Here is a 273,784-nt window from a genome sequence, read left to right as displayed (position 1 = left end):
ATACCATCACCTTTCTGAGACATGTGAGTCACACACCTCAATGTGTGTGTGTGTGTTGATGGCTGTTTGTGGTAGGGGTAGTGGGGGTGTTTCAGGCCACCCCCTGTAGTGCGCTATGGAACCTCAATCTAATCAGGCCGACCACTCAAAGGTCACTGCTGTCACCAGTCCCACACAGGTGATTTGAAGCACCAGCCCAGCCTTAAAGGTTCCATCTGCGTTAGCTGAACTGACAGCAGCACTATATCTAAACCAAAGGTGACGTTCCTTCAGTGTTAGCTGAGCTGACAGTAGGTCAGGGGTGATGGAACCAAGTCAGGCCAGGTGTAATTAACAGCGCAGCTGATGACAGCTACACAGGTGGAGAGGGGCTCTAACAGCAGACAGCCCACAGAACCGTGGTGGCTGGAGCCCGAGGGACAGAGAGGGATGAGTGCCATGTGTTGAGGAGAGAGCTAGTGGACAGGAGGGGCTGGCTAGTTCAGGAGGCGGATATGACATGGAGAGGTGGCAGCGGCTGGTCTATATTTAGACTCGCCATGTGTGAGCAAGCCTGTGTGTGAGAAAAGCTTCTTGTGTGAGAGAAGCTCTTATGCAAAGCATGCTAATTAGGAGGCTTCCACAATGTGCTCATCCTCAACACTTGAGGCAAGTCCAAAAGAAACCATCTCCACAGAGCACGATTGTGCCCTTTCAAATCAACAATGCAGATTGCCATGCCTGTGCAGTCAATCGTAGCCTGGACCACCGCTTCTCTGTAGGTGTCCAAGCCTAGGAAGCACGCATCTCCTGTCCTCATCATCATCATCATTGCTGTGTGCACTGAAGCATCTCAGTTACAGAATGATATCAGCCACAGGCTGAACCAGGAAGCTCTCAGACCCCATTTGCCAGCTAGCATTTGCTGACAAGACAAATTACAGTGGACTCGTCCAACATTCCTGCATCATGAAGTTCTGAAGGTGCATGCTCGGGAGGGGGGGATGGGGGGGTGTTGTAGTAGGGGTCAATTTGATGTGCTCTCATCAGACGTTGATGCCTAGGCGCAGGTAATTTAATCAGCAACCACTTAAGATTGAGTAATCGTTTTAGCTAGTAAGAAAGTTCATCCATGCGGGTAAATATTCATGATCACGTTAGCTGAGCGTGAGAAAATTACGATTTTTTGGCCAATTGGTGACAACAAAGTCTGTTATATACTGTTTTCTTGCTCACTATAAAATAACAAGTTACTCCATTAAATGTGATCATTTGTATCACATAGGTGCCACAAAATGAATAGGTCATCTATGATTTGTGATTGTGTTTTCAATGTATGTAAGTAACATACTTGCACAAAATAAAATACATACAACAAACATTCTGTGGTGAAGGCAATCTCTATGCACTAGGAGTAGAAACTGACAGCTTTTATGTAATTGAAACCATAAACGGGTGACAGCAAAATACATGTAACTAAAAGCAGTTTATTTTGTTTTGGCAGACTGATGTTCTTCTCAACAGATGTTAATGTCCCTACTCCATTTCTTTAAAGGTAGCAGAGTAGCACAATGTGCATTCCCTGGTAAAGATGCTTTGTGTTAATTATGCAACACTGGACCTGAACACAAAACATTAAAGTATGAAGTATTCAACTGTTTCATAAGATAACTGTAAAGACAACCTTTCCGGTTCAGGTTCTTTCAAATTTCTATTTTTTAGGTGATTATGGTACAGATCCTCATCTTAGGGATGTTTGGGTACAGCATGTATGCTCCCAAGAAGGAAAACAGGACATTTTCTGTCTGTTGCTGGTGCCCGATGACTACTGGTAATTAGTGCTGATTGTGCTTTCATTAAATAAACTCCAGGTGGTGAATGAGTAGTCTATTGGCAAGCTAATTTAATCTCTTTCACCACACATCTACACAAGAATGTATTTTAAACGAGAAGAACTGCTAATTGCTGTAAAGTGAAACAGTTTTCTTTTGACGTAGATTGATTTCCTTGATTCAGACTTGCTCCCAACTGACACATACCACAGAGAGACATTTAGTCAGTCTACACATGTTATAAGGCCTTGAAAGCATTTAGTTGCTTAATGTCATTTTTACTCATCAAAACCTGTATTGTGAATTATGAAAAATGCAGTATTTTACAAACAGACAGCAGGTATGTATTTTCATGCTGTTCTTTTCCACAGACCGAAAGCATATTCACATTACCGATTGCCATATGTTCTTCCTGCTCAGGGACTATTTTGAGAAAAATGAAAGAGTGATATCAGAAAGGCTGGTGACTGATCCATTGATTTGGTAAAGGATTAATTATTGACGTCACATAGCTATCAAGGTCACATAGCTCTATCTGCTCTCTAGCCTCCACTGAGCTGGCTCAGCGAGAAGGGGGTGGAGCCTCGATTCATGCCCATATACGTCAGCTGTGACTCACTTCCTTTTTTGAGCCTACACTGCTCTGTACTTCACCGCTTCACCATGGGAACAGAAATAGACGGCTGACTTTTTCCTACTCTCCAGATAGGAGACCATAAAACATGTAAATCCTCGGTGATAACAGCTAAAAATGATGGCCCCTGAATCCCAGCCAATCCCTGAAAACCTCTCATCAAATCCCTAACAGCCTTAAACCTCCCTGTGTGAAATGCCTTCGGTGAGGACTCTGGCATTCATGGTAGGGGGAAGTGCAAGGCCACAGCATCTTATGAAGGAGTGGCTCAGTGTCGTCTTCATGACTGCTATCCTGAAGGTTTTCTATCAAACTCGAAATGACAGCAAATCAAATGGACGAAAACATTTGAGAGCAGATCATTAAAGCAGTCGCTAAAAGGAGATCATTCATCATTCAGACCATCACTCTGCCCCTCTGCAAAGTAATCTACAGTATTTTGAACTGAAAATACAGCATTAGACAAACAACCACTTGTCCATTATCGTAAATACAACACAAAATAATGTCAAAAAGCTTTCTAAAAAGAATGCCTTGATAAATTAAGCTCTGGATAAGAGCGTCTGCTAAATGACTAAACACTGAATTAGGAAGAATACAACAGTTTTGAACCAAAGAGTAAGAAAAAGTATAAACCTAGATTTACAACACTGTGTCTTTCCTTTATGTTCAGTTCTGCATTGCTGAAGGTGGGATTTGAAAAGAGGGAAGGCACATATTCTGCATACAGAATTTGACCCCACACCACCAGCTTGGCTGCCAGCATTTGAAAACTAGGTTAAGAATCTTCAAAGAGATGCAGTGGGAGAATACACAAGGCCATGGGGGACTGCAGGGATCTGGTTCACCTTAACATGAGAACCATAGAAGAAAATAGCTGCTCAAGGCTTAATAGGAATCAATTACATTCGATCCTCACTTTTTACTCATTCCATGTGGACCCATTAATCTCTAAAGGACATTCCTCTATGTGTACCTGTTCCAATTTTGTCAACATTAGAAAATGTTATTGTTGACTAAGATTATACCTTTCAAAGATAATCGTTTCCAAGGGCATGTCGATTGAATCAAAATAGAGAGAAGAAGGAAACGTTTTTTTGTTGCATTAACTGAGCGGAGAATGTAAATGTATCTGAGCTTGGCTCAAAATGGTCCCGTGATCAGACTTTTAATTAAGCTCCAGGAAGAAGAATATATTAGCACTGCTCTCAGAAGTCCCTGAGAGTGCTGTAAAACGGAGGCAGCAAGGATCAAGAGTTCTGTATGACACTAGTACCCTGGTGTCCACCATTATCCTTGTGCAATCTCAACATGTCAGCCAGCGGAGGACTGAATCTCAGCAGGATCCCCCAAGGGAAGACGGCGATGAGTGTCTTTGATATAGGACTGTTGGGGGCTCAATATCATCTAAGGTTGTGATCGCTAAGCCTGTATAGGGTAAAAGATTACTTATGTTTCGTAGCTAAACCTTTTGGGAGTTTGTTTTTAGCCCTATTTTACATATTTTAAAAGAGACACAAATGTAACACATTGAGTTCTGGGTGTCAGTGAAACTCACCTGGCAGGCTTGGTAGAGCAGCTGATGCTCAAACTTCTTGATGCCCAGAATGTTCTGGAACATCTCGTACAGCTGGTCCTTGCTGAGGATGAGCTCGGACGCGGCGCTGGCCGTCATGCGCTGCTGCGCCTTGCGCGGGTCCTCGTCTCCACGGTAGATGGTGTCAAACTTGGCCATCCAGGAGCTCAGCACCGTCTCCTTGCTCAGGCCGTCGATCTCGGGCAGGCTGCGGACGCGCTTCTCGATGTGCCGCTTGAAGACCTCCCTGCAGTCATTGGCTGAGAAGCCTCCACTCTGGACCATCTTTGCCACACGGTCACTCTTGAGGAACACCTGTTAGAACACAGACCCCGGTAACAAGTATTAGCTAGTTCAGGCTATGGATAGGCAGGGAGGTGTATCAGGCAAAATGGAGTTGACACATCCAAACCAAAAAGGCAAAAGATATGGAAGTGAATCTCTTAATATCATGTGTAAGTTATCAAATAGGCTCAAGATACAGTAAATTTAAAAAGATGGCTTACAAACATACTACTAACAAGCTATAATTACCAACATGAATGATAAAATATAGCCTTTGGGCTATATGGGCTGTTTTGCTTTCATATAAGCACAGCTAGTTCAGGCAGGGCAATCAGGCAGCGCGCGTCATCCATTTGTCGGGGACGTAAGGCGTCTTACTCCACCTTCCTTTCCTCCGCCCACTACTACACCCATGTTAGCAGCGTATATTCATTGGGCCACGTCCGATAAGGCGTCTTTAAAAGACGCGTGGATATGCACACACTCACCCCGGTTGTTGTATGATCAGTGCTGCTGCCACCCTCCACTATCCCCTTCTCCCCCATGATGTCTGTATGTTCTATCCATCAGGGGGATTATATCTCTATTGCTCCCTGCCTCATATGACATGTATGTATGTGTTGCATCAAGGAGGCAGGGAGTGCTTCCATTTGATCATCCACTCCGCCAAAGTTAAATCTACATGTCCATGTCATGTAACAATAAATGCTCAAATCTAATACGTGATTGTCTTGACTGAACTAACATCGTAAGCCTAATGCTCACTTGGTATGATTTTACTCAACCGTAATTATCCAGCAGGAAGTGGCATGCACAGTACAAGAGATTAAAAGGAAGTGCTCTCAATCTAGTGGTTGTCTTGGAGATCTGTTCACCTCAACATTTACTAAGTCTTCACACATCTATCAGTGTGAAATCAACCCATCTCCATGTCAGAGCAGGATTTGTGAGAAGACTGTGAACATTGCAACCACTCTCCGTCGGCAGATATAATATGAGCCAATGGTAGCCAGTAGGCACACAGGAGAAAAACAGGAGATGTGTGTCAGCTCGGCACCGCAACAATGGTGGATTAATGTTTCTGTAGTGCTTTGCTCTGCAGTGATATCCTGAAGTATTCCACAAAACAAATAATAACAACAGAGTAGCATAGAACATTTCAAATGCTGGGGGATAATCTGACGGGTATGGATGAAAATTCACTCCCACACTCTCGGTTTGATTCTAATTCATTTTGTGCATTATTTAGGGTGGTGAAAGGGCTTTCTGTTCCACCCTCACTCAGTAAAAGGGTAAAGAACAAGTCTGTCTCAAGACCCTGTGGGGGGAAGCCTTCTCTTCTGTTTGAAACTTTTACAGTTTTTATGGTAGCTAGTGAAGTAAAATATATGTTTTTTTCCCTGTATAGCTAGATGATTAGTAGAAGAGTCTGGCAAAAAAAAAAAAATCTCACTCCAGTGAAAGCAGAGACTGATGAGGAACTTTTCAGAAACTAGCTTTTTAATGGGTATTTTCTTTGCATCTTCTTGTTCTTTTTAGAAGAGTGTATGTGTGTGTGTGTGCGCATCTATTTTCAGGGTATACTTTCAGGGTCACCCCCCTTGTCTCTCAAGACAGAGCTGGAGATGGCCATTTTCAGTGATGGAAAAAGACACAGTATCAGACACAGTTACCGTCAGGTCCAGCTTCCCTGTCTCTGACAGTCACATTGTGGCTTCCTTATCTCCTATGACTAAACACCAGTGACACTACAATGGAAGGACAGTAGTGTTTTAAGCCTGCCATGTTGTGTGTCTCATCCACTGGAAGATGAGAGTAGACTGTGGTTAGAGAGGTGGAACCATGACAAGCTTGTAACTCAATTAACATTGTCCTTTTGAAATTGGAGCATTCAAGGTTGTATGACACAGAGAGCAAACATCTGTTTGTGAGTTTTTTGTCTAAAGCCTACAGACAAAGTAACCTGTCATCATCCATTATGTGCATAATAACACCTCCCCACACTATTTCAATGGAGGTGCCATTTTGTATAACTAAATGCAATGACCTCATTTTCGAATTGATTGGTTTGGCTTTTCAGGCCCTCTCAAGATGCAGTAGTGGCTATTCTTTTGATTTTACACATCATACATCACACGGAGATGCATATACTTCCTCTATTGGGTATGAGGGATTACTTCTGATTGTGGTTTTAACCGTTATATTTGAACAATATCTGTGCCTTGCTTTCAACACTGAGTCATATTCCATCTGGTGAATACATGAGCACATAACACTGCATTTCATCCACCAGCAGCTTCCTCTCATAACCTGTGAGACCGGTTAGCTCGCTCTGTGAGTGGGTTGGATCCATCGCCTATTTGTATCTCAACTGCCGCTCTTTTAGATTTATAGAGATGTTCTATGTCTCATGAGGCCGCGCTGGAGGGCCTTTTTATTACTCTCATCTCTATGCTAATTAAGTTACATCTTGAAACGATAACTAATCAGGCTTGGTATCAGATTTTCTGCTAAGGCTATCTAGTGCATTTCACATGAGAAACATAACACCACTACATGGCCATCTATTGTAGACATGTGAAGATGAGTCTTGTAGAAGAGGACACAGGTCCAACAGTCCGATTACGCATTTGTAAAGAACCTAGGCTGACATTGCTGTGCAGGGTTAAGTCAACACATTATTGCATGTCATTTTGCTGGGCAGAGTCATAATGAAAAAGTGACATTAGAAGCGGAAGGTTACCTCGTAGTAGCTCTGAACAGCATTGATGAAAGCCTCATCAGCCACAATCTGAGTGTCCCCGTTGAGAAAGGCCTGGAAGCGGCCCTTGGTCTGCTCCAGTTGCTGCTTGGTTATCTGTGGAGGCAAGGACACACAGAGGACACTTCAAAGGCACAGCCATGGAGAGAAGCAGAGACTCATAACCATGGTTCCAATCAATAAAAATAGCTATGTACTGTGTGCTGTTATAATAGCGTCCAAATATTAGACTCCGTAGTGGTCACTCTCTGGCTAAATGATTGTATTTCTGTCTATGCTTTGGGCTAAAAACACAACAAGATATTTGTGGGTTATCAGGTAAAGGACCATTAATATTCATTGTGAAGACTAATGGACTGACTGGAAAGGGTAGAACGAATATCATGTAAACGTATGTTTGATAATCTAATCATACTTTTCCTATACTCATCCCATACACATACATTTGAATATGTATTTGACATTCTTTCATTAATGAGTAATGAACAGCATATATTTTATTAAAACATTAAATCAAAGTCTGCATTTAAAATTCGTAATATGTTCTCTAGAGGCATCCCAGTAATCATACTTTCCAAGAAATAATTCACTTTTTCACCTCAGTTATTATTTTTTATATGTTATATAGTGTAAGTTGCATGTTTACAGGTCAAGATGAAAGACGCAGAGGACAAACATTCCCTGACACCACCAGGGTAACAGCATGATTACTGAACAGACCATCGTAGCCCTTATAACTCAGAGCCAGTGTGCTAACATGTAGAGATTATTAAAAAATGTATGTCCATGATTACAGTACTGTGTATGCTGTTATGACCCAGTATGTGTTCAGCAGGGCTGCATTTTAACTGAGTGCCAGACTTTGGTGTGGGAGGGAGTAGGGACAAAACTGCCTCGTATTTTGTGCCTGTGAAGCTTTCAACACCATCTGTGTGTCCATGGCACTATTTCCCCACCTCTCAGTGCAGACCCGGAACCCACAATTTACAAGAGAAGCAAAGAGGAGACTGCCAGTGAGTTTTGTTCTCTACAAAGATGAAAGCTCACACATCTACCAGCATACATGCACATGCACAAAAACACACAGAGCTACAAGAAATTTGCTACAGATTAGGTGACACCTGGCTAAATAAAGGTGAAATAAAAAAAACTTAACATAAACTGACATCCTCACTCTTTTTCTGCTGTCCTTGAAGAGATACACACACCAAAATCACAAACCGTCATCAACCCCCAGCACACGACACAATCCCTCCTTGCTCGGTAGATCTGTCTGCCCAGACAACCTCTTCATCTTTAGGGAGTATTCTGCCTCAAACCCAAATCTCTGCTCTGACAACTTCTAACAGAGGGAAGTGAACCAGAAGAAGAGACATCAGACCACGATCAATACTTTAGATTTGACCTTGGCTTTTATTTTTTGGCTTCTTTCTTGCTGCTTCAACAGCAGAACATTGAGACCATTCTGACTGGTGCCTGCTGTATTTCTAATTGACTGCAGTGTTCAAGGACCGACCTAAGGCATCACTATGTTAATATTCAAACCGCTATGCAAATTAGTCAGTTCTACTGAAACACGGGGAGAGTGCAGCTATCACAGTCGTCCTTCGCTGTCCTCTCTGGCATTAAGGGTGCGTCCTCTCAGAGGATGAATGCAGAACACACCTCTTATTGGCAGCTATGCTTGACAATCTGCTTTTATTGTCCCTTATCATAATTAATGCTTACATATTCAACACTTAAACAACATTTACACAATGCATCCAGACTTCACTGATTCAACATAGTAGATTTCAGACCAGCTTTAAAATAGGGGGTGTGGTGGGGGATCTGGGGTTTCATGGAGGGAGACTAAAAGACTTAAAGGAAGCTGACAGAAATATCCAGAGGCAAAACTGGCATATCTGCCACTAGTCTGAAACTGAGGTCCCAGATAGCATCCTTGATAAATGCAGACAGTTTATTATTAAGTATTAGCTGCTTCCATTATAGAGCTGAGCCTCAGAGTCAATCAATGTTCAATGTTATTGTCTTGCATTGGGGTCCATGTGGAACTTAATTCCATGAAGGAAATACAAATTGAATTTAGAGCAATTGTTTCTTTGAACAAAATCAATACACCGGTCAAAAGTCCACCTGATGTTGGTCAGTCAATGACCAGGCAATATTGCAACTTTACATGATAGTACATATACCTTGTGGAAATATCAATGGGTAGCCTTAGTAAAGTAATTACAGGTTTTATTACACTAAAAGCACGTACTGTAGATGACACCTTAGATATCTTAGGTGTCTAATACTTTTGGGATAACATCTGATCTAAAGGAATACAGCGACCGCCAGGCAGACTCTGGCAAACAAGTTCTGTTGTTATCCCAGGTCCCTTAAAGGTCAAAGCTAATAATACCTTTTGTTTATGCTGACAGTTTTGTACTGTGCTTTTGTGTGACTTGATGTGATGCTACTGCATACTGTGTGAGTGTTAAGGGGCTAGTGTGTGTGTGTGTGTGCGCGTGTGTGTGTGCGCGTGTGTGTGTGCGCGTGTGTGTGCATGTGTGTGCATGTGTGAAGGGGCTAGTGTGTCTGTGCTGTGATGCTGTGATGCTGTGATGCTGACAGCACAGCAGGACAACAGACATGTACAGGGGACATGTGCAGAGAGAAGAACAAACCCAACAGTGCTCCAAAACAGTTCACTGTGGATCAGCTGCTATGCAGTAAAAAAAAAACTATTTCCTATCATTAATTGTGGAACCCTTGAATAAGTAAATCTAGTGATAGATTAAAAAAGGGCTCCATTTTCATCAGTGTTCCCAGACTCCCATGTCGTGTTATCCAGCCTAGCTCCTATCGATTCTTTCTCACCCAGCTCTTATCAAGATTGCACTGTAACACGGTGATTCATTGACACGCAATAAAGTGGGCGGTGACATTAATCACCCTCAACATGTCAACACAAGAGGGGACACAGACACACATTACACAAACACACAGTATACAGTACACACACATTACACAAACACACAGTATACAGTAGAAATACAGAGAAAAAAGCTACATTTACATAATGTTTAAAGCTATTTTGTGATACTGTATCTTTAAACTATTTAGTATATCTCCTATTTTTTTCATATTATTTTAGCAAGATCAAGGTAAATTTGTGCTTTTCAGTGTAGATGCTGGGCAGGATTAACCACTATTGTGGTAACCTATTTTTAAGCAGCTGAACAGTAGGGTGTAGGGCTGTATTTGGCAGCCCCTTTGTCACTGGTCACCCAGACACTCGTCTGGGACAGTTGTTGATTTGCATGAATGCTAAAATCACACCTTAATGACCCACCTCTGGAGAGGTGGTCTCAACAGTTGAAGAGGAAGGTGGACAGAGGAAGGACTAAAAGTTGTGTTCTTGTAAATATTATTCAAAACAGCTTTTAATGTCATGTTTGATATGATTTCATTTCTTATTTTATGTATTACATTCCAGTAATAATTTTTATGCTGTAACATGTACATTTACAGAGTTTACAGAGTTTTGTGCTTGCAGCAGAACAACATGTGTTTAACATATTCCCTTGTCTTGCAAGGGCACCACTTGGTCTACTGCAGCCTTGATTAATGATCCAATTTGAATTTGTATGTGTCAGAAATGTGTCATATGGTGTCCCCATTTTAGTCAGGTTTGGGTGTATATAGGAAGAAGTTTTACCAACCACTTTGGGTTCTGTTCATGATACAGCTCCGGTGCGTTTAGGTGCCTATTCTTCATTGTGAATACCTTTGTTAACCATTGCTCTGAAGGTATGTTTTGAATTTCATTATGTTTCATTATAATTGTATTGATTACCTCACTATTTACATAATAAACTATTAGTGTGTATTTTAAATTACTTGTTCTCCTTGAAATGTATCTATCACGCTACCACAGTGAAAACTTTTATCTAGTCTGGTTGATGAGGATAATACTGATTATAAACAGACTTTTGAAGTAAGTTTTAACTTAAGGCCTTTGAGTCACTTACAGTGGATCTCCACGCTCCGAAGGAATTTACCGGAGCCTCTGAGTGATCGGTTTACAATACTAGGTCGGTGGTTAAATCCATATTATAGTAGAGATAAATGACTGATTAGTGAACACGCTTACTTTAGGTTCGATGCTCTGATCAAGCAGACAATTTTTACCTCTGCCAGAGTTTCATGTCATTAACTGTTTAGCGCTCAAGGTTACAGGTAACGCACTTGTGCACATTTCTAAAATTGGAGTCAGATATTAACAAGTCAATTATCTCCCTGAACATCTAACCAGAATTGAATTGTGTGTCCCAAGCCGTGGACTAACACAAAGCGTCTCCGGCCTTACAATTCACCACCTACAAGGGCACCAGTGTGTGTGTGTGTGTGTGAAAGCTTGATCCTTGTCTACATACTGTAGTAGCGTGAACGGTGTCGCAATATTGCTTGATGAGGCTCTTGCAAGCCCCACACAGTAAACCCTCCTGCCAGATACTCATCATTTTTTAGAAGGGAAGCAACATGAAGATGCACAACGTTGAAAAAGAGGATGCAAGTACACTTGAGATCGTAACTTCTAAAATGGCTGTGCATTTAGTACTTCACACTGTGTCAAGCATCAGAAGCCGTATTTAACTAATTTATGCAGTGTTATTTTGAGGGTGTTGAAACACATCTTATGACTCATCTTGGCTACTTTGAAGCTCCACTTCTAACAGAAATATTACTGTCGACATTACTTTGAGTATGCAACCAACCAATATTGGAATACTGAACTTGTTTACGAAAGATAAGAACTGTTCATCAGGAATGTGTACTTGAAATACAGGCACACAAACATACTGACTGTACGCACACACGTCACACACATTACACATGTCACTGACACTTCACACACCTCATACCTATGTCTTACACACATCCATCATGCTGTCCCAAGGCAGACTTGTCTAAATGTCAGCCTGGTGTTTCACTTGCTGTCAGTATTACAGTCATCATCACTTTCCATAACAATCTTCAGTGTAGGTAACCAACACTGCAGAGAACACATTTGGTCAGATTCAGCTTGAAGATTATTTTAAAAAGGCGTAAGATAAATACCAAACACCATATTATCCAATGAGTAGTAGCTACAATACAGAAATAAAAGTCTGCTGTTTGTTGTAGGTGGCCAAAATAAGATATTGTGCTTGGGGTACATAATTTTTCAATAATCCCATCTATATTTTATGAGGACGTGATGAGAGAAAGTATCCTCCGGTCAGACAAAGCACTTTTCTGTCATGAATCCAGATGACAGCAGCAGCAGCCTCCCTTTAAGTAAACAACAAACAGGAATGGTAGCTAGCGCTCAGCGATAGTCACACACTCGCTGCGGCCAGAAGCAAACACAGAGGCACATCAGTCAGAAGCTCACAGATGTACCCAGCCTGACACACACACACACACACACAACATGCAAAGATACACACATACACATCTTAATAACTTGGATAGAGTTGGAGTGTCGTATTCCCTGTCTACAGAGACAGCAGAAAGTAATGGGAGGAAAATAGAGGCAACTGTCTCTATCCCAAACTCCAAGCTCCTGTCAAACTCTCAAGCTGTAGGACTACTCTGTAGAGGAACACAATGTTCAGCTCCACCTTCCCCCACCCTCCTCCTCCCTGTCTTCATCCCAGATTCAGAGCGCCCACAAAGCTGCTGCTAGTCTGAGCTGGTTTCATTCCTGGGTCTCTTAAAAGATTCAGCTGCACTCTCTTTATGTGCTGAGCATTGCTCAGGCCCCCATGTTAGTTTTCAATCACAGTATAATAATATATTATAATCATATCATATTTACAGTGAACCAAACCCTGTTTCACGTTACCTCTGACCTGGCAAATCTGAGAGTTGTAAATCAGAAGCATACCAACGCAGTAGCAATATGGGCATTTTAACGTAGTATGAAGATTAATGGCAAGATGTCAGCAGTCCATGGTAGCAGCAGCTTATAGGAAGTGGAGCAAAGCTTGGATGGGCCAGAATACAATCTGACTGAGCATGGCCACCACTGGCTATAACAGTCTGTGACGAGACATCAGGTTACACTCATCACGGAGACAAACCAATCCAATCCTCTCCTGGGGACACCCCTGTTCCCTTGCCCCCCACCCTCCTTCTCTCTTTTTCTTTCTTTCTTTTACTCTGAAGGAAAACAAAGAGAAAGATAAGCAATCCCATCATGCGTTTGTCAGATTTGAGGAAGATCATGTTGCACTCCAAAAGGCTTGCATCACATACAACATTCTGTCACATAGTGTACATCCAGCAAAAATCTATATGTCAAACAAATGAGTGCTCTGATACATTTACCTTTATCTGAGAATAAATGTGGCAAATCTTTTTTAATGCCAATCCTACTGAGCGAGACTGGGCCTTGATTGCCGTTTTTTCCTCAGAGGAAGACAGAAGGTCAAGATGACAAGGTCAGTGTTCGTGGTGGAGCTGTGAAAGGTGGGTAATGTGTGTGTGTGGAGGGGGTAGCAGGATAACATGGTTGTATTGAGTGTCTCACTGTAGCCCACATAGCTCCTAGAGGACCCTGAGCTGCTCTGCGGTACATTGCTGTTGTTGTCTCGTGATGCTTCAGGGACAGGAGGAGGGGCAAGAGGGTGAGGTAAGAGGTGCAGGAGGGTGAGGGGCTGTTGCAAGGGTGCAGCTGGGAATTGTGGTAATGAGTTTCATGAGGTCATGCTTTTGTCCCTACTGGGGGATGAGACTGTTCATTGTCCAATCTCATTTCATGTTGCCTGGCTCATGTTCCGTCTATCCCAGTTCTCCTTACTTATGTAACAATCTTCCATCTCACGCTTCCTCCAACACCTCCGCAACACACCTGTATTTTGTTGGAGGTCATTTACCAGCAATTTAAGAACTTTTACGACATTAAATATAGCTAACATATATAACAATTATTAAACAGCTAACATATGTAAAATGCTACTGAATCACTACTGAGGAGTGCACATTGTGTGGAACAATGGCCTCAAACGGATTAACGGATTGGTTTGGAGACATGGGGAAGTTTTAAAAAGTATAAAAATGTAAGAGAACAGACTGCACTGGAGCAGGCAAGAATGTAACATCAAATACACAAGGACAAGTTGAGCTAGGCACATACAGATTTACAGTTAATGACCTTCAAATCAGAAGGCACTACTCAAGTTCTACACACTCTCGCAGACAAAAGGGTCAGGTTGTGCTTTGTGTGTGCTCTCTCCCTCAATGATAGCTAATTCAATATGTACAGTAAGGTCTCTATTGTAGGGAAATCGTAGGCGGTTACCATTCATCTTCTCTAATTGACCTGTCGTTTTTTGGACAGCTGACGTTTACAAGGGTTTATTGGGCACAAACGGACACATAGGTTAGTGTTTAATTACCATGCTGCAGAACATCTTATTGTTATGAATAACGTCAGCCACATCCAACATTGTTATGAAACAGCGCAGCTGGAGCACCAGTGAATTATGAATATACTGTAAATACAAAGACACAGACTGAATCAGAGACAGACAAAGGTAAAAAAAAAAACAGGCTTGCTAGTGATAAAAGTGTTTGTATGCATTCTAAACACATGAATTGTCCATTTATAGCACAGTCATGAAAACCACCTTCTAGACATATCCCCTTCTTGAAATCAATCACATAATACATCAATTGAGAAATAGTCTTGGTTCATTTTCTTTGCACTACATTGTGTTCCAAAGCACTGTTTGCTATAAAGCCCAATGGAAAATTTATATTTTCAAAAGCTTCTGTGATGAGTGCTAAGCTACATGGTCTGACTGCAACATCCCTAACAGAGATATATGACTGGTATGGATGTCGAAATCATTATGTTTTAAGAGAGGTGATATGAACTATAGAATGGGGCATGTGTGCTTGGTCCTCTCCGCCTGGGGGCTTCAGTTATTAATGACTTGTCAATCCCAATGTGTCATGTAACTTCCATTGGCTGCTTGCATTGTCCACCAGTCCTTAAGCAATCGTGGTCTGGAAATGAGGCCGAATGAGCAATGCATTCAAGGCACCATGACAGTTTTAATAAAAACAAGGCATGGTTATTTCAGGTAAGCTTTCATACACTATACATCTATCTTAAAAGCACACTGGCCAAGTACATTATTTATCCAGATTTACAGTTTATACAGGATCAGCACAATGTCTACTCATCATCCAATATGTACTATGTATGTACTTATTGGCTCTGAATAACACCTCTTTTAGTTTTGTTTAAGACGTTTCCCTATTTACTGTAGACACTTTACCATATACTGTTGTCTCTTTTTCTTTCCAGGACTGTATGACTGCTGTAAACCACTTGACACTACTGTTTGTCATAATACTTGACCTAAACACAACCTTGGCGACACTAGACAGCATTATGGATCTCATAACATTTAGCTGAATGTCCTTCACTACCTTTGTCCTGCTGTTAGGAGTGTGGGCTCTTCATTATCCATAGCCTCAGAGCACATATTAACCTCCCCAATTCCAGTGTAACCTTGACAAAAAGAATTCCCATCTCAACTATCTGTTTCTTCTCACCTAATAAACTACAGAGTTATCTCTTTGATGGCCTGTACACAATCCAGGTCTGCTCTCTTCATTTCCAAAGACAATCCATATTATTATGGTATGATTATTGATGATACTGCTGTGTCACTTATTGGCAGAGTTGAAACAAACAGTTCAGTGCAGCTACCGTATTCCGTAGTGTACTGACCTATCCTAGCCTACTGTACACCTGTACATTAAATCAATGTCTGTTCTGCAAAGAAAAACTATTTTCCCTTCTGAAGTGGACTGCATGCCTCCATCTTCATCTTCATCTTCATCTCCATCTTCTGGTCCCATCCAACGTCTATAAAGCCGAACAATGGATTTTGGTGTTTCAAAACCCATTGACACTGTATGACTATGTTTAGCTTGTGTTCTGCTCCTCTCTCTTACCAACCGTCTCTGGAGGAGGGGATCCCTCTCTGAATTGCTCCTCCCAAGGTTTCTTCCATTTTTTCTCCCGGTGGGAGTTTTTCTGGGAGTTTTTCCTTGTCTTCCTTGAGGGTTTAGGTTGGTTGAGGGGCAGTTCTATGGGCGCATGTGAAGCCCTCTGTGACATGCTTGCGTGTAAAAAGGGCTATACAAATAAATTTGATTTGATTTGATTTGATAATGTTTTCATCCCACTGTCTCTCATTTTCATCCTAACTATGGGTGTGAAATGACTTTATAATGGCATTCATCATTTATCTTTTTCTCAGCTCAGTGGAGACATGTGGATAACTGCAATTCTCCTGTGCCTATTTCCTATGTCTCTAGTCCCTTTAACAAACACAATGGTTCTCGTCACCCAACAAAATGTAAAGGTACAAAGAGGTTCCACTTTTTCAACAGTTTTCCCAGACCTGTGCAGGCAACTGTGGGAGGACCAAATTGCTAGGATCTACTACATTACAGGAGCACTAACTTCATCCATGCACTGATTTGCGTCTAAATCTGGTTTCACAATGAAATCATGAAATCCTGTTCTCCAGCAGCTGTGTGGCGTCACAGGGCAGCAGAGGAGGGGAGTGCAGTGCTTGAATAGAGGTGCTGGTTTTTTCACCCCACCACCCATCCTGACAGATGGGTTGGCTTGGCCTTGGGAGATCTGAGCACTCACAGGTTTCATGTACATAATTCATTCAACCATTAACATTTTCTTTAGGCCAAGACCATGTCAAGGGGGGCGTTGGTATATACTTTTATAAACCGTGCTCAATACATAATATGCACAAAAGAAAAAATAACCGCAATCATGAACCCTATTCAACAAATGAGTCAATGACATTAGCAGATACTGTGCATTACGGCATCATCACTTTCTCCCTTAGGTGTTCAAAACGTTATGACCAAATGAACATTACGTAAAACTTGTTTTCATCTTACTAAAAATAACGGGCAGTCTTTAATTGCCCTATTGTGGTTGTCTTAATAGGGTCACAGCACTGCACTTCCATGAGCAGCAGCCCAGCTTGGACACTGGGCTGCCTATGCCTGTTTCACAGTGATAGCCCAGTCACTGCTGTTTGGGTGCCAAAGCTCCTTATAAGGGATTATCATGCTGCCGCTCCACAAGCTACACAGAGGGCTTTCAAGTCTTTTCATTACAGAAATGTTTTCATCATATTTCTGTGACTAATCTATAACAAGTCAAGAGCTATAGGCTGTAAAATATATTTTTTTCTGGTCAATAATTATGAGGAATTTTGGCAAATGAGATGGACTTCTTATGGGGTTGCAACAGCAGGGGCTTTTTACAAACAGTGTCTGCAGTCAACGTTTAGTCATAGTAGCTGAATACCCTGTAGCCTCTACATCTAACATTAGATTGGAAATGATACTGGTTTCACTAGCATGTTCTTCCAATACCTACATTCTATCTCAACTAATTGTGTGTTATTTGTAAGTCATTTTATGTATTTTATGTAAATGTGTATGCTCAAGTTTAGGATACAGTTAAATTAGTTTGACAAAGAGTTACTTCACCAACCATCTTCAGTATACATCCTGACTTATACTAAAATAAGTTCCAGGCCTGTGAATTGGAATGATGAAATGCGATCTCCGTTACGAAATTAAAAAACCGAACTGGTCTAAAAATGGATTTGACAAATTATAGCTTATTTTAAAACGAAAATACATTACGACCTTGACACTTATTTAGAATTCAGAATACGACTAGCTTTAACAGTTAGGCTGTGTGCACCACACCTGATTCGCAATGATTTGTGATAGAGCTTAATCTATTAAAGTAGGACTGATGCAAGTGAGGTTTATGATAGAAGACAGCGGGCCTGGCAGGTGTCGGCTGTTGCAGCAAGTAAGAATTGTCATCCGCAAAATACAGTTGGCTCTGTTGAAAGATTGCATCGTCTTTTACAAAAAAAAATTGTAATTATGAAAAAAGAATTAACTAAATCCATCACGCATCATCAACCTAAATGTAATGTAACGATTGTAGTAGGCCTTATAGAATATAAAATGAGTTGATTGGGCACCGCAGTTTAGATGTGTAGAGTTGTGGTGTGCAGGCTGTAGCCTATACAAACACCACATCAACTCCAGACATAGTGCTCCGACGTCTGCTTCCAGTATAAAAGTCACCTTGAGAAAACAAATCGACGGGGCAATTGATGGCGCAAATGAGCTAGAATTGCATGCATCCGCCAAGATTTGACGCACACTGATCCTACAGTCCACTGAACATGAGCAAGTCACATGACCACGGAGGGTCTCAAACGGCGATGACACTACACAGTTTTGGATGATGTCTATCGATCCTTTCACACTATGTATTTTGGCCTGGCTGTCCCATAACCCAACTGTCCAGCCAGACTAGTTCAGGTGATGGTTTATTTATGCTTATAAAATAATCTAATGTTGCCTGTTTGACAGACCTCTGCAGTTCCATAGTCCCTTCAATATGGGCTACAGACCTCAGAGCAATGATGCCTCGTGTTTGAGTGGCCAATTTCATTCCAATTTGCTTTTATATTCTGTAGCCTAATCCATTAATGACCCAACCTGCATTTTCGAAAGTTCTCTAATTACTATGACTGAGGCATTGGGTAAATGTTCATGATATGGGACAGTAAGGTATTTAGGTCCTCAGTGAATGCATCTCACTGATTTAAAAAAAATTGTTTGGCATGTGGTGATTTCTGTGTCATTCCACGGTGGCCTTACCTTCTGTTGTCGCCGTGCCATGTCAGTGGGCTGTTTTGCATTGAATGGATAGGCGACGCACCGCATTACAAAGACATAAAGCTGCAGCTTCTTTTTACGCTCCTCTTCCTCCCTTTGCAAATTCTCCACCTCCTGTTTTTCCTGCTCACTGGCAGCCGACGGACTCGGACTAGTTGGTCGGGCGCTGCTGCGACTGCTGCTCGGCGCCAGTCCGCCAGAGCTCTCGCTGGTCCTGCTTGGAGATATGCGGGATCCGGCCTGGGGTGCCATCACCTCCTTGCTTTCCTCCTCCACTATCCCATCCGATTCCTCCTCGCTGGACGATGGATCCAACATCTTGTCCCTAAAGAGGATGAAGGTAACGGACTGAAATTGGTCGATGTGTAAGGAAATCAGCCAAAATGCCCTTTCTAAAAGGTCGATTCAGAATAACTTGAAACTCGTTTCGAAACGTTATCTTAATGCTATTCGGTTTTCTACGTGATGCAGAGAATAGGCTACGTCTGATGCTCTGAGAAATCCGTGATGCTGCGTGCAAAGACACAGTCTCCGCCTGCACTCGTCAATGCTTACGTGTTTTCTGTGTTTTAACTCGCTAGTCACCGTCGTGGATGTGCAAGGAGGTAGAAGGGGTAGAGCGAGGGGGAGGGGTGCGGTTGAGTGAAAGCTGCTCCTTCAATGAAAAGCGCCAGCGATGGCCTCTTCCTGCCTTGCAGTCCGCGCGCAGGAACACAGGCGCCAGGAACTAGCCGTGGTCCTGAATCCGCTCACTGGTGTCAATGTCTTAATCGAGGGTTTTTACCAATTTACGTTTTTTGGGGACAGCACTGTATTCAACCTATCATAAGAATCATGTTTGTTCTCACATAGCCCCATCACATTCATAAATCCAAATTAAATATGTAGAGATATGTAGTTGTACACCATTAACTCGTTGCTTTTTACTTTTAAAAATAGTGTGAGTTGGTTTATCTCCCATGTAGATAGGTCACATATTCCCAAAATAGCATCAGTTTTGCCTCAACAATACAAAACAAACCAGCCACAACAGAACTACAGAACAATGAATCTGGATTAATTATGCAGAACACGTTCAATGAACAAACACATTTGTACATTTGTATTTGATTGCCAGTGGTGGACTCAGGGAGAGGGGGGGCAAGTAACCCCCTCTTGTGCCCCCACGCTAGCAAAAGAGCCCTTGTGGATGCCCCTATGGTAGATTAACCATGATAAAGGGTCCTGTACAGTAGCCCAGTTTGCAAGCAAACGTGATAAAGTCCCTTCTAGGGTGCCTTACCAGTGGAGAAAACGTGATGCAGTGCCCTCTAGGGTGTCCTACCAGTGGAGATAATATGCATCTATTTTGACTATTTTTTGGCCTTCGCATGGTCGCTCTTATTTACCGTGCCCCGGTTGGAGGACTTTCTCAAATGTCTGAACTGCTTTTGATACAAACCTTATACAAAGAGGGGGTTATGCCATGGTAAAATGTTAGCAAAGGACTTCCTGGGACAATAATGACTGGTGCTATAAGGTGTCAACTGCTAGCAGTTGATCTTTCTCAAGACTTATATCCCATCACATCAGTTTGTCCAAGGAGTACTATGGACTTTCATGTTGTACTGACATCAGACCATGGGGACACAGCTCAAATCTGAACGAACAGGGTTTATCGTTAGCAAGGAGTGACTACTATGGGTTGATATGACATCTATGTAAATGCACTTGGGGTTTGAATGCACTTGTTTTTCAAATGAACCCAAATGAGAGAGGATCAGAGAGAGACCTCCCTCCATGTACAGAATGGGTGCTGGTGGTTCTATCTCAGTGGAGCTGTGCACCCTTCAGTGAAGTCACTGCACCTTCATCTCTCTCTGAAGACACATTCACTGGGGGAGTGATATCAAGCCACAGGGGTTACAAGCACACTGAAGTCTCTGCACTTAGACTAAAAATAAGAAAACCCACTGACCCTGACTGGAGTGCCAGATGCTCCGCAATATAAGGCAGCATATCAGCATACAATATATATTTTATTGCAGTCTGGTAGAGGTGCTTGTTAAATTGACCGTTGTAACATTAATTTAATGGCTAAGGGATCATGCCAGATTGATCTCAACAATAGAGCAAGAATGAGAAAAGGAAGATGGCCCTTCAACCATACTTTTCATCCTTGATAAATATATGCTTTGTTGTCAAACCAAAGCCGTAGGTTAACTACCACCGCTACTCCGGGTCACTGCCTGCACCCCATTGGGAGGTCTAGCACTGACTTACTTAGCAGAACAACTCTCAGCATTTTAACCATTAATTATTTAATTATGTTCTCTTCTCTGGTCTTGCAGCTTCAACCTAAGTGTGTGTACTTAAATGTTGATGAACTTCAAAGTATACTGAAAGTAACATAGAATACCTTGCACATGGTGTTGTAAGTAACAACACATATTGGATACATTTGGTAAGATCTGTATCTGGTCAAATGCATTGGGAACATATTGAGTAAATGCAGTAGTATACTTGTATTCATTTATGGGTTAGCAGTTTATCATTATTTATTTTGATAAGTGTTCACAACGAATGTCATGTTGTTGTTTTAATGTACAATTGAAGTGTAATATAGTTTATTAAATGCCTACGTGGTTTATAGACTAAATACTTTATATAGACTACATTGCATTCCACAACAATTGCACCTCTGAATTTATATTATCTACCTGTTGTATCCTTGTGGGAACTGAGGTTTGGGGATGGGAAAGGTTGATGTGAAATTCATGTGGTTCCTCCTCTTCTCTGGACCCACTCCCTAGAGTGCTGTTAACGGCAGAATGTCGTCTTGACATCATGTCCTCTCTTGGAAGCAGCAGATGTACGATAAAGGCAATCCCATCTCGCCCTTCATGAAAACATGAACACACTCACCACAGAGTTTCCTCTGACACTTTCTCATAATACTGCATTTGTTATGTTGCTGTAAGGCTTACAAGAAGCCTTGTTATTAAGATGTTCGCAGTGTTTCATTTTCATTTTTTTTAATTGCCTTCCATTTCTATATGCAGTTAATTGAGTCATTTTTAAAAACCGTGCTTTACTGGTAATCAATCACTGGAACAACCCTAATTTCCATATTCATGCCCTAAGATTCAGAGCGGGAGTGGAATTTACTGTTTAATTCCCACACTGCTTCAGATGCTCATCAGAGACTGCTAGTAACAATTCTATGATATACTACAGTATATGGTCAAGTAAACATTACATGATAGATTACAGTAGAAGGCACAGTCTATGTGAAAGTAGTATGATTCCAAATGCCATGCAGAATTAAGTGTGTATTTTATTTTCATGAATATGTTTTAGTAAACATTAACATTTGTGCATTTTATATCATTACTTTTAATCTCACTAGATGTTGAAAATAAAAATCATACCAACTGACTATTTCCCCATAACTGTCTGTGTTGAGCAAGAGGTAAGAGGAAAACAATTGTTTTGTTTTCTTCCACATGTGTTGCCTCCCCAACAAAGAGCACAGCATAATGTTGAATATACATTCGATTCCCAGATTCAGCCTAATGGATGGGTCCATCAGCCTGTAAAATGACAGTTTCCTCAACGTCTTCATGCAAACAGCTGTCTGTGATTGGGTGTGAGGGTTCAGGAAGAGTGCACTAAAGTCTAGGATGGCTGGTACTATAGTGTTGAGAGTGATGCACTGAAAGTCTGCAGAGGTAGCTGAAGAGCTCTTTGAAATATTTAAATGCTGGGAGTGTTTTAATGTGAGATTGATGGAATAAGGTCAGTGTCAGCAGTACTACAGTACAGTAACTTGCTTGTGGAGTGCATCCATCTCGTGGTGAACAGACAATTCACAAAACACTGCACCAGACCAAATGAACACCGGCTTGTTAGCCAGAAACGTCCACACAAGTGCTGATTGAGCTGTAAGATGTATCTTTAAATGATACATTGACCTTTTGATCAAAGTGATAGATTTCAGGGTTGAACAGATTGGCCATCTGAACTTTAAAATTAATTTGTCAAGAGAGTTTATTTAAAGATGGTATCCACTCATTGCTTTATTATTAAATAATTTCTTGTGTCTCTTTGCTTTCTGACCCAAGGGCTCTGAGTGATTGTTTATTCAAATTCAAATCCTACTGGACTGTATTCCCTCTTTCTCTTTGTTTATCATGTATTGCCTTTGAAGTGGTCTAGAGGAGCACACATCATCCTTCAACTCATTTGCTTCCCTTTCTAAACAACAAGTTCCAGGTCCAAATACATTCGCTGCACATTTGTCCTTTGCTTTCTCTTTTTGTTTTGTGTTTATAACATTACATTTCAGGAAATTACTTCAAAGACATGTTGTGGGAATCCTTTTCCTTCTAATATGGAAGCTCAAATGCATCAAGCTGCCTCCCCTCGTCCACCAGTCCCATTCTGAGCCTGAAGGCTGGCTTTGAATAGAGTCCCATCTAGCCCAAGGCTCTGGGCTGGTGTTCTGTAAGAAGTAAGAAAGGCATTTTAAAGTTGGCACATCATTTTTGTTGTCTGTCTTTGGACTGCAGAGCCATGGCGGTTCTGTTTTGGGCTGGAGGGTTTGTGGAAACTGGCAGATTTCTGCAGGGCTCCTCCATTCCCCAGTTTCAAGGTATAGACCGGAGATGGTGTCTGAAAGATAACCATTAATAATGCAGCTAGTAGCTGCAGTCTCTCCACTTCTGCTTGGTGGGAAAAAAAAAATCTTTCCATGCTGTCAGACCCATACAGCAGCACATGCTCATCCACCAGAGTATGCTGTCATACCACTACAATCTAAAACAAAATAATGGACAGGGAGCTTTTCTTGTCCTGTAAGTTTGAGACATGAGTCGAAGGCAGTGAGTGGGACAAAAGCAGCAAGAGAGAGGGAGAAAGAACGGAAAGTCAGAAAAGATACTGAGAGGTAGAAGCAGAGAAATAGTGGGAACTGACTGGTGTGCGATACTGTTTTGTAGTGAGGGAGAAGAACATTTTACTATTGCTCCATTACTGTGCACAGTGCAGTCGCTTATTGTGGCTGAACAGCGCCCACTCCTGGTTAAACATTCAAAGGGTTGTGCTCTTCTGCAAGGGCAAGATTTGTCCATACCATCTGAAGACACCCATTTTATAATTTGAAAAATAGAAATAACTCTTGATTGGAAATGAAATGGTCTCAGGCATTATGGTATTTTAAAATAATATACTTCAATGTTGTCTGTTACTGTATTGTATTACCAGAAAGTAGAAAACGGACTGACACTGTTTGTACATCAGTTGAGTTAGGGCAGTGGCGGTGATCTTAATTTCCATTCTTTTGAGTGATTTTGCAAACAAAAATGTCAATTACCGTAGCTTATTTACCATAGCTATAGTTCTATTGGCAGTGTTTTACCCTGAGATGTTCTTTGCTGGAAATATTGAACAATTAATACTGTATGTGATTAAAAAAACATTGACGTGCTAACTGAAGAAAGGCAATCCTTTAGTTGTCAGATTTCATATGCACATCTGCTACAATAGAAAAACCGCTAATCTCTTCTCATAGCCTCCTCTGTTTTTCACACAGTCATTGCCCAAATGTCATGTTTCAGTTTTACCATGAAACTGCACCTAAATTATACATAACTATACCTAGACATAAGACAGATAAGACCAGACAGAAGGATTTCTATTATTTGGATATTCAGAGCCTCATGCCTTAGATGTTTTATGAAGACTTTTTCATGGCTTATTGCCATACACTTTTCTTTTTTCAATGAAAATGTAGATGATGTGTTGCTTTTATGAAGATTGTTTGTTGGTTTTCTACTGCCTCACTGTGGATACCCAGGACCATTACTTTTATTTTCAGAACTGTGAGTGAAATTGGCACTTCTAGTGGCAGAATGTTGAGGCACAAGACATATTCATTTGCTTTGTAGATGCTGTTATTGCATATTTACTAAGGTTGAGTGAGTGCTTTGGAAAGCGATAATAACCAGATATTGTATTCCTCCAGAGTGTTTACAGCATCTTCAGCATGTGCTTCATGTGTTATCCTGAGCAGATAAAAGCTTTATTGCATTGTAGAAAGTAGATTGTAAAAGATGTCTTTAAAATGATTGTAAAGAAATCGATGGTAAAACAGAATACTTGCTTATTTCTACATGAATCTGCACAGTAGAAATAGTATACAGTAAAGAAATAGTATACAGTAAAGTTCACCTGAGCTTCACACTTTCACCAAAAGAGGTCAGCATAATACTTCTGTTTGGTACAGATCAGTGACTTTGGAATGAAGTCTGATTTAACAACACTGTTATTACATGGGAAATACTGGTTGATTGTATGATAGTATGGTTTTTGTGTATGAATTGTGACACGTGTAGTAATGTTATATGGGGGTGGGTGGGTGGGGGGGGTCTCAATGGGTATGTGAATGTTGCTGTAAATCTTGTTTAGGTGACAGCATTTGCAGTTGCCTTTTAGTAACACCATCTTAGCCCTGGAAACTTCACCCTTCCACATACATGGAACACACAGTCACTTCTGTAGAGAGAGGTCTTATCCTGCTTAGCTCCACGTATTTCTTCTACTTAATTCACTTAATCAAAATCTTCTTTATCTTACATTTATTGTTGATAAGTGTACAAGCTGATATGAGTTAGGAATTTTTATTACAGGTTTAGTTTATGGACAAATGGCAATAAAATTGAAACTATACAGTTTCATACACAGTCAATTTCCTATGGAATCTTCTTCAGCATTCTGGAGTTACCATAGTGACTGAACTACAGATTGACAAGGAGGCAGAGGGTACATTTGATGTGATCAGATCGATGCTTGATGACAAAGACAGCCCTGACATGCTCATCTCCATGTTTCAAAACGATAGTCTTTAATATTCTGTATGTTGATGAAAACTGATGAAGTAACATTTCGTTGAAAAGTCGATAAATGTTTTGGACTACTTTCAGACATATGTTACCATGGTAACCATATTTGGCTGGAGAAATTCAATGATCTGTTCCTCTGTTGGATAGCGTGAAGAATGTATATGAATGTATGTGTGTATGTATATGTGTTTGTATATATATTTGTGTAATAATTGTATCTGGAATACTTGCAAGTCAACTTATATTAAGTCGTGGTACTGTTGGCTTACCATATTTACAACCAGATCAAAGGAATGGTATTATGCATTTATGACCTCACCATGTGTTCTTTCCCCAGTAGTGCCATCCCCCAGCTGGGTCAAACAGAGACCCTGCTCATTTGTCAACTCTAATAACAGTGCTTATCATTCTTGAATCAAATTAAATGTTTTATGTTTGAAGTATTAATGCATCTAACACCGAGCAAAATAATTTACAAATAAACCATCCAAACAGGTTGGGGAGACTTCAGATTAAAAGGTAAATCAGTCTGCCATCGTCTAGACTGCTCCTGTCTGTAATCTGTTTCTGTGTGCCTGAACCTCCTAAGGGTTGACGAGTTTCTCCTAATATTGTTTAGTGATGAACTAGCCTCTAAGTTTCAACATGTGCAGAGCTTAAATCTGTCATAATGACAAACACTAATATATTGTATGATGTGGGCTTCTGTGTGTGTGTGTGTGTGTGTGTGGTATGGTATGGTGTACTTAGTCGCTGTCTTTTCACTCTCTGGGGGAGCAGATGGCAATCTGATCAGCGAGACCTCACAGCCTCATCATCGTCTGATATAGGTTCCCAAAGAGCGGAGTGCAGTTATAAAGGGCTCTTGACTTCTCCTCCTCCCATTCATCTCTGTTCTGCACTCCCTCCCTCAAGGAATCATCTCTCTCTTTCTGTTCACCGTCTATACTAAAGAAAAGGCTACAGTATGAGAAAGAAGCTGCTTGCACTCTGTGAAGCACAACTTGAACACTGTGATTTTTAAATGTGTATGGTCATATTTGCTCCGGTAAGCTACTTTTTAATTACATAGTCATATTTCGTTCACAGTATTTGGGTACTTGAGTTTGGGTTGTTTTGTTTATTTATTTAGTTTTACATGTGTCATGAATATCAAGTTTTTGTTTGTAATCATCTTTGTTTTCAGCTGTAAAGATTTCACATCTATGAATCTATGATGTTTGTAATATAAAAAGAAAGACTTTTTCAAATCTGCTTTTATGTTCACTGTTAAGACAATGAATAACGTCTATGCAAAATTATGTTTCACATTATTATCAAGAGGTAATATGACGCTGACTGCAAATTCCCGGTAAGGAGTGTAGTATTAAAAACTTGTAGGATTACTGTAACTATGGTTGATACATAAACATTACTATGTGAGAACATGGTATTAAAGGTTAGTGGTATAGGTTATTCCAAAAGTGTCAGAAGGCACTGTATGTGGGAAGGGTGTAAAGGGGAAATGGCTGTTGTAAGAGACAGTTAAATGTTGCATCACAAAAACAAGATTAATGTTAACATCTTCTTACCCCTGGAAATCTCAGCCTCCCTCATACTGTAACAGAGTTACTGTGGTAATTTCTTATTGCTACACTCTAATAAAGTCTAACCAAAAAGTAGTTACCTGTAAGTGCCTACATAACTACAATGGTGTTACTATGGTGTTGCTTTGGAGTTACATGGAAGTTACTGTATATTTAGTCATTTAGCAGACACTCATAACAGACACTCTTATCCAGAGCGACTGTAACATGAACGCAAAATGTATTTAAAAAAGATGGATAATATAAATGTAAAGTTGAATGAAATCCCTCCCCAGTATATAGTCTGCGTGATGGGGGAGGGGGTATAGAACATTTCATCTGGTTGAGTCACTCCGTAGTGCTGTGCCCACCCTCCAACCCACAGTAGGCAGCTCTCTGTTTGCCGTCTTCCCATCTCTGAATAATTAATTTGTTTTGTTGTAAAAAAAATCTATCACAAACCTTCATCAGTCTAGTTAATAATGTGGTGCAATATTGCATTTCTCTTTCCTTTTCCCTCTCTCTATATCACTCTCCCTTTTCTTCCTTTCAACTTAATGGGTGTAGGCGTGTAGGGTCTGACTGAAATTGACCGATTCTTCAACGTTCACAAGGTGCCAAAAGCACACCAGAGGGAGACTAGTGCTAGAGTTCTGTCTGAGACAGATGACATCTCACCAGACTTCTGTTTCTAATAGTTTATCTCTGCCTTGAACAAAACACATGATAAATGAATTAGTTACTTTGCATTTCCTTTAACAACACGGATTTAAACCTTTTATGGATCTATACTGCAGTCATGAGATTCATTTGTGATCAGTAGTTATTGTGAGTGAAGTTATTGAGATGAAATGTGCTTCTAATCTATCAACATTTCTTGTTTTTGTGTTGATTGTTGCGTCTGCTCATAATCCAGATGTTTGTCTGTCCTCTCCTTTGAGGAGCAGACAGCAGAGGGGGAGGTGGAGCCGAAGCTCAATTATCCTTGTATGTGGAGGTTGGTAATAGATGTTGTCTCATTTTCTTCTCATTAGATTTTTGCCATTTGTGCCTTTGCAACATGTGGGGGATACAGTGGTCAGCTGCAGGTTAAAGTGGACTGTGTGGACAGAAGGCAGAGCAACCTCATCATCTCTATTCATTTTGCCTATCCTTTCAGGTAAAATATGCTCCCTTGGTATTTTGCATTTGAAAGATTAAAGTGTTGTAATGTCTTTGAACCCCTTTATTCCCAAACTATAGCTAAAACATGCTGAACACTGAAATAGAGGTTTTCACACTTTATATAGTTTAATACTCTAAGTGCCATCTTTCATTTAATGTGGTAGACGATGATATTACTGTGACTGTGACCGAATATAATATGCCTATTTCCCTAGATGCTTTCTACACCCTCATTCTATTTCTCCTTCTATCTGTCTCTCTGTCTCTCTCTCTGTCTGTCTGTCTCTCTATCTCTCTCTCTCTCTGTCTCTCTCTCTCTCTCTCTCTCAGAGGATTCAGTTCAATCTCATATAAGAGGAAGGAACTTTTTTCATACAAGTGGGAAGGGGGGAGGTACACAGAGAATTTCAATGATAAGGTGAATCAGAGTCTGGTTGATGGTATTGTCCAGACTGCAGTGCTCCTAGGTAGACAGCAAAAGTTATTTCTGAGATGGAATCTTCAATGCCTGGAGAGTGTTTTATTTCTTTGGTTATATGGTTATTGTTCCATTTTCTTTTTCAATTTTCTTGAGTTCAGTGAGTTCACTACATCTTCAATATACAGTTGATGTAGTTGGTTTAGGTAACTGATGGGGGATGTTCTACATCTCCATTCTGGTTAAGGTGACTCACTGATGATTGCTGTATGACATAAATTGTTCTGTTTTTCTCATATTGTGATAAGCACCAAAGGTAATGTTACTTTCTTCTGACTTTGTATGGGTGTAATGATGGCCTGATTATTGGAAGCAGAATAGAGGAACAGAGGCAAGGAAGAGTTCCTCCAGTTCCTCCATGGAAGACAATGAAAGCTTTCTTGTTTGTTGGGAGGGGATGGGGCCTGAATAGATTAGAACGAGTGCCCTTCACAACTGACAATTATTGTTGGTTTCATTGCATAAATCTTACAGATATTCTTGGACATTTTCTTTCTGTTAGCTTGACGAAACGCCTTTGTCCAATCATTACAAGGTTTAACAACTGCAGATATTCATAAGACATAAGATAATGTTCTACTAATGTACTTTACATGCTGTGTCTGCTACACCAATTCTATGTTCTAGGTTACAACAAGAGCATTTTAAGGCCCCTACGTGTGAGGGGGAGAAGCAGGAGATTCTTTTCCTGGAAGGTGACTACTCCGCATCAGCCCAGTTCTTTGTGATTATTGCTGTCTTTGCCTTTCTTTACTCTCTTCTTGCTACAATCGTATACATCTTCTACCAGAACAAATACAGGGAGAACAATAGAGGTCCATTTGTGGTAAGATTAGCAGCTTTAATAATGTATCAAATTGATTTAACAAAAACAAATGAATATATGTATTCTCGAAGACATTCTCTTTATCTCAGAATCTCGAATGACCGCATGACTTTTTTTCTCATAAGATCTTTTTTGTACTCCTTCCTCCCTCCGATAGGATTTTATAGTAACAGTGATATTCTCATTCCTGTGGCTGGTAAGCTCTTGTGCCTGGGCCAAAGCTCTGTCAGATGTAAAGGCTGCCACAGATCCCGCGCAGGCCCTTACTCTCATTTCAGCCTGCAGAATCAAGGCCAATCGGTGTGTAACTGCCCAGCAGCCTGTCTGGTCTAGTCTCAACACATCTGTGGTGAGTGACTGAAAAGACAGTGGACACCAATATTGCGTGAGTAGTATGCAGTGTGTTGTATTGACCAATGATACATTTTTCACTAACCAAATTTTTTTGCTCAATCTCCAGGTATTTGGTTTCATCAACTTTGTTCTTTGGGCTGGCAATATCTGGTTTGTCTTCAAAGAGACAGGCTGGTATAAGACAGGCCAGAGATACCCTACGAGGAGTGCTTCAGGGAAACGGGCCAGTGGTATGCGGCAGCGTCTTTACAGTGAGAGCAGTTTTGATCAATCCTATAGGCAAGCCAGCTTTGACCAACCAGAAGGAAGTTTTCATCAACCACCATTTAGACAAGGCAGTTTCACTCACTCACTCAGCTTACCCCAGACACATCTTGGCCAACCAATCACCTACAGTCCAGATGATCAGCTCCCATCCAGAGGGCCTATTATATTGATAAATAAGATTTAGATCAATCTTTCTTTCTCATGCTGGCCTCTGTGATGTTAACTTGTGACTCAAATATACACGTGTTGTGTCCAATGGTCTAATGGTGCAATGAACAAATCAAAGTCAAAATGATTTGCAAATGTCAACAAGGGCAGGTAAACGGTTGTGTACCTTCCATTAATAGAGAACAATTTGAGGGGATTGGAGCAAAATACATTAGCTTGAAGGAAAGACCTGAGAATAGTAAAAAAAAAAGTTCATAACTAAGAAATAGAAACGCAAATGGAAACCCATGGATTCCATGGGTTAAAGATAAAGGGGCTCTTAAGGATTCAATACAAGTTCATGTAATGGATGGACATGCAGACGTGTCTACAGCAAGTCTCAAAGTTCCTTAAATGCTTTCTATGTTGTCTCTCTACTGTAACTTAAGAAGTTGTTAAGGGAGTTTTGGTTGATATTGTAAGACATGAAAGTTTTCGATTCCGGTTTAATGTTGCTTTTCATTGATTCCGCTGATAAGCTGATTTATTATGTTCCTCAAATACAGACAATGTTGAAGAAAGCAAGATGACCCATGCTTGATTAGGTATTAAGTTTACATGGAACAGTAAAGAGAAAGGTACATTGGAAATAGATAAAAGTTGATAAATGTTGATTTTAACAGCGTCAGTCAGTACAGTAACTGATTTCCTTAACTGTTTGTAAATGCAGTCATGTCAACCTGTTGATTGTGTTGTGAACTATACTTTGCAGTGGCTATAAGTATTGGTGTTGTTCAGAAGTCATGAGACTGGTACTTAAAAATGAACAAATAAAGCCTGCACTGGCAATCTAAACTGTCAAGCATCTGAGGTTCCTTTTACTAAAGGATGACATTATTGCCAACATTGTGGTGTTTACTTTCATCCATAACGGTCCATGTGCTGTATAACATTATACATTCTAAAAGAAAGGCATTTAAGATGACCCAAGCAGCTTAGGTAAATGAGAAGTCCAAGTCTTCCACAAAAATCATACAAATGTTATTGACAAAAACATTATTGTTGGATTGGTTGTGCATTTAAAATAACTTGTATTTCATTAATATTTACTCTAGTTAGCTGTGTCATATTTTATTTATGTACAACCATGTCCTTGCTCTACCTGACTCAAAATCTGTTCCACAAGGAACCAGTCCAGAAGGTTTCACTGTGATGATCAAACTATTCAATTTTAAATACCTTTAGTTGAATTGCTGCAACAAACTCTGAAAGTTGCTTGGAATTCATTTTGCCTCAGAAAGGTAAAAGTGCCTTGAAATGTCATTTCACTGGGATCTTCCACCCAAGAGCTGTTACCATGGAAATGCTGCTTTGCTAGGTGAGAGCTGTCACCCCCCCTGTGTTCTTTAGAGGGAGCTCCTACCTCTAACAAAACCACGATCCAACTTTATCTTTCTGTAGATGAGTGAAGGGGACAGATGAAAATCAGGGAAGAGACAGATTATGTAATTTGAATTTGTTCAAATTACATTTCTATCTATACTTTCCTGGTTCCTGTGATTTATTTTTGAGGCTTTGTGAGAGGAGAGAGGAGCTGTCAAACACAAGCATAGACTCAAAGCCTTGTGGGAGACAGTATCTCTCATTTAAAATAGCCTCCATGTCATGTCCTTTAAAGCTGTCACTATAATAGCATTCAATCCTGACCAAGTCACAATATTTTAAATTAAAATTAGAACTGCTTGTCGTCACTTTTTGGTTGACCTTTTTCGACAGAAATTGAGAATAGACAAGAAATTTATTTGTATTTAGTCATTTAGCTGACGCTCCTATCCAGAGCGACTTAACAGTAAGTACAGGGACATTCCCCCGAGTCAAGTAGGGTGAAGTGCCTTGCCAAGGAAACAACGTCATTTGGCACAGCCAGGAATCAAACTGGCAACCTTCTGATTGGTTGCCCGATTCCCTAACCACTCAGCCATCTGACCCCAAATGTATGTGGGGAAACCGAGGGAAAGACATGCAGACATGCCTCAGCCCATACAGAGCACACTCTCCCAGGTCTACCCTGACAGTAGCTCTTACTGATACAGCAGCAATCCAGTGTTACTTGTCAACCAGTCAAGCAAGGATAATTTGCTGTCAATTCACCTCAAATTAGATTACCATTAAGAAGTAGGAAATCTTTAAGTCTCAGTGTTCAATGACTGGGGAATACAAAATAATTCCGAGATTTTTCCCGCCAAATGTGTCTAAAAGCAGTTAGAGATCCAAATGATAAAGATAATTTCTCCCTTCTTGGCGCGCTCTCACACTGATGTTAACAGAAACACTCCTGACACAGGAAGAGTAGAGTGGAGGGCGGACATTAGCCTTTGAAGCTGGTTAATCACAAGGCGTGAGGACTGTTATTATGACCTCTGTGTGTAGCTCTGGATGGAGTAATTAGAGCTAGGGTAAAGGCAGTATTTCTCTGCCTCCCCGGCTCCCAGCTGAGACGTTAAATACATGCAGGTGTCCAGGACATGAGAAATGAACATGATATAAATTGCTATGTAGGTGTTCTGTATAACAATTAAGGTCAGGTTATCAGCAGGAAATGAAGGGTTACATGAGAATGCATGCATAGCTACGTTCACAGCATGGGATAGTGGAGAAAGAGCAAGTAAAACAACATTCCTATGAGGAAACATTGCATGTTTGGCGATGCAGTCTGAATTTCAAAATGTTTAAAAGCCATCACACAACAGCATAAACAGTTGCCACAAAATATTAAAATGTTCTAAATGCATGTTTTACAAAAAGGTTTTGCTTCAATTTAGGATTTATACAATCTGTATGGGCACTCTCTTACAGTGTAAGAATTAATAATCTCAACATGAATAATGTAATATGAATATACATGTAGGAAGTTTTTTACAAACATCTGAAATGCTGGCCAGGGGAAACTCAAGTTCTCAAGGTTCTCAAGACTTGGTTCTCAAGACTTGCTGAATATACCTGCAGAGGGCACCATCAACCTGGCTGATACAAGCCAATCACAACAAATTGACATTAAATAAGTGGATGAAGGCATTCCTGTGAATAGCAACATGATCTGTAATTGACAAGATTATTTCTTCTTTTTTGATCACATTATCTGCATTCAAACAGTCAGTAAAGCCAGTCAAAATGTATTACAATGTATTTATATGCTATAGTTTATAAAGAAAGAAAGAAACATGTAGACAGAAATTGAAGGGTTACAATGAAACAGGGGAGTAAATGATAGGATAAGGAACAAGCAGCCGTGATATTACTTTTTGTAAGTACTCCCCTAATATTTCAACAAACATTATGTAGATGTTTATTATTTACTAATACTCGTAAAATGCAATGACTTGATTAAATGAATTGCCTAAAGCCATATGAGTTGAAGAACGGCATCATGCTCTATCGATCCAGTTCTTCAACCCAAATGGCTCTAGGCAATTCATTAATGGAACAATTTGAGTAAATGAAACTTGTCAGCTTTTACAGTGTGTGTATACAGCATACTGCGCATGTAAATATAACGTTGCAGGAACTTCCTGTCTCTGTGATGTGACCAAGCTTTAGAATTACAGGTACTTGAAAATGTACCTGACACACACACAGGACAACTAAGCAGCTTAAGTAAATGAAAGACCTGACAGCACACAATTAGTAAATACTAAGAACATTATAGTAAGTGGTCAATTAGATTTAAGCAAAGTGTGTACATACTGCGGATTTGTACTTCGTCAATTTCCCAAAGAAAATTGTCAGTCAAACAGACAATACTGCTTTCATTCAAAATCGTTTAGAAAGAAAAAAAAGAAAATGGACAAATGTCAGATTAGTCAGTGGAGTCTGGAAAGTAACTAATTAAATTAAATGAAATAGTAATACAAATATTATAAAGGCATTAAGAATATAAATGTAGGGTTTCACAACACTGTAATAGCAAAAACACAAAAGCCGTGACAGAGTACATTTTTTATGTATTTGTTTATTTGTCAGGGACAATTAAGCACACATTATAACATACATAAATAACAATATGTTGTAGATGTGTTGCATAAAAGGTTTCTAGCCAAAAGGCTAATTTGCAACCCCAGTCCCTGGTCAAGCCTTTCAAAACAGTTAAGAAATCAAATGTACTGCATAGTGTGTTCCACAATCAAGCAGCAGATAACATTATATAAATAATATATTATTAAATGGTAGCAAACAACAGAAAAATACAGAAAGGACAAAGTGCATCAGAAGACTGACACCACAAGGAACTTGCAAAGCAAGCAACAACAAGTTCAGTCAAGACAATCACGTATTAGATTTGAGCATTTATTGATACCATGACATGGACATAGGTTTGATTTTGGCGGAGTGGATAATCTGAGGGAAGCACTCCCTGCCTCCTCGATGCTACGCATGCATACATGTCATATGAGGCAGGGAGGCAGCAATAGAGATATAATCCCCCTGGTGGATAGAACATAAAGACAGCAAGGGGGAGAAGGGGATAGTGGACGGTGGCAGCAGCACTCCCCCACACACATCCCCCCCAATATTCAAATCTGGTCAAAACGTCCCCCCCAATATATTGATATAAAAATATAAATGTGCTACGCTACAACAGGCAGCCACGCACGCTGTCCGAAATTATCATTAAAAAACAAAAATCGTCCCCCCCAATGTTGACTCCGTGGCTACGGCCTCGTACTATACACACGGCAAAGAATTTCAAGAGATGTCATGTCTATTGGTTGCACTGAGGCTTTGAGGCTGCACACAGTCTGGGACTTCTCGAGGTCAGGTTCCCTGTATGGTTTTGACCAGTCCTAGCTTGTTCTAACATATTTATTGGCACATTAAAACAGTTTTACTTTTGTTTTAGTTTTTTCAGAGCCTTAACATCCTAATCCTCAAACAGGTGTTTTGAGTAAACGGGAGTAATGTACATGAGTGGACCATAGCCATGTACTATTCATTTAAGAGGCCTCATGCAGGATTGGAAAAACAAAGATTTGAGTGTGGTTATAATTGGTTTACTCTTGACACACTACAGATAATATCCTTGCTGCAGCTGTGGCGGTGAATGTACATGGTATACTACACTCTTTAAAGGGTCTGTTTAATTATGTTTCAAAACACAATTAAAGTGTATAATACAGTTTTTCTCTATTTCTCTACAACAGATTGGAATTTTCCATTCCTTTAATCAAATTGCAATTGTATTAGCACATCCTTCTAAATGACAAGTGCAATTGCCTACAGTTTGCACACATTTCAAATGATTTAACACATCTTTGAAATGGTTAGGTATAATTGCCTTCAATTAGGCCAACTATCAATTGAAAATATCTTGCTGGTCTAAACTGACTGTCAAAATATCATCAAAATATATAGAGCTTGTCACAGGCCAACTCGGGGGAAACATCACTGTTTGTGCTGCCATTTCAGAGAATGGTGTAGTCACCCACATTCCCAGTCTTGGCCCATACAATACCCAGACACTCCTGGTGTCCTTGGACTGCCTGCTCTCCGATCTTATCCCTCTACATGAGAGGGGTTTGGTAGGGCCTGTGTTGAATGACTCTGCTTAACCTCTTAAGTAGCTGCTCCATCATGATAGGGTGTGTAACATTTGCATAACTGAATCCAGGAAGACATTTCAGAGTTTGCAGATTGGAGTAACTATGCCGCCTAACTCAAACCTTTGAACATTACCATTGCTACTATTAGCGAGGGCTCCAACGCAGATACAGTACTGTGGATACCAAGAAGAAAAGTGCATAGAAGGATTGAGTGATTCATTGTAAAACGAGTGCATTATCACATCTACACTTTCTTTCCATTTAAAGTTAATAGTAGGAATTTGGTAAACATTGTAAACCATAATAATTTAATTCCATTAACCATTGATCAAGCAAAGAGACTGAAGTGTGATGTGTAAAACAGTTTTTGACCCTTTCCTTTACCTGAGCTGCTCATCAGATGATATCAAATACAGCATCTTTGAATAAATTAAAAGGGATACAATGGAGGCAGTATGTGAAAATGACTCCTGAAGTATTGAAGCTTGTTAAGGATTGGCGAGCCAATGGAAAAATAAGATGAACAACAAAGAAGTAATTTAATGCATGCATTTATTTTTCTAGTCCTATGTTTTTTTGTTATTTACAAAAGATATGCACTGACGACAGTATAAAAAATACAGTCTTGTGACTAATCGAGACGAAAAGACAGAGACTTATCCATCAAATGGACATTACATTTAAAAACTTGTCACTGATGTCATTGAGACCTGGTTGAAAATACATTAATCCTTTGGTGAAAGAAATATAACTTTCTTCTAAACAGTCCGTGATCAGTCTGGTCAGGTTAGGTTGAAAAACAGGGCAATGTCCAGAGAGAGAAACGTTTTTAAGCCGGAGCCACAGAGGACACTTCTGTCTTGCTTGTTGACACCTGAGATGACTCCTCATCACCAAGAGGGTTCTTGCCACAGAAGACGGTGGTCATCATGCAGTTACGGAACTGTGAGGGAGAGAAAAGACAACCAGCATTCAAAACACTGTGCAAACTGGGACATACAAACCCTTTGAAGATCAGCCCTATTATTCATTTAGGTACTTTATCCTCCTCTGACTGACCTGTTTGTTCAGCAGCACATAGATAATGGGGTTGAACAAGGCCGAGCTTTTGGAGAAGAACGCTGGTACGGCCATGAACTGGGCAGAAAAGGCAGCTCCTTTGTTGAAGAAGATCCAAGCAGCAACACTGGCATAGGGTGTCCATGCAATCAAGAAGCCCAAGACCATCAAAATGCACATGCGTGTCACTTCCCTCTCTGCTTTCTGAGTGGATGCTGAGTCCTGCTGAGAAGCTGCTGCCTGAAGGTGTAGATGGTAGAGGTGGACAGCAGAAAATAAGATGATCCGTAATGTATAACTTTACATTATTATTAATAGTATTGTTAACAATACTATCCAAAGTAAGTACTCATCTGGCATGTCCCAAGCTACAGTGCATGTCACTCCCAGGTGTTATTGTATTGCTTGTCAGAATCTCTTCCTCCTACACAGTATTATATCTGTTTTTCTTTGTTTGTTCATAAAGTTAAGATACCTTACCGCTTTGACTGTGCAGACAAGGTTTCCATAGGTGAAGAAGATTGTGGTGACTGGAACACAGAAGTGGCAGCTGAACATGTACAGGACATAGGACTCGTTGTTGTAGGCTGGGCTCAGGGTGTAGTAGTCAGGACCACAGGAGCACTGCATGCCCTCAGGAATGTACCTGGGTTGAAATTTAACATTTGACAAAAACAGTCTGAGAAAGAGTACCGGTCTATTAACCGTTTAGGAACATTCTGCTGCCTTGTGTCAACAAGTAATCTGACTGTAGCGAAGCGAAGATACATAACTCACAATAATTCACAAGATAGTGCTGAATTCATTCTCAAATAGTAGAATATAATGTAACATTATCAGTGAGCAAGTTTGCATCTCTATACTAAATGCATGAGCACCTGAATCCATAAAACATACCTGGACCAGCCAACAAGTGGGGGAACTGCACAAGAAGCAGCCATTACCCAGGTAAATGCAACTCCTGCAAATGCATGGTTGCCTCCAAACTTGAAGCTGCCCATGGGTTTGCACACCACAATATATCGCTCGATGGCCAGCACTACCAAAGACCACAATGCAACTTGACCTAGAATTGGAGGGGGAGTTTAACAAAAATGTGTAACATCTGTATAGACCGCTTGATTTTCATATGCATGCCACTTCACAGAAACCGGCTAATCGTTACTGCATTAAATACAAAAAATGTTGCTTCAGAAAAAATAAAGCAATTCTCACCTCCAAGAGTCGCCATGAAGCCTTCAATGGCACAGCCCAGTGGCCCAAAGACAAAGTAACCATTAAGAGCAGATGTGATGGTAATGGTAAAACCAAAGCAGACCATGATCATTCCAGCCACAGCCAAGTTAACCAGGATAAAGTTAAGAGGTTGCCGCAGTTTCTTGTGCTGAGCTGTAACCACCAATGTGAGACCATTGATGGGAAGGCCTAAACAGATCAGGATAAACATGTAGAAAGCAAGAAGTTTGAATTGCCATGGCTCCGCCAAGTAATACTGCGTATATTCAAAAGGACTCCTGACCAGCCCGGTCCTGTTGGACATGGGGACGTAGAAGTTGTTTCCCTCCGTGCCGTTCATTTTAAGGTTGTGCAATCCTCTCTGACTATTAGCTCTTTGTTTGAGATTGCAGACAGAGTAAATCCCTGTACAGTCGACCACGTCTCGGGAGGGATTTTTATACCTGTAGGAGGCCAGTTCAAATGGTCTAAATTAGATTAGAAAGGGATTTTGTGCAACTCAGAAGTTTAAATCGGGTTGGTAATTCACCTTAACACCGGATAGAATTGCAGTAATTGAAGGTTCAACAGCCCAGCAGTGAAGATTTACTAAAGGTGATGTCCTTTGTCAACAGTCCAAGAGAGCCATAATTTGATGTAAAAAAAACACTTCCCACTTACTTCAATTTAATGAGAAAAATGCCACTTTCAACTACAGAACTTCAATATGATAATTAGAAAATTGTTTTAGCCAAATAATTCCCTAAGATTCACTTAGACATGTTTAAGTATTCACACAACACATTAAAAGACATTAAGCTGTTTAAAAGTTAATCACAAAATCAAGCAGTAGAATACTGGAAAACTATATTAGTACATTCAGTATGCCAAATATTTATATGATTGTAGAAAGATAAATTATTAATACGTACAAATATCTTTCAAAACTTTACACAGTGACACTGAAGAATATGCCAATGAAGAGGTCAAATAGCCCATTACATATTTGCAATGAAATTTGTTTTCAGCAGATAAAGTTAGTTATGTTATTGGTAGAAAATGTGTTTCTTATTCAGTTGGTTGCAGACTTAAGGGATTTAGGAGAGGTGTTGCGGTACATTATAATTTTGTTAAGGATACGCATCTCATTAGAATGTACCTTATAACATCTATATAACTTCTTTGTAACATGTTAGACATTTTGTTGACATTGGTATGAATATAAATCCATAACATTTTAATTATCTCATCATAATGTATTGTGACAACATTCTAAGAAGTTAAGGTTTCTACCTACAAGGGTATGTTGTGTCATCTGACCTCAACCTTCTTCCTTGCTAAATCCATCACTCTTCCCCCCTAATGTTTCCACCACTTGGGACACTGTTAGTCATCCACAACATGTTAGTGAAGCAAATAAGCCAGTGCTTAGGCCAAAGTCGAACTGTAACAAGATTGTGAGGCAGCTTACAATAGAAGTACACCTGGACAGGACAATTGTTTATCACAGTTCCATTCCTATTTTCTTTGAGTCTTGGTGTTTTGGAGCATGTGTGCAGGTGTGTGTGTGCATATGTGCAAGTGTCTGTTAAGAAGTTGAGTTATCTTGTTTTTGTACACCAAAAAGAGGCAATGACAATCATTTCATGCATGCATTTATTATCTAGATTTACATTTTATAAAATATGTACAACAAATGATAACAAACAAGTTGCCAGAAAAAGAAATGCTAGCCTTGACTTAATACAAAGGTATTTTAAAGATTACCTACAGGTGTAGTCTTGCAACAATTTTTTTTCTAATTTGAATACTTCCTGAAGCTGATCGTTTACCAGGTGCAAAGATCAAACGTTTGTTAAATTCTGCAGATGTTCTGTTTGTTTTGTTTTTACCAAGGATCAAAACATCATGTCACTTATTCTTTGTGCAGACATCATCCAAGTTCATCGTGGTGGTTGACAAAGCTTGATATATAGTTTATTTCTCCAGTAAATTATATGCGGCTAAATGGTTATTAGGGATACTATATGATGAAGCCTGATTGATAAATATGTCCATCAAGTACCAGTTTGTGCAAAAAAGGAAATGATTTTGAATTTATGCAATTTTATGCTGGAGCCACAGAGGACACTTCTGTCTTGCTTGTTGACACCTGAGAGGACTCCTCGTCACCAAGAGGGTTCTTGCCACAGAACACGGTGGTGAGCATGCAGTTACGGAACTGCAGGGAAATCAAAGGAGAAAAATCATACATTATTTGATTCAATTTGATTGAAACTTTACACAATATTTAGGATAAGGATGATGATGATACTTTTTGCGTGTATAATTTTTATGCTTTACAACATTTTCAAACATACCTGTTTATTCATCAGGACATAGATGACAGGATTGAACAAGGCTGAACTTTTTGAAAAGAAGGCTGGAATAGCCATTGCAGTGGCTGAGAAGGCAGCACCTTTGTTGAAGAAGATCCATGCAGCAAAGCTGGCATAGGGCGTCCAGGCAACCAGGAAGCCCAAGACCATCAGGACACACATACGTGTCACTTCCCTTTCAGCCTTCTGGGTAGATGCTGAGTCCTGCTGGGAAGCTGCAGCCTGACAATAATAAGGTTGTTGATAAGTTATTGATTTGTAAAGTCCAACTTTAATGTTAAATTGACATAATAGTGTGCTTGTTTTGTGCACGTTTGAGCATTCTTAGCTATACCATGGTTAGGTGGTCCAGCCTACAAGATAATTTAATGACTGTCCTACCGCTTTGACTGTGCAGACAAGGTTTCCATAGGTGAAGAAGATTGTGGTGACTGGAACACAGAAGTGGCAGCTGAACATGTACATGACATAGGACTCGTTGTTGTAGCCTGGGCTCAGGGTATAGTAGTCAGGACCACAGGAGCACTGCATGCCCTCAGGAATGTACCTGGGGATAACATTTCAACAGGGTGAATCTTGGAATATTACTCCTACACAGTCAATGATGAAACAGTATTGTACTGTCCACAGGGGAGACCTTCACAGAACTTAATATGTTCCTGAGTGGAGGACTAGAACTCAGATGTGGATTACTTCTCAATAATTCCGTGTTGTCTGAATTCAAATCAGGCCGTCAAACACATACACTTAAAACCTTCAGATGTTCTCAAGTTGGTACACAACTACTGGTGAACAAAATCTCAACCAATTAATCATGCAGCTCATGCCTTACAATGGCTTAACTGTCCATTGAATTTCAGAAGATTTAAAGAGAAACCTACCTTGACCAGCCGACCAATGGGGGAACAGCACAAGTGCTTGCCATGAACCAGGTGAACGCACAGCCTGCGAAAGCATGGTTGGCCCCAAACTTAAAGCTGCCCATGGGCTTGCAGACCACAATGTATCTCTCAATAGCCAGGACCACAAGAGACCACAGAGAAACCTGACCTATTCAGCAAAAAGAGAGAGAAACACAAATGACAGTCCACTACAAGTATGCACACATGATACAACAATACGTTTTGTTAATAAACTACAATAATGGCACACATTTTTTTTACTCTATAACCTGATTACTAAATGTGCTGTAAACTACATTTTTACCTCCAAGGGTTGCCATGAAGCCTTCAATTGCACAGCCCAGTGGTCCCAAAACAAAGTAGCCAAACAAAGAGGTGTAGAAGGTGACGGTGAATCCAAAGACAACCATAATTGTTCCAGCCACAGACAAGTTGACCAGGATAAAGTTAAGAGGTTGCCGGAGCTTCTTGTGCTGAGCTGTAACCACCAATGTGAGACCATTGATGGGAAGGCCTAAACAGATCAGGATAAACATGTAGAAAGCAAGAAGCTTGAATTGCCATGGCTCCGCCAAGTAATACTGTGGGTATTCAAAAGGACTCCTGACCAGCCCGGTCCTGTTGGACATGGGGATGTAAAAGTTGTTTCCCTCCGTGCCGTTCATCCTTACTGAGTAAGGATTAAAGTAACAGTAGAATGAGAGAGTAGCTTTCTGTGGCTGCAACAAGTGTCCGCTAGTTCTCTTATTCCAAGTGATGCTGAGAGTAGGGTTTTATACCTTACTAAGCAGACTGATTATGGCTAAACTGCAGTTGGAGGTGAAAGGTGGCCCATTGGAAGAGGATTTTGATTACTTAAATGGTGTTGTCATGATCACTTGATCATGTAGTAGAAGATTACCAAACACGACTTTTACACAAGTTTTAGATTTGGTGTGGGTTGGGCTTTGAGAATGATGTGTTAAAGACTTGTTACTATGTCAGGCAGTGGGGCAGATATTACAAGGTTATTTATGTTGAATGATGTGTTTTGTTTCAATCTTCCTTGCACTTTTTGAAAAACTCTTTCTTGTAAGTTACTTTGGATAAAAGCGTTTGGTAAATGAATACATGTAAATGTAAATGAGATGATACATCACATGAAGGGAAGTGATGTATGAGTGGGTTAGCAGGTGTTCTGGGAAATACCGGTAGTTTTGGGGAAGTAAAGTTGGTGACACGGCCACAGCCGTGCCCCCCTGTTGTTTTTGGTTTTGCCCTGTCCTAGTGTTTCCCTGTCATTGTCTTCACTTCTTGTGTCTCGTTCTGTTGTCGTTAGTTTCATTGTGTTCACCTGTGTCTTGTTTGTTTCTGTGTATTTAGGTTCCTGTTTTGTGTCCAGTCTTTGTCTTGGCATTACCCTTTGTCCCTGCGTGTACCTTGTGTGTTTCCCATTTTGAGAATAAACCCCTTTTTGTTCGCAACTCCTGCCGACTCTCCTGCGTTTGGGTCCTACCCCTCCACACGTTGTGACAGTTGGTCCATTTGAAGAATCCATGTTATGTGCCTGTAACCTAAAGTTAAGTTAATCTAGAGATAGTTTACGCTAACCACATCTAGCGATAAAATACCTTTTCAACCTTTATTTAAATACAAATACCTTTGTTCATTTTTACCATCAAAAGTCATATCATGCATTAACAGAAATATATTTTGCTGATGTCAACTTCGGATTTGCTATTGTAGAAAGTTCTACATAATACAGACAGCATAGGATAATATTATTTATATTATATGTAAATTATTCATATATTTATATTTACATTTATTCATTTAGCAGACGCTTTTATCCAAAGCGACCTCCAAGAAAGAGCTTTACAAAGTGCGTAGGTCACTGATAATAACAACAAGATAGCCCCAAAGCATTACGGGTAGCCAAAACAAGCACACATTGTGAACAACCAAAAATAAGTGCCAAAGGGAAAAACCATAAGAGCATGTAGTTAGCAAGTTACAATTTAAACAACATGAATCTGTAAGTGCAAGTGTACCCGTAGAAAAAACAAGCAACAGTAAAATAAAAATATAAGATTAACTAAAAAATAGAATACAACAGCTACAATCAGCTACCACTAACCAACAAGAGCAACAAGTCTCTAAGTAAGTATAAATTACAATGACTTATAACCACAAACCTGTGATAAATAATTCTACTTAAAGTTGCAAAAATAATTCTGAATGCAATGACAAATTTTTCATGAAATCTTTTATTTACGTACTGTATATTAATATATTAAATATTTACATTTTATTAACACGCTAAACACACTAAAATGTACATAAAATAAATCCATATAAACAGAATCCATTGATACATTTGTGCAAAGCAGAAAACTTAACTGAAATATTCATTCCAAAGCTATATGTCAACAACCTTATTCAGAAGAACAAACTACATTTCCAATAACATGTTGTGGTAGCTATAGCGATGTTCTAACAGTGCTATGAACAAACATGTTTGACTCTTAATATGGCATATCATCTCAGTTGATAAGTGACATTAAGTATTTGTCACTTGTCTTGAGCTTGTGTTTGAATGGCTTAGTTTTGTTTCTGTGAGTCACAAATCTTGGATGCTTAGCTTAGATGCTTCTGGGAAATGGGAGACTTGGGTTGATGAACAGTATTTCTATTTCCGAGAATAGCTATTTTTATATGCTATTACAGTTGAATCTGTCCTTCGCATGACTCGTGTTATTATGGATATATTTAAATCAAAACATTCACCTCAAGCTGTGTCCTTGCAAATAAGCCAGGCATGATATGAAATGGTCCTTGGAATGTGGAGTTGTTTGAAATACAAGCTGAACATTCCAGGTTAAAATATTTGCAAACATATGTATATGAACAGAACTGTCCATCCAAAGACTGCTCTAAATATCAGTTGAGGAGTGGGTCAGAGCTGTCTGTGTAAGTAGATGTACTCAATGTCTCTATGCTGGAGCCACAGAGGACACTTCTGTCTTGCTTGTTGACACCTGAGATGACTCCTCGTCACCAAGAGGGTTCTTGCCACAGAATAAGGTGGTGAGCATGCAGTTACGGAACTGAAGAGGAAGAGAGGAAGAAACAAAAGTCAGGGGCAAATGTGCTAAAAGTGACTTTACTTTGTCGAGCACAGAGATAAGGTAAGGACATGGAGGGAAAGAAGAGAGATTACATTGAAATGCAGTATTTAGTTGTTTAGTGCTCTGAAGTCTACAAAATCACATATTGTTATTTCTTGCAATGTATGTAAAAAATATTTTTTTCATTTGCAAGGAGCTACATTTTTGTTTGGGTAACTGAACACATACACATTGATGATGAGACACAAACAGAAATGTGAGATGCACATCATGTCATATCAGTGCAGATTTTGCTATGCTCACCTGTTTATTCATCAGTACATAGATAACAGGGTTGAACAAAGCAGATGTCTTAGAAAAGAAAGAAGGGATTGCCATAGCCTGGGCAGAGAAGGAAGCTCCTCTATTAAAAAAGATCCATGCAGCAAAGCTGGCATACGGGACCCAGGCCAGAAGGAAACCACAGACCATCAGAATGCACATGCGTGTCACTTCCCTCTCAGCTTTCTGGGTTGATGCTGAATCTTGCTGGGAAGCAGCAGCCTGACAAGAAAAAGTAATACAGCATGTAACATTTGATGAGGCGTGCGCACAGGCAGGTGACGTGTGTGCTTCAAATACTTTGTCAGCAGAGCATACAAACCTGCGCACACCTCTCTGCCTAAACATGTGAAATCTTTTGGCAGGGGTTAGATCGCTTTTTAGAAATGAGTTTTGTACCATTAGTTTTCAGTAGTTCACAGCCTTAGACAAACAATCCATGGCTGGACTCGCATCCACACCATGCTAAAATTGAGCTTCAGTGCCCAGGGGCCCTTTGGGGTACTAATCTGGCCTTGAACCTAATCCAACCCAAACCGAAAGAGCTCACACATCTAGGCGGGTATATTTACATATTTACAATATGTGCACAGCTGTTTGTGCGCTGGGCAATGGTGTCAGTATGCTAAGCACACATAACACCTGCATGTGCGTAGGACTAGATATCTATCAAACAGTTGACACTGATTACACTCCATAGTGAAGGTGTGTGTTTGGTTTGGTCTGTATGTCTTTCCGACTGACTGTGTAAGTAATTCTGGACAAGTATTCCTTACCGCCTTGACAGTGGCCACAAGATTTCCATACGTAAAGAAGATGGTTGTGACGGGAACACAGAAGTGACAACTGAACATGTAGAGGACAAACGATTCGTTGTTGTAGACAGGGTTCAATGTATAGTAGTCTGGCCCACAAGATACCTGCAGTGCCTCTGGAATGTACCTGTGATAAAACCACACCAAACAGTTGGAGAAACTTTCACTAACGTTTATTGCTCTTCCTTTAAGTCTCCATTAGGTTTTTACACAGGCCTACCTTGACCAGCCGACCAATGGGGGTATAGCACAAGTTGATGCCATGAACCAAGTAAATCCAACTCCTGCAAAAGCATGGTTGTTCCCAAACTTAAAGCTCCCCATAGGCTTGCAGACAACAATGTATCTCTCAATAGCCAATACCACAAGAGACCACAGGGAAACTTGACCTGGAGGTAGAATGACAGACCGAAATTGAGAGTGATGGAGTAGTACATTATGAACAAATTACACTCATGCCATACAGTTCCATACAAATGGTTGACATTATAGTTAGAATATATATATACATATATGTATATATATATATATATATGTCTATATATATATATATATATAATTCTTATAAATGACTAAAGACCTCTCTCACCTCCAAGTGTAGCCATAAAGCCTTCAATTTGACAGCCCAGTTCTCCCAAAACCAAGTAACCTTGCAGTGAGCAATAGAAGCTCACTGTGAATCCAAAAATAACCATGATCAGTCCTGCAAAGGCCAGGTTTACCAGGATAAAGTTAAGAGGTTGCTGGAGTTTCTTGTTCTGAGCTGTAACCAACAGTGTCAGACCATTGATGGGGAAGCCAAAACAGATCAATAAAAACATGTAGGCAGCAAGTGCCTTGAACTTCCATGGTTCAGCCAAGTAGTATTGAGTGTAAAAGTAAGGGTTCCTCACAAGTCCAGTCCTGTTGGACATGGGGATGTAAAAATTGTCACCCTCTGTGCCGTTCATCTTTAATGGTCTTAACAGCAAAGTTTAGTCTGTGAGCCAAGTGAAAAACTCAAAGCTACCAGTCTACACTGTGATGACATACAGTTATATAGGCACATAAGAAGACACACCTCAAGTTTTGAAATCCACTCTATAATCAGATTAAGATCTGCAGCAACATGATAACCCCATAAGACACCTCTTTTGAATCTATTGCTTTCACAAGTCAGAAGGATTTAGTTTGTGATTGACAGGGACTTACGACACGAAAGGAGAGAGAAGCTTCTGTGTGACATGCTAGTTTTACCCTTGTCTTGTCTTAGGGGTCAAAAATGTCCCGCCATTATGTTTATCATAATAGGAAACCCTCTAAATATTTTGTTTTTTTCAACTTGAAAGATTATGAGAGTGACCAAAACATTAAAAAAAAACACCCCCCCTTGCCAGTATTCTTTGCTGAGTGCACATTTCAGCGCCCAACAGGGATGGGGTCTCAGCTCTCAGATCTACAGGTCATAGATCTGATTTTTTCAGACGTCCATAAAGCAGAAAGAACAAGAGAAGAATGATTTAGAAGAGGAGGTATCTGAAGAAGACGATGGGGAATAACACAACCCAGAGCAGGATGCAATAATACACCTCTACTTTAGTAAAGAAAACAGTTATGACAGGCCTGCTTTAATAAAAACGAATGATTGTCCACTGGTTAAATGCAGTTTTTCTGCACTCTGAAGAGGTAAAACCTACCTATTCACAACATTTGTGATGAATGACAGGTTGTTTCTTCATACTAAATAGATTAGGGGTTTAAAATGTAATGTTGCTGCTTTATTTTAGGAGTTGGTAATGGTGGGTCATTTTTTACCCTTAGGACAAGGGGTGTATACAGAATGTTAAGACTGCACAAGGGTTAACACAATGTCACAACATTTACACTAGCTGTATTTTCAAACAAATCCTTATACTAAAAAAACATTACTAAGATATTTTATTTACAGTTTTAAAGTAACAAAATTGCAGCATGTAATATGAACATATCTTTTTAGAAAGCTGTGTTGACCAGTCAATAAATCAAGTCTCTAATTTCCATGCTGTATACTGATACAACGTTAGCTCAAAACTAATGAAACAATGGGCTCAATGGTGTAATCCAATTATACTATGACTTCCACCAAAAACAAATGATTTGCTTAGTGCTCTATCCTGTTAGTCTGGAGTCAATTGGGTTGGTTCACTAAAATGTTAATTTAGGTCAGTTTTACTTCTATCCTGCAGCAACATCTAGAGTAGACTGTATATTATTGTTAACTCATGGCCCTAACCTGAAATCACCTAATTGGTATGCTTTGAATACAATAATACAACAACAGTCCTGTATGTAAATTACTTGTGCATAGTGTTTGCAAAATCATACCTCATGGTGACAAAAAATGTGTGGGATACTTCTTGCATGAAACAGGTTTTTTGTGCATAAGGGTTAGTATAGCGTACTATTTATTGTTATCTGTAATTTAGGAAGTTTTAGGGTTAATATAGTTGTTTATTTATTGCTATCTGTATATTTAGGAAGTTCACTTATCTAAGCTCAGCATAGATGTAAATTTGTTCCGTGTACTTATATGTTATGTTATGTCAGGTGCTTGCGTTGTCTTGTCTTAAGAATTTCAGTGCCCAGTCTAACCTTGTGTTGTTCTGTGCATCTGACAAATAAAAGACTTGAACTTGAACTTGAATGTGATTTTTATGAACAAGTGCATACTGTGCATACTGCATCTCCTGCCTCTTTCACAGATAGGGAAACCAATCCACTTGACTTTATTAAAGATGCAGTTGTTACTATGTATTTTATCCTTATAATATCTTGACCTCCAATTAAAATGTGTGCGTTTTAAATGTACACACTGATCTTAGACATGCAAACGCCCAGCAACACAGGGAGTCAGATGGCTGAGTGGTGAGGGAGTCGGGCTAGTAATCAAAAGGTTGCTGGATCGATTCCCCGCCGTGCCACATGATGTTGTGCCTTTGGGCAAGGCACTTCACCCTACTTGCCTTGGGGGGAATGTCCCTGTACTTACTGTAAGTCGCTCTGGATAAGAGCGTCTGCTAAATGACTAAATGTCAAATGTAAATGTCAACACATCTTGACTCATATTTAGAGAAAAGCTTCCTGTTACAATGTCATCTTCAAAAATCGTACCACTTTCTGTCAATGACCATGTCTTGATTTCATGATTATGATTTCAGATGTGACATATTTAAAAAATAAATACATACCTTGCTGATATTCAGCTGTAGTAAATATTGCCTATATGATCATTGGTTGGAAAAAGGCTTTGTCATGTCATTGCATATTCTTGCACAAAGCATGGCTTGCACCAAACTTAATGGCCCTTTACTCGTTCAGTCTTAAGTGAATCTCTGCTTGTATTTTCCCAATCTCTATTACTTTTTACTATCCTGATTTCTGCTGTGACACAGGAGGAACAAAAATGATCGAGCTCTTGTTATAATACTTATAATATTTATTGAATATAACTAGTTTCCGTGAATTCTACATTAATTCAATTGAATTAGTTGAATGGTTTCTCACAAAGTCTAAAGGATACAGCAATAATTACTCGAGATGTTAACAAGTTAAAGGCTTTACATTTACCACTTTAACAATTAACACCATCCTTATTACGGTTCCCGGCTGCAGGCTTACTTAAGGCAGATAGAAACATTGCTAATTGTTATTGTACTTTGACTTATTTTACTTACTATACACTTGCTACTCTACGTTGATTCATAAAAGGTTTGAAAACACCTTGAAAGGATAGTAATTACAATGCAACTACATAGAAAGGCTTACAATAACATTGTAGATACAGTACATAGACTGCTATGTATTAACATGGTATTACGGTTGATCCTTAAACTGTAAATTACTAAAATATAAAGGAACAAGGGAGAGAAAGGACGTTTTTCCAGTATTGCTATTTGAATAATATCTACTGTAGCACCCGGCGAAGACGACAGTTGACTGCTGGCCTGTACCGCACGAGAAGCTAAGCCTCTTACTGTTGAATCCCAACCTTACAGCTCTGAGAAGAGCTGTGGAGGTAAAGGGCTTTCCATTCAGATAATTTTATTGAGTTCAAGTATAGGTCAGTTCAAGATAGGGTCACAGTTGTTTCATTTAAAATATTGAATGGAAAAAAATATTTTTTTAATAACGACCTTAAAAGCAGTAACAATGACTGTGTCTTATACATTTAAAAAATCTGGTACACAACCATGGTTATACAGTGTAGGCCTGTTGGTGTCCATAGTTAGTGTTTTCTTCTAAAGAGGCTTTTGAAGAGGAAGAAGAGAACTTAGTTTTATCAAGTGATGACTGTGATGCTGAGAACACAGGCCTCTTGCAGGTCTCTGCACTTCTACGACATGTTAACCCATTGTGTTTCAATAAAATAGAGGGATTAACGTGATTATTATTATTATTAAAAAACAACATTTAAAAAAGAATTACAGTATATCTATGCACATTGCAAACCCCCCAATTGTAGGCTGCAGTGTTTGAAACACTTAGGATCAACAGTGGATTTGAACACTCTTGATTGTAAGAGTACATGCAACATCAAAGATACAGTAGTGATCAGCTACCGACGGTAGTGAAAACGTTCATCATTTAAAATAAAGAAAGTGGGGTTGTAACAAAAGTGTACAGAGCAAAGTATAATCCTCTTTGCTGTAGTACTTTTATTGTCTGTGGCTATAACTCTTACTAGGCAAGTTTAATACCTAACCCTAACTTAAGAAAAACGTAATGAGTATTATCATAGCCTCAACGATTGTAACTTTCCTTTAGCAGATAATTGGAATGTCCTTACAATGTCCTTACAATCAGGTTAATGTGGGGCTCAACCATTTACACAATTTAAATGGCTGGGCAATGTACAGTAACAAGTAAATTGCTGCTAATTAGGATATCCTTAGTTTCAGTAGAATGAGCTTAAGACATTACCTGCTTAGATCAACCAATAAAAAAGACTACTTTAAACTACTTAAACCAAGTGAAAAAACTGAATTATTTAGAGACAAGATCACAATGAATAGTCTACGATAAATGCTTGAATGTGATAAAAAAAATGTTGCACCACAATTCACAAACTTGTATTCAAAAGACATGTACTGTATATGGTACAGATATGTTTGTGAATTTTTAGTGTTATTTTGTCTAATTTAACAACAACAGAGGCCCTAACATATTTACCTGGAATACAAATTAGGTCCTGTATAAGTAAAATCTCTACTATAAATCTTACAATTTACCAAAATAATTACTTTTTTGTGTTCACAATGCACATCAGACACACATGGGGCATCACATGACTTGACCAATAAATGATTTAAAATAAGTAATTTGGGGCCACATATTTGGTAACGTTTCTGGTTCACCATGACTGTGGTATGGCTGATAATTAGGATAGTGTCATTATTGATTGTAAAAGGAGCATAAATCCATTACTTAATTAACCATCCAAGCAGGGCATTGAAACCAAGTAAACAACTTGGTGCTTGAAAATCCAGGCTAAGTGACTGTTGAAACTTTGCAAAGTGATTGCAGAAGTACCCTGCAGATGTGGGCCTACATCTTTGAAGGTTGTGTAAAATCTAGTTTTAGTAATCATGCTAATTATAATACTAGCAGTCCATTGCTGTGTCTCCTATTGTTTTCATCTCTTTTCATTATTTTCTTGGACTACCTGAGGTAATCCTTCTACGATAAAGCTCAAGCTGAATCTAATAAGGATAGTGTACTTAGAATCAGGAGAGCACAAAGTAAACTGTAAATCCATTACTTAATGAACCATCCAATGAAGTAATTTAAAATGTAATGAAGAAATTTACCAATTTCCTCTAGATTCAAACCTAAATAAATTGTAGATTTATCTAACTTTGCCTGGCATTTTACAACAGTATTTATTGATTAAAGAGTTTCTTGATTCAAGAACTTATGCAAATATTTATTTTCATTATGGTGGATTATTACCTTGATCCGTCTTGCTATATAATGAAGATTGATCACGTTATATGCGAGTGAAACTGAATATTCAGTACAATATGTGCTATTGCTGAGGTCAATCCATTAAATGTGCCTTCTGGGCATAAGAGTGACTGAGGTGAATTGTCTTAGAAATAAAATAATTTTCTTAATGTAACGCAAAAGTAACTTGTTGCCTTACTCTCTACAGCAAGTAACTAAGTAACGTGACTAGTTACTTTACAAGTAATGTAACTAGTAACTGTAATTAGTTACTTTAAAAAGTAACATTGCCCAACACTGCTTGTTTGTACTGTGTATATATTCTCAATTTCTATTTGACACCTGTGTGTGTTATTGCAATGTAGTTTCGAACGATTTACACTGTTAGATCAGATTGTCTGTTACAGTAATATTGTGACATCAGTCCAAAGACGTACACTTACCATGTGACAAAGATAAAAACCGAAATTATAGTACAAAGAAATTCTCTGGATTCCTAAACTTTATACTTTAATTTTGCCCAATTCTGTGTAAAATAACAGTAATCTTATGATCAATTAAGAGGTAGGCAGGTTTAGGTTATTTTACAGAATAAACCAAAAATTAAGTCAATACGAGCCCATTTCTAGTTTGCAAAAGGTTCAAAAATATCAAACTTGTCTGAGATATCTGTAAACATATGACTAATACAGAAATGTATGACAAATGAAACTGATGTACATAACCAAGTTCAAATGAGAGTGTGCCCCTTATGTCAGATTATCAATCCTTTGTATGTCAACATCTCAAGGAGGGATTTATGCTTAAGGAGCTTGTGTCCATCCGCTTAGAGTCCAGAATTGTCACTCCCAAGCTGTTAAACCCAGGGAGTTTTCCCCCTCATTACCGCCAATCCTCCCCAATTGGATTGACACCTTACACGTAATTGTAAGGGATTTAAAAGGTACCACATAGTTGAGATGATCTTTGACGGGACAGCTGTCTCCCTCAAGCCATCAGCGCACAAAGATTTTAACCACAAGGACACTGTCTTTGAGGCAGGGCCGTTATCATAATATATATTGGGGGGGGGGGACATCCCCCGACAGGCAACCACGCGCGCTGTCCGAAATTATCATAAAAAATGTAATAATATTCATGACTAAACTTAAAATTGGCATTTTAGAACTACTACTATTACCATAGGCAGAAATCCTGGGGTGGTAGGGAGACACTACCCCCCCCCCCCCCCCCCCATCCTGGGAAAAATATGATTGGTCCCCCCCAATAAATCACTGTGAACATAAGGACATTTTAATAATAGTAATAATATACATTTAACATCTTGCCCTTGAGAACATATAATTGTCGCCCCCAAAACGTATAGCAGATTTTCGCCGAGTATTGTTAGCAGAGTATTACTGATACCGGTGGTCTATAAGGGGGTGTTAGCCCGCACTGTTTGGTAACTGATGAGATGAGAGTGCACGAAGAGCGAGGGGGAGAGAGCGCGAAGAGAGAGGGGAGAAAGCATGAAGAGAGAGGCGGTAGAGAGCCCGAGTGTGTAGCTAAAAATTCCTCTTAAAGCGTGAGAAAGTTTAGCAATAGTGTGGACCAGAGGATGTCAGTGATAGGTTTTTACTGGGAACAACTTTCACAAACCCCTGCCCGAGTTAGCCCATAAATTGTGAGGACACCGGCTAGCATTTGCCTGGATCTATCGTACGCAGGGCTGCCAACTGTCACGCATTGGCCGTGAGACACACGAATTTCAACCAGTTCACACGCTTTCATGCCATACCCTGTATGTATTTGAGAAGTCAATGCCAACCAAGTATTCCTGCTAACGCAGAGAAGCCACCTCCCGGAAATGAGTCTCTGCAAGTTGGGATGTCTGATGATGAGGGGTAGCAAACACACATGAAATGTCGCCCCGCCAAAAATATCTCAGGTTTTTTTTAAAGATGGCAGCCCTACGTACATGACCTGTCTCTGATAATGGCCAGCTGTCCCTGTAAAATAGTTTTCCAATCATCTGAAATTGTCATTGCATACTATCAATTATATGAGAGGAAGTAAAAAATTGCTAAATAATATTGAATGTAGGCCAGTTAGGCAGACATGAAATAAACCAATCTTAAGCAGGATGGTTTTGGATATAATACATCATGATTAGGATGTAACCCAAATCCAAGGTCAGACTGACACTGCATGCATAGTAGGAATCCAGTCCCTCTTTAAAGGGCTGTTAATCCATGTATCTCTTAATCACTAGCCATTCAGAAGTACAGTTGCAAGAACTCTCATGCCCTCAAAGGAATTAACAAGGAAGTAACAGTTTTTTCATTTAAAGTTGCCATGGGTGTTCATTGTTTATGCTTTTGTAGAGTTTTACATTGTCATTGTTTGACTACTGTCCAACATTTGCCTGATGGAAGATATTTTAAAGTGGTTTCGAACATGCTTAATTGACATGTGATAATTGTGTATTTAGAAGATTTAAAATGTTAATTTAAATCAGTATGCATCAAAACGTTATTACATCATCTAATTTACAGTAATTTATTAACAAGTAGCCTAACAAATTCACAAGATATTCTCAATACAAATGTATTCTCCCCTCTGAGTGGAACACCATGGTAACAAACTCCCGCTACCTGGGTCTTGTCAAAATATACCAATTCTTCACACACAAACTCAGACATATACCACTAGACTAGAAAATAAGAGATCACTGAACTATACAAGGGATATTTAGTATTTTCATTCACAGATAGCTCTACTTAGCACTCGTTTTGTTCCAAACAACTTCCGCTACAGTTACCCATTTTTGAACCCTCATTTAAAAGCCTTCACCGCTGTTGAGTGCCAATATAACCAGTGTGAACAAAAGAGCAATCTTTTGACTTTTTCATTATTTTCCTGATGGCATGCAATAACGGTGGAATGAGGGCCCTCTAGTGGTTGATTCCTTTATTACTAGGTGGGAGATCTTTTTCTATATGCAAACCATGTGTTGAGAGTTGATTAAGTATATATTTTCTGTTACTACACACAACACATTTATATAAATTCTGTTTATTTCATTAACAGTGTTAAGGGAGAAAACATAAAAGCATAAAAAACATATCCTTTATTTGTAAACATATCAACATTTGGAATATTGTACAACTTAAGTAACTCATAGGTTGAGTAACTCATAGCATCAACATTACATTAATCATTGAAACGTTGGAATATCAAGGAAAATTAAGGTATATCAATGTATCCAGATTTACAGTTTTTTTTTACATATTTTGTCATTTAAAAAGCTATCATAAGAAATGTAACAGTTTTATTTACCTGTATGATAATTAAAGTCTCCTTGTTTTTATTGATATCTAACTCCTAACTATATAACTCCTATATCTAACTCGGGAGTCAGATGGCTGAGCGGTGAGGGAGTCGGGCTAGTAATCAGAAGGTTGCCGGATCGATTCCCTGCCCCTCCTGTATGATGTTGTGTCCTTGGGCAAGGCACTTCACCCTACTTGCCTCGGGGGGAATGTCCCTGTACTTACTGTAAGTCGCTCTGGATAAGAGCGTCTGCTAAATGACTAAATGTAAATGTAAAATGTAAACTCCAGGGGGGTATTCCAGAAAGCAGGTTATGCGACCCCCCAGGTTTTTTACCTGGAACTAGTTGTTTCTATTATTCGCAGTGTACACAATTCTGTAAATGTCTGGAATGCTGCAGGGTTTAAGGCCTTATTTGGAGATATTTTAGGCAGGTCCTCTGCAGGAGTGCATAGCTTTGCAATCCTCTATGAAGATTAAAAGAGACATGTATTATCTTTAATTCAGTAACTATAGATTTCACTGTAAACTTCATAGACCAAAAACAAATTTTCGGTACTATTCCGTTGCCACGGTAAAATAAGTTTAGAAAGAAAAAAAGAACTTTAGAAATAAATAACATGACGGAAGTTTTCTCACTTGCCTCTTTACCGGCAATGGCAATATTGCATTATACATATCTGAAATCACCTGAAATAATTAAATGATGACAGGAAGTCAATTCTAAAGTTGTCTTACCTGTCTGAGCGTGCCAGGGGTGGTAGAAATACAGTACAGCATCCAGAAAGGAACAATGAGCGTTGACGAGAGTGTAAGAAACCCACCAATGGCATAGCCCCACCAGGGGTACTCATAGTTGTTGTTAAATTGGACAGGGGTATGTTTGACCTGGGAGAAAATAAATGTGGCCTAAGGAGAGAAAACCAGCATATGTTGAGCATAAAAGCTCTTGTGATGCTGATGATGTGTTCAGATGCACACTACCTATTCAGTGTTTAAAATCATTTGTATAATCATCGTATCATAGCTTAAGTATATTATAACTCATTTGTCAGTAAGTAGACTTCCAGCTTGTACAATGACAGTTAAATAATAGCATACTTAAACTAATATACAACATTTTTAAATTCCTATGTTTATAATTGCATAGACTTTCACGTGATATAAACGGTTTGGAGGTGATGAATTTGTTCTCATAAAGTATACTTACAATACAGATAGCTGGTGTGATGTACTGCCAACAATATTTTATGAATGCCAAAGGATGGTAGCCAATCATGTCCTTTATGTTATCGTTTAGGCGGTCTGCACCTTTCAGACATAGATATTCGAAACAGGTTAACAGCTTCAAGGTAAATAACGTGTTTTCCCACTACAGGTTTACCAATTACTTATCTAGTATTATACCATGGTCTGAGTAAATACTCAAATATGATTGGTTGCAGAGGTGTCCATTATTTTATGATAATGGTCACCTACAAGTAGTTCCAGTAAAAATGTCTGTTCCCCATTCAACATTTTTTGTGAAAATCTTGATATTGAGTTGTGGACAGTGACATGGCTGGTTAGCTAGCTACTCTTCTTGTCAAACATACTGTCAAATAATTGTGACTGTTTCTGAACTGTACGCAATGTTATTGCCTTGGCAGTGACCATGGTATAAGTGGGATAATGCGTCGTCCATTATTTGATGATAACGGACACCTCATCGGGCATTAGGCCTATCCCTTACATAATGGACACCTCGTTTATAATTTGTTTTATATGAACATTTTTGTTAAATTCCTTATGAGCGTCGAGAGCTAGCTGGATGATTTTTGAAAATGAAAAACAATAACGTTTATTGTAACTAGCTAAATAATTAATTATGTTAGTATCCAAAGTATTCCATAACCATGAAATGCTTTCTTTTGAGCGTATTTTACTCACCATATATCCATCCAATACAAACAGACTGGAAAATGGCAAAGAACAGAAGAGTGCTTCCACTACAAGCGTAATAGTCAAACAGCTGAAACACGTACAGTCCACCCTTCAAAAACAGAAAATATTGCGGGCACAATTTATTAATATGAAATTCAACTGTCTTAAAACCTCATAATCAGAAAAGTTTGGATTGAAATAAACTGTTTATAATGAAGGCATGTGTGTCTACTGCTTTGTGTGTGGAAGTTATTTGATTTCTTACTTCTGTGATCATCAGTAGGCCAAGGAGGAAGCTCCCCACACACATGACAAGTAGGAGGAGTTTACGACGGTAACCAAGGCGGAAAAAGGAAGGATACATATCGGAGATAGCTGTGACCAAGGACTCATAATTCACAAACTATGGAGTTAAACATTAGCATTAGTATTATAGTTTTATAAATGAATTTGACCTCATCTCAAGAATAGTATTTCAGGGCCTAAACCTGAATTTTATCAGAAGTGACCATATTTTTGCCTATACCTCGCTGTCCAATCCAAGTAAGATTATCATAATGAAGAAAAAAGTAGCCCAAAGCTGAGGTACTGGCATCATGGCCACTGCACGAGGATAGGCAATGAATGCTAAGCCAGGACCTGTAAGTACATAAATTACCTGATTAGGTCAATATTTTGCCAGGAAATAGTGACAATGTAACAAATCATGCACAAACAGCTCAAATTGGTTGGTAAATATGGAGAGAATGCTTCAGGCAACACTTTACAACACGGTTACATTAAGTACCATGGAACTACATATCAATACCTATAGTAACAACATTGTAGTTATATATGAACTGATAGGTTTTTACACTTGATAACAGTTTAGCAGTGTTATTACACAAGTTAAACTTGCTATAGGGGAAGATGCGACCTTAGTTGGGTGTGCTCAAGCCTTCGGCGAATGTGTCAAAATGTTCGTCTTGTTAACAATTGCGTTGCTTGTATTTATATTTACGTTCCGTTGCATGGTTTAGGAGCTTCATTGTGTGGCAGACAGGACTTCAGTGCTAACGTAACGTCACAACGTCAGCACACGTTACCCGGTGTCATTGAGCCAACAAGTTAAATAGTTATTTAGCACTATTGTTGCTACCTGCATATACCTACAGCTGGCAGCTGTGCTCCGTTTTGCTCCTACATTCAGACCTAGCCCCGGTAAATGTTCTGCTGTGTGGGAATCGCAGGAGCTAATCAGTCGAGGGGTGTATAAAAATACAGGGTGTTGATATTCACAGCCTGGAAACAAAGGCTGCCCATCTGCAACCAACGCAAGCACACCTCACAATTTCCTAAGAAATTGTACCCTCTCTAGTTGTCAATATGTATTACCTGATTCAGCCACCATTGAGATGTCAGTATCTTGCTCATAAGCCATGAAACCCAGCACAGAGAAGATGGCAAAACCAGCAACAAAGCTGGTCAAACTGTTTAGGAGGCAGAGGTATATACAGTCTCTGAAATTAAAAACAAAGATAGCCAGTATGACTTACTATTTCAGGATTTAAGAAAAGTAAGAAAGGATACAACCAAAAGTTCAAAAGGACCTGTAGCAGTTGTTATTATACTTGTTGTAGCTCCCTAAAGCTGTCAAAACACCAGTGCAAAGTCCATAAGAGTAAAATATCTGGCTCCCAGCATCCATCCATACCTACAGTGATGAAAATCAATTACAGTATTCCTCCATTTTAAAACATCAGTAAGAGCAATTAGTATTCAATGTTCTTTCAAAACGGTATTACCTGGAAGGTGGAAGACTAGACACAAAGATTTAGTAACCGAGCAGGTCATTCTTACCTGAGGGTCAGCAAGACGGGCTGGGTCAGGATACAGGTAGAACTTGATACCATCTATGGCCCCTGGCAGTGTGAGTCCGCGGACTAGCAACACCCCCAGCATCACATAGGGGAAGGTGGCAGTGAAGTAAACCACCTGAGAGAGAACCAGTTTTGAGTCCAGTCTTGCACATCCAATACATCACAAGTATTCATGGTAAACACATGCCTTACCTTTCCTGTTGACTTCACTCCATTCCAGACACAGAAGTAACAGATGATCCAGCACAGTAGGAGACACAGTGCCAGTTCCCAACGAATATTTCCTATCTCCTCAATTCCTCCTGATAAACCCAATATCCTTCTCCTGTAAGTACATAAGTAAATGCCTTTAAGTAAAGCATACATATAAAGAACGTATCTATGTCTTTGAATGCAACAGAAAAAGGGCAAAGTCACTTACTCCCAGAATTCTACGTCCGATGATTTTGTCTTCCCAAGGAGATGATCTGTGTTATTTTTGTCATGTTCAAAGCAGTTGTCTTTTGGTAAATCAAAGGATTGAAATCTTAATTGTTACGTTTAAAAAATCATCACACAAAACCAGAAAGGAATCATGCACAGTTTAGCACACAATTTTAAACTTTATAAACTAGCATTTGGATGCAACCTTTAAACACAGGATGAATTAAAGCGCAAATATAATTACCTGTATTCCAACTGTTTTGACAGCTAGCCCAGGGCAGTTCAGAGCTGAAGGAAGAGAACAGGTAGAGGAATGCCCAAGCCAGAATGACGATGTAATACACCCCAGAGTATAAAACAACGACTTGACTTCCATAACCCAAGCCTATCAAAAGTGAATAAATCCGTGGGGTTAGAAAACATACAAGACTGCATTACTAAAGTATTACTGCAAAAGTAAATTTGTAGAGTGCCACTGAGATGTAACATATTCTTTAACATTAGAGTGTTCCAGGTTCTGCACCATTAGATTTCCATGAGTTCATCCCCCAACAACATCCAATTTTAAGTGTTACCTTCAGGTTTATTGTCACTGGACATATTTCTTTCCAAAATTCTTTCAAAATAATAAGACTGATTAACTTAGGAAAAGAAAATCTGTATAAATAGGTTTGTGAAAATGTGTCATATTGTGTGGTTGTTGTCACTATCACAAAGATAAATAATTTACTGTATTACCTTCAAATAGTGGGCAAATTTTCCTCCAACAAGTGATTCCACCCTGACTGGTGAATTGACCCAAAGATGTCTCCAAGAGGAAGAGAGGAATTCCGCAGGTGAACAAGAATAAGACATAAGGTACGAAGAAAGCCCCTTTTGAATAAAACATTGATGCTTTTTTCAGTCCAACTGTAACTGTTTTTAAAATATGGATGCTATGATAGTAATGTTAACACATTTAATCCCACTCTTATAACTTCAGAGTGTACTGGAGGAGCAATATATATATATATATATGATTCACTTATGAAGTCACTTTTCTGAAATGTTTGTGCAGATACTCTCTTATTTTTATCAAAACAATATTGAAAAGCACAATAGGACCCCACTTAGGGTTGAGTCCTGCAAGACTATCTGTGGTAAATCAATTGAACCCCCATACTACAGTATCACATGCACATACAATGTCAGGGCTGTTTTCCCTTACGCACAAAACCAAATGTCCCTGCTTTGGCGTTATCTGTTGCTATCCTATAGGTTACACAACCGGAACTGTGGTTGGATTAACAAATCTTTACTCTGACCCTTTTTGGTGTATTGTAAATGTGTCAATTGCTTGACACAGTAAACTGGAATTATTTTTTCCACTGATTTAGCGATAGTCAGTTTCTCAGGAGATAGTTGCACACAGATTTGTAATTCAACTTTAAACATGTCAGACAGAGTGGTAGGCTCACCTCCTCCATTTTTGTAGCATAGGTAAGGAAACCGCCAGACGTTACCCAGACCAATGATGTTTCCAGAGACTGCCAGCAAAAATTCAATTTTACTGCTCCATTGACCCCTCTCTTGTAGTTTGGGTTCAGGGGTCACTAGCCGGCCCGCAAGACTCATCAGCTTTGTCTTCACCAGTGATTCATTCATGTCAGCCTTGGGGGCGGGGAAATTCAGGACCAGGTGTATCATTAGTTTTGTTATTCTTTCTGCTATCTATTAGGCCATATATAAACCTTATTCTTGCTTTATGTAAATGTGGAAAACGTGTCACAACTACTGCATGTTTGGCTCTTGGCACTAGACCCAAGATATTTTCAATGTGTCAGAAACCATCTCTTGTTTTTAGAACATCAAGTTAAACATTAAAGCTACTGTACCCCAGATAACAAGAAACATAACTTTGACTTTTGTGATTCCCGTAAGATCTTACAGAGGTATACTGTGTCACAGCCTGTTCAGAACATTATTGGTGTATTCATAACATTCCCCTGTCTTTCAGAGGTCACTTCGACTACAGGTGCATTCATAACATACCCTATATTTTAGAGACAGTGATGACGATTTGAGTAAGTGCTCATGAAGGGGTCTTGCTTTTAGTTAACACAAAAACAATGTTTAACTGAAAAAGGTTGAATAAAATGTTTGCGCTCGCCAAAATCAGTTTTAGTCGAAAACTTTTAGAAAAAGTATCAATACTATTTTATAAGGTAGTTTAAAACCACTTTAAGATTAAGATTTCTTACAGACATTAATTTACAGTGTTTAACAAGAGCCTAGGTTTCCACTCCAATGCGTATATCGAGATCAATAGTCCTAGTTACCTGTGATTGTTTTCCTGGACTTCTTTAACACCCTTTGGCCGGCTTTATAAACACAAGTTTATTCAAACACTGAACATGGACCTGCGTGTGGAAAAAATAACCAACTAGAATGAAAAGGCAAGTACCGAAACCAAACTTGAGCTAAATGGAGGGATCGAGTTCAACTGGTTTTTGCTTAAGAAACAGTACTGGTATCGAGTTTCAAACAGAACACTTGAGTAGTATAGGACATTCAAATAGCCTACTTGGGAACAAGAGGGTGTTGTAGCCAATTCAGTGGTCTGTAGTAATGGATCGTTCGCGATTCGAGTATGAGTTTGAACATCGGGAGCTGGCTCGCATAGGCTATCTGAAGAGCAGATATTTTTTATGGATTAATATAGCCTATAGAAATAAAATGATTATGTACTAATGAAATAATGAATTATTTGAATTGTATTGAAAATAATTAAACACATTCTGTTCCTGTCAATCATACACACGGTGTCTACCAATTATAGGCTACTGCATGAGGGAGGGCCGAGCCAAATGTAATGTAAATGTACTGCATGAGGGAGGGCCGAGCCAACTCACACACACACACACAGTCAGATGAGTAGTCGAAACTCGGAGGAGAGCCATAGCAAATTAATCCATTTTTAAAGACATTGTGATTAACCCTTTGATACACAACATAAAAGCATAAAAGGACCCGGCAGATTTTAGATTTTCTATATCTTCGCAAAAAAATAATTTAATCGTTCAGTATTCCAAGTATTCCTCAATTAACTTGTTTTTGGTCATCACAAGTGTTTATTTTCATTTTTTCTTTCTTACTTTTAGAATAAAAATCTACCCCTCTAATGAACAACATAGGTCTAAAATGACCCGCATTCATTTCCTATGATATTTGATGTATGGCTGAGTGTTTCTTTGCCATATCTTTTGAAATCAACTCATTTTATAATTTAATATTCCAAGTATTCATTAAATATCTTGTTTTTGATTGTCACAAATACTTATTTTTATTTTTTATTTTCTTACTTTATAAACAACCATTGTTTTTGTATTACTACCTTCAGTTTACAGACATGGGTCAAAAATGACCCATATGTAGGCTATTCCTATGGAGTTTTATAGGAATTTTTGATATTAGTTAATTTTTGCAATTTGGAACATATTCACTGTGGATAACTATTCACCTGTCACGCATTTCACAACTCAACACAACTGCTTTTAGGCTGGGAGATGTTCACAAGTGACATAATTGATGAGGTCCTGAAATGCAACAACTTTGAGACAACTTTGAGCTGCAGCAGCAAAAGGGAAAGAGTGGAGAAGCATCAAATAGGAATTCATGGCCTCTATCAGTTTGACCCTCCTTGCAGGGGAGGACAAGAGCCCAGATGTGGCCATTTTGGAGCGTTTTTGTATCAAATTGCAAAATCCAATGTATAAAGCCACCATGGGGCTAAAGAGATATGATAAAAAAGAAAGATGTGGGGTAAAAACAAAATGCAACTACCACCCAGCCACAAGAAGAGCTCTAATCATTAAACTTGATGAAGCTGAGGATATCCTCAAATCTCTTTAGCCCCATGGTGGCTTTAAACATTGGATTTTGCAATTGGATCCAAAACTCTCAAGGCCACATCTAGGCTTGTGTCGTCCCCTGCAAGGAGGGTCAAACTGATGAGGCCATGAATTCCTGTTTGTCGATGCTTCTCCACTGATGAACATCTCCCAACCTAAAAGCAGCCATGATGAGCCGTAAAATGTGTGGCAAGTGAACAGTGAACAGTTATACACAGTAAATATGTTCCAAATTCCAAATATCCCAAGTTTCTATCAAATTCCATAGTGAATCCATATGGGTCATTTTAGACCCATGTTTGTAAATTTGATGTCATACCACAAAAACGTTTTTTTGCTCAGAAAGTAAGAAAGACAAACATTTAAATAATGATTTGTGATGCTCAAAAACAAGGTACTTAATGAATAATTAGAATATTAAATAATGAAATTAATTGATTAAAAAATATATAGCAAAGAAACACTTACATGAAATGTCATAGGAAATGAATGCGGGTCATTTTAGACCCATGTTGTGCATTAGAGGGGTTAAGCATAGCTTGTGTATCAAAGGGTTAAGGTAGAGTATTAGAATTGTTTTCACACCTATCATAGTCAAAGTCATAGTTCAAACATACATTTTTTAAAGAGCAGTTTGGGAGCCAAAAGAGTCGTCTCTTTTCAGTGAGCTAAATCAAACGACCCGGCTCAATAGCATTGGTACAGCCTTGTTAGTATCTTCTCACTTGCTTCTCACTTAATAAATGATGACATTTTGATTCCATCCCATTTATTTTAAACAAAAAACTATAATGATTTATTTAACAAAAGGTAGAAAAAAAGAAAGAAATAGAGTGATAATTTAAATAAGAGTTTTAACAAGTTTGAGGCTTGATCATGAAAACAGGTCAGGGGTGTTTACAGCAGGCAGCACAGATGTATACCTGCGTCGGTTGGATAGAGCACAACACTGATGGAACCATCTGAGGCAGCTGTCACAGCTAACCTGAGATTTTGGATAAACAAATTTGTGGAATGATACTGAATGATTAAACATTAGAAATGGCAAAAATGGTCACTGTCACCTATAATAAAATTACCTCTTATACAAATAAATACCAATGCTTCATTATAAATGTGTCTAGTAGTGAAAAAGTATTTTACAGTTTACAAGCTATTAACCAGTTAGTGTTGCCATCCAGATTGTCCACATCCCTGCATAGTTGGGGTGTGTCAGATCTTATGGTCCCAAGATATGGGAGGGGGGGGGGGGGGAATAATGGGGCATTTAGTTGTATTAAACATAGATAAACACCGCTCTATTTGAACATTTCAGGGATGTAGGAGGTGGAAGAATAGAGATTTCCTATGTGCTTATTCTGATCACAATAGCCATTTCCTTATCAACTGTTCATACAGCCAACACTGTTTTTCATACCTGCCGGATAAGATCTGACACACCCCAACAATGCAGTGAATGTAACAGGTGTGCCCCTGTGAAACTCACTCCTCAGGTATGCAATGGGCTACCCGCGTCAAAGAATAGCTAGCTTTTCTTTGGCATAGTTGGTAGTGGTCGCGCTTGGCAAGTCAGAGGTCGTGCGTTCGTGAGGCTGTACTAACTGTGTAAATATTCTCCAGACATGTTAAAATTGCGTAACTTTCTGAGAGATTATGTATTAACCACCAGTAAAGTATAACTGATTGTTTAAAAAGAGTAATCAGTCTAACACGTCCGCAAACTCAAGCTGACAGAAAAAATTGAAGAAACACTTTTATGGGAAATTATGGAAAAACCTGTGAAAGGGTTAGAAGAATTGCTACAAGGAAGCAGTTCATCTTCAGGCAATAAAGACTGGTGAGAGGACCACATTTTACAGTGTTACTTGTTCATGTTTTAGCTGCGATATTGATCTGACTTTCTTTGCTGTCTTATCTAAATATCAGTTGCTTGGTAATTAAATGAATATTTAAAGTTGTCACTATGGACAATACTTTTAGACAAAATGTACAGTTATAAAAAAAATACAAAACCATCATATTTTACAGTAATTTGATAACTTCAAAGATCGTGTACTTTTCAGCAAAGTTCTTTCTCAATACTATCCAAATTCATTTAGTAGTAGGTCAAAAAGCTAGTTTAAGCCCCTGTTCACTGTTTATTGTCCTCTGATTTCCTCCTGTAACACTTGTTCCACATTGAAGTATTTTAGCTATTTAGCATGCGTCTGCTAAAGTAGGTCTACTGTATGTGATAAGTGTTTTCTACACATTTTCTACTTCCTGTTTATTCAACTTAATAGACATTGACACAAGGTCTATATCATTAAATAACAGTAAGTATTCATGCTGGCCTCATTTACCAATCCTCTTCCTCTCATATTTGGGAGTGTTTCCTTGTTTCATAAGCTCCGCCTCAAGCCTGATATGCACACCCTTACTGAACACTCACACACGCACACACACTAATATTTATTCATCCACATGGGCTCAATCGTAGCTCGAGCTGGGAAGATAGTTTGGCATGGAGACATTGTAGGTCTAGTTTTGTTTCCGCTGAAAGGGACCAACACACATTTTTTGCAAGCGCAAAATGGAAAAATAGAACACAGCCGCAAGCTTCAGAACTGCAGCTTCCCCCTTAAGGTACTCACTGTTTATCTTATTTTCTCTCCCTTAAGCAGCTCTTTTGATACTTATTACTTTATGTTTTTCACTGTATAGGCAGTGACAACAAAATGAGCAAATCTAGTCCTGTAAATCAAATGACAAGGACCTATGCTCAGCCATTTAGGATTGAAGGGGTGCCTCAACTGCTGTAGTACTTGTTTTAGCTGCTGAATGTAGGCCAAAGGTTACAGACTGAATGCTCCGTGCCACAATGAGAGCAGGGATGTCTTCCTGTTTTGTGTTACACCACAGGCACATGTTTATATTTAAACATAAAATTAAATGTTTTTTTTTACAGACATTAACATGCTATAAAAAAGTCTAAATATTTGTGTTTGGAATACAATTTATTCATAAATGATTCATGATTGCATATAATCATTCTGTAAGATTTATCAGGCTTCAATTGTTTTCAAACATCCCACAATGAGATGTATGGACAGCAGAAATGTACTTACCAAATAAGATTTGTGGTAAGGAGATCATTTTACACCTACTTAAACACTTACACTTAGATTGAAAGTGCTCTATATGCCAAATGACACAAAGAAAAAACTGAAAGTACAATGAAATGATATTCAGAATAGAATTTATCATATTTTCCAATCTTCATCCCACTTGCACAACTTTCAAAGCAAATAACAAAAGCTTCATTGATAACACAAAAACCCTTGTCCCAAAGCAGTGCAGCTGTGCTGTGGGTCTGCAAGTCATATTTTGAACATGCGCTCACATTGTTTAGCAGTTTGAACAATACTCACCTCAAATTATATAACACTGGACATCTGTGTTCCTGGGCCTGCATAAGTGTTTAAAATATTTTGTTTCAGCGTGATTGCGAGTGTCACTGAGAATATCTATGAGCATGAGATGATGTTTAAACTGGAGCCCCAGGACTTGAGTACAGTCCACCCAGCCCCAAGCCCCCAGACACGAGGCCAGTGGTCCAGCAAGTTAGAGTTCCTCCTGGCCGTAGCAGGACAAATCATAGGCCTGGGTAATGTGTGGAGATTTCCATACCTGTGCTACAAAAACGGAGGGGGTGAGTTTAGTTTGTTGTTGATTATTTAAATGAGTTTTGTATTTAAGCTTGTGTCATTTCAAATCATTTGTGCAAAGTAACAGAATTCTTATCTGGTTCAGCATAAAGTAATGCAACAAATCCTGGTGGCGTGCTGAAGTTGTGCTATACTTTTGTTTCTGATTTGTGAATAGTAATTTGTTGTATTCCTAAGGGGTGTTCTTCATTCCTTATACACTCTTCCTCTTCACTTGTGGCATTCCACTGTTTCTCCTTGAGACATCCTTGGGCCAGTACACCACACAGGGGAGCATCACATGTTGGCGGAAAATATGCCCTCTCTTTGAAGGTAACAATGGAACACTAAGGGGCGAATAAGGGGGGAAGAGGGGGGAAGTGTGCTTGATGAATGTGTCATTTTCTGCACCAGGGGGTGAAATCTTCGCCAAAACATGACATCCTCAGTTAAATTGCCATGTAAGATTAAAACCCAACAATACATGGATGGAAAGTCTTCTTTAACAAAGATTAAAGATAAATTACTTTATATAGAAAAAAAACTGATCATTGATTTAAGTCTTAGATCAGCTTAAACTGTATTACATGGGCCCACACTGTTACATCAGTTATTCTTTTTTGAGGGAATTCCTGTAAGACATACATTTACAGCCACATCAATGATTTATCTGAATGTGTTATTTTAATAGAGACCTACATCCTTTGTAGTTACAGCTTGACTGGGTGAATGCATTTTGATTGTGTGACAAATTTCCTTTCAACCATTTAATATACCAAATTGTATTGGAAACATTTGGTGTTGTCATTTGGTCTAAGTAAGAAGGATTTTAATCAGTTTTGACTTGTTCTTTTGTCCTACATAGATTGTAGATATAATTGGGTATGTTCTTAAATGTGTACTTTTCCTTTCTAGGCCTAGGATATGGAAGCCAAGTGGTTGTTCTCTATTCCAGCATTTATTACATCATCATACTGGCCTGGGCATTCTTCTACCTGTTTTCTTGTTTTGAGCCTGAACTCCCATGGGCTAGTTGTAAAAACAGCTGGAACACAGGTACATTAATAAGGATTTGCACTTGGTTATCCTCATAGAAATATAGTTGTAAAGTGTCCTAATCATGAAACAATTGATCAATTGAACAATTGTTATGAACAGGGAATTGCGTTGAGTTTGACCGAAGTATTGGCCATCTAAATTGGACCAAAGAAGAGAATGCAACATCGCCAGTTAGGGAGTTCTGGGAGTAAGTCTACAAGATATAACGAGTTATCCATTTGCTCAATTTAAATGAATATGTATGAAGCACTAACAGAGTAGCCTACATTAAGTGATTTTGAATTGTAACTAACACTATGCTTTACAGAAGAAGAGTTTTGAATCTCACAAGCAGCATTCATGAGCTTGGCAGCATACGGTGGGAGCTGGCACTTTGTCTTCTGTTGTCCTGGATCATCTGTTACTTCTGTGTCTGGAAGGGAGTGAAGTCAACAGGAAAGGTAAGGCAGGTGTTTACCATGAATACTAGTGATGTATTGGATGTGCAAGACTGGACCCAAAACTGGTTCTCTCTCAGGTGGTTTACATCACTGCCACCTTCCCCTATGTGATGCTGGGGGTGTTGCTAGTCCGCGGACTCACACTGCCAGGGGCCATAGATGGTATCAAGTTCTACCTGTATCCTGACCCGGCCCGTCTTGCTGACCCTCAGGTAAGAATGACCTGCTCGGTTACTAAACTTGTGTGTCTAGCCTTCCACCTACACATCCACACATTCTTGGTTACATAGAGGGCTCCAGGTTGTGAAGAAAAATGACCATTGATCAGTTAACAGTTAAAGATAGTAATTACTTTATTACTTCTATACTGTTTGAAATGTTCTGAATATAATTAACAATGTTTGAGCTATACCTTGCAATATTAAGCTCATGAGCACATAACCCTTGGTTCAGTCAAGACACTCACGTGATTGATTTCACCATTTATTCGTACACATGACAAATGGTTTAACATTGGCGGAATGGATGTACATGGGGAAGCGCTCCCTGCCTTCACTGCAGCATGCATGACATGAGGCAGGGAGCAACAAGTTAAATCCCCCACGGGGAGAACAGACAGACAACATGGGGGAAAAGGGGATGGTGGTGGGTGGCAGTAGCGCAGAACACAAAAGTAAACGAGGACGCGTGTGCGTGCATGTGACGACTTTATAGCGCCGCCTATCAGGCTAAGCCTATGGGCTAAGAACAGGATGATGGGGGATATGACGCGCGCTGCCCGAGTGCCATGCCTGAACCTGCTTCGCTCATTTATGTCCAGGAGAGAAATATGCCTAGCTATTAATCATGTTTCCTGTATCATTGATAAACTGTCATTATACTGTTTTATTATGCCTGTACAGCCATAAGTTGGGTCTTTGTAAGAAGCGACTTGGAAATGCCTATGAAACTAGGGTAGATCAGATGTCACAATATTACCAAAGTGTATAATGCCATGCAACTTTGAATGAGGAAAATAGAAGGAGTAACAAGGCCATTTCTAGGAGCCCTATCTAAAGACCTAAACAAAAGCTATCTGGTATTCTGTGTCCTTTTTCAGTGTCTGCGAGGGCAATGTTAATCGTATTTTATCCTCCCATATTGTGAAAAATATACTCTCTTGATTTTCTGTATTCATTATCCAGTCTTCTGTGATACTCAACTTGAGTGTAGCAGACACCTGCACCACACATTTGTGTAATAAATACATTGATTTTGTCTTGAACTTGTCTTGAACTCATCTTAACAATTCCTTTCATTGACTTGGCACTTTCAGAGCAATTGAGTATTATCTAATACGTCTTCAGTTAATAATGTATTTAAGATGTTAAACTTTTATCATTGTCTGTCACTTGGTCTTGCAGGTGTGGATGGATGCTGGAACACAAATATTTTATTCTTATGCTATTTGCATTGGGTGCCTTACTGCTCTTGGCAGCTACAATAAGTACAACAACAACTGTTACAAGTGAGTGAAGAGGTCATAGTGAAAAGGAGCGGAAAGAGAATATACACTATATAATGTATACAATATGGTCCTAATAAATGACTGATTGTCTTTCTCAGGGATTGTGTGTACCTGTGCCTTCTTAACAGCGGAACCAGCTTTGTTGCTGGCTTTGCTATCTTCTCTGTGCTGGGATTCATGGCGTACGAGCAGGGAAGTGACATATCAACAGTGGCTGAGTCAGGTCAGAGTAAAGATATACAAGACAAATGCATCAGCTATCAATAAACCATCAGGTCTAACATGAAATGCATGCATGATTGTTACAAAATGTACTCCTAACTCAGAAAACTCATGCACACTTGTTCACATGTTTTGTTTTTTTACCTCCTGGTCCAGGTCCTGGCCTTGCATTTATTGCCTATCCTCGTGCAGTGGCCATGATGCCAGTACCTCAGCTTTGGGCCATTCTTTTTTTCCTTATGATCATCTTACTTGGGTTAGACAGTCAGGTAAGTACTGAAATCTCTTCAATTCACAAAAGTTAGTTAGTTGACAGTTAAGTGCATTCTCTGTTTCAGTTTGTAGGTCTGGAGGCTCTGATTACGGCTATCTCAGACATGCATCCTTCCTTCTTTCATGTTGGGCATCGGCGTAAACTCCTACTCCTTGGTATTAGTGCAGGGTGCTTCTTCGCTGGCCTGGTGATGGTCACAGAGGTAGGAAATCATCTTTGTTGTATTACAATAATACATTGATTTATCATCCAAAGCGACACATGGAGGGATTTGAACATGCAACCTCTTTATCTACTGTCAAGTGTTGTACCATTATATCACCCATAGCTCATTATAATTGAGTAATCATAAAGGCATATCAATTGTAACCAGCAACTTGAAAGTTACAATTGAGACAATAATGAGAAAACAACTGAGACATGTGACAAAGAAACATTTTCAAGTGTTGGTGGTCCTTTTAACATTAGTTTGATCTTCTGCTTGTACCTCCTCCACATCCTGGCCTGTGTAGGGTGGCCTTTACGTCTTCCAGGTGTTTGATTACTATGCTTGCAGTGGGATGACTCTGCTTCTTTTCGCCATACTGCAGTCTCTGTGTGTTGGTTGGATTTACGGTGAGTGTTATAAATCCACATCAAAGGTCTGTATAGTTAGTAGTTAGTCTCAATATGTTAATGGTCAATCTATTGATGTTTATAATTCCTTCTCCTCACTGTAATGTCTACTCCACAGGCTCAGAACATTTCTATGATAACATTGAGGACATGATTGGGTATCGACCTTTCCCCTTGATTAAGCACTTGCTGAAGTATGTAACTCCAATTGTATGCATGGTGAGTATAACAGTATTACTCAATTCAACTTAATTCAATCCTCGACAGATGTTGCACAACATCTGCTAGTTAAAGTTTATGTTAATTAAGACGTTTTTTTTGTTTTGTTTTACTATTTGTCAAATACATACAGTACTGTGCAGAAGTCTTAGGCACAAAATATTTTTATAATGAATATTGTCTTATATATTCATTTTTGTCTGATGTGTTCATGCAGAAGTATATCTATTCAGTCTTTGTATTGAATTTTTCCTTAAAGCATTTTTGATTCACTTAAAAACAAAAACGTGCCTAAGTCTTTTGCACATTACTGTACATATATAAATTAGTCGCTATTATACTGTATAGGTAAATTATGTTTACAACCACTCTTATTTCAGGCAACGTTTGTCTTCTCCTTGGTCAAGTACACTCCTCTCAAGTTCAACAACAAAACTGAATATCCATGGTGGGGTTATGCCCTTGGCTGGTGGTTCACTCTCTCCTCAACCCTCTTGGTTCCTCTCTGGATGATCTACGTTATAAGTGTCACTCCTGGAACACTGAGACAGGTACTGAGTGGGGGATCTATCCCTTTTGACTTGTAGCTAAATTAGATAGAAGAAAATGCATTTTCCAAACGCATTTAGTTTGCTAATTTCAGTTAATTTACCCTGTTGCTTGAACATGATAATACTAGTCGAGTTTCTCACTAAAAATCTGTTCTTTTCTGCTTCAGAGAATCTCAATCCTCTGCGCTCCATCAATGGATCTTCCCTTGACAAAGTCACAAAAGAAAGTCTTTCTAGATGAATCTGACCACCTTAAGTCTAGTCCTTTATGTGGAGACACAGGTCTATAAGCATTCATACATATAAAAGAGCTGGTACTGTAATCACTTAGCACACAAAACTAAGCAGCCAGAACATAGAGTCTGCATGCCACTATATTTGAGCTGACGTTGAAGTGAAGGACATGTCTCCTGACTGTGTTGGGGTATTGTTAGATTCATCTAAGGTAGCGTTTCCCCTGAAACAAACTTGCTCAATACTGTACTACCGACATTGGATATATACTTAATTTTATTGTGACTAGTAAGAGTAAATATTACTGTACTTATCGCTCTTCTGAGTGGAAGGTTGAAAAGGTTTTAGTGAAGTTGCAAGGTCACATATGCCAAACTCTGACAGGTTGTGCTTTAACCAGTTCCCAATATTTTTTAACACAGGGACATAGGAGAGGGTGTCAGACATTGTGTGATCATTGTGTGAACTGTTTTCACAGTTCTCTGAGTCTGTTAATTCATCAGCCAGCTTAAAATCTTCTTTAACTGTAAGATGATATTACAATACAAATTGTATTGTTTCACATGTACAGTATATTATGTTTTTATATGAAGTATGGCATTGAGAGGTTTCCTTTGTACAGAAAACAATTATGGGCAACAATTGTAAATGTAAAGTGTGGTATAATAATGTACAGTATAATTTTTTTATGTTGATGTAAGAAATAAAAATTCATTTTTCTGTAATCATATGCAATAATAATTAGAAAATGTTTCTAAATGGATTGAACCAAAACTTCTTTTTGGTCAGTGCGCTGATTTTTTCCCATTTTACAGTTTAAAGTGTTATGTATCCATATCATTAAAGCTTTTGAAACAATTACAAAAACACAAATTATCAAAAAAGGTTTTGGGGGGGGGGGTTCACTTACAAAAGAGTTTAGCTCTGTTGGGCCTCATGTTAAGCTTTTGTTGGAATCTCAAACTCAGCAACACATTTGAGCCCAACCTGAGTTGATTACAGCAGGCTTGTACTGTATGTAACTTACTCAATAATAGAGGAGGCACAGGGTAATTGTTTAAGCTTATGCAAGTGTGTAATTTTTGCAAAAAGCCCATTTCAGAGTATCTCCTTGTTTATTAAATAAAAAAGTGTTGCATGATGGGACACTATAAATCTAGGATTGGGATGTGAAGGGCTTCTTCACATTGTCATGTCTTAAGATACACTTTATTGACAGTGACGATGCATAGCATATATACAGTATACAACAATTGTTAGTATTGCATATGTATCTCTTGTCTTCATATCTTAATGTATAGTCACAAATTCATAATGGTACACAGTCATACTTCTTTATAGTGATCCCTATTTTCGTTTTCTGTACCACCTAAACTGTGTCCTGTGTGTCGGAAACTATTTATTCCTTTTTACAATATTTTCTGAGTTGTGTAGGCATCAGTAAGGATGTTGCTAGGGGTACTGTTAAGTTGTAAGTTGTCCCAGTGCTAGAATATTTTATAAGCCTGCCTTACTCAAAGATAAAGTTAACAAGCTTGTTGTTACATATCTGTTATCGTTTCAGATAATGTTGAGACAGCTAGCGATTGGACAAGAAATGTTTACAGTACCTGACATTATCCCACACAGCCGCGCTCTTCAGAGGACTGACATCAGCATATCCACCAATGAGTTCAACCACAGTTAACTATCCTGGAATAACATACATTTCATATTGGCACCTACCACTGAAATTTCTATTGAGTGGTCTCAGGTTTTGACACATTGTGATTGGCAGATCAGTTGTGTAATTGAGATTCAGAGGTTGAAGTTGTGTCTCGTAAAAGTTTTTGTTTTGGTGATCAAATGTTAGAGGATGTTAAATGTATGAAACTTGTCATTATCTGAAAAATATTTTGGTGGTTGAGTGATATATCAGCACAACATGAGGGATACATTGGTTGAAACAAAATATAAGAATTATGATTAGAATTTTAAAAAGACATACACTTACAGACAATGTTTTGTTTCATAATGTATTAAAGACACCCCCAGGCTCTGATAGCAAACCAATGTAAAACAAACACCTCAAATTTATAGCCAAGAATGTATCCAGGCGCAAGTCATGGTATTTCCTTGAAAAGACAACATTGGTGGTTTTACAATCTCAGCCAAAGTGCCGACTCCCAGTGGGAGTTGGCACTTCTAAGATATGACATGCTGATTTATGTAATTTTTTTAATATAAGTTTCAACATTCCAAATAGGCTATTACAAAATATTCAAATTCAAAAACCATTGTAAAACTGCAAAAAACACCTCACTTCACGTTTCACCTGTTGTATCTGCCCCTGGTATAAGGCTTGAGTTTCTATGCATTTGTCTAAAGCGCATGTTTACGAATAATATGGGCAACTGGGAAACAGATTTTCTGTGCTCCTGGGTCAATCAAGATTGTCTGCAACATTGCACCTATGTGTTTCACAAGGTCAAACTGTGTATTGAGGACTATGAAAATCTATGGCAATACCACTAAAATTGTTACCTTGTGCACCTTGTGCATAACAACTGTGACTAAACAGATAATGTAACAATATACTAACTGTATTGTATTAGGTCTGATTCATTCGTTATCAAAAGAATGCTAACTTTAAGTGTGCATATAGAGGTGTGGAGCTACATGTTATACATGCAGTTTTCAATCTTCATGAAAAGAAGAGTTCGTATTATAAGCACATTTTAATATAAATAGGGCAAAAGTGCATTGTATGCAAAGCACCAATTACATGTGATGTGTCATGATATCATTTTAAATAACTTGCAACTTTGTATTTGTTTGGAATATTTTAACTTTGGGCATTGGTCATCGGCACTTTGACGTTCAAGATATTACCCAAGATTGTTGATTCCATGTGACTGAATGTTTGCAGCTGTTTTCACTCATACCCAGCCTCTCATGCAGGAACAGCACGATGGGCACTGAGACAGGTCTCGGGGCTAGTCCCGCCCCAGTCCTGCCTCAAACCCCTGGTCTCTGTGGGGTAAACAATGGGAGGCCTGCCCCCCTTGTCCCTTTCTTCTGAACATCAACAGCATCACGGGCAGTCTTGACTTTTGCGTCGTCTTCTAACGCCCAGGTGACTGTTCTCGTCTGTCCTCCCACCGTCATCCCTCCTCCTCTTCATCTTCCCCACCTGCCATAAGACAAACAGATAAGGGTGTGACGATACACCAGGTAACCAAAATCCTGCCAGACAAACTTTTTGAAAGTGGCACGACATCTCTCACACCTCTACAAACCAGGGAAGGTTCTGTCCCCAAATCTCAATAAATATGGGTAACGCAGTTGAGGACCTTTACCACTAGGTGTCAGTATATTATTAACAAAGTGATTCTTCCTGACCATGACATGCAGTTTGTCATTATCCTATTCCTCCAATGTCTTTGCCGTTGTGCCAAGCAATATCAGTTACATTATAACTACAATAATCTTGTCAAAAGTCAGCGTCAATTTTTGCTAATGGACATTGTAAAAGACTATTGTACTGGGACAGAATATGACAGCTATTTAATTAAATAGATACATGGGACAAGAGCATAAGATATTGTCAAGTGAATAAATATTTATAACAAAGGTTTTTGACATTTACATACCTTAGCGTCATGTTCAGCAAATTTCTGGAACATGTTGGCGTAGATTATCTTGTCCCGTTCATGGTGTTCCCGGATCTTCCGCTGGCAAATGGAAATTTGAGCGCGGGCTGCTCGATTTGAGGAGTTGACCTGCAGCACTTGCCGGAAGTCAGTCAAGGCTAAGCCAAACTCATTACGAAGGAGCCGGGCCTCCCCACGACGGTACAATGCCTTCTCATTCTTCCCATCCACTTCTATGACCTGGGACACACACACATTTTACAACAATGGCCATCCATATATAAAAATAAAAACAGATCAACATTTTCAAAGGGCTGTTAAAAGGCCCCGTCTTGATTAAAAAAGATCAACCAAATTCCACCAGGGTGTCTATAAGCTTGTGTCTAAACATGTAGCAAGGCTAGTTTTCTATTATTCTGGAAAATGTAAATGAAACTATTTGTACTGTAGGAAATTGAATCTTGCCCTCTCCTCTCATCTCAATATTTACATTAAATCATGAAGAATAATGTTATGAACAAGTGTTTTTGTTTCTTTACACCTACTGTGAGTCTTTTAAATAAAGCATGTGGTTGCCACCCAAAACAAGTCATGACTGGAGGCTTATGCCTGAAAACGCTTGATTCACTTGATGTGCAATAGTTGCGAGCCATTTGTGAATTAATGCATGATTAGCCAAAAAAAATACAGATTTTAAGATGAAAGACTATTGGGAGAGATCATACATTGAAGATGCCACAAAGCATTTGTTTTTTTATTTTTTTAAACCCCAAAGTGATCTGTTTAGTGTGATGATAATGCAAAGCAGGTGTATGTGTGCAGTATTTACCTTGTTGCAGTTATCTACTGCTTGTGAAAAGTCCTTCAGTCGCAAGAAACACAGTGCTAGGTTGAGCTGGGACAACATGAGCAAGTCCCGGATCCTCTGTTGTTGCTCCACCCCTGTCCCACACTCCATTTCCAGCCAGGACACGATGCGCTGGTACTGAATAACTGCCTGATAATACCGCCCGGCCTAGCACAGAAAAACACTAGGGCTCAGTTAAGTGACTAATCAGAGTTCTCTCTAAGGTGTGTCATGTGAACTCCCCTATACATGAGAAAATGAGTCAAGCTCTTGGGGAGATGTTTAATAAGTTGCATGTAGGTAAGGGAGTGGAGAAAACTCCTCTAACTTTCCTCAAAGAGTGAAATAATATGTAAAGTGTGTTATTGTCCTAAAGTTTTGTTCCGTTGATGTTAGTCAGATTCCGTTTCTCATTGCATGTTAATCGCAGATTAAGGAACAGCATTAAATGATGTAACAATGTCTGTTGCAGATGTCTTTAAGATGTAAAATAAGGTATACACTGGTCATACAAAACAATCCTATCTGGATTCTGTACCTTGTAATAATGGTTTCCTTTATGTTTGACTCCAACAGCCATATCAAGTTTTTCACTCAAGTCCATTTCCCAGGATTCTTTGGACTTAAAATCACAAAGGCAATTTGATTATTTTATTGAAAGCTTTTATTTCAACATCAGCTAATCAACTGCTTTACCTTATTAGAAACTAACCTTCTGAAAATCTTTGAGTGTAACTTCATATACCACTTCTGTGTTTGGTCCAATCTTGAACTCCGGATTACCCTCTTTACCAAATGCATATCTACAGAAGCAGAGAACGTGTTATGACTGAAAATTCCCGGCACTGTGTTAACTGCATTTAATAGGTTTAACCAATAATATGTCTCCTTAGTAAGCATTGTTCACCAATTTGCCAATAGGATGTATATTGAAGTTACACCAAACTTACTTGGGTTTTAAATAAAGCAAGCAGCACTCTCCTTTCTGCATCTTCTCCATAGCCCGGTCAACTCCCAGAGGAACCCTCTTGTCATCAGCCTCACCCACAATAAAGTGTACATCTCTTGAGTCAAACAGACAACCCTCACAGCTGCCTTCGAGGTGAACTAGGGGATATGAATGCCAGACATACATAAGCATCAACTGATCATTTGAAAACCACTCAACTACACTTGTAAGGGGGCATTCAAAGAGTTGACTTCATAAGGGACAGTCAAAGACAGCCCACCCTGAGAAGAACCTGTACCTTCAACAGTGGACCCTTCGTTGGGATTATTGAAGCTCTCTCCTTTGACCTTTATCCTCCTGATGATCCCACCATCGTCAGTGAGCACCTCTCCCTCAAAGTTTAGTAGCTCCACCTGCAGAAAACACACACACATGCAACCATCCACCTGGTTCAACAGCAGAAATTGCAAGGCCCCAGTAATTGCATAAGTAGTTCCTTAAGGTTCTCTTGGGCTTGATCTGCACTTTGATTTAAAATGTAAAAAATCTGATTGTTAATATTTCTGTTATATCACAGCAGATCTCTGGTGAGTCAACTCACATCATAAATACCCTGCAAGGCATAGAGGAATGGGGTCTCAAGCTACAGCACAACACTGTAAGAAAAGCAACTGTCTGTGAGATTTGGTAAGAAACCCATGTGCTTGGCACTTCCCAAAAAGGATTGTTGAGCTCAATGCTGCAGCCTACATGAGGGAAGGGCTTCCTGACCCGCAGTGGCCACGTTACAGTTTGTACTTTAAGTGGCAGAGATGCGCACCCTGCACATCCTCTAAATAATCTGTAATACTCTGAGTAGTCTACTAAGGAGGCTCTTTAAGAGGTTTGAATCCTAAGCAATGTTGTTGTTTTAATTAGAGTAGACTAATATAGCTGCAGTACTGAAATACGTGTCTGCTTGTACTAGTAGTATCCTACAAGAATAAATATGAGAACTAAGTATTACTCGAGAAACTATATCCCTTTTTATCTTAAGCAGTACTTATCAAGTAAAGGTAGTTAAGAAAATGGCTTCGAGCAGGCATTCTCAAACTGTCCCCCCCCCCCCCCCCCCCCCCCCCAGGGTCAGCCTGAATGACATAATTTGAGTACATTTCATGTTTTTTTCTATACAGACACTCGTACACAAAACTTGAAACTAGACTCAAACTTATTTTCAACTTGAGAAGCATGAAAAAAAGCTAATAAAAAAACATACAATAGTCAAACCTTTGCTGCCACTCACCTCAAACAGTAGTGATGAGTTGGGAGGTATTTTGGGTGGGCTTCCAGCAGATCCATAGGAATACTCTTGTTTACAGAGGAGCATGCAGACTTCTCCTCTCTGCATGGTAGCCAAGGCAATGTCCCAGGCCTTAATTACCTGCCCTATGGCATGAATATAACAAAAAGTACTTCAGTGATGGAAAATAGACTCTGGATTTTACACTTGCACGTCAACCATTAAGAAATTGTGTTTTTGACGGTTAACGGTCTTAAAAATGACCAAAGAAAATCAGTCTGTGCATTGATTGCATGTACAGTCAAGAGTGGATGTTTTAAAAGCACACTGAGGTAAAAAAGTGCTCAATAAAGAGTTCCTTTACCCCTTCCCAGATTGAAGCAAAAAGGCTCTTTGCGATCTAGACTCGAATCAAACTTCTTCCCATTGAGTAGTCTGCCAGTGTAATGAACAGTCACCCTGTCTCCAATCATGGGTCTGTCCCCATCCTGTCCCTGCCGTTTTATCACCTGGAAATACAATGAACATCAAATTTGAGCTCAGAATAAGGTGCAATTCCAAGGGTGGATTATTTCATCTTTTCATAACATTGGTGTGCGCACCTGTGAGTGTACACGTGTACATGCGAAAAATGTATCTGTGCAGGAATTAAAAAGTGTGTTGGTATATCAAGATTCATGTTTGTGTGTGTACCAAACAATGTCTTAAATTCAAACTAAGAAATTGCCTAGATTGTTAAACCCTCCCAATACCTTGTAAACTCCCTGGTCTTTATTAGGAGTGATGTCAATGCCCTTTGTTGTAAAAACCACTGGAACAGACTGGCCATGCATACACAGATCCTTATCAGTTGTCATCTCTGCACCTGGGCAGGCCCTTCTATTCCTGTAGAAACAAAGAAATACACAAACAATTGGTTAACTATTGGTGGATTTTCTTTTTTTTCATAAATAGGTGGATGATAGGTCTCCCTCAGTACAAATAAATCTTGCTGCATGTGTCTTTCTACATGTGTGTGTGTTTTCCGGTGTCGCCGCTCCCTGCATGCGTGCATTTGTGTTGCTGTGAGACCAATAAACCTTTCTTCTTAAATCAACCTTATCCGTAGTGCACGGCAAGACATTTAAATAAAAAGGTGGCCATTACATTACATGACAGCTCTCTCTTTATTCATTCAAAGAACACACAGACAAATACCTGGACTGATGTTCAAGTTCAGCTTGCAAGTTAGATCACATGGATAAAGCATTTTGAAGCCTGAATATAATTGGACAGATTATCCAGAAGAACCCCCCCCATCCCCCCCCCCCCCCCATCCCCTCCCCCCCCCCCCCCCCCCCCCCCCCCCCCCCCCCCCGTAAGTGCTTTTGATAAAAAATAAACGTATAATCATTGCAGGTTTGTTGAATAAACTATGATTGATGGCAAATTATCACATCTTACTTCACCAATTTTATCTGTGGCAGCTAAGGTAGCAAAACTAAAAGCTTAGGTCATAGTTTAGCTCCTGTTCCTCGATGCAACATTCTAACAGACCTGCAGGATGCGAGTCCTTTTCCAGCCTATAGTACATAAATGGTAAAAATATTTAACTACCTCTCTATTGGTACAGTATATAAACACTTTATTAAACATGCAACCTAAAATAAACCTATACAAAGTTTGAGATAAATACAGGTTATAACCTTGAAGAGAGTTAGAAACATTATTGTTTTGTCAGATTAACATTTAGTCAACATTTAAGGTCAGTTTTATACCCTATGCTCTATTTTCCTATATTCCTTCAACATCTGTGCTTTCTGCCTTTCTGACCTGTTGTTCTTGCATTTATTTTCCTATTAGCACAATTGTTTAACAAAGACTATTTTAGTGAATGAGGTCAGGTAGGCACTAGACACAGCAGTATACAGTTTCAGTTGTTCTTTGTTCTTCAGTTTACGTACCTTTATATCGACAAAATGTGCACTGTAAAATATAGCTTCCGGAAAAAGTATTATCGAATAAAGCGGACACCAAGTTAAAAAATATAAAAGACATACATGGAACCTGTTAATAAGCATACTGGTTATTAACAGGTTTAATGTTTATACATATGAAATAATTAAAATGGCTTGTTATGTCGACATTGACCTTGTGTGAACTGCAAACTTGTTAACACATAAGTGCCGGTGTCTATTTGCGTGTGTATATTATACTGTATGTCTGTGTTCCTAACCAAGAATGAAAGGGCTTATGAGTGTGTGTGTGTGTGTGTGTGTGTGTGTGTGTGTGTGTGTGTGTGTGTGTGTGTGTGTGTGTGTGTGTGTGTGTGTGTGAGTGTGTGCACATGTGTGTGTGTGTGTGTGTGTGTGTGTGTGTGTGTGTGTGTGTGTGTGTGTGTGTGTGTGTGTGTGTGTGTGTGTGTGCGTGTGCGTGCGTGGGGAACACTATGTTCCGTCTGTTCAGAGTTCCCTGGCACAATCGGATGGTGTTCACCAATTTGAAACCCACTTAGTCACAACACAGCATCTGCTTAGAATGGCAATGGGCAAATATAAATTCATTAAATTGCCTATCCCAAAATCTGAAGGAGTGCAAAGACAGTTTATTTATAAATCTGATACATCAGGATATACAATATGTAAAATAAGTGGATTTGTGGGGAGGGGGGGTTTCCATAACAATAAAAAAACGAAATTGTGACAGTGATGGGAAGGTAGGTAACATTTTCCTCTTATCCATGTACACTTTTACAAAGGACAGGGTATGTCAAATTATAGATGTTTTTATATGGATAGTGCTATGTGTCTTATAAGCATGGAACTCAGAACCCTGCTGAGAAATGAAGGAACAGAAAACAACAAACCAGTGAACATTCAGTCCTGGTAGCTCATGGTCACTCAACAGATAGGCTGTGCTTTCAAGCTCTCAAACCTAATGCGTCAATGCTATTTTGCAAGTAAGTATGACTTCAAGCTGACAGTTACTGACAATGAATGAAGCAAAACATTGTCCACACTAAAAGTACATTATCTGTATGTATTCTCTGATCTACCACAGGAAAATAGTTAAGGCAATTATAAACCAGATGTAGAATGACAGATCTCTCAATCCCATTGCTGTAGACTTTATCCACATAATTTCTGGGAAATACATAACTGACTGTCTCTGACTCTTTCTCATAGATGAATCATTACACAGTCTCTACTTCCACCTGGCTTTATACTGTCCTTAACTACACAGTCTCTACTTCCACCTGGCTTTATGCTGTCCTTAACTAGTGTATAACTTGTATCCTTGCTGAAAAAGGACCAATACAGCCCCCCAGTTTTGGCTGTTGAGAAGGCTTTTGCAATGAACCATTATAGAGTCCAACCCCGGGAGAAAATCTGATGAAACTGACTATACTGCATACTCTATTCCAATTCACAATACATCCATATATAACTTGCCTATATCCCTCCAATGTTTAACTCATAGGCTTCAGTTTTTCTGAATTTGTGCTTACATGCCTACATGTGTATGTGTGTGTGGGGGGGGGGGGGTTCCATAACATAATAAAATGTTGTGTATGTGAGTAAATGAAAGAGAGCCGTCATTAGACTAGAAACATTAGACTGTTTAAGGAATTATGCAAATAAACTATTTTCCAGGATTATCCGTAGAAATATGTACTTTAGACAAGCATATAGCTATAGGTATATGGCCTAATATGTGCAAAGAATAGACAATGTATGTATGTCACGCGAGGAAAATAAAAGAATAAGGAAATTATAATAAAAGGTATCCTGATTATTGACACTGAAATTGAATTCAACAGAACCAATTGCAATCTACAGAATATAGACAAATTAGAATATAAGGTGAGTGTCATATCAGGAACAAAAACTTATCAATACGATCTAGCCTATATCCGCTCTACGCTCTAAGATTGAAGATAAAAATCAAATAAATGTCGATAAAGATATGACTTACTATTTGTTTTGATTATTCTCTCCCTCCGTGTATATTTTGTTGTGTACAGCCTGTAGTTTCAGCCGGTAGCCTGTATTGCCAATGATACAGCAGCGCACGCTATTCCGTTTAGTTCAAGCCCGCCTTCTCATAACCAGGGAACTAAATGTTCTGTCCATAGTTTTTTTTACACCCAATACCACAGACAGCAGTGACGATCAACATGCTAGTTTGGACCACATGGAGAACTGAATAGAAATGACACCGGGTAAGAGGCGGGGAGAACGAAGGGGAGGGTGATTTAGAGTAAAAAAATTAAGGGCAGGTCTTGGAAGGTAGCCACATAGTAACACAATGTTCCGGCTGTACTGTAGCTCCTCTGACGAGAACACTGTGTTCCAGTAGACACCCTGACCTGTAACCCGTTCTGTGCCGAACGCCGGCGCTACCGGGAACAGCCTGTACAGCACTGTTCTGTCCTCGGGGGCTCAGATGAACAGTTCATATAAACATTGCAGTCCTCGGTTCAATGCGTTATTATCGACGAGACGATAAGCACACCATCTGGAATAATTACCAATATAAAATAAGTAATTTTGTAGGCTACTGAATCTGTGTTGGGTTGCATTTCACATTTGAACATTATGCGCAAGATGCAGAACTTAACCACCATCAGATGATACACTTAGATTTCAAAAGCAGTGTAATTTCATTTTAACAAGTGCTTTAGGGAAAGCATGTAGCCTAGGCTAATGTCACCATTGCTGTCTGACTGGTGATGATGTAGGCTACAGTAAGCTAGCCCTACCCTTGGTGGTTACTAATTGTTAAATAAAGGCTATTAGCCTACACAACATCAGCCTATAGCCAACCTTTTGAATATTCGAACGTCTTGCTGCAAAATCAAATATCCTATAGGCTGTCTATAGGAATAACACAACTGCCATCTGATTCTTTCAGGATTCCACATGTCTGAACTGAAATTTAATTAGGCCTATAATTAATTAATAATATAATTAATATAAAAATAGCCAAGTTGATGCATAGAAATTCACACAATAGCCTATCAAGACAGTGCCGCTTTCTAGTTCTTGTGTGGGTTTGCAAGAGTTATTGAATTTCATCCCCAATAGTTATTGTACTGACGACTGATCAGCTGAAACACAGTAGGTTAGTTGAGGGTTAATTATAACGTTGACTAACGCGCCAATGACAGTCTCTCCTCTAGAATTACAGCTAAACGTTTTAAAAACACTCATTAAACAACTTTTGTTGTCAGCTCAATTAAACCAAAATCCTCAAGCCTCGTCTGAGAATTAGTTTATTGTCACAGTGATTTAGGCTAACAGTTAGGCTTACATCTTTAAAATTCAACTTGTGAGTGGGCCTAGCCTAATAACCACAATATTTACAAATAGGCCTACACAATTTCTGGTTTTGTTACTCCATGCACATTTCAAGTTTCTATTGCAGAGTGATCGAAAAATGATCAAGCGTCTAGGGTAGGCTATAGCCAAGGCTGTTCAAGTGATGCAATATCGTTACCAGTAAAAGTAAAACGGAATGTTCTACATCTGTATAAATCCTTCTTTATAAATAGCCTAGCAATTATTGTTAGCACTGTTGGGTCTCATTCCATGACAACAAAGTGTTGGGTAAAGAAAGCTACATTCCTTAATATCCATCGTACCTTAACAATATTGTAACCTCTAGAACCAGTCCTAATGAGTGAATTGGCTATTCTTCTTCAAGTACAAACTTCGCTGCAGAATTCAGTGAATACAAGCTAGTGTCTGATTGAGTGTCAATGTAACTAAAAGCACGGGGGCGGGTTCATTCAAGGATACACAGTCATCAGGAAGTTAATCAGAACAGAATGTGCTGTTCTAATCTGATTGAAAACTGTGCTCTGAGTGGTTGTGAGAAAGAGGAAGATGTTGGCTATTTCACGGCTAAACAAGAATGCAGAGACAGTGAGGAAAACCTAAACAGCAAAATATGTTGATCCATGTGAAGAAAAGGTGGAATAGGGGCGCCGACCCTCACACAAACATACCAAGACCAAAATAAAGCAACATAATGCTCTTTGTTTGTGTTCAAGGCATTTGTGTTGCGTAACCCCCACAAGCGTAATCTCCTGCTTGATCCTTTTTAGCAATGAACTTCTGCCCTCTAGGGGGTCACGGTGTGTGATATGAGGAGCATTGATTGTCTTGTGTACCAGAACCAGAAATGTTTTTGCTGTTATATATAACCTAAATTAGGCCCATATGTAGGCCCATTAAGAATATATTAGGTTTCAAAGCTTATTATTGAGCAATGAATAACATGAGATACAACAACAGATTTAGGTGAGAGCAAAAGGAGAGTAGGCTATAGTTAGCAGTTAGATAGTATAGAATAACGGTGGTCACAAACTAGGACAGAAACGTTTCTGTACATCTCCCCTTTTGAATGTCATTAGGCGATTATGTAGCCTAGGCCTATTTGTGGCCCATAATTGAATGACTTGAATTGAAATATTTTAGTAATATGTGGAATAACATAATCATTTGTTTATTTGAGTTATAGGCCAACAAGAGCACGTATTATATTTACTTGTATTATTAATATTATTTAATAATAGGCCTATTAATAATACATATTGCTTTAACTGTTTTAGGAATGAGGCTATATCTACAAAAATGAAGGATCAGCTTCAAAACCCATTAAACATGTTTTCAAACAAACATTTAAATGTATTTTACACAAGTAGGCCTTCGCTTATTTTGTCAAACATGATGATGACCCGCCAAGTCGATCCCAGAATGCATTGCACTTGAATTTCCCGTGCGTAAGAAGAAACGTTTTTTTCCTTTCTTACACTAGTAGCAACCTGACTGTAGCTAGCTAGACGTCGCCTTCGCTTCCACACGTTGTGAAACTCACCAACGCATACGGAAACTGGGGATTAACTGGTAATATTTCTAAGTGTGTTCAAATTGCAAATTTTAACGTTGATGTAACGGAAACTTATAACGAGTTACCAGTGTCGTCGAATGATATCTTTTAGTATAGTTTGCATGCTATTTTTAATGTTAACGTTGCTGTTTTCCCTGTCGTGGATATTTGCGTTAGCAGATTAGCAGTAAAGCTAAGCTAATGGGTCGAGCGTAGATCCTAGACACGGCCCAGTAGCAAGATTTCCAGTACTAGCTACATAGGCAAGTAGTGTCTGGAGCAGGCAGATAAACCAGAATGGGATTTAGGGATTTTATCGAGATTATAGTTTCGGCGCTTGCATATTAATATTCCCGTGTTTTAGGAGAGACTCCAATACATCAGATAGCCAGCTAATGAATGGAGTTTCAGTTCCCCGCGCACAGTGGGAGTTCCTAGGCCTCAAGGCTCCAGCTAAATAGCTAGCTAGCGATTGACAACATGGCCGACAGTCGTTGGCATGCTAGCAGTTTGAATGTAGAAGAAGGTAGCTAACTACCTACCAATAATACTGCTAACGGTCTTTTTACAATGTACATGGAGTTTGGGGAAATAATAGGACATTTACATGCACCAAGTAGCCGTAATGAGTCTTTTAATAAATATTTGCAAATAATATTGGGCCTAGCTAACTGGCAGGAATCACTTGCAAGCACACGTTCGTCGGCCATGATAGCTGTCCGTGTGTTATGTCCAAACAATGAAATTAACTTCTGGTGCTAGCGTAGCAAGCGCTCGCTTTATCTGGACATTGATCAATGGGTTCTCCCGTCAATTATAACCTCTAGTTGTGGTGGCTGCTCGTATAAGGACGTTAATCTTTATTAGGTCATTGATTATACATGATCCAAACTGCTTTGTAAAATGGCACCCAGTAAAGACGATAGCATGTACCGTCTAACAGCGCTAGATTCAGATAGTTACTAAGATATTTGTCTGTAGCATGATTTCAGTGTCTAGATGGTGTGCTAATACATATTTTTCTTTGTGACAGACTCTACTATTTGAGGCATCGAGATCGGTTGGAATGGGAGGTAATGTAGTATTTGCATCGTTGAATAATACATTGCATCAATATGAATAATTCGTTGAAACAAATATTTATATTTTTGTTTTTTCCCCCTTTAGATCCTGCCCTTAACAGAGATTGCCCTCTTGACTGTAAGGTTTATGTTGGGAATCTAGGCAATAGTGGGAACAAGACAGAGCTGGAGAGGGCCTTTGGGTATTATGGCCCTCTGCGCAGTGTCTGGGTAGCCAGGAACCCTCCAGGCTTTGCCTTTGTAGAGTTTGAGGACCCAAGAGATGCAACTGATGCTGTGAGAGAGCTGGATGGAAGGTACGCATGTGTCTATTTAAGCGTTAGTTTTTTAACATAAGTAATGGTATTCCATTCATGCGTGGCCAAGTGCTGATTTCTTGCATTATGGTCAATGTCTTCAGGACGCTGTGTGGCTGCAGAGTGCGTGTTGAGTTATCCAGTGGGGAGAAACGCTCAAGGAGCCGCGGCCCCCCCCCTTCATGGAGCCGACGCCCGCGGGATGACTACAGGCGTCGCAGCCCACCAGTGAGACGCAGGTAATGTTTCTCTAAACTTCTCTTTATTTCCTCTATTCCAATTTTGAACATGTGTACCAGAACATTTATATCCCCTTTCATCATTTACTCACAGTTTTGATTTATCCTTAGTTAATACTGCTGGATTCAGGTAACGGGTTGTGGTTTACAGTAGTGCTTATAAAATTCACTTTTCTAAAAGGGTAATCATATCTGGAACATAAACTGTAGTGTTAAAGGGGTCCATAACGCAAAGGATTACTAGGTTCTGGGAAGGGGGTCCTTTTACATGTTTAGCCCTAGTTCGGGTTGTGACAGAGAAAGTGAAGACTAATTGAGCAGTTTGTCAATTTATGAAAAGGTGGCAAGTGTTTGGTCATTTTATTTTTATGGATGTAAGCTTTATTAGAATTTTTTTTTTTACGTTTGATTTTTTTGCCATCTATATTAATAAAAATGAACCCCGTTGCAGAGTCATCACCATGCCTCTCCTCACCACCCTCTGAGTCAGTCAACTAGTCCTCTTTCAGCATCATGTGACCGCTGACCAGCGTGCCCCAATCAGCTTGGCTGATGTCGTGTTACATGACCCAGGCATGGCCAGTCGTCAGGTGGCACCAGCCTTTTGGTTCCTGAGCATGCCGTTCCCAGCACCCTCCTCCAACCTAAACCCAAACGGCAGCGGCCCATCCCACATTACCGACCAATCAGCTTCTATACCTTTTCCATTATGAACACAACTATCTACGACCAGCTGCACTCGGCTTACCTATTAAAGACAGGGAAAATCTACAGCCGCCCCCGCCAGCCAACCAACTACATATCTCCAACATTTGCAACATGTGGCAAATCCTCTCTGCAAATTCGACCTCCCTCGCCATCACTGTCTGGCCTTCTTGCGTCATTTCTATCTTGTCCAAATCCCCCCAAATAGTAAGTTGTTTTTCTCCTGCTTTTTGTAGTGTCATGCTTAATCTAGAGCTGCTTGAGCTTGAATATGAACTTCACAGTTAAGTAATTGTACTCCCAGAGTACAAATCATAAGAGTTTGGGAACTCCATCCGTAGGTCCCTAATTCAACCTATATCCCTAAATTCAAATGTTGTGGTTCCATGCACTGCTGGAAATCTTGTATTGGTGATAAAGCACAAGGCCCTATTTAATTTGTTGTGACGTCCACTTAAAAAGCACGTTGACTTATCTACTGTGCATTGCAATATGCTGGTAACATATTGGAAATCTGGTTGTACTGGAGCAAATGTATTTACCCTCAGAGGTGGCTCACCAAACAGTACTTTGGTCCAAGTAAAGGTTGCTGAGGACTCTTTCCCCCCCCACCCCCCCTTTCCCACCTGCTCAGAAAAGGGCGATGCTGTGGTTGGTGTTTTATAATGATTCCAATGGATTTGATTTAATAGGAAATGGCCTGGGGTATTCTTAAGTCATGGACCCTCACCTATCATTTTATCCCACCCATTCCTCAGATCTCCCAGGAGGAGGAGCTTCAGTCGGAGCCGCAGCAGGTGATTCTATCAGTGCCTCTTTCCCCGTTTTTCCAGTGTGTTATTTTCATTGATCTGTTGTAGGGAGAACAATTTATTATTGGGCTCAATCCCCCTGGTCTTAATGCCACCATTAACTTACTACCATTTTGTGTGTGTCTTTTTGATTCAGGTCTCTTTCCAGAGACAGAAGACGAGATAGGTCTCTGTCCAGAGACAGGAACCATAAACCCTCCAGATCCTTCTCAAGGTCAAGGAGGTAAGTGTGGACTCAGATATGCTTGGGTAAATGCATAAACTGATCAGGCTGTAATTTTCAATAAATTTACATCGTTCTTTGTCTACAGTCGCTCCAGATCTAATGATAGGAAGTGAGGATCGGAACTTGAACTCATACAAAACCAGAAGATTTCCGTGGTGTAGAATCAGGTTATGGATGGGTTAAGTTTCATTTTAAAATGACACGATATTTTAGATTGTTCTCTTTTGAAATGGGACAACTTCCTGGTTCAACTATTTTCTGTAATTGTCAACTATCATTAACTGATTAACTGTATGTGAGAAAAAGGTGCGTTTGGAATATTGTCTCCATTATAAGTTGCTTTCTACAGTACAAGTTGCTTTCTTTTCTATTTGTAGTTGTATGGGTAGTGAGTACCACCCATTGCATGTCAAATAAGTTGGATTGATTCCTGGCATGCAACTTCCCATACTTTTTTGTTTTTTGAGGTATTTTGATTAAAACTTAGATGCAATGTTTGGTGGTTTTTTACTTTCGATTTAGCTTTGTTTTATAATGACTTTTTTCTGTGGGGATGTCATAAGTACAAGACCATGACTGAAAGTTTGTTCTTTCAGACATTTACTGAAGTGCTCACTTAAGCTTTAATGGTAAATAAATTGCTATTGATGTCAATGTGTTTGAGAGTTTGACTCTGGCTATTAGTGCGTACATCATGCTTATGTCAAACTGATCCAGATAACACAAGGTACAATTTCAACTCCATTGCATATGGGTAAGAATAAGTAATTTATGGTTTAGACAAATAAAAAAAAAAATGTTTTAGCTACCTAGTATGTTCATAGACTACATTGGTATAGCAAGTGGTAAATGTTAAGTTTCCCCAGTAAACTGGTGTTTTGTTATTTATGATGCGTCAGCTCACAACTAAAAGTATAACTGACTTCAGGAAGTGTTCGGTTCAGGCAATTGGTTGTGTTAATGCACAGGAAGTAAGTTGTGGCAACATAAATATGCACGAAAGTGGAGACAAAACGACAGGCTACGGTTGGTGTCAGAAAACGTGGGTTTTAGATGGTTGCTGTTCCAGAAATTCAAAGTTAAGAAATTATACTGTGAAACTGAGCTCAACGCTATGCTGGCACTTCGCTGAATAGTGTTTGGTGTTACACAGACAGACTTTTTAAAAGGTATGTTGAATTTGTCACATTTCATAGATCAGCTATTTTTTTTACAAAGGCTTACAAAGCACATATATGCTCTTAATCAATTCACTGTACATCTTTACAGCATAAAGCAAATGTAATGTTTATTTCTCCTAGTTTGTCAGAAATTAAGTCAATCAAGAATTGAGAGATCAACGGCCACTTGAAAGATGCCTAGAAAAATTAAAATTGGTACATCACGAAGGTTGGGGAGGGATAATGGTGAAAAGAAAACCGAGACAAATGATCAGTCTCTTGTGTCGATGGAGGACGAAGGGATAAATGTTATGGCTAACGCTGCATTGAGGAAAACGGAGCCCATCTCACAGGACTTTGTTCAGTTAATAGCTTCACAATCTGAAAATCCAGAATTGGATACCACAAAAACAAAAAGGAAACTTGGATCTACCCGTAGAGTTAGAGAAAGGCAGGATGTAAATGAGTTGTGGTTAGAAGAAGCATGTGGAAATAAAATAGAAGTATTCAATGATGCTGCACCCAGTGAGGCTGTGAACAGTGAATTGCATCAAAATGCTTCTCTATCAATTGAACCATATTCTCATCGGGAACCAGCAGAAAAGCATTTCCCATCTTCTCTTAAGGAGACAAAAAGTAACCCTCCATATTTACAAATTCTGCTAGACAAAAATACTGCTCAGTCAAGTAACTCTGCGGACTTGGCACACTCTGCAAACACTCATGCAATTGTAGACAGTGATAGAACGACAGTAAAAGAGGAAGAGCAGAAAATGGAGCATCATTGGCAGAGGCTACAGGAGGATATGTTGTATGAGTCACCCATCAAACTAGAGAAGGAGGAGTCAAACATGATCAAAGCAGAGAGCCCTGTTGACAGAGGATATGAAAGCAGCTTGAAGTATGACACTCTTACCCAAGAACATTTGGACCAATCTGATTGCTCCTTACTTGGCAAGTTTACACTTTCAGATCACACAGAGAACACAGTGTCTCTTTCTCAAATCCCTTCTGAACTGTTGCATCAGTCAGAGGACGTTTTGAGATTTTGTCACCAAGTGACTGGACCATGTGATGAAAATGAAATACTGCACTTAACAGATGATTTCACTGACGAGACCCAGTCTATGGTTAATCTTGAGGATATTGACGCCGACTTCAACAAACAGGCTGATCTGACTTTTGATGAGCCGATCATATTAAACCCTGATGATATTTATCTCTCAGGACAAGTTAGCCAGGAACCAATGAACCAGAAACATACGGAGTGCACGTTTGCAGATCTGAGTGACACAAGGAACACATCTACAAACCAGACAAGAGAAAAACCAACTGAACGTAACGAATTGTATGGGAATGAGAAGGAAGAAAGACATGAGGGTTTTTTGGTGGAGGACATGTCACCACATTATATGAAGAGACCACATGGGCAAAAGGAAGACATTGACCCCTTTTCACAGATCTCACAAGCAGAGATTTCTGGGAGGATTCAGGATTCAGGCACTGGATATTTTGCAAGTAAGGTTGCCTCTTTACAAACTCTCCAAACAGATAGTTATTTGTGTCATCAAGAAACTACTACAGCAGAACCCCAACCAGTAGCAGGAAGGAGAAAGATGGGGTCCACTCGCAGGCCTTGTAGAGATTTTATTGTGGGTGAGAACACAGAAGATTGGGATAAGGAAGAACACATTGATGGTGAAAATAACAGAAATGTCATGGTGGGCGAAGGAGAAGTTTGTCAAGGGGAAGACAGAGACACGAAAGTAGAACTCAGTGATGGTGAAAATGGGGACAAAATTATAGGGGAGGATGTCTTGACTAGAAGCGTCACTGAGGGATTTGACTACTCAGGAAATGTGAGTGAAAATCAGTTCAACATCTTTCATGAACATGATTCAAAGACGAGCCTTATTAGAGACATTAGACAGCCAGAGGACGTATTGTTGGCTGGTGCTGATGATGCTGTGCTTCAATGTATTTATGAGTTCACTGACAGCAGCCAGACATCAAGTCAAGATGCGGACGTTCCTGCCCCCTCCCAGTCAGATGACAGACTGAATTTAAATGTTATTGTCTCTGATGGGCAACATAACCCAGCACCCAATGAAGACACACTCCCTCAATTAAGAGAGATTCTCAGCTACTCTCAGTTTCCACCATTACTGGGGAGAGCAGAGGAAAATGTCAACTTAGAACCCAATGGCACAAAAAGAAAAAGTAAGATGGGCTCCACTCGTGGGAATCCTAAAAGTTGGCATGATGAGGAACACACAAGAGAAGGGGATAAACAAGATACAACAGTCCCTGAGGTGAAAGACAGTGTCAACATAGATACCACTCCGAGTATAGAAAATATAGACTTGATGGAATACACAGAAACCATCAGAGAGGTGGAAAGAGGAGGTCAGTTGAGAGGTGGGACTGATACTGAGGACAAAGATTTGGAAGTCATAGATCTGCACCAATCAAATAGCAAGATAACCTCTGAAGAGGGCAATGATAATACTTTGCCCAAGCAACATGTGTCAGAATTCAATAACGAGGATCCCATAAGATCCAAAAAAAATGAAATCTTGAAAGAGAGAGAGAGACAGGATATTTTTCATGGCCATAACGAAGAAACTACAACTACTGAAGTTGAATCTCAAAGCAACGAAACACAAGCAACCACATGTGCAGACAAAGATGTGGAATATGATGATGCAGTTGAAGTGACCATGGATAATGCCCTCATGACAGAGACTTGGACAAATAAGGAAGAAATAGAGGACCCAACAAATTACCCATTCACTGTGGAAGAGAGAGTTAAGCAGTCAGTGGATCCATTGAAGTTGAAGAAAGTAGCAAAAATATTAACAGTTTCACACGAAGACACACATGAAGAAGCCATTCCTATATCTGATGCGTGTACTGAAAATATCTCGTATCAACTTGATGAAGCCAAAATATTACCAATAAATGTTCATGATGTGCATGTATCAGAACAAAGTCTGGATGTAAATGTAGCTGATAACTATTTGAGCCAGACAGAAAATGCTAAGGATTCTTCTTCCCAGAAACTTCCCGTAGATAGCTCTCTCTGTAATGAAGAAACACCTTGCATGAACTCCAAAGCTGCAAAAAAGAAAAGAAAGATGGGGTCCACTCGCAGGCCTTGTAGAGATCTAATTGTGGGTGAAAACACAGAAGACTGGGAGAAGAAAGAACACATTGATGGTGAAAATAACAAAGATGTCTTGGTGGGCGAAGGAGAAGTTTGTCATGGGGAAGACAGAGACACAAAAGTAGAACTCGGTGATGGTGAAAATGGGGACAAAAGTATAGGGGCGGATATCTTGACTAGAAGCGTCACTGAAGAAAATGTGAGTGAAAATCAGTTTAAGGTGTTTCAGAGTGAATCAAAGGCAAGCCCTATTGGTGACATAACACAGCCAGAGGATGTATTGTTGACTGGTGGTGTTAATGCTGCCCAATATATGTATGAGTTCCCTGACAGCAGACAGACACTAAGTCAGTATGCTGATCGTGCAATGTCATTCCAGTCAGATGACAAACCAAGCACTTATTCTATCGTCTCTGATGGGCAACATAACCCAACTCCCTATGAAAAAAAACACCATCAATTAACAGAGAATCTCAGCTCCTCTCAGTTTCCAGAGTTACTGGAGAGAGCTAAGGAAGAAGTTAACGTAGAACTCAACACCTCACGGAGGAGGAAAAAGGTGGGCTCCACTCGTGCAAATCCTAAAAGTAGGCATGAGGAGGAACACACAGGAGAAGGGGAGAAAGAGGGTGCAACAGTTCCAAAGACTATACCTGAGGTGGAGAACATTGTCAAAACAGGAACCACTTTGAGGACAGAAAACATTGAATTTAGAGAATCTGCAGAAACCCTTACAGAGGAAGAGAGAGAGGGTCAATTGAGATTAGTGTCTGATGCCAAGGACAAAGGTTTGAATGTCAGAGAACTACACAAAACAGATGACACAATTTATAAGGAAATAGAGGACTCACCACATGACTTATACACTGCTCAAGAAAAAATTAAACCGCTTGAAGATACAATGATGGTAGAGGACCCACACCATGTATTGGAATCAGATATAGTGAATTACCAATGTAGTCAGTCAAAGGATGTCGAAACGACTCCAAGGGAATCTTCACACAGACTCCTCTCAGACAGTTCTTTGTGTCATGTAGGAAGTCCTCCCACAATCAACACAGGGAAAAAAAGAAAGATGGGTTCAACTCGCAAGAATCTACATGGGACACATGAAGAAATACATTACAATAGGAAACTAAAGGGAGATTTGACTGAGCCTGAGGATGGTTCCATTGGAGAACAATACAAAGAAAGAGAGAATGACAAAGCTACAGAACGCAAGTTCTGTCACAGTACTTCAATTCAAGAGCAAGAGCAAACCAAAAATGACAGTTTAGAAATAGTTGGAATGGCGGATAACAGCCAATCAAAAAATGATTTTGGGAGTTTTAAAAAACCATCTGGGGTGTCAGTTCAGTTGGGGCAATTTGAAGACATGTTATCTCATAAACCTGCTGGTGATGAAGACCTTTCACCAAGTCACTCAGAATGTCGAGCAAACATAAAGGATCCAATCCAAGATTTAAACATTGACCCCAAGGCCACAGGAAAGAGAACCAAAAATGTCTCCTCTCTTAGCAATTCGAGAGAAAAACAAGATGAATATCTGAGACAAGAGAAACAGGAAGAGGACACCAAAGTGAAAGAGTTAGCAACAAATGATGATCATGTTGTTCAGAACTCTGACCCCTTAAACAAATCCCACCAATTAGAGGATTTCTCTAATGCCAACAACGATGTTGAGAATCCACAAGGAAAAAGAAAAAAGATGGGTTCTCGACGTCATGGCCATGGTGAGTTCAACAATGGAAATAACAGAAATGAACATTGGCCTGGTTCCACCGAAAGTAACAATGATGACATGTTACATCTGGATAATCAAACAGAAGATAAAGGCACAGAGAAGGTAATGTTATTCTTTATGTATCAGAGAGAGAGAGAGAGAGAGAGAGAGAGAGAGAGAGAGAGAGAGAGAGAGAGAGAGAGCGCGAGAGAGAGAAACAACCACCTCCAAAATGTATGAATGTCAACCGTGAGAAAAGGAACTTGTTATGATTAAGACACACTTTCAATAGTTTATTTCTCCAAATGTTCTGAATGTAAAAATATAATAATTGTTATCTTTGTGAGATAACATTTAAATACATTTATAATATTTTGTGGTAGGTTGTTACTTTAGATTTTGAAGGAAACAAGACACTCTTATGCCGTGATGGTCCTATAATCAGGCAGGAAGTGGGGTCTGCAGATTGTTCTGGGTAAGAGAGACTACACAAAGTAATATCATGTCCCGTTCCCATGATAAATGGATGGTCCATCAGCATATTATCAGTCATGTGTTGTGGAATTTTTAACACAATACTTGTTGTCTCATCCAGTAAAACACTGCCTGAACAACTGGAGCCAACACCATATGTAGGTGCTGGAAATACAAGGAGCTCTGCAGAGCAAGTGGAGAAGACCTGTGAAGGAGAGGAAGTTAAGAAGAGAATACAGACAAGACAACATCAGGGTAAACCGACATTTTAGAGCCATGAACATGTGAAGAAATTATTGAAAATTTAAAGAAATAAAGGAATTTCTAACAATCAACTTGAGTTGATTTCTTGTTGAAAGTTGAAAGTTCTAGAATCTGCAGTGTACGAATAGACACAAAACTATTATCGACTTTCCCTCTTCTCCACCCAGCAGACACTAGCACAAACCGTGTCCCTGGGCAAAGCCGCTACAACATAGTGATGGTTGGAAACAGCAATGTAGGCAAGACTTCTTTCTTGAAGCAGTTCCGAAGTGGGGAGTTTTGTTCAAACATATGTGCATCAATTGGTAAGTTTGATGACCTATCACCATGGTGACTGTCACAGATTCATTTAGTTAAAATACGAAGAAGTTATGTGCGTGTGGTGTCCATGCATGTATGCACATGTGTGTTCTTGGCAGGCATCGATACATGTACACAGTCTGTGATAGTGGATGGGAAAGCAGTGATGTTACAGTTATGGGATACTGCAGGTCAGGAAAGGTAAGAACATTCGGCTAATGCAATTCAATAAACACAGAATCTAGTTTTTTATGCAGTTTTTTTGACTGAAAATATTCAAGCATTTTGACTTAATTATTCATTTTGACTGGTCTATAAAGGTTTCGCAGCATCACAAGACAGGTATTTCACAAAGCTCAGGCATTCCTGTTGATGTATGACATCACTTCCTCTCAAAGCTTCAGTGATGTCCGCTACTGGGTCACGTCTATCCAGGTATAGTGCATTACAATGCGAAAAGGGGTGTAATCATATGACCATCTTGTCTGATGTTTTTGTTTTGTTGGTAAGATATGCTTACAGTACATTATAATTTCTTTAACCTTCTTGACATCAAGAATATGGAAGTATAAAGAATGTACTTTTTTGTGTCAAACTATTTTTATGCATTTGGAAGGACAATGCTATAGATGAAGTCATCATTATCCTGCTTGGAAACAAGAATGATTGTGCCAAGCGTCAGGTTGAGCCACATGAAGCGGAAAGTCTGGCCAAGGTAGGCCACAAGCAAATTGGGAGTCATCATTTCTCCATGATACCCTAACATGTCAGCCTAATTGTAAGCTGTTTTGCAGGAATACAACATTTACTTCATGGAGTGTAGTGCCGCCACAGGGGACAATGTGCAGCAATCCATGGAAATTGTGGCAAGGTCATAAATAAAGTTATATAGATCTTCTATTCATGTTATTGTTATTTTATTGGTGGAGTGGAACTGCAAAGTGTTTCTTTTGTTTGTTTGTATCCCAGGTTAATGAAGCAGAAAGTCGACGAGGCTGAAGAAGGAAGTATGGTGTTGCACAAAGAGCCTCCAGTGAAGAAATCTGGAAGCTGTTGCTAACCAGGATGTGTCCACAGTTGTGCTTTATGAACTTCTCTGTCTTATTTTAATATGTCTATATGTCATTTAGCTTCAGCAAAACTAGGCGTACTATTTGTAAATGCAAATTCAGACAGATGATGACAGCTGTTATTCAGGATGGTGTTTTAACCTTTTATATACAGTATACATGCAGCTGTACATCCTAACAATCTTAATTATCTTAATGTATCTACAATGGCAAATACAATGTATTAAATAAAAAGCTTCATTTCTCATTGATTGGGGTGAATATCAGATCATAAATATTAGAGGATATAAGACTACGTTTTTTAAAGTAGAGGGTGAACAGGTCTTGATTACCTCAAACCAGAACTCATTGATTTGGTGTCCAGATCCAGAGGACGGCTAGAACCAAAAGACTGAGGAAGACTGCAAAGGCAATGAAAAAGACCTCAGCTGCCCACTGACTGCGCTGCACCCCTGTCACCACTTGGGGGCGATCTGGAGGTATCAGATTGGTCAGGTTCAGCATATATCCAAGAGTCCAGCCAATATCTGTATCAGCAACCTGAGGGTAGTAAAGTAATCCATAGAACATCAAAAGGTTTGTCATTTACAAATCTTCTGCGATGTTATGGAATTGCAAGGTGTTTAGGTTAAACATATTGACACACCTGTTTCTGGAAGTATATATTTTCCCAGGTTGTGTTGAATTTGTAACCTTCCACTAGCACTGTTCTCATGTAATGGGCTGAGGCACAGTAATCACGAAGATAGGAGTCTTTAACGTTTGGATATTCCGTCTTGAGCTGCCAAATATACATGTATTATGAGCATGTCAAAGTACTGCTGATTGTGTGAGTGTTTAACATAATTTGCACTGTACAGGTGTTTGTCTCACCGAAGCCCATGTCCTTCTACAAAAGGTATCTATAGTGGTGAGAACCTTAGGCAGCGGAGCTTGGGGGGTCAGTCCCAAGAAGTCAAAAGTGTAGAAATATGCTGAGAAAGCCTAAGGAATAAACACCATGTTAATTATAAGACGAATATGGGATGAGTGTGTCTTTTTACAACTTGTGTGACTGCAACGCCTCAATTTCCCCATGGAGATTAATAAAGTACCTACTACTAAATACAAATATAATGGGGAACAAGTGTACTCACAAAGAAGTCGCCATTGACAGACGGCTGGTAGACTCCATTGAAGCCACAGTCAGGAGCAAAAGAGCAAGCTGTGAGATTAATGATACTTCTCATATGGCTGAGACATCGGGCTGAATCACTGGTCCCAACAAAGGTGACCACTGCAGTAGGGTCAAACCAAGTTGGTTTGGCAACACAAGGGGAGTCATAGAGATTACCCATGGTAATTGTCATATTGTAACCAAGGGGGAAACAGGAGTGGGTGACTGGTTTGGCAAGGCCACTCATCTGAAATCAACAACATAACGATCATGGTTCACTTCATGATTCACAGTTCTTGGAAATTGCGACTGGAGATGTCATGTTGCCACAACAATGATCTCTCTTATTCCCCTCTATTTAATCTCAATTTAGTCACAGTTCTCATCTCTTTTTAAACGGGTAATTTAATCAGCCACTCACCTCCAGCAAATGTGCTTGTAGCTGTCTCAAAGCCTGATCTTTACCATAACATAGATAACTATGGGTGTACACCTCATATTTATGACCATACAACTTCAGGTCTGCTGCAGTGGCAGGATCTCGCACAGCGTCTACAGGTGTGAAGGCAATCTGAGTGGAAGATCCTCCCATGTCCAGAGCCCCTAGAATCTTTCTTCCTTTAGGGCGTACCCACTCTCCGTCAAAGGAATGCTAATAGTAAAAAAAAGTATTTGGTAAAAACACGAAGCCCCTCTTTAGACTCCAATCCATTTATGTTGCCCAGTAAATTATGACTCATAATTATTATGACTGTTGCATGTAAGGTCAAGAGTCTGATGAGGCTCAAAAGGTTGTAAAGTGTGGGCAAATTAAGCATACTTTGTATGACCTACAACACTAACAGGTGTCTATTCTAGCCATGTCTGTGCGTGGACCTGTGTAGGCTACAAAGTGATCCATTTACAGGAAAAAGCACTTTGTCCCTATACTCCATCAGCAATTGGCATGGCCTGATCTACAAACCTTGATGAAACCCTCTAGTAGATAGTTGACAGTGATCCATCCATAAGCCCCTTCCTCTATACCTGAGAGAATACGGGCGCCTCGGAAGTCAAATGGAAAACTCTGGATCACCTTTGCCACCTGCTCCATGACCTGCTCAGTCTGTGTTTGATTTGTAAGCCTGGGAGTAAAGCAAACTACATTTACTCACACTACAAGACCAAAAGGGATCTCAGATACTGTATCAGTATAATTTACCCCCTGCCTATTACATTCCTTCCTCCCTATTCTACTTGATAGGGGACTAACCATTCGAGACTTACTGCAGGAGACGCATGCCAGCCGTGGCCCCCAGGTACACTGGGGTCGCTGTCTGTTGACCTTCAGGAATAGCAATCTCGGCCATTTCCAGACATTTCTTCAGACTTATCCCAGCGGCAGGAGGGTTCTGAGCGTAGCTAGATATACCAAGTCCTGCAAGAGAAAAGCCACAGTCACCTTAACAGGACATACACCAACATTTGACAGACATGGACATGCCCTGATCATCAACCTGAGCAAGCAAAACATGTACTATTTCTATGATGAAAAACGATTTGTCTTTGCGACGCTGTTAGAGTGTGAGAGAGAAGCTAGAACACGGATGGCTGAACAAAACATACATTCTATTAATTCAGATTGCGTCACATATACACTTTTCCGGTTTTTTTTATTGTTTGCCAGTAGGACAAACCCAACCCCAAACCCTATATAGGTTTACTCTCTGAACCAACAAACTAAACAAATTAAATAATCCCAAAAATAATATAGACACCCCAGTGTGTCAGCCCTTTTAGCCAAACATCTGCCCTCCTTGTTGTGAATACATATTGGGCTCTTCTGCGGCACCTTTTTCTGGCACTAGGAAATTGTAAGAAAACTAATAATCAGTACCTTCAAACATCAGTCCTTTCATGTTAATTATGACAACAAACAGAATCATGTTTGCTTCTTCGACGATTTATATACAAAGTATTTAAAATGTGCAAATGTATAGTTAGATAACCCATTCAATAAGAGGGAAAGGATAGACCTCCGGCACATTTTTGAGACGTTGTCATATTGATGCAGTCACAATACCATCGACATCACAGACCAGTGCCTGTGAAACCACCCCAGTGTTGTTTTCTTTGTTTCCAGGCCACCGGTATATGTACAGTGATGTGTGAGTTGATCCAGCATCAAATACCATCCCATACTGAAATACACAAAAGACAAGAAATAGAAAAACCTTTCATGTTTTCTGCACTAGAGAGAGACAAAGAATGTGCGTGCATTCTTATGTAAATGATTGTGTATGTGGTGATTGAGAGTCTACACTACAATTTGACCAAATATCTGGAATGTCAAAGCATACTATATGTTATATTATATGTTGTACTACTGTGTTGTAGTATATCATATATGGATATGTGTAAATAAAGTCTAACAGACATGCACTGCTTTTCCAATTTAGGATCACCTGCAAACGATGAGGCAGAACCAGCGATTGATGCTGGACTACTGTGAGGATTAGAGCAATGATGGCTATGCACCCCAGTGACACCACTAATGCCCTCACAATGGTCTGTTTCACCATCATCTTCCTCACTGAAGCGATTCCTGTGTTTACAGAACATACACACGCAGACACAAAGATAAACCATCTTACTCAAAGTGCTTCCGAAGAATTCATGTCGTATATAAATCTGTTTCAGAAGCAAATAAAAATGAATCTACACTTTAACTAAAACTGGAGGATAAAAAAGGACAAAAACATATTGCCTTGAACACTGAATGACAATGCTACATTGAAAGCCTTGCCATGCTGGAATTTTAATACTTGCAGTGTCTAGTTATCCATTAACCTAAGGATTCCCTGAACTCTTCCATAACAGCACAAGTTGACGACAGAGTCATTATTTGCCTGACGCTCTGGGTTGTAATACATAGTGTCATACTTACGTAGTTGTAGGCTAATCTTCCTATGTAGTCTTTTTTTACCTCAACCAAACTCACTAATCAGTCAAAATAATTGATCTACCAACTTAAAAAATGTACGTTGATAGCAGCTGTGTTCACTTCTCGTTCTTTCCCTGTCAATTCTTTCTCCCTCACCTTGTCTACACACTGTTCACTCTCCTCCTCCCTGGCTTGTGTTGATTCTCACTGTGATAGGTTGACAGACTGTGACTAAGCCCAAATGTGATCACCTTAATCATTTGGATGATCTCATCGAACTTCGTTCAATGCGTTGAGATCCTGTAGCAGTAATTTATTTGTGCGTTTCAATACTTCTTATTATCTTTTTAGTTAATAGTTAACTATGTATATACAGTATATTAACAATGGGAGTAGACTTGTGTTTACAGTATTTTATCATCCTCATATATTGTGTCAGATATTCCTCTACTATGAGAAACTCTTGTTTCATCAGGGTGTGTAAAATAAATTGTCTAGTAGTTACTTAATTTAATTCCATTGTGAGTTTGATGAATGAAGCCTGTGTTTCAAAGCCAAGGCCGAGGTGAGGTAGAATCATTTGAACACAGAGGGCTATTGGTAGACAGATCTGACCTTGGGGGCCACAAGTAAGAGGCACAGGAAAAGGTAAACTACTGCCCAGTGTGGAAGAAGGAAGGGAATATGACCACAGTATTATCAGTAGGCCTATGTCTCATTAAATATTTGGAGCCTAAGTTATTCATTTGCCATCACTTGCATATTTACTACAGCAATCCTACATGCTATGTTCTCATCGACCCTAATTTAACCTTCTTGTTGTACTTTAAAATGTGCTACAGAATCCCAATTTCTACATATGTATTAACAGGATGAATAAGAGAGATGAGTAACTAGGCAGCAGCTGAATTTTTCTTTACGGGTATCACCATGGGAATGACCCTCTGGCTTTCAAGCACCTGTGTGAAACGGCTCTCATATATCTTTCTCTATGGCACCCTAACTGTTCCCCCACAAAGGCTTACCTCTGTCCTGCACCTCCCACACAAAGCCCACACTAATAGTGTGCCGTCACAGTCAATTATAAATTTACAACTACAACAAATGCTGACGAATTGTTAGGGTTAGGTTCAATAAAACTTTAAAATTACAGGGCAGTGTCTGTTTACACTATGCTCTGTTTAATTGTTCTGCATCAGGAAAAACGGACATAGTGTGATATTCACATTTCATAGTTCATAGTTTCAAAGAAAACGCGCCAGACCAGGAGGTGGCAGCATTCTAAAATATAGGTGGTCTTGCCAGGCCCGTTTAATGTCACATGCGCAGTGTGAAGTATCCTGGACACGAACATCACATACTACAACGTGACTTTACAGTAAAAGATGTATGGGTTTTGCAAGCGAATAGAGCAATATTTACCTACTACATTAATTAGTTGATATAGACTATAGTATTAAATAGCCTAAGTAGTCCGTTAGTTTGTTTGTAAACGTCATGTCGACGCAATCTATTCGGGTGTTTCGTAAATTGGAAGGATTATTTTCTGTTTACAAACCGAAGGGAGTTCATTGGAAACTTGTCCGTGATACAGTTGAGACAAATATACTCAAAGGTATGCTGTTGAATTGTTGATTTTGTGCTTTAACATGAAAATCTGTCAAGGATTTATCAAGCAAGCGTTATACATCCTTGTGCAATTTGTACTCCCATCTCCACATACTAGCCTGTGTTACATAGCTAACAAAAAAAACTACTGTTAATGGTTTGTTCAGGTATAAATGCAGCCCCTCCTTCAGCTCCTCGTCTCAGAGTCAAGTTTTTGTTAGGGCCAGGTGGGAGCAAGAGTTCCAGTGACCTTACCCTCTCTGCGGCCTCACTCCCAGCACTATCTGACCACCCACTGGGTATGTGTAGCCTACAGGGTTACTTATATTACTCATATATTTCAATTGTCCACTGTCAATTGTCTATGAATCCATACAGGATAAAACATAACGATGATGCACGTTTCTTCTATTCAAGTGAGTGGGCCTGAGTTTCAGCAGGTCCGTGTAGGAGTCGGACACCGCTTGGATGCGTTCTCATCGGGTGTTCTAGGTAAAGTATTTAGGGTTACAGCTCTTTTCTGTGGAAAGGTTTTCAGATTTCACAAGGATTCAATTGTTCTTGTGTAAATGTCGTTATCTACCCAGTTCTTGGAGTTGGGCATGGTAATAAGGCTCTCAAAGACCTCTATGGATCATGTGTCACCAGGGTAAGCTTCTTCTTGTCAACCTCAAAACAGGAAGCACATTTTTTATATGATACAAAGGCACCATAGAGATTTGAAAAAAATTGCTTTTTGTTTCAGGATTACATCTTGGAGGGGGAATTTGGGATGGCAACTAACAATTTCACTCACACTGGCACCGTCATAGAGAAAACCACATATGGTAATGTTAGTTTCCTCCAGGAACACAATGACTCTTACTGAGGGACTTGTTGTTCTACTTGGTTAGTTGTAACTGATTTAACTTCTTGTACTCGCTGTGAATTATATTATTGTTGCTTGCTTTCATACGGGTACACTCTTGCACTTTTGATGTTCATGTTGTTTAATTGTAATTTGTTTAACTACATGCTCTTATATTTCTTCCCACTGGCACTTATTTGCTTTTCACAATGTATGCCTCATGTTTTGGCTACCCACAATGTTTTTGGGGTTATCTCGTTGTTTATGATCATTGACCTATGCACTTTTGTAAAGCTCTCTCTTGGAAGTCACTTTGTATAAAAGCGTCTGCTAAATTAATAAATGTGACAGTTCTTTTTGTTAAGAATGTTTACATAAAATACTAAATCTGTTATGAAGGCTACACTATTACTCATGCTTTCAAACATGTCCTTCTTCTGACAGATCACATCACGAGGGACAAGCTGGAGAAAGTCTTGGCCATGATGCAGGGAGTAAACCAGAAGGCTCTTCTTGTGTATGTCTACATTTATGTCCATATTCAAACGACTGAAGTCATCAAACAACTCCTGGAGTTTCAAATGTATGCCTTTTCTTGCAGATACTCCAATGTCGACATGAGCTCCCAGGAGGCATATGAACTGGCCGTGAAGGGGGCACTGCGTCCAGATGGGAAAACACCGCCAATAATGTTGGGATTGCGCTGCTTACACTTTCAACCACCCCACTTCACCCTGGGTGAGTGGTAACTAACTATCCCACTAATACCCACTCACACATGACTGTCAATAGAGAACTATCTACTGCTTATACTATGTTAGATATAAAATGATTAGCATCTGGTATATCAGAAAATCATGTGATTATCCGTTACAGAGGTGCAGTGCATAAATGAGACACAACGATACCTGTGCAAAGTCCTTCATGAGGTCGGTTTGGAGCTCCGCAGCTCTGCATTTTGTAAAGGAGTGCGGCGCACCAGAGATGGGCCGTTCATCTTGCGGGACACTTTGACCCGCCATCACTGGGCTGCTCCTGATGTCATGCAGGCCATCCAACATTACCGCTCTCTTACAAAGGCACCCAAACACACGAGGATGGATACCAACAGCACCATTACAGGCACCCAAGAGGACAACCATACAGACAATCAATGGCAAGAGAAGGGAGGAAAAGAAGCAATTGCACCACTCAACTGACTTCAGTATTTTTACATAAGCTGTCCTCATTTTTGTAACTTAAATTTATTCTGTGATGTCTCCTCTATGGTGAAAAATGCTGCAAATGCAACATGCAGTATGATTTATTTTGCTTCAATACACTAAACATTGTAGCCTTTTTTTGCCAAACGCGACCCTTCACATGTATATTTATATTATTACAGAATAAAGTATGTCATAAAAACATGTTTATGTGAGTAATAAGGAGTGTATTTTAGATTATAATGTCGAAAATAAACTGTTTTTATGACAACCAATCAATAGTTCCCCGAAATAGCCATATGGTGGCAGGAGAAGTTGTCTTCTCGGGATGGCATTTATTTTTCTTATAAATTATGCTTTGTACGACATTCTACTATAGCACAGACTGTACAAAGTATTCTATGTATTATGCTACTATCAATTGGGTAAAAAGTTGCTGTACTAATTGCCTACCATTTAGACATGGTTGGGAACGATTCCTTAGAGCAAGATATGTCGTGCGGATGTATTTGATCGCCGCACATTCAGCAAATCCAAAACGATACCCTTTGCTACATTTGGTGCCCACCGCTGTACGTAATACTTCGTAATACCACTCCACTAATATTCAACATTTGTCTGGGTTTGTATGTTTTTCAAAATTATGTATTAGTTACAGTTATGCCGATCACTGCTGGTTAGGTAGGCCCATGTTTGACTAAAAAGTCCTTGAGTGAATTACGAGGAGCAGACCTAGCCTTTTACTCCCCCCACCCCAATCTGAATCCTATTTAGCCTCTGATATTGGTAGATTAGTTGTCATGCAGGGACCATTGCGATGGGTGCTTTGGGATGTTAAAGACACCCTCTTGAAGGTCCGCCGGTCTGTGGGGGAGCAGTATTGCCATGAGGCAAAAAGAGCTGGCTTGAGCCTTGATTCTGTAGAGGTGGAGACTGCTTTCCGTCGGGCTTACCGCCAGTTCTCTCGCATCCATCCCAACTACGGCACTTCTCAGGGCCTAAATGGAAAAACTTGGTGGTGCGGGGTGGTGCGGGACACCTTCCTCCAGTGTCGCGTACAGGATCCTGCCTTGCTGGACAAGTTAGCAGACAACCTGTACCATAACTTCAACAACTCGGACAATTGGGAGGTAAGGGTGTTATCAAATTCAGCGTTAGAGTTATAATATGGTTTGTCAGGGTATAAAACTTGTCTTGACCAGACCATTACCAGTAGGAAATACGTTTAAAAAATATATATATATTCTGTATGGGTATACAATATGTAAATGTAAAACAAAATATTGTTATTTCTCAGGTGTTTCCAGACTCAAAAAGGGCCTTAGAGAGCTGTTCATCTCTGGGGCTGAAACTTGGTGTGGTGTCTAACTTTGACAGTCGTCTGGAAGGGATTTTACAAGCTTGTGGCCTGCTGTCTCACTTCAGTTTCCTGGTGACGTCGGAGGAAGCACGCGTCGCCAAGCCTAATCCTGCCATTTTTTACCTGGCCTTGAAGAAATGCGGTGTGCCTGCAGCTCAAGTGGCCCACATTGGGGACCACTATGACTATGATTATATCACCGCTCGCTCCTTGGGCATCCATGGGTACTTGTTAGATAGAGATAGGAAGCACTGCCACTTAGATGTACCCCAGCAGCATCTAATAAGTTCTCTAGAGGAGCTGTCAATAAGACTTCAGAAAAATATTGGTTAATGGAATATCCCTGGGTTTCAGAAAACCATTGTACAAAATAGCACCAATTAAAATAAGCTTACTATTTGTCTAGTTCACATAATTTGTAAATGTATTCTATTTGGAAATGTATATAAATGTTATTTAAACAATAAAAAAATATGTGAAATGTATTGTCTTTATTGTGGATACTTCTTAAGTGACTCGGTGTTTTGTTGTGAGCAAAGTTTTTCAGTCACCTTAAACTGAGACATAAAATGCCTGCCCTTAGGGCACAGTGGTGGCTCAATGGTCTTACTGCAGGGGTTCTGAGCTCAAATCTAGCCTGAGCCATTTCCTGCACACCCTCTTCTCTTTCTCCACCCTACATATCTTGTCACTCTCTGTCAAAATGTAGCATAAATGCCCTTACAATTCAAATAAAATGCCTTCACTCTAGCACATCAATACTGAAGGCTGTACCCAGTGTTAATTAGCCTGGCTACATGCCATTCAAACCAGTGTGTGCATTTTCTCAAAGCCTACTTTTGATGTGCTTTGTTAGTGACTAACAGGCTGAAAACCTTTTAGCGATAGTGATCTCAGAGGCAGGAATGTACTATGTGTCATGTCAATGTAGCATACAGATGTATTTCAGTATGTCAAGCAAGGCCGTAATCATAATACATATTGGGGGGGACACATCCCCCCCAGTATTCAAATCTGGTCAAAATGTTCCCCCCAATATTTTGATATAAAAACATAAAAGTGCTACACTACGACAGGCAACCACGCACGCTGTCCGAAATTATAATTAAAAAAAAATATTTGTCCCCCCCAATTGATCAACGAATGTTGATTCCAAGGCTACGGCCTTGATGTCAAGTATACATAGTATTGAAATCAGAACTAATCAGGCAATTTGAATGGAAATCATTTTACAGCTTACTATCCTGTACATTTTAGTTCTAAGCAGTACATTCATAAATCCACCACCTGGACCAATCTTTCAACACTACACACATGAGCTAACAGGAAATGTGCCTGTAGGGGGAGGGGAATCCACCGGTTGTCATCCCAATGGGTTGGCAATAATAAAACATCCTACTTTGTTATAGGGACAGTGGTCCTTTTCACTGCTCACTGCCAAATGTATCATGAATTTGCTGTGAGCTGTAAGTGGCCATTACGAGAAGACAGTGGAATTAGTTGGTGGAATCCTTGTCCCAGACTTGTGTGCGATGATGCTTCGCTCCAGCTGTGCACTCAGTCAGTTAAGCTCTTCGATCAGAACAACACATTCCCAACAAATAAATAAACATTGATGTGAACATTTTTGATAAAACCCTTTTTATTCTTATTAACAATGGTGTCAGCAGTGATGTCAGAGAAAAATGCAGAGTTGTGAAAGGGACTGGAGTGAGCAGGATTGCTTAACCCTAATACTTAAATACTCTTATTTCGAACCATCTGGTCTGAGAGATACTGTGAATGTTGGGTTAGGATAAAAAAGACCAAGAGAGGGTGTACACTGGTGAGAAGCACAGCGCAAATATTTACGTTATTGAAATTGAACAATGTCATAAATCCAAAACTGAAGTCAGGGACATGCGCATGGAATCTTGCACAAAACAGTTGATGCTGTCTTACATAACAGATCCGCACTCGATGTTGGAAAAGTCGCTGTATTGTAACCTGTCCCTCTCTATTTTCTCCCCATCAGAACCTAAGCCTTTTGTTATCTTTAGGGATGCCCCCAGAAGAGCTCCTTAATTCAAAGCTGGCTTTAGTAAGCTCAGCCAGTTGGGAAGGTCTCCCTATAAATCCAATTGCAAGCATAATAGGATTGAGAAATACAACACAGCTCATGATGGAGAGAGAACAAAAGGGAAGAGCAAATTATAGATTGAGAGAAGATGAAAGGTTAAACCAACAAAATCTGCAAAGGGAAATAAATAGATCAAGTATGTGGGTCAAACTCACATTTTCACAAGAACAGGTACGTGTTCTCAGACTAAATATAGGCCTAAACATATAGTAACCAAGGGCATAAGCAAATAAACAAATAAATAAAAGCTACAAAAAAGTTCAACCTTTCCTTCAGCTAAAAAAGCACTCAGGAGGTAGGATCTTTGTTCAGTTGAGCCTGGGGTTCAGAGTTTTATGTTTGTATTTCCCCTTTTGAAATATTCAGTGAGAGGAAAAATAGACAAACAGAAAGCTTTGTACAAGACAGATGAGTGAATAAAGACCCGTAAAAGTGAAGAGGGAAAGCACGCAATGGATTGTACCTTCTGAAATGGCGCATCTACGAAGATGGTCAAGTGAAGGATACAAGCTGGTTCAGACTGTGTAATGCTATAGGGTTACATGGAATGTGAGTGACAGACAGCACCAAGACAAAGGTTTGCAGATTAGAATGTTTTTTTTTTCTTCTTTTCATTGATATATATTTTTCCATTGAAAACAGAAAGGTCAATAACAGTACAACATTGAAGTGGTTAGTTATCTGGCAAAGTTATTCTGTTGGTGATGTTTCAACCAAAGACTTAATCACAGAAGTAACACTGCAGATTGTAAAACATACTGACATAACTTAACATATCCATGGTCCTCATTTTATACCAGAACATATTTTCAGGATAAGGGTTTATATACAAGTTTACTTATATATTTGACATTTTAATGCTAACTATTAACTATAATGCTCATTTTCTTTCTCTATTCAGATATTAACAGGGAACAAGAAAACATGCATATATCTCCTTAGGAAACAAGTGTTGTGTTTTGGTATGTAAACAACAATGAAAACATGTTCACAACGCAACAAGACTGCACTTAAACACACACTCATATTTTCATTCATATACATCCATTCACCATTTTTTTGTTGTTGAAAGTATCAATCGTATCTACTTCAAAAGCAAACACATTCAAAACTCCAGAATCAAAGAATGAAAGAAAAAAATATTGGCATGTCTCTCCTTTCTATCAATTCAATCTAATTCAATCTAAATCACTTTTTAGAATGCAGACCTTTTTTGCATGTTTACTCCACTCAGACCAACAGCCACAATTTTGTTTTGTTTTTACCCATAACCTATTTCTACACTTACTACAACACATTTGGTCCTTGAATACTTTCCAAAAAGCCAGGCTTGTTTGCCTTCGTGAAAAGTATGAGCTCTCAAAGCATAGAGTGGTGGTGTCTTCCATGACGGCATTAAATCAACACCAAGTAACTTCTGTGCATATACGCACAAGTGGTCCATAAGGTGCATTTGGCAATTCTTGCACGTGAACCCATTTCTAATATCTCTAAATAAAGTTATACCTCTAAACCATAAGTGCACAATTTTGTGATTAAGCTTAAAGAACAAGTGAGCTTTGACAAATTCCATACATTGAAGTAAGCAACTGAAGTAAGCACAGGTTTTCTGTTGCCGGATACTCACGCATTTGCAACATGTGCCTGGTAACATGCAATTGTAAGGACACACAATAAAAACTAAAAAGTCATTTACTGGTTCTAAACCTCAGAGGCATTTAGAATTGTTCAGAAAAAAAACACTAACACCAGAGGTTAGTAGCAGCACTGGAGTCATTCAACAGCTTTACAATAACTAAAGACCTCTTCTCCATGAAGTACAGCCCCTTGTTTTTCTTCACTGATTTAACAAAAGCAATATAAAAGACATTGGGGTAGTTAATTTAGTACTAAATATACTAGAGAAAGTGGTGTATAAGGGATATTACTTTGTACAACAAAAAAGACATTGGCAATATTTGCAAGGCATATTTGTCAGACCTTGTTTTCCCATATTCAAAATTGATTCAGTCAGTAGATCCTTACTCTTTTACTCTTCCTTAGTCTAAGAATACCTACAAATAAGAATTCCCCATTTTTGTAAGGTGAAGTGAGTTTATATCCCTTGCTTAAAAAATAACTAAAACTTCTTCTAAAGAACACATTTACCCTCCATTCTTTAATAAAAAAGTATCTCAGTGATCACATCATTTATACGGTGTTTGTTAAAAAGACAAAAATGGGGAGTATTTGAGGTCCTCTTACTTGAAGTATATCACACAGGATGTCCGTCTGAGATCATGCATTTTGTTGTTCCACATCGTCTTTGGATGCAAAACCTCTTCTGAAAAAAGTGTTCTCTGTCATATCCAGAATCAGCCCTCCTGGCAATGTCCTCATAATGACACAGTGCTGGGGCTAACTCCTCATATTCCTCCTTTCAATTCTCTATAGGTGAGCCGGGTCAATTCCTAAATCTGATGGATAGACCTCAGTTTGTTGTTAACAGAGGTGAGTCAATTTCTTGCTCCCTCACATCGTAAATAATCCAGCTGTCAGTCAACCATCTTGGTTCCAGTCTGTAGAGATCCCAGGATGTGGAATTTCATTGTGTAAAATCTAGAAGAATGATCCTCTTAAACCACTGGAAAAAAAATAAAAAGAAATAACATGGAATTTAGCATGGTTACATGGGAAAAGTCCTACAGGAACACTACTGTGCAGTATTTTGCCTGGAACTAAATTTTAAGATCACTCTCTGACTCAAACCTTGCAAAGACATTCATCAATACAAAAGTTGTAGTCATGTAAAGTCATCAGCAACACAGACCATGAAAGTATGATCAAATAATCTAGGCTAAAATCTATCCCTTGAAACTAACTACTCCATCAATTCTACTCCGCATTAAAGCACACTGTTGAACACGACCCAATGGTACCTTGTGCATAGGGAACGTGATCTGACAGAGGTAATGAACAAAACAAAACAAGAATATAATCAATCAGAAGCACCGAGAAAAGAACACATCTGTACGTTTGTGATAAGTCTACTTCTATGTGATATAAGAAACTTACATGAAGGGTAAGAGGCAAGTATGGAAATATTTGTCTTAGATTTGCATAACCATCGGATTGATCCATAGCATGACACTGCTGAATAAGAGAAGGCACTGAATATATATTTTTCCAGTCATCGCTCTTAATCTAGTTGTCTATCAAAATTAAGTTAACAGATACGAAATATATTGGTATGACAATGGAGGCATTGTGCTTTTTGTCAGAATAAATATTCATTTCCAGTAAACTTGTAGAAACATTATATGTTTTAATTAGTTATTAGGTATAAACATCATAGGACTAATGTATTGTGAAAACCAAAATGGGTCTTGAGTGCACAGGGACAGTTCGGTCACTTTGATTAATTGAATACCTGCCAATCAGGTATATACACTCCATGGATTCCAGTTTCAAGAAACGTCAGTGAGCAAAATTGCTAAATGGACTGATGCCAAAAGAGAATTGAAGTATCTACCACTTTCAGTTTGACAGCAGGATGCTTTGCCTGTCAGCATACTTCCAGGTTTTTCTGGGACACAGTAGAAGGCCTGGGTCCGCCTATGACTTTCACGCCTCCACCAGCAACTTGGAAAGAAAGGACATATCACCATATAAGAAAACCATGTGTGGTTATATTCAACTACGCAATCACTTTATGACATACAAGTGTGATGGGGAAATATTTGCGGATTGATCACATCACTGTGTATTCTAAGGCACTCACTGTAAAAGTGTGCAGAGCAGCATCATCATGACACTACCAATCACACATAGTACAAGCACTGTGGTGACTGTCTGTTGCCTGTGATTGGTTGCGACCACAGCCAGCAGGTCGGCATGTTCACACCTCATCCCAACGAAACCAGGGTGACACCTGCATGTGATGGACAGGGACTGAGTTGACATGGTAATAATTATGTTCTACATCCTCAAGGCATAAACTTGAATCTCATGCGATATTTTAGATTTGCAACGTTTTCAGATGTAATAGGTTCCAAGCATCACAGAATACCAAAAACAGACTTTATGAGTATAATTCAGATTTATTCATTCTCAATCCTCCCCAAACAAAGATCTCAGGGTGCAAACCAAGGGGTGGCAGGGACAAACCTAAACATGTTTTGCAGTAAATCTGTGTGTGTGTGTGAGACAGAAATGCTCCTTGATTATTCATGCACGAGACAGCAAGTTACACTTACACACATGCAGGAGTCTCCTCCAATATCAGGAAACGACAGGTCCCATGGAAGCAGAAATGGGTGTGTGAATCCGGACAATCATCAAAATGAGAGCGAACGGCTGCTGCCACAAACTCTGTGAGAGAGATATGGAGCCATTACTTTACATTTCCGAACAGTAATCATAGAGCTTTAATCTTTTAAACAATCAAAATGCTCCTTTCTAGTAAGTGTGACCCTTTTCCATGACTTAAGAGGCCAGTGTCTAAGGAATCTGTCAAAGGTCAAGTTTGAGCTATAAGTCTACAAGAGGACACCCATGCTGCAGTTCCAGGGCAGCAGGGTCGCTTACCTCAAGGACAGTCCTGAAGAAAAAACTGCTATGCATTAAGAGGTGCTGGATTCAAAGAGACAATGACTAAATTCCCAATTTGACATAGCAAACAAAAACGTCTGTCCATAAACCCCATTAGAGCACAGGAGAAAGCCTATCCCTGCAGGGAATACAACCTAGAATTCACCCCATTTCTTCAGTTGCAAACTCCATCAAACACATTATTTAGGATGAATATCATGCAAGACAAGTGGAATAAAAGTCCCAGAAGAAACATAACTTTTTTAAATTAAAAAGCTTGATGCAAGAGGACAATGATAACCAAGTTATCATTAGAGCACCGTTTTGAATATACAAACAGCTCAAATAATACTCAAACTACATGGTCACTCAAATTGCTTTGCACAAACACAGTTCTATGTAGGTTTCTTAGGGCAGCCAAAACAGATGTTACAATGTGGCATTCAGAGAGAAGGGGATGGTAAGCAGACAGACAGATAGCTGCATTACAGCAGTCACACACTCCATTCCAGTGGTAAATGGCCTTTTGGATTCCAGCCTACATGCATTGTCTCCTTTCAGGCCCTGTAAAAGCCCTCTGTTTTCCAGGAGGCATTTGCCCTACCAGTCTCTTTCCATGTGATTTTGGCAGTCAGTCCAGGATGAAATTCATGAGGAAATTAGTCATTATAGGGTATTTCTGAATTTTATATGGAGCCTTGTAGATAGTTACAGTAATTTCTAGCTGCTACCTAAGCAGTGCTTTATATTCTATTTCAGTCACGGTTTAATCACGCCATCAGACTATCTTTCTGGGATATCCCAATACCCAGCACTCACAAGACATGTTTGCTCGTGCAGACACTTACTTTTCACTGGAATTCTAGTAGTTATAGGAGTGGTAGAAATAGTGGTGGTAGAGGTGGCAGCGGTTGTTGTGGTGGTAGTAGCTGAAGTAGTAGAACCAATGGTAGAATTACCCTGTCCCGTACCATAGGTAAAGAAGGACCCTATAGGTTTGAACACATTGTAGAAGTGTCGATACAGAACTTTTAGGACATTTCAGGGAAATCATGAAATGAGGACACCAGTTAGCATATAGAAGAAAGTATTTTCTTTAAAATGTTAATCAATTACTCTACTACCCTTAACATCCCAACACAAATACTCTTAACATGGTATAAACTAGATACACTTGTTTTACAGTTTGGCTCAAATTCAGTGTGTGCGGGTGTAGCTATATCTATTGTAAGAGAGAACTGATGACATAAATTAGACCTCCATCAGACAGGGAAGCCTCTTAGTTATTGATGATGAGCCTCGTCTGAGTATTACCAAGTACAACGTCCAACAAAGAGACTGTGCTGCGTCCAACTGATCAGCCAACCAAAGGAGCAGGGTCAAGTATCCATCACTAACAGGATGAGTCCATTAAAAAACTATACATAGCTGGTGTTCACACACAGAGATAGAGAGTTAGAATACAGGCTTACAGGAATACAGGAAATACAGGCTTTTGTAATGGAAAAGGCCTACATGTGGATGGATCAACTGAGGCAAATCCACCAAATAACTTAAGTTAACATTTTTGTCTTCTGTCCTCAAATGAAATCACCCACATCAAAGGGATCGAGGCAATTCATTTAGCTGTGGGTCATAGAAGCACAGCAGACCATTTCCAGATAGGATCATTAATTAACGTACATGAACTTGCATGAATTAGACTAGTCCACTTGATATCACGTTTATGTATCCTAATCAAAACACGTATTTGATCATGCCCACACGATGCACATCTATCACAATTTTAAACCAACATTTTTTCAACAAGGTTTTAGCACTCACCAGTAATGAGAAAGATCGTGTCCCAGAAAACGCGATTCATTGTGAAGTCTTATTTTTGCTTATCCACCAAAATGTGAGTAGCCAATACAGCTTACTCCAGTCCATTAACACTTGAAGGTCTAATTACACGTTCTTATTAGAAAAGAAAATGTTACTCTAAAACTGATTTGATGTTAAATCCTGTCTATAGGCTACTTTATTGACCGTCTGCAAGTTAGCAAACAAATGTTCAGACTTCAGCCAATGCCAAGTGCAAGCGTAGTGTGCGTGAATGACATGTCATCGTTAGTGTCTAAGAAGTAATTAAATCTCTTAATATTTTCGTTTTTTTTTTTTCAGTAACGCTACATTCCATTATAAAGACGGTCAATCCAAATGGCTTCCTTTCGAATGGTATGCATCAATAGAAGAAACCTCCAAGAACACGTATCTAATCTCATCCCCCTCTGAGGATCCACCAGAGACAGTGAGATACGCCAATTGAAAAGGAAGGGGAGAGTTCATTCAACATTCGGCATGGCTCACCACTCCTTCTTTCCAGTAGGGGGAGGGCAGGAAAGTTCAAATGCCCAAATTAGTCCGCTTAAAGTGTAAAATAGACCTACACTTATCACAAGAATTAAATTAGGCTTTCATAATTCAATTTCATAACTCAATAACTAAATATTCCATGTCCTCATATTTTAACTTACAACAGTAGTAGCCTAGCTTTGACAACAGTTGTTGACTATTTCAACAACCAGAATGTGTAGGACCTATGCTTTGTAACAAAACGAATGTATATATAAATCAATATAAATAACATATCATTGTTGGTGAATTAAGCCTAGGCCTACATTAAAACTTTTTCTACAAAATTAATGTAACAGAAAAACATAGGAACGTGGAAAAATCAAAATTGACGGGCCACTCTTAATATAACAGTCGATCAGGCCTCTGACATTCGGTCTTCAACTCCGTTAGCTCCTACTCATCCTAAACGGGCTTTAATTTTTATATATTTTCAGGTCATGTAGCCTACTTTTGTCGACAGTAGCTGTTTTAGCTCTATCTGGTGGCTAAATAGCGCCAGTCACCATGCCACAGAGCCGCAAATTTTTATACTGCGATCACTCGCTCAGTGTACAGTAGGTAAAGTAGTCAGAGAAGTGTTGAGTGCTCTCCCAACCACTGTTTTTCGTGTATCCAGTGTTTAAAACAACCATCTGACACGATTCAGCATGTCAGATCTTGCTGTGGAAAAGGTACCGTAACATTTTACATTGTACGCCATATTTTAAAATACATGAGAAAAATGTGCCTACTATTCAGATATGCATGAAGCTTAAAGTCACCTGTACTCAAGTCTCAGCAAATGTGTGCTATTGTTACAATTGGTCCTCCCAGTTGTTCTCTGGTACAGTATACTACATACCAATATGTTTTATACATATGTATAACCTCAGGTGTAACGCTAAAATGGTTCATTTGACCACCCTGTGCTTCTAGGGTGCCAGATGTTGATATAGGCACTCCAATTTCTCATTTGAAATGAATACTGACAGATATACCTTAACAGGGCCATGTCCGAATGTTGGCATTAATGGTAACTTCAGCTGCTATTGGAGGCACACTTCAGTATGGCTACAACCTTGCCATCATGAATGCTCCTACCATTGTAAGATCAGCATCCCCACCATCTTGTGCGTGTGTATCTGTGTCTTCTGTCAGTGAAACCCAGTTTTTTTCCATTATTGTCTGAGCTCATAGATTAATGTGTGACCATTCTCTTACTTTACTTGCAGTTCATTCAGAAGTTTGTAAATGAGACATTCCTGGAGCGCTGGGATGTCCAGTTGCAGGATTACCAAGTGACACTGGTTTGGACCTTCATTGTGTCAATATTCTCTCTGGGAGGTTTGGCAGGAGCTCTCATAGGTGGACCTATGGCCATACACTTTGGAAGGTAATGAAAGGCATAAAAGAGTCAAATCAATGCCATTTGCAAGTTGTCTTGAACAACTTGCTATGGTTGGTATACAAACAAGTTGTTGAAATGGCAAAACACTAGTGGTTGCACATTTTTACACACCCACTATGTCTCTTAACTATGCATTTATCTCAGTGGAGGGAGACTTAAAGTAAAACAATCACAGCTAAACTATAATAGGCAAAAACAATGTTTGACCAAAACAGTAATTCATTGTTCTGTGGAGGTGAGTCTTCAATCTGCAATCATGCTGTGCAGGCAACACCATAACACAACAACACAATTACTGTTAAGTTTTCAACAATTATAACATACCCCTCCACAATGTAACCATAGACTCAAGATCAGAATCTGAATCAGAAAGGGGTTTAATCACCATGAAAGTTTACACAGACAGGAATTTACTTTGGCAGGAAGGTGCATACATTCAACATATAGGGATCATACATCTTGAATAGTGGTGTACAAGACTAATGATACTAATAGTACATGTTTACATGTACAATAAAACCGACTCACCTAAACAGGATTACCTCTTTTTCAATGATAGATATGGTCCAATCAGTGATGTCTGATCCACAGCAGCCCACATTTGAGTGAAAACAAAACAGATAACTGTTCTTTTATTGATCCATCAGGAAGAAAACCTTGCTGTTGAACAACATTTTCCTGATGCTGGGTTCAGTCTTAGCTCTGACAAGTAGAGCTGCCAAATCTTTTGAAATGATCATCCTCTCTCGAATCTTGATTGGAATCAATGCTGGTACAGAGGGCTGTGTTATATTACCCTTTTGACAGTATCCTTAATGCATTCTCCATGTGCTCATAACTATGTCTACTGTTGAAGTGGGAGAAAATGATTGAACAATTATAAATTCCAAGTGTACGTTTCCTCTATGTATGTTTGCAGGGATCAGTATGAATGTACAACCTATGTATTTTGGAGAAAGTGCTCCAAAGCATCTGCGAGGAGCAGTGTCCCTGTCATCAGCTGTCTTTACATCATTTGGAGTGGTTTTGGGACAGGTCGTGGGTCTCCGGTAAACACAGATAACACACACACATAAGTTGTACTGTATTGGAACCCAATAAGCAGTGCCATGCTCCACGGTTGAAATTTGGGATGATGACATCCACGCGATGTTACTTTGCAGGGAGATCTTGGGCAGTGAGCCCCACTGGCAGTACCTCTTAGCCAGTAATGCCATCCCAGGCATAGTTCAGCTTCTCACTTTACCCTGGTTCCCTGAAAGCCCTCGCTATCTTCTCATCGACAAAGGGGACAAAGAAGCTTGTATACATGGTAGGTGAGATACAGTCAGCCCTCCCTTGTGTTTGGCGAGAAGAAGAAACAGTTAAGTAGAACTTGAGTTGTTTTTTGTGGTTCCTCCATGTTAGCTCTGCGGATTCTGCGCGGGTGTGAGGTCCAGCAAAGTGAGCTGGATGAGATCCTGCAGGAACAGGCTGAGGCCAAGGGTTTAAGAGCCAGCCGGCCATGGGAGCTGTTCACTGACCGCAGCGTTCGCTGGCAACTACTGACCATCATAGCTACAAGCAGCGCTATGCAACTATGTGGCAATGACTCGGTGAGACATGACAGGACCTCATGTAGGGTCCTGTATGATGGTGGCAACTTAAGATCCTTTTAAATGTGGAGTACCATACTTTATTATGGTCCTCCCAAGTAAGGTCACTGCCTGCTAAGTTGTCTCTCTCCTTTAATCATTATTTTCTTAGTGTGGAAGAAAACCCATGGGGATGTAAGTTCCCTACCTCTGAAGCACACCATTGTCTGCTTGTAAAAAACCACCAGATTAGATCAACAATGGCTCAAGTTTCCCCTGGGCGGTCTTTCCATAGTGCAGACATGACAGTAGATGTTCTATCAATATTTCATACTGTGTGCGGACAGCTTCAATTTCAGTGTACCTTTAAAACAATGTGCGCTGATCATGACACAGTTTGGCTGTTTTAATGCTTGTTAAGGGAATTATTGGTGATTAGAACCCAATGTTTACACTGTAATTCAAAAAGGTAAACAATGTACTCATTCAAAAAAAAATTGTCGCCTGTATCTCCCAAACTGCCTACTAGAATGTTCAAGTCACTGAAGTGTTTTTTGGTTTGAAACCAGGGATTATTAGAGAAGGCCATTTTCGTCTTGATTTATAATTTGAATTAAATGTTTAAGGTAATTACTGTGGAAAAATGTGTCTCTTCCTCACAGATTTACTTCTATGCTTCCTATGTGTTTCAAGAGGCTGGGATGTCTTCTGAAAAGATCCAATACATCACCATAGGCACTGGCACGTGTGAATTTACAGCCTGTATAATGTGTGTGAGTATTCCAGAAGGATGCATGTGGCAGTTATGTAAGTACCTAGAAGGTAGGGATAGAGTGAGTTTTCTTCTCTAGGTAAGTATTGCAACTGGGCTACTAAAATAGCTTCTCTGTAACACAACATCTTGCATTCCAGAGCCAGCTAAAGCTTTTCACTGGCTTACTGTTCAGATTATAATGAAATACATGAATGCGAGGTTGAAGCTGAAAAGTATGTTGTTCAATGTCCCTTTCCTCAGAATCTGCTGATTGAGAGGCAAGGCAGAAGATTTTTGTTGATGGGGGGGTACATTTTGATGACAGGCTGGACAGTCATCTTCACAGTAGCACTATCCCTTGAGGTATGCATCCAACTCAAGCCTGTCTTTGGCTTCTTAAATTAATTCAATACATCACTCATCCACTAGGAGTCATAGTTTCTGCCTGATGCAGGTCTGACCAGGAGGTGTTGGGTGGATGGGTGGGATTCACAAAAAAAAAACTCAAATAAAAAGCTTCCACTCACCCAGAGATATAAAGTAGTACTGTGATTTGGACTGTAATCTTTTATGACATGTTTAATCAATTCAACTTTTCACGACAAACAGCACAAAATACAGTGGATGCCGTACATGAGCATGGCATGCATCTTCACTTATATTCTGAGCTTTGGCATGGGACCAGGTATGTCTGAAGTTGTACCACAATGGGGCACAGCTTATACTAGAGATGTGATGATTTATAAGAAATATACCCCTGGCATCATACTCAGATAATATCATGTAATACTCAGATTTTCATTTTAATTGCAGTACGACAAATAGAGTTGTATACCTTATTGTTGTTCCCTTCCCAAATCAATTAGATTAATTTTCCAACAAATTTCTCTTTGCTCTCAGCTGGAGTGACTGGGGTCCTGCCTACAGAGATCTTCAGTCAGACTGCCCGGCCCGCAGCCTACATGATAGCTGGTTCTATGATGTGGCTAAACCTCTTCATAATAGGAATGATATTTCCATTCCTAGTGGTTAGTAGCAGCAATAGCAAACTACCAATATCAGCACAATACACGTTCACACCACACTTATGTGTTTTTGTCTAACTGCCTTACTCTGTTCTCTCTCTTTAGAGTGAGTTGGGCCAATTCTGCTTTGTCCCCTTTGGAATTGTCTGCTTTCTGTCTGCTCTGTTCGTGGGCTTGGTTCTGCCTGAGACCAAGGGAAAGACATTGACAGTCATTGCAAATGAGTTCCACAAGCTGAACTACAGAAACCAGGACAGGCAGATTTTAACTACCACTCAGGGCCAGTACCAACTGGGTGAAATGTGCAGATCCACTGCCTTATAATTATGCTTTCAGCACAGCCTGACAAGTAGGTGAATCAGACTGTATCACCAAATTTACCTTGAAAATGTCAGAAGTTCCTCCCAAAATGTGAACATCCAGAGTTTAAGGAATTATTTAGATGAATCCAAAGTGTAACTTTTTAATCTCTTATTTCAAATAGATTGTTGTTTGTTTCAATTTGATGTGGTAAAATAAATAATCTTGAATATATATGACTTCTACTATTGATTTCTATGTTTCATCCTAATATAGCCAAATAGTTTGAAACCACAGCTATGTTTTTACACACTCAAAGTAATAGTGGCAGACATTCTATATTTTACTTTAAACACATGCATAAAAAGCACTAGCAGAATTTCACAAAATCAACAAAAAAAAAAGAAGTCCTAACCCGACTGTGACAACCGTGTCCTGAAAATTACATCTCTTAATACTCTTAGACAGATCATCTATAATGTTCCTGTTCCTTTTGGGGTTTTTCAACATCATACAATGTCATCACATTCAATGAAACTCGCTAAGAAATGTTTGTTGGGATGATCATGTGAATGAAGCAATTTCCTGGAGGTTGGTTGACATGCATTGGAAAAATAAGAATAATATGTATACTTTTGTACGTTCATTTACAACATTGTAATTCCTCTAAATATCCATAATTCAAAGACAAAACATTTAATAAAATGTATTCATAAACATAAACATACAATCGGACCATGGTCCGTTTCCTCTGAAAGTCTGGTTCGTTTGGAGAGGTGAGAACATGCATTCGAACTCAACATGCGGACCGAACAACCGAACCGAACCATGGTCCCTTTAACAGACGGGACTCGGTCCTGTTCAGTAGGAGCTAAATCTTTTTTTGCGTTTTGGACGTCCATATGGACGTCCATAGACTGACGGCGATGGCTGCTGATCTTTGCATGGATGGACGGACGGCGATGCTGTTCAGAGTGCCGTCCATAGAGGGAGCATATATTTTGGACGGCGTCATAGCCGTCCATATGGACGGCGATGCTGTTCAGAGTGCCGTCCATAGAGGGAGCATATATTTTGGCATATATTTTGGACGGCGTCATAGCCGTCCATATGGACGGCGATGCTGTTCAGAGTGCCGTCCATAGAGGGAGCAGATATTTTGGACGGCGATGGATTAGCAGGGACGTGATCTTTGCATGGATGGACGGACGGCGATGCTGTTCAGAGTGCCGTCCATAGAGGGAGCATATATTTTGGACGGCGTCATAGCCGTCCATATGGACGGCGATGCTGTTCAGAGTGCCGTCCATAGAGGGAGCATATATTTTGGCATATATTTTGGACGGCGTCATAGCCGTCCATATGGACGGCGATGCTGTTCAGAGTGCTGTCCATAGAGGGAGCATATATTTTGGACGGCGATGGATTGAATGTTTAGCAGGCTGTTGAGCTAACAGAACTGCCGAAGGCTACCATAGCATGTAGCTAGCTACATTAACTTTGGATGACTCAATCTTTTGTCAAGTTAATTTGTATGAATTGCATGTTAGTGCAATATTTACGCCTTTATTCTGTTTTTTTTACATAATCAGCAGTATGATCTCATGACAATATAGACTTGAAAAACAATATGTTATGGTTTGGGTTTGCCTATAGGCTACATTTATTTTAATTATTTCGAGAATTGTTAATAAAGACTCATTTAAAATGTTAACATTGTGTTATGACCCTATGAAATACATTGCCATTTAGGTCTTTTAAACCGTCAGTTTAAAGTGTTTTATGGGTGGATTTGAAGCCACCAGTCAGTAGCTCCAATCTTGCGCACGAACTTTGCGCACGGAGACAAACGCAAAACAACAAACACTCGCTTGGAGCGGAGACCAATGCAAAACACAATACGATGTGTTGAGCCAAACCAAAGCCGTCAAAGGCTACCATGAATGTAGCTACAGCAACCGTGGATGACTCAATAAGTTTTGTCACGTTATTTTGTATTAATTGCATTTAAGTGAAGGCTATATATTTACGCCTTTATTTTATTTTTAACATACAAAAGTAGGCCAATCAACAATATAATCTCATGACAATACAGACTTGAAAAACAATATGTTATGGTTAGGGTTTGCCTAGATATAGGCTACATATATTTTAAATATTTCGAGAATTGTTAATAAAGACTCAATTAAGATTTTAACATTGTGTTATGACCCTATGAAATACATTGCCCTTTAGGTCTTTGAAGCCGTCAGTTTAAAGTGTTTTATGGGTGGATTTGGAGCCACCAGTCAGTAGCTCCAATGTTGCGCACGAACCACTTTGAGCGGAGACAAATGCAAAACGTAATAGCCTATGGGCCTAACACTCCAAATTTTAAAATTTTAAATGAGTCTTTATTAACAATTCTCGAAATAATTAAAATATATGTAGCCTATAGGCAAACCCAAACCATAACATATTGTTTTTCAAGTCTATATTGTCATGAGATCATACTGCTGATTATGTAAAAAAAACAGAATAAAGGCGTAAATATTGCACTAACATGCAATTCATACAAATTAACTTGACAAAAGATTGAGTCATCCAAAGTTAATGTAGCTAGCTACATGCTATGGTAGCCTTCGGCAGTTCTGTTAGCTCAACAGCCTGCTAAACATTCAATCCATCGCCGTCCAAAATATATGCTCCCTCTATGGACGGCACTCTGAACAGCATCGCCGTCCATATGGACGGCTATGATGCCGTCCAAAATATCTGCTCCCTCTATGGACGGCACGAGGGACGTCCCTGCTAATCCATCGCCGTCCAAAATATCTGCTCCCTCTATGGACGGCACTCTGAACAGCATCGCCGTCCATATGGACGGCTATGACGCCGTCCAAAATATATGCTCCCTCTATGGACGGCACTCTGAACAGCATCGCCGTCCGTCCATCCATGCAAAGATCAGCAGCCATCGCCGTCAGTCTATGGACGTCCATATGGACGTCCAAAACGCAAAAAAAGATTTAGCTGCCTCTCGTCCGGTTCCAAGTGAACCATATGGTTCGGTTCGCTTTAGGTGTGAACGTGATCGTTTACTATTATTTATTATTTAGTGATATACTTATGGGTCATTATTGCACAGTGGACCAATATGTCGGTTGAAAGTACAAAAAATATATAACGTAGGCAGCAATGAAACTGCATGATGTTCTATGGAAAGTGGTAGCTCGTCGGACGAAAGAAAATAATTCCAATGCTGGTTCGATATAATATGACCTGGATATAATACTGGGTAAAAGACCGACGAGCAACCCAAAATACGTGCTCGTGCAACAACAAATCATAACAATTAAAGATATTCCAATAGCAATACGCTGCTCCATTGTTGTTCGTGACAAGGAAGTGATTTTCCCTCGCACATTTTCTGTGCAATAGATTAACCATCTGTACGACAGCGTGTTATTGTTTTTTACAAACGTCATAGTTTTTTTTTTTACAAACGTCATTGTTTTTTACAAACGTTGTATCACTTCAAATAGCACCGTGTGAACACTAACCGGACCTATTGAAAAATGCAACCAAGTAGCAACTTATCCACTAATTCGGACCAAGAAAACGGACTAATAGGTGTGAAAGCACCCTTATATTAATCGCCCCCTTCTCAATAAATACAGGACATACAGGAACATGCAAAAAAGGGAAAAATAAATGATCTACATGTCAAATTTGTACTACCTTGTGCTTTTTGATTAACCTGACTCACCAGATGGTTTGTCACACATATCCATTTGGGATGTCGTTATTGGAAACGGCCGGTACAAAATACATGACAGGTGATTGGATTGATCTGTCTATCAACTTCAACCACAACCACAGCTGCCAGTAGTTCTTTAAACTATGTTGATTGGTCCAAACCTCTGTGGTTAGGCCACAAATGGAGAAGGTTGGAGGATGATGGATGGAGGTTGGAGGATAATGGATGAAGGTTGGCCAGATAGATTCTCAGGTGGTTGTAATCTCGCAAATCCAGCTGTCTCGCAAGCTTACTATTGGATGCACCAAGAAAACAATGGGTAAGTCATTCTTGTTCAGACAAGAAACCCCTATCACCCTCCCACAAGCTAAACTATGGGAAATAATTTACAAGCGATGGACATGATGCTGTCATTGCAGGTAATAACCAGATAAGATCCAGTTTGGCCCAGGTTCCATCCCGTTGTCTGTACATATTGTTAACTTATTCTGCACTAATGGCTTAAATGACCAACCCAGGCTAACTGATGTTTGGCCATGGGTGGAGATATAATGGCCCTTTATGTTGTGTGTATCCTCCTCATCCAAAGTAACAGGTGGGTCCACAGCACGCGTGTTCTCCAGTGCCAGTCAGCAGCCAGGGAGACACTGCAAACATGAACGACACTCTGAAAGAATTGGTAAGAAGGACACATCATGACCATCGTCAACACTCTCACTCGTGTCAGGGTTCATTTAAAAACTCAATGTGTCGTGACTTTTGAAAAACAGTTGATGTGTTCTTTCCATTTCTATAGGTGCAGTATTGGAGGCTTTACCTGTTAATGTTAGTCTTGGGAATTGGGGGATCATTTCAGTATGGGATCCAAGTTTCCATCATGGCATCCCCGGCACAGGTTAGTTGATGGCATGAGGTTATGCAAGTATGTCTCAGTGAGTGTATACTGAAATTGTCTTTCAAAACAGAGACACCTACTTTTTAGATTAATAATGAAATATATGAACATACTGAAAGCAACAACTGAAATATTGCAATTTTGTGACGAATTTGGATTTTGACAATACCTTTGTGAAATGAAAATGAAACGCATGCTGGTCAACCAACAACATGTGGTTTTGGTTGGAAAGTTAATTAATAGAATGCCATAAATCCCCTTTCTTGGTAAGAGAATATTCTCAGTTCTCCAAATATTACTGATTCATTTCCTTTTAACTCATGACTTACCAGTAGAGTCCTACTGGCTTGTGATTAATGTAGCCTACCTGAATGTGATTCTGTGAAAACCCTGGTAGGAGTGACATAATAATAAACAAATAGAAATAAAAGTATGTTTTAACGGTACATCTTAGTATGCTAAAGAAAGGCATTTCTCTCCGTCTGCAGCATATCCAAGGTTTTGTGAACCAAACATGGCTGGGACGGTATGGGGTTCCAGTGGAGGATTCCACCAACATGCTCATCTGGTCCTTCATTGTGTCTGTGTTCAGCTTGGGTGGATGGCTCGGAGCTATCCACAGTGGCAGCCTTCCCGCTGTCCATGGCAGGTGCAGTGAGATACAAACACACAAATATTACACCCCCAACCCACAGTAATACATAATAATACACACACGCGGTTACACGTGTTTATACATGCTTTCACACACACACACACACACACACACACACACACACACACACACATATATAAAGTCTATAATCATCTCAGCAGTGTATGATGTCAATTTTATTTTGTAGGAAGAAAGCCCTGTTATTTAACAATGTGGTGGGCATTGTAGCAGCTATTGTTATGGTCTTCAGTCCCATGGCCAAGTCTTTTGAGATGATCCTGCTGGGCAGATTTCTCTACGGATATAATGCTGGTGAGTGTTAGGTTTTTGTGTGTAAATGTATGCATATATGTGTTTGTTTCAACTGGTTTGTGCGTGGTTCTAACATTTACAGGATCAACCTCCCGTGTTTGTCATCAGGTTCTTTGTTTGTGAAAGCTTATGTCTCTGTCTGTCTTTCTCTTAACTTAGGCCTTGGTCTGAGTGTAAACTTGATGTATTTGGGCGAGAGCTCTCCCAAGAAAATGAGAGGATTCATGAGCCTCACTTGCTCCATTTTCATTGGACTAGGGAAGATTATAGGCCAAATTTTAGGCATCAGGTCAGTATGTCAGAATTATCAAAAGGTTAAACTAGGTATGATTACTTAATGAATGATTGACTAATTACCATTTTGCTAAGTTGATATTGACAGCAGCAATGTTGTTCCCAACTCCTCCTCTTCATCATTTTTGCAGGGAGTTGTTAGGGAGAGATGACACGTGGCCATTTCTGCTTGGCCTTTGTGGCCTGCCTGCTGTCCTTCAACTCCTGGCCCTGCCTTACTTTCCTGAAGCTCCTCGATACCTCTATATTGACAAAGGTGACACTGAGGGCTGCAAAAGAGGTATGTGAACAAGGCCTTTTATTGCAAAAATGTATCTAGCTCTGTGTACGTTATATTTTATATGTGTGTGTGTGTGTCTGTGTATATGTACAGTATCAGTTAAAAGGTGTCCAAACTTTTGACTGGTACTGTATGTGTGTTTAAGCTTTACAGTGGTTATGGCAAGAGGATGACCTGAAGCTTGAGTTAGATGACATGGATAAGGAAAGAGAGAACTCCCAGGGTCAGAAGACTAAAACAGTGCTGGACGTGCTGCGATCCCGCTGTGTAAGATGGCAGACGCTGGCTCTTATTTTTCCTTGTGCTGGCGTTCAGTTCTGTGGAATTAATGCTGTGAGTCAACTTTTTCCACCGTTAATATAAAGTTTCCACTGAAGTAATAATGTACCCGTCTTAATTCCTTCGTCGTTAGTAAACAAATGTCCTCCCTCTTCTCTCTTGTCTTCCTGTCTATTAGCTGTATTTCTATTGTTTTGACATTTTCCATGAAGCTGGAGTCGCAGAGGATAAAATGCAGTACCTGTCCATTGGCATTGGGGCAACAGAGCTCATTGCCGTCAGTTTCTGTGTGAGTACTGCAACAGGACACACATTAGGACAGAAATAAAACTGGTGGGAATCATACATTGAGGCATGAGACATTCATGTGAACTGTCCCACCTGTAAATAAAAAGCCTAAATACTGCACTGTAGATCTGCCCTGTTGTGAGAGAGGAATGTTGTGTCTCAGTCCCTGTTGATAGACCGTGCTGGCAGGAAGAATCTGATGGGTTATGGGTACCTGTTGATGGGGGCCATCATGTCTGTGCTGATTGCCATACTGTATTTCAAGGTATGCTGTACCTCTTTAATTTTCATATGCTGGCTGTTCATTAAACAGAAATGAGAAGAAATACAGTTTTGTTTTCTCCTCAGGATCTATATTTCTGGATGCCGTATATAAACATCACTCTTATCTTCGCAGTCATCTGTGTGTATGGACTTGGGCCTTGTAAGTTTCATGGACATACCAGAATCCACATAGGCTTGTATTCACTGGATTAGAGTGGATAGTTCATACGTGTAGTGCTTGTGTGGTCCATGCACTTTGTCATGTAACTCTTGCTTTTTAGGTGGAGTGGCAATGGCTCTTCCGGCTGACCTCTTTCTGCAGGCCTGGCGTCCCTCCGCTTATGTGATCAGCGGCACTGTCAACTGGCTGGGCCTGTTCCTCATCGGCATGTTCTTCCCCTACATAGTGGTGAGAATCAGCCATATACTCAACATATGGTTAGCTGTGATAGCTCATTTGTTTTATGTTTTTCTTCCTACATTTGTTGACTAAACATTAGATCCATAGCTCACTGTCACACAGCTAATTTTGTTATTTTTTGGCTCACACAGGATGGTATGGGAGAGTTCTGCTTCCTGATCTTTGTGGTCTACTGCATTTTCAGTGCAGCATTCATGCTATATTTCATCCCAGAAACCACTAACAAAACTGTGATGGAGATTATGGAAGACTTTAACAAACTGAACTACAAAAACAGGAAATCTGACACGGAAAAGGCTAACTTTGGTTTTGTAACAAAATTCTGAAAATGTGTATCATTTAAAACTCTGAAAGCCCACATCACACACCGTTTAATTTCTAATTTAAATAACTTTATCATTGAGTTGCTTGTCCTTAACTGATCTTATAACTGAATTTAAAAAGGAAGTCAGCATGGTTTACTATCATCATAAACAACCAAAAACACTGTTTCCACTTTTGTTGAAACTTGAAAGTTTTGAGCATTATTGGAAATAAACAAAAGTACTAAATATGACTGTCATTTGTTATTGTGTCCACAGTTTGAAGGTGGATTTCACTTATATCCACAGAACAATATAACCACAAATAGTATAACAGAAAAATAACAGAACTGAATAAGAGTTTCAAATAAATGTTTATTTCATCGCTCACCTCTGTAGCAATAGGAGACAACAGACTCAAAAACTGAGTACAAAAACAAACATCTATAGAAAAGTATGCTTATATTGAAATATTTCCAAAGATTTTATAACAAAACATGTAACTCACATGTTTAAAGAACAATCTTGCAGAATACATTGATAAAATACCGAGTTAACATACTGTACATCTTGTGTGTGCATGTTTTTATACAAAAGTGTCAATGCAAGTCACTCCGTGTATGATTTACCTTTTAAAAAAGAGGTCCTTTTTAATCCACTGCTGTGCACTATCAGTATTTGGAAGGCACTTTGCAACAGACCAAAATAACATGATAAAACAGTAAGAGTATCTACAAAATCACACACAAAACACATCCCATACACCGAGTACCAACATGGGTGAGAAACAACACCACCAGACAGCCAGTATATATAAACAGTGAGCCATTCCATTGTGCCACAACTACCGACTGTAGCAAAAGAGCATATTTTTTTACGTCTCTCACTCATCCAATAAATAACATAAAATAAGTCTGGGGCTGACTTGTATTCCATCCACAGTGAGAATGCAAGTGCATCACTATTATGGAGGAGCTCAAAGTAGGGTACTAATGGCCTAGGCAGACTGATTGGTCAAGCCACGAGTTATGCTACAGGTAGAGTAAGGACTACCAGAGCAAGGTGACAGTGTTTATAATGAACAGTGATACTACTGTCACCATCCAGTGGACAACATTCCATCCCAAATCAAACCCACATTATTATACTAGAACAGAGTATATAACACTGTTCACTGGGTGTGCAGTGTGGTTACTTTCAAATAAGCAAAATCTACATCCAACTACATAATGGACAAGGAAAAAACATTAACCTATGTACAGGCTCCCTATTTGATCATATGCATGTATAGTGTATGCAATATACACTTGTTACAATCACAACAATAGAACTATAAATAAAAAAAGGAATGTACGGTGCTTAATCAATCAACTGAATTTGATGTTATAAGACAATAAAAGCATATCAGAGAGAATAAAACGCAGACAGAATTAGCACGCTCGCTTACACTTGTTATACTGCCAGTTAGGCCTCCCGATTCTAACATAACTTAGAAAAATTTGCTATATCAGCAGACTACATCAACATTTCAATAAACAATTAAAAAAAAGTTGCACAAAGCAAACAGGGCAATGAATAAGTTAATAAAATATACTCTACATTTCTCAATTTCAATAGTCAAACCTGAATTTGGTCCCTGTTTATAATGCAGAATTGATTTCACATTACGTGACCAACAAACAAACTTATCTTAGAATTCCAGAGCTAAACATTCTCAAATCGTTTGAGGCAATGGGCATAATCCTGACCCTTTTCTTTGTGTGTGTGTGTGTGTGTGTGTGTGTGTGTGTGTGTGTGTAGGGGGTTGCGTGTGTGTGTGGGGGGGCTGAATTGGCTTTGCTGCAGTGTAGTTAGGGATTCATCTCAAGCCTCTAGCAGTCAGGTGCTATGAAGTGAAGATGGGGCCACAGCTGCAAGATTTGATATGATTGTTTTAAATACGTTTTTTCAAAAGCTTGGTAGCAAAGGATTATTGGTAAGTCTTATTGTCTGCTAATTAACTAGTCTCTTTAGTTGACAATGCTTCTAACAACATCCTTATTTGTCAAGAAGATAACAGGGTTTTTTGGTAATGAATTGAAAGGGCTTGATTATACATTACAGAGAGTAAAGTCATTAAACTGAGCAAAGCAAATATGGGTATAACTTGGTAGATAAATCAATGATGTGTTAATGTAAAGAAAATGTATTTACAATTTTGCTCCAAAATGGTAAACATCAACAAATTATAGCCCATAATACAGAGACACAAAATATTATGAATATCTGAACAGCAGAGTAGTCTTCCAAGAAAGTCTAGTTAAGCTGAGATGCTGAATGCCAGGTGACTGATCAAATCTAGCCCTCATCTGGAGAAAGGCAGTTTGGACAGACTCATCAGCACTAGAGTCACTTTTCCCCATGGCCAATCCCACTATGGCCTGCTTCAGAGTCCACCAGCGAGGAGGCAAAAGCAGACTGTACTATCTGAAAGCCAAAAGACTCCAACAGGGACATGTTCTGTTGAGGGGAAAAGGGTGAGCTTAGGGAGGGGGCAAGATCCCCTAACCCTGACGCTGTACTGCTATGGCCTTTCGGAGCCTTGTGCACCCTGTGTTGGTGCTTGTTGAGGTAGGACTTGGTACGGAAAGCCTGGCCACAGTCGCTGCAAGGGAATTTTTTCTCTAAATCTGTCTTGACTTTGGTGCTCCCTGGTGATGCCAAAGCACCAGCAGAGGCTCCGTTGCACGCTAGAGGCGTCATCCCCTGTTCCTCACCGTCAGGCTTGTGTGGAGACTTGAGCTCATCCCCGTTCGACAGCTCCCCAAAAGAAGGGTCTGACTCTTCAGATTCCTGATGGGGACACTTCCCAACATTCTCCTGCCCGTCTGAGGAAAACACATGGAGGGGTGGGGGTGTGTGGAGAGCAGGAGGAAGAGAGACCAAGAGGAGGCGGCCATGAAAAGAGAGAAAGAAAAATGAGGGTAGGGCATAAAAACAGGGAAGAGGGAAAACTCGAATTAGTAATTACACACAATTCAACATATAGCTCCTCCCTCAGTAGAAGTACTCCAGTTGGCCACCACCTGCAACAATATAAACTGAAATTATTGTGCAAAGTTAAGTGTTCCATGTTGAAAAGAAAAGTGATGCATCCAGAGAAATCTCCAAAAGATTGGTCCCAGAACTCCTTTATCTGTGAGGGATGGAAATAGTTAATTCCTTTCAATATAGCTCTACAAGGACAATAACAAAACATCTTATTTCTTACACCATAAATATATCAAAATGACCTGAAACCAGATTACACACGCCTTTTGGTCTCTTAAAGGAATAAGTAGCTTAAATCTTAAGACACAGAGACAAGCCACTAAATTACAGCCAACTTTTAGCAACAACATGCTCTCATAGTATGTTGATTCCAGTCACTTCCTTGCCCATGCACTCATAGTGGCTGGATACTTCTTGCCCAAATCTTTCCAGCAGCATGGCTACTATCGTGCTCAACCAATCAATAGAGTGTTTCAGCGCTCAGCTCCCACCCGCCCTCCTGCTGGCCCATACTGACCTGCAAGAGGCCCGTGGAAAGGGAAGCCAGGCGCCCCGCCAGAGCGACACTCCCAGAAATATGGCGCACCCCCTGATTTTCCCAAGAGCAGCTCAGGCTGCAGGCTCAAGGTAGGGGGGCAGGGCTGGGAGAGAACTGGGGGTCCAGAAAACCCACGAAAGCGACCTTCTGCCTCAGGGAAGGTGACCAGCAGCCGGCGAGTAGTGCATAGGTCTACACAAACACCCGCCCCCGAGACAGATGTGGAGGACAGAAATAACAAAGGCCACAGAAACTATACAGTCAACAGTTGTTGTTACCATGACATCAGATCTGAGCTACACCATTTACTGTCAGTGGGAAGACCCAAGCTACGCAGGTTTGCAGTATTTCTCTTAAAATGGAAACTGACTAAATAACCATAAGGAAAAAAAAACTCAGTGAATGAAACTTTTTCCTCTATTACTTGCCAAGCCAGCAGATGCCTTTTGGGAGGTAAACTATATAGTGCTTGGGTTGCTAATTGAATTGTTTTCATTATTATTTGCAATTCGTCTGTGATGAGTTAATCCTAATAGTGCCTTTTAAGACACCAACCAGTTTATTGGGCACTTATTTTGTTTATCACACTTCTTTGCAACCCCAACATTGTGCATGTTTCCAGAACGCCCTTCTCCATTTCAAACTGTATTGCATTTTAAAGTGATGCTCAGCTCAATCTGAAGTGCTGCATCAATGCACTTCTTAGACTGATTCACAAAAAGGTAGACAATACAAGGTAAATGAGCCTACTAGCCAGAGGTTGCTGGTTTTTATGGCAATAATATACATGAAAAAAGCTCCATTGAATCCAGGTTGTTGTGTACATTCAATTGATACACAGCTGTTCATGCAACAGAGCGTACCAGTGGCCACCATGTGAGAAACATAACAGGAAGCAGCAGACAGCATTCACCATGTTGTCATGCCAAACAACTACTATGGCAAAACAGATCCAACACAAAAAAAAGATCCCAAAACAATGCAAGTATGCTAAAACACATTTATCTAAGTTTTTTTTACTCAAGATAGCTAGATTTTTCCAAAGATATGGCAATATTTTGAAAATAATCTGCATCTAACAGCGACACTTAGGGTAAATCCAACCCAAGCTTTGTTTTGTCATTATTTAGGAAAAGAGATGGAGAAGTCAGATTAGAGGATGATATATAGGGATGATCAGGTCTTTTCTATTTCCTATTTCACAAAACAGCCCATGTATGTGGGCTGTTTTGTGAAATGGGAAAGTCAACGTAGCATCTTATCTTAACCATCATACACAATTCCTTCCAGACATGTTTCTCCTTCCCTTATTGGGCATGAATCACAGACGACACATGCATTGACATTTAAGTTGAGGTTGACACTACACCTGCTAGCCTCATCTAGAGACCACAAGTGCCGCTGTTTGGTGCTTTCTTTATGAAGAAGTCCTGTTAGCTCATGGAAAGACAGACAGCAGATGGATCCATCTAGATAAAGCGTAATGGTTACCGGACATGCAAAAGCATGTGAGAGTGTGCCTATTTTATGTATGCTTTAGGTGGAGCTTTGGAATGGCTATAGGGATGCAACACCTCCAGGCAGCAGATGATAAAAGGCAAGAAACACGAATGCTGAAGACAGGGTGGGCGGCTGCTTGCCTTCCACTGCGCACTGGCGTCCTGTGTGGTAAGGAGCGCCGTTGTGCATCGGCGGTTCCCCCCGCGGCTCAGGGAAGCTGTGTGCTGTGGCAGCGGGGAGGAGAGGTGAGCCATGGTGCGTTTTTACGTGCACCTTAAGGTAGGATGCTGTGGAGAAACCTGGGTCCAGGAAAAGAACACACAACAAAAGGCAATTGCAGACCTACACACCGCTGGATATGAACGCGAGAGCATTCTGCCTTCTGAATCCACAGATCGACCACAGATCAATGATACATAACCTACATAAACCTTTGTAGAGTTACCACGAGTTTTGGCAAATTTTCATGACTGAAATTTATGGTGTCTGGTTCAGGTCCTTGCATACCATTTCTCATATTTGGCCATATGTAGACATGTATTCTTGACGCAGCCCTTACCTGCAGTACTAGTTTGCCATTAAAAGGCAGGATAGGAAAGTTTTGCAAACCTAGCAATTTGTGTATTTTGGAGTAGGTGCAACAAAAACACTGTTCTGTATCAGTCTGAATTAAATAACAAGCTGGTAACTGTTTTCCAGGGATACTAAACGCAAAGAGACAAGAGACCGGTTGGTTCAACAGCCTCCTCACAGGTGTACTCTTGAGTCTTCAGGTAAAACAACTCTGCCTCAAATGTCTTATTTTCAACAAAAGTTTTAACAGACATTCGGTAGAGACAAGTCATGGCACTTAAATGAAGTGGCTGATGTAAATTAGGCTTTACCTTTGTTGCATATGCCACAGTAGTTGTGAGTTCCTTCACTGTGTTTCTTGAGGTGGTCGGTCATATATGCAGCTCGGAGGAATTTGCCACAAATCTGGCAGGGGATCTTGTCCTCATGGCATGCCAGGTGGGATCTCAGTCTGTCTCTCGTGGCAAAGGAGGCATTACAGATCTGGAGAGGGAAAAAAGGCGCAAGAAAAGGAGGATTTCATTGTTTTTTTGACATGCATTGCAAGACACACTGTACAAAGCACAGATCATTCAGACAATGGCCCATAAAAGCCTGGGTCTCTGTGGTGGATCTAAGGGGTGGCAGCTGCCACCCCAATAACATTTATTTTTATTTTTATGCATTTAGCAGACGCTTTTATCCAAAGCGACTTCCAAGAGAGAGCGTTACAAAAGTGCATAGGTCTCTGATCATAACAACAAGATAGCCCCAAACATGGCGGGTAGCCAAAACATGAAGCATACATTGTGAAAAAACAGTCCCAAAGGGAAGAACCATAAGAGCATGTTGTGAAACAAGTTACAATTAAACAACATGAACCTCAATCTTCCCATGGAAAAATATTATTTGTACATTACAGAACATTTCAATAACAAATATTAATGTTACCGTTTAATTTAAACTATGATATTCTAGCCTATTAATTTACCATAGGGAGTACTGTACCCCCCTACTCTGGGTTTGATTCGCCTTCAGGAGGCCACCCAACAACTTCCTTCTGCCACCCCATTGCCACCCCGAATGAAAATCTCTAGATCCGCCCCTGCTGGGTCTAGACATTCTAGCAATGTTTCAGACATGAACTGTCAATAGTTTAGACAGAGGCCTAATGCCAAAATTGCTACCCAAGAGATCACATTTCCAGAGAGAATCTTAATAGTCTTACCTGGCACTTGTGGGGTCTCTCTGTTGTGTGAACTTGTTTGATGTGTCCATTCAGATGGTCTGGCCTAAATATAGCAAAACAGAAACTATTACCATACTGACACAACCAAGAGAATTGCATGGATCTGGTTGTAAGGAACATTGAGGTTCCCGATAATTGATCATGTCCTTTATGGTATTCTATCCAAATATGTACTTACCTTGAAAATCCTTTTCCACAGCTTTGACACACGTAAGGTTTGCCAACGGAGCCATCGTGTGACCTCACATGGTATGACATTCTGTCCTTGCGTTTGAAACGAAGGCCGCATACATGACACGCGTATGGCTTTTCTCCGGAGTGAGAAAGCTTGTGTCGGTTCAGATGGTAAACGTCACGAAAAACTTTCCCACAAATGTCACAACCAACGTGACGTCTCGTCCTTTCACGTTTACGACTGTTATCTTCGATGCCGTGCATGGATATGCCATTTTCCAACAGACCTGGTTGTGATTGAGATATCAACATAGGGCCGTCTGCAGCGGGTAAGGTATCGCTGCTACTGTTTACACCACCGGTGGATGCTCCATGCTGTGCTTCGTGGTTTCTTAAGCGTGTCGCCTCTGTAAATGCTTTCCCACAAATTCTACAAAGAAATAACCCATTGTCTTTAGGGGTGCTGTGATTAAAATGTATAGGCTCCATGACTGTCCCTTTCTTTGGCCGCCCTCTACCTCGTTTTGATCCAGGCGAGACATCCTCTTGAAAATGATTCCCCGTCATCTCTGATGATGGAGACACTGGCAATCGACCGGCAGGGTGCATTGTTGACGAAGGGCTACTGACCAGAGACGTATCACTGTTTCCATCCAAGTTGTGCGTTTGTCCAATGTTGGAAAACATTGAGCCATTTGATAACATTTCAGTACCATTTGGCATTTCCTGTTGAGTCGCTTGGAAGCCCAAATCCGGGGCTCCTGAAGGGAACAAGCTGGAGTCCCCTCCTCGTGAAGGTGGAAGAAGAATTTGTACATTAGACTGTTTTATTACCTCCTGACATATCTCGATGACTGATCGCATTAACAGAAACTTGGCTGCTGTCATCAACTCGGGGAAGCATTCCAGGCGTACCACAATCTTCGAAGAGTAAGCAAAGTCTAGAATGTCTTTAAAAACTTTAGGGCTTATGGTATGCATTTCAAGCTCCTTTGCCTCGCTGTCGCCCTCTGTTTGACAGCTAAAGACCGATTCGAAGTACTCACTACACGCGGCCAGTACCGCCTTGTGGGCAGGAAAGCTCTCTTCACCGACGCGCAAGATCACATCGCAAAACCTGCCTCCATCTTTCCTCTGAATGTTGAGGTTGTGTAGCATCTCCGCGCTATGCTTGCTCACCTGGTAGGTGTAGGAAGAATTCCAAGACTGTTCCACTATTTTCTCCATGCCGAATTCATTCAATAGTTATGATGTTTGCAACAAGGGGTGGAGAAAGGAACGAATGTTTTGAACTCTTTTGGGGTAAATTAAATATAAAATTTACCAACGAAAGCCACCCCTCCTTTCTCCTTAGCATCTAAAATGTTAGCAGCAGCAGGAAAAAATGGCAGCCCCCCAGCTTCCTGTGAACTTTGACCTTATATTCTGCGGGGGAGGGGGGGTCTCTTTCCAGAAACATGTCAACGTCACTTTCTTTCTCATGTATATTGTATTAAAAACGTGTCAATTATCCTTGACAGCTCTCGATCCCGTAGAACGTTTATACACAAAAATATAGTATAAAATTCCCCTTCCTGTTCTGCCGTTGTCGCCCCCCCCCCCCCCCCTCAGAACAACCCCCTCCCCCAATAACAGACGCACAAGCTTTCCTGTATGGTCAAACAGAACACGACACACGAGCGCGCATGTTGAAATCGAAATGGATACTCTTCGTGGTACATAGTTTAATAGCTTATACACAACACTTGTGCCCCTGTGAAATGTGCCCCTGTGAAATGTACTTTTAATACAAATAAAAAGGTCCGAATAAAAATGATTCGAACGTCGTTCATATAATTAAAGGTTCAATCACGAGATAACCGTGAATTTGTGACACCGTGAATTAGCACCATTTTGCCAACCCGCGTCTCTGTACGATCGACCAAACCAAGTCGGTTGCTTTAAATCCCATAGCTCAAAACTACTTTGAACACCATACATTTTTTAAATTGCTTTATCAAAATACAGCAAAACTCACATCGTAATATCGCAAGGTTGGTACAAGCTTAAAATAATACAAAATGCTTTTGTGAATTCGTTTTATTGAACATTTTATTTATTAATTCTAATTGTGCTTTTATAACTTAATAGCACATTACCTTAAACGGAATCCCAAACACCCCCCCAAAAAAGAAAATCGTGATTTCAGCAGTGCTTCTCTTCCAGTGACGGGGCGAATGGGAGGGGAATACGAAAAAAAAAAAAAAAAGAAATACAAGAGAAAGGCACAACCAGCACTTGCTGTTCCCACTGGGGGCGTCCTGAAATGCTCAAACTAGTTACCGCTACAAACAGGGCCACTGACCATGCCTTAGAGGGGCATTTGATGGGAAACACTCTGGGAACCTCCACAATCAAACATGACTTGCAGTAGCCCTTTTCTCAGTGCAGTTCCAATCTGGGGCCGGGATGGGGGTTGGGTAACACCAGGATCAGATGGAAACACTACCCCATCTTGGAGGTTCCACTCAAGTCCCTGGCAGTTCTCCATTTAACTGCAGTACAACCTTTTCCATACCAAGAAAAAGAAATCATATCTATTATGTACAGGGAGAATACGTTTCTTTCCCATGGTCTGTACAATTAGGGCCTATACATTATTTACTTCATCTTTACTGCAAAAACTGAATACAAAAAGAATACTCAAAACAAATAAGCTGCAGAAAAGAACCCCATTACTCATTTTTCCCTTTCTTAAGTTTAGGCCTCTTTAAACACTACCAGTGACTTCAAGGTTTAAGACAAATAATTGACAGACATCTCAAATCTGTGCATTTTGACTTAGAAATGAAAGTTCACATTTGTCACTAATGGGGATGTGAAGATGGGAGACAAAGAAAAGTCCTGCTATTGCCAGCATCTTCTAAATGCTCACGGCCGGAACTCCAGTTCATCAACGCTTATAACTTTAGCAGGCATGGAGGGAAGGGGCTGCTCCAGTACATCCGAGCCAAACCACTTGGCCAGGCCGAGAGGGGGGCTGCCCTCGCGCCTCTGGGAGTGGTTCGTCCGATGGGGGCCATGGTTTTGAGACTGAGGGCCGTGGATTGTTGGATGATGCAGTGCTTGGATAAACAAAAATATGGGTTAGCTGGAACCATGACAATTCATGGATTGTGTCAAATTAAACAAGCCATTCTAAATGTTAACTGAACATTCTAATTAGGATAACTGGCAAGTTGCAATAAAGATGAGGTGACAATGTCCTATTTGTATTTTCATGGGTGTAATGATCTGAAAACACATCTTACTTGGTCTTTGTTGCTGTTGGAGTTGCTGCTGCATAACTGCTAGCTGCATGTGGGTGTTGGCTCTAGGAGGTAAGAGAGGGTGCCCTGTTGCACCAAGTGGGTAGAGGGGTTGTCCAAGCAAGGCAGGGGGTAAACTCTGAAGCTGTGCAAGGTCTACATGTTGTGGAAATATACCTGGTGCAAAAAAAACACAAATATTTAAATTAGCAAAGCCCACACATGTAATTTCATTTGAAAATCAATGACAATGCTGTGGATAAACTTCAGAAACGTCACCAACCTGCTTGTAGCAAAGCCGGGCCAAGCTGTTGGGGCTGGATTCCCTGGGCCAACATCCTTTGCACCACGCTGGGGTGAAGCTGGGGTGGAGGTGGCCGTACGATTGGAACATGGGATAGCAGCGGTACTGGGTAGATAGGTCTGGGATAGGGGGAGGATGTCCCAGGGGACACCAATGTGGGGGTGTGGTGTCCAGCAGAGCCGGGCTTTGGACGCTCTTGTTCCTTGGAGGGCCGAGTTTGGGAGGAGAGTGGGGTGGAGCAGGCTTTTACCCCACCAGTCTGAGGACCATTCCCATCCATCCCTTCCAGGAAAGAATTAGGGGAGCTGCCATCTGTAACGAGAGGAGAAAACCTGAAGAATCAATAAGCTGTAAACCTTCCACTGATGACATTGTTTTCCATCTAGGGGGCAAGTTACCCTTTGACCCAATGGTCAGACATTTCTTTAAATAAAATGGGATCATTCGTGTGGTGACTTAGGAAATTGCATGGAATCTGTCTGTAGAACATTTCCTTGTCCCCTGTCCATTTGGTCGCCTCGCTAGTGTCAAAATCTCAGAGTTTAGATTCTTACATAGGTCTCCATAAAGTGTAGAGTGCAGATTGGAGCAGCTGCCAGTAAATACCTTCTTGAGAGTTTCCAGCATCCTCCTTGCCCTCAGGACGACTTCCTGGCTCATCTCTACTTTTCTCTTTTGTCTCGTACATTTTCCGGATCACGGATGTGGGAGTAAAGGACGCAGACAGCTGTGCAACACACAAGCATTAACAGGATGTTTACATGCAAGCTTTGAGTAAACCAACCATGTCAAATGTTAAAACCGAACAGTGTTTTTTAAGGACAGCATTTACACGCACCACAGTGACAGCATTGCAAGGAGAGTTTCTGCCAGCAGGATGAGGGCCTGGGCCAGGGGACCGATTCATCTGTGGTTGTCTGTGGACCACAAACATAAATCATAGAACAACAGATCTGCATTCACACGCTTGCTGATACATGTTCACCAACAATAGCTAAATGTTTTTGCCATTTACTTCGCCAGATCCTTGCAAGAAGGAACAGCAATAATGGACAACCAAATCGGAAGTATACCAAATACAGGCCTCAAATGCCTTCTTAGTTTGTACAAACCTGTTGCGATAGGCCTTGTCCTGAAGCTGCTTGTTGTAGCCTGCCTGGAAAGAGTGATGTGCATGCAGAGCCAGGTCCTGCTGAAACACTAGGGCCTCCAGGTCAGCCTGATCTATCCCCATAGAAAGCACCCTCATCTAGACAACACAAACACGAGAACACAAGGAATAGAACCATGTTGAATGTAACACTGTAGTTCCTGAAGCAACTGTGTAATCAGCACTTCCACCATTTTAAAAGTCAAACTTGAAAAAAGGTAAGTGGATTTAAAATCCAATTTGGTGTTTGATAGCACCACAAATCTGTGGAACTGCTAATCTAACGTCAAGGTCTCACCTGCTGCTGTGGAGTAGGTCCAGGGCTCAGTGATCGATGCATGCCTGGGAACTGATCTGCCAACATAGGTGGTGGACCAACAGGAAACCCTGAAAACATAACAGCTTAGACCCTGGAGTACTTACACCCTTGAGTACCCTGGAGTACTTGCAAAGATAACAGCAATATATATCCCAAATTGGTCTTTGATATCTGGCATTTCAATTTTCTGATGTCAGAGCTGTGAGACAAATACAGTCCATCAAATAAAGTTTGATACACTTGCCAACCAATAGATGCCTAAACAAAACAGGCTGCCCAAGAAAACCTCTCTCCCCAAGACAGTATATGAATCCCAAGAACAAAATCAGTTCCAAACCTCCCAAGAACACACCGATCAGTTTATGGTACTTGTGCATTTACCTGCTGCAGGCTGCATGTGTCCACTAAAGTAGTCTGGTGATGGTGCCCTCTGTGGGAAGAGTGGGGGTGAGGGGCCCCTGTGCTGCAACAGGCCATGGGTAGAGGCTGGCAGGGCATCAGGGCTGGGCAGCAGGCTGCTCAGGAGGATGGGGGAGCCACTGTGTGGAGGACACTGGGCACCCAGGAGCTCCTATAAAAACATTTAGCTTACAAGGAGGTCCAGAAAGTAGTACCTCACCACTATTTTCAATGCACTTCAAAACAGGATCTACTCTTGCTTCTATAAAAATAGCCCCCTCAAAAGTCTCATCACTAACATAGCTTAAAACAGGCCATATACACACACAGCAAAAACCTAGCTACACACCTGGAATTAGGGCTGGGCGGTATATACCGTGCAACGGTAAAATTTGTCTACCGGGAGAGATTTGGCTATACCCTTTCAACCGCGGTATACTTTATACTATATTTTTGTATTACACGTGTCAATTAAATGTCGGGTTGTTGTATTGTATATAAGCCATCATATAAATCGCATTCTTGCGATATTTAGAATTGTAGTTGAACTTCTATTTGATTTACTATTTTCGTTTGACCTGAAGCACATTTGTGTTGGTCTGACGGAATTTTCGATGTGGAGTATTTTGTCTAAGCGGACCACATTCATGCCGATGCTGATTACTTATATATTTGATGTCCCATTCTGCAGGTAACCAATTCGATTTGTTGTTCAAGTTTTATGTCTCGCGCTGTAAAATTCTTGTTGTAAAATTACACTGGTGGCATTGCATTCTGGATCTAGGATGACTAGTGAAGGCTAACTACTTACTGAGAGTGAGGTCATGCCTGGAAATATCAAACTGAAACGTATCGACCGAGTTTTAACGAGGCACGCCGAAACCAAAGTTATATGGATAGTAAAAAAGTCAGACTGATCGCTTCGCTCATTTTGAAATTTTCGTCGGAGGGCATTACGGATCCGTATTGAGCTGTGAGTAGGTCACCACGCGGATGGCATGACTGCGCATCAGCCAATAGGAACGCTCGTACTTTTAACTTTTTTTATAGTCTAGTTTTTAACTCAAGTGTTGTTTCATGTGAGGCAGTTGTTTTTGTTTGTAATAAATAAATAATAGAGTGTGATGATGTACGGTATGGTTATTTTGTACCATTTCTTAATTGAATTTACAGAACAATTACTATACCGTGATATCTACCGTAACCGTGATATAAAATTACTCATACCAGGATAAAAGATTTTGACCATATCGCCCAACCCTACCTGGAATATGTTCTTCGGCTGTGGAGCAGGCACCTGGGCTTCAGGCAGTGGCATCAAGGTAGGGTCTGATGATTGCTGAAGCTATAGAAGGTGGAAAGGGGTTGGGGAAAGGTGCAAACAAGACAAGTTCCAGACAACTTCTCCAGTCCATGTCCCTGGGCATTTCAGTAGTGTCGTTGCAATTTCAAAGTATTAGATCAATTAAAAATGGATTCTGCTTCAACAAAGACGCAGGAAATCGTAAAGGACTTGGAATGACAAGCTGTCCAATCCAATAGCGACAGCCGAGCAACCAAACATTAAACAAGACTGCCCAATGACAGAAGACAGTATACAATATTTAATGTTCTGAGTGTAAGTTAATAGTTCAATATAAAATCAGATATTAATAAAAGCTACCCTACCCGGTGAAAAAAGACATTGACTTGCAGCCAGAACATTAGTGTGAAGTTTTGCATGTCATAAAATCCACACACAAGTTTTTGTAAAAGTTACTTATATACACACAAATTTATGCCCATCGTTTCTTTCAAACCTCCAGTACCATTAGTGTTTAACATTTGACAATGTTTGTTAGAAAAGTGCTTGCATGCAGCACACTGGTTTTGACCTTCAAAAGCCAAGCCCTACAAGTTCACGTCAGACTTGAACCAGCAGACATTGCATTTTAGTATGTTAGCCCATCCACAGTTACCTGAAGCAGCATGCTTAAAGCTGTTACACATCCAGCGTTACCTGAGGCAGCATGCTGGCAAAGCTTTAACATCCAGAGCCATGGTGGCACACTTACGTTGTTGGTGTTGACTTTGGGGTGGGTAGGCAAAGTTCCACTTGCCTTCATGCTGCTGACCAGCTTGTTGAAGGCTGACATGTCAGGGTCCCGTGGACGGCCGCGGGGCCCCACAGAGCTGCCTGTTAAAGCTTCTTCCAGATGCTCAGCCATGAAGGGTGTGCCATCCCCCCGCTGCTGATGGGGAGCCTTGCGAGCCTGTGGCTCAGAACTCACTTTCAGCCCCTTTAGCCCTCCCTCCACCTCCTCCAGAGAGAGCACCACACCTGAGTGAGCTGCAGACATGATACAGCCATTATTAAACCAAATACACAGACACTCAGCCTAAACTAAGCTTAAAGGTTTATTTTCTATTAATCCTCTGGAGAACTATATACTAATTAGCCAAAGACATGCATTGAACATAATTCACTCACTACTCTCTCGTAGTCGCGCCTTGTTGACAGAAAGGCTTGAGAGGAGAGGCTTCAGGTCTATCTTGGCCTTGTGAAGCAGCTCCAGGATATCAACCTTCTCCTTGCGCTCTGACTGGATGGGCGTGAAGTACGGCGCCGGTCCCTGGCTTGGGGAGGTACATCGGGGGTCGAAGCCTGAGGGATGTGAGGCATGATTCACTTTTTCACCAATCTCTTGGTTTACAAAAATTCTAGTAGACAGGCCAGGCTTATGAGTAGGGTTGCGTACAGAAACCCTGTGCTAATATGGCACCGGTACCAATATGACCGGTATGTACTGGACCAAATTGGAACACAGATTTTGGTGCCACTTAAATGCCTGAGCTATCGATTGAGATGTTTGCCCTCTGGTGCTCTGAAGCTGTCATTTTGTGGCTCTTTTTTGTATCGATGGCACCGGAACCGTTTAAGTATCAATTTGTCATCGGTATCGTAAAAACCCAAATGATACCCATCCATACTTGTGAGTTAGTTTGATCCTTACCTGCCAGTCTTTCCAGCTCTTCGTGTGGGGTGGAGCGTAGACTGCTGGAGCGGCTACCAGAGGGGCTCAGGTTACTAGAGAACCATCGGCTGAAGCGGCTGGCTGACACAGGGCCCTCCCCCAGAACATCTTCTATCATCTGCAAGAAACAGAGGGAGAGCTGTAAGAGCATGGGACATCCGTAAGGGCCGACTAAAGGGTGCAAGGACAAGAGCTGGGACTTACGTTTAGAGTTCTTTCCATCTGACAAGCAGTGTGCTCGAAGAAACTTTTTAAATGGATCCACTTAAGTTTGCCATTTATAGCTAAATGTATCTAAGATTTAGATTATGTCTAAACTGTCAAGGTTTTTGAAGTCATTTTGATACTCCCATTAGACTTGTTACTAGGTTCAAAAGTACGGTTAAATATTTTGATGGGCATAAATTTGCATTATTGAACTGCATTCTGACAAATAAATGCACAAACAAAAACACAAACCAAAGAGATATTCCTAGTGAAATCATGGAATAAACCCCATTGGTGATTGAGGAAGAGCCCAAGTGCAGCTAAAGAATCCATCTCCTTCACACCAGCAGTCACCCCATCGTGTGTTGAATTACAACACCTGACAATGACCAACAAGCCTGAAACACCAATCCTGCAGTGCTCCCCAGGTACTTACCGAAGCCAACCCTGGCATGGTCTTCTCCAGGTTGAAGAACTCATTGAAGTCAAAGTCTCCAGATGTTTGCTCTGGAAGAACTTCCGGGTGTGGGACCTCCTGATCTGCTGTGGAATCTCGGACCACATCTGGCTCCTCTGCTAAACCACCATTACATTCCACTGCTGTACACAGAAACACACACTTAGAAATGGACTGACAATGGTCTGCTGTCCAAGTGACACTGCATTTAAAAATAACTTGACAAAGCTGCTCTTTTAGTAAATACGGCAGGCCATTTCTGAGGGACACAGGTTTGACATGCCTTCTCTCACAGAGTCCGTTCGCTTCCTTGAACGCTTGGGTCTACGTTTATCTTCCTCCAGAATCTTGTCATCAAATCCAATGAGCTCAATGGTCTCTGATTGGCTGGTAGGACCTCCTGAGAACCATTCAGGCTCTTCTTCTGCATAGGAGTCATTCCTTCTTCTTTCACTGAAGACACGCTTGTCACCAAAGTCTCGCTGCTGAGGACAGGATAAGAAAGGAGCATTGGGGGAAAACTTGCAGGCAGTATTTGGCATGCAACACTTAAAGGCAAAGAGGATATTAGTAAAATTGCCTTCACTACAACATCACAGTAACTGTATCCATGTATAATACTAACCCGGAACCTCTTATCCTTAAAGTCCCTCTCTCGTTCTCTTTCTTTCTCCACACGACCTTCCCTCTCAAAGCCTCGTGCTGCCATGATGCGACCACTGCCAATGCGGCGAGCCCCTCCTAGTCTGAGACTCTCGTTCTCCTTGTTCTCCAATGGGCTGACAGGGCGGCGGGTGAGTGGAGCAGGAGCAGCAATGCCCTGACAGCCCCCTCCAAAGCTGCGGCGTTGGGGACTCAGCACAACATCTAGGTCATCCTCCTTTAGTCGCTCACGGGGATCTGAAAAATAGCACCGCAGGGGTTATTAAAAGTTTTCCATTAAGTTCTCAAGCCATGGGCAATTATTCAAATGATTAAGCAAATGACCGTTGAAGCGGATAGATACAATATGGAAAGATTGTTTACCTGCAATTCTACGTTTCAAAGGGACTCGATCTTCCACATATTCCTTTTTATAACCTTCTACTGGGGAGCTACACTCTGATGTTGGGTAGAGTGAGGCATGCCATTTCTCTGGGTCCCACACACCATCACTATAAACCCAAAAGTCAGTTAGACTGGAGAAAACTAAAACCATATTGATAATCTAGACTCAATACTTTTATATTTTATTTGTATTTGATAACAGCTATTTTATCTTACCTGTCATATTTTTCTGAAAGACACTCAGGCCTTTCATTAGAGAATGGGTATTCCTTTATTTCCAAAAGTTCCTCCTATGAAAAGAGAAAAAGAAAGTTAAATTAAATGCATCCAAAACTAATGCACCCTTACTAATCGCGAGTTGTGATTTTTTTTCATTACCTTTGAGTATCTGTAAGCTGATGATGCAGTTGGATCTTTCACTGGGTCTCTCACTGGCTCCTTTGCAAGCTCCATGACGGCTTCACCATTCTCCTTTTCTTCAACACACGCATCGTTTTCCATGACTTTCAGGGGGCAAATCCAATGCAAGACTTCAGTTCTTGAATTCTAGTCGTATCTGTTGAAGAAGAAAAAAACGTTTAAGACGATTAGAATCATAATCGTGTTGATTTACAGCCTAAGGCAGTGAAAAATAAACACTTAAAATATATGAATATAATTAATAATATTAACTTATAATTGAGCTTGATTTTCTTAACTTTATCTAACCAACCGAGTCCGATTGAGACTCGACGCCTAGGTCAGCATAGTAAATACAGGTGTTAAGTCGAGAGGACTATTCAACATGTTTAGAAGTGTGAAAACATTAGGCATACGAGATTGTTCAACGCAGTCGAAGTACTGTATGGCAACATACTACAGAATATGTTTGGTTAACCAACTCGTGTTCTTAAATACATACTCCCTTGACTCGTTTGTAGTAACCTAAATACGCGTTGACGTGAACAGGCTTAACGGTGTTAGCCTGGCATCAGAGTTAGGCTAGCTACTTGTGAATCCACCCATCTATCAAGCTAGCCAATTAGTTAATTAGCACGTGCTGCGTTTAATCACCAGCATGACTGGCTAATTGGCAATTTTGGGGTCTTACGACGGTGGCAGAAATGTGTCCTTGTTTAAATACCGTCGCTACCTGGCTAGCAAGCTAACAAACCACAATAATACAATGGAATAACCCGACATGAGCATACTAGCTAACTACAACCATACCATAATGTCGATGACGTTAGTCGACCAATTTAGTTAGCAAAACGTTACACCAATTAGCTAGCTAGATCAGGTAGTGATAGAAAATACTTAGATTCTGTTTATATGAGGAAAAGTCAACAATCCAAATGGTAAACATTCACTTACGATGCGACTGGCTAGCCAACGTTTTGAAACCGCCTGAGATGCTAGCTGGCCAGCTAACCTAGCTAGGCTAGCTAGCTGCCCCCCTTTTGGCTAGCTAGCTAGCCGAGTGAGTATAATGCTCCCCAGTAATAAAGTAGAGTAAAGTAAGAATTTCAGCAAAGGGCGTCGTCCTGGTTTTGCCACAAGAAAATGTGCAAATAATACACTGGTGTCCGAATGGGACTGAGAAACAAGAAGATGTAGCTATGGCTTCTTTCTATGTTTCGGTCGTAGGAGCAATTTTCCTCTGATCACCGCTTCAGAGACAGGGGCCTTGAAAGGATTATATAGTGCCCACTAGCGCCTTTGTACAATTGATGTCAGTGTTCGAAAATATCTAATGCAGACAAAATGTATTTCTCTATTTGTATGTATATAATCATAGATATCACTTATATAGTTTGCATACGTTTGTATAATTTGTGTACATCTACATAAATGCACGAATGCCCTTTATTGCTAGCATGGAGAGTTGTAATGCATCTTGTGATTTTTCTATCAGGCAATGATAGGGGCAACTGTTAGTAGTCTTTCGGGTTGTTTCCCCGATTCCACTTTGCCAATGTTCTTGAGTTCCAGAGACGTGCTGGTCTTGCCGTTGTGCGATTGTAAAGGGAATGAATTCATCATATATAACATTAATAATATAATAGTTGAAAACAAATCCATAGACATGCGTAAACAATAAGTCAAGATGCCGCAAATATTTTAACCGGAACCTTTCTTAAATTATTGATACTGTCGATTCTTGAACTAGAGCACACAACATTGGTCCTTCCAACCGCGCGACGGTTAATTTTTTTCCCTACACAAACAAACAGAACAGTCTCAGTCAACTTCTTGTCTCTGTCTTTCAGTCATAAATCTGTGGGGTACTTGACAAAAAAGTGGTCCGTGACTCCACTACCATGCGCTAGCCGATTGTACTTACAATGTCTACTGTCAAGGGGCGACGTCCACCAGAGCACAACACGGGTCCTGGACAATCCAGACGTACAAGAAATTATTTATCCCGAACAATTTCATATAGAGTCGGATACAGCTGGAACAAAGGTGGAAGACTGAAGGAGCTGAGGATAAGGTGAACGAACATTTTACGGACCTCATAATTAGGCTTATTCTACGCCATCATCATCAGAGAGATCCTTTCGTGCTTAATGTCTGTTATTTTCAGACACCTGGCGCGGAAGTTTCTTCGCATATGGAGGATTAATACTTTTGGCCGAGTTCATCCATGGAAAGCCAGGTACAACTGGCAGGTGTAACTGCAAATAGCTGAAAACTAGAACTGGTATGTTTGTTTTTAACTTATTTAGTAACACACTAAGTGTTGTTGACCAATTCCAGAGCTTACCATAACCAAAGGGCAATTAAGAAAGCATTCGGTGGTTGGAGAGATGAATGGTGGACATCCAGAAGAGAATGGAGTCTCACAATTCGAGCAGAGTGCCATTTTAGGTTAGTGCAACCTCTGCCATATCCTCTCCTAAATACAATGCTAGTTGGATCTCGTTTGGTACTACGCTGATCAACTAATCCTATTATTTATGTTTTAGGTATTACCTGTACAGTCAGTCATTCCATTGCTGGCAAAAGTTTGTCTCTGTGGAAAAGGATAAGAAAAAAATACTTCAAAAGGCTGCATGCTTTGGTATGGAAAGAAAGTGCTTATAGTTAGAACAGTTTTTTTGGGGGTGACAGGTACTTCTCCAACTGAGCAATTCTCTCACAGCAGTTGTTATCCTTGTGTTCCAGATGAAAGGCGGCGTATGCGTGCTGCCTTGGATTGCTGGGAAGTGTACCTAGAGATGAGGCAAACGAAGCGTAGGATGTTGAAATCAGCTCTCCAGTTTGAGAGACTTGCATCTCTTCGGTGAGGCATTGACTCACATTTAGTAAGAAAACAACCAGCTACAATGCACTAAGATTCTGATGATATCTTATCATATGTTTACTATGGTACAGTTCAACATGGACTTTGTGGCAGTCTGGATTGCAGCGTCGATACAACGATTGCGTTCTGGAGGACAGTGCACTGCAGCACTGGGCTCTGACGCTACAGAGCAGGGTAGGGAACATTTGATATATTTGATTGTGGTCTATATCAATATGTTAATAGAGAATGCTTACTCTTGCTTGTTTGTCTTATAATTTAGGCATGGCTTCAATGGAGAGAAATGTTTGTAGCTGTCTGCTCTCAGAGAGAGAGAGAGTCCAAGGCTTCACTTCATTACATTCATGGGCTTCAGCGGAAAGCTCTTGGTAGCTGGATAGGTTATGTTCACCACCGCCAAGCTAAAGGGAAGCCACAAGGTATCAAATTTATATTTTGTCAATCAACATATTTCTCACTTAAGCACATAAAGATTATGGTGAAATGCATATTAGAGGTGTTTGTTCAGCCAGCAACTGAAATTATGCTACTGACATAAACACTAATGTTGCTTTTCAGTATTTCTGTTCTTGATTTGTGATGTTGAATGTTCCTAGCAGGGGCTGTGCATGCCTTTCACCTCAGGCTGGCCAGGAGAAGTTGGAATAAGTGGCATTATAGACACCAGCTGAAACAGAGAGAAGAGGACCAATTGCAATCTGCTTACCACCTGGCACAGCTAAGCCTGCAGCGCATGGCATTTGGACGCTGGAAAACGTGTATCCTCACTCCCTTTACTCACTCACTAAAACCATGCAAATGTAACTTAAACCTAATTAAGTTTCTTTGAAGTGGTTTTTATTTCTTAGCTAATGTGCAGATGTGGAATTGGGGGTGTACGAGGCTGAAAGAGAAATTGCCGCACACCAACATTATCATCATTATCTGTTGGTAAGAAGGAGAATAACGTCTGTGACTCTGCATGTGTACCACTTTGTATTGTCATATGACAGCACCTTCCTTCTCTGATCTGCTCTTGTTTGCAGCATGCAGGGCTCAGACGGCTCCAAATGAATGTCACGTTGAGCAAAACACATCAGCTTAACAAGAATGTTGCTCTGCTGCATTTTCATCACACTGTAAGTAAAGGTAGTGTTTTCTGAAATAGTACTCTCTCCATGTCTCCAAAGATGTTCAACTTTATTTTATTTCATATATTAATGTGTTTGTTGTTTTTATCCGATAGGTAACAGATCGTTACTGGAAGTTATGGCATGTTTCCCTTGAGAAGGCTGAGAATCGGCAACTGCAGCCACAAATGGAGATTGCCATTACACACCGCAGGTGCCTCTTTTTATCTTTGCCTTTATAAAGTAGTATATAGTATATCTATCAATCAATCAATCTTTATTTATAAAGCACAACTAAACACAACTTTCGTTGACCAATGTGCTATACAGAGTGCTAAAATCAACATGACAACAGATACATACAGACATGATATGACAACAGATACATACAGACAAACAACTGCATCAACACTCATCCCTATAGGACACATCAAATAAAAAGGTCTTTAACCTCACTTTAAAAACAGACAGGGAAGGTGCTGTTCTAATGTCCAGAGGAAGACTATTCCAAAGTCTTGGAGCAGCAATAGAGAATGCTCTATCTCGAGTCTTTAGTCTCGATCTAGGAACTGTTAAAAGGCCTACGTTTGCAGATCTCAAAGTTCTTGTAGGTTGATGGACTGTCAGCAAGTCAGAGAGGTAGGACGGAGCTGACCCATTTATTGATTTAAAAACTAAAAGCAAGATTTTAAAATTAATTCTCTGGCACACCGGCAGCCAATGGAGTTTCACAATGTACCATTTTCCTGGACACCTACTAAATGCTAAGAGTGGCAGCTAATAAGCTATATGACATATATTATGGCCAAGTATGGATATTTGGCCAAGTAAAAAAACAAATGTGTTATGTGTTCAGGGGTATGCATTATAAGAATAGCTATAATTTTGTTTTAATTTCTTCTTTTTTTTTTACAGTACTTTAGTCATCAGAAAATGTATGCACCTATGGAGAGAACAACTTGCTGAGTGCAGGGCCATTCAGGTACTGTATTTATGACTGAACACACGCATAAACTCACACACATTTGTATATTCAACTCCCTGTGGTTTGTGTTCTCCTCTTGAGTGTAGAAGCTGGAACGCTGTGCCGACGCCAGGTTTGCTGGCCATATCTTGCCTCGGTGCCTCAACTCCTGGGTGGGATTTACTCTTCAGAGGAAACTGAAAAGAGCAAGAAGGGGGCGTGCAGAGCTCCACAATCAGTCAGTCACTCGCAAGCTTCAACTTTTTTTTGAGGCGGGGGGGGGGGGGGGGGGGGGGGGGGGGGGGGGGGGGGGGGGGGGGGGGGGGGGGGGGGGTAAATATCACAGCTACCCTCACAATCTCAGTGTTTGTTTTTTATGATGTCATTGTGTTTACATGATCACCCAAGGCAGCGGCAGTGCAACTGGGCCTTCTACACATGGTGGAGTCATTCAGAAGAGAGAAAGCAACAGAGGCTGTCTGAGAGGATGGTAGATAAAGCAACATATTTCGACATACAAATCAGCAAATCGTCTGCAAAAATGAGTTATACCAAGTCCTCACACACTAACATCAATCATTGAAAGATAAATTGTTTTCTTTGTGTGCTCCAGGCTATTCTGCATGCTGAGAGGACACGTGTGCAGGACACCTGGATCTACTGGAGAAGACAAACGTGTCAGAGACAAGAGGAGAGGGAGAAACAGAAGCTCTCTGACACACACTACGCACACGCTTTGCTTCACAAGATGCTGAACGAGTGGAAGGACAATGTCACAGATATCATCGACCGGTACGTTGGACATCTCCTCAAATGCTTACTTTGTTTGTTTACTAGTTTGTTTGTCTTTGGACAGTATGTTTGGTTATGTCCGACAGGAGAAACAGGGAGGGGCAGGCTGATTATCTTGGGGACCTTTGCTGTATGAGGAGAGCCATGAGTGGCTGGAGCATGGTATTGTAGATTCATTTAGTTGCCGTTAAAAGTAAATATCTTGGGAAACTTTTTATCCTGAGCAATCTTGTTTTCTATTCCCACGTTGCTTAGTATGTCCAGTACAAAAAGGAGAAGAAGCACAAGGGAGAGCACATCGATCATTACTATGAAAAAAACCTCCTGAAACACACCCTGCATGCCTGGAAGGTATGGTAAAGCATAGTCACACCATAGCTCGTGTACAGTGTATCACCACACCAGATTCATCTAGTTGTCCTTGACTCCTAGTATGTGGGATGTGCATGAATCCTCCTCTTCTCACCCACAGGATCACCAGCACCAGACCCAGGAGGCCTATGCCCATGTAGAGGACCGCTACAGTGTGCAGCAGCTGCACTCTCTAAGGTAACCACCTCAAGGGGTCAGCCTACCTGTTTTGTAAACACCTCTGAGGCAGTAATATTATCTACAATCCAGGTCACTGATTATGGTTGCACCTGGAGGTTGTCACCGTATTGGATTTGTTTTATGGAAAGTTTATTTCCACATGATGTTCAGAGTTTTTTTCCGTATTTGTTTATTTAAGAACAAAACTTTTGCCTTCTTGTCTCCACAGGAGGCTTCTGGGTGTGTGGAGTGAAAATGCAGTCCTCTCAGCTGAGATGAGGAGGAAAGAACAGAGGGCAGAAAGGCACTTTCAGCTCTGCCTGCAGATCAAGGTATGAAAGCTGTTTTTATGAGTGACCTAACAAGCCCTTCAATGCTGTTTGTCACCAGTACAGTTACAACCACTCCTCAGGGTAAATTACTCAGTCTGTGTACCATTCCCTAAGGTGCTGTTGGCATGGAGACAATTCACTTCATGCGCTATGTCAAAGCGTGACCAGCAGAGGGAGACATTGAACCAGGCTTCAAGTCACATGGATCTCTGTAAGGACACAATCAACTGCCAACCAGTTTAAGAGTGTAATTTTAAGTGTTTATATCAGTTACAGATAAATCATATACAGATGTTTGTTGTTGTTGTGTGTCACCAGTGTGTCTGCAGCAGACATTCAAGAGATGGAGGGCACGGAGAAGAGAGGTTTTGGAGGAGAGGACGGGCCTGGAGAAGGCCAGAAAACACCTTCAGTCTACGCTTCTGTGCAAAGCTTTGAGATTGTGGAGTGCGCACCACCAACAACAGCAGTGCAATAAGGTTCAAACATTCTGTTCACCTCCAGTCCTGTCATAGAGGCATCTTTGTGCTCTGCTGTCTGGTACTTTTTGCTGAATGTGTTTTAATGTATGTGATCGTGCTATTAAGGGGCTGAAACAGAGAGGAACCTTACTGCTGAGACAGAAGAAAATCAGGCACTTCTTTGAGTGTTGGAAAGTTGCGGTTAGTATGTAAAATATTTCTGTGAGTCTTTCAATATATTTTTGAAAGCTTGAAGGCATTCCTTATCGAACTTCATTGTTGTGATAAGTGGAAAATATACTTCTTATTGGATTACATTTCTATCTAAGCTGGGATACCTGCTGTTGAAATACCATTCTTGAAAAATCCAAAAGGGCGTCACATTTTTTCACAGATCCCTGGGATTGAACTAATGGTGAACTAGTGACTGTGTGTTCTTCCCTCCACAGCTGCAGTGCAGAAAGAGAGAGACTGAGCAGACAGAGCTGGCCCTCTGGCACTGGTCCCTTAGTCTGCAGGCCAAGGTAACACCTGCACATACTTAACTGTCAGCTATTGACACGTTCACAGAAACCCGCTGCTTTCTGTGTGATGTAGGAATGCACACCTGGCAGCAGTGCAGCTCTCCTTGACATATTAAATCCATCAAGTCAATGGAAGAAAAAGAAAGATGATGTATGAACTAGGGGTGGGAATCTTTTGGTGCCTCACGATTCAATTCGATTCTTGGGGTCACGATTTGATAAAAAAAAATAGATTCACGATTTTTTGATTCACGATTTGTTATTTTTTAGACATTTGTGAATTGCTAGAAGACTGAATCGCGATTCAAATGCAAATAGATTTTTCGTAGGAATCGATAGACGAGATGGAACTAAAACCCCTGTTGTCTCGGGCCCTCTGTAGGTGCTGGAGGCATGGAGACTGTGGGTGTCGGAGCAGCACAGGAAGCAGCAGAGACTGGCTACGGCAGTGCACTTCTACAGACACCAGCTGCTGAAGGATGGAGTCACTAGCATCCTTACACACGCTGCTCACATGGGCAGCTTCCACAGCAGCATGGCACTGCACAGCCAGGAACAGGTGATACATATGTTGATTATGGATAATATATGTATGTGTACTGTCTGTATGCAGAACCAACCTCTTCAGGTCAATATGTGTCCTTCAGAACTCTCGTCGGCTCCAAGGGCTAGTGCTGCGTTGTGCCCTGAAATGGAAGCATCGGGCCCTGTGTAGTCCAAACAGGGTGCGACAGGTCAGGGCAGTGACACCAAAAAAGAGTGTGACCTTTTGTCTACCTGCAAGTGGCACCGAAGGCCCCTCCCAAAGGGCCGAGCAAGAAGCAGGACTCCTCAACCAATTGTGAGTGGGTGCTGCTGCCATAGTGACGTGAGCTTTAACCATGTATGTTTTGATACCTTTGTCTCACGGAGTCTATCCCTGTTTGCAGGGTGGTGGCTCGTGCATCCCGGCTTCAGCCCCGGCGTCCCAGAGATCTACTAGACTCACCAATCAAAGAGCTTTTACATAAAAGGTACATATCTTCATAAAGATGCCTCTGTACAGCCAACCAATGAATGATATTTGATGTGCCAATCTAAAACATGACATACAATATAATACACTTACATCATTATATAACATTCCTTTATAAATGTAGTACCACACCAAATATATGGTACTATCCCAGTCCCAGGCAATAACAGGTACTGTATCTCTAACTCCTTAAAACCTAGTACCCAAGGGCTGCTTACAGACACAAATGCTGCTTCAAACCAAGAGCTCCCAGAATACTTCCACGGAACAGCACACCAGGATGTTCTGTTACCCCCTTCCTCCTTCATGACCAACCACCATTCAACGACGGTAACTGCTCATTATTACTTGGACATTGAATTCCAGCTAACGTATTTTATTTTGGGTGATATGATGGCGTCTCTTGTTTCAGAAGAGTCAGACCCACAGCTTCTGTCCCAGAGGGTCTCTTGTCGTCTCATCATCTCCCCCAGGTCGTCCTTAGCAGCTGTTTAGTAACAGTTTTGTTCTGTCATTTGGTCAAGAGAAAGGTGCAAGATGTAATGACACGATATGTCCATGCAGGTGTTTGTTTAAAAGGAAATGATGATGAGGAGGAGGATGAGGAGGAGTGCATCCAGTCAGATTGTGATCCAGCTCTATGTCTGAGCAGGGAGATGCTCAGCATTCGCTTTGACATGCAGCGCTTCAAGCAAAATAAAAAGCAACTCCAGTATGGAATCTCACACCTGCATGTGCCCATTTGTTTTATTATCATTAATAATTGGATTGATGTTTTGATTGCCCACTTATTCAGTATCATAAGCCACTAGCCCTGATGTGCGTGTGTGTACATGTATTTGCACACTCTTAACATTTTTTTGTGTGTAGGACTTGGCAAAAGCTCAAAGAGGTGTTGAAGAACTGGCTGCAGTCAAGTGAAGGTGAAGGAGAGACTAAGGAGAGGAATGACACATGTCAAGAGTTAGCAGAGGTGGGAGTCACAGTGAACAATGAATACATGATATATAATTAACATTGATGATTAAACAAATACATATACAAAGATAATGCAGCAGTTAGAAATGGGAGTTTGAAAAAGACAATTAGTTGTGTGTCAGATCATTTGTACCATACAATTTAGCTGTGACTAATCAAGTTTGTAGTACTGTAGCATAGCAAGTTCAGTCAATAAATACTATTAATCTAGTTCAAGTATAAAATGGCATAGTAGCTTAATCCCCACTATCCATCACATTTGGTCGTTACGTCATGTAGAATATATTATTTTGTTCCCAGCTTGAGGAGCGTATCAGAAGGTTATCCGATGAAGTGACGGAGCAGAAGCCAGTGATGCGTCTTCATGCTGCCAGGGTCCACAACATTGAGTCTGTCCTCCTCAGCTCTGGACATGCCTCTCTCAGCAGGACACCAGAACACAGAGCCACTGATCAACCCTCTGTGCTCACCAGATAACACACACAAACACTTGACTGCAGTGGAATGTCTGTAGCTAACACACAAAACACACTGGATTGTAATCGATACATGTCAAAAGTTTGTAATGCAAGAGCATGATAATAGTGTCATTGAATAAAGTATTTATTACGATTTTAACCTTTTTAGTTGTTAGTGTTACTTATTTCAGCAGGTGTGAACAAGTACATTTTAATTATGTTCTAAAACAAATGCCTCAAACAGACCACTGTATAAACCACAGTGGGAATACATGTGCAAAACTGTTTAGATGTGGTTGGTTACTGTAACAGCTGGTAGGAAATTGTTTCCATATGTGTTCAAAGCTGCTTTCAGCCTACTATTCTTGAGTCTTGCACAATACTGTTATTTCAACTTGCTTCAACACTGCGTCGCTCGTGGTTGCGACAATACTGTTAACTGACATGCTGAAGTATTCAAACGGATTTGAGATCAGAAAAAAACATCTGTCCCTGTTATGTAAAACTGACGGCGTTTATGTCTTTGTTGGACGGTAATATCCTTAATAAGTGACCATCATGCGGGCAGTTCTTGTCATTCTTATCAGTTTCATCTATTTCCACTTCGGTTTGGGTAAGTGTCTTAAGAGCTGAATATCAATGATTACCCATTAAACTGATGTATTTATTTGCAACAAACTATATTTATCCCTAGTGACAAAAAGATAAACAAATACAGAAGCTCTTTTTACATAAACATTCATAACAAACTATCATCTTTTAACTATTCGGAAAACATTTTGGGACTGGCCTGTTTATTTCTGTTGACCTGATTTTTAAGGATGTATTTATTCCCAGGTGTTTTACTGTTTTATTGAAGAAACCACAGCTAGCATCTACCATGCAGCTAATCCAAGTTATTTTCTTACTCCTGACAAATGAATGTGGATATTTGTGGCGGTGTCAGTTGGTCACTGAGTTTCTACTTGGGCTTTCTGGGTCACAGCTAAGAAGATGCGGTGGTGCACCGTGTCCGACCCAGAGCACAGGAAGTGTGCGGAGCTGGCCAAAGCACTGGTCGCAGTGTTACCTCCTGCTGCTGTGGCAGCCTTTGCCAGGCTCTCCTGTGTGCGTGCTTACAGCACCACTGACTGCATCAACAAAATCAGGGTGAGACCGTAGAAGTTGCATTATTGCTGACATTTATCTTACTTAACACTCAACATTTATCAATCCATTCTGTTTGGATATGGGGCTAATGTGTTTTTTCCCCCCCAGGCAAATCGTGCTGACGTGGTTACGTTAGATGCAGGGGAGGTTTACACTGCTGTGAAGCAGTTTGGTCTGACTGCCATTGCCAAGGAGATCTACAATGAAGGTAGGTAATCAAGATAGTATTTCCTCATGGTTCTTCCTGTTGTCCTTAGTGTCAGCATGTACATCATGAACATCATCACAGTGCTTCCCTCTGCCCTGTGTTTCACAAGGTGGCTGTATTCTGGCTGTGGCTGTGGTGAGAAACAGGACCCTAGACCTGCGCTCCCTACAGGGCCACAGGAGCTGTCACAGTGGAGCCCGCTGGACAGCGGGCTGGAGTCTGCCACTGGGCTTCCTGCTGTCTCGTAACTACCTAACCTGGGCCGAGGACCAACCGCTGAGCCAGGGTAAAGAGACCTATTAACATGAAGGAGAGAAGCAAATTTAGACCGGGCAACAATAGAGCTTTCTTGTTAGGATTTGTATAGGAGAGAATGAAGTTAGATACTGAGATGATTCAGTGACGTCAGGATCTCATCTCATCCTCTCCTCAGCTGTTAGTGCCTTCTTCAGTGCCAGCTGTGTCCCTGGGGCAGCTGGCATGGCAACCGCCCTCTGTGCCCTCTGTCAGGGGGAGAAGTCTTACATTCGCCATCGTAACTACCACTGTGAGACATCCCATAGTGAACCCTTCTATAACAGCCAGGGAGCACTCAGGTCAGATGGGAGGGGCATTACTGGGGAACCAAAAATTTTACCTGTAGTATTACACGCAACACCAGTAAATGTGGACCATATAATTGCAAACATTTCAGGCATACTGTTGACTGTAGGGAAGGAACAATCAGTACCAACTAAAACTTCTGAATCCTTTCTAGATGTTTGAAGACAGGAGCAGGGGATGTTGCTTTTGTTGAACACACTGCTCTGGAAAGTATTGATGGTTAGTTGACTTTTTGTCATTGTTTGGTGCATTTTGAGTCATTCAAACTCTTACAACTCTCATGACTGGACCAAAATCTGTCTAAAAAGATCTAATACAACTGTCATGTGTCCCTCATGTCTTTCCTCTGATAGAGAGTGATAGGAAGGATTTCAGCTTGCTGTGTACAGATGGCACTCAGGCTCCACTAAGTCAGTTCAGGATCTGCAACCTGGGTCGTGGTCCAGGAGGAGGGGTGGTCACACGATTAAACAATCGGAAGACTGCCCGCAAGTTCCTGGTGGCAACACAGGTAGCAATGTTTTCATTACTTCCTCAGCCAATAAAGGATCTGAGAACAGTTATATCCTGCCAAATATAAATCATGTGGACCCATATTTGGCACCAACTCGTGTCTGTCTTATATCTATATCTGTTGCTGAGAAAATAATCTTTGTCAGATGGCCTTTGGCCAACGAGGAAGAGAGAAGCAGCGCTTTCAGCTATTTGAGTCAGCTCCCTTCGGTTCTAGTGATCTGCTTTTCAAGGATGTGACACAGAAACTGGCTATTCTACCAGATGACAAGGACATCAGTCAGGTCCTCGGTTTGGATTATGTTGCTCTCCTCAAAGGCCTCGGACATGAAGGTATGTCTCCACTCCAATGTACTCATAATTGCCTGAGTATGCTGGTAGTTTAGAATGACTATCAAAAGGTCTAACTGTATGTGTGTGTGTGTGTGTGTGTTTGTGTGTGTTTGTGTGTGTGTGTGTGAAGGTAGCTCACTGGAGGACAGTGTTGTGCGTTGGTGCTGTATCAGCAATGCAGAGCAGGCAAAATGTGAGAAATGGGCCCTCAGTATAAAGTCAGACCCATTGGTGTGTGTCAGAGCTGTCTCAATGAGTGACTGTGTAGAGAAGATCAAGGTAAGTTGCACATTTTTTACAGGACAGCTCACTAACCATAGCCTTTAATCACAGTCATAAAGATGTATCATGCTTTCTCATATAAGATAAAACCCCCACCATAATCCACACTTTCAGAGAGATGAAGTGGACGCTGTCTCGCTGGATGCCACACATGCCTTTATTGCTGGAAAATGTGGCCTTGTTCCGGTTGTAACAGAATTTTACGGTTTGATCCTAATCTTAACTTTCTAGTGAATTTGTATACATTACCCTCCATCACAGGAGGGAGCATTCTTTCTGCATAGCTGACTTATTACATTTAACAAGTAATGCAATCATAATCAGAAGTAGCTTCTGATCATTAATGCTCTTTTATCATTTAATGGCTTGTGTGTATCTGCCTTTCTTAGGGACAACATGTGTTCCTTCTGAGGGAGGACCTGATGGAGCGGTCCACTTAGAGACGGATGGTGAGCTGATATGATACAGGCATGAACATGGCATAGTAATATTATATACTACATAGATATGATCATATTCCACTATAGTATGCATAAATACTTAAAGAGTACCGTGACTGTACATGTCCTGTTGTGAGCTGTTCTCTGTTTCCCTTAGTGTTACCACCTGTGTTGGGGGTGGCAGTGGTGAAACGCTCCAGCAGAAGTGTTTCTTTTGGGACCCTTGGAGGCCGACGCTCCTGCCATGGTCATATGTACAGTCCTGCTGGCTGGATCCTTCCCTACCAGTACCACCTGAGCCTAGAGCACAACAGTACATCCACATGTGACCCTACAAAAGGTATTGTTCCTGACTGGAAGTCTCTTAACAAACCTACTCTATTTCGCTCTATGGCCTCATGTAGTAGGCATATGTCTTGTATGACTTACGTCTGAAATAACAAAGCTCTGCTCATTGACTAGAATGTTAAAACCCAGTAGAAAAGTAGACACATCGTTTTTGCACACAGTCTATATGGTGACATTCCATCCTCTGTGTTCTCTTAAAGTGTACAATGAAGTGTTCTGGAAGGGGTGCCTCCCTGGCTCCCAGGGGAATCTGTGTAAAGTGTGCATGGGTGGCACAGTGGAGGCTGCCACCAAACGTTGCGCAGACAATCACAATGAACGCTACTATGGAAATATGGGGGCTTTAAGGTGACTGTATGTTTTCAGTTCAGTAAAAAAGTAGAATTGTTCAATTTATATGCTTCACACAATCTTACCCTTTATATTACCCTCACTGTTTTGCAGGTGCCTGGTTGGAGATGCCAGTGGCAAAAGCTATGGAGATGTGGCCTTCCTTGAGCAGCACAACCTGGAGACAAATATCCTAAGTGAGATACGAATACTCCCACACACATGGTCTTATGTATATAAACTATTACTCATGTACATGAGACCAGAGGTGTAGATATAGTATATTCTGGTCTTTTCCCTCTGTTACATGGTCATGTACTCTGTGTTGTAGTTTTCTTTTGTCCTGTTGTGTCCTAGGTCTGAGCACCAGTGGTTGGGCAGAGGGGTGGTTGCCCTGGGACTTTGAGCTTCTGTGTGGGGATGGCCGTCGTGCTCCTTTGTCAGAATGGGAGAGTTGTAATTTAGGAACCATCCCTCCCAATATTATTATGACTCGTCCTGTGCTCACTGCCCGTGTGTATGATTTCCTCATGAAGTCACAGGTCAGAGACTAATTGTTATTTTTTTATAATCTTCTCTGCCGCATTTCTTTGTGTGGTTGTCTATGAGAGATATTTATTTATTAGAGATATTTATCAAACATTGTTTTATCTATTCAAAATGATTCTAATATTTCCTCTCCCCATAGGAGACTCTGGCAGCCAACCAGGGTACTGAGTTTAGACTCTTTCAGTCTGAGCAGTATGGAGAGAGTGACCTGCTTTTCAAAGATGCTACAAAGTGCCTGGTCCACACCAGTCATCTGGACTATCGCACTATCCTTGGGGAGGACTTTTACAGACAAGCAGAGACTGTATTCAACTGCACACATTCTGGTGAGACCTTTTACTTGTGTATCACATTTTCTTTGTTACAATGTCATATACATTAATAGGCTATGTCTATGTTAATACACCTAATGTAGGTTATGTATCCTTCTCTTACAGACATTTTGGAATTTTGCAACCAGGACATCTGCAGCATTTTCTGAGGCAGATGGAAGAAAACATGAGCGTGATGGAGAGGACTTGGAGGCCAATAAAGGCTGATACCTGTGTCTCGATTTGATTAAACATATTTTAAGATGTATGAGTATCTATGGTTACAGTCGTCTTTTACAATTCAGGTACTCACGCGGTTTCGCAAATGTGTTTAATTCAAGGCGATTGATGTACTTGTATTAATGACGGTCTCTGCTATTGTTCCAGCATAATTTGGTGCTAATAATTACGATTGTCCTGCGTGCTTTTAAGCTTGTGGTTTTTAAAAAGAACAGTCCTAACTTGTGTGGGAGGTGCATATCGGGAGGATGTTGTTGCTTACATTTGAACTTTAACTGGTGTGTTCTTCATTCAATTGTCCGCCTAGAACAAAAACCGGAACGCATAATGTTTAAGAAACTAACTAGCACGATACCGTCTCAGCTTTAAGGTCAAGGTAATAATTACATTAATTTACCAGTAGTTCACTTTGACTTGTACATTTCACTGCGTATAAGCTTTGGCACTACTCTACTAAAATGGAAGCTATCGATAGTTATCGGAGCATTGCCTTTGACCTAGTATAGACAGGTCTTCTTTTTCTACCTCCGTGTCAAATTAGTTAGCCCTGGTAGGACAATTCGACAGGGACTTAAAGATAATGTTATAACACCGGTAACAGAGAACGCCAATCAGCTCAAAACCTAGGACATGTTAAATGTTACTTACAGATAACATAAGGTAACCACATATACGGCAGACAGTACAATAACGTTGCCTTGCATCTTGTTAGCTAGCCTACTTTTCCAAAGCCTTGTTATACAGTCTTTCTTATGAATCCTGGTCCTCGAGACCCTCTGCCCCAGCCCTGCATGTTACATCTGCATCTACATGATGTAGGGTCGTCTTCAAGGTCTGCAGAAACCTGATTACGACCAGTTCATTTGAGTAAGGTGTGTTGGAAGAGGGACATATCAAAAACGTGCAGGTCAGGGGGTCATAAGGAATTGAGAAGGGCTGAGGAAAAGTGTCACAATACATTTTCAAAACATTGTGTACATTTCAACACAATTTTCTCAGATACATGAACTTCTGTAACAAACAAAGTAAGTTTTGTTGTCTTGACACAGATGTGGCAGCTATGGAGACCAGTCACCCTGTGTTCGGCACCTGGGATGCGGGCGTTGTCTTTTCCTGCTGGGGTGCAGAGCTTTGTGCCTGCCAGTAGTACCATGGATGATCATGTTCTGAAGCAGCTGCAAGCTTTTGTGTCACGTTCTACACGCCTCTTCGTCATTACTGGTGCTGGTCTCTCAACAGAATCTGGCATTCCAGACTATCGTTCAGAGGGCGTGGGTCTGTACGCCCGCACAGACAGACGCCCGATGCAACACGCAGAGTTTGTCCGTAGTGCCAAGTCACGGCAACGTTACTGGGCTAGGAACTATGTGGGCTGGCCACATTTCTCATCACACAAGCCAAACTCTGCACACTTGGCTTTAAGGCAGTGGGAAGAAAGGGGGAAATTGCACTGGCTGGTCACTCAGAATGTGGATGCCCTACACTCTAAGGCAGGGCACAAAAGACTTACTGAACTCCATGGATGTACACACAGGTGGGAGAGACCTAAAAAAAACTTTAAATGCATACACACAAATGCATAGGATGCATTATTAGTCTTTCTGTATGCTTTATCCTAGGGTGGTGTGCCTTGGCTGTGGCGCTGTATCTCCCAGAGAGGAGCTCCAAAAGCGTTTTGAAACACTGAACCCCGAGTGGGGAGCGAAAGCAGGTGGAGCCGCACCAGACGGGGACGTTTTTCTGGAGGATGAGCAGGTCCTCCACTTCAGAGTGCCTTCTTGTGAGGGCTGTGGAGGGATTCTAAAGCCAGAGGTTACATTTTTTGGGGATTCCGTCAACAGAACAACAGTGGATTTTGTACATAAAAGACTGGCTGAATCGGATGCAGTACTAGTTGCTGGATCCTCTTTACAGGTAGGGCAGGCAAGGTTGCTCAAATGCTGATGTCAAGGCTAACCATGAAGCAATAATTACGGGTTAGATTATCAGATTACAAATATGACAGGTGTGCCACATTTTTTCCAGGTGTATTCCGGGTACAGATTTCTTTTAGCAGCCAATGACATGAAGATCCCAGTGGCCATTGTGAACATTGGTTCTACCAGGGCTGATCATCTGGCGGAGCTACGATTGAGTGCACGCTGTGGGGAGGTGCTGTCTGTCATCTTGCCCCTCTGACCTCACCATGGAACCAGAAATGGGCTCACTACGAGTTGAATTCACTCCTTGAGCCTGGAATAACTTCTCAACAGGTGCTTTTACTCTACCTCTTTGTACAATGCAAACAGCTTCAGGACTATAGGGTGAAGTGAATGCATTTTACTCATTTGTAATGAAAACAGTCACCGGGAATCTTGGTATTATCTTGAGGAACTGTAGCTGTAATACTGTAAATAATGTAATGTGTTTTGGTTGAAACATGAGTTTAATAAATTTAGCAGTCGGAAATCTTTGTTTAAGGTTAATTCATGAAAGTGGACATTGTGTCCCTCTAACATTTTATTTTTCAAATGCTGTTTATACACAAGTTCTACTCCAATAGATCTTCCTCTTTGATTTAGTATAAGGTGATGACTAGTTGAAGGTCATTGCAATGTACTTATGTTCTGTTTCTAAAAGATTGAAGATAGAAAGACTATAATCAAAGTGTCACTGAGGGTAAGGTGGCAGTGGTTTTGGAAATATTAAGTCCAGAGAACACAGTCTGCTGCTGAAATCTTTCTTTAAGCCTTGAAGTCCAGTCATCCAGGACTGACACAGTATCTGCCTCCAGGGCCTCTGGTGAGCTAAAGGAGTACAGGCAACACTGGCGAGACTCTGTGTTAACCTGCCAAGTTGCAAGAGCTTTGGTCACCACAAGTGGGGTCATAGTCAAGCAATTCTCAAAGCTTTCATTTTGATCAAACCAGTAAGTAACTGGGTAACCCAATAGAATCCCAAAGAGGGTGCATAGATTCCATGTCTCAGAAAGGTCCCCAATAAGGAGAGGAGTCTTAACCTCTGAAACTTGTCTAAAATCCTTAAGAAAAGTAAGCAAAGTCTGAATCATCTCTTCCAAATCTCCCTCCCGTAAATCCGTGATAATAGAAGGCTGGTCCAGTGAGTGACGCACGTCAATAACAGCCACAGTCGTCTTTGTGAACTTTTCTAAATGATCCATTGTTAAAGATGGATTAACAATTAGGTTATTTCCATTAATGTCCAATGTTATGAGAGATTTAGATACGAGTTGTTCTGACTGTAGTGAAGTAAGATAACTTTGGATCTGATCAGCCAGAGCGGAGTTGGCATCATACAGCAGTGCAGGCTTCAGACCTGTGTTAACAGCCATGACTCCAGCAGCCAGGTCCAAACTCCGAGGGATTGAGAGCGATTTCTTTCCAACACGCAGCCATTTTTGAGCAGCAGCGACAAAATGGTTCTGTGTGGCCATAGTATTTTAGTGGCACTGGCTTATCAATAAATTTGCTTCAACTCGACATGTTTCCATTCCGTGTACTTCAGGACTTGTTAAAATAGCCATGGGTGTCACATCGACCGTCTTCCGCTTCACAAATGTTGGTTCCAGCTTACGACTCCTCAGGTTTGACGTAAAGAATGTATTATTGAATAAACTTGTTAACTGTATTAAATCGCAGTATTAACAATAAGGCCAACATTTCAGTTTCCAGAAAATATTTAATAAGTGTTAACAAATAATATTGTCATTGAACAAATATCCTATCCCTTTTGGCTCCTGTTTGGTCCATGACACCTAAATAAGAATAAAGAGGTTAGAACATTATCAATACATCTGATAATTGTAAATCATCTAATTTATTTTGATCAACAGCTACATTCTCTATAAAGCATTTAGTCTACTGACCCTCTTACACTGCCCATGGTCTCCATCATTACGTGACAGGTTGTGGAGACATCAGGTCAAAATCTGACAAGTTTCTGGCAACCCACACACCAGCTGCAAATATGCCCAAATTGACCAGTAGGTTCCTACAGAAATACAAATATGGTAGTTGGTTATATCTGGATTAAAACAACACACTCATTTAAGTTGATACATTTTCATTAGGCTGTCATATGTAACCTATCTACATTCTGCAACAGCAGATCAAATTCAACAATGCTTTTATTGGACTGCATCATCCAATAAACTCAAGTATTAACGAATTTGTATTAACGCATGTAGTACTGGCAGCACATTTATGCAGATCAATATTTAATGTGGTTGGACATTGTAAAAATATGTTACACATTTGATTGGATCAAGACTGAAAACACATTTTTGATTTACATTTCTAATGTAGACGACGTACTGTTGTCTGGCTAGAACATCAATCCCGGTGTGCACAATTGCTACTTTTGTGTAACACTATGTAGTCTAGCTGTTACAAGCTAATGACTTGTCAAACTAACGAACCAATAGTTGAGTAACTAGCACAGCGGTTATGTGTAAATGCATCACTAAGTTAGCGATAGCTGACTACTCTCGACACTGTACAGATAAAGGGCGAATGAAAGGCATGCTTTCCGGAATCGCTTAACAACGCATCGCTGACATGGATACAGTATTCAAAGGTAACTAGCTATGCTATGCTAGTTAGCTAGCATTATCCGTAGGTAGTTCTTTACCTCAGCCATACTTGCTAAGATATGTTAACGAAAGGACGACAAAACGGCGTTAACGCACCTTCTAAAATCGTTTCTATCAGTGGCGAAATGGCAAGCAGAACGAATCCATTCTACAACACCAGATGGTCCCACAGCACCCTTTTTCCCAGCTCCACTCATCTTGAATGCCTGTGTTCTGTCTTCTGTGGCTTTTTGCTTTAGCATGCGGCAATTTTACAGTGGGAATGATTTTGATGTAACACTAGTCCTTACCATTGACGGTCCGTCCATCATTTGCGTTCCATAACAAAACATGTCTGCTACACGGTACCGTCGGTTCTTGAAACTCTGCGAAGAATGGCCAAGGGACGAATCGAAGAAGGGCCGCGATTTAGGGACCGTTCTTCGACAAAGAGTCGCCCATGCATTTCGTGAGGGTGAAAACACACAGGTAGAGTGCACATGCTTGCACAGTCACCAGCAAATAGTCTGTAATGACCTTATTTCGAATAGATACAACATGCTAGCTAGCTAGCTTTACTGACTAGTGTATTTGAGATGTGTTTGTACACTGACTGTTGTTGCAGATTTCGGACCCAGAAAAGTGTGATCAAATGTACGAAAGTTTGGCCCGGATTAACACCAATGTGTACAGAGAAAGAGTAAGTAAACCCACTTACAGAAAGTTAACCTCGTGTATTACAGAATTGTTTAGGCTATTTTACACAAACACAAATTACCCATTAATTATGAAAATCTCGTTTTCCCCATTAACTCAGTTTCCTCGCATACGAGATACCAGCTTTACCGGTGTGACATTGGAAGAATGTAAAATGCTGTTGGCAACAGGTATGGACACAATTTAAGTATTATTTATGTGTAAGGTTGATGTTTTTGAGGATGTAGCTAGGATTAAGACTGTTGCCATGTTAATCATTAAGATCCCATTTTATACCTCCAGTTATATCCACTTTTTTGTACCTTGGATGGGGTGTGGTAATTGAAACTATCAAGTTTACTGTCAGGAACTTTAAATTTTTCCTTTTACAGGAAGCATGCAGCAAATGGACGAGGAGAAGAAAGGATTATGGAAGACAATGATGGAGCGATTCTCTTCAAAGGCGCCAGAAGATAGTCTGGATAAACCTTCTGAGAAATAATGTTACATATTTGCATTTGCCTCTTCCTGTAAAAATAAAGCACCTCTTATTATATTTAATAAGGTTGTTATATATGTAGCTACCTCAGTTAACGTTGTAAATTCCGAAATCTAGAGTGCTTCCTCTTTACTAATGTAACATCTTTTGATAAGGGGTCCAAAAATAAGTTAAGTTAAACAAAACTAATGTAAACAACCATATTTTTCATTAGAATTACAAAGGTACTCAATACAGTTATAGAACAGTCAACCAAATTAAGATGAGGACTTTCAAAGCAAAAATGAGATGTATAGCAACCAGTGCAAAATATTTTTATTTTATATATAACTAGTCTAATGTTTCAACATCCAATAGATTCGTAAATACATCTTGCAAGTATTCAGTGTTAATGTATAGTAAAAATATAAATGAAGGATGCAATGGTAGTGGAATGTGCAGTAAAGAAGCAAATGAATACGTTATATTTTACCATAAATGTCCCTTTATTTTATATGGTGTCTTGAATATATGAGAAATTATATATGATTATAATTGAATTGTTAAGAAAATGCAAATTAAGCATAAGGATTTCTGAATTTTTAAGTGAAGCAAGTTTAAGGCCTGTATAGCGCTACTCCTCTTTCTCCTCCTCAGGGTTGTCTCTCCATATACAGTAGTTGAGTGCGGTGGCGAGACACAGCCAAGCTAAGTAGGGTGCCATGATAAGTGTGGCTGTGGAACTGATAGGATACCAGGACACCATGGTGGCTCCCACCGCTCCAGTGAGCATCACAATCTCTATGAGTGCCTGGAAGGGAGGGAGAATTAAATCAAAACCGTTGCCGCAGTTTTAGTTGAGACCAGAAATGACCGTACAGTGTTGTATTCTCATCATTTTCTGGATGATGGAAAAATTAACCATGCGGATAAAGTTTTGTTAAATACCAGTTTGATTTTATGTGCGCCGAAGAAGATGGGTGTCCAGGCCCAGTTGAGAGCAAGTTGAAGTCCATACAGCCCCATTGGCACCATGGCATCCTCAGTAAAACCTCCTAGTTCCTTCCACACCAGGTAGGATCCATATCTAACATTTGAGAAATGTTTAGTTAAGTATATATCAGCCTTAGAAATACTTTAAGGGGTTACCTACGGTCAGGTGTTGCTGTAGCATGAGCGGTGGAGTGGGTGGGGCATGCTTGCCAGTGAGACTGGAGAAGGACAATATCACTCACCCCATGCCTGTGTAGAGAGTTGTCCACACTATTGGGAATGCAAAGTTGGGCGGGCGCCACCATGGCTTATTAAGAGAGGGAAACCAAGTTTTCACTTCTTTGCGTGTGACGAAGCCTCCATAGAGCCCTCCTAGATGTGGTAGGGCAGTCAGTCCTAGCATAGGCAGCCACATGTCTACAGGGAGGATATGGGGCATGTGATTTAAAATTCACTTGAAACTTCATTAGCTTAGGCTATGTAAACGTAGCAGCGGGTTTGAAAAACGTATTACTTCTATGTAACAACATCAGTTTCCCGTTTCGAATTATTATTATTCGAAGTATTTTATTACAAAATTCGAATTTAAGTTTATATCTATTTCTCACAGTAGAAATAGTAGACAGACCTACCAGTTTAGAAACAAAAAGTCTGTATTGTGAATAGTTCAAGTTCAAGTATTTTATTTGCCAGGTACACAGAACAACACAAGGTTAGACTGGGCACTGAAATTCTTAAGACAAGTCAACGCAAGCACCTGACATAACATAACATATAAGTACAGGGAAAATAATTTACATCTATGCTGAGCTTAAATAAGTGAAACTTCCTAAATATACAGATAGCAATAAATAATCGACAATACTAAACCTAACATCCCGAATATCCTACATTCAATGTGTAGAACATTGTAAACTGGAAGAGGTGGCTATAGTCTACAATTAGAGCACACGAATTCACTCTTACCTGTCAGTTCAATATTGTGGGCACTTGTCTGGCTCGCTCTTTCAGGATTGAGAATTAGGGTTTTCGCTAGTTTTTGTCTACACCGTAATGCTAAGTCATGCTAAAACAGTCAGATGAAACTCTCCCTTTCTGGTCAGAGTTCCTTATCAGACAAGGGAAGGTTTATACGAGGACACTCCCAGGGTTTGCCATAATGCTACAGGCAGGACGATTTTGTAAATAATGTGACCATTTCATAACGACAGACATCATGTTGGATAGATTCAACGTTGCGCTAATAATGCGCCTATGTCGACCAGCTTTGCAAATTTGTCTACAAATAAAATATAATGTAGTTTTAGCTGGGGACCATTTATCTCACGAACCAGTTGGCGTTAAAGTATTGTTTGAAAGAATATTTAATATATTGTAAAATATAAAGATAGGCTACCAGTTCTGGCGCATAGGTCTTTGTAGCCTATCGAATTATTTTCAAATCTGTCATACAAAGTGTAGATGCTATACCTGAATGACATAAACAATGTCAGTTTATGTTGGGTCCATCCTATACGTTCAAAATGTGTATGTAATTTAAAAACGCTTGCACAGACAAATATCGGAGGTTGAGTTGGAGCTATAGGCTATGAGCCAGGTATACTACCACACAAACTACAATAATGAAGCAGGGGTTTTCATTTTTATAATGGATATGTTATTGTGTTAAGAAGGGTATTATGAAAACCATTTTATTAACATATTGGGATTATCTGCTCCTCCTCCCACCTCATCATGCTTAGGCAAACAGTCGCACCTTTCATCTCGGTCCTCCAGCGTTCAACATCTTCTTGTCTCTCCACAAAACCTCGTTGTCTGTGAACTCTCACCCTGACGGTTGGGAAATGTCAAAGAGAGGCCCGTGCTGCAGTAGGGGGGCGGACAAAAAAAAACAGTTTATGGCTTTATTTGAACACAATTAGTCTAATTTTCCGTTCTTCTTAAACAAGTGCCATAACCCATGGACTATTATCAAAAACCGACCCGTGGGCTATCTGATCCCTCCAGCACCACCGACAATTAATTTGCAGCCTTCACTATTCTCGGTAGTTTCGTATCACAATCCTTGTCAGACATGTGAGTAGCAAACCCCCGCTGTCTTAATTCAACAACCCGTTATATCTACGATAAAGCCTGTGCATAACCTCGGTGATTCTTATCCAAAGATACTGTACAATGTGTAAATGCAGTTTTTCACCTAAATAACTGCTCTGTAGCCTACTGCCTACCTGTGCAGTTCACTGCGCCGCAGATTGAAAACATATCGGTATTACTGCGTGTTTGTCGTCGCGCTGCCTACGATATTATTCATTTTAATTCTTTGTGTTAAAATGTCAATATGATAACGTTCATTTGTTATCAGACATTATTTTGATAGACATCGTATTGCTAGCATCCTAGCATCATAGCCAATATAGACTGGCGTTGCTTAGCGTATTTAGACCTCGGCAAATGCTACCTACCTTACACATAGATACAAACTAAAAAATGCCCAGAATCTTGTGTCATTAGAAATATTCTTGCTTTGAATAATGGTGGGCCATTGAAAGTTGCCTACAACGAATCTTTTGTTACGATAATGCGATGTTTCATACTTAAAGACTACTGGTATTTTCATACACTCATTTTACCCTTCATGGGGTTCTTCTCAATCTCTTACATGTTGATTAAGACGATTGAGTGTAACTAAGAACATGCATACAAGTTGTAGACATCACCACATTGAAATTATTTAACCATACCAAACACTAAAGGATAATAATAACAATAACAATAGGTTGTGATTTGCATTGTCAATGTTTTTTATTCCTATTATTGTGGGTGTGATTCTTCCATTTGGAGTTCTATCAGATTCTGCTCTTTTTAATCTAAAGTTTTCTTTCTAATGTCTACTAGGCCTATGAGTTTTAACAAAGATTGTTGCCCATCTCACTTATAGGAGAGAGAAAATAATGCTCCTCCTGAAAATTATAATGCAACCATCCAGCTCTCCTTTCACCATGACACCCAGCAGAAGATTTAGGGATTTATGCTTGGATCCCTACCACTGATGGCCTGGACTGGGTAAAAACATTGTGTGTGTAATGAGTCAAAATGTAAGATGCTGTGACTAGTAGACCAATTGAAAAATGATGGACAAGTTCTCATTCACCTAGGCTGTCCCTTACTTTTTTTAGTCAAATCTGCTTGGTTTGTTTTCACTTCCATCTGTTGTCAGGTTTCAGCTGGCCTGCTGAAGTTATGGGGAGCTGTTGGAGCTGCCTATACAGAGACCGCATCAGAGACAACCATCTCACCAAATTTAAGGTTGTCTGCTTGTCAACACTCTTTTTTACAATGTATTGTTTTACTTAAGATAGACAGTTTGATTGTTTTAAAATAAAGGTTTGTGTACAATGTTTGCATTGAAGATATTTTTACTGTATTCACTTTTAAATGTTGTTTTGCACATTATACCCCCACAACTATCTGTATTCCTAATTTAAACACACAATTTAGACACTTTCCTTTCTGAATACAGGATTGATACGGTTGGCATGAGATGAAATGATGTTAATTGTACAGTGATAAAATATGACATGTTTTCCATGACAGGTAACTAATGTTGATGATGAAGGCAATGAACTGGGCTCTGGGACCATGGAGCTCACCCAGACAGAGCTCATTCTGCACACACGCAAGAGGGATGCCATTCGGTGGCCCTACCTCTGTCTGCGCCGCTACGGCTATGACTCCAACCTCTTTTCTTTTGAGAGTGGAAGGCGTTGCCAAACTGGACAGGGTGAGTAACCTGGTCTACAGTCGAATGATTCCTGCACTGCTGTAGTAAACTAAGTTAAGTTCCATTGTGAACTTTGTGTTAGTGCTTGCATTGTCACTTTGAATCTACTGTTAAAGCTAAGTAGTTCTAAGGCTGTTCTAACAGTTGTTTAACCTCTATCTCTTAGGCACCATCTCAATCATTCATACTATTGCTTAGTTTCACACTGTTGTTTTATTATTCAACACCAAACTAATGAATATAATTTGGACATTTGGACAACAGTTTCTCACAACTTCCAGCAAACACATAACTACAATTTGTTAAATCAAATTTTTCTATCGAAATGTTTCTTTTTCCATCAGGAATATTTGCTTTTAAGTGTTCCCGGGCAGAGGAGATCTTCAACCTGCTCCAGGAGCTAATGCAGTGCAATAGCATCAATGTGGTGGAAGAGCCTATGATGATGAGTCGCAGTGGCCACACTCCAGAAATGGACATTCCCCGCACACCTCAAACCCCCAACAGTGAGACATCTACACAACGAAATACACACACTTGCTAAGTCTTACTAAACCTACAACACATAAGTCTGGGGACGTCTGACACACAGTTGTTAGTCATTAGTATTGTGGACATGTAAAGGTAGTCATTATACTGTCATCTGTCTGCAGCTCCAGCATTCCCTGTCCAGGGTTTCCCTAATGGTTACCCTGGATACCCTATCCGAGCTGACTCTTCCCAGCCTTCTCTGGCTGACGATCATGGCCACAGCCTCATGGGCCTTGAGGACCAGGTAAGGGAGAACTGTTAACATTTTCACCTTTAATCTTCATTCTCCACTGATGCTGTAACTGTTGGAGGGCTTACGAAACACTGTTTTTCTTCTACAAAAGGCACACACCTACGTGAACACTGTTAGTGTGGATGGGGACCTCTCCAGTCGACACTGTGTGCACTCCCTACCAGAGGTGCGGCCTAGCTCTTTTCCTGAGCCGGCACGCAGCTCCATGACTGTGGGGGGGCAAGGAGGTGGCCAGTCCAGCATGCACTGCTGTCCGTTGGAGGAACGCAAAGATCCCCAGGTATTCTTACAGCCTTCCTCACAGGAGGTCAAATTCATGTTGGGACCTACTCCAGCCCAACGTCATCTACTGGAAAGAGAGCGAGAAAGGGAAAGACATGGGCATAATCCCCATGTTCTGCGGCCAGTAGAGGGTGCAACAGGCTCAGAAACAGAGGGTGACGAGCCTCCTCTGCACATGTGCAACTCTTATCATCACTACCAACACCTCATGCACCGGCATCCAAGCCATGAGCATCAGGAGGGCTGTCAGGGTAGCCAACTTACCTACGAGAACATTAACGGCCTGAGTAGGAGTCGCAGGCTGAGACTCAGTCCCAGCAGTGTATCCCAGTCTGTGGGCTCCAGTAGCAGCAGCAGCACCACTGGAGACAGTCACTCCCACCCCATGTCCCACCCACACCTCCATGGCCCCTCATCATTGCCTCCGCAGGGCTACCCCTGTGAGCGGGGTATGGGTGGAGGTCACCGGCGGACAGCTCTGCTCAACTATGAGAACCTACCCTCCCTGCCCCCAGTGTGGGAATATCGTGCTCTGCAGAGGGACGAGGAGCAGGATGAGGAAGATGACGAGCAGGATGAGGAGTATGAGGAGGAGGAGGAGGACTTTGATGAGTATGAGTTTTCAGAAGGTCCCAGCACACCCAATGGTTACCATCAGGATGGCGGGGGGATCCACCGGGATGCCCTGCAGAACTACGTCAACACAGAGCAGGTTCAACCACCCCGGCTCCGACACGCCTGCCCCCCACACCCCCAGCCATGCCAGTCAGACAGAGGAGGGCGAATATTCAGCTTTGATTTTCGCAGAAGATCTGGGGTAGGGGTGGGAGGGTGCGAGCACGGCCATATGCCTCCCTCGGGGCAGCTTAACTACATCCAGGTGGACTTGGAGGGAGAGCCACCATGTCAGCCTCATGGTGTTGGGGGTACCCAACCCCAGCCACAGCACCAGCGCCTACCACCCCTTAAATGTGGTCCCCAGGCACCCCGACGAAGTGATTTCTACGCAGTCATCGACCTGAAGAAAACAGCAGCCATGTCTAACCTGCAGAAAGCTCTTCCCAGGGACGATGGGACCTCAAGAAAGACTCGCCACAACAGCACAGACCTGCCTCTGTAAAGGAGGTTGGAGGAAAGGAAAAGATGAAAGCAAGGAGCAAATACAGCAAAGATGAATGAAGGGATAGAGGTGAGGTGGGTGGACAGCTTAAGTGGACAAGTTTAGCACACTGGACCCCTCACTGTCAACCACCCATTCGACTGTCTGGCTGGCTTATCTACAGTACAGGTACCTAATTAGAAACTTTCTGAAAACTGTCTGTGCATATACCAGTAATTGAGGAAGCTGTTTGGGGCATTGCCCTGTTATTGTCTGTTATTTGGATGTAGTGTAAGGCTGTTTAGTTTAACGGCACCCCCTCTGATTGGCCAGATTTATGGTTGTGCTTTAACCTTTGCATTAATTTAGATTTTGCTGTATATCTTTCGCCTTAGCTGTGTATTGGAGGCCCTTGGACATAAACCAGAGAAAGATACAGCTTGGTTATATCAGCTACCTTGTATTTACCCATAATGCTTTGTATGAGATGAAAAGTCACTGCCCAGGAAATAACTAGATTTTCCATTTTTCATGGACATTCTTTATATTATTTTTCTACTATGTAATTACCCTCGTTATTGGCCCTAGATGAATATTCTCTTACATTTACATTTAGTCATTTAGCAGACGCTCTTATCCAGAGCGACTGACAGTAAGTACAGGGACATTCCCCCCGAGGTTTGTAGGGTGAAGTGCCTTGCCCAAGGACACAACGTCATTTTGCACGGCCGGGAATCGAACAGGCAACCTTTAGATTAGTAGCCCGATTCCCTAACCGCTCAGCCACCTGGCTCACTCTTAATCAAGTATTATTCCTGAAATAGTTTATGAAGTTAATATTTCCTTTTTTTCAGTATCATACTGATACTGCCACCACTCAAGGTGGCTGAAGTGAAAGTGAAAAATAGTTAATGATTCCCATGAAATGATGCGTATTCCTCAGTTCACAAGCACTTATTCTGCTGGGGCTGTTAGAAAGGACAGTTGATGTATATTTATAATCTGCCCTCAGGAAATATAACAGATCAGAATGTTTTGCACAATCCTTTGGAATTGTAAATTTACATTCCTTCACATTCATGTAAAGTATTATTTGGACTGAGACCCCATCTCAGAGACACAGAATGGATCACATTATCACCATCTTTAAGATCAGCCCATGTTAAATTGAAAATAGGTATGAAAGGGGTTAGGGTTAGTGGAGTAGTTAGAATTGTAGCATGTCCTGGTGCACATTCACTAGGTAGTCTTCTTCCACCAACCACACACAGTGCATGAGTCAGACTCGGGCCACTTCAGTTTATTGCAAAGATGAATGCATTTGGTACTTCCTTTTCACATGAGTTAGGGTGGAGCATAGAGATAAAAACTATTTATTTGGTATAGGCCGCTTGTTCTTAATGCTTATTTTACTGAACCAAACATTTTATGGATATTTCAGATCTGACTCCGATAACCTCGAATAATGGCACCTACTTGTTCAGTAATTTACCAAGTGTCAGATTGACATGTGCTGAAAGGATTAGTTTAAAGGGGAATATGTCAGTATGTTTTAAATGCAAACTCATGAGTGCCATGCAGAAAGCCTTTTGAATGATTATATTTATTTGTCTATTTATTTATTTACTAAATTGTTGTCTGTTTTGTTATTGCTTTATCCAAATGTGATGACCAGCTTTTTTTATCCAGTCGGTGATTGGGAGACCAAAGTATCACCTTGGATTACCGCTGGAGACAGGGGTAACACTGTTATAACTGTACTATGTTTTGAAAAAGAAAGACTGTATCAACATTTAAAGTGCCAAATCTTTACTGCTATCTGTATTAACATGATGAATAAAATCAATGTGCCATTAGGAATGAAAAATAATACAAAAAAAATGTGACAAAATGAATGAGGAGGGAGGTCAGTGTTCATCAAGTTCACTCCTCGTGAATCCATTGTTTTCAGGTTAGCTAGACAAAAAAGGGCAAGAAGGACACATTTCACCTAATTCACAGCCATATTGGAGTGAGACAAAGGATTGGTAATCGTGTAATCTGGTAATCACAAATCCTGTGGTTCAATGCTGCTACAGTATGTACATAAAAACAGTATGTAAGCTACTAGTCATGGTAAAAATGCTGTTGTGTTGGAGCCTATGCAGGATTTTTTGCTATGTTGTTTGGTAATAGAACTAGCATTGTCTTATTCCTCAAGATCATGGCCTCTGAATTATACATGTAAAAATTTACATTTCTAAATTCCTTTCTTTGTATTTGGCAATGTTTCAAATATTTGACCTTGTAATTGTTTTCATCACAATCTGGCTGTCTAGTAAGTGAAGTTGCTGAAGCACATATCCACCAACTATAACCCTCTCATGAGTGCATATTAACTGCTTATTTGAAGTGGTGAAAGTAGATACTCTGGTAGAGATCTACGTGTACATGGGGATATGTACTGAACACATATATTTTCATGATACATTTAAAGGGTGTTTACATTTTGCAATAATGGTTGAATAGAGTTTTGTTGATAAAGATAATGCTCCCAACCCATGTGTGAAGTTTTAACAGATTATAGAGCTGCAGACCTATTTTATTTTGGCCAAGTTATTTTGTCAATCAGCATTATCTGACTACTTTCTCAGGCCCTGTGTTGATAGTACAACTTTTGTAATGTGTGTTTAGGTAAGAACGTTTTCTTTTTTCTTTCTTTCAATTATTTATATATTTTTTACACTTATTTATATTTTTATTGTAACTTTTATTTAGACTATTTGCTTACACACACACCTTAACTGTGCCACAAATGAATGGTTCCAAGCTCTAAATATTTTGTGGCTCTTGGATGTGTATTATTTACAGAACAGATATCAGGAGGCACACTGCCTAATTTACTGTTTTTCAGTAACAAGTGGGCTTCTGTTGTCTGTTTTTGGAAGTGTTACATTTTCATTGGTTGCAGGTACTTACTATTATTTTAGATGGTGTATTAGTGCTTTTCATGAATTTTGGTAAAGCTAATACCACAAGAATCAAGAAGCAGTCCCTACCCTTAACTTTGAAATATGTAACCTTTACTAAAAAATTAAGTGGATAGGTATTATTATTACAGTGCTTTAAAGCATATCGAAGATCTTACGACCTTAAGTAAACTTGTAACTTTGAACAATATTAAGGTCAATGTCTTTTCAGGAAGTTAGAGTCCATCACTGAAATAGAAGCAAAGGCACCCTCCAGTTAGCGTCAGTCCTGTGGTGTGATATGATACAATGTTGTGAGGTATTCCATGCACATTCAACAAATGTGACTCAGTTTACTTCTATAAGTACACATTATTGTCCTAATGTGTAAATGGTAGCTTAAATACCTAGGAAATGTTATAGTAACTTGGTGCTGTGTTATAATATCCCTGTCAAAGGTTTGTTTCATTTGTAATTTTTTTTCAATTGTAAGCAATCACTACTGGATGGTAATAATATAGGTCCCTTTTCATATTTTCCCTCAAAAAAGCTCTTTACAAGTACCCCAAGCAATGGAAATCTGTTGACCCTCTATGTGGTGATTGTCTTTTGAGGGTTTGTGTTTATTAATGTAAAGGTCCAGTTACAGTTTTTGCACATTCCTACAAACTAAAGAAGATGACTGTGTGAACTGTTTTAAGAGCATAAACTTACATTAGTTTGGAGAATTGTGCAAAATCTATTAAGTAACACTTATTTGGTGGGGTTGACCAATCAAACTTAATGACTGTGATGTAAACTAATATGTACCAGTGCCAAATTTCTTTAAGTAAGACTAAGGCCAGGGCTCACCTGGTTGAACCTAGGTATGAGGACTCTTCACAAGAGAAGCCAATGAAGCACCTCTGGTGTAGAGTAAACCTGCTGTACGAATGTAGAAAGACTGTAAAGCTGATGGTTCATTATGCTTCATGTGCTGAACGTGAGAAAAAAAGTCTCTATTTAAATTTTGCAATCCAAGTTTATTCCTATTTGCATTTATTGTAAGTTTATATCTCTGTATGTACATACTCAAACTGTATGTGTATGCAGTAAAGGTTGCTCATGTCATTAAAGGTAACTGATATAAGCTAGTTTTGTTACATCTGTTGAATTGTGAAACATTTCATTATTTTCCATCTAAAATTGCAATTCAAACTCTAGGAGATGGCCAGTATGTCATCTTCATTCCTCCATCTGTGTCCAAAGGGATGAATGTTACCCTGATTTATAATTCATAAAAAAGTGGGGCTTGTAAAAAATGACTAAATGTTATTTCCATATTAAAATCCTACTGTTGAGAAAGTATTCTTTTGCTCAGTATTTTCATATGAAGGAGGTTTCGTCACTCCGTAAGAAATGAATTCCCAAGTGAACAGCATCATGTTGCTTAAACACAGATCTAAAACGTTGGTATTATTTGAGGTTTGCTTTTGCAGGTGAATATTGTTTACTATCTCATTTAGAGCATGCACTTGGTGTCTGCCTGTGTAACATGTTTCAATGATTTGATGTACAGAGAGCATGGTCTTGATAGTTCTAGAGATTTTCCAGCAAGCTGTAAAAATATGCCTTATGGTTGTCTTGTCTTGTTGTGTTGGTATGTCTGTCTTGTTTCATGGCCACTAAGTCATTGTGTCAAAAGAGGAATCTCTCAAATAAAGCAGAGCTTTTATTGTTTCTACTCCGTTTGGTGTCAATAATATAAGACCAAGAGATGATTAGTGATCTCAAGTGAAAATGAACGTTTATACCAGGAGTGAACTGAAGATAAAGTGGATGGAAAAGTATGTCGAGTCATTGATTTAACAAAAAATAGTTAAAAAATAGTAAAAAAAAATAGTTTCTAATGAAATTGCATATGGTGATGTAACCTGTCCATAGTCAGCATTTCCCATTGACTAAACTAAAGCCTAATTATGGACCTTACAGTACAGTTGAGGCTCAGCTGATTTGGTTTAGGTGTAAAAATGCAGCTCAAAGGAGTTCAAAGTGGATGTGACTTTGCACGATTCTTAATGTGGGGAAGAAAACGTGGAGAACAAGATAACTTCCTCACGTGGGCTCTACTAATGTCCTCTTGCCATTATACAGCAGCTGAGGAGCACCCAGGCTGAGAGGAATACTGATTAGGCTGGGAAATGTCTTTAGTGATGGACGGGTAAGTAAATGTATTTGCTGTGCATAAAGTATGACAGGAACTACGTTATATCTAGCAATGCAACTTTTCTTAAAAACCTGAGACAAAACATCCACTCTTCATAATCCTACATTCTTAGGTTGAACTGTAAATGACTAAAGCTCAGTACCAGTGCCAGCTAAGGGTCAGCTGAGTCGTTCTATACTTTTGATGACAAAAAATACCAAATTAGAGATTCTTGAAAGTTACTCGTGAAAAAACAAACGTATCTTTGTAAACTATCTGCAACAATGACGATTCAGCTTCTCCATTTTCATGTACCGATCTGTGCCGAGGTATTGGTTGAAGAAAATCTATTTAATTGGCAACACTTTATAATTAACAAACACTTGAAACAAATTTTGGAATGTATCTAAACACTCGTGTGCTCATTGACATGGCAAAGGATTTCCCTAAGTTTACCAATCATGAAATTCCCGCACAAGACGACAGTCTGATGAAAAAGAGCAAACTGTTGATGGATCTTGGCCAGGGGGCCAACAAGTTTAAGTTCTTGCTGGAAGTCGCAGGGACCTTGGTGGGCAGGTGAACCTTTGGAGGTTCCCTTATCTTTCTTACAAAAACAGAAGAGGTAAGGAACCTTTTCATAGACTGATCAAAAGCTTTGCTTGCTTTGGACCATATGTAAAGTCAACACTGAAAATAGTAACTTTGATAATATCCTTGATCATAATGACTATTATTATTTTCTGGTGATAATTCTGTGCAAATTATTTGAGTATAATGAAAGATCAACATAGGTGGCCTTTGGGTCACCAAATACATTTTTTGGCAAAATAACAAAACAAACAAAAATATATTTTAATTGCATGAATAAAATCTGTAAATTGTAAACGGTGTGCTTTTGTCTATTCAGGGATTGGTGATCCCATCCATGTAGGGATTTTTCTATGCTGCAGTGTCCTACATTATAATCCATGTTTTGGCCGACATGTTCCTTTCCCTGCAGTGGAGACGTGTCATGGTCCTGCTGCAAGAATGACTTGAATACAGGTAATAAACATTGCAGATTTGCTTAATTGGTTTTTAATTTTACTTAAGGAGGATAGTCGTTGTTGCATTAAGTTTCATCAACACAATTCCGTAGATATCCTGTAGATAGCAGAGCATGACTGTATTGTTAAACTAGTATACTAAAGTCGTGGCCAACTGGAAACCTTATTGAGACGATGACTTAAATTCTCTCTTAATTCTACAGTTGTAATATTCCGAATTCTAATCCTATCTGAGTATTCCTGTACTGTGCCAAATGAATGAGATACAGGAACTTTATGTCAGCTTAAAGAAGTACGAGTTGATACCCCTGTGGAGTATAACGCCCTCACAGATGAGTTAGGTTGCTTATTTTAAGGGTAAAACAACACCCATAATCACTGAATGACCATACATTCCAACAACGCCCAAGACAATAGATGACTTTAAAAATAATAGTGGAGCCAGGAGATTTTTATAATAATAATAATAATAAGGATGATGTTCCCATATTTTGGGTTCAGTGATGTTGAAACAAGAGAGAAGAGGGTTGTGTAAATCATAATATAGGGATTATATTTCCATGTGCTCAGTGTATGGATTCCAGGTTCGGTTGCCACAAATGTATGTCTTTAATAATGATAATATTCTCTTTTATTTTTTTGTCCATAGATGCCTGTGTTGAATTTGAAAAAAGGTATGTGTGAAATGGACAGTGCCAGCGAATGCAACATCCCCTACAACTGACTTCTGGGAGAAAGTTGGATCTTCCATAACCTACACTTAACTGTAATGTTAAATGCAAACTTAGTGGTATACATTTATGGATAACTACCAACAATACTTCAAAGGCATTCATGTTTGGTTACCATAAATTAATGTTTCAACAAGTTGGTTCATCACACTTGGCTTGAACACAAAGTCATCTTTTGCTCCACCCTCCTCATAATAAGATACATCCTTTATTCAGGTTACTGTCTACTACTTCTTGTGGCTTTAATGTTATGTGTATATGAACTCTACTGTAACGAACAATTGCAGATGTGCTTAACGTGTTTCAAATGTGTCTTTTCTCAGGAGAAAGGTTTTAAGCATCTCCTAAAGAATGATCAGACTGGCAATTTGTATTGGCAGTTGGTTTTATTCTTCCTATTGGTATGGATACTCTGTTACTTCTGCGTATGGAAAGTAGTGAAGTCTACAGGAAAGGTATATTGTGATTGGGATCAAATGAATTTGGTTCTAGTTACTTAAATTAGTGGAAGCTAATTGTGAAATAATCAGACCTTATATAGATATCTCCAAACAAACGACATTCCAGCTGTTGTAATGAGCATACATAAGGAAAGTACTTCAACCATAAAATGTTTACTGACTATGATTATACTGATGTCAATATGACTGGATAAATACAGTAAAGATGCATGAGGTAACAGCATTTATCCCAACAACTGGAGCAATTTGAGTGTATTTCTATTCTCACAGCATCCTGTCTCAGTCAGTGCGACTAATCAAAGTAATGGTGTGTGTGCAGTCTGGTATGTAATAATAGAATACCAGCTGTCAATCATGAAAGTCACACCCAGTTCATGCTCGTCCAGACAATCTACCCTGAACTACCCACCATCTGCTGCATTAGAGTGGACTTTTATAATACTTAATGATTTTCTTACATATTCTATAATTTAGCAGACATTATATTTCAAAATGACATGACTATTATGTGTATGGGGAGGAAATTGTATAATTGATATTGTCTAGGATACTTGACAAAAAACATTTGTAATTTATATGTTCCTACAAGGCTGCCAATGCCAATGGTTAGAATGTAATGTTACTTAATTATATATGTTGTTTACTTCACAGCTGTCTGACAGTGGTGTTTCTTTTGGAGTAATCTATGGCCTAGTATTTCACCTCTACCCTGAACTGGCTCGGTTTTTGGAACCACAAGTGAGTAATGTCTGGAGAGCCAGACTGCTCGGGGCAGTTACAACCAATAGAAAAATGACTGGTTTAAGGTAAGTCACTTACCAGTAGTTACTGTTTAGTCACTTAAGTCACTTTAGTAACTTAAGTGACTAAGGTGTCATCCAGTCCTTGTTTTCTTTAATTGTATCTCATTACATAAACACTAGACTCCTCATCTGTAATTTTTTTAGAAAGTGCGTCACTGAGACTGAACCCTCTATATACGATGGGATTATTAGTTTTTTGTTCAAAAATCCAGAAAATGAAGACAAATGTGTGGTGGCTTATGGAAACCCATCGGATGTCACGGCCGCTTATTGTTAAAATAAAAGATCGAAAATTGTTATCTGACCAAATTGAGATTTTTGATGTTTTGTGTCGTTAACACCTTAACATTATTGTAATGTACAAAAAGTATGTGATTACTTATGAAAAACTGTTACTTTCAACGGTTTTTGGAGATAGCTAGCAAGATTTTCAAGCCATGTCAAATCAAATGGTAAATTTGCCTGCTTCTTTTGAGTGCTGCAGCAGCAGCCCCAAACAACTGATCAATAAAGTCTGGCTCTTAAACTTTATAATAACTTGCTGAGATGTTATTAATGTATCCTATAGTTAAACTGACATTTACGTTCACAATGTGATTACGAACAAAAGGATTTCCTTTCCATATTCGCCACAGTAAACTAGAATGAAACAGAGTGGAATCTTTGAATGCAGTTTTTACCCTTATTACTTTTTGACACAGGTCAACTTTAAAATGATGTAACTTCAGTTGTGATAAAGATATCAAAGTGATTTAACCAACTATACCAAGAAAGTTACATTTTCACCATGTGAAGGCCGCCACACAAATGGCCTTTTTGCATGAATGCACCAAACACTGCTCAAATGATTTAATGAAACTGTTATAGGTTGGAGAAGAGCTCAGTCAATCAAAATGACAACTTTCTGAAAGTAGTATGCAAAAAATGTCAAAGTGCTAAAATGGCTGTCAATTTGAGTCTGTGTAAATTAGGTACAGAAAGAAAGACGACTTCACTGTGACTTCTATAAACCCATGGAATGTCTCTTGGGGCACCTTTATCCCCTGTTTGGTGAATGGCGGTTCAAGCTTTGTAGCTGGGTTTGCCATTTTCTCTTGTTTTGGGCTTATGTCCTATGAGTGGCTGCATCCTGTTAGTGTAGCTCTTTTCTGTACACTCTTAGTATGAAGAACCGTTAAACAAAAAATAGTTTAATTATTGTAAGGATTTGTACTGATTGAATTAATGTTAGTGTGTATTCTTTGTATTCAGGTCCTAGCCGGGCATTCATCGATTACCCTCATGCTATATCCATGATGCCTTTACCCCAGCTGTGGGCCATATGTTTCTTCATTATGGTAATCTTTTTTGGTGTGGACACACAGGCGAGAGGAAACACTCTCTTTTGAGACACATAGTGTCGGCTATAATGAATCAACTGAAATTATCATATTTAGGGTACAACAAAAAGGGATCCTATTGTTTCTTCCGTCTAATAGTTTGTCCATTTGTATTGTCTGATGACATCAGTAACAGACATAATCCCTGCTGTGTTTCAGACAAGATATTGTCGAGAGTTGTTGCTGCTTGTCCTCTGCTCTGTATGCATGTATGCTTCCGCAAAGACTAAATGCAACACACCCTCAAATGTTGGCAAGTAATATTACACCGTGTGCTTTATTCATTATACTTCAGAACCCATGAGGAATTAAAGAGATAGTCATCTTAGAAAGTAAGCTTTCATTGTGCCAATGTGTCATTTTGGAATTAGAGCTTCCACGAAAAAGGGTGTAAAATTGACCCATACCATTGGAAAGCTTACGTCCCATTTTCATTGTAACAGTGCTCATGTTGTGCTCTTTTGCAGGGTGGCTTGTATTTCTTCCAACTTTTGGGCCATTATGCTTGCAGTGGCAACAATCTTCTGCTACTCTGAATTAGTCAGCCAACAGCAGCTGGATGGATTTATGGTGAGTGCCTAAGATTCTCAGGTAATAAATGAACTGATTCATTGTTTTGTCTCCTGACAGGCCCATATTTGGTTGTATGTTTTTTTTTAAGATCCAGATTTTAAAGTGCTGAGCGAAGCAACCATTCAGTTTAAGTACTAGAATCTTTGTTTAAGATGTCACCCTGTTGCTCCTGTTGCTCCTTTGTAGCTAAGGTTTTGACATTCCCTCTAGAGTGACTTGTATGCTCTGTTTGGCTCAAATTCACTGTTCTGTTGTTTGCTTGTTTGAGAAGTACTCTCCCTTTAAGCTTGATAGACAAATGGGCCCCAGGGAAAACAATTTATGGCTTTATACTGTTAATCCTTATCTTAATACTTTTCACATGCAAGTGCACAAGAAAACACTATGAACATTTTGACTTAACACACATCTACTCAATGGTGCATTGTTGCTCCTATACTTAACGATATGAAGTGTGTCTTTATGAATGCTTTCACTAGACATGTAATAGATTCATGTATGAGCATGTCATTATTGCTCATACAGTTATAAAACAGGGCCATCTGGCAGGGATACAATTGTGAGCTTTCATAACATTCTTTTCTCCTGTTTTCTCAGCATCAGGGTGTAGTAATAATATTGTTAAAATACAGCAGCCAAAGATCACATACTAGAAATTGTATTTTTGACTTACACAACTTGAATGTGCTATTGGTCAAAGCCTAACCTGCATATGTGCCACATATAATAGTAGTAGTCTATATATTTTTCAGAGAGGAATAGCCCTTCATTATTACATAGACTGAACTAAGACTTGCCCTGAGACCAAAGGAAGATGCAGTTGACAAGGCTTGGCAGACAGGATACAATGTCACAGTTCTCAGATTCCTGCCTGTTACATGATCTTGAGTTTAATCAGCAATTACCGTTTAGCCATTTAGTCTTATAGTACCCAATAATGTAACAATTTCCTGGAAACGTTATAAAATGTGCACTTGCAGAACTTAAAAAAACAAATTATTTAATAACTTGACCAAAGAGTTTATGAAATGTCTTGACTGATATTGTAATATAATTGTCCACGATTATTTAATACCTTGTAACATCATTGGGAATTTATTACATTTTCAGGTGGATAATTTTTCTTCAAAACTAATGTAATAATTTTGACAGAGAATGTTATGTTATGATAATATGTATAATGACCTACGATTATTATTATTATGTCATTTTTTTTACATTTAGTCATTTAGAAGACGCTCTTATCCAGAGCGACTTACAGTAAGTCTGATCTAACTCTGATCTTTTATATATTCTTGTGCTTTTTTCTCAGAAATGTAAAGTCTGCAAATATCTAAAACGTATATTATTGTTAGCATAACCTTAACCTATTGAAATCATTATCATTTGACAATGATTTTATGTTTGCAAATCGACATTAAATGTAAATTCTAGGCTTTTTGTAGAATTTGAAATTAAGAATGGCAAGTGGTAGTATCAGTGAGGATTAATCAGGAAATGAAACTGTCTATACCCATGCTTATTGGTTGTTGTGCAAGGAATGTACGTTAGACCAGAGTGGATCTTAGATCAGACACCATTAAAAGATTCCAAAAACAGCAGAAGATGGTTAACATTACACAAGCAAGAGATGAAGGCAAAACAGTTCAATCTCCATAAAAATCCTCAAAGTGATTATTATTGAATGAAGGGTCTCCTTTGCATCGTCTGATTTTGTGGCATGGTGCATTCAAAAAGGGTTGCAAATTTAATTTGAAATCGAGAAAAAGGTTTACCTTAATACTAAGTACATTTGAAAGGAGAAGTGTTTAGACTTTGATGGGGGGATCCAATCATGGATTTTCTAGTTTAAAAAGGAGCTTGACCAAAAATGTAGGTTGGTAGGCTTTCAGGTTATTACATTATTGGGTTTTATTACATTTAAGATCAAGTGTAAATGCACTTACATTTTCAGATGTTATAACATTTTCTGGAAATTATTACATTATTGGGAGCGACAAGATCCAAACTCGAATGTTGAATATATGTTGATTTTAATAAGGAAGGCATTCAACTCTGTCTTACTGTACATTTACAGGTATAGATTACCTGTATGACGACATTGAGGATACGATTGGGTATCGTCTCTGGCCATGATAAGGTACTACTGGCTTTTTGTTACTTCTAAAGTTTGTATGGAGTTGATGAAACTCTGATTATCATCACTGACAATACTTAATCTGCATTTTGGCTAAATGTTTTATGTATAGACACTACAGCATCTGTGTTCTGTGTCTCCAATTAGGGTGCGTTCGTCTCTTTGCTCTCAAGTTTAACTAAACATATGTGTATCCGGACTGCGCCTCTGCTTTGGGCTGGCTCGTTGGGCTCTTCTGGACTCTCTTGGGTCCCTTTTGGATTATGTTTAAGGTTTTTTTGACCAAAGGAACTGTTTGGCAGGTGAGAATTGGCAAAAGTTCTGTATATTTTGGCAAGGCACACAGGTAAATACTTCATTGTCTTATACAACAATATTTATTTGATCCTCCATAATCTAATCTAAGTAGTAAATCCGGTTTGTTTATTTGCCTCCAGCTGTTCATATCCTGTAAATTAACATTATTAATATTCTATGCCTCTGCTTTTTAATGACAACAATGAGTTTTTCACAAAACCTTATTTTCACAGATCCTCAACCAGCTCTGTCAGCCTGAAAGTATTAAGACAGTCAACCTAAAGAAGACATTTGATGTCCTGAACCCAGTTAGGACTGAAGAAAGGAAGTTGAGCTTGAAATGCAAATATGAAAATCTTCTAGATATGGTAACATAAAATTTGCTAAAACCTTCCCATAAAAAGGTGAAATCGCAGCTTATTCATCCGATGTATTTTTTTTCTTTCATGGCATAAATGTATACCAAAAATTGGCATATGTATGGCATACCTGTAGGAAGTAGTTAAAAAAAATATATATAGTTTTAGTGAAAAGGTGATTTATCATTTCCCTTAACATCATTTTCATCCTTTATGGATGTCAGCGATACATTTTTATTCAACATACAAATAACTGTTGCTCCTGTATGGTGATGTGGGTGAAAGATGTGGTGACAACATTGAGCAGGAGGTGTTCTAAAATGTGTAGAAAAATATTAAACCAATCAATCAGGTTTCATGGCAGTTTTTGGAAATCTGATAGGGTATAGGCAGTATTCTCTCAAGAAGTGTCAAGATGGTAATAACAAGTTGAGCTCATTAAGTAGGAATTCCCCATAGGCATAAAAACAGCATATCATTCTCAGACAGGCCCTTTTACACTTCAAAGTTTAATAAAGGACAGGGTGTTAATTTATTACCTATGTATTGGGTAAAGACTAGATAAAGATAAACAATTAAGTTTTATTTTTCACGGTTACAAGTCAGAAAATGTTTAATAACCCATATTTGAAAAGGACACCAATAATATTGCAATCAGTACTGCCCATCTGAATCATAAATGCATTGAGTAGCATGAACGCTTTTAGTGAGGTTATTTTTACAGTTTGGCTGGATCCCAGACCCCTACTGTGCTGTAATGCGGGACTCGAGTTTCATCAAACCAACTGGATAATACATCCTGGTGGCTGCCAACAGAATGATCCATTTTAATCAAGAAAAAAAGAAAACAGCATTGAATTCAGGGCCGTACGCAGGCCCCAAAAAATACTGAGGTCATGAGTCAGAACTTCTAGGCGGGTTCGGGGGCATGCTCCCCCGGATTTTTTTTAAATTACATTATTTAAATATGGCCATTTTCTCTTATTGAGTCTTAAGGAGCAAAAACATCATCATTATGACATTTGAATATGGGGCGGTGTGGAGCTTTTGAAATTTTGAGGTAAACATGGGGCATTCTGAGGCTTTTTGAAGGACCTTTATGGGACTCATGAAGTAAGGGCAAGTTACCACAATTTTTTTTAAATTATTATTATATGGCAACGACGGTACGAGCGTTTTGATTGGATAACGGGTAGTCACCCCAGCGTGTTGCCCTCCTCGCCGGTCAATACGGATCCGTATTGCCCTCTGACGTCAGCTTCAAAATGAGCGATATCGACGAGTCAGCTGCTGAGTTTTACTATCCAGATGATGCTGAAAAGCTTTGTCATCGAAAGTGAGGATGAAGACCAGACTCTTTGAATCACTTGTGTCGTTATTTTGTGATGAAATTAAAGCCATTTTAGCAGAACCATGTTGTCCGCTTTCTATCAAAAGTAATGAGTTGCTTGGCAACACATGAAACACACCGTGAGAAGACTTAAGAGCTAGCTACAATTAGCCTAAAGGTACCATTTATTTTCGTTTACAAAATGAAAAGAATCTAAAATTGCCATATAATAAACTACTTACTAACCTCGACCGTTCGGTCATGCCGGGAAATATCAAACTGAGGCTGGAACGTATCGACCGAGCGATAGCGAGTCAGTTTGATATTTCCCAATTGCCACTGAATTTCATTTTCAATCAATCACATCAATGACATATCATATCAATCGCAAAATGAATGTTGATTCATGTATAAAATCACGTTACGGTTTGTGGGAGACCAAGATCATCGTCCTGCAGTCAGTTTCACGTGTACTTTATTTTGAGTTTATATACCACGATTTAAGCAAAAAAAAAACAGAAATACGAAAAAAAATACCGAGGACACGACCTCGGTGTCCTCAATGGTAGTTACGGCCCTGATTGAATTACATTGATGTGTGTGGTGAGACCAACTTTTTTCAAACACTTGCATGTGTTTGCGGTGTGAGGGCATATACCCTAAGGTACACAACAATGCAAAAATCAAAAAAATTACAGATAATGTGCCATTCTATTTCATTCTTGTTTTACACCATGATTTAAGATCATTCACACACTGTCAAGATCTTTATCTCCCAAAAATTTGACACTCCTTACAAAACAAAAGTTGGTAAGATTACCAACTTTCCCTAGATAGAAGCCTGTTCAAAAACAACAGCTATTTGCGGTGCAAATGTATTATGCATGGTTGTCTTTCGATATATTGATCTTAAATTAGCCTTGGTCACTCGCATCTATTATACTGTGATGTTTTTGCATATGGTGAGAAGGCTTTGTGGTGGGTTCAAGTCTTTTCTGTCAGCAAACCATTACAACCACGTTTACCGACTACATATTAAAACAGATATATATTGTAAATAAAAATCAAAACATTGTTGGTATTCGCACAAGCGTGCTGACGTGCAATCTATTATTTCTGAGCCTTTTACTAGGAAATAAGCCAGTTGATCAACACATTCAGCTGTGGCTGTCATGAGATTTCAGCTAAGGTTTCAAAGATCAGATGCCTACCTACAGTACAGCAAATACTAAAGCTACATTTAGGTTACACCCCTACTGTGCAAACCATTTGAAGTTGCAACATGAAGTCCTATCAACAACAGAAAACTTAATCAACTAAACTCTTGCATGGACAATCATTTTGTGGATGCAAATTAATTATGCATCGATGTCTCCACAGCTATTTGTCCCAAAGGCTCTGCCACAGACATTCTATTGTATTTAGATAATAGACAAACACTCCCTTACTTGTGCTGGTTATTTGAAGTTGCAACATTAGAGTAACTTACATTTTAAATTTAATTCTTCCTTATTTGCTCCCATTTGGAAAAATGCTGTGGGTTTTATTGTACAAAAATATATGTCTCAGACTTCGTTTTGCATGATGATGCATAATTAATCTTAAAATTAATCATATGTTTCTTTAAGCAGATGTTTCTTCATGGTGTTTTGCACTAAAGGTTGCAACATAAGCGATTATGAAAACTGAAGTTAAGTAGCTATTATGTAGTTACATCACAGAACATAGGCTATTCACAAGTTTTTTTCTGAAGATCAATCATCCTCACACCCTTGAAGTTCTCAAAAGCATTCTTTAGCATGTCAAATTGCAAGTTAGTCTCACTGTCAACCATCTTAATTCTCAGAGTTTTGGGCAAACTGATGGGTGCCTAGTGAGAGTACTTTTTTTTGGTCCCCCTGGAGGCTTAAGTGTCTGGCAGCCTTTCTGGGTTTGTCCTCATAAAAGCAGCAGCAGCCAACCTCATGCCCTGATCTCCAACAACTTCACCATAGACTCCAACAGACCGTCTCACGAGCAGCATGGCTGATTCTCTTCACAGGCAGGAGGCTCTCCCAGGGCAGGACATCCCACTGAGAGTCAAACAGCGGGACCAGTGGGCTAACAAAATGGAGTTTATCCTAACTGTGGCTGGTGCTATTATTGGACTTGGAAATATATGGAGGTTTCCGTATCTATGCTACAAGAATGGCGGAGGTAAGTCTTTGAGTGGATGCGTGAAAAAGTTAAAAAAAAATAAAAACATTTGACTTGGCTTTGGATTAAAATGTGCATTTATTAAAAAAACAAAAGTAAAGGGCAATTTCAATTGAAGAGTCACTATGCTCTCTCTCTCTTTCACTCTCTGTTTCTCTGCTAATTACCAGAAAGTAAACTTCCTAGATTGAGGTGGTGATTAGCTATGGATTAAGAACAGTCCTGAAGGGTTGTTTTGTTGTTCAGCAAACGTTAAGCCATTGATTGAATTTAACTGACTCAAATAAAACACATTACATGTTCACCTAAAACTATGTGTATAACATTCCATGAAACATCTAGTTAATTATTAAAAAATATATTGTCACTGTGAATATTAATAAAAGCGGTTTGAAGGAATAAAAGTGTAATTGTAGACAAACAAGCACAAAAAGAGTATCTTATTCACACTTTTGAAGGTACAGGTCTGTGATATAGTTCATTGATTGTCTTTGATGAGGTCTGTCCTTAACCACTGATTTACATTTATGCATTTAGCATACACTTTTATCCAACACGACTTCCAAAAGAGAGCTTTAGAAAAGTGCATAGGTCATTGATCATAACTACGAGATAGTCCCAAACATTATTTGTGAAAACTAAATAAGTCCCAAAGGGAAGAACCATAAGAGCATGTAGTTAAACAAGATACAATTAAACAACATGAACCTTGAAAAGTGCAACAAAATTATATTACACGGAAAGTACAATAGTTTTAAGTCAGTTACAACTAACCAACGAGAGAAACAAGTCTCTCATTAAGAGTCATTGTGAGTGATCAGTTTTATACTGTTTGGAATGCTCTGGATATAATAAACAATGTTTGAACTATACCCTGCTATATTATCTCATGAGAACATGGAACGTCAGGGCCATTTCTAAGAGCCCTATCTAAAGCCTAAACAGAAAGCTATCTAGCATGCAGTGTTCTTTTCTGTGCTTGCAAAGGCTATGTTAATCGTCCCCTATCCTCCCTATTGTGAAGCCATTAACTCCCTTGATAAAACCATTGTAATTGAAAACACTCTTGAAACCCACATACATTCTATTCAGTGGCGATTCTAGGATCAGACCGTTAGGGGGGCTCAGCCCCCAATGAGAATGTGACATGGATACAGTGCCTTGCAAATGTGTTAAACCCACTTGCTAATAAATCACACATTTTACTGGATAACAATTAATTAACAAAAATATAGTATTATACAAATATTGAATGAATGGAAAAACTGAAATCTGTGCCATGAAATTAACTACCTACTTTTTCTCTTTTGGTTTTACTGGCAGATTACCAATGTAAAAGGTGCATGGTGACCCTGGATATTAAACCTGTTGAAAGTCCTTTGTTTCTGTAATTGTTTGTCATCTGTCACTAACAGACACGTTTGCAAACTCTTACATTAGAGCACTAAAACTTATAATTATTATTAAGATAATAATAATTCATTTTTTTCATTATTATTATTTAAGGGGTGCTGAGATGAAATTTAAGTGTGCTTGAGCACCCCTAAAAAAAGTTTAAAATCGCACCTGATTTTGTAGTGAAGTGTATCAGACACCTGCACCTTACAGATCTATAATGAATACGTTGATTTTGTCCTGAACTTGTGCTTGGCGATTCACTTCATTGACTCTGTACTTTCACAGCAACTGGGTACTATCTAATATGTCTTCATTTTCTTACAATGCATTTACTTTGTACAATGAAAAGTGTAATGACAGACACCTTATCTTTTCTACCTGCAGGTGCCTTCCTTATCCCTTACATCCTCTTCCTAGTTACCTGTGGCATCCCTCTGTTCATCCTAGAGACTGCTCTTGGTCAGTACACTAGTCAAGGTGGAATCACATGTTGGCGGAAACTCTGTCCATTGTTTGAGGGTGAGTGTTCTTTATTAGTTCTGAATTTGTCATGAGAGGCTCAAATGTCTATTTTTGTAGACATTTGACAATGTCTACAAACAATTTCTGTATTGTTATTTAATTAAGTGATACCCTTTCAACTTTGTCATGGTAATATGTCATAATATATATTCATTACATATTATTTACTGTCATTCAGGTATGGGATATGCCAGCCAGGTGATCATTCTTTACGGGTCTATCACCTACATTGTGATTCTTGCATGGGCTTTTCTCTACCTTTTCTCTTCATTTACTGTTATTCTACCATGGGCCAGCTGCAACAACTCTTGGAATACAGGTACACTACATGCTCAATTGAAAAAGTGGCATAATTGTAACTGTCATTCAACTAAATGTAACAATTTGAATTCAAGGATTTACATCACTTTTAAAAGAAACATCCATAGATTTTTGGGAAGCACTGTATTTTACATTTAGTCATTTAGCAGACGCTCTTATCCAGAGCGACTTACAGTAAGTACAGGGAAATTCCCCCCGAGGCAAGTAGGGTGAAGTGCCTTGCCCAAGAACACAACGTAATTTGGATCAGCCGGGAATCGAACTGGCAACCTTCTGATTGCTAGCCCGATTCCCTAACCACTCAGCCACCTGACACCTGACTCCCTACCACCGAGTTACTACAGTCTCTAAATACACCTAAACATGCATTTATCTATGTATAGTCATTAGATTGTAGTTTACCAAGCGAATATCACTTATTATGGTAAATCTTACTTTCTAAAGAGATGTGATTCCTTCTTTCTGTCATATTTCTATACATTGACATAGGTCTACTTGTTATAAAGCACATGATAAATTTAATCACTAATTTAACCTTTAGACAATCTGGATTTGATTGCTTTAAGGAAAGAGTGTTTTTTATTTTACACACTAGGATAGTTTTTTATTGTTGAATGTTTAATCACTATGTTTCAGATACGTGTGTTCTGTTTGATGGCAAGAACAACTCTGGCAACTGGACATCTCCCTTGAGTACTTCATCTGTTGTGGAGTTTTGGCAGTGAGTCAGAAAATTCATTGTATTCTGTTAGAGGTTCCAGACATTTCTACTTTTATTTGAAAATATTTTGTGTGTTACTATAGATGTTACAGTCATCAAATTATTTTGATAGACGTCGGGTTCTACAGTTATCAAGTGGCATCGAAGATCTTGGAAGTATACGGTGGGAGCTGGCTTTATGTCTTCTGCTGGTCTGGGTAATCTGTTACTTCTGTGTCTGGAAAGGAGTAAAGTCGACAGGGAAGGTAAGATATTGACTGCCACTGTAGTTGGATAACTTGGACAATTTATTTGATTTATACTTTTCTGCCATAAGGTCTTGACATATGTCTTACATGGTTTTGTTTTATTTTTGACATGGTCTTAAAATAATTAGTTTGTGTATATCTTGTTAGGCAGTTTACTTCACAGTTACATTCCCCTATGTGATGATGGTGGTACTATTGGTCAGAGGGGTAACACTACCTGGAGCCATGGATGGCATTTACTACTACATCCACCCCAATGTTACTAGACTAGCTGATCCACAGGTATCAGGATGTGTAGTCCAACTTCCCTCTGGTTTGCTTAATACCTATACTTAAGAAGTACTTCAGTACAACATTACATGGTTTGGGTCATAATCAGCTGTCTTTGTCCAAAAGGTGTGGATGGATGCTGGAACCCAAATATTTTATTCCTATGCCATTAGCCTAGGATTTCTGACTTCCCTTGGAAGCTATAATAAGTACAACAACAACTGCTATAAGTGAGTATAAAGAATGATGCAATAAATCTTTGTTTATATGGCTGTAAAGGTTCCACGTATTGCTAACTAAATATGCTAAATGTATTTACACAACCACAACACAACATTGCCTCATTAATTATATGTCTTGCAGAGACTCCTTCTATCTGTGCCTGTTGAACAGTGGGACCAGCTTTATGTCTGGTTTTGCCATTTTCTCAGTCCTGGGCTACATGGCTAAAGAGCAGAATGTGGACATTTCTGTAGTCGCTGAGTCAGGTGAGGATTGACAAGACTATCTTATGTATGACAAAATAATGGGATTTTCTCACTCACATAGTTGAGATACATTCAGTATAAGCTCAAAATGAATTTACACATACTTTCAACTGTAACGTTTTCCCTTACAGGTCCTGGACTAGTGTTCATTGTGTACCCACAGGCAGTGACCCTGCTTCCCTTTCCACAGTTCTGGTCAGTGTGTTTCTTCACCATGATCATCCTGCTTGGGGTGGACAGCCAGGTTTGCACTTTGGTTTGCCATCCATCTCTGTCTGTGTCCTTCATCTATTTTCTCACACTAACCCATATATCATGTTGTTTCCCAGTTTGTTGGCCTGGAGACTTTGATGACCTCAGTCACAGATGTTTTCCCCATCCTACTAAGAAGACGGTATCGGAGAGAGGCGTTACTGCTTGTGTTCTGCAGTGTCTGCTTCCTACTTGGCCTTTTCATGGTCACACAGGTGAAATATCACATTCTCCCTCTGGCATATGCAACATTTTTGTATCGTGATTCCAGCTCAGTACCGTGCCGTGCCAGAGAGTAACAATGTTGGCATAGTTGTTTGAATTAGCTTGTTTCAAAGGGGTAATGAAATATGAGTAAATACTCAAAACAGTAGAAGGGGGAAATGTATAGGGAAGTTCAATTTATAATATAGTTTAGGATTTTACACAAAACTGCCCAATTGTTTTGTTTTGATGCAACTGTTTCAACTATGTGAGCCATACATCACCTCAAGTATTTTGAAGTGAACATTAAATAAGCTAAACATTATATTGTAATTGTATCTATGCACTCTTCATGAATATGTATAGGCCCTACATACCATACATATTCATTTAACCTCCAAAGTGTTTAACTAGGCCGATACGTTTTTGTGGTGCTGTGTTTATAAGAGGGAGGCGTTTAGGCTATAAAAGTGCAATGTTATGTAAGTAAGAACACAAGGATAGCGCAAAGCAGTTTATTTAGGACATCTCTGGTGTCTTGTGTAAGTAGGCTTTTTTTTTGCAGGGTGGCCCCTACATCCTCCAGCTCTTTGATCATTATGTGTGCAGTGGAGCAACTTTGTTATTCTTGTCCATTTGCCAATCAGTTGCCATTGGATGGGTGTATGGTAAGATTATTCCAGTATAGGCTAGGCATACATTACAATATATTATTTCTTAGAGCCATTGACACTGTGTTTTTTGTTGTTGTTGGGTAAATTTATTTTAAAGAAATGTATTCTCGAAAACCAGCCTGTATTCAGTAGGCTATAAGTTGGCTATAATTGAATTTTACCGATCAGCTGATCCCGGTGCAGAAGTCAGTTAATAGAACCAGTGCAGTGGCGGTTTGAGAAATCCATATATGTCAGACAGACAGGCAGACAGATTCCCGGATTTGCAGTTAAATAACGGTTTAAAAGCTAATTCAAACCACTTTTCATCTCCAAGGTGCTGATCGATTCTGTGACAACATTGAGGATATGATTGGTTACAAGCCTTCCACTCTTCTGAAATACTGTTGGATGTACATTACACCCACTATATGCACAGTAAGTTTGAGTTTAATCAACATCTGAGTTTTCATTCATACATTGCAAACATTTCCACCATTAACCAACCAATAACCAAGAACTTTGGTACAGCGCCTCACCTCGCCACTTGCAAAAAAAATAATTAAGCGATGAATAATTTGGGATAGTTTTCAAGTAGAAATTCCTTAAAATTTTGTTTGTCTTGTTTGTGCGCAACTACAGATAATTCAGTAACTTGGGCTGATCTGATCAAAGAATTACAGGGTGCAGTGCGGTAGCTAGTTTAGAAGTTCCCAAATGTTAAACTTTTTATTTTATTCATGTCAAAACACAGTAGACCAGGTCCAATGGAAGTTTTTTGGGGACTATTCAAACGGAAATACATTTTTCAATTGGTAATTCAATGTACAATTTGACAATTATATATGTAGTGGCAATGTAATCCTCAATCCAGTTAAATTACTTTATAATAAAAACTTCATCAAAATAATAATTTCATATCTTAAATAAAAAAATAAATAAAGGGCAGGACTTGTGTGGTTGTGACATAATGAACATGTTTGGCCTATAAACTGTTGCAAACAAACTCCCAATCATTTAATTATAATTCTTTTTCCAGGGTACTTTTGTATTCTCTGTGCTTAAGTACAGTCCTCTGAAATTCAATAACATTTACGTGTATCCCTGGTGGGCATATGGACTTGGCTGGTTCCTGGCAGTGTCATCCCTCTCTCTGATTCCCATTACTATGGCTTTCAAACTAGCCAAGGGCAAAGGAACTCTCTGGCAGGTAAGTGGCAGTTTCAACTGTGTTCCACTTCATATGATATAGCTTAACTTGTAGGCCTAATATTAAACATTTACAATTAATTCAAGATGTTGTTTTGTTTTAAAAATAACTCAAAATGAACATTATTCAGTGTAACATTAAAATGTAATTGTAAAAAGTTTAAATATGTGTGGTAATGTTAGCATGCTAATAAAATCTTTCCCCAGCGTCTTCAGACATTATGTCGCCCTGCAGCCGACCTTCCAATGCTTCAGAAGGAAAGGAGAAATATTTGTAGAATAGAAAACACAGAACATAAGTCCAGCAATAATAATATAAACACAATATAACATATATAGACATATAGAAGATGTTCCCATATTACTTCTACTATAAGTAATGGTATTTTTGTAACTTTTTTAAGACTCGTATTGTGTGTGTATTTTCAAGTTTATTGCCATTTGTAACAAGTATAGGTATATTGGAATTAATTGGTCCTGCACTTTGACAATCCCAAGGGTCTGAACTTCTAATATGATCTACACCTGAAATAAAACATATTTACCTAAATGGGCTACTATACTTTTCTACAGTATATTTAAAATTAATAAGTATTTGGAAATAAAATAATACTGAATAATTGACCTACCATCTGAGAATAACCTGAGATGAGAATAACAACTAAGAATTACTTATGTGAGTAAAGTATCTTGTCCACATGTGTTTGTGTGTGTGTTGGGAAGGGAGTAAAGCAATATATTTAGGCTATATTGCCTTAAATTGATAGATTACAGTACATTATTTTACATAGTGCCATATTTGGTTGAATAAGCTACTGCAAGCTTCTTGATGTTCAACTGCTTTAGCCTGTTCAATCATATAATCATGTATAGCTTGCATTGTGTCATAATTGCATTTTGAACTTAGATTTATGTATTTTCATAATTGTATAAGACAATGCTAAAAATATTTTATATATTTTTGAATTGTTGTATAATAAAACCCTTTAACCATAGACCATGACATACTCAACTAACTTTTTTTTTCCTGTACTCATTTAACAGGTATTTATATTTTATAATACAAAACCAAATTATGAATAGTTGAAAGTCAGGAATAAAAACCAGTCACTCAGTTATGCTTGTTTTATTTTATTTTAAGTATTTTTGTGCTAGGGGCTGTCAACAAAAACTGGAACTAACTTCCATTTCTCCTTTTCACTCAGAAATACATTTCAGCAACTTACAGCTATTTTAGGAGAGTGGACTGTCTACCAGAGAAACGTTATTAGCGCCACCTTAAGGCCTCATGACTGACAGTATGGAATCTACTTAAATGTTTGAAATAAATACTTGACTATTTTAAGTTGTTCCAAATAAAAGATTAATTTAAAACAGAAAGTGTACAGTTCTAGAGAAATATCTCTGTATTCAGTGTATTGGGTATGTACGGATGTGTTCAGGTTACACAGAATGGTTGCGTAAGTACCCTTTAAAGCATTACAAAACTCTTCAGTGTGCTTGGCCCTGTGTCAAATAGTCAGGGAGGAAAGATCAGCCAGAGTTGTACCTCAATAAACAGTTAAGCAGAGTTTGCATTGTAAATCAAAGGAACAGGTAATTATAGTTCACAAAAAGACTAGGAATATTTGTATAGCTTCAACTTTAAGGTATGTGATGCCTCGTGAGAACAAATCGACTTCATGAAATATTGTGTAAAGAATGACTAAATGTATGCAGTGATAACTTATGCCAAGATTGGCTCATTCAACTGACCTCTTTAACTTTGACACACATGCCTTTCACTGTTGATTTCCTGGGCAACTGGCACAATGCGTCATGCCCTTGCCAATGCATGCATCAACCACAAATACAACCCTAGATGATTCTCAAGGGACGATATTGAGACTATGAGTTGTAAAATGTTTCTGGCCACTGTATCAAGCTATGCAATTAGGTAAATATGCAGACAATATAAAATGTGTTGATAGCCCCATTGTTAATGACGCATTTGAGTAAATTTGTCCAGTTATGAATTACTAAACCACACATACAATGGGGCATTGGGCTTCTAAACATTGGCACTTTGAGGGAGGATTTTTTAAGATTTATTCTTTCCAACCAAAATGTTAAAGGCACTCACAATCTGAAAGTACAACACTATTAACACAGGAACTATTGGGAAGGCCTTTAAGATATACTTTCCTTCTCAAGATCATTCAAGACACGGGTTTAACCCAAGATATTTTATAATGTTTACTACCCTACCCTAGCCTGGCTCTGCCTTCCTACGTACTTCCGCTCAATTTGGATTTTGCTTCTGTACTAGGTCTGGGATGTCGGGTCTGAAGTCGGTTTCCAGAAACAAATTTTTTTGTAGGTCCAATCAGCGAACAGAGGGAGGGGCTGAGAACGATGACGTTAATGTTGTGCACTTGTTTGAGTAGTTCAGTAATGGCGGCGGAGAAAGATGCGAGCGAAACTATTCTGCGGTTGTGGCAACGCTGCCAAATATAGGTTAAAGCCGGAGCAAGAACATTACTTGCTGAGTTTTGTTGGTGGCCATGATGTTGTGGCCCTCCTCCCCACGGGGTTCGGGAAAAGTTTGATTTTCCAGCTACGGCAGCTAGCTCCGTTACAGTAGTGGTGAAGGAGTTGGCTAAGGCGAACGCTTGCGATTGGTTATGGCAAATCAGAGTGGCTCTGGGCGGATCCAATAGTTTTAAACTTCAACAGAGGACCCGCCTTCAAGGAAGTTAACGTTTGTCAATCGAGACATCCCAGACCCTCTGTACAAATGAAAGGACCAGGCTAACCCTACCCACCCACATTACAAAATAAATTTGATAAAGAAAATGATCCAAAATCATTTTTATTAATAAAAAACAACATTGACAGAAAATTACTGCACAGACAAAAATAAAAAGCAGGAAGGGCAATTAAGTGGCCACATTTGTCCGAAGTATTTTTATGTCATCAGTAGGCCTGTCTTGGGTGTTTGTCTCAACCATTCCAATGCGGTTTACCACTCCCATGCCTTGACACACTCTTCCAAAAATACTGTGCTTCCCATCCAACCACTGTGTGGGCCCAAGAGTCAGAAAAAATTGACTTCCATTGGTGTCAGGTCCCGCATTGGCCATAGCCAAAATTCCTGCACCTAAACAGCAACACCAAACACCAGAAGCAAAGTTACTGTAGTGATGCACACTTTTTCTTGTGACTATGGTCATGTCACAGAGTCAAAACTTTTAATATTTAGCTCAGTATCTACTTGCCTGTGAATTTAAGTTCGGGATTAAGCTCATCCTCAAACTGCTTGCCATATATAGAAGCACCACCTCTACCTATAAGCATACAAATACATAGTCATAATGAGTACAATTAACTACAATTCAGCCACATCTTTCAAGATCAGTCAGGGCAGCTTTAATAATCATTATCCCTTGCCTGAGTGAATAATGAAAATGTCAAACTTCAGAGCAAAATGAGTGCAAATAATCGTTATGGTGCGACCTTTTCTGTTTCTGTCATTTTAGGTCATTCTTATCACGCTGATGTCTGCTCCAGTACACATTTTTTAGTTCGTTTTTGACGATATTAAAAAGGGTTTAGTGTGTGCTTGCGATTGGGTCAGGCCAGAGCCATTTCTCTCTATGGCTCTGGGTCAGAGGAGGTCATGGGTGGGAGCTCGATACCGTGGCCCCACCACCCAATCACTACTGCGCAGACTCTGGCTACAAATGACATCCCCACCGCTAGATGGCATTACCGTATCCCAGATATTTTGGGTTCATTTTTGTACAGTGGGAGGAAGCAGAGACGCGTCGTCCGTTCTTTTTAAAGTATATATGTATGTTCGACTTCATGCAGCGCCGGTGGCACCAACAGCCGTCTGCAGCCGGCTGACTTGAAGCAGCCAATGGCATTCACTGCTTCAAGTCAGCCACCCGCAGCTGACTGTAGGCGCCACCGAACACACCTATTGGCTGATACGGTGACCGGTCTACTATCCAGCAGTGGCGTTTTTAGACCCCTTTTTAGGGGTGCTCAAGCACCCATAATCTCAGCACCCCTAAAAATTATAATAAACAAAATATATATATATTGTTTTATTATAATTTGATGCTGGTAGTTCATGAAGAAAGGGACATCTTTAGTTTTTTCCTTCATTCAATATTTTGTATAATAATACATAAATGTATTAATTGTTATCCAGTGAAATTAGGGATTTATTACAGGCATGCAAACTACTCACCTTTAAGTGAGACTCGCCTTTATGAAACCAAAATGGGTAACCTACGTGATTCGTGCGAATCCCATTAGATTTTGGGGGGGGGGGGGGGGGGGGGGGGGGTCGTAGCCATGGCCAACAGAGCATTTTACCCGTGCTTCCCAACTTAACAACTGGCTCTGGAACCAAACGTCACTCCTAATGCCTAAACCTCACAGCCAATCAGAGGCAGAGTGGGGAGAGGTTTACAGACCCACATTACATCATCTAGTAGTAGAAACAATTTTAATACAATATTGAAAATGATGTCTATTGGATCTGTGTTAGCTGGTCAGTAAGTGATGCTTTTGACTTTTGCTTTTTAAAGTTGTTCAACACAGGTAATCCTGTTTGTTTAATGTTTTTTTTATGATGTATGCTATACAACATTTTTATTTATGGTTAAAATACCAGGACATTGTTTACAAGAGCACAGATTCTACATTGATCTAGCCTCTTAATTTTGCTCTCAAAGTGCACCAGATTCATGCGTTTAACTTTAAAATGAAAAATGTTCTTCCGGGGAACATACCCCCGGACCCCAGGGTCGGGGGTTCGCCGTATCATTCGCACCTTTTTTGAACCCTGACCTGTTTGCATGCCTGTTGTTAGCAAGGGGGTTTAGCACTTTTCCAAGGCACTGTATTCATGTCACATTGTCTTTGGGGGCTGAGCACCCCTAAAGGTCTGATGCTACAATTGCCGATGCTATCCAGCCTTACATAACTTGTTAAACTTAATCTTAACTATTTTTACTTTAACGCAAATTTTTTATTGGTTAAAATTTGCCGCCAATCACTCCTTGTCACAGTGCGCTCCATTGTCACGTGACAGGGAGCTAACCGCACTCAATTTGAAGAGCTGAAAATACACATGAACATTATCGGTGGGTGTTCATAATTTTTTGCTTTTTTGGGAGTACCAGTGCTACCAAGTAAAAAAGTTAATTTCAAGCCACGGATGAAGATAACCCCACGAAAATTAATTATTTAGCTATGGTGCTCTACGTTGTATAGTGTAACTGTAACGCCCCCCCCCCCCCTCCTCAGGTACAATGTTCAACTCACCTGTTCCTGTGGGATCCCCACCTTGCACCATGAAATCCTTGATGATTCGATGAAACTTGGTATTGTTGTAATAACCCCTTCTTGCCAACTCAGCAAAGTTTTTGCAGGTTTTAGGGGCATGCCTCCAATACAATTCAACTATTATTGGGCCCATTCTGAAAGTAAAAGGTACATACATATCAATAACAACCCGACTATACCGTTTTTATTTGACTTAATTTCTCAACAACAAACCTAAACAATCTAGTCTTGAGAAATGAACGGAACTGTTTGTATACTGGAAAGCTAGCTTGCTACAGTACAGTCTACCTTCAAAAGTTCAGCATGAGTAGTAGCTAGACTAGCTCCTACGTTTTAAATACTTTTGGTTATATTGTTCTAGCCATCACAACATACTTTGGTCGATAACAAATTACGATTACATACAGTAAAACGGCCCCTAAGTATATCAAGTGTATACTTAATTAGAAGTAGCCTAGCGTTCATTCATTCAGGTACTCAATGGGTAGCTTTACTAATGCTAGTACATTGCTAGCTAGCTCGCTGGCTAGCTACTCACGTTGTATCCAGCGTAACAGTGGACGGCTGCCATGAATCAGGTGGTATTCCAGACATGATCGATTCCTCTGTCTGGCAACGTAGATCCGCAAACAATTTTGATATATATATATATATGTCTACACCACTTAACCAGGATAAGAGATTACAAGCCCAGTCTAGAATAAACTAACTAGTTAGCAAGATGCCGATGTGTTGCTTCTCTTCTTCTTTTTTTAATGACGTCAATGGCGGTAACCCATGTAGGCCTACAAGTTGAAGGTAGCTACATTACCGCCACCCGGTGTCTGCTTCTTGTCAATGGGGCCCTGGAACTTAAAATAGCTGTCCAAGGGTAAAAAAACAAGCATTAAATTAAAATAGCTACGATACTCGGACAAGAAGGAATATATATAATAATTATATAGCTACATAGCCATAGGCCTATATAAATTAGGCCTATAGCCTAAAGGCTAGTAATATACAGAGATTATTATTGTTGTTGTTATTACATAAATATATTCAGCCCAGGGCCATTGAAAATTATTTGTCAATGGCTCTGCTTTGCACCTATATCACCAATCGTCTTTGGAGGAAGGGATCCATCTATTGATTCTCCTTTGTCTTCCATTTTTTACTGTTTTTCTTGTCTACCTGTGTGTTTAGGTTTGTTTAGAGCCGGTGTTGTGTCATTCGTGAATCAATTTCCTTGTTAAAAAAAAGTATACCCTAGCAACCATTGATTTGAAGGAATAATACGACGTAGAATGTGTAGGGTTGTTATAACCATAGACATATATGTCTATGGTTATAACTAGCAAGCGTGTGTAACAAATTTGCGGTAAAAAAAACTAAAAGAGAAAAAAGCAAGGTTAGTATTATGCACATCTGCCTACTTTGGCGACCCCATAGTAACAAAGCAAAGGTGAGAAGATAAAACACGAGGTGTGTTTTATGTATGGAGTATTGCTCTCTATTAAATCAAAGACAAACAAGTGACACTCAATGAAGGCACCAATAACACAGTTGAAAACCTTTTTATAGGTTTACACCTTTGAAGGTTATATGGTTATTTGAAGTTTAAAGGTTGTGATTGGGGACATGGCATAATGCTATTCTTAGCATGTGGTGTAGCAACAAATAGTGTTGTTTAAAGCCTGTATCAACGTCAATGTTCTTTATTACAAAAAAAGAAGACCCATATCATCATGTATGAACAGTTAAAGTCTAGCTTAATGTTAAATCAAAATGTTTCAAAAATATGTTACAGGGACACAGAACGTCCTATTTTTGTGGAATGACCCTTAAATATCATGGACTCACCACTACACTATTACATATTTTGAATAAATGTATATGCACGCTCACCTGTATGTACATTTTATTATATGTAGTGACTTCAGTAACTGTAATTTAGACCATGGTATAGGCCAAAAGGTGGACTATAGGTACAAGGATGTAACAGAAAAAGAAAACAAGTTGTACATTTGTGTTCTTTTGCTGCTCTCTAGACTGCAACAGATATATATAAAAAAGAGAAGAAGTGCTATTGTGATTGTTCTATTTATTTTTCTCACACAGATCTCAGGTGTCAGATATACAATGTTCCATGCAGGTAAAGTAAGCACAGCCAATCAGGAGCCACTGGAGGTACAGTACAACTTCAAACTGGGGGAGGGGGAGAGGGAGCTTCCCTGCTATACAGTCATTTGACTGGTATTTAACTACAGGGTAGGATGGAAATTCTATACAATGGACAAAGGAGGAAAGAGGAGGTGCCTATCTACCTTCAATAAATATCCTTCTTAAATCATCTACCTAACCCATACCTCCCTACAGCTTCTCTGGATATTGTTAACTGCTAAGGGTGACTGCTACATATTACCATTGGTTCCCTAATCTCCACAATAAGTTGGACCTTTTTTAACCCCCCAAAATATTGACCTTTTCATCAAAGAAGACTTCTGTATTCATCGTTATTTGATTCATTTTCCACTTGATAATGCCATGAGCAAAGTATTGAATATAACAAAGACAGATACCTGTTTGAGGCTTGAACAATGTAGATACTCTAATTCACTCTTGATCTTGTTTGTCTGGTTGTTTGTGCAGCACTCAGAGAACATCATTACCAGACAGTGTTAGAACACTTGTTACAGCCCAGCACTGCCAGGTAAGATGTGCTCGGGGAGCCAAGTAGACCTCAATCAACAATCCACTGTAACCTCTTTACATGTAGGACATAGATTTTGAGCATTTGGAAATGCTGTTTTTACAAACATCTTCCATCACCTAAAATGATTTGATGTACTTAATTGCAGAATGTAATGTTTTTTTTACTGTCTAACAATTTAAAGGTTTAATAGCCAGTCAGTGTGTGAATTGCTTATTGTACTGCACACATATAAACTACAGAACTACTGTAATTAATTTGCTCTCTAAATTAGGCCTGCAGAAGGTCATCATCATCATTACCAGGCAGTATTAGAAATTACATTACATCCAAAACTGCCTCGTAAGATGTAGATGGACATCCAAAATTACCTACATCTAATGTCCGCTATAGCATAACAAAGGTACATTACTAACGTTCAAGAATACATATTTAATCACACTTATACTTTCTGTGTTCACATATACATTGGTATGTAGCTATCAATATAAAACCAAGAAAAACGATGTTTGTGATTTAACTATTGAACTAAGCAAATGAGGAATTTAAAGCAGAGTTAAGTTGAGTGAAAAAGGAAATATCTTCAACTTCTCCCTGGAGCCTGAAATCCATCCAATCTTCTTGGGTCATTCTTATCTTCATCAAAAGCAAAAATCACCCAGATACATTCTGTCTTCTTTTAAGTCACTGACAAAATAACTGTAAATAAATACTGAAAACTCATGCATCTTCTGACCTCCCACCTTATATTGACACCTGGGACAGAACACATAAAATTATTATATTCTTCTTTTTTGCAACCCAACAAACACAAATAAATGTTTTCTTACGAACTGTATATGATAATAATCAACAACCATCAAATCATTAATCATCATAATTGTTGAGGTGATAACTACATTTGGCCAGCGGGAGCATACATTACTGGTCACCTGCTGACTTTAAACAGGATGGGAAGGTAATCTTACCTGTAGTCTCCTTTTTAATCATTGAAAAGCAAGTAAGAGCAAGTCCCATCAAAGGACTTTGACGTTTTCCTGAGGCCACCATTTCAATGGTTTACTCTATGTACAAAGAAAAGCCTCTTTACTTCCATTCCAGGTCCATCTCCATTCCAAAGCAGCCCTTGTGACCAAATAGCTGATCCTATAGAGATTGCTGACAAAACTATTCAGACTTACCTGCCCTAGCTGGTTTGTCTGGTCTTATATTGCGTGTTGTACACTAGTCATTCATCATTGTGCATCAATGAGCAACAGGTGTCTCTGATGTCATTGACGCATAACAACATTTGTTTGTTTAAAATCTCAAGCCTTTTTGTCAGGAAAGCAACACTAAACATTAGAATGTTGAGCCATCAACACCTAATTTTTAGGTCACTGAGTAAAAAAACAAACAGTATAAAAGAACAGAATTCAATCCTCGTTACTTACTCCAATCCTTTCCTGTCAAAGTAACCAGAGCCATAGATAACATTTTGTTGCCGGTGTAGTTGAGGAGGAGATTATAATTCTTATTTCCTTTTCAATTTCACACCTACTACATCTGATTCAAAACGCAATCTCAGAGATACGAGGAAAGTACTGATCACTTCATGCTATACAAGCAGCTATACAAAAGTACTGGAAAAGGTTTCATTGATGTCCATTGGCAAGCTGTCTGTGGTGATGTTGCTTTGAAACCTGTTAATTCAAAGAGTGACCGTTGGTTAAAGTCTTGGTTTACATGTTCATCCCTTCAGGTCTTTTCCTGTGGTGTAACCAATCCAATTGCACTTTTTAATGGCAGGTGTTTCTTCTTATCTGCGATTGGTCTGTCAGCTAGAGTGTCGAATGACATCCATCAGTGTGCACAAATGACATCAGTACACTGAATTGCCACACCCTACAGTATGTGCACTGCTTGTCTTCCTTGTTGCAAATACCCCCTTTGCCCCCATTAGTTATTGTGCTTAACAGCTGAACCATTTATGGGCAACAATATCACATTTCAAGTTCCAACTATTTGTATTTTGATAACAACCAATAGATCTAAAAGTAAATAGGCATTTTGTGACAAATCACCTAAACATATCCTTGATTGAATTTCATGTGGATAGGAATGAACAAATGAAAGAAGATTAACATCAACACAAGTTACATTTCTATAAAATGTATAATGATCTGTGATTGCATACTTATTGAGAAGTGTTAATCTTTGTATAAATAGACAACTTTGTCCTTTTATTGATAGTTAGTTATTCCCCTGCCCCTAAACCTAGTTGTTTTGCTTAATGGGAGCATGATCAAACAAATATTTCCGAAAGTATTTTTTCTTTCTCAGAGCTTTTGTACAGTAGTTGAATACAAAACAAAAAACTGCAGTTAACCAGCTAATTTATTGTTGAAACAAGACAGGGTCTGAGCCAGCCGGTGTGAGATTATCTAATGTGATATGGGATTAAGAGTAAATGCATCCCAGCAACCAGGTTCTACTTTGACTTGTATTCCTCTAATAATTGGGCCCAACGGGATGTTTGTGTGCCAGGTAGGGTGTTGCTAGGGGTGGGGTGTTGCTCGGGGTTCAAATGGCAGTCCTTAGTGTTGTATGTATCTGTGAAATGCAGGGCCGACCAACACAATTATGACTTCACTGTCCTACAGTTTGGATTGACTTGGCAAAAACAAAAATCATAAGAATATGTTATTCAGTGTTATATTCCCATAAACATATTCAGGTCCCCACTGTCTGGGTATTCCTCTATCAACCCCCTGCCAGGAACAGATGTTATAGCCACAGGTTAAGGGTTGTGATAGCCCAGTAGTGGTACACAAAGTCGAGTCCTATGGGGATGGGGAGCTCAGGGTACTGAGGATTAGGGTTGGGTGCAAAAAAGAAATATATTGAAAGGCTAGAGATAGGGAGAACCCAAACCAATTTCCTGACCATCCTAAATGGAAGAAATTATGTGGAAGGATAATTATTTGAGAGGGGTATGGAAGTATTATGTAATTTAACCAAATATGTGACAAATATTGTAGTTTTATTTAGAATCATCTTTATTCAAAAGAAAAACATTTATTTTTTCATTTTACAAGGCTTCATTTGGGGCAGAGTGGGCAAGTATGAAGGTGGGCACTGTGAGGTATGTGGGACTGGGACACTAGAAATCAGTGTACAATGTTTTGCTTCATTGCAGGCGTTATAGACAGGAGAGGAGGGGTGGCTGAGCTGGGCATCACAACATTTGGATTCATTTTTTTATTCATTTAGCAGACGTTCCTTTCCAGAGCGACTTACAGTAAGTGTTAAATGGACATTCCCCCCGAGGCAAGTAAGGTGAAGTGCCTTGCCCAAGGACACAACGTCATTTTACACGTCCGGCAATCGAACCAACAACCTGCTGATTAATAGTCCGACGCCCTAACCGCTCAGCCATCTGATCATTCAACACTATTCAACGAGTGAAAACCCGGATCTGATCTTGAGGAAGGTCATCAAATACCTTGTTTCCACTGTTCCATTACTTTGATACTTAGGGTAGAGACCCGTGGATATGTATCGCTGGACTTTTTAGCTTGTCTCAACTACCGATGGATAGCAGCATTGCGCTAACCACGCCCATTCTGCCGGAAATAGAAGAAGAAGAACCTCATTCACTTCACTCCTTCGTGGTACTGCCCTTCCTCTCACCTTCAATCTATAACTTTCAAGGTAAGTAGTTTAGGGAGTTAACTATTGATTTAATCAATTGGTAGCTGTGTATGCAACAACATTACTTCATGATGGATTGTGTTTTAGCTACTCAATACTGTAATGTAGCTAACTTTCCAAAATCACACCAGTAGTACGTCTGGTTTGCTTAGAAAGTCGTGCTACTCAGTTTTGTCTAGCGTTAAGTGAAGTAGCATAACTACTGCCAAAATCTAGCTACAATTCTGTGCCTACCTCTCGCAATTTAATCAAATCATCACAGTTGATAGCTGATTCCGGTAGCTAGCAGGTAGACAACACATTAAGTCGAGAAAATAACTAACGTTAACCTGGGCATGGTCGGTACTTTTTTAAAGGAAGTGCGTAGCAGCACTTCTTGCGGAATTATCTAACGCTAGTAGTGTTAGCACTAGCTGTTTCATTTGTTTTATGTCTAACCTTACAAGATAGTTGGCTTATTTGAAGTGTAGGTTAAAACAAAATGCTTGATTCAGTTTAATACAATAGTTGACCGGCAAAGCAGAAACAACTTTGCGCAATCAATTTTTTTTACACTGTCACAGATAAGTAAGGGATGTAATAGATTTGCAGCCTACTATTTTATACAGATGCAGCTGCATTGTAAATTACCATTAGGCTACCGTCGTGCGATTAATTAGACCAGCTGACAGCTCTTAATCCAATTAGATTGCTAACTGATGTTAGCGTCACTAATCTTGCATCCAGGTCATGCCATTTTAGTGAGGGAGCTCAAGGTAAATTTGTTTATTCGTAACGTTAGGGATTTTGTTAATTGTACCTAAATAATTTAGTGCCTTTAAATTCGATGTATGTAAAACTATGCTTGAGTATTTGTCAATGTAAAATATCTGAGTACATATACGCTTTATAGGATTTTCTGTTCCCAGGCCCTACACCATGTCCATCCTGAAAATCCATGCCCGGGAGATCTTCGATTCCCGTGGAAACCCCACTGTAGAGGTTGATCTGTTTACTGACAAAGGTAACATTTGTTTTTTTGCTGAATGCATGTAGGAAATTACTTGCACAGGTTCCAAATACTTTTACAAATGTACTTTGTTTGTAAATGGTCAGGACAGTATTCATAAAATCTAATTAAGTTTAAGTTATTTGTAAAAAAGAAAATCATTTTTTTTAAAGAACAATGATCTAACCTCTCATTACCCTTGTGTTCATCTCTCAGGGCTGTTCAGAGCAGCTGTACCTAGCGGTGCCTCTACAGGCATTTACGAGGCCTTGGAGCTGAGGGACAATGACAAGTCACGTTACCTTGGGAAAGGTGTGCACATTTACTGTGATTCATTTTGGTGGAGTTCCTTAAGGACTCACAGATGTTATTAAACACTCAAAAAAGTGGCCTGCATTTCAAAGGGACTTTCTGTCTCGAAATGATTTTATTTTCATAAATGATATATATGGATATATTTATTGGTTTAAGTAAAACATTTTAATATAGGTTTCATTTGAGAGGCTAGCTGTCTCCACCATGTCTTCCCAGTCATCTTTACCCTCTATCTTTCTTCTGCTGTCAGGTCTGAAAAAGACAAAGTAAGTTAGTGAGGTTTTATCACCATTGATCAGGTAATGATGCAAAGTAATACCAAAGCAAAGCAAGGCCTTGCAATTGTAGAATTTGTGGTCTAACACTGGTATGGTCTGCTGGATGAATAACAAATGTGCATGGATTGCATCATCTCTTTAGTAATTTCAATGCCTAAATTGTAGATTCATGATCCCTTAGCCAACCATAAATGTTTATAACTGACATTTTGGTGTATGCTGTGCAGAGTAGAGATGTGTTACCAATAGTTTTTTGCACAAAGACTACCAAAATAAAATCTATTTTTCATCACTGTGGAATGCTTACTCATAACACTTGATGAGGTTTATTTTACTGTACATGCATGTTGCTTTTTTATCCCTAGTTTCTTAATTTCTTGGTCAGTAATGTTTTCTTTCATTGCAGGTGTGTCAAAAGCTGTAGAGAACATCAATTCAACTCTCGCCCCGGCACTTGTTGGTCAGGTAAGAAAACATTTATGGTATCTCAGCCTTACTTAACTAATCCCAAAACTATTAGCATAATAACATAGGAACTTACATGGTGCTATGGAATAGAAGCATAGGGTGTTGCACAATTTGAACAAGAGAATGGAGTCCTTTGGATGTGCTGTAAATATATTTATTGTTTTGGTTACACAACTTTCGATTAGTATTACCACATGCCCCACCTTGTCTCAACTTCATCAGTTATACCTTTAGACTGATGGTAAACAAACAAAAAATGGTTCTATGTGTGCCCTCTCACATCCCTCTACTGTTTTGGATTTCAGGATGTGTCTGTGGTTGAGCAAGAGAAAATCGATCAGATGATGCTGGACTTGGATGGCACTGAGAACAAGTGTAAGTCACGTTTCAGACAAAAAACATATGTATGGTTACCACTATGAGTGCATTCATTTATTTTCTTTTTTTGGTTTTGAAATCCAACAGCCAAGTTTGGTGCAAATGCTATTCTGGGCGTGTCTCTGGCTGTGTGTAAGGCTGGTGCAGCAGAGAAAGGAGTCCCCCTGTATAGGCATATAGCTGATCTTGCTGGTAATCCAGAGGTTATCTTGCCTGTGCCGGTAAGGCTAAAGCTGGATCATAATTAATTGTATGGTGTTTTGTATGGAAATACAGTATATGTTATACTCATTCACATAACCCACCTGGTGTGAATTTGCATTTGTTTTGTGTCCTGATTTTCCAGGCCTTCAATGTGATCAATGGTGGATCTCATGCAGGTAACAAGCTTGCCATGCAGGAGTTTATGATCCTGCCTGTGGGCGCCAGCACCTTTAAGGAGGCTATGCGCATTGGAGCTGAGGTGTACCACAATCTTAAGAATGTCATCAAGAAGAAGTATGGCCAAGATGCCACCAATGTGGGTGATGAGGGTGGCTTTGCTCCCAACATCCTAGAGAACCAGGAAGGTATATGAGCAAAGTGATCAAAAGCCAGGGTTCCCAAATGCCCCTGAATTACACTATGTACTGTTGTCCATTATATGATGCCTATCGACAATAACAATAAGTTATTCTTGGTGCACACCAAATCACATGTGTTGCATTTGTGGTATTTTGTGCATTTCCACAGCTTTGGAGTTGCTGAAAGAGGCCATATCCAAAGCAGGTTACACAGATGAGATTGTCATTGGCATGGATGTGGCAGCCTCTGAATTCTATCGTGATGGCAAATATGATTTGGATTTCAAGTCCCCTGATGACCCAAGCCGTTACATCACACCAGATGAGCTAGCTGACCTCTACAAGAGCTTTGTCAAGGACTATCCAGGTATATTGTCTGCCCTTATTTAGGGTTGCAAAGGGGCGGTATATTTCCGAAAAACATGGAAGTTTCCAAGTTTTTGCAACCCTGCTCGTATTTTACTTATTAATTGTGGTTATTCCATTGTTTGAGTACCTTTTTTGTTCAAATTGCTTATAATTTAAGGTTCACTATTTGAACAACGAGTCCCTTGATCAGATCGTCTACATATTGTTTCTCAGTTGTATCTATTGAGGACCCGTTTGACCAGGATGACTGGGAGGCCTGGTCCAACTTTACTGGCAGCACAGACATCCAGGTTGTTGGAGACGACCTTACAGTGACCAACCCCAAACGCATCACTAAAGCTGTGGAAGACAAGGCCTGCAACTGCCTCTTGTTGAAGGTCAATCAGATCGGCACTGTTACTGAGTCGATGCAAGCGTGAGTTGGTTTATATTTTGTTATTCCGTATGGTTTTCCACAATATTCTAAAAGCATGAATGTAGAAGTATTGCCACTGTTTGAACACCAGTAATTTAAATTAAATCTTCAATTTTTGTAGGTGTAAGATGGCCCAGTCCAGTGGCTGGGGAGTCATGGTTAGCCATCGCTCAGGGGAGACAGAGGACACATTCATTGCTGATCTTGTGGTGGGCTTATGCACTGGACAGGTAAGAATGAGCTGGTGGAAGAGTATTTTTTATCTTCCAAGTAGGATGTTGGTGTACTATTTGAACTTGTAACATCAATACTGTTCTATACTATATTTGCAGATAAAGACTGGCGCACCCTGCCGTTCTGAGCGTTTGGCTAAGTACAACCAAATCCTCAGGTATGTTTTTCTTCCAGCTGCTGCTGAAGATTGTTCCTTATACCTGTGGGGTGGTTTGACTGTATAGGGAACTAAGAACATGTCTCTACAATTGGCAAAAACATAGTTTTCAAAAATACAGTTTTATTATAAACACATTTTGGCAGAATTGTTTGGATTTTCATTTGAATAAGTGGGCTAACCAGCTTACATCTGTGACAGTACTTCAATATATTTCAAATGGCTTAAGTGCAATCAATTAAGGGGGTGTGGTTATGAACTGTCTGTCACAATTATTGATGTTGTTGTAATTAGTGCATCCTTTACCCTCTCTAAAACTTGTTCAATTATTTATTTATTTCCCACAGAATTGAAGAAGAGTTGGGTGACAAGGCTCGCTTTGCTGGGAAAAACTTTAGGAACCCACTGATAAACTAGAGTTGAGTCTTTCCAGTATTTAACAATCAGCAGAAACGTGCACAAACACTCACTGGAATACACAGAGTTTATTGTAACTGAGTACTGACATTAGGCAGACCAACTGAAGACAGACATTGGAAAAGTGTTACTGCTTTCTTGTTAATATAAAGTATTACAATTTGTTTATGCTTGGTCAAAACTTTGCTGTCCTAGATATACAAGGCTGCAGATGGATAGTCACTGTAAATTGGAAAGTGTTGCAGTCAAGATCATCAATGTATACTGTATTTGACTAACGGTGTTAATAATAAGAGGAAGTTATGTATATTTGTGGAAGACGCCAGATTTGTGAACAATGGAAACTGTATACTGTCTACATTTATAGATATGGTTAAATTAACTATTGCTTGAAATAAACATTTGTGCGAAATTGTTAGTGGTTCCGATGAATAATAAACTCAGTGTATATTAGTTTCTGTGGGCATAATTCTATTACGATACAGAATTCTACAGTTTTGTAGATTTTTCATGGCCAAGTCTACATTTATTCTTTATTTCTTCCGACAATGTACTTGAGTCCTTTACAGCATCAGTCTAACATCTGAGATGCTAACATTAATTAACAATAACAAAATATTTATTTTTTAGACAGCAAAGTATCATTCATCGCATTTCAAAAACCAGCCATTACAATGTGTTCAGTATTTTCTCCCTAAGCACTGTTGGCGGTAGGTTGCTGGTCAATGCTTTGTGGACACTACAGCCAAGATGATCCCATTAACGACCGTGCACATGCTCAGTTATGTCTACCAGAGCAAAACTTTGAAGGCTGAGCGTGAGGGCTGAGGTCATTGCACAGCTTAGCGGTAGGAAAAAAAATCGACTACCGTAGCCTCCATTTTGAGGAGTATGAAATAGGGGAATCGCATAGTTTGTATCGACCGCTGCACAGTGACAACACAAGGCACATCATAAAAGCCGCCGACATGGACGACCTGTTCAGTCCGCGAAGGTATTTTCCAGTTGCTAAATAGTGTATGAATTTACATTTGAGGAAAATGTTTGCTTTACGATTGCTATATGAAATACTTCGAATTGCAATGGTCATAGACGGAGTTCTTGCCAAGCTCGACCCTTTGCAGCTAGACAGCAAATAGCCATGCTAACGTTCGCTAGCTACGAAAGGAATTTTCATTGCCTTGGTAGTGTTTGCTTAATTGCGACACGCGGTGCATTGTGGACTAAATATTGTCATATGTGTCAAATCAGTTGTCACCGATCTATTGTATTTTCTATTGGGTGTGCATGTTTCTCTTTAAAGAGCTGGGATGCTAGCGTTATTAGCTAGCTTGCTGTAGGTTATGTCAACACTCCATTTTGCGATTAACGTGCTAGCTACACATCGACGAGCCACGTTTAATACACCTTAGAAGATAGGTTATTAATGACCCTATAAGTCATATTATGGTGTATATGGCTTAAAAACAAAACAGTTTCGGGCCATGTTAGTTTGTGTTTTGGAATATGAAGTCGAAGTGTGAGCTAGATACTCTTCGAAGGGTTCGTTTTTGCAATCTGAAGGCAGCGAAGTAGCCGCATTTCCATTGGCTGTATTTGATGGATGGGTGGTACTAGTGTAAATCACAGCCCAATTAAATTATACTCACGGAGGGTAATATACATATTATTGCATGCTCATTCATTTTTTTTGTAACAGTTGCATACATACATTTTGAACAGATTAATTTGATACCAAGCGCAAATTGTATTTATTTTAAAAGTTAACTATCAGGATGATTTACTTGTTCCATGTCTGTTTCCGTAGTCATCCCTTCCATGATCATACATGGAGTTTTTAGCTTTACAAATGATACATGATCATGAATGTTGATTGAAAGAAGGTACGCTGATATATTTGCATAATCACAATTTTTTAGGTCTTGTAGAGAATACTCATAAGAACACTTGTCTCTATTCGCAGGAGCCTGAACAGTACCCAGGGGGAGATCAGAGTGGGACCAAGTCACCAGGTATGTTTATAAAATAGTAACAGTTTTTTTTCTTTCTTACGAAACGATTTACATTGTTTAGAGACAACATTGTTTAGAGAGATACATCTTTGATTTAGAAATTCTCAAATACATCAAATAGTATAACAACTGTTGCTGCTGTCTCCCCTAAATACATTTTCTTCGTAGTTGCCTTCTTTGTGTAAGAAATCTACCAATGTTCTCTGCTATCACAGTGCAATATGTCTTCTTGGTGTTTACATTGTGTGTTTGCGTTCACTCAGGCTAAGCTCCCGGAGCTGCAAGCACGTCCAGCCCCAGGTATACAAGCACAGACAGAGAACGAAGAACTGGTGTGGATGCCAGGAGTCAATGACTGTGACCTGCTCATGTATCTGAGAGCTGCAAGGTTAGTGTGCTTGCCTTTCTTGTCCAGAGCATTGTTTTAGCTAAATGGCATGTGCTTCTCCACCACATGTATTGAGTGCATTTCATCATCTACCATGTTAAAGTGATGATAGTACCTTCCTGTTGCTTCTGGCTGAAGGAGCATGGCAGCATTTGCAGGCATGTGTGACGGTGGGTCCACAGAAGATGGATGTCTAGCAGCTTCTCGTGATGACACCACACTTAACGCGCTGAATATGGTGAGCAGGAACTGGGGGCTGTTGTATATCTATATATATATATATATATATATATATATATATATATATATATATCTCAACGTATATCTCAATATATTCATATATATCTAAATCACAGAGAGTTGTCCTTTTCCCCACTAGTTACATGCAAGCCATTATGATGCAGCCAAGGCCCTTCAGCGCCTTGTGAAGAAACCTGTCCCCAAGCTCATTGAGAAATGCTGGTCAGAAGATGACATGGTAAAGATACTTGATTTTACTCAAGGTTACAATATACATGTTTGGTCCGAAATACTTTTTTGTTTTACATTTGGCACCAACAAATGTAAACTCTATGCACAACAGAAACGCTTCATCAAAGGCCTGAGACAGTACGGCAAAAACTTCTTCCGGATTCGGAAGGAACTGCTGCCGAGCAAGAAAACTGTAAATACAATAATTGTCTGTTTGTAATATGTCTCCTTGTTGTCTTGGGATTGTGCACACTCAAAATATGACTTACAAATGCACCCTTTTGTTTTAAGGGTGAATTGATCACTTTCTACTACCACTGGAAGAAAACACCGGAGGCTGCAGGCACACGGCCATACCGGCAGCACCGTCGACAGCCATCCTCCCGCAAGGCCAAGACCCGCTCGTCTGCAGCCCCAGTGAATGCCCCCTCTAGATCACAGTCAAGTGAGTGATTAGTGATTAAAGTGTTCAAAGTTATATCCCAACTGACCCATGAATGTGTTCTCTGCACGACATGTATGTATGTTGGAAATTTGTATGTGATCTCTCTTGTCTGCAGTGGACCTCAGTTCAGCCAGTGAAGATGACCTGGATAGTGAGGACAGTGAACAGGAGATGAAAGGCTATTCCTGTGGTCACTGTGGAACCACAAGTAAGCACACCTCAATCCCCCCTGACCCTTGCCTGTACACAGTACTGATCATTCAGCATGAGCCCCTTATAATCTTGTGTTTATTTAGCCTCTAAGGACTGGCACCACGGCGGCAGAGATAACATCTTGCTCTGCACGACCTGTCGCAATTTCTACAACAAACATGGCCGCCTACCTCCAGCCCAAAAGCCTGTAGATCCTCCGTTTATGTTCAAACCTGTGAAGGAGGAGGAAGAGGGACACGGTGGGAAACATGGCATGAGGACACGACGCAGCAGAGCGCCTGTAAGTTACAGAAGCTTCTGGAATGTCTTTCCCTCAGATGCTCACCTAAATAACGTGAGGTTTCCCATCGTCATGTTGCCTTATTATAAGTAACCCAAAACATTTGTTGGATCTAGCTATCCTCTTTAAGGAGTGGTCATAAGAGACTGACAAGCTCTCCTACCAGTGAGGACCAGCCGTCCAGTTGCCAACCTTCCCCCAACGGAGCAACTTCCACTAGCTCAAGAACCTCTGGCACTGACAATAAGACTGATTCTCCTAAGAAGCCTGGAAAAGTAAATACATCAATTATTTTTGTGCCTGGAATACAAATTTCATTGAACAGATACTACATCAAATGACTGCATCTAATACATCACTTTAGAATCAATCAATTTCATGCCAATGCTTTGGAACATTATCTTTAGTGATCATAGTAAATGTAAAGACGTATACGTATTTATACGTCATTATTGGTCTCTGTCAAAGTAATAGCTTCCATGAAATGATGTTTCAGTCACAGAAGGTGAAGGAGGAGGCATCGTTACCAAAGACTGCCAAACGTGGGAGGGAGACGGCGGCCCAGGAAGCAGAGGAGCCGGAGAAAACGACACCCAAAAGGCCCAAGACACGGGTAATCATAATAAACTAGTTTGCTTTATCAGATTTTATATGATGTACACTAGAGAAATGGATATTCATCTGAGGATGGTATGTTGTTTTACCCAGGAGCACCAAGAGTCACGGTCAGAGGGAGAGGCTGAGGGTGAGGTGGAAGAGGAGAGCTCTGACAGTCGCAGTGCCAACGATGATGGCAGCAGTGACACCAAAGACATTGATCAGGACAACCGCAGCTCCTCCCCCAGCATTCCCAGCCCTCACCAGGGCAACGAGAGCGACTCTGACTCCTCTGCTCAACAGGCTGCGCATCAGGCAGAGTCCCAGGCACCTACTGCCACCCCTCTTGACACACAGACCCCACAGACCACCCCCTCACAGGCCCCTATCACGACCTGCCGGCCCCCCCAGAGCACGTCCCCTCCACAGTCTGCTCATGGCTCTCCCTCTCCAGGGCCTGCACAGCCAGTGTCTGTTCAGGCCACCGCTGGCTATCCGACAGGGCAACACAGCCGACCTCAACCCACCCCTCACCCTCTCTCGGCCCCCTCACTGCTCCCTCCCCCTATGGGACAAGCCTTCCCTCTGTCACCTGCATTTCAGGGTCCACCTTGTGCTAGTTCTCACCCCAGCCAGCCTCTGCCTGCCCATGGCCCTCCATCCCAGCGCCCTCCTCACTTCTCCAGGGAGCCCCAGTTCCCTCACCCCCCTGCATCTGGGCCTCAGATCAAACCTCCTCCAACCACACCCATCCCACCATCACACAAGCAGCCCATACACCTGTCTGCTACTCCTTTCCCTCAGATGCCATCCAACCTCCCTCCTCCACCAGCCCTGAAACCCCTCAACTCTTTGCCCAACCAGCACCCGCCAGGTGCCCCTCCACCCCCCCTCCAGCTTATGGCCCAACCTCTGCCAATGCAGGTTCTCCCACCGCAGCCTCCTGTGCTCACCCAGCTACAGAGCCTCCCTGGCAGAAGCAGCCACACCTCCCTGCCCTCTGCTGGTTCCTCTCACCCTGTTCCCTCCGCCTCGCCATCTACTGTTGGCCCAGTCCCTGGCCTCCAGTCTTCCCTCTCGTCTCTTCCTCTACGCCCCTTGCCTAACACCCCCATGGGAGGAGCGCATGTCCAGATTAAAGAGGAACCATTGGATGAATGTGAAGAGCCAGAGAGCCCGCCCCCTCCACCCAGAAGTCCCTCTCCAGAACCTACCGTCGTGAACATAGCCAGTCACGCCAGCCAATCAGCACGGTACAATACAGTATTACCATACAGCACAATACAGTTAAATCAGTCTATATGCTGAATGTGCACTTATCATACTGTTATTACTTTCAGGTTCATCAAACACCTGGACCGTGGCTACAATTCATGCTCCAGGACAGACCTGTTCTTCACTCCCCTTGCGGCATCCAAGCTGGCAAAGAAAAGAGAAGAAACGATGGAGAAGTGTAGGAGAGAAGCTGAGCACAACGCTCGACAAGAACGGGAGAGGGAGAAGGAGCGGGAAAGGGAGCGAGACAGGGAGAGGGAGGCCGATAAAAATGCGGTGAGTGTTGTAGGCGTGCGTTTTCGGATCTTGTCTCCAATCTTACTGTCTAAATGCAGCATGTCAGTGATGGCTTGTGTCACATACTTCCTCCCCCCCTGTAGAGAGCTTCCAGCTCCTCCCATGACAGCCGTATGAGTGAACCCCAGATGTCTGGACAAGCACACATGCGCTCTTCCTTTGAGCAGCCCCCCACCACCGTGGCTGCAGTGCCCCCCTACATAGGTCCTGACACACCTGCGCTGCGCACTCTCAGCGAGTACGCCCGGCCTCATGTCATGTCCCCCACCAATCGCAACCACCCCTTCTTCTACTCCTTGAGCCCAGGGGATCCCCTGCTGGCATACCACATGCCTGGCCTGTACAGCGCCGAGCCCAGCCTGCGAGAGCGTGAGCTCAGGAACCTGAGGGAGAGGGAGCTCCGGGAGAGGATGAAACCAGGCTTCGAAGTCAAGCCCCCGGAGATGGAAACCCTCCACCACTCAGCAAACCCCATGGAGCACTTTGCCCGACATGGAGCTTTGGCGCTCCCCCACATAGCTGGGCCGCCACACCCTTTTGCTCACTTTCACCATGGTCTGAACCATCTAGAGAGAGAGAGACTGGCTCTGGCTGGGCCACAGCTGCGCCCTGAGCTGAGCTACGCAGAGCGACTGACAGCAGAGAGGCTTCATGCAGAGAGGATGGCCTCTGTGACCAACGACCCTGCAGCAAGGCTGCAAATGCTCAACGTAACGCCACACCATCACCAACACTCTCACATCCACTCCCACCTCCACCTGCACCAACAAGACCCACTCAATCAAGGTGAGGCTGGCCTCTTCATCCTGCACAGGAGTTATTGTCGCTTCACAGAATTCTTCCCCAAATTAAGTTGGACCCTAGGTGCAAAATCTATTTGAAGTTATGAACTCCAAAGCTCCTTTTAGATGACCTTGACCCCAACTTTGACCCCTATGGTTCATCATACTCACACATGGCTGAACTCCTCAAACGTGGCTCTGATGAAGCTTTGTGGTTGTTTATTAATGATTTCCTGATTTAAATTGTGTCTTTTTTCCCCCTAGTGGTCAAAAAAGTTTAAAGACATTTGTAACATATGAGTGCCTTTTTAGAGATACCCAAACGTATCACAGGGTTGTGTGTAAGAATTGGTCGTTCATTTATTTAAGTTATTATAAACTGAACATTACTGTTTTTATCACAGTGTAATTGAAGAATAGTCTATGATAAAAATATATATATATGTTGTCTGAGCAAAATATCTAATAACGTATACATCAACATGTATTGCACACATTGTTGATGTAACATTTTCCAGAAGTTACATGTCCAGTTTTGTTTCAACTCAACAGTTTTATACATGATAAAACTGTTATACTATTATAATGTTAATGACTGTTGAATTCCTGTAGGTTCAGGCCCACACCCTCTGGTGGATCCTCTGGCCTCGGGGCCTCGCCTGGCCAGGTTCCCCTTCCCCACGGGCCCCATGCCCAACCCACTGCTCAATGATCTGCCACACGATCATGACATGCTACGCCACCCTCTGTTTGGTGAGTAATTCTTCCCACGCGACCACATACTCACACATACCAGTGTAAATGTTCGTTCTGTAGGTTTGCCTCTTCATATTTGTGATGATGTTAGGGAACCAGGCTATTAATCAGAAGGTTGTCGGTTCGATTCACTGCCTTGCCAAATGAAGTTGTGTCCTTAGGCAAGGCACTTCACCCTACTTGCCTCGGGGGGGAATGTCCCTGTACTTAATGTAAGTCGCTCTGGATACGAGCGTCTGCTCAATGACTAAATGATGTGTGTTGCCGCCCCAGCAGCATATCCCAGGGAGCTGCAGGGCCCCATCCCCCAGATGTCGGCTGCTCACCAGCTGCAGGCCATGCATGCCCAGTCAGCAGAGCTGCAGAGGATGGCCATGGAGCAGCAGTGGCTTCATGGGCACCACCACCTCCATGGTGGACCAATGCCTGGACAGGAGGATTACTACAGGTAAGGGCATCCTCCTGCTGGGATGTGAAACTGGATATATTTTTGAATTGTGTTTATTTGAGTGTTTGTGTGTATCAGATTTTCTATTTAATATAGCCTGAAGTCTATTTAATATTTTAGAAATTCACATTTATTGTGAGTTATTCAGGACACAAACCTCAAATTACATATAGAAGACTGTTTACCAATGCACATAAATAATATTTCCATTACTGACAAGTGTCTTTCTTTTCACAGCCGTTTGAAGAAAGAGGGTGACAAGCCATCATGAGATTCCAGATGGTGCACATAATAGCAGAACAGACAAAGGAACTGTGTACTTTTGACATTATAAGAGAATTGATCTTGGTGTATCTTTTGAATGGTTTTAATATATTTCCTCAAAAATAATCTGTGGATCTGTATGCCTGTTTCTTGTTCAGCACTTAAAGGGAGGGATGGTTAACTCACATTCATTGTTTGTTAGATGGTTTGATACTTTCTTTGATACTTACAGTAGTGGCATAGAATTGTACTGTTTTTTCTATGCAATTTTTATTTTCTAGAAAAGATACAAGTCTTTTCTATTAACGTAGTATTAGAATCCTGCTTACGTCTCTAAATGCATACAGTGGAAAGCACAACAGATATGACATGGAAAAGCAACGTCTGTCAAACCGTGAATTCCAAGAGAATCATCCCTTTCATTTCTAAGCAATCTAACTGAACTCCTTGTACAGAATAACATTTAACTTGCTGTTTGAATGATTAACTGTAATAACCTTGCATGACTGTTTCCATTAAGTTCTTATAAAACTAGATTACCAAGTTCAACTGTTTGTGTTTAGACAAAAACATTAGCAGTCTAATTCAAATATTTGTCTAAATCCTAAAGTTTTATATTTCAAGATATCTTTTCACAATTTAACCTAAGCTCTTGCTCATTAATTTTTGAGATTGTAAATAATATATGTTCAATATTCTATATTATTAACTATGATTAATATTAGGTGTGGACTCTTGACTTTCAAGTTGGCACAGTAAAGTTAAATTATTTAGCTATATACGAATATAGCCTTATAAGGTGAGACATTGTAAATTGAGTATAACTTACGTCACCCCTGACAGAAAAAAGTGTCTAGAACAATGGATGCAGATAGTACTACAGTATAATAGATTTGGATAGACAGATAATAAAAGGTATTTAAACCTTGGTGTCCCAATGGAAAAATCCTGTTTGAATTTTGTGAAATGATATATAAAAAAATATTGTATGAAGTGTGTATTTATTTGAATAAATACATCTGCAATTACATTTAGCACTGTTGTACTGGCATGTGGCTGAGGGCATTTAACACACAATGAAGACTAGGGAACCCTTTATTGTGATGTCAAGCTCCTGGGGTTTTTAGTTGAGTGTAGACTTGTGGACTCACAGAATGTTTGGGAAGAAAGGGCTGAATTTACACAATGGAGAGTGAGTAGGAAGGGAAGGATTCATTGTTTTATTGACTAGTGATTACATATTTCTATCACAGATACTTCATAGTCAATACAAGGTACATATTTTACGCATATGACACGCATTATTCAAGCTGCAAGCATCAATGTATATTGTGTAAATGTTGCTATACTACGTTAATGTAAATAGTACATAATTATGCAAGGCAGTAATTAATTATTAAACAAGTACACAATGCAAGAAGTGTCATTCTTTATGCAGGAGTCTTAAACAGCTGATCATTCCTGCAAAATTAACTCTCATTACATACGGTTATTTGACATACAAGTCATGGTACATATTGGCTTGATTTATTACATTTGCCCAATTTGGTAATTTCTGTGCAATGCCTACATTACTGAAGCAACATTGAGGCATGTTTCCACCAAATGTATTGCCAATGACGCATGACACGTAAAAACCTGCCTATTCTTTTCCCAAAATACCTACTTAAACCATCCAAATACTTTCAGACTGATTAATGTTTTACAAATAGATGTTCTACACAAAAATATATGGTTCCTCTCCTTTGCACTGTTTTCTGTGAGTTTTTGAATTCATAAATGTACATTCGATTATTGAACATGCATGCTAATATAAATCATTTTCAGTTTTGTATGAAGCACTCATGTCCGTCACAATTCTCAGTCCTACCGTTCTACTCTACAGTATGGTCCCTACCAACCTCCTTCCCAGGTCAGCCCTGCTAGTTCTGCTTTTAAAGAATGTTTGATACTATGCTTGGATGCAAAACTTGTCACTTATTATTCCCAAACTGGAAGGATTAGTATGACTTACAACATGCCTTTACACCTCTCCAACTTTAGGCACTGGATCATTTGATCCTATGCTATTTTTGTATTAGTATAAAAATGTATATGGATCACACCAGCAACCAGCTACAGATATACAAAAGTGAAAACGTCTGGAAAGGTTTCCTTTCTAAATGTTGTACATATCATGGCTCCTCTTCAGTTGTCCTCATGTATCGCCGCAGGTACTGGATTGCAGATATTGCACTCACATTTGCTAGCAGGGCTGAACATAGTTTAAAAAAATTATGAGTGACCACAATCCACTTGTAAAACAGTAAATTTGGATGCATAGTGCATAGTCAAATACAAATATAGTAAAGTGAAAAAAAGACCTTGAGAAAGATCTTTTTTTTTTACTACAATTGCATGTTATTTGGATTGTTGTATTTACCTGCTTTCCAAGCATCTACTGCCTGGGGATCAGTGGACCTCAGAACCCAGGAGGCAAAGGCAATGCAGACCAGACACATGTCTGACTGCTTTAGAGCAAAGTGGAGGCCATCTCTCCCTATGACAAAGATGAATATAAGTGGGATGGAAACATACATTCTCCTGCATGCAATTAATGCCTCTTTCAGTTTTGTAGCACATATTCCCACAGGGAGTTACACTTACTTGTTATCAAGACAGATGTCTGTAGAGCGTTAAATCGCCTGTGCTGTTCAGAAAGTTCTCTGAAAATCTGTTGCCCAAGTTGTATTACTTGAGGAGGCATTGAAGTGATCCTAGTCTTGACCATTTCAGTGACTTGGTTGTCAGTATCAATATCTGTCAATTTCCTATGGGATGCAGGTGGGAACACCCAGGCGCCTGACCTTCTACACCAGCTGCTACCTTTCCCCGGGAAGCGGATTCTCCTCAAAGAGAGCAACCTTTTCCAATCCATCTGCCAGACATCCCTGTTAAAGAGTTGTTGATACCCATATGAGGCTGTTGTGGTGGACCCAGCGTGTTGGGACTGGATGTCATCACGAGTCACCACTCGGATAGGTGAGCTATCATCCTCCCCCTCAGACTCAGCGTATGTGTCAAGTGGAAACAAGAGATAATCCAGCTCTGGGAAGGTGAGATCTCTAGGAGCTGAGTGAGAGCAAGAGAAAATAGGAATAGGTTCTCCTTTGTTGCCCTGGGACAGCTGAAGAGGAGAGAGTAACATTTCACCTCCATACTTTGAGAGACGGCAGTTGGATATCTCAGGCAGTGACGTGCTTTGCGGGTCGTAGATAAGTGCTGTGCGGTTATCTCTTGGCTCATCATCTTCAAAAAGACATTCAAATACCTCTGGGAAGGAGATCTGATATTGCTGATCTATAATATCAACATTTGTGAAAATTGGAGAGGGCGATCTTGTTCTGGGTGTGATGGTGCCATTCACTTCAAGGAACGGGTTTTCCTCAAAGACCTGGCAGGTGCTGTGAATCAAACTTATTTCTGCCTGTTCAAGTATTGAATGCAAAGAAATGTCCTTTAGCTGCACCTCCATTTCAAAGGCATTTACATTGCGCATGCTTTTGCTTTTTGTCAGCCCTCTTAGAAATGTATTATTGTCTGAAAAGAGAGAATTTGGAATGCAGTCTCCAAAGCCCTGTACTGTTTGTTGTTCAACATCAACATGGTTCCCTTGTTTCCCAAGGTCCATGTCTTCCTCCTTTAAGGATCCTTTATAGTACATAAGTTCGTTTGACATTTGACCTTGGAGTTTTAAATCCTGTGGCTCAGGACTGGGATTTGTGCTGGCTCCAATAAACTGCATGTATTCCTCATCAAAATCAGAGAAGGTAGAAAATTCACAGCTTGAACGGTCTGGTTTGGAGTCATCAAGGTGTGTAAAATAATCTGAGTCTGCAGTATCTGATGGGTCCACTTGAGGGCCATCTGTTAAAAGGTATTCTGTTGAATCAGCTATGGAATTGTCCAGCACATGAGTATCTATGACATCCACTTGTTCTCCTGCGGTTGTCGGAAGCTGATGTGCCTCTCTTATTGGTGATGGGCTTCTAGTTTGCCTAAGTTGTAAGATGTCCTTTATTGTCAATTTTTCCATTTCATCCCAGAATGCAGAGATGGCATACACTGGTCGAGTGGGGACTAATGGGGTGTATTCAGGGCTATATATTTCAGGGCTTTCAGGAACAGAGCAAGGGGTCACTGTTACAGTAGGAAGAAGAGGAGTGGGACATCTATCTGCATCCAATGCCAGAAGTTTACGATCTTCATCAACCGTTTTTTCCATCTTTGTATCAGACAGTGAGCGGTGTGAAGAATCACATGTCATTGAGCTGTCTGGTGGCATTGGGTGGTTACTGTGTACAATGTGTGGACATGTTTTGTCAGAGTCAAAGTAAGTGCGATCAGATGTGTCCTCGTAACTTTCATGTTCTTGTGGCAAGTCTTCATCCACATCTGACTGTAAATTAGCTACAGTAATTTGTTGGGTTGAGGAGGTGCTTGAGGCAGAGAAAGTGTATTCTGATACAATGTTTTGTGTCATCAGTGAAAGACGCCATTGTGCTTCATGAAGCAGTTGCTGAGGTTCCTCGGCAGAATCTGTAGCTAAAAAATATTCATCAGAATCAAAGCTGGCAGTGGAAAAGAAGTCTGTGTCGTCTTTTAATTCCTGAGAATCAGTGCTGTCCATTGTAAGTGCATTTTCATTTATATGTGTAAATGTCACATTGTTGTCTGTGAGTACTCCATGGGTTACCATCTGTTCTAAGCTGTCAGTTAAGTCATGTTTAACAATTAAAATGTTAGAGTCATCAATGCCATCTGAGGGGAACTCTGAAGAGATTTCATCCTCAAATGAAGGAGAGGTTGTAGTAATTTGTTTTAGGTCCAAAAAAAGTTGTCCATTTGAAAGATCTGTATATATGGTAGAGGTTGGTTGTGCCGTTGAATTATGGTGTGATTGGGGAACGTTTTCCATGTCTTCTACCTCAGATTCATGAGCTCTATCTTTTTTCAACCCTGGGCCACATTTGTAGGGATTATCTGTTGAGTCGTAGGTACTGGCATTGTCATCAGAGCTCCTACAAATCTTTACAAGTTTTTTTCTTCTTTTTTTTTTTGCCAAGGGGGCAGCCTGCCGTCTCTGTCGTAGGCTACTGTCATTCACAGTCACAAACCAACGCTCCTTCTCTCCTCTAGGGGCCTCACAGCTGTCACTATCACATGCTGCTTGATCTGGACAGCACAACAGCTCCGGGTTTTTGTTCAGCTCTGCATGTTGACGGTTTGGTGACGCTGACTCTGAAATTATGCCTGATGACAATGTGCTTGATGTTCCACCCTCCTTCTGCTTGTTTTCACAAATTGCTTTGAGATCTGTCAAATCTGAGAAGCCACTGCTAGCACCACCAGCATGGTTAAATGATTCTTCATCACAAACTGGTTCAGCCATCACACTCTGCTCCATGAACATTTGATCATCGGTGATGCTCTTGTCTGTTACTTCTATGTCCTGCTCAGCTCTTTTTATTGTCGTTAACTCTTTAGTAGCAGCATTTTTCTCAGAGTGATCAATATGACTTTTATATGGCCTTTGTGACTCAGAGGAAATGGTCAGGATCCCACTCATCTTCAGGGGAGCACTGACCTTTCCAGGTGTATCTGGTGGATTATCTGGTTGTGTGTCTCCAAGCCCTGTCTGACAGGATTGCAATTGCAGGATTGTGCAACCCTCGTCTGCCTTTCTGAGTCCCTCGACATTAGGCTCAGATGGCGGGGTCTTTGTACAAGCGATCTGCTTCGGCTCATGATTGCTTATGTCTACAACAGGGTTTGCTGCACCTTCTAAATCTTCTGAGTCACTCAAGCTAGAATCATCCGGGCCTGCAAGAGTGGGCGGCAGGAGGCAGCATTCCTCACTGTCTTCATTGAAGCCCTCCCAGTCCTGCTCTGCAAGGTGTACACTGTGGTCTAAGTCATCCATTTTTACCTAAATCTTTTTACACGCTCCAGCATCTGTGAAAAAGTTAACATTTCATGTCAGGGGATCAGATAATTTACCTTTTCCTTTCAGTAAAATGTTCCTCAAACCAATATGACAACCATAGATGCAAGTTAAGATGTAAAACAGGGCAATGTCAATTGAACACTTTGGGAAAAACATTAAATTCGGAAGGTAATTCCAGGGCTGGGGAGCAAAAGTTGTAATATCATGTCTGGAACCATGCAGAAAACAAACTGAAAGGTAACATGCGCCATAGGAACATGGTGGTTCCATAACACAGCCCTAAAATACTACATGGCCTTACTCCTGGAAAACAAGTCTTGTGATCTGATTGCTGCAGCAACTGTGCTAGTCCACAAGATCATAACAGGCCTAGAGTCAATAAGGATCCCAAAGAGCATCTGGTATACCAATACTTGACTCAACTTTCATGTATTTTTCCATCCAGTCACATCTACAAGCATAGATAAAAAAGTGTCACCATATTCTTCATGCACTACTAATAAGCCAAAAACAAGATATGTATTAGTGTATAGTGGATTATTCACTCATTGATCAAAGCTTTTGACATAATTGAAACATATGGTGATCTACAGTGATGTTGACTCAACCAGGATAAATCAATTATGAACAGTACTGTGGTGGTGTTTCAGGTTGGTGGCCTTAAATAGGTGTATATGTTCCATTGTCGGTCAGGCACACAGGACACACGAAGGTTAACATATCCAACATAGTTACACAGTACCAATGTGTTTATTCTGCTCTGGGTGTAACAAGGCAGCCTACCTGTTGCCGAGGCAGACAAGTTCCAGATCCAAGCTTTCAGTTGACTCTCTTTGCAGGGCCATCCTCCTGTGTCCCCATACCCTTGTGTGTGGGAGTGAGGCCTTGCCATTCAACCATTATAAATAGAGCAATGTGTCTAGTCACATGTAGTGGCGTCCTTAGAAGCTTTGCCCTCCCAGAGGTGTAACATTTCAGTCCTTTAAATAGAGGCCCTCTGGAGTTTGTAAAGGTAATTTCAATTGCAGTACATTGTTCAATTCACCTTTACCCTGTACAAGAAGCAATGTAAGGCACACTGATATACTGTTGAAGGACAGTGAAAAAGTGCCTCCATTTATTTTACAACGCTAGAATCGAACTAAAGTAATTCACAGAGCATCAGTCTGAAAATTATGTTGTGTTTTGATATACTGTTGTTTCATGTCTGACGTGTCAAGCTGATACCATGACCTGTCTAAAAAACAGTTTATAAGATGAATAATTAAAAATGTGTAATAACGGTTGCATGAATTTGTAAAAACAAAGGTATAGGGAAATGCTTATCTCGCCCAGTTGGGCTGTGAATAGTTTTATATATTTACAGCACTAAATAAAAATAGTAAAACATTCTATATGGCATTTATGACCACTTCCGGAGAATGTCCTCTCACCAATCAAAATGTTTGCAGTATAAACTAACATGCTGTACATCCAATCTTAAAATAGTATCAGATAGCATTTTGGTGGATGGGGGAAGACTATGGGGAAGACTCTAAAACGCATACACATAATAAAGACAACATGTATTCTATTGTAATCTTGCACTTGTAAAATATCATCTTTTTACACAAATGTTGTGTAAAAGCGGTATTTTGATCGATATTGTGAGTAGCCTACATGAACCCAAGTCTGCATGCTTGGCCATGATTACAACAGTGACCTTAGAGAACTACAACTCTGTATTAAGTTGTCTAACACGCCCCTGAGCGTGGTGTACTGTGGGAATGCAAGCGGTGCAGAGCGTTAAAAAACGCTGTAGTGGACACGCGTATTGGATAAGGCGATGTTCTAAGTGCAGAACATCGCCATCACAAAAGCAGGGAGCATATACATATCCTAGCAACATAAGATTCAAGCTTCTGGGAAAAAAACTCAAATTTGCTTACCTGGTGATAATTAAAGTGTTCTGTATCTTGTTTTCTTTTTTTAAATCAGGGGGTGTCATTGTGTTCAAGTTGTATAATCTGTCTGCAGTTCTGAGAGAAAGCATTTGACTTAGACATGAAGATTTGTCATATTTTATTTGAAGTCATTACTAACTATGGCAGTGTGGCAGGGTAAAGGGTGTTTGTGGAGGACTTCCAAATGGCAGTCATGTTGTGTCTACGACAGTTGAGAATGCCGGTGGGACAGAGCACCGACATAAAAATATACATCAGCAGAAACAGCATCATTAATAAAAACATCCTAAGGAAGGAGCCGATCTGACTGCCCATCCAAATTATTACAGTTTCCATACAAATACAGGTCAAGGGGTCCGTGGGATGGTTTGTGCAGCACATCTTCTTCCATTCTATCCACACCCTCACGTCCTGCTGCAGGTGGCTGGGCAGCCTGGTCAATACTTCCTGGCTGGTAAGTAGGGCCTGTGGGCCCCTCTCAGGAATAGATGTGGGATGCCTGCAGAGAGGACAGAGAATCTCGACCCCCTCCTGTTCCACAGACACAGCCATGACCTGAGAGACACATTCCAGGCAAAATGTGTGGGTACAGTCCAGCATCTTGGGTGTCTTTAAGACATCGTCATAAGCGTTGAAACAGATTGAGCATTCTGGTTTGACCCCTGGATGGTCAGGCTCATCTTCCACTGAAGTTATGTTTGTATGCCAGACTTCCTGGCTCTGCATTGCTCGTCCTCAGGTGTACATTTAAAAAGAGCGCCTGAAAGATGCAAGTGCATTAAAACGGCATTGAGTAAGCAGTCAGCAATGTCACCACAGTAATACAATTGGAGCAGTTTGGATTTGTTGCTAAGGTTTGAGGCCCAGCATAAGGAAGGTGAACATTCGGTTCCAATAGTGTATGTGATATATTAATTATTAACTTCTCCCCGCTTCTTCCAATCTCCTGTAGATAGGCACTGTAAACAATTATATAAAATATTGTTAAATATTATTGAAACATAGAATGTTCCATTAAAAAGATTATCAAAACCAGATAGAATATTATCTTCAACGTATTCAGTCATCTGTCAACTACATTTTATTGAGCCACGATATTTTGACAGATCTGTACCGTTTCACAGAACTTCTTAAGTCCTTACCTTTGAAGTTTGGTATTGGGTGTCTGTGAGGGTGGCTCTGAGAGAAATATTTGATTTGGGCATTGTTTGAAATGAATGTAGCATTGTCATCATCATAGCAACATAGAATGTCCTGTCCTCAGCAACAAAGTTTCTTGCCTTCTCTCTTACTGTTGTGAAATTTCACCTGCTCACAATTCTCCAATAGGTAGATAGATAAGGAAGCTAATTTTAATTCCCCAATCTCTCTTGGGCCAGCAGACTAGGCAGGAAGGTTGGGAAAAAACTGATAAAGATGACTCAGCAAATGGATGGGAGTGAGTATTGGTAAAAGAAAAAGCATAAATTCTTTGTTTGGCTTAACAGTCAATACATAATAGAGACATAATGGGAGATTAAAATAAAGGTGCTTTAATCCTGTAAACAATACAGACTCTTCAGAACATACTTCATGATGATTAAAACTAGAAAAATTACATTACAAAAAACACAAATAAATCATTTGTATAAAACCTGTATGTACATATGTACAATTGTAGAATGGCTGTACAACAGCTAATCTCTACGCAAAAGATCAATACTCCTTTGAATGAAATCCCATCAGTGGTTCCTATTCTGTGATTAACAACTTCACAAGATTCACCTATAAACACAGCATGGAACTCCAAATGACCCAAAGCCAACATGTGTTCTGCCCCCAAACTTGCTATTAGTAAAAATCACTGGATTATTGATTTAAGAATGTGCTGTATAAGGCCACAGGATACCAATTCAATATCCAATACTATCATCTCAATTCTGAATTATCACCACATTTTTCCTTATAAAAACTTTAAGCAAACACAAATGGCACAGCAATGTGTATGTGCATTTACCTTTAAAGACAAACATCTCAACACAGTTTGGCAAAATGTCTCACGTACAAACATTCACAATTGAAGCTCCTTGTCAGTGCTGAAATGAAATTCAAGTAATGTCTGTAATGATAAATAAAAAGTAGAACTTCATCTGAACATCTATTTAAGATTCCAGAGAATGTAATGTAGTTCAACCCAACCTTATACCAATCCAGTACATAGGCATAAGGGTATTTAATGTTTACAAAACAACAATGGGTCCAACTGAACTGAAATTTGCCAGGTCAATTTCAAGTGCCCTTTCTTTGATTTACTTTCTTATTGTGCATGTGTGCTGCAAAACAATACATAATAATACATCCAATTTGGTTCAGAGCTTTGACTACAAATTACTCACTCATAGGTCATTCACTATCCACAATGGAGGATAATGTAAAAACTACTTTGGCCCAAAGCGAAATATGCATACTGAAAAAAATACAATTTAAAAAGTATGTACTATTCACAAAAAACGAGCAAACAAAGAAGGTTGTGGCAATGTTGCAGATGAAAGACATGCCAACCAATGCTGTTAACATGCCTTACTGTTGGCACACATGATCTGCTCTTCGCTTTACACGTTGTAGACTTTGGTTGTGGCAGTGGTGGGGATTGTGGCACCGCTAGACGCAGATATGGCAGAGGGACGCTCCCTTCTGACATATCTTGGTTTTCTCCCTAAAGATATAACGGGAATGGAGAAATTAAGGAACCTGACAAACTCAATTGCAAGTATCAATTACACATAGACATATATTTAAATAGCTAAACTCTTACACAACAACAATGCATCTGTCTGTGAAGATTACTCTTTTATATCATAGTTCAACTACTTTGAATCCAATTCCTCAGTACTGTCCAATTCTGTACCATCCTAGCATTATAACAGGTATAGTGCATGTTGAGGGTTTCTTACCTGAAGATGTTGATCCTGGTATCATGACAGCCTTTACACAATAGAGAAGAAAACAGCCTTGGTCATTAAACCACTTAAGGTTGTAGTTTTAATCATGCCTGCACTACTGGAATACGAAGTTGATAACAAAACTTACGGTTTCACTTGGCTGGAAGATAAAGGCTGTAAAGGTCACAAACACAAAGTATGACTGGTCAATTCAGTTTGATCCTATTCAACCAGTATTAACTATATACTTTTGCAATCAAATTGATCAACAATTTGAAATTACACTTGTTGCGCCGGTAAAATATACTGGGAAGTCGATGCGAGCGCTTGAGGTAGAAAAAGGAGGCAACAGACAGGATCAGGAACAGGCTAATCAACAAAGTTCCAAGCAGGAGGGAGGCTGCCACTCCTGGGCCACCTGGTTACAAAACACATAGCAACCAAAATGCCCAAATAAACACAAAAAATTACAATTTTATACATAACAAACAAACACTGAATCACATTTGTACTGTAAACCAGATAAACATTCACACATGAAATACTTTCTGGAATTGTACAAGATTTATGACATGGTTTTCTAGGATGTCCAATCATCAGAATTGCTTACCAATGTTGGGAATGAAGGTAGTCATTGTTGTTCGATTTGTCTTCTCCATAGTGTAAGCTAAATCAGGCAAAGACATACAAATGAGCATAAGAAGTACATCCACCACAATCTCCACCATACATTCTAATAAATGAAGATTCATTCTAATTCTAGGTTTCAAAGATGTTTCTCCCCCCTCCCCCCATTCTCAAGGGCTCTTCTAGTGGCTACATACTGTAATTGCAGGCTGTGAGGTTGTCCATTTCAATAGTAGCTGGGTCACACTGCATACACACAGAAGTATTGTTCTCCAGGACACGTAGATAACATCCTAAGGACATCAAAACAATATAGTTATTGTATAGTAATAGTTTTCTGTTGGTTTATGATTGAGGTATGCATTTTGGCTTTACCCTTTAATGACAAGGCCAGAAATAGTGAGAAATATACATTCTAACTTGATAACAAGAGGTCATAAGAGATGTGTAGGGACTTATCAAGGAGGGGAAATGGATGGACCTGGTGAGAGTAAATTACCTGGCTCACAGTAAGTGTAATTTGAACATGAACTGTTTACTCTTTGTCTTTCTCCACAGCAGTCAAATTGATTCTGATGAAGAGCCTATAAAAAAACAATGAATAGTTGTTGAATGTCAAGGCTAATGCTTAATCTCATGTCACATGTAATAGGCTATTCACCATTTCCCTACTGCCTGTCATTGGTTTGAAATAACATGCACAGGGAAATTGTTGTAGTTACTTATTTACCTTGATCCATGGGGCGTCAGGTCTGAACACAATCAAACTCACTGCCAATACTATGGGGTTTGATAGAGCCATTATTGGTGGCTTGAAGCTGGAAAAATATTAGATTGTCAGTCACCAACAAATCAAACTAGAAAACCTCTGGGAAATAATAAATATCAATTTCACAACAACAATTTGGGAGCAGCAACAGTTAGACAATGCCAATGACTCAATGGATACACAGTCTACAATCAAGAACATCCAGTTTAACAAGATAGCTAGGTTAGATAGTTGTTTGTGTCTCCAAGCTAGCTACTGGGAGCTAACTCACATGTTGTTGACACAGGCGAATGCCATTCAAATATGTCTGTATTCAAATATAAAACGAACAACTTAGCATTCACGGTTAATTTTATCACCAAAAGAAAACTTCCATTTACTCACCCGGCACTAGACTGCGATTCGAAGAGTTTTAACTCCAATACCATACACCCATTTACTAACAGCACTGACAGTTCTGACAGTGAGACTTCCGGCGCAGGCGGATTGTCTTTCAAAATAAAGGTATGTACTTGATTCACTTCGATAAATTCTTAGAATGTCTCCTGATTAGATTACCTTTTTTTAGGCCCTTTTTTTTATAGGACTAAGGACTGTTTTTCATGACGTAGCCTATACTTAGGTGTAGAATAATTGATTTCAGGAGTACTTCTGAGTTAGTTAAAAGTTCTGACACAAGTGAGGTGCATGATACCCACCTGCATCAAATTGAGCACCTTTTTCAAAGTTAGTGTGGTTGATGGGGCCCAATAAAGAAATGCATAGCCCAATTTACAAAAATCAAATTTTGACTAATGACCTGACCTCATACTACGTACTCTTGCAAGAGGGCATTGAAGGCCGTAGATGTCCCTATGGGGAGGGTGGATAACTTTACGTAAATTGGTGTTGAAATTACGAAGGACCTGACCTGGTTGTGTAACACAGACACTGTGGTGAGGAAGACATGGCAGAGACTGTACTACATCAGACATTTCAGGAAATTAATTGTCTCCCCACATACTCCGTAATATCTATACGTGCACCATCGAGAGCATCCTGACAGGGAAGGTTTACGGTCAGCAGAAGTGCTGGAGGAGTAGCCTACCACACCTTCAAGACATCTACGCTAAACGGTGCAGTGCAGGACTAAAGTCAGCAGAATCATTAAGGATTCCAGTAGGCCCAATCCAATATAACGGCACCTTATCTCTTCTGTGGTTGGGGAGTAGGATCTATCTATCCAGAGGCCCTGACATATTCTACCCTCAGGCCATCCAGAATCTGAATGAGGATATTGCAAGGACTGATTGTCGTTCCCCATCACGATGCCATGCCTTCTGTATTGCTCTAGAAATTCACATAAAAAGTGCTGGGAAACTGACACAAAAAATTGATCAAATGTGTTGACTGCACACAGACAAACAGTGAGTAACCTGCGTTCATTTGCAACTTTAGCTTTTACAGAATGCACAATTGCAAACACGTTAGCCTACATGAGCATCCATGAATCCATTTTAGAACATAATTTCGCGAATGTCCCAATTCAATCATTATAACGAATGTTTTAAATAAAGACAGAGGAAAATTAATTTTAAAATTAGCTTTTCTACAGGTACACTTTTTGAGGTTCATGTTGTTTATTTCTAACTTGTTTAACTACATGCTCTTATGGTTCTTTCCTTTGGCACTTGGTGGTTTTTACAATGTATGCTTCATGTTTTGGCTGCCCGAAATGTTAGGGGCTATCTCGTTATTATGATCAGTGACCTATACACTTTTGTAAAGCTCTCTCTTGGAAGTCCCTTTGGATAAAAGCGTCTGCTAAATGAATAAATGTAAATGTAAAAAAGCCCCGCGAGACAACGGGTGTCCTGATATGGCGGGAATAATAAACAGTTGGCATGTCATTAGTTGTCATCTCATTCGCTATTCTGGGTTTGAATAAACTAGGCTAATTGATCAAGCAATACACAGCTGGGTTGTTTAGTAAGTTGCTAATGTTAGCTATTCAATACAGGAAAAACTAGCGTTCTACAGCTCGGCTACAAATGACTAGAAGGGCACTTCTTTGAATTTGAAGTTTTTGTTGGTGTTTGTGAGGTTAGATTTACGTTAGCTTGTCTAGTTAGAGCTAGCGTTATATGGGTTGATAACGGTTCGGTTGGTTTGGTTAAACACATCACTTACTTCATTTTATAATTTACTGTTTGGTAAGTTACTGTGTTGGTGGTTAATTAGTGTAATAGAGCGACCGCGCCAGCCACCGGTAATAAGCCAGCTAGCTAGTTAGCCTATACTGTAGCTCCAGTTGAGCTCCAGTATTATTTCTGACTGCTGTAGAGAGGCAGCTAAATCTTTTTTTGCGTTTTGGACGTCCATATGGACGTCCATAGACTGACGGCGATGGCTGCTGATCTTTGCATGGATGGACGGACGGCGATGCTGTTCAGAGTGCCGTCCATAGAGGGAGCATATATTTTGGACGGCGTCATAGCCGTCCATATGGACGGCGATGCTGTTCATAGTGCCGTCCATAGAGGAAGCAGATATTTTGGACGGCGATGGATTAGCAGGGACGTCCCTCGTGCCGTCCATAGAGGGAGCAGATATTTTGGACGGCATCATAGCCGTCCATATGGACGGCGATGCTGTTCAGAGTGCCGTCCATAGAGGGAGCATATATTTTGGACGGCGATGGATTGAATGTTTAGCAGGCTGTTGAGCTAACAGAACTGCCGAAGGCTACCATAGCATGTAGCTAGCTACATTAACTTTGGATGACTCAATCTTTTGTCAAGTTAATTTGTATGAATTGCATGTTAGTGCAATATTTACGCCTTTATTCTGTTTTTTTTACATAATCAGCAGTATGATCTCATGACAATATAGACTTGAAAAACAATATGTTATGGTTTGGGTTTGCCTATAGGCTACATATATTTTAATTATTTCGAGAATTGTTAATAAAGACTCATTTAAAATTTTAAAATTTGGAGTGTTAGGCCCATAGGCTATTACGTTTTGCATTTGTCTCCGCTCAAAGTGGTTCGTGCGCAACATTGGAGCTACTGACTGGTGGCTCCAAATCCACCCATAAAACACTTTAAACTGACGGCTTCAAAGACCTAAAGGGCAATGTATTTCATAGGGTCATAACACAATGTTAAAATCTTAATTGAGTCTTTATTAACAATTCTCGAAATATTTAAAATATATGTAGCCTATATCTAGGCAAACCCTATAACATATTGTTTTTCAAGTCTGTATTGTCATGAGATTATATTGTTGATTGGCCTACTTTTGTATGTTAAAAATAAAATAAAGGCGTAAATATATAGCCTTCACTTAAATGCAATTAATACAAAATAACGTGACAAAACTTATTGAGTCATCCACGGTTGCTGTAGCTACATTCATGGTAGCCTTTGACGGCTTTGGTTTGGCTCAACACATCGTATTGTGTTTTGCATTGGTCTCCGCTCCAAGCGAGTGTTTGTTGTTTTGCGTTTGTCTCCGTGCGCAAAGTTCGTGCGCAAGATTGGAGCTACTGACTGGTGGCTTCAAATCCACCCATAAAACACTTTAAAAGTTGGTTTAAAAGACCTAAATGGCCTAAAAGTAGGTTTAAAAGACCTAAATGGCAATGTATTTCATAGGGTCATAACACAATGTTAACATTTTAAATGAGTCTTTATTAACAATTCTCGAAATAATTAAAATAAATGTAGCCTATAGGCAAACCCAAACCATAACATATTGTTTTTCAAGTCTATATTGTCATGAGATCATACTGCTGATTATGTAAAAAAAAACAGAATAAAGGCGTAAATATTGCACTAACATGCAATTCATACAAATTAACTTGACAAAAGATTGAGTCATCCAAAGTTAATGTAGCTAGCTACATGCTATGGTAGCCTTCGGCAGTTCTGTTAGCTCAACAGCCTGCTAAACATTCAATCCATCGCCGTCCAAAATATCTGCTCCCTCTATGGACGGCACTCTGAACAGCATCGCCGTCCATATGGACGGCTATGACGCCGTCCAAAATATATGCTCCCTCTACGGACGGCACTCTGAACAGCATCGCCGTCCGTCCATCCATGCAAAGATCAGCAGCCATCGCCGTCAGTCTATGGACGTCCATATGGACGTCCAAAACGCAAAAAAAGATTTAGCTCCTACTGCTGCTGTATTTGAATGCATCAAAATCAGACTTTCCCAGTTCATTTTAGCTGCTGTACACATTGTTTTTTCTTAATATACAATGTTCTTTTTTCACCGCAACAGGTGTGTAAAATGAATCCAAACGTGTGGAACATAAAGGAAATCCTAAGCCTCCCAACCGGAACTTGGTAGGCAACTACTTATGATAAAAGTTCGTTTTTTGAACCTAACCTAAAGTTCGAACCTAATTTAGCGCTGTCGTAGTTACTTAGTTTATATGCAAATACTGAAATATATCTCTCATTTCTATCTTTCTAAAAATAGTGTAACTAAGAGTCTAAGTAGGAATGGGGCTACCAGTGACTACTCCAGTATATCAGACTCACAGTTTCTGTTCGGATCTCAATTCTGGCCTGAAAACTCACAGGGCACGTCTCAGGAGATACTGTTTTCATCTAGAGCCTCCCAACAAAGTTCACAGGAGGTAGCTAAAATATCGTTTTTTTTTTATTCCTGGGAAGATATACAATTTTTGTCATTTTAGATTTGCAAGTTATGCACTCAAATAGCCCAGTAACCTGTTGCTATCAATTATGGCAAAACATTTGTCAATGTATCCATCTCATGTATCACTATTGATCACATTAATAAAAGTTTATTCAGTACATGCTTTGATAATTAGACTGTATCCCTCTTTGTGGCACCATTTAAGACAGGGAATCATGTAGATCATAATTTCTCAAATGGTTATTGACATTGTTTCTTTTTAGGCAAGTGATCCAAAAATCTCAATCAACTATCAAACAAAACCATTCCTACTTGAGAGAGACTGCAAGGACAAAATCAGAGTACCAAATTTCCCTACTGGAAAGGTTTTTAGCATTCTGGATAGATTCGAAGAGGACAAGAAAAAGGCAAAAGAAAAAAGGGAAAGGTCTGCATTGATATTGATTCTCTATGAGCAATCCTCCACATTTACATTTAGTCATTTAGCAGACGCTATTCGTTTCCTGTGAATCCTTTCTTCATCAACATATTGACAAGACAATGCAAGCATAACCTATTCATGTTTTATTTGTTATTAGTGATATCCTTGCCACAGAATGTCTTCAGTTTCGGGAAAACCTTGAAAATGTAAGCAATGACATAACGTAATCTTTTTAGATAATTGTGTTCATCTATTAATAAAGCCTCCTTTTTTTCCAGATGAAGTGCTCACTTGCTGGCATTGAAGAAAATACAACCATGGGCAGAACAGTCTTATTGGAAGAATTAAAAAATGGGACAAAGACATGTAAGTTTGGCTGTGATGTTGACTTAAGCAATAAGCCCCAAGAGGCCGTGGTTTACGCTGATTTTAGAACAGGTAAGGGGAGTTGTTAGGCACAACGCGAAGCGTCAAGGAACAGGAAGCGTCAAGACAGGCCCTTACCTGTCTTGGGGCTTATTGCTTTTCTAAAACTGTTACTACAAATATTTGATATGGTTTCATCAATAAAAACAATTAGAAACAAAATAGTTTAATAATAAACCGTCAGTCTTCCGCTACTACAAAGTACAGTTCCTGCATAAATCGTTGCCACACAACAGCCAGATGGACATTTTTGCCGTCTATATCAATTTGGAATATTGGATGCGCAGTAATATGGAATGTTAAAGACTGTAATGAGGACAACCTGTGAGGTTATGCTGGATTTTACAACGGCATGGAATGCGATAAAGCCAATCACAATCAAGGATGGGAACAACCAGTTTTAGAATAAGAATTTGTTAACATTCTGATACAGTGATATCAGTCCATTAAGTGTGGGTTTAGCTCAGTGGTAGAGCATTTGCAGATTAAGAGGGTGCAGGTTGAAATCCCCCCCTCCCTCACACACACACACACACCCCGCAATGCATGTTACTAAATTAATACATTACATTGCATTATTATAATAAAGAGAAAGTACAGCATCTGCAGTAATATTTTACCAACAATGTGACATTCTGATGTCATTATTTATATCTGAAATTGTATTGCATTAATTTCAACAAGCAAAATTAAATTAATATACAATGACGGAGAAAGCATTTCCAGTTCTATCAAGATCTTAGCATCAACATTAATCAAAAATCTTCCCTCCTGTCTCTAAGGATATTTTCTGACCAGTAGGTAGTGCTCTTGGTCAACAAATAAATTGGTCACTTTTCTGTTACTCTTAGGATCCCCACTGTGTCACTTTGTATTAGAAAGTGATCATAAAGATTCACTTTGATCGGTTTGTGGACATTGGTCAATCATTGTTAAAATAGGGTACACTATCTGCATTGTAGTTTACAAACTCAAACCAGTTAAGCCTTTTCTATTACAAGTATATGCCTGTAAATTGGACTTGTGTCATATCTTTGCAGTGCAAAAAAATATTTCCAGTCTGCAGGATGGTATTGCATCGCTTGAGGAAAAAGTAGCCAAGGTGAGGAATTGTTAACCTTGTGTGATGTGCATATGTTATGAAGCCAGATTTTATCCAGAGGCATTTTTGTGTAAAAAATGTATTTCATTAGAATCCTTTGATTTCCAAACAAACAATTTTGTTATTTTGTCTTAGACTGGAGTGGTCACCACAAAACTACACTCCAATGTGGATAACTTGCAGAAGAACCTGGAGGCCTTGAGACAAGCGCAAGGCAGAGACCAAAACATGCTTGAAGAGGCCCTATCCCTACTAGGCACCTTGGTTTCCAAGCTTTCAAAGCCAACCCCTGTCAAGGTGACCAACAGTATGGTCCAGACATCGCCAAGTCTGGTTGAGAGGCCATTTGAGCTTGAGCAGAGTAGACAGCCTGACTACAGCAAGCATGACTTCACCCAGCCTAACAACAGTCAGCCGGCAGTTCCCTCCAAAGGCCCTTGCGGCAGGAGCATCACAGCTGGCCATAGATTCACTCAGAGAGGCCGCAGGAAGCAGCCTCTCGGGAACAGAAGGCCAACATTGCTACCACCACAGACCAGGAGCAGGGGCAGAGGATGTGATGAAAACAGCCAACTACCAACAGAAAGAATTATAGAGGAATTTGTTAAATCACCTGTCAAAGAGCAGGATGTCAGTCTCAAGCCAAAACCTTTGAAACAACATAATAGGGAGACCAAAACTAACAAAGGCAAGGAAGGCTTCCTCAATCCTTTCACCTGGTCCCAGGATAGTAACAGCTCTCTGTGCATCAAAGGGAGTGAGAATCTTGCATGGGAACAGTTGCCAGCTGATCCCACAACTGAGGTCACAGGGAGAGCCAGGGGCTTCTGGCAGCTGTTTGACATAAGTTGTGATTCTGACTAATGTGGTGAGTGATGGTCATGCCCAATCCATTAACCCATGGGGTTTGTTTAACTTTACAAAATAAATGGCAAAATTGTTATAACTTGCTGTAATAAACCACTGTTCATTAAATTCTCACTTCAGTTTTATTGAGTGTGAATGAATGAATATTTGACTTTGTTAGTCTATATATTATTTAAATGTTATATAGTGTTATTAAGTGTTATACAATTATTTTTGTGCAGCAAATTGTTTGGGCGATGACAGAAATGTATAAAGAGTAAAAAATAAAAATAAATTGACCACTTTTTAACTTTTAATTTGTTGAAAAAGTAGTTTGTCTCTCAAAAGCACATGATCTCGCTCTTCACCATGAAACAACTTGCTGCATGTTAGGATGAGTAGCTTTAAATAGCAGTCAGGGTAGAGGTTCTTACTTCATACTAGAAACAATCCAGCACATGCCAAAGCCCACTCACATGTCAGCATCAGCGCCTGTTTATGTTATTCATACAGTATGTGTGTGTATATATTAACATTATTGCATTCATTCGGTTTGAGGAGAAGTATGTATAGCTTTATTGGAAAGAGAAATCTTATAACAAGTATCTTTACAAGTATACTTGTGTTCTTGCACATTCTTTCAAAAAAAATGTGCCCTTTACTGGGACCCACATGAATGTTATGATATCTAATCATTCACCCATAACTATTTCCTCTTTTACCAGGACATCCACATTTCTCAAATTATAATAGAGACAAACAGTTCAGCTCAATAGAAAACTAAAAGCAGCCAATATTTACAACCAGTTTTTTCTATTAGCCCCCCCAAATTAAATGGTTATTATAATATATATAAATAAATATAATATATATAAATTTATATTTATATAAATAAATATAAAATATAATATATATATAATAAAATGTCACATTTGAAATGTGCAAGTAATTATAAAGTGTTTTTTGTACATTGCCTCATTACTTTCAGGGCTTCCACATCAGTTATCTAAACACAAACAACACAAAGAGCAGCACTATGTTGAATCCTGGCCCAGAGACCATTTCTTACTCAAATTCCAAAGAAAGTTTGATTTGTCTGAGATGTTACTCTGTGACCAAGTCAACAGGTGGGGACATGAGTCCTCTAGGGTTGAGGTTTGCCACCAAGCAAACATCATAGCCGTCATGCATCAGAACACTGCGGCGCACAACTGTCCAGCGGTTCTCCCATGGGTTCAGCTCTAGGATGTCCTTTGTTATGTTGTCATGACGATCTGGGGAAATCATTATGGAGAAATCCCTTAAGGCTACAGTACAACAGGTTTAAATGTCTGACCAAAAATGTTAGTAAAAATATGTGTCATACTAATTATGTTTACCTGCTCCCTTGTAATATCCACACACGTATAGCTTGCCCCCCACCACACCAGCATTTGAACCATTGGTGCGCAAGGACAATTGGGGAGAGGGCAAAGTCGGTCCCTCTCTCCAGAAGTCTCCATCAGGGTTGTAGATCTCAACAGCATCAAGGCAGCGACGTGATTGGCCACAATCCACTCCCTCACATCCAATACCCCCTGTTAGTGGAAATCTGGGTGATCACTGATGATTTTTACAACCAGGCACAATGACATGAAATCATGAAGACTAAATAACATGTTGTTGTGGCACAACAGTATTCACTATCAGAAAAAACAAATGTGTGTTGTGCTGTAGTGTTCTCATCATCATTACTGAGGTCTGGTCTGTTCGTCTCACCTAAAACATAGATTTCCCCATTAAGAGCCACAGCACTGCAACGATATTTGGAAAACTTCATGGGACCTAGCTCAGTCCACTTGTTTGATTCTGGGTCATACTCCAGCAGCCGGTTACTTAAGCGGTCAGGCTCGTCATCCATTCGGTAGGACTACCACAGGGAAGACATGACGGATAGTAACAGGTGCAAAGGTAGGGAGAAAACATTGGATTCATTTACCTATCCTTCACAGTCATTTAATCCCAATGAAGTATTCAGAAAAGTCTGAAATGGCCTCTATATACATCTGCTACTTCTACTGTGTTAGCAATAAATGTAACAACAGACATACCTGTGGGGTTCGACCACCCAGCACATAAAGACGACCTTTCATTCTGACGACACTGTGATATGCCAACGGTAGAGGCAATGGGGCAGCACTTCGCCAGGGTCCACCCTTTAAGGACCAGCGCTCTACACAGTTAGTGATGAGGTACTGGTTCTTCAGCTTCATCTGCCCCCCTAACAGGTACAGAGTGTCACCCAGCGATCCCAGAGCATATGAGTCACGATACTCTGCTGAGCTCAGGTGTTCCCAGCTACCTTGAGTATCAACCTGATAACTGGGGAGGAAACACACCACCATGGAGAAACACAGATCAGATTAATTCAAGGGTTAGTAGTCTCCACAGTATTACCCTGACGGTAGTTGATCCAGATAATCTTAACAAAACTCACTGTAACAGATAAAATACAATCATTTAACTGATACATAAAACCATCAAATCAAAAAGCTGCCTACCTGAAAATCTCGACATTTCTGTCTTTCTGTCTTGCCATTTTACGTGCGCCTGCCTCTCCGGCCACTATGATGTCATTCCCCTCAGTGACAACACCTGCACACACATAACCCAGAGCCTCTCCATAGCGTGGAGATGTGATGTAGTGGGTGCGGCCTGTGGAAGGAGCGTAGCAAAAACTATATTCAGCATAACTGCCGTATCGAGACCTGATCCCTCCGCCCTCATTGCCGATACAAAGTAGCAGGTCTGTCGTCTCCATGCCGTAGCGAAGCTTCAGGCGTCGAGGAGCCGCTGACGGGTGCATCCCTGTGACCTCCAGAGCCTCCTCTAGCATCTCCATACACTCTGCATTGGCCAACAGGGATGTATTCCTCTTCATCGCCTCCCTCAGGTAGTCAGGGCTCACTAGTGGTAGACGGACCTTTCTCAGGAGCTCTGGGAGATGCCGGCTCCTTCCATCAACCTCTCCAGAAACGTCATGACGGACCCAGCGCAGCACCACATCCAGGATGGTCTCCTCACGTGAAATGTTGAGGTCATCAGAGCTCAACAGCTTCCCTAGCTGGTGAGCTTCCAGGTCCAGCACCTCCTCATTCTGGCACACCCGCACAAAGTGCTGCCGCAGGTAACACTGGGCGTGGTCACCAAGCTGCTCTGCTCCCAGGTCACGGGCATAGTAATACACTCCGAGACAGTTGGAGGCATCCATGTTCTCTCTCATGTGAAGTTGGCAGCGGGAAAACACTTCATCCATTTGCAAGAGAAAGGCAGCGATGGAGACCCCTTGTACATTGTCATTGGAGAGAGGCAGCTCAGAGCAGTACATGTAGTTCAAAAGAAGACCAAGGCTATCTGCAGGGGTGTCACGCAGAATAACCTCTCGGTTGTTGCACTCACGCAGTCCACAGGTGAACATAACACGGAAGTAGGGGCTAAATGCAGACAGTACAAGACGATGGCAAGGAAAGCTGATGCCCTCGGCAACCAGCACAACATCTGTCAGCATCTCTGTCTCCCTCATCTTCCTCAGCTGGTCCAGGAGTACCAGGCCATGTTTTTCCCGGAGATCCATTTTGCTCACTATTTAGCAGCAATATTCTTATGAAACTGCGGAAGGAAATACAACGTCACTGTACAAGGTGTCACAGTCCAAAAATCTGTGTAATCAATGGTTTTTGATATCTGAAAGAATCAGGAACTTAAACAAAAGGTGAATACTTAAAGTGGTTTAAAAAGTTTTGTTTAATCTTTTCTGTTCTTTTTATGTTTGTATTTCTAAATGATTCGGCAAAAGCACAGACAAAAACCAAAACCAAACCACTTCCCAGTGGTGCAACATGGGATCCCTTCTTTGAAGTGCTATTTACCCACCACGCATTTTACCATTGATCAACCAAGCCAAGCCAATGTCCCTGAGCTGAGCTCACCACTTCCTACCGTTCAGTGGGAATTCTTCTGTTTTCTGTACCCTGAGGAGACTGGTAGATTCTCTCTCCAAGCTACAGTCGTTGTTGATATTTGAAAAAGTATCAGATAGACAGCCTAGCCTACCCCAGTGACTCAGAATGTTTACCCTCCCTTACCGGCCTTGGCCAACTGAGCAACTAACCTTAAAATAGACCATGCTGTGCCTAATGATAAGTGGGTCAGAGAAGGGGTGGGAGAAACAAGTTAATCTCCTTTTTTTCTGGGAGTTTTCACAAAACACTAAATGTGTTTTGTTTACATAGACAGAGTTTGTATTTCTCAAGCCTAGAAACAAGTGAAAGTATTTAGTCATTAAGTTCAGGGTGGCTCAATCACGTGTCTCTGGAATGGTACTGAAACATGCTGCATGTTGGAATCAAATTTCCTCAACTCACTTAAAGGAATATGTCGTCATTTATTCTTCAACTTGATTAGCCAACATATATTTTCATATATTTGCTGGTAAACAGTCCTACAAAGATTGTTTCTCCAACAATGTTAATGTTCTATAATATATTTTAGTAAACATTTAACCAATAAAAGAAATTGCACAGAAATTTGAATTTTTGTGCCCAGAAATGGGCAATTAAACAATGACCCTGGTGAACCCACTAGGTAAGTAAGAAGACGTCAGATGGAGAAACAATCCTTAACAGCAGCAGACGCACCAACGATTCATTGACTAGTTAAATTAGGAGACAAACCTATTGACTTTTTAAAAACTGGCACATAAAAATAACCTAGTTTCTTATTTTCCATACTCTGTGTCTGCAATATGGTTTTGCCTTCCATAAGCAATAATTTTCATGACTCAGTAGGATTTCTTGACTGTGTAAGTTATTGAATACCTCCCTTCTGTGTGGACATGACTGAATTGTTGAATTCTGCAGCAGGGTACATTGACTATGAGTTCACACAAATCTCAAGACCTAGTTCACATCACTAACGAGTCGTAACAACAACGACATATTCCATGATGAGGTTGCTTCCCCCCCCAAATGTCCCCTGTAACTTCCTGTGTTACCATACTGTGGTTAGACATTGGATAATGCATCCTGCTTGCCTTCAATCACACACACATACAAACACACACACAAACACACGCACACACATACACATAAAGGATGAAGACCGACAGCGTGGTAGTGGTGACTGCTGTTTCCAGACGGACAGTACAGACAGTGATATCCAAACCTCTGAGATACACTTTGTGTAACCTTCTTAGAGGAGCAATAGCCAAAGGGGGTACTTGGACAGTGACAGAAGAAATAACATCTTGCTTCTCAGAACACATACAGAAAACGCTTGTTTGGATAACTTGATATGGCTGGGCAGAGAGAAATGAGATATAGAGTTCATAGGGGCATCATTGATGAAGAGAGATTGGAGGAGTTGGCACAGAGGATTGACTACTCTAACATTAATCCTTCCCTGACCGAACGCTTGAAAAACTCTTTTAGGTAAGGCAAACAAAGAGTGCAATATTTCAGAAAGATTTGCATTTTAATCTTCTCTTTTTTATCTGTCTTGTCCTAAATCAGCATGTGAGTGAATATTTCCATGCATCTTCCTTTTATGTCTGTCCCTGGCATTTCCAACCCCTACAGATGCACAACAACCAAACTGAAGAGAACCGTGGTGGGCTGTCTGCCTATACTTTACTGGCTACCCAGATACTCTATCTTTGATTATGGCATGGCTGACCTCATCTCTGGTATCAGTGTGGGCATCATGCATCTACCTCAAGGTAAAATCCAGATCCAAATGGGCTGATAAAAGAAAATCATTTAGATTCACCTACACTGTGGTGGGACAGTTACTACAGCATGTACTTCAATGTTACAGGGATGGCATATGCGCTACTGGCCTCCTTGCCCCCAGTGTTTGGACTTTACTCATCGCTTTATCCTACTTTGGTCTACTTGTTCTTTGGGACATCCCGTCATAACTCAATTGGTAAGTGGACAAAATAATATTAAGTACTTATTGTTTTTTTTCATATAGAATTCAATTAAAACATTGGTTTATTATTTGGTTCACCATATGAGGTAACAGTTTATAATAAAAATCCACATGAATTTTAAAGCACCTGTAGATAGTTGAATAACTAATTTTTGGTTTCTTTCCAGGCACATTTACAGTGGTCAGTATTATGGTGGGTAGTGTGACAGAGAGATTAGCTCCAGACATGAAATTTTTTATCACGAATGGTACCAACATTACTGCGGAGGTGGACATCACTGCCCGGGACGCCTATAGGGTTCAGGTAGCAGCTGCCGTCACTCTCTTGGGAGGACTTATACAGGTCTGTCAACAGAACAGCTCTCAATCAGTTCACGCTTGCAAAAACAATCACACCAAATGATACAATTGTTCTGGTAAAGGTAATGGCAGTAAATGTTCTTGTCTTTTTTCTTAGGTGGTACTGGGTTTAGTGAAGTTTGGCTTTGTGGGGACCTACTTGTCCGAGCCATTGGTGCGTGCCTACACCACTGCAGCAGCTTTTCATGCGGTAGTTGCACAAATTAAGAGCTTATTTGGGGTGTCAGCGACACGTCACGTAGGGCCCTTCTCACTGATTTACGTGAGTAATTTAAACTAAAAGTAAATGCATACATGAGCAAATTTACAATTGATGTAAATGCAAGTGTTGTGATCATGAATGTTTCTCGCCCATAGACTCTGGTGGATGTGTGTTCCCTGCTACCTCAGACCCACCTTCCCACTCTATTGGTCAGTGCTGTATCCATCGTGTTTCTCATCGCTGCCAAGGAGCTCCACTCCCTGCTCGGCCCAAGACTTCCTGTACCTATCCCAGTGGAACTCATAGCAGTCAGTCTTTATTTCTGTCTCCTTGTGCAATTCAGCTAGGTCAGCAAGCACCTTTCCGTCACAAACAGCAGATACTTGGTATTAATGACTAATAAGTAGGTTCACTCTGCATATGATTAACCGGGTCTTAACTTTCCTTCGCTAAATGATTGTCAAATTCTTCAAGTTTTCTGTTTGTTCTGAGAGAAGTGTGTTGTGTTTAGATTGTGGCGGCAACGTTGATATCATCCAATACCAACTTAAATGGCAACTACACTGTCTCAGTAGTGGGTGAAATTCCTAGCGGGTGAGTACACAGAGTAATGGCTTAGTTTGACATATTTTACACATAAGTGTATGTGTGTGTGCGCTTGCAGGTGTGTATATGTTTTTGTTTGTGTGTGAATGACATCATACCTTTACCACAACCCTTTTACCATCCTTTTTTCATTACAGTCTCAGTCCACCAAGCATACCAGATTACAACCTTTTTAGAGAGGTTGTTGTGGATGCTTTTGCCATGGCGATGGTGGGATATGCCATCTCCATCTCACTGGGGAAGACGTTTGCTATAAAACACGGCTACAAAGTGGACAGCAACCAGGTGACCGTGATTTCACAACACCACTCCACAACACACTACACTAGACCCCTAGTGGTATCCTACCATGTTTTATCATACTACAACATATCATACCATTCTGTAGAGGAAAGCAGTTTGTGTCAACGCCTGGCTGTGTTGTCTATGCTCTCTCCCTGTTGAAGGAACTGGTGGCGTTAGGTCTCAGTAATGCAATAGGAGCCTTCTTCCAATGCTTCTCTGTCTCCGCCTCTATGTCACGCAGTCTCATCCAGGACAGCACTGGAGGTAAAACACAGGTAAAAGATGCACAATAGTCACACAGTCAGTTATTTTGAACGTAAAATGTGTAAAGACAAAATTGAAATTTTTTGTTCCTTTTTTACCAAGTGTATTTTTTCTGCAGATTGCTGGATTAGTCTCTTCTGTTATAGTACTGGTAACCATAATGAAACTTGGACCACTCTTCCAGGAACTGCCCAAGGTACTATCTTAGTTACTCTGTGTGCTTGAAGAGGACTTGTTTTGCAAGTATGTTGATATAAATATGGTGGGAGAGAATGCTACTGACGGACCCATGTGTTTATTTGTATTTCAGGCAACACTTGCAGCTTTAGTCTTAGTAAACCTAAAGAGCATGTTTAAGCAATATTATGACATTATAACTCTCTGGAAGACAAACAAAGTTGATCTGGTGAGATGATTACACAATGTTGTACACATTTAACACTGTTTCACAAACTTTACCTGAGACATGATGCAATTAAAGTGAAGTCACATAATTTAACAATGACAAGTATGCTTTGCCTTTTTCCCAGGTGTTATGGTTATTCACCTGGACAGCCACAATGCTGTTCAATCTTGACATGGGCCTTGCTTTTTCCATTGCCTTTGCTTTACTAACAGTGATCTTAAGAACCCAACTGTAAGAGATTTCTTCAAAGCTACACATCACACCCATTTCAATGATCCTGTGAGAATAGAGAGAAAGCAAAATTATAATTTGACATGTGCATCACTGTTTGGTAGACTATTCTTGATCACATTATGGTAAGCATTCTAATTCTAATACAACTTTCAGTCCAAGGTATTCTGTTCTGGGCCATGTTCCAGGAACAGAGCTCTACTTGGATATGGAGACCAACAGAGAGGTGAGATCGGTGGACATGACTTGTGACACTTGGTGTACTACACAAGGAAGATTAAACAAGGTTGTTTTTGTTCTGTGCCAGGTGAGAGAAGTACCAGGAATCACAATCTTCCGCTCGTCTGCCACGGTGTACTTTGCCAATGCTGAACTTTACCTGGAGGCTCTCAAACAAAAGGTGGTATCATTATAAAACTATCAACAAAACCCTCAGATTGTCATTCATAAACCCCTTCTCCCCAACTCCAACCAATCATTTAATACCTTGAACTTATTTCATTGTCACAGTCTCAAATGTGGATTATGTGATTCAAATTACACCCTACAATTGTGCCTGTATATATTTAGAGTGGACTGGACATCAGCAAGATTGTAATCTACAAGAGGAGACAAGAAGCTAAGCAGAGACGTAGACAGAAGAGAGCTGAGAGAAAAGCTCGACGAGAAGCCAAGAAACAGGTGAGATACTGTGTTCTGTACCAAACATTTACTGGAACCTTCACTTTGCAAATGAATATGTGTGGTGCGGTATAACTTGCAACAACATGTTTTAGTCAATTCTACAGTAGGTTATTGTTTGGATGTGGATGACAGTGTTACCTTTATAGTCAGTCGCACCCTTGTGTTCTGCAGGTTGAGGCGATAGCAGCTAAACAGGGTGCTAAAGGGCCAGTGTTTTCAGTGGAGGAAGAGGTGGCTCAATGGACGGACACAAATGTGGACGCAGAGTCCCAGCAGCAGTATCGAGGGCGGGGAAATGGCACTGTGTTTGTCATGCCCACTACACCTCTGACACCTGAGAGCCACTGCAGCTGGGAATACCTCAAAAGCGGGGATCCAGACACCACAACTCTGGGGTCAGTGTCTGAACTGCAGGATGGGGACACCACAACTCTGGGCTCCAGTAGTGAGGATACCCTGAGCCGTGACCTGGAGAGGGTCTCTCTGGGCTCTCTGGGAAAGTGGTCTTGGGATATTCACTCCATTATACTGGACCTCTCAGCATCCAACTTCATAGACACAGTGGCTGTCAAGACCATGCAAAATGTGAGTAAGAGATAAAAGTAGAGTTTAAAGCATACCATTAGACTAGTCAAGTTCTCACACCTATGTCTTGTTTGTTGACAGATATTCTGTGACTTTGGTGAGATTAATGTTGATGTCTACATTGCTGGGTGTCAAGGTAAGAGAATACTTCTTTTCTAGATCATTCACTGTAAGTTCATTATGAGCGAATCATTTGGAACTGTACCCGTCTTGCGCTTCTAACTATCTTTCCTGTGCAGCTTCTGTTGTGGAGCAGTTGGAGCAGGGGGGATTCTTCTCCAAGTCCATCACCAAAGGACTTCTGTTTGCCACGATCCACGATGCAGTATTGCACTGTTTAGATCATCATGGAGCATCACCATTGTCCAGATACGAGGATTCAGTGGTGTGTGATTTCCTGCAAATACACACATTCTGCAAATATCCAACATGGTTAAATCATACTGTATAACCCAAGGCCGTAGCCATGGAGTCAACATTGGGGGGGACTAATTCATTTTTGTTATGATAATTTCGGACAGCGTGCGTGGTTGACTGTCGTAGGGACATTTATATTTTTATATCAATATATTGGGGGGGGGGGGGGGGGATTTTGACCAGATTAGAATATTGGGGGGGATGTGTGTCCCCCAATATGTATTATGATTACGGCCTTGGTATAACCTATTTACCTATCTCATTGCAGAATATGCAGAGCAGCACAAAACTATGAAGATTCTGATCTGCATGCAATATGGATGTGTGGAAGGACTCATCTCTTATCCCACATCATTTTGTTATGGACAAAACTTTTTTTTTCTCAAAAGATGACATTGTCACATGACTAATGTCTGTTATTTATTGTAAAATATATTTTGCATACTTCGTGTATGATGATTTCACTACTCGGAAAATGTGAATTGAGTAGGAGAGTTATAGTTTCAAGTGATGACAATTCTTAGGGCAGGATCCTAACTATGTTGAACTACAAAGTATTTACCCCTTAATGTAAAAATGTTTACTTTAGACGGTTGAAGTCAATGTCAAAAGTACACTGTTAAAATGTATACGTATGATTGTCACATTTTCCTTCATAACTAAATTTCAAGACAGTCATTTCTCTGACTATCAGAAAATTAAGAATACTTTATTTGTAACACAGGAAAGTGATTCAGTGCATTTTCAAACAAACAAGGTACACAATATACTGGTAAACAATAAATATACTGCACATTCAATGCTGGTTAAAGTACATTACATATTGTTAAAAAATAGGTAATAAATAAAATAAATAAAGCAATGACATTTACAGTGCTATGACAAAGTTAGTGCTTCGGATCTTGACAAAGGGGTATTTTGGTGATTAAACAATTCACTTCAAGGGAATTACACTAGAACAGTACCATGAATATTTTTGCTACTTGTGCAGCTCACACATGCAATATTTAACAATACATTAATTATCAACCTCCCCTTCCCAAATGTAAGTAGGGAGGGACGTTGTGCATTCGTGTAAACAATGGTATGGAATAATCACTCAAAAACCATAAACATAAGGTAACACAACCCATACATTAAAATCAGAAGAACAATTATCTTTACAATTGCATAAACCCAAAGTGACCTCAGTCCCTGAATGTTTACATATTTACTGGTCTCAAGGGGTGTAATGATACAAGTTGTGCACAGGACAAGTTAGGTAGTAGTGGAGGTAGGGAAGTTTTAGGAATGACGGGCCAGGAAATAGTCTTTCTTTTTTGGTTTCTAGGCTACAAGTCCTGGTGTGTATCAGTGTGCCGTTCAGGGCTTGACTCCGCCCCCTCGTCCTCATTCTCCAGCTGTGACACCAGCTGCTGGAAGCGAGCCTGGCGCTGGTAGTCTGGATCAATGTTGATCCAGTTATTGGCGACCCACTTAGTGCCACGGGTGACCACACAGCCACCATGTAGAGAGTATTCATCCTGCTCCCCCACCCATCCTAGGAGGAAAATGAAGTACAATTACAATGTACTTGTGCCATCAAATGTGCGTGACACAGAATGTAGACCCTACGGGCCAGTACATGTAATTAAAAATACTCTTTCAAACTACGCTCTGAAACACCAGTGGTGTTTAATTGGTACTGTGTGTTTTATGCATACAGTATAAATTCCCTCAAGCGCGGGATTGAGGATTATACCTCTTCCGTCAGAAAGGTAGTTGTACCAGAACACTGCTGTCCCTTTTGTAGGTGTCACTCTCAGATTACTCTTGTCACAGTTTTTTCTGGTGTCCAGAAGATCCACCTCATTCTGGATCAGAGACTAAAACACAAACACTGTACAGTAGTGCACAACAAGATATCCTCCTATACAGACAAACACTCATGCACATATGATATACCACTGACATGAACACTATGTACACACTCATCCAGACACACTTGTACAAAATTACGCACCACTTCATCATAGGTCCTGTTGTCTGCCACAGGGAATGCGGTCTCCCCGCCTCCCTCAACAGAGTTCAAGTAGAAGAGAACTGTGATGTACCTGGGTGTGCAACACAGATTTGATTCGTACAAACACGCAGACACACACACACAGACAAATAACCCCACAAAATGGACACTTAAGCATAGAGGCCCATCCAAATGAGCTAAAAAAACTTTTTCACAAGAGAAAATTCTGATGCTATAACGTATTTTTTTCTCAACATAAGATTTTCACCCTGCACCCTGACCATGACCTCTAGCCACCTGTTGTCCCTCAGCTTACATGCAGGTGGCAGCACGCAAAGTCAGTTAAAACAGAGGATCTACTGTATGTTTTGTACATGAATTCCACAAATGATTGTGCATGATCACAATAAGGAGTTTCAGGAGTCATATGGATGTTCCTCTAAGTCACAAACAATCCCAGACATACACATTCACGTACTGTATGGAGGCAAGTCGGATGCAGTCAAAGTTGAAGTAGTCAAAACAGATTCAAACCTGTCATCGTATTAAACCCCTCTCACCTGCATGAGGTCTCAAAAGGAGTGGATGTGTTGGCTGCAAGGCGGGTATGAGTGCAGGCGGTTTCTGGATAGACAGGTCCACTGTCGTGATGGGCATGGTAGTGACCCCCCTGCTCATATCTCACCACCTGGAGGGGCTCACTCAGATCCACCAGTGCAGGGGGAAGCCGAGTGAGACCTGTTACCCTTCACAGAGGGAGGAGGAATAAAACTTCAGATGATATGTATCTTGGTTGTTAAAACGTAACAGTAAACATCATGCACACCCATGTTAGTGAGTAAAAGGCATGTTCTCTTTATTGGAGTCACACTGTGTTTTGTGTGGGTTTTTCACCTTTTCTTGAGATCTTGGAGGACCTGGTGTGCCCCCTGACCTTGGTATAGCCAGGTGTGTCTGCTGTTCCTCACCATCTGGCTGCTCTTCAGCCCACGCTGCTGCAGAAAACGCTGGAATGCATCACTGCTCAGTTGCCTGAACTCTTCCAGGCTCAGCAAACCTACGCAACAGAGGGAGGCATCAATGCATAACCCCTTCTGAACGTGGTAGTTTTTCAAACAGTTTATACATGGTGACTGATAAATCCTCAGACTAAGTTTAAGAGCAGGAATGCTTGCATTAAGATGTGCGGTGTCTTACCATTGTTGTCCTTGTCTGCTTTAAGTCCGGTATAAATCTCACGCAGGTTCTCTGGTGTTAACCAGATCCCATCCCGCACCCGTGAATGGGTCAATATCTGTGTCAACACCAGAAATAAATTAAAGAGTGGTTGTGGTTTCTCACATTAAGAAAATAATAAATAAATAAAATGTAAACAAACAAACACAATACCTCCTGGAGTTGCAGCTGACCATCCTGATTCAGATCCAGGAGGTTGAAGATCTCCTCTGGGCTGAGGTTGAGCTGCTCTGTCAGTTCTTCCTGGCCCTCTGGCACCATCACCTGGCTCTCCATTAGGCCTTTCAGCTGAGCAAGTTGCATCACCACACGACACTCCTCCTCAGACAAGAAGTTTGGAATTTCTGCACACAACCAAGGAGGAGAAAGAGGAGAGTGAGGAGGAACTGAATCCAGTCCGAACCCATGCAGGGTGGGGGGTTCGGGGGATGGGGGGTAAAGAATCACCCCCCACACTCTTCATGAAGAGTCTGAAATAATGATTACCTTATTTTTTTAAATTATCATGATCTTTTTGGGTACAACACAGTTGTATCAGGTATAGTGATACTGATTGTGTCATGCTAATGTAAAAATGTAAGGGACATACAAATAAATTGTGAAATAATTAAAAACATGATCTTTATGCAATGTAGTGAAGGAAACCATATGACAACAATAATGTTGAAAGTAACTGCCCCTCTAATAATACAACTGGCCCCAGCTTGCCCCATCCAGTTGAAATGGTTAGAACCTGCACTGTCCTCATGCCCAACTCACATAGGCCCATACTGAGATATTTCCATTTAATTATTGGCTTTGTTAAACAAGATTACAATGCCAAGGTGAGATCTGTGGAAAAACAACTCTTACCAAACAGTAATGGTTTAAGGCTCAGTGTTCGCATCTCATGGACTTTGTTTGGCAGCAGTGAAACTTTCTGGACATGTCCAACCTGAGATACATAAGGCATCCATAATAAAGGTGCAATAAATTATACATTTCTGGAACTGTGACAAAAATCCATGTTAAACTTTCACAATAATGTCTCACCCTTATCCCTTCAATCCGTGGAAGATACATATGATGTAAAAACTCTGATCCGGGTTGCTGAACCTGAGACTCCGGGAGTTTATGATTATTGGTCCCGCTTGCGGCATTCCGAGTTGGAACGACCATTTCTCCAGGGCCATTGTTATAGTGCACGTAAAGAAGTAGGGCTATGACATTAATGATGTATACATGAAAAAATACCATCACCACCATGAAGTATGATCGGGAGCATACGCTACTCTTTTGCAAGGGGTTTCGCTGGCGTGGACGGGGAGGAACGCTTGGACTTGGCGGTGGAGCAGTCTCAGTGGCTTCATCGTCCCCGCTTCCTTGAGACTCAATCATCTTTAACTTGATCAGATGAAACAGAAAGAAATCAATAACCATTCTGATCATGTGTAAATACCACAATACGGACTTTCCCCATCCTTGCAAGTCAGTGTTGTCTTGCTGAATGAGGAGGGCTCAAAGTTACCGCATGACTGGACACAGTTTAACTCACTCAGCCTCTGCCTAAGCTAGTTTGGCTAGCTAGCTATCTCAATAAGTCATTGGATAGCAAGCCGACAAAACAAGCAATGTATCTCTGCTACACATTCAATTGTTGGGTTAAATAGACGGTATTGTGCCTGCAAGCTTAATTTAGCTAGCTAGCTGGTTCCAACGCAGACTCATCACATCATCACACAGCACACTCTGACTACAGTACCACGGCAATGCAGATAACCGCAGCACCAAGCGTCTCTTGTTTACCATGCAGTTTCAGACAGGACTGCGCAGACTTCCGAAATATAGGAGACAGGTCATTTTAAAACTTGTAACGATCGCCAGCAAAAGTAATTATATTTCAATATATCTGTATAGTCTAATATACGACGCGAAATTCCTGACAGCAAATCTCATCGCCTCTTTCGAAGACAACACTATCTCATATTTTGCCCTACTACGCAGCATCGCGTAGCCACCTCAAACTATCGCGCTGACAGCAAGAAGACAACTTCAGAAAGCTCGTACAATGCTGACCTCTAGTGGCCTCTTGGGTGTATCCCAAACGGACAAGACGAAAAAAGGATGGATGCCGCACGAACGAGAAGCCTAGATTCCCTTATTATTAGGTCGGTGGTAGATTCAGAGCCATTGAAAAATATCAATACATTTTCAATTGATCTGAGTAGATTGAGATAGAGGCAATGCAACTTTCTGTACGAGCAGTGTTCGAATTACTGAGGGGGTTGGGGGGGGGGGGGGGGGGGGGGGGGGGGTTCTGACCGCCCTAATTAAGACTTGGACCCCCCCCCCCAAAAAAAAATAAAAAAATAAAACTGGTAATGAAAAATTCATAAATTGTAACCTGTAATGTTGATAGTGTCTTTTGTTTGGTACAGCATTGTGTGTGTCTGTGTTTGAGCGGAAATTATAGTCTGCTGTTGTGTGTGTGGGTTTGACTTGCTGCCAGTTTTGCTTTATGATACTTTGTTGGTGACCCCTGACGACAAAAATTGTTGTGTGCTACATGCCCCATGAGCTAGTCGACCTTAAATTCCAAGACAGCCAAGCGTGCTGGCGGTAAACTGTCTTGGTTGCTATACTGGTTGCTAGTGCAAAATCTGTTCCCCCGGTGTTCTCAGTGTAAAAGACTGGTGTATAGATGAAACGTATTACACATTATGATTACTGTAAAATAACGAATGAATGATGAGTATCCTAAAATTGTAACACTGACTTGCCTACTTAATGTACAGTACAATTGTTTATTCGTGCATAACAAAACGTTAAGTTGTTGTGTGTTAAAAACGACACACACAATAATAAAACAACATGTATTCTGTATTCTGTAATGAAATACATTTTGAAAGTATCCTTCCCAACACTGGCAATGCAACTAACTATACTATGCTTTAAAGGCTGTATTTGAGTGCAAATTAACTAACCAACATCAAGAAATGTACCTTATGCTCAAGGAAAGTAGGTAGAGTACACCATAAGCTTACACCCGCTATTATATCAATCACATTCAGCTCAACCAAGCAAAAAGAGAAAATGTCATGATTTTGCGCACATGCAACGAAGGGGGAACAGGGGAACTGAATTCTCCAGAACACTGGAACTTGTTGACCTGGCTTATGCAATATGCGGAAGTGATGCCTGCACAGTGGATTGAAGTGGCCAAATGCAAGTTTTTGTTTTTTCAACAACAACAAAAACATTCACGCTTCATAAATTCAAATAGATAAAAATCAGGCTGCTCAAATTTGAAGGGGGAAATTCAGATCCCAAAAATTAAAACCCCAAAAATTTCAGATTAAAAAAATCAACATTTGCAACATCCAGGATACCAAGTATAGGTAAGGCAACAAGCCTGAATGCAATCGAACCATCTCATGTGTACAACTGCTGACCTTTCTCCTCAGGCCCCTCTCATCCAGGTGTAGCTGCAGGCTATCATTCATGCATACATACAGATCAGTCAGATTCTGGTTATTAAAAGTTAAGTTTTTAACTTCACCAGAAGTTCTAAACATGGCCTGGCTGTGGTAGTCATGCAGGTTACCTCTCGTTACAATGTTTGCTTACTGTGGCGCTGATGTTAACTTTGAATTGATTGGCTTGCGTGGTTTTGTTAAACACGTCTGATAAACGTGAATTAAGTGAACAGAAAAACCTGAATTTGAAATTAAGATATTTTAGGTAGAATGGATTTACACAGATCAACCAAAGGTTAAATCCCTTTAACAGATCAAATAGGTAGCCTACCACAAAGTGTTAGCTATAATGAAATGGGCTCAATCTGTGTTTGCATCCAAAAGAACACCAGCTGCTCCCTTAAGTTCTTTAATGACCGTCACTTTCAGTAAAAGTATCATCTAAGTTCCATTAATAAATACAATCCATTCATACTTCTAAAGGAACAGACTGTACCAAATACCCTGCAACACCATTAATTAATAGACTTACACTTAATCACACTTAGATATCCTCTGTTGATGGACCTGGACCTAGAAGCATTCCATGGGTTTCTTAGAGTTTCCATTTATAAGAGAAGTATAACATCAGTTTCATTACAGTTACATTAAATCATTTCAAAATAACATTCTGGAGAAAAGACAACAGGTCCATTGTTATGTTCAGAAGCTTTACGCCACACTAATAAAAGCATTCACTCAGCTTTGAAGTTTGTGTTTCGCATGCTACAGTATATAGCTAGATGCTGAAAGGTATCTGTCAAATACTTAACAGTTGAGCCTATATGCATTTGTCAACAATCTCTATAGTGCTTGGGCATTAATGGACAAGAGGCTATATTTATTTTAAGTCCAAATAAGATCATAAAGACAAGCCTAAGATATTGAGTATCACATTTTTATTGTAACATCATCACACAGAGGGCCACAAGAGAATACTTTTGACACTCAGACCCCTTTTGGAAATAGTGTCATCTTTCCTTGGAAGAAAGATGGGGCGCAGAGCATAATAGGTCTTAAATTAGCATCAACTGATCTCTTGTTCAAATGCTTAGAAAATACTTGAAACAATGTCATCCTTCAAGGTCATTTTGGAGACTCAGACTTGCCTTTTCAGATTCACACTCTGGGCATCTTAGTATTTTTCATATTTTTTTACTTGAACTTGAACATAAAGACATTTTCATCAAACTACATGACATTTAGAAAGAAGAAAAAAAATGCAATTGACAAGGTCAAACAGTTTTTTCCCCAAAGTTCTGGAGTGTTTTATCTTAACATCCCTTAAGCCAAATCTATAAATGGCTTGGCATTGTTCCCTGAGGCTCAAGTCGATGTTGTCAATGCTTGTTGTTTCCAGAGGAGGGTATGACATCAGTGGTGATATTCAGCTGAGATGGGGGGGGAGACATACATGACCAAAAGAAGATGAATTACATGACCAAAACAGGAAAGCTGAGTGCTGAGTGAACAGAAATGTCTCTATATAAGAAGAAGGCTCAGACTCCTCCTAGAACTGAGCAAGCACGTAGCAACGGTGAGTAAGACGTCTTTTGAAATTCCCACTGACCAAGGAGATTTATCTTTGTAACTAGTAGCATTCATTGTCGTTTCATTGTCCTTTGTATTATTTTTACTTGATTGTGCAAACACCTATAGTATGATTAATATTATACATGCAGAGTCAGCACAATATTGTAGATTCATAATACAATAATTTGGCAAGATTTGTATTGACATTGTATTTACTTGTATGCAGTAGTTCCACATACAATACCAACTGCATTACTTGGCCATAAAGAAGGTAATAATCCTCATTTTTTTACTTGCAAATATTTGATTGATGTGTTTAACATTTAATGATCACGTGAAGGGATGGAATGACCCATATTTTGGAATGCATGATGCAGTCAATGGGATAGTAAAAACATGTTTTATACATATCCATAGAATTGTAATGTGTCATTCATTTAATAAAATGTGCAGACACAACATCATACCTGTTTATTGGTCTGTATAACAAATAGATTGAGCTAAAGGTATCTATTTATCTGGTGTTTTATTTATGGAAATGTAATGCATCAAAGTGACCCATCGCTGGTACTTGTTTCAAGACTTATAACTGCCTTTTCTATGTAATTTGCTTTCAAATTAAAGTGTTGTTTATTGTGAAGGGCCATCATGAGTACGGATGCAGAGATGGAGGTCTTTGGCCCAGCGGCCCTATTCCTCCGGAAGCCAGCGAAGGAAAGGATTGAGGCCCAGAACACTCCTTTTGATGCTAAATCAGCTTACTTTGTGGTTGAGCCTAGTGAAATGTATCTCAAAGGGGTGCTTCAAAGCAGAGAAGGTGGGAAAGCCACTGTTAAAACCCTTTGTGGAAAAGTAAGTCGACAATTTAGATAGTGAGCATATTATGTTCACATTATGTTCATGTGTTGGCATGGTAAGTTTTTACTTGTATTATTCTTATTTCAGACCCTCACTGTGAAGGAAGATGATATTCACCCCATGAACCCTCCAAAGTATGATAAAATTGAGGACATGGCCATGATGACCCACCTCAATGAGCCTGCTGTGCTGTATAACCTCAAAGAGCGTTACGCAGCATGGATGATCTATGTGAGTTCCACAAAAGGTTCTTGTGGCCATCAATGAAATAAATGCATGTTGACTGTTGTTCAAAGCCAATCTCTGTGTCTTTCTTAGACCTACTCTGGGCTCTTCTGCGTCACTGTGAACCCCTACAAGTGGCTCCCAGTGTATGACTCTGGGGTTGTAACAGCCTACAGAGGCAAAAAGAGGATTGAGGCTCCTCCTCACATTTTCTCCATCTCTGATAATGCCTATCAGTTCATGCTCACTGGTAAACCATTCCCAATGTTTGATGTAATGATATAATGATAAGTATGACAATTAAAAACACCTAACTTGTATTTACCTTTCTTTATTTAGACCGCGAAAACCAGTCAATTCTGATCACGTAAGTATGAATCAAAAAGTAATTTCAGTTGTTAATGTTTCAGCTGCCTTTTTACATTATATTTACAATAATTCATGTCCAATCCAGTGGAGAATCTGGTGCCGGAAAGACTGTAAACACCAAACGTGTTATCCAGTACTTTGCGACAATCGCAGTGGCTGGAGGACAGAAGAAAGTGGAGCCTGTAGCTGGCAAAATAAAGGTCTGACAAAATAAATAAAAAGTTGTTGAAATGCATGGAGATATTTACATCATCTATCTGGGTAGCATCAATTTGTGTCATCTTTAGGGGTCGCTGGAAGATCAAATCATTGCAGCCAACCCTTTGCTGGAAGCATATGGTAATGCCAAGACTGTGAGGAATGACAACTCATCCCGCTTTGTAAGTCTTTATAAACCAAATCTTGAAGTTTATAAACTATATGTTGTGATGGTTATAATATAATTTATATTGTATGCAATATTTAGGGTAAATTCATCAGAATCCATTTTGGAACCACTGGAAAGTTGGCCTCTGCTGATATTGAAACATGTAAGTCTCTCTGATCAATGAACAATGTGCAGTTGTTCAATGACAAATTGATAGACTGTATGTAAAGCGGAAATCTGTTAACACAAAACCTTATTTCATAGACCTGCTGGAGAAGTCTAGAGTAACATTCCAGTTGTCAGCTGAGAGGAGCTACCACATCTTCTATCAGCTAATGACAGGCCACAAACCTGAACTTCTTGGTGAGATGGTTGACAGGAAAGGACATCTAGAAAATTGAATTTAAAAGCGCTTGTATTTACAGTATCTTATTCTTGTCCAGAGGCTCTCCTGATCACCACCAACCCCTTTGACTATCCCATGATCAGTCAGGGTGAAATCACAGTCAAAAGTATTGATGATGTGGAGGAGTTTATTGCCACTGATGTAAGTATAACAACTGTAGTGATAACAATGTAATTAGCCATTTTAATATATTTTTCTCTATTCAACTTCAATGTCATAGTAACAAAAAACATTAAACTTTGCTGTGTTTACGGTTAATCAGTCTTTTTCATTTTCCACAGACTGCTATTGATATCTTGGGCTTCAATGCAGAAGAGAAATTGGGCATCTATAAACTAACCGGTGCTGTGATGCATCATGGGAGTATGAAGTTCAAACAGAAGCAGCGTGAGGAGCAGGCTGAGCCTGATGGCAATGAGGGTATGTGTTTAAATTTAAGATCTGTATGCCACAGCTTTTCAGGGCATGACCAATATTGCTATTTATATTGTCAGTTCATGTCAAAAGAGACATGATTTTCATGAAGTAAAATCTAGCTACAGACATTACCTGTACTATTTAGATACAATACACATTAATTCACATTAATCAAAGCTGCAACAGGTAACATAATTAAAAAATATGAAAAAAGAGAAACAGTGCCCCCAATTCTTGGCTAAATGTGCATGCTTTCCTCAAGCTTGGGTTTGATTGAGAGTAGTTTCACAAAATAAGCTGAAGAGGAAAACATACCTCGCCTTAAATTACACCACATGTTTAAAAGGAACAAGCTTTATAATTTTTTTTTGAAAACCTGTGAACTCTAAATCTGTGCTTTTTCTCCTCATTAGAGGCTGATAAAATCGCCTACCTCTTGGGCCTAAACTCTGCAGACATGCTTAAAGCTCTGTGTTACCCCAGAGTCAAGGTTGGAAATGAGATGGTGACCAAGGGACAGACTGTGCCACAGGTAAGCATAAATACCTCCACATGCTTGTCTAAACATTCAAATGATAACTGCTAAAGATCACTCATTCTACTTTCTACATTCTACTCTACACATATCTGTGTAATCTTTTTCATTTAGGTGAACAATTCAACTATGGCCCTTTGTAAGTCTGTCTACGAGAAGATGTTCTTGTGGATGGTTGTTCGTATCAATGAGATGCTGGACACAAAGCAGCCCAGACAGTTCTTCATTGGTGTGCTGGACATCGCTGGATTTGAGATCTTCGATGTTAGTCCGATGTTCAGTTAGTCCGTAGTCAGTAATTGGTTCATCATTGATAATCTACTCACACACTAACAATAAATACATGTCATATTTTTCTCAAATCCAGTACAACAGCTTGGAACAGCTATGCATCAACTTTACCAATGAGAAATTGCAACAGTTTTTCAACCACCATATGTTTGTACTGGAGCAAGAGGAGTACAAGAAAGAAGGGATTGATTGGGAGTTCATTGACTTTGGTATGGACTTGGCTGCCTGCATTGAGCTCATCGAAAAGGTTGGTGAGATTGCTACAAAGTCAACATTACAAGACCATACATGTCTGTTTTCAGGTTTAGTGGTTTAAATGATTTATAATTATACATCAACAGCCAATGGGCATCTTCTCCATCCTTGAAGAGGAGTGCATGTTCCCCAAGGCCTCAGACACTACCTTCAAGAACAAGCTGTATGACCAGCATCTTGGTAAAACCAAGGCTTTTGAGAAACCCAAACCTGGCAAGGGCAAGGCAGAAGCCCACTTTGCTCTGGTGCACTATGCTGGCACTGTGGACTACAATATCACAGGCTGGTTGGACAAAAACAAGGACCCCTTGAATGACTCTGTTGTTCAGCTCTACCAGAAGTCTTCAGTCAAACTGTTGGCTCTGCTGTATGCAACTCATTCATCAGACGATGGTATTCACGCTTAAGTTTATTCATAGCAATTTGTTCATAATTAATAAATTGTCTCTTGTTTAAGTTAACAAATGCATACTAGGCATAAAAGTGTCATTTGTGCACAGATGCTGCAAAAGGCAAGAAGGCTGGTGGTGGAAAGAAGAAGGGTGGTTCCTTCCAGACTGTGTCTGCTCTGTTCAGGGTAAGGTGGATTTATTTCATAATTTTACTCACAATACGAGCCCTTGTCATGAAAATACACAACTTAAAAATGTGCAAATTCAACACATTCCGAATAAATCATCTTCCTTTTAAAGGAAAACTTGGGCAAGCTGATGACTAATCTAAGGAGCACTCACCCTCACTTTGTGCGTTGCTTGATTCCAAATGAATCTAAGACACCAGGTGGGCATTTAGAGATCAAGAGAGAATTAAAAGTATTCTTACTGTCTAATCCATTTGGTCCCTATACATTGCAATGTTGGTCATGATTTATGTGATGAGTTATTTATATTATAGGTCTGATGGAGAACTTCCTGGTCATCCACCAGCTGAGGTGTAATGGTGTGCTTGAAGGCATCAGAATCTGTAGGAAGGGCTTCCCCAGCAGAATCCTTTATGGTGACTTCAAGCAGAGGTAATTATTGTACTATTAACTATTTACTCATCTGGAAAGGAGGATTTACATCACGATTCAACAAAGATATTTTCCAAACCAAAACATTGTTATGCAACTCATTTCAGATACAAAGTACTGAATGCCAGTGTCATCCCTGAAGGACAGTTCATTGACAACAAGAAGGCTTCAGAGAAGCTCTTAGGGTCTATCAACATTGACCATACTCAGTACAAATTTGGGCACACAAAGGTGAAGCTCTGCATGCCATAAATATTGAAGATGAAGGTGACACAAAAGTATTTCAGATCTAACATTTTTCTAAGATAACTTTTGTTGTTGTGTATTTGCCAACAGGTGTTCTTCAAAGCTGGTCTGCTGGGTATCCTGGAGGAGATGAGAGATGAGAAGCTGGCAACTCTGGTGACCATGACTCAAGCTCTCTGCCGAGGTTATCTCATGAGGAAAGAATTTGTCCAAATGATGGAAAGGAGGTACAGTGGTTAATTGTCATTGAGATGAAAAATCTTCTGAAATTAAATGCTTCAAATTTCATAGAGTAAACAGATGACCCTCCCCCCCCCCCCCCCCCCCCCCCCCCCCCCCTCCAGAGAATCAATTTTTGCCATTCAATACAATATTCGCTCATTCATGAATGTCAAAACGTGGCCATGGATGAAGCTGTACTTCAAGATCAAGCCTCTTCTGAAGAGTGCTGAGACTGAAAAGGAAATGGCCCAGATGAAGGTGACCTTTGAAAAAACAAAGGAGGATCTTGCTAAGGCACTAGCCAAGAAGAAGGAACTTGAAGAGAAGATGGTTTCTCTGCTGCAGGAAAAGAATGATCTGCTGTTACAAGTTCAATCTGTAAGTTAATACTGTAAAACCCAATAGTTAATTGAAAACGGATGTTTTAAATAAACATTTTGTGAACTCTGGTCCTCTTCTTAAACTCTGATGTTAAGGTACTCTTCAAAAATATTTGGAAAATATTTTATTGATCAATGTTACACTTCAGTTTGACCAAGTTTGCTCCAATTTATTCAGACCCTGTGATGTTTTTTAGTAGTGCAGGTGTAATGCAAATGTTTTCCTATAGGAAAACGAGAACCTGTCCGACGCTGAGGAGAGGTGTGAAGGGCTCATTAAGAGTAAGATCCAGCTGGAGGCCAAACTCAAAGAGACAACCGAAAGGCTGGAGGATGAGGAGGAGATGAATGCTGAGCTGACAGCCAAGAAGAGGAAGCTGGAGGATGAATGTTCTGAACTGAAGAAAGACATTGATGATTTAGAGCTCACTTTGGCTAAAGTGGAGAAGGAGAAACATGCCACTGAAAATAAGGTTAATGATATTTTAGTATTTAATTTACTGGTGATCGAAAATAAATATGACAACAACAAAACATTTGTATTTTTGTATTTGTAGGTAAAAAATTTGACTGAAGAGATGACATCGCAAGATGAGAGCATTATCAAGTTAACCAAGGAGAAGAAAGCCCTCCAAGAGGCCCATCAGCAAACACTTGATGATCTCCAGGCAGAGGAAGACAAAGTCAACACTCTGACCAAAGCGAAGACCAAGCTGGAGCAGCAAGTGGATGATGTGAGTTACTCAAATTATGTAAAATGTTCATTGAAAGCACTTCTGCTCAGCAAACTGTAACTCATAATTTATATTCTCAATTCACTAGCTGGAAGGTTCGTTGGAGCAAGAGAAGAAGCTCCGTATGGACCTTGAGAGAGCTAAGAGGAAGCTTGAGGGAGATCTGAAACTTGCTCAGGAATCCTTAATGGATCTGGAGAATGATAAACAACAGTCAGAGGAGAAGATTAAAAAGTAAATAACTAAATAATGATCAGAGTATGGCATTTGTTTATACTGAATTGTATATTACACTGCCAAAATAATTAATGTTCTTACTGTATTGCCTGTTTTTTACTACCAAAATAGAAAAGACTTTGAGACAAGTCAACTACTCAGTAAGATTGAGGATGAACAGGTTCTTGGAGCTCAGCTTCAGAAGAAAATCAAGGAACTCCAGGTGATCTAACAAATACACAAATAAAAATTCTCCAAATGGCTTTCCCTGAAATAAAAGATTTATATGCATGTACGCAATACATAATCTGTGTTTGTAACTTTTTATTTTAGGCTCGCATTGAGGAGCTCGAAGAGGAAATTGAGGCTGATCGTGCTGCCAGGGCCAAGGTGGAGAAGCAGAGGTCTGATCTCTCCAGGGAACTAGAGGAGATCAGTGAGAGACTTGAAGAAGCTGGAGGTGCAACATCTGTTCAGATTGAGATGAACAAGAAGCGTGAGGCTGAGTTCCAGAAGCTGAGGCGTGATCTTGAAGAGTCCACCCTGCAGCATGAATCAACAGCTGCTGCACTTCGTAAGAAGCAGGCCGACAGTGTGGCCGAACTGGGAGAGCAGATCGACAGCCTTCAGCGTGTGAAACAGAAGCTGGAGAAGGAGAAGAGTGAATACAAGATGGAGATTGATGACCTCTCCAGCAATATGGAGGCTATTGCTAAATCAAAGGTAATAGCCGGGTTTAGGTAAGTGTTTTTGCATTAAAAAATTAATATCATAAAATGGTGTTCAATTGTTCAATTGGTGACAGGGTAACCTTGAGAAAATGTGCCGCACCCTTGAGGATCAGCTAAGCGAATTGAAGACCAAAAATGACGAACATGTACGTCAAGTCAATGACTTGAGTGTGCAAAGAGCAAGGCTTTTGACTGAGAATGGTAAGTGCAAATTCTACCAAGTTGTCAGGTTTGGTGGGATATAATATTTGACACACATTATAGCACATTATTAGCATCCATCCATTATCGAAAACCAATTTTTTATCTATCTGTTTAATCAGGTGAATTTAGCCGTCAACTGGAGGAGAGGGAATCTCTTGTCTCCCAGTTGACCAGGGGTAAACAAGCCTACACTCAGCAGATTGAGGAACTCAAGAGACGAATTGAAGAGGAGGTTAAGGTACTCAAATCTCTCTTTCTATCGAGTATTATGTAATTATTTTTCATCATAATAATTTATACTGTAAACAGCAACAGCAAATATTTGTCCACTTCATTTAACATTTTTATACATGTTGTTTCTGACTAAAAGGCAAAGAACGCCCTGGCTCATTCAATTCAATCAGCGCGCCATGACTGTGACCTGCTCAGAGAGCAGTTCGAGGAGGAGCAGGAGGCCAAGGCTGAGCTGCAGCGTGGCATGTCTAAGGCCAACAGTGAGGTGGCTCAGTGGAGATCCAAATACGAGACTGATGCCATCCAGCGCACCGAGGAGCTTGAGGAGGCCAAGTAATTCCAACTACATATTGTTTATCAATCTGTTTATCAAGTAAATGTATCCTTTATTAATACACAACCTTATTTAAAATATATAGGAAAAAGCTGGCCCAGCGTCTTCAGGATGCAGAGGAATCTATTGAGGCTGTGAATTCTAAGTGTAGCTCTCTGGAGAAGACCAAGCAGAGACTGCAGGGTGAAGTGGAGGACCTCATGATTGATGTAGAGAGAGCTAATGCTCTGGCTGCAGCTCTTGATAAGAAACAGAGAAACTTTGACAAAGTAAGAGTTTGACAAGAGTACAGGATGTAATGTGAAACATTGAAACATAAATAATTAGTTTACTTCTGTCATCATGCTTTCAGGTTATAGCAGAGTGGAAGCAGAAGTTTGAGGAGGGTCAGGCAGAACTGGAGGGGTCTCTGAAAGAGGCTCGCTCCCTCAGCACGGAGATGTTCAAATTGAAAAACTCCTATGAAGAAGCCCTAGACCACCTGGAGACACTTAAGAGAGAAAACAAGAACCTTCAACGTATGAGAAATGGGTTGGGATACAAATGTTATGTAAAAATGTGTGTGTATAAATGAAAATTTGATATAAATGTGCTTTTCATTTAAACAGAGGAGATCTCTGACCTCACTGAACAAATTGGTGAAACTGGAAAAACCATCCATGAACTAGAAAAAGGAAAGAAGACTGTGGAGACCGAGAAGGCAGAGTTCCAGACAGCTTTGGAGGAGGCAGAGGTATTCACAAAATTGACCTGTCAAATTAAAGACATAATTATTCTGTTCATGGAGACTCAGTTACTGTAACGTAGTTATTGTTTTCATTGGAAAGGCTACACTGGAGCATGAAGAATCCAAGATTCTTCGTGTCCAGCTGGAGCTCACACAGGTTAAAAGTGAAGTTGACAGGAAGCTGGCGGAGAAGGATGAAGAGATTGAGCAGATCAAGAGGAACAGCCAGAGAGTGATTGACTCCATGCAGAGCACACTAGACTTAGAAATCAGGAGCAGGAATGATGCTCTGAGAGTGAAGAAGAAAATGGAGGGTGACCTCAATGAGATGGAGGTCCAGCTGAGCCATGCCAACCGTCAAGCTGTTGAATCTCAGAAACAATTGAGGAATGTCCAGGGACATCTCAAGGTGAAGTACATCCATTGTAGGCTATATAATCTGTGAAAGGTCCACTGTGGGATAAAAGTATTTAATGTTGATGATTTTGACATCAGGATGCCCAACTGCACCTTGATGAAGCTTTGAGAGGACAGGAAGACATGAAGGAGCAGGTTGCCATGGTCGAGCGCAGGAACATTCTGATGCTGGCTGAGATTGAAGAGCTGAGGGCTGCCCTGGAGCAGACAGAGAGAAGCCGCAAAGCGGCTGAGCAAGAGCTGGTTGATGCTAGTGAGCGTGTGGGACTGCTTCATTCCCAGGTAGTTAAAACAAAAGAAATATGGTTTTATTTTTATACTATAGCAATAGATGGGGTGAGGAATTATGTACTTTTAATATGTTATTGCTTGATCTTAATTTAATCAGAATACAAGTCTCATTAACACCAAGAAGAAGCTGGAAGTCGACCTTGCCCAGGTTCAAGGTGAAATAGAAGATATCGTCCAAGAGGCAAGAAATGCAGAGGAGAAGGCCAAGAAAGCCATCACTGATGTAAGTTTACATTTCTGTGTGTATATGACAATAATGTATATAGTGATTTGTTATAGATAATAGTATCCATAGAGTTGACGTTTTTACATGCACATTAAATATACTAAACAAAATAACATTACAGGCTGCCATGATGGCAGAGGAACTGAAGAAGGAACAGGATACCAGTAGTCATCTGGAGAGGATGAAGAAGAACTTGGAGGTCACAGTCAAGGACCTGCAGCACCGTCTGGATGAGGCTGAGAATCTGGCCATGAAGGGTGGAAAGAAACAACTCCAGAAACTGGAGGCTAGGGTATGTACATTCAGTAGGCATAATAAGTATCATATTGTCGATGCTGAAATATCACACTGTAGATTGATTTTTTTGGCTAAGATTATAATTTCAATATTTAAGGTCCGTGAACTGGAATCCGAAGTTGAATCTGAGCAGAGACGTGGAGCTGATGCCGTTAAAGGCGTCCGTAAATATGAGAGGAGAGTGAAGGAGCTAAGCTATCAGGTAAAGTTAAACAAAAACTATTGAGAATGAAAAACAGGAGGATTAGAATGTTCTTCCGAGGACCATGGGCAAGGATATGTAATATATTTCTCCTGTAAACTCTACAGACTGAAGAGGACAAAAAGAATGTGACCAGATTGCAGGATCTGGTGGACAAGCTGCAGCTGAAAGTAAAAGCATACAAGAGGCAGTCTGAGGAAGCTGTGAGTTATCTCCATAAATTAGACTTCGTACTGATAAATGTTTACATCGTCTTGTCCAAAATGTTTTGTGTTTGTTTGTCACCTCAGACACTCATGTAATTGATAGTACTACAGATTGAAAGTCATCCTAAATTATAGGATATACCTCTTACATACTATTTGTTTTATCTCCAACAGGAGGAGCAAGCCAACACTCACCTGTCCAGGTACAGGAAGGTGCAGCATGAGCTGGAGGAAGCTCAGGAGCGTGCTGACATCGCTGAGTCCCAGGTCAACAAGATGAGAGCCAAGAGCCGTGAAATTGGCAAGGTAAAGGGAAAATTGCATTTATTTCCAAAAACACCATGAATGTGTTACAGTATTTTAGTGAAAAATATCAAGATAAAAAAATCTTTTATATTTAACTGATCACTTTGACACAGTGTATCAGTTAAACAATCTAGACTTATATTTCAGAATGCAAAGAAAAGACGAGAAAAGTTTTGATCTTTGACAACAAGTTTTGTTTATCTTTTTAATTCACTTATAGGGGAAAGAGGCTGAGGAATGAACAATGAAGTATCGATGAACAGTACCCAGAGATCATAAAATATGATTTTCGGTTGATGTTCTTGCACATTAAACTATAAATAAATCTTGAAGCTATAAATACCCATTCTCCTTTTATTGTACCAAAATGAAAGTCATCAATATTTAAAACATGTATTTGCAAACAAATACTTTCCTGAAGAGCTCTCCATTCCCTAACTCCTCTCTTTCTCTGCTGTCCCGCCCCCCACACACACAGTCTTAAACACACAACCTTAACCAATACTTGGTGTATGGCAGTATTATCAGGACTTGTATTTAGTACTTTATGAAAGTTTCAGTTAATTAGAGAAGGTGATTTGTCACATTGACATTTTATACAGCATATACTCTATATTTCAAGTTGATATTTTTAGCATTCTTAGCACTGCTAGCTAACGTATGGGGCATAATAGCATGCATAAAATAAATGAACACACAATTTCAGTTCAGATTGAAAATGATTTGATTCGAGCATTTATTGATCACCATAAACATGGAAATAGGTTTGACTTTGGCGGAGTGGATGTAGGCTAAGAATACCCTGCCTCTAGTATTAGCGAGCAACATACATAAAATATGAGGTAGGGAGCAAATAAAGTATGAGCCTGAAGGACAGTAACATACAGACAAAACGGGCGAGATGGGGATGGTGGAGAGTGGCAGCAGCACAATAATACAACAACCGGTAGTGAGTACGCGTATCCAATGGGCTTGAAGCAGGATAACACAGGTGTATTCGATTAGCGGGATGACGCGCGCTGCGAAATCAGCAAATCCATGGATGATTTACCATAGACAGGTACAGTATTTAAAAGCAAATGTGTATGTTAGGTAGGCTGATTCTTGGCTATAGGATAACAAACAAATTTAATACATTTTAAGGATGTATGTGTATGAATGTAAGTTTCCTTGAAATAAAAGTAAAAGTGTGACACAGTGCATTGCCAAAGAGAAGCAAAGAGCGCCAGAGTAAAGGGCAAGGCACTTTTATATCAAAGGTTGTTTCACATAAAGGCTCAAAGCTCAAGTGACAAATAGCTAGGCTCATGGAGCATCGGCTGAGACAGGCAGCTATATATGTAAATCACCCAAATAAGAATGTACTGAAGGATAGAAGATCAAGTATCATGTTTTTATTGAGGTTATATTACTTTTTTTATCATGTGTGACCTCCTCAGAATTTAGACTCTGACGCCCCCCATACAGCATCTAGTCCAGTTCAGTGTCAACTTACTTGGGGAAAATATTGAGACCTACCGTACATCATGTAGACTGACACTAGAGAGAAGGTCAAGATGCAAAGTCAGTCTTGTCTCTAGTTCATTCATCAAGATACACTGGACCAACACCATTATTAAAAGTGGTCTATAATTAAACCTTCCCCTCTGAGACAAGACCAGACTGTTAGTTCTTCTGACTAAATTGGAAACTATGTTGCATGCACCTGTTCTCTTAGGATTCCATGTCTAACAATAGGGGATTATTTTACATTATAAAGACAGAAAAGTTTACTCCACAAATAATCTGTCATCCTTTGGGCAGGGTTTCCAAACATTAACAGATTTACCAAACTATTCCAAAATGATTAAAGAAAGTTATCCATCCAGTCTATTTTGAATAACATTATAGGTGTGCTTAAAAATAGAAGCTGTTTAAAATATTCTCCATACTAGTGCAATGTTATTGGTCTGAATTTCGTTAAAGATGGCACGTGACTGATTGCAGCAGTGACAGACAATCCTTATCACATTAAGTGAGGTACAGTACAGACCCTCGAAACACCTCGGATTATTTAATTAGATAAATAGGTTATCACCATTAAGAGAGCCATGGAGGTTTCACATTCACAGAGCAGCTTTTATAGCAATATTTGGGTAATGAACAATATGTGTGGCAATTTCATCTACAATTGTGTAAATTTATCTTAATTTTTTCTTTCCATCTGGTCTACCACAGCATCTATTAAGGAACACAAAAAGATCACCATATCAGCATCATCAGAGCTACTGTATCAACACCTCTTTCACAATGGAGATGAAAGCATTCCAATGGGGAAGTCTCAGTGTGCTGTAATTATTCTTTATTAAAATACAGAAATACACAGTACAGGTTATGATGTGTCTAGAGAGCAGGTTATGAAGTGTCTAGAGAGCAGGTTATGAAGTGTAGAGAGCAGGTTATGAAATGTCTAGAGAGCAGGTTATGAAGTGTAGAGAGCAGGTTATGAAGTGTCTAGAGAGCAGGTTATGAAGTGTCTAGAGAGCAGGTTATGAGGTGTCTAGAGAGCAGGTTATGAAGTGTCTAGAGAGCAGGTTATGAAGTGTCTAGAGAGCAGGTTATGAGGTGTCTAGAGAGCAGGTTATGAAGTGTCTGGAGAGCAGGTTATGAAATGTCTAGAGAGCCGGTTATGAAGTGTCTAGAGATCAGGTTATGAAGTGTCTAGAGAGCAGGTTATGAGGTGTCTAGAGAGCAGATTATGAAGTGTCTAGAGAGCAGGTTATGAAGTGTAGAGAGCAGGTTATGAGGTGCCTAGAGAGCAGATTATGAAGTGTCTAGAGAGCAGGTTATGAAGTGTAGAGAGCAGGTTATGAGGTGTCTAGAGAGCAGGTTATAAAGGTTGTCAATGGAATTTCTAACGTCAACACGGCTAAAAGATGGGCCCCTACATGACACTTGTCCTTTTGTTATTGAGCATTTTAAATACTTCCTAGTAAAAGGGTCATGTCTCAAGGTTAATTTGATGCAACAACACTTTTGACAAGCTTCTCTGTGTCAAGTTGAAATCCAACAGGTTATTCAAAGCAATCATAACAAAGAGACTTAATGTGACATTTGTCTGTTTGGTTAGGTTTACCAGATGAAAATGAGATTTAATTTGTATTTCTTTATGTGGAAACAAGTTCAACTGGCTACAATGTCATGAGGTATCATGATTCTCACAAGTTCACAGAAAGACAACTGTAAGGTCACATTTTGCTCTTCTGTCACTTTAAAGACGACTTCTGCAAGAGTCTGTCAGTGACATCTGAGATATTCTCCATGGCTAAAAGGGATCTTCTCCAGTGCCAAGGTGCTCTAAGGATATTAGCTCCAACAGAAGGCCTAAACAATGTTAAACTTCAGTAACTGATACCCCTCCCACACTGTTGCACAAGGTTAAGAAACAAGTCACACATGACAAGTGGCACACTATATTTAGATGCTGAAAGCATTCCCGAATCTGTATAACCTATAGTCTTTTCAACTTCCCTTTTAAATTTAGAAAACAGTGTTCAATTGTCTGTTCAGGAACAAAAGAAATAACCTACATTTAGAAATCCATGATGATAAAATAGCTCTTTCTCTAGGTAAAATGTGTTGATGTGTCAAAAATAAAAAGTGTTAAGCAATAAGTAAAAAAAAATACTATAAAAACATTTCCTACAACATATTTTATTGGGAAACAATTATAAAACATTTATAAATAAATGAAATGATGAGGAAATATGAATCATAATTGTTTAAGATTATGAAACTGACAGAATATCTGTTCACAGACCAAAACAACAAAACAAAGATGCCCAAACAGTGTAAAACTGCATGACCAAAACCAAGACCAAGACAGTTTTGTTGATTCATCTCCTTATATAAGACGCAGCACAGAGCTCCCCCAAGGACTGACAGAGAACCACCCAACATTTAAACTTTTAATTGTTGCCTTTGACTAACCATTCACACTGTTGACTTGGATGAAAAGATTAC

At 40.0% G+C, this 273,784-nt stretch overlaps 35 protein-coding genes and 2 long non-coding RNA genes across 74 annotated transcripts in view; 18 read left to right on the top strand and 19 right to left on the bottom strand.

Annotated features, from left to right (window-relative positions):
• cadpsb (Ca2+-dependent activator protein for secretion b) overlaps nt 1–19,409 on the bottom strand; it is a 53,966-nt gene extending 34,557 nt beyond the window's left edge. The window contains exons 1-3 of the mRNA XM_047026290.1: nt 18,849–19,409; nt 7,050–7,163; nt 4,004–4,336 (exon numbers count right to left, since the gene is read on the bottom strand). Of these exons, the coding sequence (XP_046882246.1) occupies nt 4,004–4,336; nt 7,050–7,163; nt 18,849–19,184 (783 nt within the window). The 5' untranslated portion in view covers nt 19,185–19,409. The remainder of the gene's footprint in view (nt 1–4,003; nt 4,337–7,049; nt 7,164–18,848) is intronic.
• A 7,274-nt stretch (nt 19,410–26,683) lies between these two features.
• Nucleotides 26,684–31,313, top strand: synprb (synaptoporin b). Its single transcript, XM_047025646.1, has 5 exons — nt 26,684–26,795; nt 28,347–28,471; nt 29,582–29,780; nt 29,938–30,129; nt 30,241–31,313. The coding sequence occupies exons 1-5, from the start codon at nt 26,772–26,774 to the stop codon at nt 30,583–30,585; spliced, it is 885 nt and encodes a 294-aa protein (XP_046881602.1). The 5' UTR covers nt 26,684–26,771; the 3' UTR covers nt 30,586–31,313.
• A 5,661-nt stretch (nt 31,314–36,974) lies between these two features.
• LOC124470770 (green-sensitive opsin-3) lies at nt 36,975–38,845 on the bottom strand. The gene is made up of 5 exons (XM_047024853.1): nt 38,420–38,845; nt 38,102–38,270; nt 37,685–37,850; nt 37,205–37,444; nt 36,975–37,088 (listed from the first exon to the last, which is right to left on the bottom strand). The coding sequence occupies exons 1-5, from the start codon at nt 38,778–38,780 to the stop codon at nt 36,975–36,977; spliced, it is 1,050 nt and encodes a 349-aa protein (XP_046880809.1). The 5' UTR covers nt 38,781–38,845.
• A 1,628-nt stretch (nt 38,846–40,473) lies between these two features.
• LOC124470760 (green-sensitive opsin-4-like) lies at nt 40,474–42,364 on the bottom strand. The gene is made up of 5 exons (XM_047024818.1): nt 42,004–42,364; nt 41,679–41,847; nt 41,179–41,344; nt 40,780–41,019; nt 40,474–40,640 (listed from the first exon to the last, which is right to left on the bottom strand). The coding sequence occupies exons 1-5, from the start codon at nt 42,362–42,364 to the stop codon at nt 40,527–40,529; spliced, it is 1,050 nt and encodes a 349-aa protein (XP_046880774.1). The 3' UTR covers nt 40,474–40,526.
• A 1,606-nt stretch (nt 42,365–43,970) lies between these two features.
• On the bottom strand, nt 43,971–46,922 carry LOC124470784 (green-sensitive opsin-1-like). The gene is made up of 5 exons (XM_047024889.1): nt 46,532–46,922; nt 46,163–46,331; nt 45,904–46,069; nt 45,110–45,349; nt 43,971–44,785 (listed from the first exon to the last, which is right to left on the bottom strand). The coding sequence occupies exons 1-5, from the start codon at nt 46,890–46,892 to the stop codon at nt 44,672–44,674; spliced, it is 1,050 nt and encodes a 349-aa protein (XP_046880845.1). The 5' UTR covers nt 46,893–46,922; the 3' UTR covers nt 43,971–44,671.
• Nucleotides 46,923–55,460: 8,538 nt separating this feature from the next.
• Nucleotides 55,461–61,906, bottom strand: slc6a22.2 (solute carrier family 6 member 22, tandem duplicate 2). 5 transcript variants are annotated; one of them, XM_047025395.1, is made up of 15 exons: nt 61,742–61,906; nt 60,881–61,073; nt 60,162–60,296; nt 59,668–59,808; nt 59,422–59,500; nt 59,193–59,325; nt 58,981–59,115; nt 58,731–58,834; nt 58,516–58,640; nt 57,668–57,780; nt 57,407–57,544; nt 57,148–57,250; nt 56,429–56,529; nt 55,957–56,106; nt 55,461–55,685 (listed from the first exon to the last, which is right to left on the bottom strand). In XM_047025395.1, the coding sequence occupies exons 2-15, from the start codon at nt 61,065–61,067 to the stop codon at nt 55,551–55,553; spliced, it is 1,779 nt and encodes a 592-aa protein (XP_046881351.1). In that variant the 5' UTR covers nt 61,068–61,073; nt 61,742–61,906; the 3' UTR covers nt 55,461–55,550. The 5 variants fall into 5 exon arrangements, with proteins under 5 accessions (XP_046881351.1, XP_046881350.1, XP_046881349.1 ...); XM_047025394.1 differs by having other exon boundaries at nt 55,957–56,127; nt 56,429–56,523; nt 61,742–61,905; XM_047025393.1 differs by having other exon boundaries at nt 55,957–56,127; nt 61,742–61,903.
• Nucleotides 61,907–64,821: 2,915 nt separating this feature from the next.
• Nucleotides 64,822–72,850, top strand: LOC124471067 (sodium- and chloride-dependent GABA transporter 2-like). 5 transcript variants are annotated; one of them, XM_047025392.1, is made up of 16 exons: nt 65,180–65,938; nt 66,362–66,435; nt 66,793–67,004; nt 67,198–67,332; nt 67,915–68,055; nt 68,158–68,245; nt 68,366–68,498; nt 68,576–68,710; nt 69,902–70,005; nt 70,104–70,228; nt 70,384–70,496; nt 70,566–70,703; nt 71,014–71,116; nt 71,235–71,335; nt 71,716–71,886; nt 72,054–72,850. In XM_047025392.1, exons 3-16 carry the CDS (start codon nt 66,833–66,835, stop codon nt 72,174–72,176), a joined length of 1,782 nt encoding a protein of 593 aa, XP_046881348.1. In that variant the 5' UTR covers nt 65,180–65,938; nt 66,362–66,435; nt 66,793–66,832; the 3' UTR covers nt 72,177–72,850. The 5 variants fall into 5 exon arrangements, with proteins under 5 accessions (XP_046881343.1, XP_046881348.1, XP_046881345.1 ...); XM_047025389.1 differs by having other exon boundaries at nt 66,353–66,435; XM_047025387.1 differs by lacking the exons at nt 65,180–65,938; nt 66,362–66,435 and adding an exon at nt 64,822–65,150.
• Nucleotides 72,851–73,313: 463 nt separating this feature from the next.
• fkbp5 (FKBP prolyl isomerase 5) lies at nt 73,314–83,038 on the bottom strand. Its single transcript, XM_047025399.1, has 11 exons — nt 82,785–83,038; nt 79,583–79,715; nt 79,195–79,339; nt 78,834–78,976; nt 77,847–77,961; nt 77,550–77,706; nt 77,312–77,402; nt 77,138–77,221; nt 76,582–76,767; nt 75,753–75,992; nt 73,314–75,292 (listed from the first exon to the last, which is right to left on the bottom strand). The coding sequence occupies exons 2-11, from the start codon at nt 79,685–79,687 to the stop codon at nt 75,194–75,196; spliced, it is 1,365 nt and encodes a 454-aa protein (XP_046881355.1). The 5' UTR covers nt 79,688–79,715; nt 82,785–83,038; the 3' UTR covers nt 73,314–75,193.
• Nucleotides 83,039–85,612: 2,574 nt separating this feature from the next.
• Nucleotides 85,613–97,471, top strand: LOC124470614 (serine/arginine-rich splicing factor 3-like). 4 transcript variants are annotated; one of them, XM_047024542.1, is made up of 12 exons: nt 87,323–88,822; nt 88,974–89,060; nt 89,149–90,232; nt 90,365–95,235; nt 95,496–95,587; nt 95,708–95,841; nt 96,021–96,155; nt 96,270–96,351; nt 96,471–96,585; nt 96,767–96,865; nt 96,945–97,021; nt 97,120–97,471. In XM_047024542.1, exons 4-12 carry the CDS (start codon nt 90,418–90,420, stop codon nt 97,208–97,210), a joined length of 5,643 nt encoding a protein of 1,880 aa, XP_046880498.1. In that variant the 5' UTR covers nt 87,323–88,822; nt 88,974–89,060; nt 89,149–90,232; nt 90,365–90,417; the 3' UTR covers nt 97,211–97,471. The 4 variants fall into 4 exon arrangements, with proteins under 4 accessions (XP_046880499.1, XP_046880500.1, XP_046880498.1 ...); XM_047024541.1 differs by having other exon boundaries at nt 96,018–96,155; XM_047024543.1 differs by lacking the exons at nt 90,365–95,235; nt 95,496–95,587; nt 95,708–95,841; ... (4 more) ...; nt 96,945–97,021; nt 97,120–97,471 and adding exons at nt 85,613–85,720; nt 86,737–86,776; nt 86,871–87,081; nt 87,186–87,320 and having other exon boundaries at nt 88,784–88,822; nt 89,149–89,717.
• Nucleotides 97,343–101,496, bottom strand: entpd8 (ectonucleoside triphosphate diphosphohydrolase 8). The gene is made up of 10 exons (XM_047024545.1): nt 101,303–101,496; nt 100,821–100,960; nt 100,439–100,556; nt 99,643–99,793; nt 99,341–99,500; nt 98,798–99,028; nt 98,357–98,623; nt 98,094–98,204; nt 97,867–98,001; nt 97,343–97,760 (listed from the first exon to the last, which is right to left on the bottom strand). Exons 2-10 carry the CDS (start codon nt 100,938–100,940, stop codon nt 97,566–97,568), a joined length of 1,488 nt encoding a protein of 495 aa, XP_046880501.1. The 5' UTR covers nt 100,941–100,960; nt 101,303–101,496; the 3' UTR covers nt 97,343–97,565.
• A 1,122-nt stretch (nt 101,497–102,618) lies between these two features.
• Nucleotides 102,619–105,162, top strand: trub2 (TruB pseudouridine (psi) synthase family member 2). 2 transcript variants are annotated; one of them, XM_047025295.1, is made up of 8 exons: nt 102,619–102,914; nt 103,075–103,206; nt 103,325–103,399; nt 103,495–103,556; nt 103,653–103,734; nt 104,199–104,271; nt 104,356–104,492; nt 104,631–105,162. In XM_047025295.1, exons 1-8 carry the CDS (start codon nt 102,797–102,799, stop codon nt 104,951–104,953), a joined length of 1,002 nt encoding a protein of 333 aa, XP_046881251.1. In that variant the 5' UTR covers nt 102,619–102,796; the 3' UTR covers nt 104,954–105,162. The 2 variants fall into 2 exon arrangements, with proteins under 2 accessions (XP_046881251.1, XP_046881252.1); XM_047025296.1 differs by having other exon boundaries at nt 102,629–102,914; nt 103,129–103,206.
• Nucleotides 105,163–105,440: 278 nt separating this feature from the next.
• On the top strand, nt 105,441–106,801 carry hdhd3 (haloacid dehalogenase-like hydrolase domain containing 3). Of its 2 annotated transcripts, XM_047025412.1 has the most exons (3): nt 105,445–105,528; nt 105,952–106,086; nt 106,254–106,801. In XM_047025412.1, the coding sequence occupies exons 1-3, from the start codon at nt 105,460–105,462 to the stop codon at nt 106,647–106,649; spliced, it is 600 nt and encodes a 199-aa protein (XP_046881368.1). In that variant the 5' UTR covers nt 105,445–105,459; the 3' UTR covers nt 106,650–106,801. The 2 variants fall into 2 exon arrangements, with proteins under 2 accessions (XP_046881369.1, XP_046881368.1); XM_047025413.1 differs by having other exon boundaries at nt 105,441–106,086.
• A 1,195-nt stretch (nt 106,802–107,996) lies between these two features.
• Nucleotides 107,997–115,287, bottom strand: tgfa (transforming growth factor, alpha). The gene is made up of 6 exons (XM_047026553.1): nt 114,829–115,287; nt 113,853–113,993; nt 112,671–112,785; nt 112,196–112,345; nt 111,947–112,056; nt 107,997–111,058 (listed from the first exon to the last, which is right to left on the bottom strand). Exons 1-6 carry the CDS (start codon nt 114,866–114,868, stop codon nt 111,051–111,053), a joined length of 564 nt encoding a protein of 187 aa, XP_046882509.1. The 5' UTR covers nt 114,869–115,287; the 3' UTR covers nt 107,997–111,050.
• Nucleotides 115,288–115,934: 647 nt separating this feature from the next.
• On the top strand, nt 115,935–120,465 carry slc2a11a (solute carrier family 2 member 11a). Its single transcript, XM_047026551.1, has 12 exons — nt 115,935–116,072; nt 116,387–116,485; nt 116,613–116,773; nt 117,436–117,560; nt 117,708–117,837; nt 117,952–118,100; nt 118,196–118,383; nt 119,025–119,135; nt 119,378–119,479; nt 119,726–119,801; nt 120,017–120,144; nt 120,247–120,465. Exons 1-12 carry the CDS (start codon nt 116,049–116,051, stop codon nt 120,463–120,465), a joined length of 1,512 nt encoding a protein of 503 aa, XP_046882507.1. The 5' UTR covers nt 115,935–116,048.
• Nucleotides 120,466–123,461: 2,996 nt separating this feature from the next.
• Nucleotides 123,462–128,423, top strand: LOC124471889 (solute carrier family 2, facilitated glucose transporter member 11-like). The gene is made up of 13 exons (XM_047026552.1): nt 123,462–124,499; nt 124,770–124,859; nt 124,977–125,075; nt 125,564–125,724; nt 125,918–126,042; nt 126,202–126,331; nt 126,468–126,616; nt 126,762–126,949; nt 127,074–127,184; nt 127,347–127,448; nt 127,532–127,607; nt 127,729–127,856; nt 128,000–128,423. The coding sequence occupies exons 2-13, from the start codon at nt 124,836–124,838 to the stop codon at nt 128,192–128,194; spliced, it is 1,488 nt and encodes a 495-aa protein (XP_046882508.1). The 5' UTR covers nt 123,462–124,499; nt 124,770–124,835; the 3' UTR covers nt 128,195–128,423.
• A 102-nt stretch (nt 128,424–128,525) lies between these two features.
• patz1 (POZ/BTB and AT hook containing zinc finger 1) lies at nt 128,526–136,625 on the bottom strand. 3 transcript variants are annotated; one of them, XM_047025453.1, is made up of 6 exons: nt 135,218–136,625; nt 135,019–135,082; nt 134,123–134,294; nt 133,379–133,537; nt 131,718–131,930; nt 128,526–131,037 (listed from the first exon to the last, which is right to left on the bottom strand). In XM_047025453.1, the coding sequence occupies exons 1-6, from the start codon at nt 136,438–136,440 to the stop codon at nt 130,559–130,561; spliced, it is 2,310 nt and encodes a 769-aa protein (XP_046881409.1). In that variant the 5' UTR covers nt 136,441–136,625; the 3' UTR covers nt 128,526–130,558. The 3 variants fall into 3 exon arrangements, with proteins under 3 accessions (XP_046881409.1, XP_046881410.1, XP_046881411.1); XM_047025454.1 differs by lacking the exon at nt 131,718–131,930; XM_047025455.1 differs by lacking the exons at nt 131,718–131,930; nt 133,379–133,537 and having other exon boundaries at nt 135,218–136,624.
• Nucleotides 136,626–137,277: 652 nt separating this feature from the next.
• Nucleotides 137,278–147,059, bottom strand: eif4enif1 (eukaryotic translation initiation factor 4E nuclear import factor 1). 5 transcript variants are annotated; one of them, XM_047025720.1, is made up of 19 exons: nt 146,751–147,059; nt 145,776–145,953; nt 145,614–145,687; nt 145,377–145,504; nt 144,976–145,250; nt 144,634–144,835; nt 144,330–144,493; nt 143,666–143,804; nt 143,143–143,316; nt 142,727–143,001; nt 141,937–142,017; nt 140,655–140,844; nt 140,253–140,341; nt 139,917–140,053; nt 139,643–139,721; nt 139,411–139,531; nt 138,784–139,116; nt 138,504–138,677; nt 137,278–138,317 (listed from the first exon to the last, which is right to left on the bottom strand). In XM_047025720.1, exons 2-19 carry the CDS (start codon nt 145,896–145,898, stop codon nt 138,124–138,126), a joined length of 2,952 nt encoding a protein of 983 aa, XP_046881676.1. In that variant the 5' UTR covers nt 145,899–145,953; nt 146,751–147,059; the 3' UTR covers nt 137,278–138,123. The 5 variants fall into 5 exon arrangements, with proteins under 5 accessions (XP_046881676.1, XP_046881680.1, XP_046881678.1 ...); XM_047025724.1 differs by having other exon boundaries at nt 142,772–143,001; XM_047025722.1 differs by having other exon boundaries at nt 144,330–144,490.
• A 321-nt stretch (nt 147,060–147,380) lies between these two features.
• Nucleotides 147,381–156,011, top strand: sfi1 (SFI1 centrin binding protein). Of its 3 annotated transcripts, none has more exons than XM_047024894.1 (31): nt 147,381–147,870; nt 147,964–148,035; nt 148,137–148,247; nt 148,346–148,440; nt 148,545–148,662; nt 148,755–148,857; nt 148,946–149,102; nt 149,283–149,441; nt 149,543–149,613; nt 149,709–149,801; nt 149,909–150,006; nt 150,708–150,774; nt 150,864–150,994; nt 151,165–151,246; nt 151,370–151,548; nt 151,635–151,710; nt 151,804–151,899; nt 152,021–152,097; nt 152,309–152,411; nt 152,526–152,622; nt 152,730–152,890; nt 152,999–153,073; nt 153,322–153,396; nt 153,779–153,955; nt 154,044–154,237; nt 154,326–154,409; nt 154,612–154,741; nt 154,824–154,884; nt 154,976–155,123; nt 155,282–155,384; nt 155,690–156,011. In XM_047024894.1, exons 1-31 carry the CDS (start codon nt 147,722–147,724, stop codon nt 155,864–155,866), a joined length of 3,519 nt encoding a protein of 1,172 aa, XP_046880850.1. In that variant the 5' UTR covers nt 147,381–147,721; the 3' UTR covers nt 155,867–156,011. The 3 variants fall into 3 exon arrangements, with proteins under 3 accessions (XP_046880850.1, XP_046880848.1, XP_046880847.1); XM_047024892.1 differs by having other exon boundaries at nt 149,280–149,441; nt 154,827–154,884; XM_047024891.1 differs by having other exon boundaries at nt 147,382–147,870; nt 149,280–149,441.
• A 201-nt stretch (nt 156,012–156,212) lies between these two features.
• Nucleotides 156,213–161,187, top strand: sxph (saxiphilin). The gene is made up of 17 exons (XM_047024895.1): nt 156,213–156,460; nt 156,833–156,996; nt 157,105–157,204; nt 157,314–157,490; nt 157,638–157,800; nt 157,962–158,026; nt 158,161–158,318; nt 158,467–158,653; nt 158,784–158,932; nt 159,050–159,140; nt 159,325–159,384; nt 159,533–159,715; nt 159,924–160,071; nt 160,168–160,250; nt 160,411–160,595; nt 160,742–160,928; nt 161,040–161,187. The coding sequence occupies exons 1-17, from the start codon at nt 156,406–156,408 to the stop codon at nt 161,081–161,083; spliced, it is 2,199 nt and encodes a 732-aa protein (XP_046880851.1). The 5' UTR covers nt 156,213–156,405; the 3' UTR covers nt 161,084–161,187.
• On the bottom strand, nt 157,415–161,310 carry LOC124470792. Of its 2 annotated transcripts, none has more exons than XR_006956455.1 (3): nt 161,227–161,310; nt 160,140–160,231; nt 157,415–157,500 (listed from the first exon to the last, which is right to left on the bottom strand). It is a non-coding gene; the product is annotated as an uncharacterized LOC124470792 (long non-coding RNA). The 2 variants fall into 2 exon arrangements; XR_006956456.1 differs by lacking the exon at nt 157,415–157,500 and adding an exon at nt 159,592–159,675.
• Nucleotides 161,311–161,455: 145 nt separating this feature from the next.
• sirt4 (sirtuin 4) lies at nt 161,456–163,601 on the top strand. Of its 2 annotated transcripts, none has more exons than XM_047024896.1 (4): nt 161,456–161,529; nt 162,203–162,687; nt 162,773–163,067; nt 163,179–163,601. In XM_047024896.1, exons 2-4 carry the CDS (start codon nt 162,203–162,205, stop codon nt 163,329–163,331), a joined length of 933 nt encoding a protein of 310 aa, XP_046880852.1. In that variant the 5' UTR covers nt 161,456–161,529; the 3' UTR covers nt 163,332–163,601. The 2 variants fall into 2 exon arrangements, with proteins under 2 accessions (XP_046880852.1, XP_046880853.1); XM_047024897.1 differs by lacking the exon at nt 161,456–161,529 and adding an exon at nt 161,831–162,025.
• A 51-nt stretch (nt 163,602–163,652) lies between these two features.
• On the bottom strand, nt 163,653–165,931 carry c9h1orf74 (chromosome 9 C1orf74 homolog). The gene is made up of 3 exons (XM_047024898.1): nt 165,841–165,931; nt 165,019–165,143; nt 163,653–164,907 (listed from the first exon to the last, which is right to left on the bottom strand). Exon 3 carries the CDS (start codon nt 164,584–164,586, stop codon nt 163,795–163,797), a length of 792 nt encoding a protein of 263 aa, XP_046880854.1. The 5' UTR covers nt 164,587–164,907; nt 165,019–165,143; nt 165,841–165,931; the 3' UTR covers nt 163,653–163,794.
• Nucleotides 165,932–165,972: 41 nt separating this feature from the next.
• On the top strand, nt 165,973–166,980 carry LOC124470790 (ubiquinol-cytochrome-c reductase complex assembly factor 2). Its single transcript, XM_047024899.1, has 4 exons — nt 165,973–166,212; nt 166,349–166,423; nt 166,541–166,610; nt 166,812–166,980. The coding sequence occupies exons 1-4, from the start codon at nt 166,075–166,077 to the stop codon at nt 166,919–166,921; spliced, it is 393 nt and encodes a 130-aa protein (XP_046880855.1). The 5' UTR covers nt 165,973–166,074; the 3' UTR covers nt 166,922–166,980.
• A 236-nt stretch (nt 166,981–167,216) lies between these two features.
• Nucleotides 167,217–169,086, bottom strand: tspo (translocator protein). The gene is made up of 4 exons (XM_047024900.1): nt 168,857–169,086; nt 168,133–168,307; nt 167,846–167,984; nt 167,217–167,708 (listed from the first exon to the last, which is right to left on the bottom strand). Exons 2-4 carry the CDS (start codon nt 168,303–168,305, stop codon nt 167,532–167,534), a joined length of 489 nt encoding a protein of 162 aa, XP_046880856.1. The 5' UTR covers nt 168,306–168,307; nt 168,857–169,086; the 3' UTR covers nt 167,217–167,531.
• Nucleotides 169,087–169,711: 625 nt separating this feature from the next.
• On the top strand, nt 169,712–174,508 carry frs3 (fibroblast growth factor receptor substrate 3). 2 transcript variants are annotated; one of them, XM_047025224.1, is made up of 7 exons: nt 169,712–169,966; nt 170,829–170,953; nt 171,108–171,196; nt 171,485–171,671; nt 172,016–172,177; nt 172,325–172,446; nt 172,547–174,508. In XM_047025224.1, the coding sequence occupies exons 3-7, from the start codon at nt 171,131–171,133 to the stop codon at nt 173,855–173,857; spliced, it is 1,848 nt and encodes a 615-aa protein (XP_046881180.1). In that variant the 5' UTR covers nt 169,712–169,966; nt 170,829–170,953; nt 171,108–171,130; the 3' UTR covers nt 173,858–174,508. The 2 variants fall into 2 exon arrangements, with proteins under 2 accessions (XP_046881180.1, XP_046881181.1); XM_047025225.1 differs by having other exon boundaries at nt 170,829–170,985.
• A 9,126-nt stretch (nt 174,509–183,634) lies between these two features.
• slc6a11a (solute carrier family 6 member 11a) lies at nt 183,635–198,877 on the top strand. Of its 4 annotated transcripts, none has more exons than XM_047026020.1 (20): nt 183,635–183,724; nt 183,860–183,962; nt 185,190–185,225; nt 186,043–186,105; nt 186,250–186,404; nt 186,633–186,767; nt 190,130–190,284; nt 192,067–192,201; nt 192,383–192,523; nt 193,162–193,246; nt 193,359–193,491; nt 193,642–193,776; nt 193,891–193,994; nt 194,128–194,252; nt 194,384–194,496; nt 194,582–194,719; nt 195,274–195,376; nt 195,699–195,799; nt 196,401–196,571; nt 196,778–198,877. In XM_047026020.1, exons 7-20 carry the CDS (start codon nt 190,197–190,199, stop codon nt 196,898–196,900), a joined length of 1,695 nt encoding a protein of 564 aa, XP_046881976.1. In that variant the 5' UTR covers nt 183,635–183,724; nt 183,860–183,962; nt 185,190–185,225; nt 186,043–186,105; nt 186,250–186,404; nt 186,633–186,767; nt 190,130–190,196; the 3' UTR covers nt 196,901–198,877. The 4 variants fall into 4 exon arrangements, with proteins under 4 accessions (XP_046881976.1, XP_046881975.1, XP_046881974.1 ...); XM_047026019.1 differs by having other exon boundaries at nt 183,860–183,983; XM_047026018.1 differs by lacking the exon at nt 185,190–185,225.
• Nucleotides 198,878–199,403: 526 nt separating this feature from the next.
• ppil1 (peptidylprolyl isomerase (cyclophilin)-like 1) lies at nt 199,404–202,679 on the bottom strand. The gene is made up of 4 exons (XM_047025363.1): nt 202,449–202,679; nt 201,890–202,044; nt 199,828–199,896; nt 199,404–199,709 (listed from the first exon to the last, which is right to left on the bottom strand). Exons 1-4 carry the CDS (start codon nt 202,502–202,504, stop codon nt 199,489–199,491), a joined length of 501 nt encoding a protein of 166 aa, XP_046881319.1. The 5' UTR covers nt 202,505–202,679; the 3' UTR covers nt 199,404–199,488.
• Nucleotides 202,680–205,016: 2,337 nt separating this feature from the next.
• On the bottom strand, nt 205,017–206,360 carry LOC124470975. The gene is made up of 2 exons (XR_006956473.1): nt 205,568–206,360; nt 205,017–205,355 (listed from the first exon to the last, which is right to left on the bottom strand). It is a non-coding gene; the product is annotated as an uncharacterized LOC124470975 (long non-coding RNA).
• A 1,701-nt stretch (nt 206,361–208,061) lies between these two features.
• Nucleotides 208,062–213,286, top strand: eno1b (enolase 1b, (alpha)). 2 transcript variants are annotated; one of them, XM_047026016.1, is made up of 12 exons: nt 208,062–208,292; nt 209,185–209,295; nt 209,497–209,592; nt 210,280–210,338; nt 210,647–210,716; nt 210,807–210,940; nt 211,066–211,288; nt 211,452–211,649; nt 211,865–212,066; nt 212,188–212,296; nt 212,399–212,457; nt 212,805–213,286. In XM_047026016.1, exons 1-12 carry the CDS (start codon nt 208,172–208,174, stop codon nt 212,872–212,874), a joined length of 1,452 nt encoding a protein of 483 aa, XP_046881972.1. In that variant the 5' UTR covers nt 208,062–208,171; the 3' UTR covers nt 212,875–213,286. The 2 variants fall into 2 exon arrangements, with proteins under 2 accessions (XP_046881972.1, XP_046881973.1); XM_047026017.1 differs by having other exon boundaries at nt 208,205–208,292; nt 209,201–209,295.
• A 440-nt stretch (nt 213,287–213,726) lies between these two features.
• rereb (arginine-glutamic acid dipeptide (RE) repeats b) lies at nt 213,727–222,110 on the top strand. 2 transcript variants are annotated; one of them, XM_047024661.1, is made up of 17 exons: nt 213,727–213,868; nt 214,838–214,886; nt 215,150–215,274; nt 215,413–215,512; nt 215,654–215,752; nt 215,858–215,938; nt 216,037–216,190; nt 216,306–216,398; nt 216,487–216,683; nt 216,800–216,958; nt 217,180–217,296; nt 217,392–218,533; nt 218,621–218,831; nt 218,936–219,638; nt 220,247–220,387; nt 220,664–220,838; nt 221,076–222,110. In XM_047024661.1, exons 1-17 carry the CDS (start codon nt 213,843–213,845, stop codon nt 221,107–221,109), a joined length of 3,606 nt encoding a protein of 1,201 aa, XP_046880617.1. In that variant the 5' UTR covers nt 213,727–213,842; the 3' UTR covers nt 221,110–222,110. The 2 variants fall into 2 exon arrangements, with proteins under 2 accessions (XP_046880617.1, XP_046880619.1); XM_047024663.1 differs by having other exon boundaries at nt 213,728–213,868; nt 220,667–220,838.
• A 697-nt stretch (nt 222,111–222,807) lies between these two features.
• On the bottom strand, nt 222,808–228,054 carry LOC124470683 (PPARGC1 and ESRR induced regulator, muscle 1). Of its 2 annotated transcripts, XM_047024664.1 has the most exons (4): nt 227,872–228,054; nt 223,749–227,096; nt 223,525–223,641; nt 222,808–223,356 (listed from the first exon to the last, which is right to left on the bottom strand). In XM_047024664.1, exons 2-4 carry the CDS (start codon nt 227,062–227,064, stop codon nt 223,277–223,279), a joined length of 3,513 nt encoding a protein of 1,170 aa, XP_046880620.1. In that variant the 5' UTR covers nt 227,065–227,096; nt 227,872–228,054; the 3' UTR covers nt 222,808–223,276. The 2 variants fall into 2 exon arrangements, with proteins under 2 accessions (XP_046880620.1, XP_046880621.1); XM_047024665.1 differs by lacking the exon at nt 223,525–223,641 and having other exon boundaries at nt 222,934–222,992; nt 224,278–227,096; nt 227,872–228,052.
• LOC124470685 (interactor of HORMAD1 protein 1) lies at nt 224,471–241,074 on the top strand. Of its 4 annotated transcripts, none has more exons than XM_047024669.1 (8): nt 224,471–224,542; nt 237,621–237,685; nt 237,822–237,981; nt 238,268–238,431; nt 238,583–238,631; nt 238,704–238,791; nt 239,892–239,953; nt 240,089–241,074. In XM_047024669.1, the coding sequence occupies exons 1-8, from the start codon at nt 224,495–224,497 to the stop codon at nt 240,815–240,817; spliced, it is 1,365 nt and encodes a 454-aa protein (XP_046880625.1). In that variant the 5' UTR covers nt 224,471–224,494; the 3' UTR covers nt 240,818–241,074. The 4 variants fall into 4 exon arrangements, with proteins under 4 accessions (XP_046880625.1, XP_046880626.1, XP_046880627.1 ...); XM_047024670.1 differs by lacking the exon at nt 224,471–224,542 and adding an exon at nt 232,879–233,088; XM_047024671.1 differs by lacking the exon at nt 224,471–224,542 and adding an exon at nt 233,774–233,852.
• On the bottom strand, nt 230,548–233,843 carry c9h1orf159 (chromosome 9 C1orf159 homolog). The gene is made up of 9 exons (XM_047024673.1): nt 233,733–233,843; nt 233,310–233,397; nt 233,079–233,163; nt 232,777–232,872; nt 232,563–232,619; nt 232,236–232,370; nt 232,101–232,126; nt 231,965–231,995; nt 230,548–231,726 (listed from the first exon to the last, which is right to left on the bottom strand). Exons 1-9 carry the CDS (start codon nt 233,774–233,776, stop codon nt 231,623–231,625), a joined length of 666 nt encoding a protein of 221 aa, XP_046880629.1. The 5' UTR covers nt 233,777–233,843; the 3' UTR covers nt 230,548–231,622.
• A 92-nt stretch (nt 241,075–241,166) lies between the features above and the next one.
• On the bottom strand, nt 241,167–245,100 carry kbtbd12 (kelch repeat and BTB (POZ) domain containing 12). Of its 3 annotated transcripts, none has more exons than XM_047024668.1 (7): nt 244,712–245,100; nt 243,340–244,447; nt 242,890–243,160; nt 242,558–242,708; nt 242,179–242,376; nt 241,719–242,073; nt 241,167–241,644 (listed from the first exon to the last, which is right to left on the bottom strand). In XM_047024668.1, the coding sequence occupies exons 2-6, from the start codon at nt 244,410–244,412 to the stop codon at nt 241,904–241,906; spliced, it is 1,863 nt and encodes a 620-aa protein (XP_046880624.1). In that variant the 5' UTR covers nt 244,413–244,447; nt 244,712–245,100; the 3' UTR covers nt 241,167–241,644; nt 241,719–241,903. The 3 variants fall into 3 exon arrangements, with proteins under 3 accessions (XP_046880624.1, XP_046880623.1, XP_046880622.1); XM_047024667.1 differs by having other exon boundaries at nt 244,768–245,100; XM_047024666.1 differs by having other exon boundaries at nt 244,778–245,096.
• Nucleotides 245,101–245,954: 854 nt separating this feature from the next.
• Nucleotides 245,955–251,651, top strand: slc26a6l (solute carrier family 26 member 6, like). The gene is made up of 19 exons (XM_047026257.1): nt 245,955–246,267; nt 246,415–246,554; nt 246,653–246,763; nt 246,937–247,112; nt 247,227–247,391; nt 247,487–247,639; nt 247,843–247,925; nt 248,075–248,222; nt 248,384–248,497; nt 248,605–248,682; nt 248,797–248,892; nt 249,017–249,123; nt 249,280–249,349; nt 249,431–249,523; nt 249,694–249,804; nt 249,979–250,392; nt 250,474–250,528; nt 250,632–250,777; nt 251,078–251,651. The coding sequence occupies exons 1-19, from the start codon at nt 246,131–246,133 to the stop codon at nt 251,102–251,104; spliced, it is 2,424 nt and encodes an 807-aa protein (XP_046882213.1). The 5' UTR covers nt 245,955–246,130; the 3' UTR covers nt 251,105–251,651.
• Nucleotides 251,498–256,055, bottom strand: p4htmb (prolyl 4-hydroxylase, transmembrane b). Of its 3 annotated transcripts, none has more exons than XM_047026260.1 (10): nt 255,789–256,055; nt 255,080–255,430; nt 254,900–254,981; nt 254,201–254,391; nt 254,009–254,105; nt 253,706–253,868; nt 253,372–253,557; nt 252,812–252,902; nt 252,551–252,674; nt 251,498–252,349 (listed from the first exon to the last, which is right to left on the bottom strand). In XM_047026260.1, the coding sequence occupies exons 2-10, from the start codon at nt 255,422–255,424 to the stop codon at nt 252,141–252,143; spliced, it is 1,488 nt and encodes a 495-aa protein (XP_046882216.1). In that variant the 5' UTR covers nt 255,425–255,430; nt 255,789–256,055; the 3' UTR covers nt 251,498–252,140. The 3 variants fall into 3 exon arrangements, with proteins under 3 accessions (XP_046882216.1, XP_046882215.1, XP_046882214.1); XM_047026259.1 differs by having other exon boundaries at nt 255,833–256,055; XM_047026258.1 differs by having other exon boundaries at nt 255,080–256,055.
• A 2,998-nt stretch (nt 256,056–259,053) lies between these two features.
• On the top strand, nt 259,054–270,122 carry myhb (myosin, heavy chain b). Its single transcript, XM_047024616.1, has 41 exons — nt 259,054–259,078; nt 259,301–259,345; nt 259,716–259,926; nt 260,020–260,163; nt 260,251–260,407; nt 260,497–260,524; nt 260,612–260,726; nt 260,814–260,906; nt 260,993–261,056; nt 261,158–261,256; nt 261,337–261,440; nt 261,581–261,719; nt 262,130–262,248; nt 262,366–262,515; nt 262,619–262,789; nt 262,884–263,190; nt 263,298–263,374; nt 263,490–263,577; nt 263,692–263,809; nt 263,917–264,040; nt 264,146–264,282; nt 264,400–264,655; nt 264,888–265,130; nt 265,215–265,391; nt 265,480–265,625; nt 265,740–265,830; nt 265,941–266,330; nt 266,413–266,539; nt 266,662–266,780; nt 266,913–267,109; nt 267,196–267,379; nt 267,463–267,628; nt 267,719–267,843; nt 267,938–268,246; nt 268,333–268,536; nt 268,643–268,768; nt 268,893–269,063; nt 269,166–269,270; nt 269,378–269,473; nt 269,651–269,782; nt 270,003–270,122. The coding sequence occupies exons 3-41, from the start codon at nt 259,723–259,725 to the stop codon at nt 270,021–270,023; spliced, it is 5,823 nt and encodes a 1,940-aa protein (XP_046880572.1). The 5' UTR covers nt 259,054–259,078; nt 259,301–259,345; nt 259,716–259,722; the 3' UTR covers nt 270,024–270,122.
• The last annotated feature ends 3,662 nt before the right edge of the window (nt 270,123–273,784 follow it).

This window comes from Hypomesus transpacificus, chromosome 9, assembly GCF_021917145.1.
Source record: "Hypomesus transpacificus isolate Combined female chromosome 9, fHypTra1, whole genome shotgun sequence".
Taxonomy (NCBI): domain Eukaryota; kingdom Metazoa; phylum Chordata; class Actinopteri; order Osmeriformes; family Osmeridae; genus Hypomesus; species Hypomesus transpacificus.
This window is presented reverse-complemented; position numbering and strand designations above follow the sequence as displayed.

Coding starts and splice junctions, on each gene's coding strand:
- tgfa (XM_047026553.1), bottom strand. CDS start 114,868: ATGAATCGCGTTTTCTGGGACACGATCTTTCTCATTACTG. Junction 112,346..112,670: donor GAGGAGACTCCTGCATGTGT/GTAAGTGTAACT, acceptor CATCACATGCAG/GTGTCACCCTGGTTTCGTTG. Junction 112,057..112,195: donor CTGCTCTGCACACTTTTACA/GTGAGTGCCTTA, acceptor TTTCTTTCCAAG/TTGCTGGTGGAGGCGTGAAA.
- kbtbd12 (XM_047024668.1), bottom strand. CDS start 244,412: ATGGATCTCCGGGAAAAACATGGCCTGGTACTCCTGGACCAGCTGAGG. Junction 242,709..242,889: donor TGGGTGGTCGAACCCCACAG/GTATGTCTGTTG, acceptor TCCCTGTGGTAG/TCCTACCGAATGGATGACGA. Junction 242,074..242,178: donor TGGATATTACAAGGGAGCAG/GTAAACATAATT, acceptor TGATTTCCCCAG/ATCGTCATGACAACATAACA.
- patz1 (XM_047025453.1), bottom strand. CDS start 136,440: ATGGAGAAAATAGTGGAACAGTCTTGGAATTCTTCCTACACCTACCAG. Junction 133,538..134,122: donor CTGTGGCATATGCAACAAAG/GTAAAGCCTAAT, acceptor TCCTGGACCCAG/GTTTCTCCACAGCATCCTAC. Junction 131,931..133,378: donor ACGCCAGTGCGCAGTGGAAG/GCAAGCAGCCGC, acceptor GTGTTTGTGTAG/ACCTATGCACTACTCGCCGG.
- eif4enif1 (XM_047025720.1), bottom strand. CDS start 145,898: ATGGAAAACGATGCGTGTGTTGAAGAAAAGGAGAATGGTGAAGCCGTC. Junction 145,688..145,775: donor CAGCTTACAGATACTCAAAG/GTAATGAAAAAA, acceptor CTCTTTTCATAG/GAGGAACTTTTGGAAATAAA. Junction 138,678..138,783: donor CCCGGCTTTGCTACAAGCAG/GTTGGTGACGTT, acceptor TTTTTGCACCAG/GTATATTTCCACAACATGTA.
- p4htmb (XM_047026258.1), bottom strand. CDS start 255,475: ATGATCAGAATGGTTATTGATTTCTTTCTGTTTCATCTGATCAAGTTA. Junction 253,869..254,008: donor AGCAGACAAGGACAACAATG/GTAAGACACCGC, acceptor TCTGTTGCGTAG/GTTTGCTGAGCCTGGAAGAG. Junction 252,903..253,371: donor CCTTTTGAGACCTCATGCAG/GTGAGAGGGGTT, acceptor TTGCACACCCAG/GTACATCACAGTTCTCTTCT.
- LOC124471067 (XM_047025387.1), top strand. CDS start 65,080: ATGGAAAAACCTGTGAAAGGGTTAGAAGAATTGCTACAAGGAAGCAGT. Junction 68,711..69,901: donor CCCGTCTTGCTGACCCTCAG/GTAAGAATGACC, acceptor TTGGTCTTGCAG/GTGTGGATGGATGCTGGAAC. Junction 70,229..70,383: donor ATCAACAGTGGCTGAGTCAG/GTCAGAGTAAAG, acceptor CTCCTGGTCCAG/GTCCTGGCCTTGCATTTATT.
- fkbp5 (XM_047025399.1), bottom strand. CDS start 79,687: ATGACAACTGATAAGGATCTGTGTATGCATGGCCAGTCTGTTCCAGTG. Junction 79,340..79,582: donor AAGACCAGGGAGTTTACAAG/GTATTGGGAGGG, acceptor TTGTATTTCCAG/GTGATAAAACGGCAGGGACA. Junction 75,993..76,581: donor CAGTAGATAACTGCAACAAG/GTAAATACTGCA, acceptor TGTGTGTCCCAG/GTCATAGAAGTGGATGGGAA.
- slc2a11a (XM_047026551.1), top strand. CDS start 116,049: ATGTCAGATCTTGCTGTGGAAAAG. Junction 116,774..117,435: donor ATGGCCATACACTTTGGAAG/GTAATGAAAGGC, acceptor TTGATCCATCAG/GAAGAAAACCTTGCTGTTGA. Junction 119,480..119,725: donor CAGTAGCACTATCCCTTGAG/GTATGCATCCAA, acceptor CACGACAAACAG/CACAAAATACAGTGGATGCC.
- slc6a22.2 (XM_047025393.1), bottom strand. CDS start 61,067: ATGAATGAATCACTGGTGAAGACAAAGCTGATGAGTCTTGCGGGCCGG. Junction 57,781..58,515: donor CTCAATGGTGGCTGAATCAG/GTAATACATATT, acceptor ATGTACTTACAG/GTCCTGGCTTAGCATTCATT. Junction 57,545..57,667: donor TACTTGGATTGGACAGCGAG/GTATAGGCAAAA, acceptor TTAACTCCATAG/TTTGTGAATTATGAGTCCTT.
- entpd8 (XM_047024545.1), bottom strand. CDS start 100,940: ATGATGGTGAAACAGACCATTGTGAGGGCATTAGTGGTGTCACTGGGG. Junction 100,557..100,820: donor TTCTGCCTCATCGTTTGCAG/GTGATCCTAAAT, acceptor TGTGTATTTCAG/TATGGGATGGTATTTGATGC. Junction 98,624..98,797: donor TACAAGCACATTTGCTGGAG/GTGAGTGGCTGA, acceptor TGTTGATTTCAG/ATGAGTGGCCTTGCCAAACC.
- c9h1orf74 (XM_047024898.1), bottom strand. CDS start 164,586: ATGGCCACACAGAACCATTTTGTCGCTGCTGCTCAAAAATGGCTGCGT.
- tspo (XM_047024900.1), bottom strand. CDS start 168,305: ATGTGGCTGCCTATGCTAGGACTGACTGCCCTACCACATCTAGGAGGG. Junction 167,985..168,132: donor ACTCTCTACACAGGCATGGG/GTGAGTGATATT, acceptor CTCAAATGTTAG/ATATGGATCCTACCTGGTGT. Junction 167,709..167,845: donor GCGCACATAAAATCAAACTG/GTATTTAACAAA, acceptor CCTCCCTTCCAG/GCACTCATAGAGATTGTGAT.
- trub2 (XM_047025295.1), top strand. CDS start 102,797: ATGTCGACGCAATCTATTCGGGTGTTTCGTAAATTGGAAGGATTATTT. Junction 103,557..103,652: donor ATGGATCATGTGTCACCAGG/GTAAGCTTCTTC, acceptor TTTTTGTTTCAG/GATTACATCTTGGAGGGGGA. Junction 104,493..104,630: donor ACCACCCCACTTCACCCTGG/GTGAGTGGTAAC, acceptor TATCCGTTACAG/AGGTGCAGTGCATAAATGAG.
- synprb (XM_047025646.1), top strand. CDS start 26,772: ATGTGTATGGTCATATTTGCTCCG. Junction 26,796..28,346: donor GTATGGTCATATTTGCTCCG/GTAAGCTACTTT, acceptor TCTTCTCATTAG/ATTTTTGCCATTTGTGCCTT. Junction 28,472..29,581: donor CATTTTGCCTATCCTTTCAG/GTAAAATATGCT, acceptor TCTATGTTCTAG/GTTACAACAAGAGCATTTTA.
- LOC124470760 (XM_047024818.1), bottom strand. CDS start 42,364: ATGAACGGCACGGAGGGAAACAACTTTTACATCCCCATGTCCAACAGG. Junction 41,020..41,178: donor TTGTCTGCACAGTCAAAGCG/GTAGGACAGTCA, acceptor TATTATTGTCAG/GCTGCAGCTTCCCAGCAGGA. Junction 40,641..40,779: donor ATGTCCTGATGAATAAACAG/GTATGTTTGAAA, acceptor ATTTCCCTGCAG/TTCCGTAACTGCATGCTCAC.
- LOC124470685 (XM_047024669.1), top strand. CDS start 224,495: ATGGTGCCATTCACTTCAAGGAACGGGTTTTCCTCAAAGACCTGGCAG. Junction 237,982..238,267: donor CCCAACAAAGTTCACAGGAG/GTAGCTAAAATA, acceptor GTTTCTTTTTAG/GCAAGTGATCCAAAAATCTC. Junction 239,954..240,088: donor TTGAGGAAAAAGTAGCCAAG/GTGAGGAATTGT, acceptor ATTTTGTCTTAG/ACTGGAGTGGTCACCACAAA.
- sxph (XM_047024895.1), top strand. CDS start 156,406: ATGCGGGCAGTTCTTGTCATTCTTATCAGTTTCATCTATTTCCACTTC. Junction 156,461..156,832: donor CTATTTCCACTTCGGTTTGG/GTAAGTGTCTTA, acceptor TCTGGGTCACAG/CTAAGAAGATGCGGTGGTGC. Junction 160,596..160,741: donor ATTTCCTCATGAAGTCACAG/GTCAGAGACTAA, acceptor CTCTCCCCATAG/GAGACTCTGGCAGCCAACCA.
- sirt4 (XM_047024896.1), top strand. CDS start 162,203: ATGTGGCAGCTATGGAGACCAGTCACCCTGTGTTCGGCACCTGGGATG. Junction 162,688..162,772: donor CTCCATGGATGTACACACAG/GTGGGAGAGACC, acceptor GCTTTATCCTAG/GGTGGTGTGCCTTGGCTGTG. Junction 163,068..163,178: donor TTGCTGGATCCTCTTTACAG/GTAGGGCAGGCA, acceptor CATTTTTTCCAG/GTGTATTCCGGGTACAGATT.
- sfi1 (XM_047024891.1), top strand. CDS start 147,722: ATGTCTACTGTCAAGGGGCGACGTCCACCAGAGCACAACACGGGTCCT. Junction 150,775..150,863: donor CTGAGTGCAGGGCCATTCAG/GTACTGTATTTA, acceptor TCTTGAGTGTAG/AAGCTGGAACGCTGTGCCGA. Junction 151,247..151,369: donor AGAGGCTGTCTGAGAGGATG/GTAGATAAAGCA, acceptor TGTGTGCTCCAG/GCTATTCTGCATGCTGAGAG.
- hdhd3 (XM_047025413.1), top strand. CDS start 105,757: ATGCAGGGACCATTGCGATGGGTGCTTTGGGATGTTAAAGACACCCTC. Junction 106,087..106,253: donor ACAACTCGGACAATTGGGAG/GTAAGGGTGTTA, acceptor GTTATTTCTCAG/GTGTTTCCAGACTCAAAAAG.
- LOC124470614 (XM_047024541.1), top strand. CDS start 90,418: ATGCCTAGAAAAATTAAAATTGGTACATCACGAAGGTTGGGGAGGGAT. Junction 95,588..95,707: donor GGGTCTGCAGATTGTTCTGG/GTAAGAGAGACT, acceptor TGTCTCATCCAG/TAAAACACTGCCTGAACAAC. Junction 96,352..96,470: donor GATACTGCAGGTCAGGAAAG/GTAAGAACATTC, acceptor TGGTCTATAAAG/GTTTCGCAGCATCACAAGAC.
- LOC124470790 (XM_047024899.1), top strand. CDS start 166,075: ATGTCTGCTACACGGTACCGTCGGTTCTTGAAACTCTGCGAAGAATGG. Junction 166,424..166,540: donor CCAATGTGTACAGAGAAAGA/GTAAGTAAACCC, acceptor CCATTAACTCAG/TTTCCTCGCATACGAGATAC. Junction 166,611..166,811: donor TAAAATGCTGTTGGCAACAG/GTATGGACACAA, acceptor TTCCTTTTACAG/GAAGCATGCAGCAAATGGAC.
- LOC124470683 (XM_047024664.1), bottom strand. CDS start 227,064: ATGGATGACTTAGACCACAGTGTACACCTTGCAGAGCAGGACTGGGAG. Junction 223,642..223,748: donor GACATCTGTCTTGATAACAA/GTAAGTGTAACT, acceptor TCTTTGTCATAG/GGAGAGATGGCCTCCACTTT. Junction 223,357..223,524: donor AGTAGATGCTTGGAAAGCAG/GTAAATACAACA, acceptor AACTATGTTCAG/CCCTGCTAGCAAATGTGAGT.
- frs3 (XM_047025224.1), top strand. CDS start 171,131: ATGGGGAGCTGTTGGAGCTGCCTATACAGAGACCGCATCAGAGACAAC. Junction 171,197..171,484: donor ACCATCTCACCAAATTTAAG/GTTGTCTGCTTG, acceptor TTTCCATGACAG/GTAACTAATGTTGATGATGA. Junction 171,672..172,015: donor GCGTTGCCAAACTGGACAGG/GTGAGTAACCTG, acceptor TTTTTCCATCAG/GAATATTTGCTTTTAAGTGT.
- slc6a11a (XM_047026018.1), top strand. CDS start 190,197: ATGGAGTTTATCCTAACTGTGGCTGGTGCTATTATTGGACTTGGAAAT. Junction 192,202..192,382: donor ACTCTGTCCATTGTTTGAGG/GTGAGTGTTCTT, acceptor ACTGTCATTCAG/GTATGGGATATGCCAGCCAG. Junction 196,572..196,777: donor GCAAAGGAACTCTCTGGCAG/GTAAGTGGCAGT, acceptor ATCTTTCCCCAG/CGTCTTCAGACATTATGTCG.
- LOC124471889 (XM_047026552.1), top strand. CDS start 124,836: ATGAACGACACTCTGAAAGAATTG. Junction 125,725..125,917: donor CTTCCCGCTGTCCATGGCAG/GTGCAGTGAGAT, acceptor TTTATTTTGTAG/GAAGAAAGCCCTGTTATTTA. Junction 127,185..127,346: donor TCATTGCCGTCAGTTTCTGT/GTGAGTACTGCA, acceptor GTTGTGTCTCAG/TCCCTGTTGATAGACCGTGC.
- c9h1orf159 (XM_047024673.1), bottom strand. CDS start 233,776: ATGGTATTGGAGTTAAAACTCTTCGAATCGCAGTCTAGTGCCGG. Junction 233,164..233,309: donor CTGACGCCCCATGGATCAAG/GTAAATAAGTAA, acceptor GTTTTTTTATAG/GCTCTTCATCAGAATCAATT. Junction 231,727..231,964: donor ACCAGGATCAACATCTTCAG/GTAAGAAACCCT, acceptor TTATATCTTTAG/GGAGAAAACCAAGATATGTC.
- myhb (XM_047024616.1), top strand. CDS start 259,723: ATGAGTACGGATGCAGAGATGGAGGTCTTTGGCCCAGCGGCCCTATTC. Junction 260,907..260,992: donor ATGACAACTCATCCCGCTTT/GTAAGTCTTTAT, acceptor TGCAATATTTAG/GGTAAATTCATCAGAATCCA. Junction 262,790..262,883: donor GCATTGAGCTCATCGAAAAG/GTTGGTGAGATT, acceptor ATACATCAACAG/CCAATGGGCATCTTCTCCAT.
- slc26a6l (XM_047026257.1), top strand. CDS start 246,131: ATGGCTGGGCAGAGAGAAATGAGATATAGAGTTCATAGGGGCATCATT. Junction 249,350..249,430: donor ATATGGAGACCAACAGAGAG/GTGAGATCGGTG, acceptor GTTCTGTGCCAG/GTGAGAGAAGTACCAGGAAT. Junction 250,778..251,077: donor CCAGATACGAGGATTCAGTG/GTGTGTGATTTC, acceptor ATCTCATTGCAG/AATATGCAGAGCAGCACAAA.
- eno1b (XM_047026016.1), top strand. CDS start 208,172: ATGGATAGCAGCATTGCGCTAACCACGCCCATTCTGCCGGAAATAGAA. Junction 210,339..210,646: donor CCCCGGCACTTGTTGGTCAG/GTAAGAAAACAT, acceptor TTTGGATTTCAG/GATGTGTCTGTGGTTGAGCA. Junction 212,067..212,187: donor GTTACTGAGTCGATGCAAGC/GTGAGTTGGTTT, acceptor CAATTTTTGTAG/GTGTAAGATGGCCCAGTCCA.
- rereb (XM_047024661.1), top strand. CDS start 213,843: ATGGACGACCTGTTCAGTCCGCGAAG. Junction 216,684..216,799: donor CACGACGCAGCAGAGCGCCT/GTAAGTTACAGA, acceptor TGTTGGATCTAG/CTATCCTCTTTAAGGAGTGG. Junction 219,639..220,246: donor ACAAGACCCACTCAATCAAG/GTGAGGCTGGCC, acceptor GAATTCCTGTAG/GTTCAGGCCCACACCCTCTG.
- ppil1 (XM_047025363.1), bottom strand. CDS start 202,504: ATGTCTGGAATACCACCTGATTCATGGCAGCCGTCCACTGTTACGCTG. Junction 202,045..202,448: donor ACTGTTACGCTGGATACAAC/GTGAGTAGCTAG, acceptor TTTTACTTTCAG/AATGGGCCCAATAATAGTTG. Junction 199,710..199,827: donor TCCCGAACTTAAATTCACAG/GCAAGTAGATAC, acceptor GTTGCTGTTTAG/GTGCAGGAATTTTGGCTATG.
- LOC124470784 (XM_047024889.1), bottom strand. CDS start 46,892: ATGAACGGCACAGAGGGTGACAATTTTTACATCCCCATGTCCAACAGG. Junction 46,332..46,531: donor CTTTATGGCTACACTTGGAG/GTGAGAGAGGTC, acceptor TTCTACCTCCAG/GTCAAGTTTCCCTGTGGTCT. Junction 44,786..45,109: donor ATGTACTGATGAATAAACAG/GTGAGCATAGCA, acceptor CTTCCTCTTCAG/TTCCGTAACTGCATGCTCAC.
- LOC124470770 (XM_047024853.1), bottom strand. CDS start 38,780: ATGAACGGCACGGAGGGAAACAACTTCTACGTCCCCATGTCCAACAGG. Junction 37,851..38,101: donor CCACTTGTTGGCTGGTCCAG/GTATGTTTTATG, acceptor ATTTCAACCCAG/GTACATTCCTGAGGGCATGC. Junction 37,445..37,684: donor TTGTCTGCACAGTCAAAGCG/GTAAGGTATCTT, acceptor CTACACCTTCAG/GCAGCAGCTTCTCAGCAGGA.